This window comes from Erythrolamprus reginae, unplaced genomic scaffold, assembly GCF_031021105.1.
Source record: "Erythrolamprus reginae isolate rEryReg1 unplaced genomic scaffold, rEryReg1.hap1 H_4, whole genome shotgun sequence".
Taxonomy (NCBI): Eukaryota; Metazoa; Chordata; class Lepidosauria; order Squamata; family Dipsadidae; genus Erythrolamprus; species Erythrolamprus reginae.
Genome location: NW_027248495.1, coordinates 334,421 through 622,778, shown reverse-complemented (window position 1 = coordinate 622,778; position 288,358 = coordinate 334,421). Strand labels below are relative to the sequence as shown.

The following is a 288,358-nucleotide window of genomic DNA, read 5'->3' as shown; positions in this document are numbered from 1 at the left end:
ATGAAAATTGCCCAAATCTCACTCACCTGAGGATGCTTGCGCAGCAGCCAAATTTTGCCAAGCACCTGAGAGCCCCAGCCAGGGGTCGGCTGCTCCCAGAATGGGGGGGACGACGACACTGCTTTGGTAGGAAAAATGGAGCTGTGTGTGCAACTCCAGCTGACCGGTGGGCATTTATGGATGCAACTGGTGAGATTACAGTGATTTTTACTGTGGTTTTTTTTAAAAAACCCATGAAAATTGCCAAAATCTTGCTCACACGAGGATGCATGTGCTGCAGGCAAAATTTGCCACACACCTGAGAGCCCCAGCCAGCAGGAACTGTCCTGTTCCCCACAAAAGAAGCAGGAAGAAGAGGAAGAGGAAGAAGAAGAAGAAGAAGAAGAAGAAGACAAAGAAGAAGAAGAAGAAGAAGAAGAAGAAGAAGAAGAAGAAGAAGAAGAAGAAGAAGCAGCAAGCAGAAGTGGCGTTAAAGATAGGGGGAAAAGAGACCAGGCAGTGGGGACACAGAGAGGAATGGGTGGGGTGGGGGTGGACAGAATGAGCAGTGGGAATGCAGAGGGGAATGGACAGGGGTCGGGGGTAGCCAGAATGAGTGGCGGGGAGGGGAAAGGGTGGGGGTGGCCAGACCAAGCGGTGGGGATCAATGTACCCTCTAAGGTGCGCGGAGCGTTGGAGTTGGGGGCGGGGAGTGACAAAAGTTCGGAGGTCGGCACAGGTTGTTTTAAATGTTGGTTGCGGGCCCCCCCAGCACCTCTAGCCTCCTCGGGGCCCTGGTTTTTCGCTGCTGCCCCCCACCCACCCACCTGATCCACCCCTCTTTTTCTTCCTCTGCTTCTCGCCTTGGGCCGCGGCTCCTCCCGCAGCAGTGGCTGCAGCGGCAGTGGCAGCTGTGGCTTCTCATCCTCCTCATCCAGCCGCTAGCCGCTCCGAGTGCTTTGGGAACACCCGCCCTGCCCCTCTTGCAGTCCCTTCGCTGAGAGCGCTTTTGTCCCAGGCTGTCATTGAAGGGGCTGCAGGAGAGGCAGGGTAGGCATTCTTCTCATAGCGGAGGCTGGCGAAGGTCATTTTGAATGTTTGGCACGCATGCGCGCGTGCTTCCCACCCACCCCTCTCAGCCTGCCCGGAACATTCAAAACAAGAAAAACCTTCACCGACCTCTGCAGAGAAGAAAGGAAGAGAGGGAAAGAAAGAACAAGAGAGAGAGAGAGAGCCCAACAGACAGAGCGAGACAGAGAGAAAGTGAGAAAGAGAGAAAGAGAGAGAGAGAAAGAGGGGGGAGAGAAAAAGAGAGAGAGAAAAAAAGAGATCGCAAGGGAGAGAGAACAAGAGAGAGAAAGTGTGAGAGAGAGAAAGAAAGAGAGAGATAAAGAAAACAAGAGAGAAAGAGTGAGAGAAAGAGAAAGCGTGTGCGCGAGAAAGAAAACAAGAGAGAGAAAGAGAGAACAAGAGAGAAAGAGAGAAAGAGAGAGCAACAGACAGAGCGAGATAGAAAGGAGAGAGTGAGAGAGAAAGTGAGAAAGAGAGAGAGAGAGAAAAAGAGAGCGAGAGGAAGGAAGAGAGTGAGAGAGTGAGAGAGAGGAAGAAAGCAAGAGAGAGAGAGAAAGCAAGAGAGAGAGAGAAGAGTGGAAGGAAGAGAGAGAAGTGATAGAAAAAAGGGGAGAAAAAAGAGAAATGAGAAAATGATTGAGGCAGAGAATGACAGGAAAGAGAGAGAAACAGAGAAAGAAGTGACTCTTGATTTAAAGCATATGGTAAAATTAATAGTTATGTTTTTGGTTTTGCTGGTTGTTTTAGTTTTAATAGTAATAGATTTTAGTTTGGTTTTATTATTAATTTCTTTTATTAAAAAAAGAAGGGATTTTTATTTTTTTATTTACTTACTTACTTACTTACTTACTTACTTACTTACTTACTTACTTACTTACTTACTTACTTACTTATTTACTTATACATACTTCTATGACGCCCAGTCCCAAAGGGACAGCCACTCAGATACTATAATTTTCTGCCCACACCGGAAAAAAATTTCTTCACTGATCGATATGTTGTCTTGATATCTGTCTTGGAGTTCAACTTGGTATGATTTGGGGCTGGTGATTGAGATGATTTTAGCTCTCACCCACTTGGAGTCTCTTACGTAGTTGGGAAGTGAATTATCATCTGAAGAAGGGAGTGTCTATGAGATGGGACCTTCAGAGGGGAGCCTGGCAGGCAGCCCAGGAAGAAGCCAGTCATCATCTTCCTTATTTTCTGATGAGGAAGCAGTGATAGATCCACGCATGCGTAGAGCTATGCATATAAGAGAACAGCCTTCGTAGATATTATAGAAGATAATAGAGTCCACCTGTGGTTGGGTGGGGTTCAAGTAATTGGGGCTGCTCTTAAATGGGCAGCGTGCCGGCCTCGCAGTGTGGAAGATTATCTGATCGTGCTTGTGGAGTTTGCATTGCCGTTCCGGATTTTCCCAGGACCTTGTGTTTGGATTTCAGGACTCTGATCATAAATGATAGTGAGTTTACAACGTCTGAAGAGGAATGGCTGTGACAAATTCACAACTACTGGTTAATTGACTTGAGTTTGTTGTTTTTGTTATTTCACGTCATTCAAGTTTGTTTGTTTTTACAAGTGAGCCCTTTGAACTCAAAAAAGGGTTTTTCTTCTATTTTTCTTTGGATAAAGAAACTATTGTTGCCTTGTCCTGTGTGTGTGTCTGCTTTTGCTACTTTTACATTTAATTGAAGGCTCGTGCCAGAAGCCGGCAGAACAACTTATTTACTTACTTACTTACTTGTTTGTTTGTTTGTTTATCTATTGTATTTATATGTCGCGCACTCCAAATGGACTCTGAGCGGCTAAAAATCAGAATAAATACAACAACAATAAAAACAGTTAAAATCTAATAATAAAAGTCAGTAATAACAGTAATATAAAAAACATACATACTTGCAATCAGCCTAATTCCAGGCCTGCCGGAAAAGCCAGGTCTTAAAAGCTTTCCGGAAGACCAGTAGGGTAGAGATAATGAGGATCTCTGGAGACAGTTGGTTCCAAAGGGAGCCAACAGAGAAGGCTCTTCCCCAAGGTCCCACCAACCGACATTGTTTGGCAGATGGGACCTGGAGAAGGCCAGCTCTGTGGATCCTTACTGGCCGTATGAGGGAGGAGGCGGTCCCGTAAATAGTCTGGCCCTGAGCCATTTAGGGCTTTAAAGGTGATAACCAACACCTTGAATTGCATTTGGAGACTGACTGGCAACCAATGCAGTGGACGTAAAATTGGAGTAATACGGGCGTACCTTGGTACACCTGTTATTGCACATGCTGCTGCATTCTGCATCAGCAGAAATCTCTGAATGCTCTTCAAGGGTAGCCCCATGTAGAGTGCATTGCAATAGTCAAGATGGGAGGTGATGAGGGCATGAGTGACTATGCAGAGTGCTTCCTGGACAAGGTAGGGCCGCAACTGGTAGACAAGATGGACTTGTGCAAAAGCCACCCTAGCCACAGCTGAGAGATATTGTTCTAGCCTCAGCTGTGGATCTAGGAGGACACCCAAGTTGCGAGCCCTATCGAAGGGGGAAATTTCTTCCCCTCCCAGTACCAAAGACGGGCAGATGATATCGCCTTTAGGAGGAAAGACTCACAGCCGCTCAGTCTTGTCAGGGTTGGGTTTTAACCTGTTGACCATAACGGCTTCAAGACACCAACACATCACTTCCACTGCTTCACTGAACTGACATGGGGTGGAGGTATACAGCTGAGTATCGTCAGCATATTGTTGGTAACTCACCCCATGTTGTTGGATGATCTCGCCCAGAGGGTTTCATGTAGATATAAAATAGGAGAGAAGACAGGACCAACCCCTGAGGTACCCCACATAGGGGGGGCCTAGGGGTCTACTTCTGTCCTCCCACTAACACTGACTGCGATCAACCAGAGAGGTAGGAGGAGAACCACCATAAAACTGTTCCTCCCACTCCCAACCCCTCTAGCCATCACAGAATAATGCCATGGTCAATAGTATCGAAAGCCACTGAGAGGTCAAGTAATACCAGGATAGAGGCGTGACCTCTATCCTGGGCCACTAGAGATCATCCATCAGTGCAACCAAAGCAGTTTCCATGCTGTAACCAGGTCTGAAGCCAGATTGAAATGGGTCTAGGTAATCTGCTTCTTCCAAGGTCCGCAGGAGTTGGAGCACCACCACTTTTTCTCCCTTTTAAGTAATTATAAATCATTATTTAATAATTCACCTTTACTGTAATTCATTGGATGTATATTAAATGCTTTTCTGGAGAACATATAATAACTGGACCCCACCCCAGTGTATTTGGTGCCACTAAGTCACAACATTTGCTTAAGGTTGCCCTTGATTTCTGAATCTGCCCTTTGACCTGATTACTTAAGCCACAGAGAAAGAAAGCAATGCCAAGAAAAACAAGGTCGATATAATAATATTTGCATTTGTTACCATCTTATGTACCTAAATGCATGCTGAAAGCAAAAACATTAAGCCTTAATGACCAACTTCTGAATGATTAAGATGTTTTGTCTCCCAGTATTTTTAAGCTAAAGAATACTTTTAGTTTTTATTTCTCTTCCCTCTCCAGTCTGCTCTTATGTATTTCTGCTCTGGGAGGCAAATGGCCTCTACTATATTAATTGCTCCAGAAAGCAAAGGCCTAGGAGGAGAGTCTTGCTTCAGTTGATGAGCCACTCAAATTCTCCCAAATTTATCTTAATTTACAGAACAAAGAAATGGTTCTCAAGGATCCTGATACCTGAGTTGGGTCTGCCTTAATTTCATTAGCTGGGAGCTTTTGCATTGATTCTCCAAGATCTGCCCTTGGAAACATTATCCTAATTCAGAATGCTGAATGTTATTGGAGAGACCTTAGTGAGGGCAATACCTAGAGAATATGTTATGAAGCAGGAAAGGGAGGACATCAGCCTTATAGCCCTGTGACTTTCAGTCAGATGGGTGACCAACAAACTCACATTTGTCAGGAAGGCTGTTACATTGATGACAAGTCAACTTTTGCAGGGCAATGTCTATGTGTAGGGAATTGAAAACATCAACATTATAAGTACCAAGGGAAAACAATGACCTCTCAGGGATTTGCCTATTCACTCACAAAAAACCCCTCTCCATTCTTCAGAAGGTAAACTACTGAAGTTCTCCCCATCCACACCTGAATCCAGGAAATGCTTTCGGATCAACTTGCTACCTCCATTTTTCTTTGGTATTGCTAGTTCAGAATACTAGTCTACCTGGTTGTTTGAACCTTCACCCTTTGACCTGATGGTTTAACCCAGGGAGAGGCAAAGTTGGCTCTTCTATGACATGTGGACTTCAACTTCCAGAATTCATGAGCTAGCATGATTGACTCTGAAATTCCAGGAATTGAAGTCCACAAGTCACAGAAGAGCCAACTTTGCCTACCCCTGGTTTAAACAATAAGTAAACATAATGGCAAGAAAAACAGAGTTTATATTTTAATATTTGCATCTATTTTCATCTTACATGCACATTTGCCAACATGTCTTCAACCAAGACATGTATGGGTGATTCCCAAATGGTAGGATGAAGGCCATGATTGTGACTCTGAATTTGATTATTCAAACATCCCTTTATTCTCCCATGAATGCTCCTGATTACTTCATCCACTCTTTCTGCTGTCAAAAACTGTGTCAAGCTGCCAGTCAGAATTCAGACAAATAAAACTCAGAGTCCTTTTATAAACGTTCAAAAGTGAATTTATCAAAATCAGAACTTGAAGCATTGAAAGAAAAGAAAAGTCTGAGGAAAAATGGCGCATACAGCATATATCAAAAAACCCCATTCCACCCCCTGCTGGGCATTCACCCAATCTCCATTGTCCAGATGCATTAGGTGGCACATGTTGCCCCTCTCGTCACTCTTCAGGAATTTTCCATCTAACGCTCGCCTCCTGGCACCTGAGAAATCGAAACTTAACTCTTCTCCTGCATGCTTCCCAACCCCCCCTTGATCTCTAACCCCACCTCGTCTCTATGACAACCAAGCGAAAGAATGCAGCAGCATAGCGAAGGTTGACAAACTGCCTATAGGCCTATGATGGCAAACTGATGGCACATGTGTCAGAGGTGGCACATGGAGTCATATCTGCCAGCATGCAAGCCATTGTCCTAGCTCAGCTCCAGTGCGCATGTGCATGACGGCCAGCTGGTTCCTGTCTCGTGACTCTGGGAGGGCGTTTTCGCCCTCCCGAGGCACAAGGAAAGCCTCTAGAACAGTGGTTCTCAATCTTTCTAATGGTGCGACTCCTTAATATAGTTCCTTGTGTTCTGGTGACCCTCAACCATAAGTCTAGCACCAATTCTTCCAACAGAGCTTTAAGCTGATTGGCAGGAAGGTCAGAGGAACACCACCACTGTAAGCGCCCGATTGGTTAGATTATAAAAATATGTTCCAAGGTGCCAGAAAAGAAGCTTTTTAAAAAATTTATTTATATAATTTTTATTGATTTTTTAATAATTTTACAGAAGACAAAAACATAAAACATAAAAGTGTACCATCACCAAACAAAAATAAAAATTCCCTTCACCAGGGAAGATTCAATTTTGTGTCCTTCGTTTGCTTCATCTCTGGGTTACATTGTTCATTCTTTAAAAAGTGATTGAATTTTATATCTTACATTTGCATCGCTTGCTGATATTGTTAATATATAATTTTTAACCTTCTCCCACCGCCTCATTGTTGCTGCTAATTTCTCTTCATTATAATTATATAATCTAATTTCCATAATTTCATAGTGAATGTGGTCCACCATATACCTGCACCAATTTTTTATCATCCTTTTATTATCATCTTTCCACTCAAGCACTATAGTCGCCTGGGCGCTTTCTATCGCTGCAGTTTTGATTTCTTCATATTCTTTTACCTCACTATTTTTTATCAATAATGCTGCTTCCTTGGTTATTTTCCAATTACCATTCGTAATTTTATTCACTTCCATTTGTATTTGCTTCCAAAATTTTTGAACTTTATTACATTCCCAAAACATATGCATAAATACTCCTTTTTCCTTACATCCATGCCAGCAATTTCCTTTCCTCGTTGATTGAAAGTGTGCTAATTGTACTGGTATATAATACCATTTATGTAATATTTTTCTTCTCATCTCTCTTATTCTTGTGTTTTTAATTCTTTTAATATTTTCAATTATGCCTTCCATATCCCATTCATCAATTTCTAATTCATCCTGCCAATATCTCGTCAATCATTTTACTACTTGTTCCTCTGCTTGTAATAATTCTCTATATATATTACCTGTTTGTGCTTTTATATTCTTACTCTTTCCCCTTAATATCTTCTCTAAATTCGTTTCTTGTCTGATGAATATTTCTTTATTTTCCCTTTTACTTAAATATGTGCTTATTGCGTTAATTTGTAACCAATTTTGTTGTCCAAGGCACCTCTCTATTTCATTTATTTTAATTCTTCCATCCTTTTCATATAACTGTTCCATTCTCTGTATACCTTTCATCCTTAATTCCCATATTATCTTTGTGAGGTTAGTTTCTTTCTTTGTATTTATGACATGTAGCATTGCTAATTTAGAGTTTGTCATTTTCAATTTATCTTGCCATTTCATCCAACTCTCTATTATCGCTTTAGTAGGGTCTAATAATCTATTTATTTCTACCTTATTCCATTTCCTGAATAATAGTTCCTGATTCTTAATATCGTTAATTTCTTTTTCTAATTCTACCCATGGTTTTTCCTCTAATAATTGTAATTCTATTAGCCTATCAATTTGATATGCATCCCTATAATACTCCAAGCTGGGATTTTCCCAACCCCCCTCGTCTTCTGTGGCTATCAACCTTTTTTTTTAATTCTTGGTCTTTTATTACCTCCTATCCACACGTTTAATTTGGTGTCCCATCCTCTTAATTTTCTTATTGGGAATGTTCCATGCATTACCTGTAAAATGTATAACATTTTGGGGATACGAGAATAGGAGCTTTAGTTCCTAACATCATGGCAAATTTGTCTTTTCCCAGGGTCTTAGGTGACCCCTGTGAAACAGTGGTTTGAGGACTTCCTGTTTGATACTGTGCTGAAGCAGGGCAGCCTCCGATATCTCCCAGGGCTGTTATCTGCATTTTGATGCTTTTCCCTAGCTGAGGAAGCGATCGTTGCCTGGAGGGACAACGATTTGAAGGGGAACTCCTATAGCATCTTTGGTAGAAAGGCAATCCCCAGAGGGCAAGGGAAAACCCCAGACCAAGCCTGAAGAAACCGACACCATTGTCGTCCTGAAGCATGGCAGCCAGACTTTGAGAGGAAGCCAAGCATGACAGCATAATGAGGTGCGGTTGCTTTAAAGAAGGACTTGGTTGGAGCAATTTTGTTATCGATAGAGGGGTTAAAGAAGTTGCCCAGTAGCAGTGTTTGGCATCGCCAGTGGGAGAAGAGTGGAGACTCCAAAGACGAAGAGGTGGCCATTAAAACTACAGGATCAAGAGAGATCAGAAGGAGTGGAAAGAATGATCCAACAACATCAATCACTAAGATCAGAGATTTCTAAAGGAAAGTGGTGCAAGCGGATCGTTAGAACAGAAAGAAAAGTTGGTGTGGATTTATTGTGAATTCTGTGACAGAGGGCTTGAAGGTTTTGTGGAAAGTGAGGAGGGAGCGTGAAAGTAGGACAGGAAGAAACAGCTGGGTAAAGTTGGTGCATGGCTCAGCAAACCCGAGGCCAACTTTAAAAACTTTTCTTTTTTACTCACCCCATATAATTTTTATTCTATTTGAACTTTACTTATCTATTTGACTGTCTTGTTCATCTTTAAGCCTTTTAATTCCTTTTTCCTATCACACTTTGAGGACTTTGATTCAACTTCGTGAAACTAAAATGGACTAATGTAGGATTTCCAGCAAGATTTTTTGTTTGTTTGTCTCCTGTCACCACTTCATCTCGTTAGAGGACTTAAAACTATTTTTTTCTAATCTCTCCTCTCAAGAGGAGAGCCATTTTCCAATTTGAAAGGTAACTTTACAATTTGACAACTATTTAACTATTTGATTCCTCTGAATTTCGCGAACTATACAATATACAGAAGTCTTGTTTCATTCACTTAATAGAGCATTTTACCTAGACATTGTTCTGTCGGGCTCTCTGGTAGAATCCTCCCAAAAATTCACAGGTACAAATTTCAGACAAACACACATTTGAAAATTCAAAACAATGTTCTTTATAATAAAAATTAACTTAAACTAAGCCCTCTTTTGTTATGGCAAAGAGCACTCATCTCACAAACAAACTGGTAATTTATACAAGTCCCTTATCAGTCCTGTGATACTTAGCTTGCAGCTGTGAGGTAATTCAAAGTCCTTCTTTCACAAAGTGAAACACACTTTGCTCTGGTTTAGTTTCAAAGCAGGGAAAAATCAGCACACAAAAAGTCAAAGTCAGTAAAGCAGTCATGAAACACAACAAACGATCAGATAATCCTCCACAATGGTCAAACGCACAGGCTGCTATTTATAGCAGCCTCACTAATTACCACAGCCCCACCCAACCACAGGTGGCCTCATTTTATTTGATAATAATCTCTCAGTTGTTGTTGCCTATGCATTGCTCTCCGCATGCGTGGCTGTATCATTAACTCTTGTTCTGAATCCAAGGAGGAGCTAGATAATTGATCTCCTTCTGGGCTGTCTGCCACACTCTCCTCTTCCCTGTCACTCATGTCTTCTTGGTCAGAGGAGCCTTCATCATCAGATTCCACCGGGGGCAAAACAGGCCTGAGGCATGTGGATGTCTCCCCCACATCCACAGTCCTTGGGGCAGGAGCTGGGCCAGAGCTAATCACAACAGACATATACCCATGTATATTACTTACCACCTATATTATATTGTTATCTACACTTATATCCTTCTTATCTTTGGGTTTTGCCTGACAATAATTTTATCTTATTTACAACTAGTATAAGGAAACTTTTTTCAACTGATTGACTCTCTTATATATGTGCTAAAACATATAATATGATTACCAACTATTAATTATTAATTATTGACTATAGAAACATTGACTATTTATAGAAACATTGACTATTTATTAGCTATTAAGCTATACTATTGCTTCTGTTCTCCCTGAACTACAACTCACATCAAATACTTTCTAAATCTTCCTAAAATCTATTTATATATTTATACATATATTTCATAGCATTATTAGTGCAAACTAGATTTATTCAACAGGAATAGGGATTTATTCAATTGGAGATAGGTCATATTACTATATCAAATAGACCATATTACTGAAAACAAATTAAGATATTTCTGCTCAAGTGGTGTGCCTCTTGGAAAATATATAAAATCTCAACCTTTACTCAAACCACCTAAAAAAGTAACTTAAAAAGCCGCAACTACCCCCTTACCACTGACACCATTGAGCCAATGCACAACAGACAGTGCCCCCAAACCAGCAACCATCCCAGATTTCACTAGCATCACTTCAAGATATGATTATCAAGATGCAGCAGTCTATTGATAGAAACTATGAATCAATGACAGGAAATCTAGGGGAAATGAAAGAAGACATGAAAAGAATGGATGAAAGAGTATGCAAACTGGATGACAAGTTTGAGCTACTTCAAGGCACACTAACCAAAAATGAACATAAAATAAAGGAAACAGAAGAAAAGATTCATAATATTAAAGCCAGAAATAATATTTCAGAAAACAGAAATACAAACAATAAAGACCTTGAAGAAGACATTATTAACCTAGAACTAGAGAAATCAGAATTTTTCTTACACTTCCAAAATGTTCTGGAAAACTTAGAAGAAACTCTCCCTGCAACTATGGTTCAAATTATTGCAGGCATAACAAATTCAACCCCACAGAGAGCTTTCTGGGAAATTGATGAAACGTATCAGGTATCAAAAAGCTATGCCCGCAGACATAAACTTCCACACTCGCTTTACTTAAAAGATAGCAGGAGACAAAGAATATAATTTGGCAAGAGAGACCAGGGTATCATATAGAGAAAAAGAAATAACGGTCCTTAAACAAATTCCGAGACACGTGAGGGAAAAAAGAAAACCCTATCAATTCCTAACAGCCAGACTAAATAAACATAGAACATTGGTTAGTACTGGAGGGAATTCTCATTACATTCCTTGAAAAAAAGCACAGGATCAACTCACTACAGGAGGCTAGAGAATTCTTCAACTTTCACACCAAAGAAATAGAAGATTTAGACTCAAGGGAACAACCAGAGACAGAAGGAACCAGCCATGATGAATTAAGTTCAGAGGAATTTCCCTCCCAATCAGAGACAGCCCAGACTCAAAAGACCAAATGACCCAATGATGATGGAAGACAAGGTGCAACAACAAGATTCCAAATTGTGGCAAAGAAAGGAAACTAAAGGAAAAGGAAAATATTCCAGGACAAACCCAATTGAAGAAGCAAGACTAATATCAGTAAATATCAATGGACTGTTCGGTGAAAAGGGAAAAAAATCCACAAACTTATTAAATATAATCCGGTCATTACATGCTTACAAGAAACTTATATTAAAATAGATCAAATTAATCTCTTGCAATGTCCAAACTTGGGTGCATGTTTTGTCAGGTCAGCCCCAGTCAAAAAAAGGGGGGTAGTGACTTATATTAAACCATGGGTTAACCCTAAACTAATTTACAATGACAAAGATGGCAGATACCCCATAACTCAAATCACTATAGGATGTAAATCTGCAATTATTCTAAACATTTATGCCTCAAACATGAATCAATTTGCTTTCTTTACCAAAATTCATAAATCAATATTAGATACAAAAAGTGAAAAACTATTATTTATTGGAGATTTCAATGCAATTACAGACAGAAGCCTGGATTATAAAGGCAAAAACAAAAGAAAAACAAGAAATTTCTACCAGAATCTTTTAATGCAATGGTGAATGAATTCCAACTGAAGGATGTTTGGTATATCCAACATCCCAATACTAAAGCCTATCCTTTTTTTTTCACACTCGCAAAAATCCTATTCAAGAATTCATATGGCATTGGCCAACCCTGACTTCCAATCCCAACTTTTAGAAACTGAAATTTTATGCAACACATGGGCAGATCATAGTCCACTCCAATTAAAATAGATCAAGATAATCTCATATGCAAATGATGGTCAATCAATCAATTAATGATTAAAGGAAAAAATTTCATCAATGTGATGAAAAAAGATTTAGAAATATTCTTTCAAAACAACTGTAATGATTTAGCAACCATCCAAAATATGTGGGACATCACAAAAGCATATATAAGAGAACTATCAATTGCCTATTCTGCAAAATGGAATAAAGAAAAACACACAAAAATAGACAATCTCACTCATGATCTATGCATATTAAAAATCAAATTACAAGAAAATCCCTCAGAAAAAAATTATAGAAAGTGTAAATACATTGAAACACAAACTAAATTTGTTGACAAAGGAAGAATTAGCAAAAAAGTTAAAGGGAATGAAGCAGACACATTTTGAATCAGTAAACAAACCAGGAAAGTGGTTGGCACATAAAATTGTAAAACAACAGTTAGGGACATAGATGTCTTAATAGATTCTAAAGGAGAATCCCAATACGCAAACAAAAACAAGAAAGAGGTAGTCTATAAATATTACACTGAATTATATAATCAGGAAGATATAGAGGAAGATGTAATTAAGGTCTATTTGATCCAAAGCAATTTACTGAGTATATCAGATGAAGAACAAAAAATGTTAAACCAAAAGATTACCCTAACTGAACTAAAAAGCATAATAGACCAACAAAAAAACAATAAGACTCCTGGTCCAGATAGTATACCTTTTGAACTATACAAAAAGATTCAAAATCCACTTGATCCAATATCCACAATTTAAAATGAAATATCCACAATTAAAATGAACATCGAGAAGGGCGGCATAGAAATCTAATAAATAAATAAATAAATAAATCTTGCCAAAATTCCTTTTTCACTTCCAGACAATTCTAATCAGACCAAACAAATCATTTTTTACAAACCTCAATAAAGGATAAGAAAGTGGATCCTTTTAAGAGATAAATGAACACTAGCCTTAGAAGGCTTCGATTTATACCAAGGATGGCAGACAAGGATAAAAAACACTCGGTATTCAGACCTCCCGCTCGCTGCCTCCTGGTTCCTGGCCACGCTTGTCTGCCGGCTGTTCTCTCTGGCGCCCGGGCTGAGTGGCTCAGGGGATGGCGCAGCGCTTTCCCCAGCCCCAGCCCAGCCCAGCCCAGCCTTCACCCCGAGCAATTTTTCGGCCACCGGTGAGACTGTCCCCTTGGCAGGGGCAGAATAAGAAGGAGCATGACTGCCCGGCACTTTGAAAGTGCTGTTGCTGCTGCGCTCAGCAGGGGAGGAGCCACAATGTGATGGGTGGGAAAGTATAACTGCATACACTTGGAAAGTGCTGCGCTAAGACTCCCCATTGCCTGCACGCATGCGTGCATGTAGTTTATGAGGAACAGTGCCCAAAGTTAGAACCTTTTGGCTAAAGATTAAAAAATACCTTGATCAAATTATACAGAAATCAATCCCCTTAAAACTGGAATTATTCCTTCTAGGAATAATTAGACAGCGATTAAATAAAGGTGACAGATACTTACTGGTAAACATTCTAACTACTGCAAGAATAACATACGCCCAAATTTGGAAATTGGCTCACACCCCATCTACCTTAAACTTTATTAACAAAACTCACAAATGTGCTGAGCTGATGAAAATGACCCATGAACTACAGAGTTCTACGAAACGTGAAATAAATGGTACATTTGGCTGGAGAAAAGACAACATACAACTCCATCACGACCCTCTTAACTTTCACCCAAACAAATATCTCCCAAACTCATAAAATAATATTATGAATCATTGATAAAAGGATGAACAAATTTAAAACAATAAAAATTTAAACTCCAACTCAAATTAGAAATAATAATAATAATAATAATAATAATAATAATAATAATAATAATAATTTATTAGATTTGTATGCCGCCCCTCTCCGAAGACTCGGGGCGGCATACAAATGCAAATATTTCAGCTGTAGTGATAGTAAAGATCTTAAAAGCTGTAGTGTAATCGGGTCAACAGACCCTATTTACGACATCTGATAAATTTATAGGTATGAATTTACCTCTTTTTTCTTTCTTCTCCTTTCTCTTCTTTTTTATTTTTTCCCTTTTTTCCCTTCTTTTTCTTTCCTCTTTCTTTTTGTTTCCTTCTATCCCTTTCCCTTTAGCTTTTTTCTTTTATATATATGTTATGGGTAACTGCCCCAACCCTTGGGCGGGAAAATATAGAAACAGGATTGGTTGACCCAGCCTGGCAGCAGGCATATAAATAGCTGCCAGGCACGGCCATGCGTTCGTTGTTCCTTATTCCTGCCTGGTTGCCATTACTTGTTGTATTACCAATAAACCGTTTGATCGTTCTTGGCCTACTCTGCCTCATTTCTTGGAACAGATGCAATAACTGGTGATGAGGGCTGACTTACCTACATGTGCATCAAAGGTAAGGTCCTCCTCCTTGCCCTCCTCGTGCCGCCTGCCATCTCATGCCGCCTGCCATCTCGTGTGCCTGCCATCGTTGGGGATTCCTGCAGCCACCATTCATTTGACTCCTCCACACGGCTGCCGCTACTGCTGGGAATCCCTGTACCAGGCCTCACCGCCACCCATGCCATGTCGAGAAATTCCTCCCTACAGAGACCTCCCCTGATCACCTCCGTCTCTCCTCGCCGCTGAAATTAAGGCCCCATCCATCATCTGCCCATGCCGCCGAGCTTCCCAGCTTCTCGGCGGCCTCTGAGGATCATTGCCACCTCCTCCTCTGACGCTGTGCAAGTGGCTGGCCACCGCCGCGCTGCCGCGCTTGTCAGCTGCTTGGCACCCCCCTGGAGCTCTCTGCCGCCTTCTGGAGCCGGAAAAAGCCACTGCCGAGCTTCCCAGCTGCTCGGTGGCTTTTCAGAGCTTCCCGCCACCTCCGCTGCCACTCCGAGCCGGGAGAGGACACCGCCGAGCTTCCCAGCTGCTCAGCAGCTCACTTTGAATTTTTGAGATTTTCGCTGTTGCGAAGGGGGGGTAAGAAATCTTCTTGAGCCACCCCCACATTCCTGTTCCTCCTCCTGCTGTTGCTGCTGTTGTGCTCATAGGAGCCCACTGAGTATGGCCTTAGCATTGGGGGGGGGCTCAGCAGGACTGCCCTCATCTGTGCAAGACTTTGCACCAATATTTTTTTTTCTCCTTCCTTTCTCTCGTCTCAACGTTGCTGTTACTTTTCCTCTCCATTCACCATCTTCAAATCTTTGGCACCAGTGCCTCCTCCTGGTCAGAAGTTGTAAGTAATGGCAAGCCATGGTTCTTTTCCTTCCTCTTTTGAGCCATTTGATTCCACTAATGACACCTGGGAAAGCTTCCTAGACCATTTCAAATGCTACCTGAAGGCAAATCACCTCACAGAGCTATCAGAAGCCCACCGGACAGCCTGTTTCCTCAATGCTTGTAGAAAACCCATGTGCCCTTGTGGCCCCCCAAGTAGTTTACAAAGTTCCATGGGAGGAGCTAATGGACAAACTAAAAAAGCATTACGCTCCTGCTCCATCCTTTATTTCATATTGCTTCCATTTTAGGCGCTGCATCCAAGCAGAGGGTGAGTCAATCACCCAATACGTGGCTGCCCTTCGGGATGCTGCCAGAGACTGTGATTTTGAAAACTTAGAATGTTCATTTCTGGAGCAACTGGTCTGCGGAGTGCGTGACTTACAACTTCAGTGCCAACTCTTAGCTCACTCCAAACTCACCTTAGCTCTAGCCATTGATGACGCCTGCGCTGCCAAATCATCTTTCCAGTCATCTAACAACATACAACATCGCAGACCAGGAATTGCTCCGCCCCCTGTACAGCCAAGCGTCCATGCCGCAACCTGCCTACCCACCGATAATGCCAGCCAGAGAGATGTGGTTGCCTGTCTCCGTACTACCACCAACCGGCACTGCGCACCTGCCATGGGGAACAACCAGCAAACCACACTGGCACAACGATTGAATGGCCCGCCCTGCCTTGATCTGCAAGCCATTTCCGCGTTGCAACCTGCCACAGTTGTGGAAGATCCGGCCATCTGTCAAGGGTCTGCTACTCAACCCCAAACCAAACCGTTAGCCGCCCTGCACCCACACAACGCACTCAACAGCAACCACCAGAACACCGCGCCAACTGTTTCGCCACCACCCCTGATCGAGAACTTTTCAATGGAGAAGATGAAGTCTTCTTAGCAACTGGAGGTGGGGCTAAAAAATTTCTATGTCTGTAACTATTAAGGGGTCACCACTAGAAATGGAAGTGGACACAGGGTCTGCCAGGAGCCTGGTCTCTTGGGACAGCCTCCTGTAACTCTTACCAGACCTGACTAAAGTCAACTTGCACCTTCAAGCATTAAACTAAGGGACTACCAGGGAAACCTCATTCCCACAAAGGGGGAGGGACAATTTTATGTGCAAAAGGGGTCCTCCCATTAATAATTGTGACTAACCCCTTACCATCTCTCCTGGGACAGGACTGGTTTACCAACTTGGGGTTGTCAGTATCTGGAATTCATTCAGTGACACCGGATGTATATTCCTGTCTATTCGAGGAATTCTCAGATGTGTTCGGTAATAGCCTGGGTTGTTATGTAGGAACCCCAATATCCTCAAGCCTAGACCCAAATGTAGCCCCTCTTAGATTAAAACCTAGATGAGTCCCTTTTGCATTACGAAAAAAAGTAGACGCTGAGCTGGACAAGCTCATACAGCAAGGGAGCATGGAGGCTACTGATTACTCCAAATGGGAAACTTCGTTAGTAATCCCAATTAAGCCAGATGGGTCTCTCCGCTTATGTGGAGACTATAAAGCAACACTAAATCATGCCCTTAGTTCCAACCCTTACCCAGTACCTTTTATACAGCACTTGTTACATTCCCTTGGCCAGGGGTCAATTTTTGCCAAACTGGACATGGCACAGGCATACCAGCAACTGCCGATGGACGATGCAACCGCAGAAGCCCAAACTCTTGTTACCCACTGGGGAGCTTTCCGCTGCTGCCGTCTCCAGTTCGGTGTAAGTTTGGCCCCTGGCCTCTTCCAGAATATCATTGAGCGCCTACTCTACGGGCTTCGTATCTGCTACCTCTGAGCAACAACTACTCACATGATTTAGGGGCATTCTTTCTCGTTTTCGACAGGCAGGCCTTCGACTAAAATGTAGCAAGTGCCACATAGGGGTACCCCGCATTGATTTTTTGGGCTATACTATCGATGCTGCAGGTATCCACCCCACGCAGCCAAAGTCTTGGCCATTAAACAGGCACCTGTCCCCACTATCAAAGCGGAGTTACAAGCTTTTCTAGGCCTATTCAATTTCTACAACACTTTCCTACCACATAAAGCAATACTAGCAGAACCATTACACCGCTTACTAAACAATGATAGACCATGGGTTTGGGGGGACGTGGAACAGGTTTCGTTCAAGGCTGTCAAGGACTTGCTATCTTCTGACACAGTCCTCATTCAATACAATGACCAGTGACCATTGGTGCTTGCTGCAAACGCCTCCCCTTATGGCATTGTTGCTGTCCTCAGCCACCAACTACCAAATGGTTCTCAGGCCCCTATGGCATACTTCTCGCAGACCCTATCTAACACTGAGAGGAGCTACAGCCAGACGGACAAAGAGGCCCTGGCCCTTGTCACGTCAGTCAAGTGGTTCCATGACTATCTTTATGGCAGACCCTTTGTCTTACAAACTGACCAGAAATCGTTATTGGGTATACTTGCAGGCACCAAAGAATCCCCTCAGTTTACATCACCTGGAATGACTAGATGGACGGAATTTCTGGCTGCCTACTCTTGCCAACTACAATACTGTCCCGGAAAGAATATGTCCCATGCTGATGTCCTTAGCCACTGTCCTTTACCTGTACCAGTAATGGACCCTTCACCATGTCACAGGTTCTGCTTGTAGAGGAGCTCAGTAACACATTATCTGCCTCTGACATAGCCGCTCACTCATCCATCGATAACACCATCTCCCAGGTCATTGATTGGGTCAAACGGAGTTGGCCCATGGGGGGTTTGCCCAACACTTTTACCCCATACAAAACCCAACAGAGCGAGCTTCCATGCACAGAGGGTGTCTACTTTGGGGATCATGAGTAGTAGTTTCCACCTCTTTACAGGACACGGTCTTGCACCTTCTCCACGAGTGCCACCCGGGCATCGTACGGATGAAGGCCCTGGCCCAAAGCTATGTCTGGTGGCCAGGGGTAGATCAAGCCATCCAGACCTGGGTAAATCTCTGTCCAGAGTGTCAGAACTCCAGGCCCATGCCACCAGAGTCATGCCCGAGACAATGGGAAATGTCCAGAGGACCATGGTCCTAAATCCACATCGATCTAGCAGGTCCTTTTCATGGCCACCAGTTTATGATCATAATAGATGCATACTCAGGTTGGATTGAACTAGACATTCTCCGATCCACCACAGCTGGGAGTATAATTAATAATTTATATAGACACTTCTGACATGCTAATAAGCGACAATGGGCCACAGTTTACGTCTTCGCAATTCCAAGTGTTTTTAGCAACTTTAGGCATTAGGCAAATACTAACGGCCCCATGGCACCCTAGCAGTAACCGTCAAGGAGAGAGAGAGCAGTAAGGTCGGCAAAAGAAGCCCTGGGCCGCATCAAGGGGTTAGACTGGAGAAGCAAGGTGAAACTCTACCTACTAACCCAACATTCAACTCCCTGCCCTATTAAAGGCAGGAGCCCAGCGGAGGCACTTATGGGCCAACGCCTACGCACCAGGTTGGACGGTATACATTCCACATACGCCTCTATTTTGGACAGAGAAATACCCAACCCCTGGTGCGTAGGCGTTGGCCCATAAGTGCCTCCGCTGGGCTCCTGCCTTTAATAGGGCAGGGAGTTGAATGTTGGGTTAGTAGGTAGAGTTTCACCTTGCTTCTCCAGTCTAGTTTTACCTTAGGGGAACCAGTATATGCTGGAAACTATGGGGGGGGGAGAACCCCGTGGGAACCAGGTTGGGTCTCCGAAATAACTGGGCCCTGTTCTTATAGGATCCAACTAGGTGACGGACAGACCTGGCGCCGGCATATAGACCAGCTGTGCCATCGAGCAGTAGATCCTGCCATGCCCGTGTCACAAACACCATCCGTCCCGTCATCCAGGTCCACACCATTCATTTCCCCAGAGGTTATTCCATCACGGGACAACCACACACCAGGATCACAAATCTACACCAAGAACCAATGACAACAGCAGAAACAAATACAGAAGCCTGCCCACAGCCTTCTCCTGGGGTATCAATGATGCCACTTTCATCACCAAGGACCAAACTTCGCCGTTCCACAAGACCACACAAACATCCAGCATATTTACAGGACTTTGTGTGTGCAAACCAGGTGTGGAGGGGTGTTATGTCTACAGGACAGTTTGTTATGGGTAATCGCCCCAACCCTTGGGCGGGAAAATACAGAAACAGGATTGGCTGGCCCAGGCTGGCAGCAGACATATAAATAGCTGTCAGGCACGGCCATGTGTTCGTTGTTCCTTATTCCTGTCTGGTTGCCGTTACTTGTTGTATTACCAATAAACCGTTTAATCGTTCTCGGCCTACTCTGCCTCATTTCTTGGAACAGATGCAATAATATATGTGTGTACTTTGACTTATAACTGTATACTTAAAATCCATATACATTTGCATAGTTCTTTTGCTTTATGTATCCCTCCCCCTATTTATCTTCAATAAAGATTATATTTTCTTTTTTAAAAATTCTTAAAAATAAAAAAGAAACAGTCATTCGAAAGGGATCCCAAACCCCAGGTTGAGAACCACTCTTCTAGAACCTGGGGAAGGCCAAAAATGGCTCTAATGCGCCCACCCAAAGTCAGGAAATAGGTGAGAGGGGAGGTCATGTGCACATGCACAGGGGATGGGATACAGCGGGGTTTGTGTGCATGTGCATTATTGTGCGTGCGCACATGTTTTTGGCACCCGAGGAAAAAAAGGTTCACCATCACTGCTATAGGCCCATGATTGATCCTAAGAGGTTCTTCCGAATATGCTGATACTTAAGGTTACAACTGTTCTTGCAGAAATTCCCCTTTCCTATTTCTAAGTTGGATTTAAGAGTTGGCAGATACTCAGAGCCACACTCTGGCCATCAGGACAGAGCTGTGCGCAGGATTCACTGATCTCCAAAATAACCAGTCACACTTTAGTTTAGTTTGTTGTGTAAATCCTGACTAAAAAATTGAGAAATGCTACCAGAGGTCTTCCAGAAAACAGTACTGAGTAGACATGGTGCTCTTAACAGACTGTATTTTGAAAATCCAGCTATTGCTTTCTTCTAATATAAAAACCAGGGAGCTGAAGTAGATAGGAGCTCCATCTTAAAACACAAGACACCTTCAGACAACACTTTTAACTTAGCTATCAAATTAATGTATTTGTTCAATAGATCTGATCATTAGAAGGAAGTATTTGTAGGTCAGGGTTCAACTGTGGGATCCTTGGTGCTATCTGAGCTTACCATATTTTTCAGTGTATAAGATGCACCAGTGTAAAAGACAAACCTAGATTTTAGGGGAGGAAAACAAGGAAAAAAGTATTCTGAACCAAATGGTGTAGTATTATATTGTTTAATAAAATACCAGTGTAGCAGAATACTTTTTACAACCATATATAATTTTTAAAACCATGTATACTTTTTACAAACTTCAAACTTGACAGCTTCAAGAGTTGTGGACTTCAACTCCCAGAATTCCTCCACCAGTCATGCTACCACAGGAATGGGAGTTGAAGTCCACAAGCCTTAAACTTGCCAGTTTTAAAGACCTTTACACTCCTAACTCAGATCTTTAAACCTGTGAGGTGGCTTGCTTCAGGCAACAGAGGTGATAGCAGCGCTTCATCCAGCAGCTTTTTGTGGAAGGAATAAAAGGGGGCTGATATCGCTCCAGTTTCTTCAGCAAAGAATGGACTGAAGGGCAATTCCTTCCCCCCCCCCCAATTTGGTGACTTTTTAATTATTCATTTATAAGAAAAAGGTGGAAAAAAGGAAAATTGAAAGAGGTAAAAAGCAAAAGCAAAAATACATCTTTGAAAATCTGGAAAAGGGAGGGGAAGGGGGTCTCCGAAGGACTCTGAAGAATGGGCACAGCCATAACAAACAGGGATACCAATAATGGGGGAGACAAAAATTCAAGAAAAAGAATCAGGGGGGAACACCCAACATCCCCTACAGGTTATGTAACCTCTTTACAAATTGGGGGAGGGGGGGAGAGAGGCCTCCCACCCACCAGGTCAGTGCCACTCCATTTTTTTGGTACAACACACATGGGCGCACAGGCCCATCATGGCTGCGAGGACTGCCCAAAGCCATCCAAGCAAAGCCTCACAGCCAGACCTGAGAGCAGAGGGGTGGGGAGGAGAAAGATAGAAGGAGAGGCATTGGACCAGAATACCTCCGGAACCGCCTTCTACCGCACGAATCCCAGTGGCCGATAAGGTCCCACAGAGTTGGCCTTCTCCAGGTCCCATTGACCAAACAATGTTGTTTGGTGGGCCCCAGGGGAAGAGCTTTCTCTGTGGTGGCCCTGGCCCTCTGGAATCAACTCCCCCCAGAGATTAGAACCTTTATCGCCAGGCATGGGGGAACTGATACATCTTCACCCAGGCTTTTATATTTTATGTTTGGTATGTATGTGTTGTATGGTTTTAAATTGCTGGGGTTTTAGATATGTTTTATTTTAATATTAGATTTGTTTCACTGTTACATTGTTTTTTATTGCTGTTGTGAGCCGCCCCGAGTCTGCGGAGAGGGGCAGCATGCAAATCTAATAAATAAACAAATAAATAAAGAAACAAACAAACAAACAAACAAACAAATAAATAAATAAATAAATAAATAAATAAGGGGCCAAGGATCTTCCTGCCCCCCCAAAAAACCCATGAAAAGGAAAAGATACTGCAATTCTACTTCTTTTGGGAAGAGGGAGAAAAGGGAGGAGGTCCCTCCGGTCTCTGTGAAACTCAGCCTCTGGGTTGGGGGGCTGGGGGAGATAATGCACCACTCTTCCAATTGTGATTTAGGGGAGAAAGAGGGGAGGGAAGGGTCAGAACACAAGCTCTTCCTCATCCCTTCCCCAGTGCTGGGTGGGGAGGGAAATTTGGAATAAAATCGGAGTTCATGTTAAAGGTTTGCCCCTCCCTTGTCCCCAAAGAGGAAGCGTTCTTTCAAAGTTCATCTACCACCACAGACCCCACCCCCGGCTTGGATCCAATAGGGGAGGCAGCGGCAAGGTACTTTCAGGTTAGGTGGTAATGATGTAGAGATGATTGTTCCCTTCTCCGATACTCCGTGGGAGAGGGAAGGCAGGAAGGGTGAGAGGACTGAGTGGCCTCACATCCTGAGCGCAGAAGGAAAGGAAGATGAATTCCTATCCCTTCCCCCCTCACCCCACTCAAGCATGTCCTTTCTGGCATGTGGGCATGCGGCTTGAGTCGTTCAGTTTGGTTGATTTTGCTGGCGCCGAGGCCAGCACCGTTTTGGAAATGGTGGGTAAGGAGGGTCCCTCTGGGTGCATCAATGGGGCAAGTTGGAGACCTGGGCCTCCGGTGTCCCTCTCAGTGCAACTCTCAACGAGGGATGGCAGCTGATGAGCAGGGAAGCCCGCCTAGTTTCAATTCTTAGCCTAGCAGTTCCTGAAAGCTCTGCTGGGTGGGAAAGGGAACTTTCTGCCGCAGTAGGGAAAGGAGAACCACTGGTGAAAATGGGGAAGGCTTGTCTTGTCTTGTCCTCCAATCATAGCTGTTTCACCCGGCGGCAGGGTGCAGCCCCCAGCGTGGTGGCAGAGGAGGAGGCAAAGCCGACTTCCCGGAGAAGCGGTGCATTTGAAAAGCGCACCACTTTCCTGGGTGCAGGGCTTGACGTCATTTCAAAGCCCTGCAGAGCTGCTGCTGAGGGGGAGGTGAAGGATGAAGAGTGAAACGCCGCTTTGACGGTCTTGGCAAAGACCTGGTGGTGGCGGCGGGGCGGCTGCAGGGGGGGGGCCTCTGCCACCCTCCTCTCTGAGCAGCCATAGAAAAGCGTGCGCCAGGCTTCATTTTTTAGTGCACTCCAGCCCACTGAGCACCTTAGAGGGAACTATGATCCCAATCAGTTGGAGACAGTTTCTTCTCAGAAGTACGACTCTACAACTTTTTGTTCCTGAAAAGGTCCATTCCTCCTTGGGGCTTTATCTGCTGAGCTTAAACTTTCGTTCATCCTGAATAGATTTAAAAAAGTCATGTGCAACATGATGTTACTGACAGATGATATCATTTGTTCTCTAGGGATTCACATGCATTCAACTGTTCTCTTAAGATGGATATGTTTTCATTTTGAACTTGTTTCTCTCCACATTTCCCTTAGGTTTCCTTTTGCCTAGAGTTTGGAAGCAGAACAGAAGTTTCAGAGTGCCTAACACAGGGACGTCCAACTTTTACAACTTTAAGTCCTGTGGACTTCCAACTCCCAGAATTCCTCAGACAGACATGCTGACTGAGGAATTATGGAAACTGAATTCAACAAGTCCTATTGCCAAATTTGGACGTCCCTGGCCTATGAACTTTCTAGCTCCAAATATAAATACCTAAAAGTGAAAATATAATCTTTATTGAAGATAAATAGGGGAGTGGATACATAAAGCAAAAGGACTATGTGAATACTGGTACAAATGTATATGAATTTAGAGTATACAGTTATAAATCAAAACACAGGAAGAAAATAAGGAAGAAAATAAAGCTAAAGAGAGAGAAAGAAAAAGAGAGAAAAGGGGGTGGGAAAGAGAAGAGGAAAAATTAAAAATGAAAAAGAGGAGAGAAAGAAGAGACAAATTCATCTATAAATTTACCAAATGTCGTAAATAGTGTCGACTTATCTGTTGACCCGATTACTCTACAGCTTTTAAGATCTTAACTATCAATATAAATGAAAGTTTTTGGTTTCTAAACTTGAGTTAGAGTTTAAGTTTTGTCGTTTTGAATTTGTTCACCCTTTTATCAATGATTCATAATGTTATTTTATAAGTTTGTGGGATAATTGTTTGGGTGAAGGGTAAAAGGATTATGATGGAGTTTATATTGTCTTTTATCCAGCCAGATGTACCATTTATTCCATGCTTTATAGAACTTTGATTCCTCTTTGTTCTGTAGTTCAAGGGTAATTTTTGTCAGCTCAGCACATTCATGAGTTTTGTTAATGAAATTTAATTTCCAAGATTGGGTGAATGCTATTTTGCAGTGGTTAAAAATGTTTACCAGTAGGTATCTGTCATCTTTGTTTAATGGCTGCCTAATTATTCCTAGGAGGAATAGTTCTGGTTTTAGGGGAATTGGTTTCTGTATAATTTGTTCAAGGTATTTTTTAATTTTTAGCCAAAAGGTCCAAACTTTGGGGCACATCCACCAAAGGTGGTAGTAGGTCCCTATTTTTTGTTTGCATTTCTAACAGAGAGGAGTTGTAGTTGGAAACATTTTAGATAGGCAGGCTGGAGGAAGGTGCCAACTGTAGAACATCTTATAGATGTTCTCTCTAAAGTTAGTGGCTATAGTTAGTTTGTAATTCTGGGTCCAGATTTTATCCCATTCTGATAGATTTATAGTATAACCAAAGTTTTTGGCCCAGACAACCATATTTCCTTTGACCTGTTCTTCAAGAAGCTCATGTTGTAATAGAAATTTATAGAGGGTTGATATTATTTGTTTATCCGGACCGAGGATGATTTGATCAAAGATATTCAGTTTTTGAAAGCCTAGCATTGCAGCAGAGGCAGAGTAACCCTTGGACACAGATAATGGGTATAACGGGGTCACTTTTATTATAATTTAAACCATGAATTAATTAAATAAATAAATTTATGACATGCAGAGGTGTAAATCAATCAAAAGGGGTGGATTCTCATGTCAAACCTTTCTAAGCAACTATAGGGTGAAAGCTCCTTGCCCGGGCGAAGGGGAGTGGTTTCCTTACACCTGCCCCCATCCCCGAGCCATGCCTCCTGGCATGTGGGACGGCTTGCTCCCGGTTTCTGAAAAACACCAGCCAGCGAGCCCCAATGGTGGCCCCCCTCCTCCACCCAAGCTGGCTGAGCCCTGTAGTACAGGGAGGAGGTTGTTCATCACCTCCCAACAGGTGACCTAAAGAAGATCACACAGTTGCTGCTTGCGCCCCTTTCTGCTCCTACCGGCCACAGCAGGGGGTAAAAATTTTAATTTATTCCCCCTGCTCCCCCACCTCCGCAGGTCGACTATAAATTTGTCATTCCCTTCGTCCATCAGGTGAACCCCGTCATCCCTGTACAAACTTAACTTTGATGCCCTGATGTCAGGGTGGTCAACCAGTCCACCCCTGGCCTGCAACACCCACTTTCCTATTGCTCTGTTGATACTCTTCCGTGCCTTATCCACCCCTTTGGGTCCCTGGCCTGCTTCCAGCACCGTCTCGGTATGATATTGGACCAGAACAAACGAGTGGCTGGCCAACACTCCCAAGTGATTTGTAGGCCATCCCATATCTGCCACAGCAACTCTATTCCTGTCATCGTCCCCAGATCATTCCCCCCACCATGTGTAAAACCAACCAACCCGGCACCCCTGTACTTTCCCACTATTGAACAATAATGGGAGCAGGCCTCCCCAGCGCAGACCCCTCTGGCCGAGTCATTGGACGTCTATGTGTGGGCCCAACTCCAACTGCGTGCCGGGCTGTGTCTTCCTGGCTCTCAGCCCACACAACCATGCTGTGACCGCAGACCAAATTTCCCGTCTTTCCCCAATCGCAGACATGTAAGAGAAGGGAGGAAACAGAACAGCATCAAAATGGTGTGGGCCATAACCTCGCCCCCCCCAACTCACTTAAGGGCAGACATACGACCAGAAGGCCACGGATCACCATCAGCCCACCGATCTGATCTCATCCGGGCTGAAGCCCTCAGCTGCCGCCAATGTGGCCGCCCCAATCCTGAAGGAATGCAACCCATATTGGCTGGGGTCCAAACCCAGCTGCACCAGGGCCTTCTTTGTTACAGCCCAAAACTGGTCAGCGGCCGACCGGAGTGGTGGCAAAAAAGCAAGCCTCGCGCCCCACCTTTCTGGGACCAATAGGCCAAAAGTGCAACCACTGGACACACTCTAGCCCCGCTCACCCAGAGCCACACCGTCATACCTTTGCCCCTTTGGTCTGTCTTGGAATGCCTAAGTCTCAGGTAAACCACCCTCGGACCAAATTTAAGGTTCCATGCCATAAGGGCCCTGCTCGAAGAATCCCCACTGGCAGACACTAACACCTTGCTAATGCGAAAAGTGCCAAAAAAATAATAACTGCGGTTGCGTGGTAAAGGGCCACCTCGTACCACGAGCTGCATAACCTGCCCCACGAGGCCTGAAGCCCCGCAAGTTGGTCTAATCCCAACAGGCACCTATGGTCACCTCCCGTGTGACCAGCTTCCCTAATCCAGTCCTCTATCGCCTCCCTGCCCCTGAAATCCCCCAACGAGTCACTAAAGCCTCTGGATTTGGCTATGAAAGCGAGCCCTACCAGCCTACCCTGTATCATTCAGGGTGCTAAACCACGGTGCCTGCTGATGACACAAAACTCCAAAAGGTTCTCCACAGGTATGGGCCATCTCTGCTCATACTCCCTCTGTTGCTGGAAAACCCAAAATTCCCTATCTGCCTGCTGGTAAGGCCTCCTGGTGCTTGCTGCCATGGACAAGTCCAACGCCTTGTTTATGTTGGCCCTCCAAACCGCCACAGGTGCTGTGGGACTGCCTCTGGGTGCTCCTTGGCCTGTGGAGCAAGTAGCCAGGACAGCGCATTAGCCACTCCATTCCTGACCCCCGGGATGTTGTGAGCCCGAAACGTGTTGCCTTGCAGACATCTCAACACCAGGTGTCTGACCAGACCCATTACCCACTCATTTCATGAAGGCACCACCACCATATTATCACACAAAAAATGTACCGTCTTTCCTGCAAATCTGGGGGCCCACAATTCAACTGCCACAATAATCAGGAATAATTCCAAAAACATAAGGTCCCTACACATCTCTGATCCTATCCCGCTCTGGGGCTACCTGGCCTGACACTACTTAGTTCCACATATGACCCCAAATCCAGCGGTCGCCGCCGTATCTAACTTCACCTGAATGTTCCTGCACATCAGCATATCTTGCCTCCAGAAAGACACCCCATTATAGGAAGACAGGAAGGCTTGCCATAAACCCAAATCCTTCCTCACACTGGCCGACAATTGGGTCCTGTGGTGAGGCTTCGAGAGCCCCGCCGCGGCCCTGTAAATCCTGTACATGAATGCCCTTCCCGGCGCCACCACCCAGCACATGAAATTTATCAGCCCCACCTGCTCCTGCAGCTGCTGGAGGGTCACTCTCTTGGCCCTTTGCATCTTGGCTACCGGCGCCCTTAACTTGCCTAGCTTGTCCTCAGGCAGCTTGTAGGTTTGAGCCTCAGAGTCTACCTCAATTCCCAGGAATGTGAGCCTGGTGGTGGGCCCCTCTGTCTTCTCATGTGCCAGTGGTACCCCCAAATCCTCGCATAATGCCTTAAAGCCCTCCATGCCATTCCTGCACTCCTGACTACCAGCAGGCCCTGCAAACAGGAAGTCGTCCAGGTAGTGTACCACGGACCTATGCCCCATGCCTCTTACGGGGGCCCATTCCAGGAATGAGCTAAACTTCTCAAACAGGGAGCACGATATCGAGCATCCTATAGGGAGGGCCCTGTCCCCAAAAAACTCTCCCTCAAATTTGAAACCCAGAAGTTCAAAATTCTTCGGATGCACCGAGAGGAGGCAGAATGCCGATTTAATATCGCACTTCCCGAGCAGTGCCCCCACCCCACATTCCCGCACCATCCGTACTGCCACCTCAAACGATGTATACCTCACCGAGCAAAGCTCCTCCAGAATGTGGTCATTAACCGAATCCTCCAGAGGAAAAGATAGATGGTGGATGAACTTAAACTTGCCCGGTGTTTGCTTGGGCACCCCCCCCCCCCCAAGGGGGATACCCATAGCGAGGCCAGTGGAGGTTCGGGGAAGGGGCCCAGCACTCGGCCCTCCTTCACCTCCTTCATCACCTTTCGCCATACAATGTACTCTGACCCGACAACCAACTTCAAATTGTCCGACAAGCTGGCTCTTCTCGACCACTCATATGGAATCCTAAAGCCCTCGGAGAAACCTCTCAACAAAAACTCAGCCCCATTCCGTGGTCGAAAACCAATAAGTCTGTCCTTGAGCCTGTCCAGCCTAATGGGCGTTGCCCCCCTTTCCTTGAGCTCCACCCTGTTGGGTCCTGCCGAGGTTATTGGTGTCCCTTGTTCCCCACCTTCCCGGGCCCGATAACACCACATTGTGGGATGCTTACCATTGCATAGAGCGCAGACATGTCGGAACCTACACTGCACCCTTGAACAGGTCCCTCTCGCACCATACTAGTAGTATATGGCGGGGGTGTAAAACCCCTGGCTAGTCCCGGGACGGGATCCATAGTTCTGAGTCCCAGAGCCTATAACAGGCTGTGGGAGGGTAGCCTCCTTGCCCTGAGTGAGCAACAAATGGCCCGTGGGTGTCCGTCCCTCCACTGGGACAGCAGCCTGCTGTGTGGATTGAAGCCACAAATCGGGGTGTCTCATATCCCAAGGCCAAGACTTCTTATGGGCCGCGTACCTCCAAAAGGTCTCATCATATTGTTTTCAAGCCGTCCAGTTTCTTATCACTTTGAGACATGATCCTTAATATTACGGTTTCACCACTGTTAAAGACAAAATTCAAACTTTCTATCAGAATTAATTGCAAAAAATTAAATCCAGAAACACATACAGGCAGCTGTGTGCATGATGCATTTAAATAAGAAACTTCTTATTTAAATAAGATGCAGTAGGAGGAGACAACGGTTAGTTTCATTTCAGAGTTCAGGGTATACTGAGAGTACAGTACACTCCATGCCCAGCCTTCTAGCTTCATTTTCAATTTTCTGTACAGACACAGAGGCGTTTAGCTCCCATTGGCTGATTTAGTTGTAATACCTATTCATTGGCTGACTTCGTGACCATTGGCTTTCCCAGTTCATGAATAATCCGACACTTTCTTCACAAAAGGGGAAAATTCTAAAATACTGACCCACCACCATCAATATTTGTGATGTGATCCTGTTCACATTGAATTAATAGTTCTCTTGCTTTCACCCAAAATGTTATACTCAATTCACAGGATTATAGAATCTGAGAGTTGGAAGATATTTTAAAGATCATTGAATCAAACTTCTGCTCAATCGATCCATCTTTAAGATATGATTGTCCAGTCTCCATTGGAAGACCTCTCGATATAGAAATGTCATCGCTTTGCATAATTCCACTGGCTAATAGCTTGTAGAGTCAAGAAATTTCTCCAGATGTTTTAGCCTGCATCTTTTTCATGAAACTGTAATGAATTGGTTCTAGTTCTCCATGTGAGACAATAGAGAACAAACCAACTTCTATTTGGCAACTCTTCAAATATTTGAAGATTGCTGTTGTATTTCTCAAGCTAGGCCTGTCCAGATCCTTTATCTGTTCCTATTAGGTCTTGATTTCCAAACTTATCATCATCATGGCTTTGTCCTTTGAACTTGCTCACCCTCCTTTTTGAATTGTGTTGTCCAGAACTGGACACAAGATACCCAGTGAGGTCTGACCAAGGCAGGGTAGAAAAGGCATTTATCTCCTGTACTCTATTATCAGTTCTTTAATGTTTTCTCTGTACTAACCTACCCAGGCTTCATGCTTTGGGGCATCCATAGCATGATACCATGGTCTTTTGAGATTGAAGGATGCCAATGCAATGTTTTCTCAACCTATTTGTTTTAATTTGTTCCAAGTAAAGTCTTCCTTCTTGACAGCCACGTCCTGGCTAGTTTTGTACCTGGATCTCTTACCCAAAGCAGTCTGGTACTTTAGGATTGGTTATTATGGTGTAAGGGTCAAGCTCAATTTATAGTTCTGGTTTCTTGGGAGTAGGGGCACTCTTTTTAAATGCTAGGCCATGCAGAAGAGAGAATGATGATCACCCTGAAAAGCTTTGGGCCTACCTCAGGAGAAAATATTATCACTTCATCACTGGTCTTACTTGCTCCTCATCTTAATTTTTCTCCTGACTTGGTGGCCATTCTCCTCTTTCCTATTTACAAATTTTGTTGGTAAGAGAATTAGCAACTGTGTCCATGCAAAATTTATTTATTTATTTATTTATTTATTTATTTATTTATTTATTTATTTATTTATTTATTTATTTATTTATTTATTTATTTATTTATTTATTTATTAGATTTGTATGCCGCCCCTCTCCGTAGACTCGGGGCAGCTCACAACAGCAATAGGACAATTCATAACAAATCTAATAATTTAAAAAACATTTTAAAAAACCCATTATTAATCAAACATACATACAAACATACCATACATAAATTGCATAGGCCCGGGGGAGATATCTCAATTCCCCCATGCCTGGCGGCAAAGGTGGGTTTTAAGGAGTTTACGGAAGGCAAGGAGGGTGGGGGCAGTTCTAATCTCTGGGGGGAGCTGGTTCCAGAGAGACGGGGCCGCCACAGAGAAGGCTTTTCCCCTGGGACCCGCCAAACGACATTGTTTAGTCGACGGGACACGGAGAAGGCCAACTCTGTAGGACCTAATCGGTTGCTGGGATTCGTGCGGCAGAAGGTGGTCCCGGAGATATTCTGGTCTGATGCCATGACCAACACTTTGAATTGTGACCGGAAATTGATCGGCAACCAATGCAGACTGCGGAGTGTTGGTGTGACATGGACATACCTGGGGAAGCCCATGATTGCTTTCGCAGCTGCATTCTGCATGATCTGAAGTTTCCGAACACTTTTCAAAGGTAGCCCCATGTAGAGAGCATTACAGTAGTCGAATCTCGAGGTGATGAAGGCATGAGTGACTGTGAGCAGTGAGTCCTGGTCCAGATAGGGCCGCAACTGGTGCACAGGTGAACCTGGGCAAACGTCCCCCTCGCCACAGCTGAAAGATGATTCTCTAATGTGAGCTGTGGTTCGAGGAGGATGCACAAGTTGTGGACCCTCTCTGAGGGGGTCAATAATCCCCCCCAGGGTTATGGATGGATAGATGGGATTGTCCTTGGGAGGCAGACCCCACAACCACTCCGTCTTATTGAGTTTGAGTCCAGACCCCAACAGCCTCCAGGAACCGGCACATCACTTCCAATGCTTCATTGACTGGACACAGGGTGGAGATGTACAGCTGGGTATCACCTGCATATTGATTATACCTCACGCCATGCCCTTGGATGATCTCACCCAGCAGTTTCATGTAGATATTGAATAGCAGGGGGGAGAGGACCGACCCCTGAGGCACCCCACAAGGGAGTGACCTTGAGGTCGACCTCTGACCCCCCAGTAACACCGACTGCGACCGACTGGAGAGGTAGGAGGAGAACCACTGAAGAACAGTGCCTCGCACTCCAACCCCTCCAGCCAGCGCAGAAGGATACCATGGTCGATGGTATCGAAAGCCGCTGAGAGGTCAAGAAGCACCAGGACAGAGGATAAACTCCTGTCCTGGGTCTGCCAGGGATCATCCATCAATGCGACCAAAGCAGTTTCCGTGCTGTAGCCGGGCCTGAATCCTGAGTGTTGGGGGCCTAGATCTTATTGAGCCCAACTACTCAGAGCTGGGATGGAAAAAATAGTCCACAGGAATTCTTGACAGGGAAATGGTCCATAAATGGATTTGTTCATATTCATGTGAAAGTCCACAGGTTGGTCCAGATGAACTCTAAAGTTCATACAGCATTCCAAGTCAAGAAATACTTACGTAATCCCATTTTTTAAATAAACCACATTTCTCTGGGTTTGCAGTGCAGAATGCAGCTAAATTCATACAACATGGTAACTACTACTACTACTACTACTACTACTACTACTACTACTACTTATTCTTACTTCCTCCTCCTCTTTTTCTCCCCCCCTACGCCTTTTTCTTCTCCTCCTCCTCCTCCTTCTCCATATTCTTCATCATCAACTAATTCTTCTTCTTCCTCCTCCTCCTCGTCCTCCTCTTCTTCTCCTCCTCCTCCTCCTCCTCATCATCATCTTCTTCATCATCATCTTCCTCCTCCTCTTCTTCTTCTATTTCCTTCTTCTCCTCCTCCTCCTCCTCTTCCTCCTTGCTGGGTTTTTATCAGTGGTGAAATCTACTTACCTTCCCTACTAGTTCAGAAGTGCAGGCTTTGTGCGCACATGCGAGCTACCATTACAGATGCTTTTTCACCCTCTGTGCATGTGCAGGCTTTGCATATGCACAGAGGGTGAAAAACAAGAAAATGGGAACATCAGGGCTGGTGGGCAGAGCTACACACAGTTGCTGCTACTGGTTTTCTGAACCACAGGCAGCCACCGCTATCAATATTCTGAACTGGGGCGTACCAGTAGGATTTCACCACTGGTTTTTACACCACTTTACATGACAAAGTATGAGGGGTAATCCAGAAAGTAAGGTTACAAGACACATAGCTCTCTTTCCTTTCTCTCACTTATCATATATATTCTCTTCCTTTCATATAGCCTCTCCTCTAAGTTCACTTTACCCTTATATATATTACTACATGTCTATTTTTCTTCCTATGTATTTGTGTATTGGACAAATGAATAAATAAAATAAATGGAGAATGTTTTCAGGGGAAGTTAGTATTACTCTCATGTAGCGGGAAGCCAGCGGAAGAGAACGAGCAGTTCCAGTGGTTAGGAGATCATTGACTGGCATTGTGATGAAGGTTAGAGATGAGTGTCATCATTCCATTTCCCTCCAAATGCAAAGTGTGCATTTTAATATGCTACCTGAATGCTAAGGACATGAATGCTGCTGCGATGAGTGCCCAAGATTTGTGCACAATGGTGCCCAAGATTTTTCTCGCTGATTGCTGAGTTTTGAATTTTGTGGCTGTAGGAGAATGGGTATGGTACCAGTGCATTGTTTGATGTTTGCTCTTTGGAGTATGGTGATAAGTCCAAATTTCATCTCCTGTCACTATACAGTTGAGAAAAGCCTTACCTTCAATCTCGAAATGGTCAAGACATTCTCGAGCGGCACTGATTGTCGATTTTGTGCCCTTCAGTAAGCATCTTGGGCACCCATCGCAGCAGCATTCATGCCCTTAGCATTCAGATAGCGTATTACAGTGCACAGTTCATACTTGGAGGGAAATGGAATGAGGACGCTCATCTCTAATCTTCATTACAGCACCAGTCAATGATCTACAGACCACTGGCACTGCTTGTTCACTTCCGCTACACGATAGTAATACCAACTTCCCCCGCAAACATTCCCTGCAAGAGCTATGTGCCTTGTAACCTTACTTTCTAGATAACTTTTATACAAGATGTGGATTCACACTATCAGCAAAGCCATCCCCCAAAATAATGTCAAGAACCTAAAGGTAGGATTCCAGCCAGCAAATCTTTGTATTGAATCCACTGACCAGTCTTGTCTCTGCTCAGAAGCCAAATAGAACCAGATCTGGCCAGGGCTCAAATGGGAAAGGACAAGGAAACCTCCCAGCTGGAAAATCAAAGCCACATCCTAGAGGAAGGCAATAGCAACCCCCTTCTGTGACACTGCCAAAAAAAACCCCAAACCCTGCCTTGATGGATGCATGAAGTCAGTCTTCACTTTAAAAAGAAAACAAAAACAGTTGCTTCCATGGTGAGATTTCAAAATATTGTTGCTTTAAAAGTAGAAACTTTCCCTGAAAACTTTGCATTGCTGTTCTCTGCTCCTGGTCTTTTGCTTTTTCCCTTTCAACTTTCAATTCCTAGTATCCCTTAGGGAAAGGGAATGGCTGCCAAAGCTATTTAAAGCAGAAGGATATGTTACCCAGAGCTTTTGTAACATTTCTTCCCTGAAAATGGAAAGGAGAATTGGCAAGAGGAAAAAAGGAACCAGAAGAGACACAGAAAATGGTTGCTACTGTTGTTGTCTGCTCCAATGATAGGAGGTGGATTTGGGTGAAGGAAAAGCAGGAATTTAGAGAAAGTTGATCCAGAGTTTGTTTTAGTAGCAGGGGTATGTCTGGGGGAATATATCTTAAACCTACATCAACTGAGAAAATATATCCTCTCGCTGGCATTTCTCCACTTAACACCAGGAGAGAAGCAGCAGCAGATGTTGAGAGAACTAAGCAAGAGAAACAGACCTAGGCCCCAAGCCCACAGACCCAGAGCTAGGAACAGCTTTATGGCAAGAACATTCTTCCTGGTACACATGAACAAAATTGAATTAAAAGGTGGAGGATACTGTATGGCTGAAGGATTTGACTTCCCTTATACTTCCTGGAGCAGGGGTCTCCAACCTTGGCAAGTTTAAGACTTCTGGACTTCAACTCCCAGAGTTCCTCAGTCAGCAATGGTGGGAGTTGAAGCCCACAAGTCTTAAAATTGTCAAGGTTGGAGACCTTGACCTGAAGGACTCTAAACAAGTTGAGAGTTAGAGCGCCTAAGTGTAAAACCAATATGCTCAAGTGGAGCTCACAGGTAACAACACATTATGTAAATGCGAAGAGACACAGACTGCCTGATATGTTGACTACTACCAGAAAAATATATCAATAATTATTTATTTGGGACCAAGAACAAAGCCAATGTCAACCCTGAAGCCATTTTGGAGTGTCTTCACGGCTGCCACAGCAAGGCTAGTTGGAGCTTTCTTTCTCTCTCACTCTTGCTCTCTCTCACACACACACTCTCTTTCTCTCTCATACTTCCTCACTCTTTCTCTCTCCCTCTCTCTCTCTCTTTCTCTCTCTCTCTTTCTCTCTCTCACTCTCTCTCTATCTTGCTCTCTTTTCCTTTCTTCTCTCTCTCTCTCCATTGGTGGCAGGCTCCTGCGATGCCTCTCTCACCTGCTTCCGAGGTGACGCTGACCCAAGCAGAAGCAGCAGAAGCAGCAGAAGCAGAGCACGCTCAGTCACTCAATTGGTGGCACGGGGTGAACGTCAGGCCAAGACGGAGCCATATCTCTTCGCTGGGCCAGCTGCTGCTGGGAAGGAACGGATAGGTTTTTCCACCTGGTGCAAATGCCGCTCCGCCCGCCCGCCTCCAAGTACAGCGGGCAGGCTGTCAGAGGAGGAGGGCGGCGAATGCCTCGACTGTGCTTCCCTTTCCTTCCCCTACTTTTGCTGTTGTGGCCAGCGAGCCCTCCTGCCTGGGTGGCTCAGCCCCACACTGGTGGCCAAGGGAAGGTGTCGAGCCAGGGCGAGGAGCGAGCAATAGTGAATGAGGAAGAGGGGGGAAGTGAGCAAATAAAAAGAAAGAAAAATAAAAGAGGGGGGAGAAAGGCAGGAAGGGGCGCCGGATGTGTTAATCGATGGCTGTGGGAGGCTGAGGGGGTAAAGAGCAAAAAGTTGCGCTTCCTTCTTCGTGGCACCCCAGTGGCTTGTTGGAGAAAAAAATCAGGACTTTTTAAAAATGCCCCGGGATGTGGGACAAATTGTTAGAAAGCGTGGCTGTCCCATGGAAAGTGGGACATCTGGTCACCTTATGCTGGGGAGGCATGGACTGAAACCAACTAGAAACATAGAAACATATAAGATTGATGGCAGAAAAAGACCTCATGGTCTATCTAGTCTGCCCTTATTCCTGTATTTTATCTTAGGATGGGTATATGTTTATCCCAGGCATGTTTAAATTTAGTTACTGTGGATTTACCAACCACGTCTGCTGGAAGTTTGTTCCAAGGATCTACTACTCTTTCAGTAAAATAATATTTTCTCATTTTGCTTTTGATCTTTCCCCCAACTAACTTCAGATTGTGTCCCCTTGTTCCTGTGTTCACTTTCCTATTAAAAACACTTCCCTCCTGAACCTTATTTAACCATTTAACATATTTAAATGTTTTGATCATGTCCCCTCTTTTCCTTCTGTCTTCCAGACTATACAGATTGAGTTCATTAAGTCTTTCTTGATAAGTTTTATGCTTAAGACCGTCCACCATTCTTGTAGCCTGTCTTTGGACCCGTTCAATTTTGTCAATATCTTTTTGTAGGTGTGGTCTCCAGAACTGAACACAGTATTCCAAATGTGGTCTCACCAGCGCTCTATATAGCAGGATCACAATCTCCCTCTTCCTGCTTGTTAAAGCTCTAGCTATGCAGCCAAACATCCTACTTCCTTTTCCTACTGCCCGATCACGCGTTTCTCCCATTTTGAGACTGTCAGAAATCACTACTCCTAAATCCTTCTCTTCTGAAGTTTTTGCTAACACAGAACTGCCAATACAATACTCAGATTGAAGATTCCTCTTCCCCAAGTGCATTATTTTACATTTGGAAACATTAAAATGCAGTTTCCATTTCTTTGACCATTTATCTAGTAAAGTTAAATGATTTACCATATTACAGACGCCTCCAGGAATATCAACCCTATTGCACACTTTAGAGTCCTCAGCAAATAGACAAACCTTCCCTACCAAACCTTCCCCTATGTCACTCACAAACATATTAAAAAGAATAGGACCCAGAACAGACCCTTGTGGCACACCGCTTGTAACCAGTCTCTGCTCAGAATCAGTGTTCCCTCTAATTTTTTTTCGGGGTGAGCGGAAAAGTATAGTGTCTGAGCGGCAGTCCCTTTGGCACTGGGCGGCATATAAGAATAAATAAATAAATAAATAAATAAATAAATAAAGTGTGGGCGTGCGCTATCACACATGAGCAAGTTCTTGCATCCATAATTCTATCCTTTCTATCTCTCCCTCCCTCTTTCCATCTCTCCCTCCTTCTTTCCTCCCTCCCTCTTTTCTTTCTATCTCTCCCTCCCTCTTTCCTTTCTATCTTTCTCTTCCCCTGCCTTTCTCCAAGCCCTTCCTTTTCCCTCTCCCTATCTAACTACCCCCCTCTCCCTCCTTTCTATCTCTCCCTCCCCCTTTCTCTCTCCCTTCCTTCATCTTTCTTTCCCTCTCTCTCCATCCCTCTTCCTTTCTCTCTTCCTTCCTTCCTCTCTTTTTTGCTCTTTCTCTCTCCCTCCTTCCCTCCCTCCATGTCTTTCCCTCTCCCTCCTTCCCCCCTCTCTTTCTCTCTCTCTTGCTTTCTTTCCCTCTCTTTCTCTCTTGCTTTCTTTCCCTCTCTTTCTCTCTCCCCTCCTTTCTCTCTCTCTCTCTTTCTCTCTCGTTCACCACGCCGGCAACAGAGAGAAAAAGAGAGAGAAAGAGAGCCAGAGAGAGAGTGGAGGGTGCTGTTGTCTTCGCCTCTGCCCGGCGGCTCTGCAGCGAAGAGGAAGCAGCCATGCACCCCCTAGCTTTCTCAGGCATCCCCGGCTCCCGGTCACGCTCGGACGACTTTTGGAGCCGTTTTGTTTTCGGCCAAGTGGAGGCGGCACGCGGAGGCGAAGACACAGCGCCCGAACACGCTCCGCCTCCCGGGAGCCCGGCCGAAAACAACGGCTCCAAAAGTCGGCAGGGCTCCCGGGAGGTGGAGCGTGTTCGGGCGTCGTGTCTTCGCCTCCGCGCGGCTCTGCAGCGAAGAGGAAGTAGCCACGCACCGCCTCTGCCCGGCTGACTTTTACCTGCTCCGGAGCCGTTTGTCTTCGTGGCGCAAAGCCACACAGTCCCGGACTCCCAAATCGCTCGCTTCTCCGGTCAGCAAAGCCATCTGCCCAGGAAAGCGCCATGCGTTGAAAAAGCACGATGCTTTCCTGGGGAGCCGGCTTGCTGGCCAGAGAAGCGAGCGATTTGGGAGTCCGGGACTGTGTGGCTTTGCGCCACGAAGACAAACGGCTCCGGAGCAGGTAAAAGTCAGCCGGGCAGAGGCGGTGCGTGGCTACTTCCTCTTCGTTGCAGAGCCGCGCGGAGGCGAAGACACGGCGCCTGAACACGCTCCGCCTCCTGGGAGCCCGGCTGACTTCTGGAACCGTTTTGTTTTCGGCTGGGCGGAGGCGGCGCGCAGAGGCGAAGACAAAGACACGGCGCCCGAACACGCTCCGCCTCCCGGGAGCCCGGCTGACTTTTGGAACCGTTTTGTTTTCGGCTGGGCAGAGGCAGCGCGTGGAGGCGAAGACACAACGGCTGAACACGCTCCGCCTCCCGGGAGCCCGGCCGAAAACAACGGCTCCAAATGTCGGCCGTGCTCTCGGGAGGCGGAGCGTGTCCGGGCGCCGTGTCTTCGCCTCCGCGCGGCTCTGCAGCGAAGAGGAAGTAACCACGCACCGCCTCTGCCCGGCTGACTTTTACCTGCTCTGGAGCCGTTTGTCATCGTGGCGCAAAGCCACACAGTCCCGGACTCCCAAATCGCCCGCTTCTCCGGCCAGCAAGCCGGCTGCCCAGGAAAGCATCGTGCTTTTTCAACGCATGGCGCTTTCCTGGGCAGATGGCTTTACTGACCGGAGAAGAGAGCGATTTCGGAGTCCGGGACTGTGTGGCTTTGCGCCACGAAGACAAACGGCTCCGGAGCAGGTAAAAGTCAGCCGGGCAGAGGCGGTGCGTGGCTACTTCCTCTTCGTTGCAGAGCCGCGCGGAGGCGAAGACACGGCGCCCGAACACGCTCCGCCTCCCGGGAGCCCGGCCGACTTTTGGAACCGTTTTGTTTTCGGCTGGGCAGAGGCAGCGCGTGGAGGCGAAGACACAACGGCTGAACACGCTCCGCCTCCCGGGAGCCCGGCCGAAAACAACGGCTCCAAAAGTCGGCCGTGCTCTCGGGAGGCGGAGCGTGTCCGGGCGCCGTGTCTTCGCCTCCGCGCGGCTCTGCAGCGAAGAGGAAGTAACCACGCACCGCCTCTGCCCGGCTGACTTTTACCTGCTCCGGAGCCGTTTGTCATCGTGGCGCAAAGCCACACAGTCCCGGACTCCCAAATCGCCCGCTTCTCCGGCCAGCAAGCCGGCTGCCCAGGAAAGCATCGTGCTTTTTCAACGCATGGCGCTTTCCTGGGCAGATGGCTTTACTGACCGGAGAAGAGAGCGATTTCGGAGTCCGGGACTGTGTGGCTTTGCGCCACGAAGACAAACGGCTCCGGAGCAGGTAAAAGTCAGCCGGGCAGAGGCGGTGCGTGGCTACTTCCTCTTCGTTGCAGAGCCGCGCGGAGGCGAAGACACGGCGCCCGAACACGCTCCGCCTCCCGGGAGCCCGGCCGACTTTTGGAACCGTTTTGTTTTCGGCTGGGCGGAGGCAGCGCGTGGAGGCGAAGACACAACGGCCGAACACACTCCGCCTCCCGGGAGCACGGCCGAAAACAACGGCTCCAAAAGTCGGCCGTGCTCTCGGGAGGCGGAGCGTGTCCGGGCGCCGTGTCTTCGCCTCCGCGCGGCTCTGCAGCGAAGAGGAAGTAACCACGCACCGCCTCTGCCCGGCTGACTTTTACCTGCTCCGGAGCCGTTTGTCATCGTGGCGCAAAGCCACACAGTCCCGGACTCCCAAATCGCCCGCTTCTCCGGCCAGCAAGCCGGCTGCCCAGGAAAGCATCGTGCTTTTTCAATGCATGGCGCTTTCCTGGGCAGATGGCTTTGCTGACCGGAGAAGAGAGCGATTTCGGAGTCCGGAACTGTGTGGCTATTCGGCAGCAGGTAAAAGGCGCCATGGATGCCTGGGAGGGCGAGGGGGTGGATGGCTGCTGTCACTGCCGGGCCAGGCTTGCGGTACACCTCACACGAGGGCCCCCGCAGAGAAGAGGCGCGCTCGTCGCACCCCACCCGCGCCACCAGCCCTTTTCGTCGGCACCCCCCCCATGCAGGCTTGGAGGCCTAGCGGCAGGATGGCCACCAGCCCTCTTTGTCAGCAGTCCCCCCCCCCCACACCCAGGGAGGCTTACCTTACCCAGCCGGCAGCTAAACAACCGTTTGGCTGCCGATGGGCGTGGCCGGGGAGGGGAAAATCCGGAGTTTAAGGGGCGGGAAGAAACCGGCCTGCAATTGGCCGGCCCCTTTCTTTCCCGCCTTTCCTAAGGAACTGTTGCTGCCCTATGTTGTAGAGCAGCAGCAGTTCTCATTTCAAATTTCAGCGTGGAGGTCAGTCCTCCGCGCTAAATTTGAAATTCCCTGGGCTGAGAGGTAAAAACCTCTGCGCTATAGAGCACTGCGCAGCTTAGAGGGAACTATGCTCAGAATACTCACCATTAACAACAACTCTCTGATGTCTACGCTTCAGCCAGCTGCAAATTCACTGAGTTATCCAGGCATTAAGTCCAATCTTCACTAACTTATCTATCAGCCCTTTATGTGGAACCGTATCAAAGGCTTTGCTGAAGTCCAGATAGGCAATATCCAATATTCATCAATATTAACTTATTATGAATTTTATATTTTTATATTTTATATATTTGTTACGTATTTTATTAGTGTTTTAATCATTGCTAATTTAATCTATTTTTAATTAAATTATTGGGGGGGCTTTTTAACTGATGGATAACTGGGGCGGGTGTAATAATGTGTATGGAATGAATGATTGGTATGAGTGGGATGGTTGGGGTTGGTGGGGTTATGGTACAGATGAGGTGAATGGAAATGGTATGAATGATATACTTGGCCCACCTGACACTAGAGAGGCAGGAGGGGAGGGGGTACCTATCTCTGGGATGGTAGAGAGTCGGAATATTCTGTTGCTGCTGTGGAGAGGCAGATATGGTGGGAGCCACGGAGCTAGCCGTTCCAGGGGAATGAGAGACTGCTGCTTAATAGCAATCCCACATTCTGGCTCCGTGAGCTCAACCCAGGGTACTGGTGAGAAGTGTAATTTTGGCCCTGGGCTCAGACTGCTGATACTCAATGCCAGGTCGGTGGTAAATAAAGCTCTCCTTATCCGGGATTTGATCCTGGATGAGGAGGCCGACCTGGCATGTGTGTCTGAAACCTGGCTGGGCCCAGAGGGAGGAGTTCCTCTCTCTGAAATCTGCCCAGCCAGGTTTCAGATATGGCATCAGCCTCGACCCCAAGGAAGTGGGGGAAGAGTGGCTATTATAGCCAGGGGGAGCCTTCGCCTATGTAGACTCGTTGCTCCAGAGATTGCGAGTTGTGAGTCCCTCCTAGTGAAGTTGGACTTAGGGGTTCAGGTGGACTTGTTGCTCACATACCTGCCTCCCAGTTGCGTGTCAACAGCTCAAGGAGGTAGCTGGGCTGGCAGTGGGGTTTCCCAGACTTATTGTCTTTTGGGACTTTAACCTACCGTCGCTCGGTGAAACCTCTGGGCTAGTGCAGGAGTTTATGGCCACCATGACAGCCATGGACCTGACTCAAGTAGTACAGGGTCTGACCCACGAGGGGGGGCACGCACCCGACATGGTATTCCTCTCTGAGCAACTGAGTAATGGTCTGAGACTAAGGGGCTTAGAAGTTTTGCCTTTGTCATGGGCAGACCATTTTCTACTGCGGCTTGATTTCCTGGCTCCAATCCTCCTCCACAGGGAGGTGGAATCGACTAGGTGGTTCCGCCCAAGATGCCTGATGGACCCAGAGGGCTTTCAAAGGGTGCTTGGGTTATACCAGATGCACTCATCCACAATTCGGCAGAGTCTCTTGCCGTGGCCTGCAATAAGGCTGCGACAGAGGCTCTTGACCGGATTGCGCTGTTGCGACCTCTCTGTTGCACTAGACCCTGTAGAGATCCATGGTTCAATGAGGAGCTCTGGGAGTTGAAACGCCAGAAGAGACGTCTGGAGAAACAATGGAGGAAGAGTAAGTCTGAATCTGACCGAACACTTGTCAGAGCTCATATTAAGACTTACAAAGTGGTACTCAAGGCAGCAAGATTCGCGTATCTTGCCATCTTGATTGCATCAGCAGAATCTCACCTGGCCGCTCTGTTTAGAGTGACCCACTCCCTTCTTAACCAGGGGGGAGTTGGGGAGCCCTTACAGAGTAGTGCCGAGGACTTTAACACATTTTTCGCTGATAAAGTCACTCGGATCCAGGCAGACCTCAACTCCAATTGGATAACAGAGTTGACTGACAATGAGTCAGTCGAGGTGACTGGGGCCCGTCCTTGTCCATCTGTCTGGGATGAGTTTGATCTGGTGACACCTGATGAAGTAGACAAGGCCATTGGAGCTGTGAGCTCCGCCACCTGTCTGCTGGATCCATGTCCCTCCTGGCTGGTCTCGGCCAGCAGGGAGGTGACACAGAGCTGGGTCCAGGAGATTGTCAATGCTTCTTTGGGGAGGGGGTCCTTCCCGGCTCCTTATAAGGAGGCACTTTGCACCCCCTCCTCAAGAAGTCTTCCCTGGAACTAGCCGTGCTTAATAACTACCGTCCAGTCTCCAACTTGTCTCCCTGGATGAACCTCACAATAGTCCAGGATGTCTAGGACTGTTTTAGTGCATTGTTTTATTTGTCTTTGTGGTAAGAAACCGTTTTGGTCTAGATTTATTATTTTGTTAAAAACGTTTTTGTTCTTTCTGCCAGTATTGACACAAAGATCTTGTAGTCTGCGTTTCAAAACGATATGGGTCTATAGTTCTGTATTTAATATTTTCCCTCCATGTGTCAGGTATTTTAGCTGGCTCTAGAATTTTATTATATACTTCTATAAGGATGGGTTCAAAAGTTTCGTTAATCTTTTTATAAAATTCACCTGGGAAGACATCCAGACCTGGTGATTTGTTGTTCTTTTGTCTTGTTAAGGCCTGTTGGACTTTCTGGATGCTGATCTTATCATTTAACATTCATCTGTCTGAATCCTCAGTCTGCATAGTATTATTTTCAGTTAGATATTTTGTTGTTTTTGAGGTTTGTAATGAGTCTTGTTTGTATAGTAATCAAATGTAATTACTTTTTTCTGTTGTTCCGTGTGTTGGAGAAATATGGGCATCCCTGTGGAGGTAAAACGGTGCCTCCCACTCCCAGCCCCTCCAATCGGTGCAGGATACCATGGTCGATGATATTGAAAGCCGCTGAGAAGTCAAGGAGCATTATAAAGGATAAACCCCTATCCTGGGCCCACCAGAGATCATACATCAGTGCAACCAAAGCAGTTTTCATGCTGTAGCTGGGCCTGAATCCTGACTTGAGAGCCCAGATAATTGGCTTCATCCAAGGACCATTGTAGCTGGAACACCACCACCTTCTCAACAATGTTTCCCATAAAAGGAAGATTGGAGATGGGATGAAAGTGGTTAAATACAGCTGGGTCCAGAGAAGTCTTCTTGAGAAGGGGGCACAGTTAAAATCCCAATAATTACTAAATTAATTAAAGATTGAGAATTAAAAACAAGGTTTACAGATGTTAATATAGTATTAAAACAGTACTTAAGATGTTAAAATATTGAAGTGTCCATAAAACTATTACTATAGGGGGAGAGGCATGGTCAGCCCCATGGCAAGACAGCTTCTCCTTTGTGCTCGTGAGGGGATGCCGAATCCCTGCTGTTTGGAGGTGCCAATTCTGGATGGATCAGCCCAGAACCTCCCTGGAGAGGGGAGTGAAAAAGGGGTCTTGGTCCTCTGTCATTTCTAGGGCTTGTATGCCCCGTGACAGGTAGATTTGTGACCTCAACCAGCAGTGGGTGAAATAACCTCAGTTTTCCATAGCCGCGGTGACTATGTGCTGGAAAGATAGGTTTTGAAGTGTCGGGAGTCATTTGGAAGGAGAAGAAACATAAGTTCTTGTGCTGGAAGTTGAGAAGAATAAAAGTTTGCTAGAACGGGTGAGCGAATTTGCCAGAGGGGACCTTGATATCTTTGTTTCGGAAGTTGGGCGGAAGCGGAAATGGCTGTGGCTGTATTATTTTTGGCTATATTACCTGGCATTGAAATGAACTTTAAAATTTTCTTTAAAAACCCAATAATTTTATAAACTACTTTTACTTATGGAAGTTGGGAACATAAGATTGGATTTTTGGAATTAGCATAATTCAAACTTTAAAGTTGCTGTAGAAGCCAGAATGGAAGAATTGGGAACAATTGTGATTGCTTACTGAAGACATCTGGTGGTGGAGTTGAGGCAATATTGGGTTGGAGTTGTTTTTTCAATGAATTTGTTCTTGACGTAATGGAATGTGGCAATTGTTTTTTTTTTAACAAGTGATAAAGAGGAACTGAAAATAAATAGAAAGAGAGCATCTTGGACTTGAATTTTATTTGAACTTGGAAAGGGTGAGAATGAAAGGATACAATTTGTTTTGGAAAATCTTGGCTTCTTCATGATATAAAGGTTAACTGGATATTTGGACAAAGCTTTTTGATATATTAATTTTGCAAAAGATGGAAGACATAAGAGATCTATTGAAAGACATTCTTAAAGATATAAAAGAATGGAAAGAAGAAATTAGAAATGACAACACCGTTTTGTATATTGAAAGTTTTCATTAAGATTGTAGTGAAATTAAAGAAAAAGTCTTCAACAGCTGGAATTGAATGAACAACTGAGAAATGGAAATAGAAAGGAGTCATCAGAGGGGCATTCTCAAAAGGAACTGATTGAAGTATACAACACCAATGAAATAGTGGTTTTTATAAATGATTTAGAAAATGTTTTGGTTAAAAAGGGGTTGATGGTCATATTCCTCATGATTTAAGCACTATTTTAAGCACTAAGAAAATGAAGAATAAATATGACCTGATACCCCAAAAATGGCGGAGCAAAAAATAAGTTAGAATGGTAATGAAAAAGATCTTATATTTTGGTAAAAAAGAGAGGCAATGAGAAAATATATGGATTTAAAATGATAAAAAATGAAAGCCCTTAGGATTGGCAAAGAGGCTGTTTTAAGGAGGGATGATAGATTATTGAGTATGCATTAACTATGAAATAATGTAGTTAGATTAGGTGTTGTTCTTAAGATATATTTCAAATCATTAAATTTAATTGAGATAATGACAATTAAGTGATAAACATTTGAATATTAATTATGATTTGGAGTGAAATATGATTATAATATTAAGATGATTATTCATTGAAGATTTAAAATAATGGTTTGGTTAATTTTTATATTGTTTTCACATTCCTATAATAATAGAGTTTGGTTTTTCTTTTTGTTTGTTTTGTTCTTTCTTTTTTCTCCTTTTCTTTTTTCTTCTGCTTTCTTTCTTGAATTATAATTTTCTTTCTTTGTTACTGTTTGTAGTGGATAAAGTTTTCTTTCTTGTAAGGGTTTTGAGAGAATACATAAGAAGTAGGAGTAGGCACTATGGGGTATTTGAAGTATTAAAGGAAGATATTAATTTAATAAGGTTTTAAAGGAAATTAAGCTTGAATTCAATTAGAAGACAATTAGATACCAAGATGACAAAATTAGAGGTCAAGGTTGGGGGGGTGGGTTGGATTGATATCGGAAGCAATTAATTTGGAACTAATAATTTTTGGCGGATGTTCTGGTTCCCGGCTAGAACCTTGATTAATTGGAAAAATGCAGAGATTTATAAAGCAAAACACATCATCTTTATTCCTTCTCCCTTCTGCTTCAAAACTATGTCATTTTCAGGCAAATACTTTTATCTAATTCTTTAGTGGTAAAAAAACATAAAAAACATTATCCGAGCTCTCCTCCCTTATCTTAAGATTTATGGCTAGGCAGCATTAGCCCAGAGTAATAAAAGCAACAGTTAAAAGGCAGAATAGCTTATTTCTTGCCTGACACTTTGCCTTTGTAATAATCTGAAATGAGGATTTAACCATCTATTATCTGACACACCCACACTGGAGTCTGGACTCATACAAACGTCCTGTGGTTGGTCTCCCCCTGGTTCTGCTGCCTATAAATCAGGACCTGTCACTAATTCATAAACACTATCTGAATCAGAATCTTCAAAATCCTCAAAGTGAACAGGAGTATACACAACACCATCCCTCTCCTCAGAGCCCCTCCCCTCCCCCGGGGGATAATTAGGGTTAGGTTTGTTGGGAAAATGAACATGAAAGTCAACAATTAAATCAGGAGCATCAAAGTCGTGAGCATCCATCCAGACAGTGGTATCAGGCCCACCTCCGGACCATCCCATCAGGTACTGGAAATCGCTGTCAAGCCAACGAGACTCTTGGATGCTAGTAACGTCCAGGCGGCATAAGAAAACTCAAAAGTTTGGGCACAGGGTGGGGAGGAGGAGGAACAGCAGGAGCAGGAACTGGGGGGCAAAGTGGAGAGTCAAGTGAGACTGGAAGCAATAGTGAGCGATGAAAAATGGGATGCACACGAATGGAAGGAGGTAGGGTCAAACGGTATGTGATTGGATTGATGACCTTTTCAACAGGAAAAGGGCCAATAAAACGTTGATCCAGCTTGCAGTGAGGTTAAGAAGAAAGGTATTTGGTAGAAAGCCAAACTTAGTCGCCAACAGTCAATGGGAGAGTGTCTTTGCGGGAACTGTCCGCAAAACGTTTGTAGTCTTCTTTGGCTTGAGTTAAGGAACGAGTTGGTGAATGGCATGTAACTCATTGAGAAAATCACCAGCAAGTGGAATTGGAGAATCAGAAGGAGTGAGCAGAAACAATCAGGGATGGAACCCATAATTTGCGCAGAACGGTGTGGTCTGCATGGAGGTATGTTCAGAGTTATTAAAGGCAAACTCAGCTACAGAAATATATTTGACCCAATCATTTTGTCTATCGTGAACAAAACAATGGAGGTATTGTTGAAGGATGTCAATAACCTTTTTGGTGCCCCCGTTGGTTTGGGGGTGATGGGTGGATGCCAAGGAAATCTTGACTTGGAGAGCGGTCATGAGTTCTTTCCAAAACTGGGCGGTGAATTGGGGACTGCGATTGGAAACAATGGCGTCGGGTATGCTATGAAGGCAGAAGATGTGCTGGATAAATAGTTGAGCTGTGATCTTGGCTGTAGGGATTTGACGACAAGGGATGAAATGAGCCATCTTGGTTAACATGTCCAACTACTACAAATATAGCAGTGAATCCTTGAGAGACAGGTAAACAGGTGAGGAAGTCCATGGAAATGGTACCTCAGGGTCTTTCAGGTGTAGACAAAGGTTGCAATAATCCCAGAGGGTGTCTGGTGGCGGCTATGACTTGGTGACAACGGATGCAGGAGTTAACATAGGCACTGACATCATGGCGCAGTCTGGGCCACCAAAAGGTACAAGAGACAATCCGGCTGCTGGATTATCGTGGCAGTGGTTGAGGATGAGATCTCGGAGTGGACCTGTGGGAACGTAAAGCAGGTCACGGTAGCAGAGCAAGTTGTCAGCGATGGTCCATGGAGAATCAGGTTCTAGGTCTTGCTTCCTTTGGTTGACAAACGGGTCCTGGCGTTGCGCTTTCTGAATTTGTTCTCGAAGATATACTGCATCATGGGTGGCTGCGATCAAAACGAGAGGCAGAATGGTATGAAGCGGCACAGGTTCTTGGGTTTGGGTGTATTCAGGTTTGCAAGACAATGCATCAGCTTGTTTGTTGTCCCACTTGGAAATGTAGGTAATGCGGAAGTTGAATCTGGCAAAGAAAAAGGACCCTCGGATTTGTCTCTGGCTCAGCTTCCTGGCAGTTTGGAGAAATTCCAAGTTTTTCTGGTCAGTTCTGACCTGTAATTGGTGACGGGCTCCTTCCAGGTGATGTCGCCAGGTTTCAAAAGCAGTCTTGATGGCTAAAAGTTCTTTTCCCCAAATGTTACAGTTACGTTCTGCAGGTTTTAATTTCCTAGAATAATAGACACAGGGAAATAAAGGTCCACCATCTTGAGGTTGTTGGAAAAGTACAGCTCCTACTCCAACATTGGAGGCGTCGGCTTCGATGATAAATGGATGGCGGGGATCAGAGTATTGGAGAATAGGTTCTTGCATGAAAGCTTTTTTGAGGTTGAGAAAAGCTTGTTGTTCTTCAATGCCCCATTGAATTGGAACTTCTTTCTGGAGAAGGCGAGTGAGGGGAGCAGGTAAGGTGGCGAAGTTGGGAATAAAGGTTCAGTAGTAGTTGACAAATCCCAAAAATCGTTGGACATCTTTGGCTCGAGCTGGAGGTTGCCAAGTTTGCAAAGCATCGGGTTTTCCAGTGTCCATGGTGATGCCTTGGGGGGAAATGACATGGCCTAAGAAGTTGATGGAAGTTTGAAAAAATTGGCATTTTTCTAACTTGGCGTAAAGGTGATGTTGTCGGAGGCGCTGGAGTACTTGGGTGTAGGTGGGTGTAGGTGGGTTTCTTTAGAAGAAGACTATATCAAAATGTCATCAATGTAGACGACCATGAAGTGGTCAATAAAATCTTTAAAAATCTCATTTATAAAATGTTGGAATACTGCTGGCGCATTGATCAGTCCAAAGGTATGATGGTGAATTCAAAGTGACTGTAGCGGTTGCCGAAGGCGGTCTTCCATTCATCGCCTTGACGAATGCAAATGAGGTTGTAGGCGCCTCGTAAGTCGATTTTGGTGAAAATGGTTGCTGTACAGAGGCGGTCCATGTGTTCAGAGATTAAAGGTAGAAGGTAGCAGTTACGAATAGTAATGGAATTGAGTTTACGATAGTCACAGCAGAATCTGAGGTCTCTGGTTTTCTTTTTGACAAAAAGTACTGGGGCGGAGAGTGGTAGAGGAGGTTTGGATGAAACCTCTAGTGAGATTCTTGTCAATAAAGTATTTTAAGGTGGTTGATTCGGATTGAGACATTGAATAGAGGCATCCAGCAGGAAGTTTGGCATTGGGTAAAAGATCAATGGCACAGTCATAAGGTCGGGGGTGGTGGTAGCTGGTCTGCTCCCTGCTCATCGAAAACATCGGCGAAGTCAGAAAGATCTGGTGGTAGGGTGCCGGCAAGTTGGGCAGGAAGTCGAGTAGTAAACGGTGGACGGATGTGGTCGACACATTGTGGACTTGGAAAGGAAATACAGTTTTGGGACCACATTATGTGGAGATTGTGAGTTCTGAGCCATGCTAAGCCAAGGACCATAGGAAATTGGAGGCCTTTAGTGACATAAAATTGAATAGGTTCTTCGTGGTATTTGATGGTTAAGGTACAGAAAAGTAAAGGGAATATATATAATGTACATTCTAGCAATTATAATTTACTTATATTGTACGCCTAAGTGGGGAAGGAGAAAAGAAGAAGGGGATTGGGGAAGAAGGGGAAGAGATACGAGAGAAGGAAGGATAGAAAATTAGAGCAAAAAAGAGTAGTAAGAAGAGTGTAGAGGGTCAGCGTTAGAGCTGGGGCTTCAATGCTTTGCAGCCTGTGGTTTAAACATATAGGTGGTGTAGATTTCCCTAAAGTTTTATCCATATGTGTTTGACATTGTTGCTAGTGCCAACACGTATCAGTGGTTTAAGGGTTTGTTCATTCAGTTTCTTGGTAGTTCAAAATTTGTGTCGATCGATGTTTACAGTTTGTCGTTTCAATTTGATATTATGATTCGTGCCATAGATTGCTGGTTTTACACATTGTTTTTGTTGGATATTTTTCTTGGTGAATAATTTTTAAGTAATTTTTTTTTTAACCAATGGTACCATTTGTCCCAGGCCTTGTAGAAATCTGTCTCATCCCTATTTTGCAGTTCCATTGTTAACTTGGACATTTCTGCATATTCCATTATTTTAATCAAGAGATAAAACGGTTGGGTTTTTTTTCTGTTTCCAGTATTGTGCATATAGAATCCTCACAGCTGTAATAATGTGAATTTTAATATATCTGTTTTCTTTATTAATATTTTGTCTTACGATTCCTAATAAAAATAGTTCGGGTTTTAGTTGGATGGTCTGGGAGGTGATCTGATTTAATGTAGCTTTAATTTTATGCCAATATTTTTGGGTGGTTTCACATGTCCACCAGATGTGGTAATATGTGCCTGGTTTTTCCCTGCACTTCCAACATAGAGGTGATAAATTTGGGTACATTTTTGCAAGTCTAGCTGGTGACAGGTGCCATCTGTAAAACGTTTTGCAATGATTTTCCTTATATGAAGTTGCCATCGTTAGTTTGTAGTTGACAGTCCAAATTTTTTCCCATTCATTTAAGTTAATTGTATCTCCAAAATTTTGTGACCAAGCTATCATGGATCCTTTAACTATTTCTTCTACCGTATCGTGTTGAAGGGGGAGATTATATATATATATATATATATATATATATATATATATATATATATATATATATATATATATATTTATTTATTGGATTTGTATGCTGCCCCTCTCCAGAGACTTGGGGCGGCTAACAACAATAATAAAGCAGTGTACAATAGTAGTCTGATGTTAGAAATAATAAAAAGCCCATTAATATAAAAAAAACCATACATACATACATACATACCATGCATAGAGTTATAAAGGCCTAGGGGGAAGAGGGTCTCAATTCCTCCATGCCTGACGGCGGAGGTGGGTTTTAAGCAGCTTACGAAAGGAGGGTGGGGGCAATTCTAATCTTTGGGGGGAGTTGGTTCCAGAGGTCTGGGGCCGCCACAGAGAAGGCTCTTCCCCTGGGTCTCGCCAAGCGACATTCTTTAGTTGACGGGACCCGGAGAAGATCCACTCTGTGGGACCTAACTGGTCGCTGGGATTCATGCAGCAGAAAGTGGTCCCTGAGATAATCTGGTCCGGTGCCATGAAGGGCTTTATAGGTCATAACCAACACTTTGAATTGTGATCGGAAACTGATCGGCAACCAATGCAGACTGCGGAGTGTTGGTGTAACATGGGCATATTTGGGAAAGCCCATGATTGCTCTCGCAGCTGCATTCTGCATGATCTGAAGTTTCCGAACATTTTTCAAAGGTAGCCCCATGTAGAGAGCGTTACAGTAGTCGAGTTTTGAGGTGATGAGGGCACGAGTGACTGTGAGCAGTGACTCATGGTCCAAGTAGGGTCGCAACTGGTGCCCTAGGGTAATGGACGGACAGATGGAATTGTCCTTGGGAAGTAAGACCCACAGCCACTCCGTCTTGTATGGGTTGAGCTTGAGTTTGTTGACACTCATCCAGGCCCCAACATCCTCCAGGCACTGGCACATCACTTCCAACGTTTCGTTGGTTGGACATGGGGTGGAGATGTATAACTGGGTATCATCGGCGTATTGATGATACCTCACCCCATGCCCTTGGATGATCTCACCCAGCGGTTTCATGTAGGTATTAAATAGTAGGGGGAAGAGGACTGACCCATGAGGCACCCCACAAGGGAGAGACCTAGAGGTCGACCTCTGACCCCCCACTAACACCAACTGCGACTGACCGGAGAGGTAGGAGGAGAACCACTGAAGAACAGTGCCTCCCACTCCCAACCCCTCCAGCCGGTGCAGAAGGATACCATGGTCGATGGTATCGAAAGCCACTGAGAGGTCAAGAAGCACCAGGACAGAGGACAAGCCCGTCTTGGGCCCACCAGAGATCATCCATCAACGCGACCAAAGCAGTTTCCGTGCTGTAGCCGGGCCTGAATCCAGACTGTTGAGGACCTAGATAAACAGCTTCTTCCAAGGACTGCTGGAGCTGAAATGCCACCACCTTCTCGACAACCTTCCCCATATAGGGAAGGTTGGAGACTGGACGGTAGTTATTGAGTACAGCTGGGTCCAGGGAAGGCTTCTTGAGGAGGGGGCACACAAGTGCCTCCTTATAAGGACCCGTAAAGGACCCACTCCCCAAGGAGGCATTGACAATCTCCTGGACCCAGCTCTTCGTCACCTCTCGACTGGCCGAAACCAACCAAGAGGGACATGGATCCAGTAGACAGGTGGCGGAACACACAGCTCCAATGGCCCTGTCCACTTCCCTAGGTGTCACCAAGTCAAACTCCTCCCAGACAGATGGACAAAGATGTTTAGCTCCAGTCACCTCAACTGACTCGTTGTCAGTCGACTCTGTTTTACAATTGGAGTCGAGGTCCGCTCGAATCCGAGCAATTTTATCAGCGAAAAACGTGTTAAAATCCTCGGCACTACTCTGCAAGGACTCCCCAACTCCCCCCTGGTTAAGAAGGGAGTGGGTTACCCTAAACAGAGTGGCTGGGTGGGATTCCGCTGATCCAATCAAGGTGGCATGATACGCGCATCTTGCCACCTTGAGCACCACTTTGTAAGTCATAATATGAGCTCTTACAAGTGTTCGATCGGATTCGGACTTAGTCTTCCTCCATGGCTTCTCTAGATGTCTCTTCTGGCGTTTCAACTCCCGGAGCTCCTCATTGAACCATGGAGCTCTACGGGGTCTAGTGCCATGGAGAGGTCGCAGCGCGCAATTCAGTCAAGGGCTTCTGCTGCAGCCTTGTTCCAGGCCTCAGCCAGACTCTGCCGAACTGTGAACGAGTGCATCTGGAAGAGCCCCAAGCGCCTTCTGAAAGCCTTCTGGATCCATCAGGCGCCTGGGGCAGAACAACTTAATTGGTTCTGCCTCCCTGCGAGGGAGGATTGGAGCCAGGTAGTCAAGCTGCAGTAGAAAATGGTCTGACCATGACAAAGGTAACATTTCTAAGCCCCTTAATCTCAGACCATTACTCAGTTGCTCAGAGAGGAATACCATGTCAGGTGTGTGCCCCACCTCGTGAGTTGGACCCTGTACTACTTGGGTCAGGTCCATGGCTGCCATGGAGGCCATGAACTCCTGTGTCAGTCCAGAGGACCCGTCGAGTGATGGCAGGTTGAGGTCCCCCAAGACAATAAGTCTAGGGAACCCCACCGCCAGCCCGGCCACCTCCTCAAGTAGCACAGGCAGGGCTTGTGCCACGCAGCTGGGAGGCAGGTACGTGAGAAACAAGCCCACATGAACCCCTAAGTCCAACTTCACCAGGAGGGACTCACAACCCGCAATCTCCGGAGCAACGAGTCTGCGCAGGCAAAGGCTCTCCCTGGCTATAATAGCCACCCCTCCCCCCCTTTCCTAGGGTCGGGGTTGATGCCATATCTGAAACCTGGCTGGGGAGATTTCAGAGAGAGGGACGCCTCCCTCTGGGCCCAGCCAGGTTTCAGTTACACATGCCAGGTCGGCCTCCTCATCCAGGATTAAATCCCAGATGAGGAGAGCTCCATTTACCACCGACCTGGCATTGAGCAGCAGCAACCTGTTTGATATTTGGTTTTTTTGTGGGCCAAAAATGATCTTATCAAAGAGATTGTATTTTTGAAAGCCGAATTTGTTCTTATCTTCATTATATTTTGATTTAATTTGTAGGTAGCATAGCCAATCCACTTTAATACCTTTTTCCACAAGTTTTTGTTTAGGGATTAGATCATTATTTTCATTTAACAGTTGATCATATGTTATGATTTTGTCAAGGGTTAATGCCTTCGGGTATATAATTGCTTCTGTTGGGGATATCCATTTTGGGATACAGAGATAATGGTTTTTTTAAATGAAGTGTCAGGTGTTAAAGTTTTTCGTATGTAATGTGACCTAAAATATGTTGGCATTTTACTTATGTCTGCCATCAAAAAGGCATGCCACCCGGATTGAAGGTTGTAGCCTTCAATTGTTAATACAGTGGTACCTCGAGATACGAGTTTAATTCGTTCCTGACCTGGGCTCTTAAGTCGAGCAGCTCTTATCTCGAATGACTTTTCCCCATAGGAATTAATGTAAATAATTTTAATTGGTTCCCGCCCTCAAAAAACTCACAAAGTTAGTCTAAATTATGCAGAAAGACAAGTTTTTAATGAAGAAATGTACATGTACATATAAATGAATAATGAAGTTTCTTTCACTTAACTTGTAAACTTTCTTAAACTTTTAAATTTACATATGTTCAACTTCTCTGCCACCCAATCCTGTAGGACAGAGGTCCCCAACCCTTTTTGCACCAGGGACCGGCTTTAAGCGATCAAGAGAGGAATGGGATAAATGAATGGACGGAGGGTGGGAAGGAAGGAAGGAAAGAGGGAAGGGACAGGAACAGAGGAAGGAAGCAAGGAAACTTATGAAAGGGGAGAGTAAGAGAGGAATGAGTGAAGGGAGGGAGGGAAGAAGGTGGGAAGGAGAAAGAAAAGAAGAAATAGAGGAAGGGAAGGTAAAAGAGAGAAAGAAAAAGAGCTAACTTCCGCGTTCAGCTTCAGGAGACAGCTGCGAAGCGGCGCGCGTGTTTTAAAAGGTTGCAGCCGGCCTGGGGGGCTCGGGGGGGTGCTGGCAAGCCCCCCAGGCTGGCTGCAAGCACCCCCCGAGCCCCCCAGGCCGGCTGCAACCTTTTAAAACACGCGCGCCGCTTCGCAGCTGTCTCCTGAAGCCGAACGCGGAAGTTAGCGTTCGGCTTCAGGAGACAGCTCCTTGGCGCTTGTATCTCGAATTTGGGCTTGTAAGTAGAACAAAAATATCTCTCCCCTCCCAGCTCTTATCTCGAGTTGCTCTTAAGTAGAGCAGCTCTTATGTCGGGGTTCCACTGTATTCTAGAATTTTTAAATGTTATCCATTCTTTGAGGTATGGTAAAATAATTCCATGTTTGGTAACCCAAATCCACCTCTTGATCTATGGTTTTTGAGCTTTATTCTGGCCTGTCTTTTTTGGTTCATATAAATTTGCGATTTTTTTGTGTGAAGGTTATTGAAAAAGGTCCTGTTTAATTTAATGAGTGCCATTTGAAAAAGGTATAGAAATCTGGGAAGTATGTTACTTTTAATTATGGCAATTTTCCCCATTATAGAAAGTGGGAACTTTGACTATCTGGAGAAATCTTTGTCCATTTCGTTAATTAATTTGTCATAGTTGTCTTTCTTAATAGTGCTGCAGTTAGCGGTAATCCATAGTCCTAGGTATTTAACTTTTTTGGCGGTTTTTATTTTAATAGATTCCTCTAGTTTCGATATCTGCTATTGTGTCATATTTTTTGCTATCATCTTAGTTTTTTCCTTGTTGATTTTTAGTCCAGCAATCTCTCCAAATTTATTTCATTAATCAGAATAGGTGCAGATTCTAAGGGGTCTTGTACAATGAACACCATGTCATCAGCAAATGCTTGAAGTTTATAGTGTTCACTTTTAATTTTTAGTCCTTGGATTTCCAGTACAAACTATCAAATGCTTTCTGTAAGTCTACGAATAGGAATGCTATTGGTTTGTCTATGTTTTTATTATAATATTCTAGAGAGTCCAAAATAATCCTTGTATTTGTTGCTATATTTCTTGCTGGAAGGAAACCATTTTGGTCTGTATGTATTCTAACAGTAAGTATTTTTTAAAATCTTTCAGCTATGATTGATGCAAAGATTTTGTAATCTGAATTAAGAAGGGATATTGGGCAATAATTTTGGATGTAGGCTCTATTTTGAGGTCTTTAGGCATTAATGTTATATAGGCCTCATTCCAAGAGGAAGGAAGTTTTGAACCTTCAAAAATTTCATTAAAGAGAGGTAACATTATAGGCTCCAATATTTCTTGAAATTGTAGAATTCAGCGGGTATATCATCTATGCCCGGGGTTTTATTGGTTTTTTTTTGTTTCATAATTGCATTAATTAATTCTATTGAGGTTATTTTGTCATTTAGCATATCCTGATCTTCCTTTATTTTTTTTGTATTTTCTAAACTCTTGAATAGTTTCTTTATTAATTGTTCATTTACGTCATCTTTTTAATACAATTCCTCAAAGAAGGATTTAATTGGTTTTTTATCACTAATTGTTGTTTTTAAGACACCTGTGTGATTATATATTGCCTCTATGGTTTTGTCTGCTTTTTGATGAGCAAGTTTTGAGGCTAACCATCGCCCAGGGTTTATTTGCAAATTCGAAATGCTTTTGTTTGGCAATCCTTAGTTTGTGTGACAGTTCTTCTTGGGTTTGTAAGTTTATGTAATATTCAGTTCTCCTAAAATTTCAGTGTTGTTTGGTTTGGTTTGTAAGGTTTTTTCAAGGTTCTGAAGTTTTATTTTTACTGTACATAGGCTGTTTTGTTTCTGTTTTTTCTTTTTACTTTGGTATGCAATATAAATTCCTCGCACATATGCTTTCATTGTGTCCCATAAATTTTGTATAGAAGTATTACCATCATTGTTAATTTGGAGAAATTCACACATCTCTTGTTTTAAAGTTTTTTGAAAATTTTCTTCTTTAATTTGGTTCATAGTCCATTGCCTTGCATAATTATTGGTTGAATCTCTCCATTTCAACAATATGGGGTTATGGTCTGCCTAGGAATTCAGAAGTATTTGTATGTCTGTTACTTCATTGATAAATTCTAAGTCAGCCCAGGCCATATCAATGCGGGACCATGACTTATGGGAAAAGGAGAAGAAAGTATATTGTCTATTGTTTGGATTGAAGTAACGCCATGTCTTTTAGAACTAATTCAGTTGCGAGTTGTTCAAAGGTTGTCGGTAGTTGTTTTCTATTTTTCATTTGTTTAGTGCTTTTATGATCCTGGTCGGTTTCTCATGTCTGTTGGCATCTGGAAGGGACGTCTTGGCACGGAGTTGAAACCATTGTTTTGAAATCTTTGGCGTGGAGCTGGCACTGGTCTGGTTCTCTCCCCAAACTGGTTTTCGTATCTGGAGATACGGTTCTGGGCAGATGACAAATTAGTTTCGATGGTCAAACAGGTCTGGTAGAGTTCATTTAACATGTTGGGGGTTGGATGGCGTGTCATCTCATTCACAATTTTAAGTTTTCATGCCATCGTGGAACAGTTCCATAAGGGCTTACTCATTCCAATTCAGGGGTGTGACTATTTTCCGGAATAGTCTGCCCCGAGTCTATGGAGAGGGGTGGCATACAAATCTAATAAATAAATAAATAAATAAATAAATAAATAAATAAATAAATAAATAAATAAATAAATAAATAAACAAACAAATAAATACTCAGAGATGGTCTTGTTGCCCATGTGCAATTGGCGTAACTGAACAATAGTGTTTTGTGTGCGCATGTGATCTTGAAATTCTTGTTCAAACCTCTGGCAAAAAGCAGCATAATTTTGCAGGATTGGGTCCTGACATGCTAAAAAAGGCATTGCCCACTCAAATGCAGCTCCTTTACACAGGCTTATAATGAGACTTTCATAGCATCTCTAGCAAAATCCTCTGGAGATGAGTTGAAGAAATTCTGAGATTGTTGAATGAATACATCGAGTTGATGTCTTGCCCCTGTAAAAACGAATGGCTTAGCTAAATAAATATTTGGCCTTGGTTGAACGATGACCTGTGGTTAAACGGGGACTGTGGCTTGATTCTGTAAGGCAATGATCTGTGCCTGCAATGCAGCCACTGTTTGTGTTAAGGCATGCACGTCATTTACTAAATGGGCCATCCTGAGCTGGTGGTTGAATTTCTTTTCTAATTCCTGGGGAGTTTTCAACACTGTTCTGGTTCCTGGTTAGAGTCTTGATTAATTGGAAATAAGGCTTACTGAATGCAGAGATTTATAAAGCAAAACACATCATCTTTATTCCTTCTCCCTCCTGTTACAAAACTACATCATTTGCAGGCAAACACTTTTATCTCATTCTTTAGTGATAAAAAACCCCCATTCCTCACCTTAATATTTCTTCCCTGATACTTTTCTCTTCGCCTTTGTAATTGTCTGAAATGAGGATTTAACCATCTATTATCTGGAGTCTTGACTCATAGAAATGTCCTGCAGTTGGTCTCCCCCTGGTTCTGCTGCCTATAAATCAGGACCTGTCACTAATTCATAAACACTATCTGAATCAGAATCTTCAAAATCCTCAAACTGAACAGGAGTATACACAACAGGGGGAGATTAATTATAAAGAATGTACTAACTCGATACTGTTTTTATCATAATATGAAAATGTTTCCAAATGTATTGAAGGGGTCTGTATGGAGAAATTTTTTTTTTACTGCCCCACCCAAAAAACCCTATTACTATAAAATGATAAAGTCCATAAAGTCTATTGCTCCCTTTCCTATTCCAATTCCCTATTCCATTCCATTCCATTCTTCTAATTATTCTTAATAATTCTCTCCAGCACAGCTAGGAATATTAATAACAGGCCAGCTCCAACCTTCAGAATTAGTCAACCTAGTTTTCGTTACGTAAACGTTCCTCCCAAGCCCAACAATTTTTACTTATGACTTGTTTCATTAACTACAGCAGAGTTTGTGTGGGGGGGGTAGGTACAGCTACTAGAGAACCACTGTGGATTCCCTTGTGCATGTCTTTTAAACTTACAGGAAAGGCCTTCCAGAGAGACTTTTTGTCAACCCTTGCATTCCATGTACAGTGATCCCTCGAGTATCGCGAGGGTTACGTTCCAAGACCCCTCGCAATACTCGATTTTTCACGATATAGTGATGCGGAAGTAAAAACCGCGCGCATGCGCAGATGGTGTTTTTACTTCCGCTAGGTAACATTTATTTTTAGAAAAGCTGTCATACAGCTTACTGCCCGCCCGCCGCTTGTCCGCCGCCCGCCCGCCGCTTATCCGCAGACCTAGAATAGAGGGGGATGGGACTTTTTGCCTCTGGCAGTTGGATGAAGCTCTATCCTCCGCAGCAGCTGATCGGGCGCTGCCTTCAATCCCTCGCCCAAAGGCCCCTAGCTCTTCGCCCAGCCCTTTGGTCACAAAAATCCAAATTCAGCCACAGCCTTTTGGCCACATGGGACACTTCGCCACCATCCAATCAGAACATTTGTTACAAAATGCTACTTTTGGAAAGAATGGGAGTTTGCTCTTTCATACACAAACACACACATTGAATGATAGAGATGGAAGGGACCTCGGTGGCCATCTAATCTGACCCACCTTCTCATTCAGGAGACTTACAGAATGATAGAGAGGGAAGGGAACTCGGTGGCCATCTAGTCTGACCCACCTTCTCATTCAGGAGACTTACAGAATGATAGAGAGGGAAGGGACCTTGGTGGCCATCTAGTCTAACCCCCCTTCTCATTCAGGAGACTTACAGAATGATAGAGAGGGAAGGGAACTCGGTGGCCATCTAGTCTGACTCACCTTCTCATTCAGGAGACTTACAGAATGACAGAGAGGGAAGGGATCTCGGTGGCCATCTAGTTTGACCCCCAGCTCAAGCAGGAGAATGAAACAGAATGAGAGGGAGGAGACCTCAGAGACCATCTAGTCCAACCCTCTTCGCAAGCAGAATTGGTCTTCCGGTCAAATTCTTGGGCTGCTAAATTGGCTGGTGGAACTCCTTGCCTCACAACAAGCTAATCCTTTAAAAGCTAATTTGGGAACCCAATCAGAGCAATCCTCTCAAAGAGGGTTGGGAGAGACTGCTAGGTAGCAAAGGACAGAAGTGAAGGCTGGTTGCTGTCTGGGGCCCCTTTATGACCTGCTCCTCCTGGTAATCTTTGGAATTTTTACGATGGGTGGAGCATTTATGACAAGAGTCAAGAGAGGCAAAAATTTGCAGGCTCCAGATGTGGGGGTAGGGGGCCACCCCCGCCCTCCACCCATACACATTTAACAAGAGTTGGAAGGGACCTTGGTTGTCATCCAGTCCCACCCTCTCCTTCCACCCAGATTTGACAAATTCTGACCTGCTAAGTTGGCCGGGGAACACACTGCAACATGGTCCTCTCTCAAACTCCCTTTGCATTTCTCTCTCTCCCTCCCTCTCTCTCCAGGGTCCCTTCCAACACTTGTTAATTTGTTTGGGAATCTGTATATGTCACTGACTTGAGAAGGGGGTTGGACTAGATGACCTCTGTTGTCCCATCTCTCTGATTCTTTAGAAATCTGCTTGAGAAGGGGGTTGGACTAGATGATCTGTATGATTTTAGATGACCTCCTTAAGGTCCCATCCAATTCTGTAAAGGTCACCGGCTTGAGAAGGGAGTTGGACTAGATGCACTCTAGTTTGTTTTGTCATAATCGCTTGTTCCCTTTGTATCTGCCTCGAGGCATCGCAAAAATTCCACAGATAATCATGACGAGCAGGTCATAAAGGGTCCCCAGACAGCAACCAGCCTTCACTTCTGTCCATTGCTGCTGATATGTGTTTGTGTGTGTCTGTGTCTGTGAAAGAGCTCCCAAAGCCCCCACACACTTTGCCATCATTATTCCCTAAAGGCATTGAGAGTTATTCTGAAGGATTCCCCCTTTTTATGCACCCCCCCAAAAGTATTTCTATTGTTCTATCCTAATAAGGAAGTTGCAAGGCAGCAAAGTATGAGCCGGTAGTGCTCCAAAGTTAGGTAACAAGGAAATGAGATATAAAAATGAGATTGGGTTTACCCATTAGCCAATGGATTGACCTACGTTTCTTTAGCACCAACCTCAAAAATATAATTCCATAGGATTTGGGCAGATTCTGAAGCATTTTGGCAAGTCTAAACCTGGCAAAGCAGAACCTACTCTGGATTAGGATCAGCTGATGAGCTGAGGTGAGAAAGACACAGAATATAGAATATTATAGAAAAAAAAGTTTATTGCATTTCATGCATTTTAAAAAAAAAACATGCATTGGCTGAATTTTATACCATTACCCAATAAATTGCATTTGCATGTCCAAACCCCTTTAAGTCATTCCAAAATGGTTTGAGGTCAAATTTAATGCCTTTAGAAAATAGGTTCATAAGGGAAAAGCTGTGTTTTTCTTGTTTATTTTCATACTTGCGAGTTGCAGATAGCAGCACCTGGATTTGGGACATTAAAAAAAAGAGATATTCCTCTGCCCATTCTCTCTTACACACACACATACAGAAAGAGAGAGAGAGTGTGTGTGTATATACACATTAACACACTAACATACTTTCAGATTTAATGATAATGCAATATGCTCAATCAAGGGTGAAACAGAATAAAGATTTTTTTGAAATCTTTGAAATTTGAATGTTTGAATTTGTTTGAATGTTTGAATTTTCAAATGTAATGGACAGGAGAAAAGAAAGGGCAAAGGGCAAAGAAAAGATTACAGACAACGGAGAAATGAGAAAGCCTTGCATTGCCTGCAGAGCCTTCTATAAAATGGTCAAAGTGGAACTACTGAAGAACACAAATTGTGTGTGTGTGTGTGTGTGTATGAAATACATATATTGCATTGTAGTCAGTTCTCATGGCATCCTCTCCTCCCAGTCAACCTAAGCAGTTGATGTAACGCTGATCACAACCCTTGGCATCTTTCTATCAATGAAGACATATGGTGGGGAGGGAATGGACTAGTTAAAGGCTGCTTCTGGACTTGATCAGTAGAAACATCAATCAAGTTGCTATGAATTCCGCCACATCAGGAAAGCTTCTGCCTGGAGCTGATCAGTCTCCTGTGACCTGTGGCGCCTGTCCATCTGTCGTCTGATTAGTGGACTGGATAAACATGGGTTGGGTGATATCTTGACCAGCTGGCATAGTCACTTGCTGGATCTGGTAGAGTTGCTGGGAAGGAAGAAGCAAAGCAAAGCTTATGAAACTGTTTCTGGTGGATTCTTTCAAGGCATGACATGCACTCTACCCTCTTAGAGAGACAGCAGTTCAATTGATTTACACACTGCTAATGATACCTACGAACACCTTCCTTGACTGGGGAAAACTCACAGATCTAATCGGAGTCTCCTGAACAGCGGGGAGCATCCGAAGCATGAAACTCCTAGCTATTTCTCTCTTAAAATAATAATAATAATTTAAAATATAAAATGCAAAAGAAAACAGGAGATAGGGCAGAAAGGGGAAGAAAAAATTGTAGGAAAAAGGGGAAAAGAAAGAAAAGGCGTTGACTTCCAACTCCCTTCGGTGCATCAAACCTCAAATTGTTATTTTTACATAAACCAGCCATTTGTAAAACAACAAACCTATCTAATCAATAAAACCCCCAATCAAGGTTTCATTTCCCCCCCTCCTCAAGCACAAAGTCCAAAAGCCTTTTCCAAGCAGAAACAAAAGTAATTGTGTTTGTCTTTAATCAAAGCAATCAGTTTAGCTATCTCTATTCCAAGATAGTTCTCAATTAGCAGAAATAATTAATAGGGTAAATATCATATAATCCGCAGAACAATGTCTCTGGTAGGATCAACAACCCTCCTAAGAAACTGGCATCCTTCAGGAAAAATTTACCATGCCAAGCTGCTCCGGAAACCACCCCTTTACCCAGCCCAAATGTGATATACCTGTCCATCGGTAAACTGGCTGAACTGTTGCTGCCCCTGTTGAACATCTGTCTGCGCAATCTGTAAAAGACATGCATGGATGACATTTGCAATTCTCTGATCAAGAGGGAATCAGTGTTTGAAATAAATGCAAAAGAGGAACTGCAAAACATAAGGAACCCCTTGAACCTCTGGCCTGCTCAAGACCCTGTCAAAAGAAATATTCCCCACATAATTGAAGACAAAAGGATACAAAGTGTGTGTGTGTGTGTGTGTGTGTGTGTGTGTGTACCACTAGTGTTCTTTTTCCTGGTGCAATTGGACACGATACACAAGCCATTTGGACAGTCTGTTGAGCAACAAGCCTATTTGCAGATATAGCTGTGACCTTATCCTAATAAATGGTCTTCAATAAATCTAAAATTCCATGACTGTAGAAACGCTTTTTGAGAAAAGAGATTGTAGGTAGAGGGGGGGGGGGGGGGAGTATTTAGTCAGCCACCAATTGTGCAAGTTCTCTCATTTAAAAAGATGAGAGGCCTGTAATTGACATAATAGGTAGACCCCAACTATGAGAGTCAAAATGAGAAAACAAATCCAGAAGAACCGTTGTACATACCTGAACGGTCTTTTCGATGCACTGGAAGGAGAGTCCAACATGGGTAATTCACCAATCTTATTGGTAGAGACTGAGTTAATTTAAATATTTAAATATGAGGTAGTCACCGCCCCTTAGCAGCCCCCAATACCTCAGTTTTAAAAACGAAGCCAGTTTAAGGATAACCTGTTTATTGAACAATAACCATATAACTTCAGAACTGTTTAACTTGTAGCCCAAAACTCCGGCGACCTGGCGAAACAACCATGCCGGGTGGGTTTGGACTCTCCTTCCAGTGCATCGAGAAGACCGGTCAGGTATGTACAACGGTTCTTCTCCACTGCATCTGGAAGGAGAGTCCAACATGGGATATGCCAAAGATTACGGCCCATGGGAGGGAAAAGGCTGAGCTACGGTCGCAGGAGTCGAACACACTTGCTGCAAAACCCGTCTCCCAAATGAAGCTTCCGCCGAAGCTACTGAGTCCAGTTTGTAATGGCGTATGAAGGTAGTAGGAGACGCCCACGTAGCCACCTTACAAATGTCCTCAATGAACGCCTGAGTACTCCAAGCAATCGAAGTGGCTGCGCTTCTAGTGGAATGTGCTGTCACCCCAGTCGGTGGTAATTGAGACCGAGCTCTGTAGGCCTCCTCAATGCAATCCCTTAGCCAGCGACTGATGGATCTTGATGACACTGCAAGGCCCATTGATCGTTGGCCAAAGGACACAAACAACCTTTCAGATTTCCTGAAATGTCCAGTCCGTCTGATGTAGATTTTCAAGGCCCTCCGAACATCTACCTTGTGCCACCTCAACTCGAGGGGATGTTGCCCATGTGTGCAAAAGTCTGGCAACACTAATTCTTGAGACCTGTGGAACCCCGAATTAACCTTGGGAATAAATGATGGGTCTAACCTCAATACCACCCGATCTGGGTGGAATACACACAAATCTGCACGCGTAGACAAAGCCGAAAGTTCTGATACTCGGCGTGCTGACGTAATTGCCACTAAAAAGGCCGTCTTTAAGGAGAGCAATCGTAATGGAATCGTCCGCATTGGCTCGAAGGGAGGAGCTGTAAGCGCTCGGAGTACTAGGGAAAGGTCCCATGTCGGGAATCTATGTACTGGAGGCGCGTGGGTGTTAATTGCGCCCTTAATAAAATCCCTAATCCAAGGATGATGTGCTAGAGAGTGAGCATGAGGCAATCGCACGATGGTTGCCAGGGCAGCTAAGTGTCTTTTCAAGGTGTTTGGGGCTAATCCTTTGTCAACCCCAGACTGTAGGAATTGCAAGATTGAAACCACCGAAGCCTCCCCCGGATTAAGGTGTTGGTGTGAACAAAACCTACAAAAGGCTGCCCATGTGGCCTGGTAGATTCTCACCGTTGATGGACGACGAGCTGCCTGCATGGTGGATATAACCTCGTCTGGCAACAATTGATGTTTCAGACCCGCCCTTTCAAGTGCCAGGCAGTCAGTTTGAACCACTGAGGGTTCAGATGACAAACTGACCCCTGAATTAACACTACCTCGTGGTCCGGAATCCTCCACGGGGAAGACACCGACAGGGCTACCAGGTCTGCAAACCAAGGACGTCTTGGCCAATGGGGAGCTATCATTATCACCTCTGCCCCCTCCCGAATTGTCTTGTCTAGTATTCTTTGAATGAGACACGTCGGGGGAAAGGCGTACAGTAAACCTTGGGGCCACGTTGACCATAGGGCATTGACCCCCTCCGCCCCTAGCGCTGGGAACCAGGAGTAAAACCTCTCCAATTGGGTGTTCGCTGGGGTTGCGAAGAGGTCCACCAATGGAAGACCAAATCGCAGCACTATCTGTTTGAAGAGCGCCGGGTCCAGTTGCCACTCCGAAGGATCCAGAGTGGACCTGCTCAGCCAGTCCGCTTGCACATTGCTGGTCCCCGCAATATGCTCCGCCGTTAAAGAGGCCAGATGAGACTCGGCCCAATCGAACAGCTCCGTGGCTTGAACCATGAGACGGTGTGACCTCGTACCCCCTTGGTGGTTCAGGTGGGCTTTCGTGGCCACATTGTCTGTTAAAATCAGGACATGCCTATCCTGAACCCAGAGAGCGAAGGCCTGAAGAGCTAAGAAAACCGCTCTGAGTTCGAGAACGTTGATATTGACCTGGGTTAAGTCCTCCTGAGACCATAGGCCCTGAGCTATATGAGAACCCATATGGGCGCCCCAGCCAGACAAGCTCGCGTCTGTTGTGATAATCACGCGCTCGTGGCTGTGCAGAGGAGAACCTTGGAGCAACGCCAGGGACAACCACCATGCCAGCGACTGTTTGACTGAAGCAGGAAGTCTCACTTTCCGGTGTAAGTGACTCACCTTGTCCCTCTGGGCCGGAAGGAGGAACCATTGGAGGCCCCTGATGTGATGCCGAGCCCATGGAACAATCCCAATGGAAGAAACAAGAGTCCCGAGCACCTTGGACAACGTTGCCAGTGGTATCTGCCATTGTCGACGTAGACTGGTTACCAACCGCAATGCCCCCCCCACGATTCGCCTCCTCGAGCCAGCCGATCCAAGTGGCTTTTCGGCTCGGCAAATGGCTTTTCTGCTGGTGGCGGCGGCAGCAGCCGCGGCGGCTTCAATCAATAGCTGCCGAACAGCTGAGAGGCGCTGGCCCGGCGCCAAAACAAGCCGCCTTCAGTTTCCCGTTGAAATCCTGCAGTTCAAGCTACCCAGTGAGGGGGGCGGACCCCCTCACCTTCAGCTGACAGCCGGGTATGACCACTGAGGTCGGGGACCCTAGGCTGAGGTGCTCCTCGTTAGGCATGGTACCCACTGAGGGAAGGGAAGCTCGAGGAGAGTAACGGTGGGGGTGATTCTGCCCGCGGAGGGCAGAGACCCCTTGAAATCCCTCTCATGATTCACAGCACCTGCAAATAGAAAGGGGAGAAAAAACAGAAAAATTAATAATTTAATTATTATTATTATTTTATTATTATTATTATTATTATTATTATTATTATTATTACTATTACTATTAATACTTCATCAGAGAAGTAAACTCAACAGTCTCTACACTAAGACTGAGTTTTTAAAACTGAGGTATTGGGGGCTGCTAAGGGGCGGTGACTACCTCATATTTAAATATTTAAATTAACTCAGTCTCTACCAATAAGATTGGTGAATTACCCATGTTGGACTCTCCTTCCAGGTGCAGTGGAGAAAATCACATTCTCTGATTTGGAAAGAATTTATTTGCAAATTATGGTGGAATTTGGTCACCTACAAACAAGCAAGATTTCTGGCTCTCAAAAAACTGTAACTTCTTCTTTAAGGGGCTCGTTTGTAGACCACTCATTACCTGTAGTAATGGCGCCTGTTTGAACTTGTTATCAGTATAAAGGATACCTGTCCACAACCTCAAACAGTCATACTCTAAACTCCACTATGGTGAAGACCAAAGAGCTGTTGAAGGACACCAGAAACAGAATTGTAGCCCTACACCAGGCTGGGAAGACTGAATCTGCAATAGACAAGCAGCTTGGTGTGAAGAAATCAACTCTGGGAGCAATAATTAGAAAATAAAAGACATACAAAACCTCTGATAATCTCCCTCAATCTGGTGCTCCACGCAAAATCTCATCCTGCGGGGTCAAAATTATCACAAGAACGGTGAGGAAAAATCTCAGAACCATACTGGGGAACCTAGTGAATGACCTGCAGAGAGCTGGGACCAACATAACAAAGGCTACCATCAGTAACACACTCCGCTGCCAGGGACTCAGATCCTGCAGTGCCAGATGTGTCCCCCTGCTTAAGCCAGTACAGTAGTACCTCTAGATACGAGCTGCTCCACATGCGAGTATTCCAAGTTACGAGCGGAGAGGCAAGCAAAATTTCTGTTCTACATACGAGCTTAAATTCGGGATACGAGCCGAGCGTCCACTAGGTGGTGCAAGAATTCCATTTTTTCCAGTTATTTCCGGGCGAAAAGCCAAATCTAAATGCATTGGTTCGAGATACGAATTGATCGACATACGAGGTCGGCTCTGGCACGAATTAAACTCGTATGTCGAGGTACCACTGTATATGTCTGGACCTGTCTGAAGTTTGCTAGAGAGCATTTGGATGATCCAGAAGAGTACTGGGAGAATGTCATATGGTCAGATGAAACCAAAGTAGAACTGTTTGGTAGAAACACAACTCGTCATATTTGGAGGAGAAAGAATGCTGAGTTACATCCACAAATCATACCTACTGTGAAGCATGGAGGGGGGTGACATCATGCTTTGGGGCTGTTTCTCTGCAAAGGGACCAGGACGACTGATCCATGTACATGAAAGAATGAATGGGGCCATATATCGTGAGATTTTGAGTGCAAACCTCCTTCCATCAGCAAGGGCACTGAAGATGAAACATGGCTGGGTCTTTCAGCATGATGATCCCAAGCACACTGCCAGGGCAATGAAGGAGTGGCTTTGTAAGAAGCATGTCAAGGTCCTGGAGTGGCCTAGCCAGTCTCCAGATCTCCACCCTATAGAAAAGCTTTGGTGGGAGTTGAAAGTCCATGTTGCCCAGTGACAGCCCGAAAACAACACTGCTCTAGAGGAGATATGCATGGAGGAATGGGCCAACATACCAGCAACAGTGTGTGCCAACCTTGTGAAGACTTAATAGAAAACGTTTTTACCTCTATCATTGCCAACAAAGGATATATAACAAAGTATTGAGATGAACTTTTGTTATTGACCAAATACTTATTTTCCACCATAATTTGCAAATAAATTCTTTTCAAATCAGACAATATGATTGTCTGGATTTGTTTTCTCATTTTGTCCCTCATGGTTGAGGTCTACCTATGATATCAATTACAGGCCTCTCTCATCTTTTTAAGAGGGAGAATAGAAAGAAAGACAGCAGACATCTTTACGGGAGAATAAATGCTGAATAATTCGTGAGACGTGAGGAAACTCGACCCTTTTATTTCTTCTTTTTATTTCTATAAAATTATTTATTTATTTATTAGATTTGTATGCCGCCCCTTTCCGTAGACTCGAATCTAAGATACTTTGATATCCATTCAATATCATTGACATTACTACATATTTAAGACCATTATAAATTGCTATAAAACTTAAGTGACTGTAAAGAGGACATTTGACATATGTTAGATCTTAAGAAAAAAAACCAAATGTAAGGAACTCCAGTCCACCTGCTGATCTAACTGTTACTTTATAACTGATTGCCTATTTACAGATACCTAGATATTTGCTATAGTACATTGTAACCACAATATTATTATCTTAACTTAATATTGATTTAGCATTGATTTTATATACTCATATATATCTTTTCTTTGAGTTTCTTTCTCTTTGCTTTTTCCTATACACATTCTCTATTTACTCTATAAATTTATCTTATATTCTTCTTTTTCTTCTTTCCTCTCCCCATATCTTCTATTTTAAGCTTAATATTCTGTTATATTATTTACTGAATACTTACTGAATATATTTACTGTGTGTAATTTAAATATATAGTTTATATATATATACTTTATATAGTTCAAGAATATTGTTTATAGTTTATTATTATATATTTAGATATATTTAACAGATTTAATAGAATAGAGTTGAGGTGTTTAACTTTAAGAATGTATAAGAATTTATAACCTACAATCTAGATTCTATTCTCTAAATTTCTAACCTTCCAACTGAGTATATACCTACATATATAATTATATGCTTATTATACGCTTATTAGTTATTAGATTGAAGCAAGTATTACTGCTTATAGAATATTAATAGAATAAAAATAAGAATAAGTAAGAATCATTATTATAAATTGTTCGGTTAAGTATCGACAGATTTTAGTATATAAAGTTACAGATTGTAATAACCCTAGAAAAATAATAGAATATTGAAATAGAAAGATTACTTTAAAAAAACTGTGAATGGTGATTTGGGACAGAATTTTCGATATATTGGAAAAAAAAGTAAGACATTAAAAGAAATATCGAATACCAGTACAACCACAATGACCATAAAGGGAGGTAAAAAACAACATGTAACGGGGGCAACTGGGGGTGCTTCCCCAGCAAGCCAACGATCTATTGAAGATCTATTTACATTAGAGAAAGCAGGGAAATCAGAGAATACAACATTGTTACAAACTATGAAATTAACATTAAATACGGTTCAAGAAACGATGGTCAAATTACCGGAAATGATGATGCAGAATCATGCTGAGTAAAGTCTAACATTTTTAAATTAAATAATAGTATGGAGTTGATGACAGGAGATATCAAGAAACATGAAGAACAAATTAAAACAGTAGAATAAGACAACGCAATGAGAGAAAAATAGAAAAAGTAGAACAAAAGACTGACAAATCCCATAAAGAACTCGAACACCAATTAATAAATTTGGAAATGGACAGGACACCTTATTTCTGAAGGTTTCAAAATATTGCAGAAATGAAAGAAGATATAGAAGATAGAATGGCGGAGCTGACAGGAGAAGTACTCCAAAAAGATAAAAACGAAATTAAAAGTGAAATTGATGAAGCATACCTTTCTCCTTTTCTCCGGGGTATTTAATCCTTTAATATTTATCGAAATTAATTTAATTTCTTTATTCATTCATTTGATTTGTTGTTTCTTTTACTTGTTTCCCTTCTTTGTCTTTTAAAAGATTGATAGATCCGCTCTTCCCCAGAATTTGCGAATCCGGAGACTTAGGCTCGAAAGGTGGTGGCTCCAATGATGCTCTACTTTCTTATTAGTAAAAGACCAGATTAAAAGGTATAACCATAGTTATAAGAAAGTTAGGGAGGGAGGTGACTGCTGTACCCGCTCAGTGTATGAGAAGTGATGTTCAGGTAAGTGATCAATGCCTATTATCCGTACTGAAAGAGTGGGACATACCCAATAGATGTGTCCCTAGGGAGGGATTAGTTTGCTATCATGAGAGATAGCGGATTGGAGGACTCTTCTGCCAAAGGCAGCATCCGCCGAAGCGTAAGAGTCAATTTTGTAGTGCCTTATAAAGAAATTTGGAGAGGCCCAAGTGGCTGCTTTGCAGACTTCTTCCAATGGAGCTTGAGTCGCCCATGCGGCTGGTGTGGCTGCGCTTCTTGTGGAATGCACCGTGATACCTCTTGGTATGCTGAGGGAAGCTGACTCGTATGCCTTTGAGGCTTCGGACTTGCGGAAAGGTCTCATTCGTTGGATGTAGATCCGCAGGGCTCTGGTGAGATCCAGTGTGTGCCATCTGATGGATAGATGATGGTTCTGATTGGAGCAGAATGAAGGCAGCATAATGTCCTGGGATCTGTGAAACATGGAGCTGACTTTTGGAAGAAAGGTAGGGTCTAGACGGAGGACTACTTTGTCCGTATGAAACTGGCACAGGTACTGCCGAATGGATAGGGCCGCCAACTCTGAAATGCATTGCGCCGGCGTAATTGCCACCAAGGTTACCTTATAGGATAGGTACCTAAAAGATGATGACATTAAAGGTTCGTATGGCACTTGAGTGAGAGAGTACAGCACTTGAGGTAATGGATATCTCTGAACAGTGCGAGGCCTGATGTTTGAGATGCCTCTTAGTAATTTTTGTATCTCAGGAAAGGACTGAAGTGGTTGTCTGCGTGGTCCTGCCAGGACTGAAGATAAAGCCTCTAGATGCCGACAAATGGTGCTGGTTGAAAGCCTTTCATGAGGAAGGAGACGATTCTGTGAATGGGGATACACAGAGGTGAGAGACCTTCCTATGTACACCATTGGTGAAATTTGGACCAGGTATGGTCGTAGATCCTGTTGGTAGAGTTCCTTCTGGATTTGAGGATCACTTCTAAGGCGTCTGGGTCGTAACCTTGAAGGTCTAGGTCGCGCCGGATAACAGCCAAGCGGTGAGGTGGAACCACTCTGGGTCTGGATGGTGAGAGACCCCCTGCTGCAACATATCCTCCGAAATGGGGAGTCGCCAGGGTTCCTGGACGGATAGCTGCTGCAGGTCTGCGAACCAGGGACGGCGAGGCCAGTGAGGGGCTATCAGAATTACCTGGGCCCCCTCTAGGGTAATCTTGTGGATTACATCTGGAAGAATTGGTATTGGGGGAAATGCGTAAAGCAGACCCCGAGGCCAAGGAGTTCTGAGTGCATTTGTTGCCTCCACTCCTGGGGATGGGAATCTGGAATAGAATCGAGGGAGCTGAGCATTGGTCGTGGTCGCAAATAGGTCTAGCGATGGGTGACTGAATCCGAGGCAGATCTGATGGAATAGATACGGATGGAGGCTCCATTCTCCTGGGTCCAGCATTGACCAGGAGAGCCAGTCTACCTGCACGTTGAGGACCCCCGAAATGTGGTCGGCCGATAGGGACTGTAGATGTTTCTCTGCCAAGACACCCAGCTTCAGGGCTTCCTGCATCAGAGCCCTGGACCGGGTGTCCCCTTGCCTGCAGATATGGCTCTTTGAAGCCATATTGTCCGTGAGAGTCAGTACATGTTGATTGATGATTTGTGGTTTGAATTGTTTGAAGGCTAACGACATTGCTCTCAATTCCAGCCAATTGATGGGTCTGGATGACTCCTCCACTGACCACGTGCCTTGAGCTATCAGACCCAGAACATGGGCCCCCCAGCCCGTCAGACTGGCGTCCGTGGTGATGGTAAACTGGTCTGGAATCCTGAAGGAGGTCCACCAAGAGAGTGATCTCAATATGGTGGCTGGTATGGAGATGAGACGTGCTGAGTTGCTGTTCCCCAATCTCTGGAATGGCAACAGAAGCCATTGGAGATCCCTGGCGTGGAGATGAGCCCATGGGATAATGCCAATGGAGGACACCATCTTTCCCAGTAGGGAGGAAAAGGTGACGATGGTGGTCCTGCTTTGAGATTTAATCTGAGAGATAAGGTCTTTGATACTGATCTTCCTCTCAGTAGAAAGGAAGACGTGGGAGCGGGCAGAATCTATGATTGCTCCCAGGTGTTGAATAGTAGTGGAAGGCTGAAGCTGACTTTTCTTAAAGTTGATTGAGAAACCATGATCCTGTAGGATAGACATGGAAATCCGGAGATCTGAATGGGTGCCCTCTTTAGAGGGGCCGTGAATTAATATGTCATCCAAATAGCACAAAAAACTGGATGGGGGTGGGCCGAATATGGGTGCCCAAGAGCTTAGTAAAGACTTGAGGACAGGTGAAAGGGCATGGCTCTATACTGATAATGCTTGCCCTGGAAGGCGAAGAGAAGAAATTGTCTGTGGCCTTTTACGATAGGAATGTGAAGATTAGCATCCGTAAGATCCAAGGAAGACATGAAGTCTCCAGGATGAATGGAGGCTAGGATGGATGGCAAAGAATGCATCTTAAATTTTCTATATTGATTTAATTTCTTAAGGTCTAAAAAGGCCCAGATGGGAATGCATACAGTAGTCCGGGGGGCCAAGTTGACAGTAGGGCCTTGACCCCCTCTGCTCCCGGTTCTGGGAAGCATGAGTAGAACCTTGGGGTCTGAGCATTCTGATGATTTGCGAATAGATCTACTGAAGGGGTCCTGAATTTGTGGGACATTTGTTGGAACAATGCTGGATCTAGCATCCACTCTGACGGATCTAGTGTGGTCCTGCTGAGCCAATCTGCCTGGGTGTTGTTGGTTCCGGCAATATGCTCCGCAGACAATGATGCTAGATGGAGTTCAGCCTAATCGAATACACTGGCTGTCTCCTCCATAAGGAGTTGCGACCTTGTACCCCCTTGATGGTTTAAGTGAGCTCTGGTCGCCACATTGTCCATCAACACCAGGACATGTCTGTTCTGTACAATTGGAAAGAAAGTCTGTAGAGCTAGGAAAACCGCTCTGAGTTTGAGGAAATTTATGTTTATTGGTGTTAGGTCTTTTGCAGACCGTATGCCCTGTGCCATGTGGTGGCCAATGTGGGCTCCCCAACCATAGAGACTGGCATCTGTGGTAAGGATAATCCTGTCTTGTATTTGGAAGGGAGAGCCCTTGTGTATTGCCTGAGATGTCCACCACCTCAAGGACTCTCTGACCTTCCTTGGTATCCGGACCCGCCGGTGGGAGTGGCTTACCTTGGATCTTTGCGCTGGGAGCAAGAACCACTGCAGGGTCCGGATGTGGTGTCTGGCCCAGGGTATGATACCTATAGCCGAAACCAGAGTTCCCAGTATCTTTGATAGTAGTGACAGCGGTGTTTGTCTGTGTTGGTTGAGGCTGGCTATTAAACAGTGAATATTTTCTTGTCTCTCTGGGGAGAGTGATACTGTGCTTGACAAAGTGTCTATAATGGCCCCCAGGTGTAGAAGCCTGGTCCTGGGGGACAACTGGTTTTTCTCTACATTGATGGTGAAGCCATGAGCTTCTAATGTTCGTATAGTCTGGTTCAAATTGTGCCTTGCTTGTGTTGGAGACCTGGACAGTATAATTATGTCGTCCAGGTATGCCATCAGCCTGATGGATTGAGAGCGCAGGTAGGCCGTCAAGGCATCCAGAAGCTTTGTAAAGGTTCGTGGAGCTGAGGAAAGGCCAAATGGCATGGCTCTGTATTGGCAATGTGTTCCCTCGGAGAAAAAGCGGAGGTATTTCTGATGTGATGGGTGTATGGGAATGTGTAAGTATGCTTCCTTTAAGTCGATGGAGGTTAACAGATCTCGAGACCAGATTGAAGCTAGAATAGTTTGTAGGGACTGCATGCGGAATCTTCTGTATTTTACGAAGATGTTTAGCTGCTTTAAGTTGAGTATTAACCTGCAGCCTCCTGAGGCCTTGGGAACAATGAAGATCATCGAATAAAACCCCTTGCCCTCCTCCTGTGGTGGGACTGGTTCTATGGCCTGGATTTCTATTAAATGCATAATTTCTCTGTGTAATTGTTGCTTCTTTTGGGGGGGGTCTCGGACTATTGGACATTGTACGAACCGATGGGGGGGGTGACCTACAAACTCCAGGCGGAGCCCTCTCGACACCGTAGCTAGGACCCACTTGTCAGAGGATGTGGATTGCCAGGAGGTGCTGAAGTGTTGAAGCTTCCCTCCAATCAGCTGTAGGTTGGCCGAGTCACTTGGTGCGACAAAACCCTCTTTGGTTGTTCCCCCGAAAGGGCCGCCTCGATTGTTGGTAGCCCCTTGGTCTGTCCTGGAACGACCCTCTGTCGCTTTTGAAGGGTTGTTGAGTGAATTGGCCTTGCATGAATGGTCTTTGGTTCTGACCCACTCCGGTGGAGGTTTCCCAGCGAGAAGGTTGTCGTCTCGTGTATGGAGTTGATCTTCGGTCTTGGCGTCTACCGGCCTTGGGAAGCACTTTTCTTTTGTCCTTGTCCTCTATGAGGACCTTATCTAGTATGTCTCCAAAAAGCATAGAGCCCTGGAATGGAGCCGATGCCAGCCGCCACTTAGATTTCAAGTCTGCTGGCCAGTTTCTTAACCACAGGAGATGGCGTGCGGATAATGTGGTTGCCATACTCCTGCTTGAAAATTTCGCCGCGTGTAGGGTGGCGTCTGTGGAAAATTCCGCCGCTGCCAGCAGCTTGCTTAGGTCTTGACGCAACCTGCCATCCTCTGGTCCCAGTCGGGATTGCATCTCCTGCAGCCACAATATAGAGGCTCTGTTAAGGAATGATGCTGCAGCTGCTGCCCTGAATCCCCAGCTTGACATCTGGTGCGCCTTCCTCAGGAGCATCTCCACTTTCCTATCTTCCGGTTTCAGGCTTTCCCCTGTTTCCGAAGGTACCAGGGTGCTGGAGACTAGTGTCACAACTGGTTGGTCTATGGGCGGAAACTCGAGGAGTTTTTCCAACTCATCGAACGTGTAAAATTTCCTTTCCAGGTTTGACGGGCCTTGCGCCGCTGCCGGGTGTTGCCAAGGCCGCTTGACCCCTTTCACAAATATTTCAGATGATGGAATATGGTCGGACTTGGGTTGGGGTTCCTTGAGCAGGGTAGCCGATGTTTTGCCGGTATCATCGACCGTCTTAGTTGTTCCAGGGAGGTTCATTACCTGTTTCGCCTTAAAAAGCAAAGTCCTGAACAGTGTTGGCTTAAGCAGGCCTACAGCTGGTGGTTGTTCTGGAGTTGTCTCGTCCTCTGATAGGTCATACTCTCTATCGCTGTCCTCTCCTGGAATTGGTTCCTCTGATAGGGACCCCAAACCCGAGGGGGGCGGTACCGGCCAAAGGTTCCTTGCTGGTGCTTGCGGGGGCTGTTGAGCATACCGGTGCACCCCGGCCGCCATGCCTTTATTTATTTATGTATTTATTTATTTATTTATTTATTTAGATTTGTATGCCGCCCCTCTCCGCAGACTCGGGGCGGCTCACAACAAAGTGAAAAACAATTTATAACAAATCTAAATATCTACTAAAAACATTTAAAAAACCCCATTTTCTAAACACACATATATACACACATAACATTCATAAATTGTATATGCCCGGGGGAGATGTCTCAGTTCCCCCATGGCTGACGACACAGGTGGGTCTTGAGGAGCTTACGGAAGGCAAGGAGAGTAGGGGCAGTTCTAATCTCTGGGGGGAGTTGGTTCCAGAGGGTCGGGGCCGCCACAGAGAAGGCTCTTCCCCTGGGGCCCGCCAACCGACATTGTTTAGTTGACGGGACCCGGAGAAGGCCCACTCTGTGGGACCTAATCGGTCGCTGGGATTCGTGCGGCAGCAGGCGGTCTCGGAGATATCCTGGTCCAGTGCCATGAAGGGCTTTAAAGGCCTTGTGAGTAAGTGTTTGCAATAATGTCCTGTAAGTCAGGTGGCATGTTTTGCCATGTGTTCGCCTGTGCCCTTAGCCCTGCTGCTGTGGGGGTGAATGTGGCTGAAGGACCCTGGGAACTTCGTCTGGGAGGGCCTGCTGATCCAGGCCTGGTCCAAGATGTGCCTGGCAAAGGCATGACCTGAGGCAATGCCGGAAATTGTCTGTCCGGTGACCAGTCCCCTTCATTAATAGCCCCAGATAGTCCAAAAGGAGATTGTGGGGTCATCGGTTCGGGGGTTGATGCTTGCCTCTGTGTTAGCGGTACTGCTGAGGGGGAAGCATGTAGAGCTGCCTCCAGCCTCTTTTCCAGGGCCTTAATGCGTTTATCGGCCTCCTTAAGGGAGGAGGCCGAAGCAGGGAATTGTGAGGCCTTTGATTTCTCTTTGGCTTTCCCCTTGGGCTTGTCTTTAGGCATGGCAGGGGAGGCCGCTTTTTCATTTCCCTGGTGCTCCTCCATCATTACTCACTCTTTAGAATCTCTGGTGATCTAGAGGAATCCCTGGCAATAAGGCACCTTGATTAGCCTTGTCAACCCCACAAAAATGGTGCACGGTCTCGGTGTGCCGTTGCACCTGCGCACTAAGGCTTGTTGGCCCCTTCGCGCCTACCAGCTGCAGGAAGTACATCTGTTTGGCGCCTTCGGGTATCGTGAAGACAGCAACCCAAAATGGTGTCGCCCATGCCGTTCGCGGCTTTTATTGGGCTCCCTGCTGTTTCCCGCCGATTCCTGCCCGCTGGTAGTCTCCTGTCACTTCCTCACCAATGTGCCTGCGGCCCCTGTAACTTGCTGAGTTGTTGGTGTTTTCAGTGGCGGCAGCGGCGTGTCCAGCGGCCGCCAAACAGCTGAGAGGCACTGCTCCGTTTCCTTCCCGGAGCCTTGGGCGATAGCGCCTTCGAGCCTCCCAGTGGGGGGGGGGTGGAACCCCTCACCTTCGGCTGACAGCCCTAGTTTGGCCACGGAGGCCAGGGACCGCGGGCTGAGGTGCTCCTTTTCGGGGAAGTTCCCTCGGAAGGAAGCGAACCCCTGAGAAGCGTCGGGGGTGGTGTCCGCGGAGGACAGAGACCCTATCGTCCTCTTCAGTAACCTGTAGGGAGACAAAAAGTAAAAACATTAAACAGGTACTTTTACTCATGAGATCATCCAAGGGCATGGGGTGAGGTATCATCAATACGCCGATGATACCCAGTTATACATCTCCACCCCATGTCCAGCCAACGAAGCAATGGAAGTGATAGGCCGGTGCCTGGAGGATGTTAGGGCCTGGATGAGTGTCAACAAGCTCAAACTCAACCCAGACAAGACGGAGTGGCTGTGGATCTTACCTCCCAAGGACAATTCCATCTGTCCATCCATTACCCTGGGGGGAGAATCACTGGCCCCCTCAGAGAAGGTTCGCAACTTGGGCGTCCTCCTCGATCCACAGCTGACATTAGAGAAACATCTTTCAGCTGTGGCGAGGGGGACGTTTGCCCAGGTTCGCCTTGTGCACCAGTTGCGACCCTACTTAGACCGGGAGTCACTGCTCACAGTCACTCATGCCCTCATCACCTCGAGGCTTGACTACTGTAACGCTCTCTATATGGGGCTACCTTTGAAAAATGTTCAGAAACTTCAGATCGTGCAGAATGCAGCTGCGAGAGCAATCATGGGCTTTCCCAAATATGCCCATGTTACACCAACACTCCGCAGTCTGCATTGGTTGCCGATCAGTTTCCGGTCACAATTCAAAGTGTTGGTTATGACCTATAAAGCCCTTCATGGCATTGGACCAGATTACCTCAGGGACCGCCTTCTGCTGCATGAATCCCAGCGACCAGTTAGGTCCCACAGAGTGGATCTTCTCCGGGTACCGTCAACTAAGCAATGTCGCCTGGCGGGACCCAGGGGAAGAGCCTTCTCTATGGCGGCCCCGGCCCTCTGGAACCAACTCCCCCCCAGAGATTAGAACTGCCCCCACCCTCCTTGCCTTTCGTAAACAACTTAAAACCCACCTCTGCCGCCAGGCATGGGGGAATTGAGATCCTCTTTCCCCCTAGGCCTTTACAATTCTATGCATGGTATGTATGTATGTATGTTTGGTTTTTATATTAATTGATTTTTAATCATCAATACCAAATTACTATTGTACACTGTTTTATTGTCGCTGTTAGCCGCCCCGAGTCTCTGGAGAGGGGCGGCATACAAATCCAATAAATAAATAAATAAATAAATAAATTTTACTTAGAGCAAAACTCAGTATGTCTCTACACTGGGACTGAGTTTTTAAAACTGGGCTCATGGGAGCAGCAAGGGGGTGGTGCCTAATTAATATTTAAATTTCTAACTCAGTCTCTACCAATAGGATTGGTAAATTACCCATGTTGGAGTCTCCTTCCAGATGCAGTGGAGAATAGCTGGGCGTGAGGGCCTTCACGCCAAGAATAAACACCGATCCAGGAGATGAACAAGAGAGCTTGCTAAAGTGTCCCACACCGCTGGAGGAAAAAGCCATTTTTCTCTTATTTAACTTGCCAGTAAAACCTCCGAGCCGATTAGATTTCCAAGGAAATACAATCCGGCAGCGGCGCAAGCAGGGCGCTTGTGGAAATTGCGGTAGTAGCCGCACCACGGCTTCTCCCCTTGGCGCCAAGCCCAGTAAAGCTGGCGCGAAAAGGCAAGCTTCTAAATAAAGGCAATTGAAAAATTTACTTATCTGCTGATTGAAGAAGAACAAGGAGGGAAGGTATTATCAAGAGGAGCGAGCCACCACATGTCCCGCCGGATGAAGGATCGAGCGAATTCTGGGGAAGGGCGGATCCAGCAATCTTTTAAAAGACAAGGCTCGGTCCTATGCGGATTGAACAGCGAGCAACCCACGTGACTGCTGGACCCGCTCTTTCAGTATGGAGAAAGAAGGGAAACAAGTAAAAGAAACAACAAATCAAACAAATGAATAAAGAAATTAAATTAATTTCGATAAATATTAAAGGATTAAATACCCCGGAGAAAAGGAAAAAGGTATATACAAAACTAATTAAAGAAAAAGCAGATATCATATGTCTCCAGGAGACACATATAAAAGAAACAGAAAAGAAATATTTAGAAAATCCAAAATTAGGGATATTATATACATCATTAGGAAAGAAAAAAAAGGAGTAGCAACGTATATCAAAAAGGAAATAACGGCAAAAGAAACTTACTCAGATTCGAAAGGAAGATTCTTGATTACAAAAATTAAATTAAATGGAAAAAAAATAAATCCAGTAAATGTATACGCCCCAAACAAAAAGAACTCTATAAGAAATTACATGATAAAATTAACATTGGAAAACAAAAATATTTGTATTATAGGAGATTACAATGGAATTATAGCTAAAAATAAGGATTACATTACAGGTAAAAACAAAAACACCAATAGAACTATACTACCAAATACATTTAAAGATATGGTTGAAGAACTAAATTTGGCAGACCTATGGAGACTAACCCCCCCCCCCCCAAAAAAAAGCAATATACATTCTACTCAGCACCACATGGATCTTATTCAAGGATAGAGATGGTCTGCGCAAGTAGTGAAACGTTACAAGATATTGAAACAGTTGAAATAGATATGAATATCTGGGCAGCCCATAATCCATTAGTGGTGATCTGGAAAAGGATTAAAAATACTAATAAATGATGGAAATTAAACCCACATATACTATTAGAAGAAGAATATACTACAAGAATGACAAGAGATTAAATACTTTTTGGAAGAAAACCAGAAACAACCGACAACTATTCAAAAGCCTACATAAGAGTTATAACCATAGCATATAATATAGGGAGAAATAAAAAGCGAAGACAGAGACATAACACATTAACAGAGAATATCAAAAAATTAGAAAAACAGCATCAGGAATTACCAGAAAGAAGGGAAATATATGAATCTCTAATGGGTTATAAACATGAGCTAAACTTACTAGATCAACAAGAGTAAAGCCAGAATATCAATCTTGCTAGGCAAACATTCTTCAAGAACGCAAATAAACTGGGCAGATGGCTGGCATACAAAATTAAAAAGGAAAAGGAAAACAGAATGATACATCAACTAATCGATACAGAAGGAAAATTACAACATGATGAACGAAAATTAAAAGAAATTATTTCAGAATACTATGAAAAATTATATGCACAAGAGGAAATTGATACAACTAAAATAGATAAATACATCTTACAGAAAAATGTGATGGAAATAAAGGAAGAAAATAGGGAAATGTTAAATAGAGAAATCATTATAATAGAACTTCAAAATGCAATTAAAAGACAAAAAAATAATAAAGCGCCAGGTCCAGATGGTTACCCGGGGGAATATTATAAATGTTTTGGAGAATCCCTAGAACAATTACAACTAGAAATTTACAATGAAGCCTTATTGAATGCTAAAGTACCTGAAACATGGAAAGAGACATATATCATTATGATTCCAAAAGAAGGTGCCAATACAAACCAAGTCAACGATTATAGAGCAATTGCTCTCCTAAATACAGACTACAAAAATTTTACTTCAATAATAGCGGAAAGGCTAAAAAAATACTAAATAAAATTATACATATTGATCAGAATGGTTTTCTACTGACAAAATCAGGAATAGTGCAAGAATTGTTCTGGATATCATTGAGTATTACGAAGCACACCCTGAAAAACAAATAGCATTGATTTTTTTGGACCCACAGAAAGCCTTTGATAACGTGAATTGGCAATATATGGGGAAACTAATAAAACAAATGAGATTTGGCCCCAAAATTTGAACAAGTAATAGACAGTATATATACCACCCCAAAAGCCCAAGTAATTGTCAACAATGAAATGACTAAAGCATTCCAAATAAACAAAGGAGTTAGACAAGGATGCCCGCTATCCCTTTGCTCTTCATATTAGTACTAGAAACTTCGTTAAATGAAATTCGCAAAGATAGTAATATTAAGGGAACAAAAGTTAAAAAGGAGGACTACAAATTACAAGCTTTTGCAGACAATCTAGTATTTTTTTGGGAAGAACTGTTAGACACAGGACAATATCTAATAGGAAAAATAGAAGAATATGGGGAGGTAGCAGGCCCACAAATTAACAAACAGAAAACAAAATTTATGACTAAAATATGACGAATAAACAAAATAAGGAATTGGAAATAGGATTTACTAACACAAAGAAAATTAAATACTTAGGAATAAACTTAACTAACAGATGCTCATCAATAAAAGAAGAGAACTACAAAAAATTAGTAAAACAAACTAAAGAAAAATTAGAAAAATGGGGGAAATTACAGCTATCATCGATGGGAAGAATTGGATCTATTAAAATGAGTATAATTCCTGTTCTGCTGGCTCTTGGCACGAGCCTCTAATTAAATGCAAAAGTAGCCAAAACAGACACACACACGGGAAAAGTCAACATTATTTTCTTTATCCACAGAAAAATAGAAGCAAAACCCTCTTTTTGTAGTCAAAGGGCTCATGTGTAAAACAAACATACTTGAAGGCAGTGAAATAACAAAAAACAAACAAACTCAAAGCAATTAACAAGTAGCTGTGAAGTTGTCACAGCTATACTCCTTCAGACTTTGTTTAACTCACACAGTTAACTATGATTTACATTCAGAGTCCAGATATCAAAGCACAGGGTTCTTGGAGAATCCAAAGAGTCAAGGAAAATCCACAATCACGAACAGATAATCTTCCACACTAATTAGGGCTGCCCATTTAACAGCAGCCTTAATTAGTTGAACCACACCCAACCACAGGTGAACTCTCTTATCTTTTTTAATACTTATGTAGCTGCTCTTTCCTATTCAAGGCTCTTCGTCTACATACGTCAATAAATGTTTCTTCATCAGAGTCCAGTGAAGATAAAGAGGATGATGCATTGCTTCCTAATGGGCTGCCTGCCAGGTCCCCCTCTGAGGGTCCCATTTCACAGTCACTTCCTGTTTCCGAAGATACTTCGCTGCCCGAAGCAGTTGGCAGTAAAACAGGTCTCTGACACTGGGAGGATTCACCCACATCCACCCCCACAGTCCTTGGGGCAGGAGCTCACCCAGAGCCAACCACAACACCTTCCTAAATTTTTATATCTATTCCAAACCATTCCAATAAAACTGAACTCCAATTTTTTTACTGATTTAAACAAAATAATATCCAAATTTATATGGCAAGGCAAAAAGCCAAGAATAAAGATAATAGACTTACAAGATATTAAAAGTAGAGGGGGATTTGGAATGCCAGATTGGAGAATGTATTATAAAGCAGCTTCATTTATGTGGATAAAAGAATGGATTAATCTAGACAATAAATGAATTTTACAATTTGAAGGCCATGATTTAGAGAAAGGCTAGCACGCTTATCTGTGAGACACAGGAGATAAAATATTAAAATATTTTAATAGACATTTAATTAGACAATTTCTATTTAAAACATGGAAAGAAATTAGACAAAAACATTACACTAAAATACCAAATTGGATATTCACAATGAAAACCCTTATATATCCAAACACAATAGAAATGACAAAAAAAAAATCAAGTATAAAGAAATATTAGACGCAACTGGTAAACTAAAAAGCAGAGAAGAACTAATATAAATATGGGTTGGTGGACTTATCTTCAAATCCAATCAAGATATAAAAAAGACATGGAACAATCAGGTATAGAAAAAGCCATCCAACCACTAGATAAGTTATTGACAGGCCCGGAAGAAAAAGCAATATCCAAGATCTATAAATACTTAATGGAATATGAGAGACCAGAGGAGATAGTTAAAGGAACTATAATAGCCTGGATGAAAAATTTTGGCCATAATATAAAACTAGAGGAATCGGAACAAATATGGAAAAGAAATATTAAATTGACTAAATACATAAATTATAAAGAAAAACAATATAAAATGTTATATCAATGGCACTTACCACCCAAAAGATTAGCCAAAATTTATAAAAATAACATCTCAATGTGTTGGAAATGCAAACAAACACAAGGCACCTTCTTTCATTTATGGTGGCTATGTCCAGAGACAAAAAAATACTTGAAAAAAGTAAGCAATTGGTTACAGCAAATAACAAAGTACAAAAATAGAATACACACCAGAACTTTTTTAATTGGGTATTATGAGAAGGTCTTACAATAAAAATGTTAAATATTTCACATATTAACGGCGGCAAGGATCGTATTCGCACAAAATTGGAAAAAGCCACAACTACCTGAAGATAAAGAGATTATCAGCAAAATTTATGAATGCACAGAGATGGACAAATTGACTATGGAATTAAATAATCAGAAAGATACGGACTATTATGAAATCTGGACAAAATGGTACACATGGACTAAGAAAAGAAGCTCAAAAAAACACCAAAATAAAACAGCAAGATGTTCAAAGACAACTAAAAGAAAATGTAGATAAAAATGTAGATAAAAATATAAGATATGGATTCACCTGTAAATATGTATTGTATTGTTTTCTTTTTTTTTAATTGAAAAACTCAATAAAATTATTTTAAAAAAAGAGGGAGAACTTGCACAATTGATGGCTGACTAAATACTCCTCCCCCACCACCCACTGTATCTGTTAGGAAAGGGAAAAGAGGCAGAAAAAAGCAATCCCATTTGATACTAATCAAGGCACATCCCAGGTTGCAGACAATGAAGCATCCAGATCCAAAAGAGGTGAAGGCTACTCATAGGCAAGACCTAAACAAAAGTACTGCTTTTAATGAATGCATTTAGCAGTTACTAAAAAAGGTTTTGTAAAGCAGGGGAAATTAGACACGGCGCTTGAACACTAAGAATGGCAACATGAAGGCTGGCAGGTGGCTCAAACAGAAAAGCTGACAGATAATAAAGGCCTGGGTGGGGGCAAAAAAAGAACAGAGTTTAACTAAATTTGCTGAAAGCTTAATAAAGTTTTGAAGTAGGAAAAAGATTTTGGATTTCAGCTTCCAAACACCAGGCCTTTTAGCATACTATATTATTATTTCATTTTTAACCTACTTGAAGCATTTGTTGAGAATAGTGATGTGCAAGCAGAGATGGGGTGTTGAAAGAGTCAAGATGTAGTTCAACCACCTTCTTTGACAACCCATAATAGATGCCCCTGAAACAGGATGTTTACCAAACAAAACATGATTTATATCTTTCACAGCTAAGCAAACAGAAAAAAACCTTGTGTCTGGGCAGATTTATGACAATAGCTCTGAGCCATAGATTTTGTCCTATTCCATATGCAAAAGAGCGGGGTTAGTACAACTTCTCCAAATGGTTGAGGTTTTCTTTTTAAAAAAGCAATAGGGGGGGGGGGAGGGAAGATGGCAGTATTCGGCAGAAATTGAAGATCAGAACTCCTCTCACGACCCCTGGTTCCGGTGGTCGTATCTAGAGAAATCAATTCCTTTCTCAAAGGGTCAGGCTATTTTAACATATCTTCTTAAGCAACCCGGGAGAGAGGTCAGCTGATACCTGCTGCGTGTTGGCTGCAAGCGTCTGGATCTGACCCTGGACCACCTGAGTTCCAGACACAGGCTGAGCTAAGCGGATATACTGCAGCTGGCCGGCATTAAGTTGGACCTAAAAACAGCAGGAGGGAGAAAGAGGACACAGAATTGGTCATCTGAAAACAGAACAAGCCTCTAGTTTCCCAGAGATGCCTGATGAGATTATACAGGAAGATGACATAAGACCAAAGATGAAACTATAAACACATGTGCTTGGGCTAGAAAAGTGGCTTCTTTCTGCTATCTTAATTTCCTATTTTTCTTTACAGCAGCTATAAGCAAAAAATCTAAATTCACCTAATGTTCTACAATCACAACTTTTGTTTTTATTTATTTCTATGGTCTTCTGTACATTTTTTTGGTTCATCAACACCATAAATCAACAAAGACTTTGAGATGAAATTAAATGGAAACTTGAAAGACAAACCATCTTTGGTGCAGATAGCTATACTTCTTTTTCAAACCTGAAAGAACCCAAATTGATTACTAATTTTCTGATTAATGCAAACCCTGCCCCATTGTGACGCTCCCCAAAAATTGTGCCACCAAAATATGGTATCTAATCATTGATTTTCAGCAGCATGATATTTTTTAAAGAAAATGAAACAATGGCATTTTAAAAAGTGAAGATGGACGCATTAAATCAGGTGTATGTTTAATGCAATGATTTTGATGCCAGGAATCTCAATCTATCCTCTCTGGTGATGTCCTAGTGTCACTGCTGGATTTCTCAGATTCTTCCTTTTGTGTTTTAAAAAGTGCAGCATCAAAAACGAAACAAAAAAAATCTTACTCAGCTGTGTTTTAGAACAACCTCACTACATTTAGAAATAGTTAACCTCCTGCCCACCCTGCTGTATATGTACAAAATACAATTACATTGTGCTCAGGGCAGCATCTTTTAATCAAGGAACAGGTGGAGAAGATCTTTAGACAATCTGTCATTGATGCTCCAAATCTCCTCGAGCAGAAATTAACAGCACTTGGACCTTGTCCCTCTACTGACTTCTCTAACATCTGGGATTTTTCTTCTTCCCAAATAACCAGTCCCTAAAGGCAAAGGGCAGCTCCCCTATTACAAATGCATATTTTCTGCAAGCAAAGGCTTCTTTACAGTTGGTCCTTCTGAAGGCACTGAAATATGCCTGCAGGGAAGCTGTTTGCAAGCAGAGGCCCTGGTTAGACTTTAACTAGAATAACTAACTTAAAATGGACAATGCAGACATTAAGGGGTTTGACTTACTGCTCTGGTGCACACCACTATGGAGCTTCTGTCTGGGAAACCACTTGTTAAAGATAAGAGTGGAAGAGCTGGAACAGGCAGTTTAAAGAAACCAGTCTGATTATGAAATTAAGCATGGAATGTTTTGCAAATGTCGTGTGTGGCTCTGGTGATTGTATGACTTTTAAATATTAACTCAGAATATAATGTAAAACTGTTTCATAAGATGAGAATGAAGGAAGGGGAGAAAGAAAGTAAGTCAAGAAGCTGAGCTAATGAGTGTGGAGGGGAGAAGTGGCTTCAGCAAAGGTTTGAATGAGCTGCTTTTTAGAATGAGCTGTCTCTCTAGAAAGGAGATGTCCAACCTTGGCAACTTTAGGACCTGTAGCCTTCAACTCTTCAGAATAGGCTAGCTGGGGAATTCTGGGAATTGAAGTCCACAAGTCTTAAAGTTGCCAAGGCTAGACACCCCTGCTCTAGAACTTTGCAGTCAAGATGCAGATCCCACACATGCAGTTGAATCTGAACCCAGTTCAGCCAGCAAAAAAGGACTAGTGTTGGTCATCCAGGGTTTCTGCAGGAGAGGATACCACTATACTTTTGCCATTCCCTTGAAATGCAAATCAAGTCCAGGTTTTCTGTAACTTTTAGACCCATTTTGATTCTGACCGGTATCTGTTGGATTTCGCCCGTGTTGGTGATGATTTGCTGCATGACCTGCATAGTTGGCCCAGTCCCACTTTGCGCCGGCTGAGTTTGCCCCTGTGGCTGGGCCTGAACAATCTGCACCTGTTGTCCTTCTCCCACCTGCATGGTCACAGGAGTGGTCTGAAAGAAGAGACGCACACAAGAGAAGATGGAGGACATCTCAGATATATTGATCAGCTACACTTGTGTGTTGCAACATGGGACTAGACAACCAATCTTGAGACAGCCAGCAAGTGGAAATGCTCCCTTTTCAGTGTCACAATCTTTGAGACATAAAAGGTCAAAGATAGCAGAAAGGGCATTTATCAAAAAAAAATCAGATGTTAATACTTCAAAAGCAAAAGATTGTCTATATTTCATTCTTTTAAAATTCAAATTACATCCTGTCCTTCCGTCAGTGTTTCAAGGTGGCATCCAAGATACTGCTCCAATTTTTCCTCTTAAAAACAACCTTGGCAAACAATAATTTATTTATTTTTTCATTGGCTTTATATGCCGCCCTTCTCCGGGGACTCAGGGTGGTTTACAACATATAAAAAAACAATAATAACAATAATAAAAATAATAAGTGGCCAAACATCATCTACGGAACATTCACAGCCAAAGATGGACTTGAATGAAATGAAAATTATCCTCCAGTCTGACCTGGACCTGACCAGGAGCAGTAGCAGCCAGGATTGTCCCTTCCAAAATGACTGTCAGCATTAATGAAGAGAGCACTGGTTTTTCCTCACTGGGTATACGATAGGTACATCCTATGAATCTACTCCAATAACTAAACTACAGGAGACATGGACAACATACTGCCAGACAGATGTTGCTGGAACTCTAATTCTATGTAGTCCCAGCCAATATGACCAGGGAAGGAGACAGGGTCTGCAGCAAATGCAGACTTCTTTCTTTGCTTCTCACTTAGGAAGGCGGTGAGAAACCTGGTCATACTTCCATTCCAGCCCCACTCACATTGGGTAGTTTTTCCACCTGCAAGTCTAAGCAGTTGACTAAAGACTTGCAGTTTTGACAACATCATGAGATTGGTCCTTATAACACACCAAGGGCTAGCCTAAAACAAGGCTGGGTATTTTGCGATTCAGCACATTGTAGGAATGCAACCACAGCAATGTTGGAAGAACCTGGTCTATATTTTAAGCTTGGGGAGTTTTTTGTTTGTTTGAATGCTGCAAGATATCCCAATGTAGCATACTGCATTTTATTAACTTTAACATGCTGCCTTGATCTTGTCTCTTTCACAAACCAGAGAGCACCCGATAATACCATTTTCCACCTGCTCTCCAAATTCAGTGTGCAAGAGCCATGAAAGGCCTGCATACCAACCTGCCCTTGCTGAGGCTGAGCGATGATAATCTGCCCTGGCTGGATTGTAGTGGTGGACGTGGTTGTCTGCTGGCCCGTCTGCTGGCCCTGGACCTGGACAGCTGCTGGCTGCTGGGCCAGAGTGAAGTAATACTGGACGGGTTCTGCTGGAGTCACAGCCTGGCGGACCTCCTCCTATCCCAATAGAGAATAAGGTGTTTGAGTTACAGTAAACAAAGCCTGAAACATAGGATTCCAGCAGAAATGTAAACAGGTAAGGAAAAATTCGTATTGGAGATATACAAATGTTAAGATTTGCTTCCTCTATGATTAGTACTTTTCTCTGGACACTGTACATCAACCCTCTGCCCCGCTCTGTTCTGCCTGTTTTACTTTCTCCCATTTTGAGAGAATCTTCGAGTCTGGTGGCTGAATTTCCATTTCTTCCTTGAAAGACAAGCAGCATTCAAAAATGAACAGACCTACCACTTTGCAGGAAAAGCTTTGCAGATCGATGAAAGGAAAGGGGTATTATTAGCAGTGAGGCCAACAAGCTGATGAAGAATGCCATTTGCTTACTTAAGTGAGATTTGAAATTACAGGTAGTACTCAATTTACACCCATTCATTTAGTGTCTGTTTCAATAACGGCACTGGAAAAAGTGATTTCTGAGGAGTTTTTGTATTTACAACTATTCCCCACAATCACAATGATCAAAATTCGGGCACTTGGCAACCAGCATTTATTTATGATGGCTATAGCATCCCAGGGGCATACCATCACCATTGGTGGCTTTCCCAGCCAGTTCCTCATAAGCAAAGTCAATGGGGGAAGCTGATTTGTTTAATGACCATATGATTCATTTAACAACTGCAGTGATTCATTAACAGCAAATATAAAGGTTGCAAGATCAATTGTGACTGACTTAACAACTGCCTTGCTTTGCAGTGGAAATTCTGGTCCCAATTATCATAAAGTCAAGGACTTCCTGTATTTGGGTTTCTTGGAGCAGGTTATGAACATAAACAATAAAATGTACTCATAGCGCAGAAACAGGAAAGAATAAGACCTTAGTACAATGACTACTGCAGCACAACTGGAGCACTTTATATCTTAAGTGAATGCCCGGTATGTGGCTGCCCAAACTCTCCCATCAAGACCTCTCCCCATCTACCTTTCCTGGGTCTCTGCCACCCTCCAAACAATGAGCTGGTTAACAGAGTTGTGAGAGGATAAGCTTGGAATCATGCGCAGTCAAAATGAGGAGTTACAATTTCTGAGAGGACCAGTCCATGCCAGCAGGCGTAAACAACCTTCTCCCAGCCACCACAAAATCACAGCTGAGAGTGTAGGATGTTTACACACACTGCCACATAGCTAGGGTTAAATTGGCAAAACATATATGCATGCTACTGGCTAGTTAACTTCCACCACCTTCTATGCAAAATGGCTGAGGCAAAGAAAAAGCGGGTGGGTGGGTTAACCAAGGATGCTCACCTCAACTGAGGCTCAATTAAGTCCAAGTGACTCATTGTTCAAAGGTGATGCTAAGATCTACTTAAAAAAATATTTCTCATCTTCTAAGATTTTAAATAGCAAATCCAGTCGGCTATTTTCTTCTTGAATTTTTTGAAAGAAGAGGCATGATTTTTAGCATGTCCCTAAACTCAAGTACAATTCTTAACAATTTTAAAATCATAACAGAGGTGGCACAGCAGGTAGAGTGCAGTACTGCAGGCCACTAAAGCTGACTGTAGATCTGCAGATCCAACAGTTCAAATCTCATCACCAACTCAAGGTTGACTCAGCTTTCCATCCTTCCGAGGGGGGTAAAATGAGGACCCAGATTGTGGGGGCAATATGCTGGTTCTGTTAAAAAGTGCTATTGCTAACATGTTGTAAGCCACCCTGAGTCTAAGGAGAAGGGCAGCATTAAAAAAAAAATCAAAAAATCAAATAAATAATCAAATAAATAAATAAATAAATATTTTTAAAAATGGCATTTGATGGAATTCATTGACTACCAAGTTTGAATGAATCACAGCTTCAAAATCACTACACAACTGTTGTCTGGCCCACTTGCCACCAATGATGTCAGTGGGCACAGCCAACAGATGCTGCTGCCAAGAATGAATTCCATCAATAACACATAAGGACCTCTTGTGCAAAGTCACTGGCCTGCGTCAAAGCAGCTGACCCTTGACCTAACAGGGTGGGAGAAAAATCTTTCTGGGAAAGAAAATCCCTTGCTGACTTCAGAAGAGTTGGAAGCCGTTGTCCAGACAGAATGGAAGCTGACGAGCTTCGCTCTTCTTCCCTTTTATCTAAAATCAGATTCATGTCACTACAAGACATGAGTACTGGACAAATTCCTGTTTGATCAGTGAACTGGAAAAGAGAGAAGCCGACATAATTGGCTTACTGCATTTTTCAGCGCAACTTTAGACAAGGGGGTTAGGGCTCTGTTCACTCTGAAAGAGGCAACTATGATGGGAAAGATCTAGCAGGAAAAACATCAGGGCTCTCAGATTTTTAAGGTCACTGCCTGCAAATATGGGTGGTTGTGTTTCACAAATCACTGCATTTAGCATAATATGGAAAATACAGTGGTACCTCAAGATACGAACCCATCGTCTTACGAACAACTCGTGATACGAACCCGGGGTTCAGAAAAATTTTGCCTCTTCTTACGAACTTTTTTCGAGTTACGAACCGGCGTTCGGAGACAGCTGGGAAGCTGCGCGGCTGTTTTAAAAGGTGACAGCCGGGCGGCAGGGCTTCCCAGCAGCCTCCCGAACGCCGGTTCGTAACTCGAAAAAAGTTCGTAAGAAGAGACAAAATTTTTCTGAACCCCGGGTTCGGTTCGGGAGGTTTCTGGGAAGCCCCCCAGCCCGGCTGTGACCTTTTAAAACAGCCGCGCGGCTTCCCAGCTGTCTCTGAACGCTGAACGTGGAAGTTCGGCTTTGGCGTTTGGCTTCGGGAGACAGCTGGGAAGCCGCGCGGCTGTTTTAAAAGGTCACAGCCTCGCTGAACGGCTTCCCACCACCCCTCCGAACCCTGAACTTTTGCCGAACTTCCGGGTTCGGGGTTGGTGGGAAGCCCCCCAGCGCGGTTGTGACCTTTTAAAACAGCCGCGCGGCTTCCCAGATGTCTCCCAAAGCCGAACGCCAAAGCCGAACTTCCGCGTTCGGTGTTCGGAGACAGCTGGGAAGCCGCGCAGCGGTTTTATAAGGTCACAGCCGGGCTGGGGGGCTTCCCACCCCCCCGAACCTCGAACTTTTGCCGAACTTCCGGGTTCGGGGTGGTGCTGGGAAGCCCCCCAGCCCGGCTGTGACCTTTTAAAACAGCCGCGCGGCTTCCCAGCTGTCTCCCGAAGCTGAACGCCAAAGCCGAACTTCCGCGTTTGGCGTTCGGAGAAAGCTGGGAAGCCGCCCGGCTGTTTTAAAAGGTCACAGCCTCGCTGAACGGCTTCCCACCACCCCTCCGAACCCTGAACTTTTGCCGAACTTCCGGGTTCGGGGTTGGTGGGAAGCCCCCCAGCGCGGCTGTGACCTTTTAAAACAGCCGCGCGGCTTCCCAGATGTCTCCCAAAGCCGAACGCCAAAGCCGAACTTCCGCGTTTGGCGACAGCTGGGAAGCCGCGCAGCGGTTTTAAAAGGTCACAGCCGGGCTGGGGGGCTTCCCACCCCCCCGAACCCCGAACTTTTGCCGAACTTCCGGGTTCGGGTTGGGGGGGTGCTGGGAAGCCCCCCAGCCCGGCTGTGACCTTTTAAAACAGCCGCGCGGCTTCCCAGCACCCCCCCAACACCAAACCCAGAAGTTCGGCAAAAGTTCGGGGTTGGGGAGGGGGGTGCTGGGAAGCCCCGCCGCCCGGCTGTCACCTTTTAAAACAAGGTGACAGCCCGGCGGCAGCGGTTTTTTTGCGGGTTTTTTTTTGGGTTGCACGGATCAATTGACTTTACATTGTTTCCTATGGGAAACAATGTTTTGTCTTATGAACCTTTCATCTTACGAACCTCCCCCTGGAACCAATTAGGTTCGTAAGACGAGGTTTGACTGTATAGCTCGACGCCACCTGGAGGACACCAAGCTGAAGGAAGATTCTTTACATAATGACTGAAAGGGGGTTATTTAGAAAAAAAATATCTCCAAAATACAGGAAAAGCGATCCTACCAATCTTGACTGCTCCCTTCAAGCAATCCCAGTGCTCTTTTCATCCCCCCAATTTCACTTGCAATAATGCAAGATTGGTCTCAACATCTTTAAAAAATCACAGATCCATGAGAAACTGGTTTTAACTTTTCCCCAAGCTTCCACTGTGGATATCTGATATGTTTTTGCACAATAAGGAGCCAACTGGTATGTGGAAGCTCCTTATTTTAATTTTAACCAGCTCTATTTTGTTTCCAAATTAAAACTTTACTAGCGGAGTGCCTATTAAAGAAATGACTGGCTGAAAACAAGAAGCAGCAGAAGCAGCCCAGGGCTGCCAAAATGGGAATCCAAACGCAAATATCTGATTGGAATATGATTTTTAACCAGAATTTTAACCAGAAGTCTGCGGAGAGGGGCGGCATACAAATCTAAATAAACAAATAAACAAATTCTGCAATGTATGACTCAGGAACCTGATAAGGAATTGCCATAATGGTCCAATATATTTGTAGAACTCAGTGCAATAAAAAGAAAAGAAGCAAGGCATCCACAGGCATCCAAAGTTGGCCTCATTAAATCTGTTTTTTCAATCTAACCAATTGCAGAGATACAAAACTCTTCATTACTCTCTTTATGCAGCTTTAATTGTGATTGCTGGATTCTCCAAATGGCTACAAAGGATTGTCTCAAAAACACAGAATAATAACAAAACATAAAGATTAACTTAAAAGTGTTACTATGGGCCAACTTAATGGTCTGTGGTAGTTTCATAAGGTGTATAAACATCCACAAAGAAAAAGGAACATGGATACCTAAAGCTTCCTGGAAGATTTGGGAATAAGGATGTGCCTTTCTGTTCCTCTTATCAAGGTCTCAAGTCAGCCTGCAGACAGACCTAAAGTTAATGAATATCTACTCCTTTTTTCTTTCATTTTATACGTCAGTATCTTTCTCCTTTTGTTAATGCCATATGGATACCTTATTTAATAATGTGCCGTAAGGACTCATATTTGTTGTATCAATAATGATGCATGGTATTTTTTAAAAAATGAGCAAAGAATGCCATCTATTTCAAAGCCAGAGAGAATTACTTGAATCTATTCATGAAATCTGGAGTCTGGTAACCCTTGAAACTGAAGTCATTCCCACATATGGCCTCAAGGGACAACAGGAGGAGGACAGATATAAAACAGCGCCTTGCTTGTTCTACATTTGTCATCAAGGCTTCTCTGAAACCAAAGCAAGCCTATCTGGGCATTTACCAAGGAGAGAAAGTGGAACAGACGTCAGAGCCCCGCTATTCATCCCACTGCTGGGAACGTTCATGCAGTGCAGTTTTGAAGAAATTTGCTCCCCACCCTCTTTGTTGCATACCTGGCAAACACGATGCCACTGAGCTTGCCAAGGAGACAGAAGCCTTAATCTATATTACCTGTACAGCACTGTTATTCTGCTATGGCATAAGGAGATTTGCAATGTTTTTGAAGTACAGGTAGTCCTCAATGTACAACCACAGCTGAGCACAAAATTTATGTTAAGTAAGAAATTTGTTAAGTGAGTCTTGCCCCATTTTATAATTTTACTTGCCCCATATGTTAAATGAATCCCTGCAGTTGTTAAATTAGTAACACAGATGTTAAGTGACTCTTGTCTCCTAATTGACTTTGCTTTTCAGAAGGTTGCAGGACACTGGACACTGAAACTATCATAAATGAGGATCAGTTGTCAAGCATCCAAATCTAAATTGTGTGACCATGGGGATGCTGCAATGGTCATAAGTGTGCAAAATGGTCATGTCACTTTTTTCAGTGCCATTATAACTTTGAATAGACACTAAGTGAACTGCTGTAAGTCGAGGACTACCTGTATACTGTTGTCAATGTTCAGAAATGAGGGCTTGCATGCAGCCCTTTTCATTACAGGGTGCTTTAAAACATCAGTGTGACTCCTGATTTTATTTTTATGGAAGGAACAGTATAATCCGCAGACTGCATTGGTCGCCGATTGGTTTCCGGACACAATTCAAGGTGTGGGTAATGACCTATAAAGCTCTACATGGCATGAACCCAGATTACTTGCGTGACTGCCTTCTGCTGTATGAGTCTCAGCGACCAATTAGGTCCACAGAGTCGGCCTTCTCCAGGTCCTGTCAGCCAGACAATGTCGCTTGGCGGGGCCTAGGGGAAGAGCTGGCTCTCTGGAATCAGCTCCCCCTGGACATTCACACTGTCTGCACTCTCCTTGCCTTTTCTAAGAGTCTTAAGACTCACCTATCTGTCTAGGCTTGAAGCAATTAGGTCTCGGCCGCCTGGCCAGCAAAATGAGATATATGTTGTATGATTGAACTGGTATGATTGTTTTTAAATATTGGATTTTTAGATTGTAATTTTAAATTTAATTAGAATTTGCTGTTGTACTGTATTGTTATATTATATTCAAATGTATTTGTTATGTAGGTATTTCTGCAAAGCCATATACCGTATATACTCGAGTATAAGCCGAGCCGAGTATAAGCCGAGGCACCAATTTTTGCCACAAAAACTGGGAAAAATTATTGACCCGAGTATAAGCCGAGGTTAGAAAATGCAGTGGCTACTGGTAACTTATAAAAATGGAAACCAATAAAATTACATTAATTGAGACATGTTTTAGAATATTTATTTTAAAGAAAACCAGTAAACTAGCTCTGTAAATTTAAAAGAGGGTAAACAAATTAACAATATTAACAATAAATTAAAAAGTAAAAAAGTAGCTCAATCAGCAACAATGCTAAAACCTAAGAGTTAAAATCCTTCAAAACTAGATTCCTTCTCATTGGATTTAATTGGATTTACATTATTGTTCTGTTTTTATATATGTGAGCCGCCCTGAGTCCTTGGAGAGGGGCAGCATACAAATCCAATTAAATAAATAAATAAATAAATCTGTATGTCCAAACAGCTTCAGCATTAGCTGCTGTGAGGTTATCAGCATAGAAAACCAGATAGATAGATAGATAGATAGATAGATAGATAGATAGATAGATAGATAGATAGATTAGATAGGTAGACAGACAGACAGATAGATAGATAGAATGATAGATAAATAGATAGATAGATAGATAGATACATAGAAAGATAGATAGATAGATAGAGATAGATAGATAGAGATAGATACATAGAAAGATAGATAGATAGATAGACAGACAGATAGATAGAATGATAGATAAATAGATAGAATGATAGATAAATAGATAGATAGATAGAAAGATAGATAGATAGATAGATAGATATGCTCTCAAACCCACTTTATAAAAGGCAACTTTTAAAGATCCACAAACACACTTAAGAAATTCCTGTCTAGCTCTTGCCTCATTACACATTATTAAATCCTATCCAAGCAAGGACAGCAACTACCACAAGATACCATTTTTTAAACAGTTTAAATCTTTTCAAAAGAGGGGGAGGAGAATCGGACAGCAGGAGGTCTTTTTAATCCAACTAAGGGCAACTCAGAGAGAGAGGGGAATAGTTAAAACCTGTTGGCAAATACACACGTTAAGGGAGTGAGGAGTAAAAAAAAAAACCCTGCTGGTTTAAGCCAGGGGGAAAGGAGGCACTTTGGCTACACCTCCTTCAAAGAGGTAACTGGCATTTTTCAGGGGGGGAGGAGGGGGCAGGCAAGCACACAAGCACACAAACACACACACACACACACACACTTGCCCTCCAAAATTCATCCTTCCCCTTTTTCTTTGTTGCCTTGGCTTCCCTTTCATTCACAAGCCCACCCCCCACGCCGCTCTAGGGCTTCCTCCGACTTCCTGCCGACTCCGATAGGGTTAATTTGTTGACAAATACACACACAGAGGGAGCAAGGAGGAAAAAAACCCTCCCGGATTCAGCGAGGGAAAAAGAAGTAGCTGGCATTCTTTGCAGGGTGGACAGGTGCTCACACACACACACACACACACACACCTTCCAAAGCTGATTCTCGACCCTTTTTTTGTTCCCTTGGCTCCCCCTCACTTTCCCAGCCACCTAAGGCTATGTAGGGTGGAGGGGGGGAGAGAGAAAGGGTGCATGCAGGCACCCTCTCTGTCTTCTCCCCCGCGACTGCCCCGATGGCGTGCGAGGGGAAAAAGGCGAGGGGAAGCCCGTTAGGTGGAGGGGGGAGAGAGAAAGGGTGCATGCAGGCACCCTCTCTCTCTTCTCCCCCGCGACTGCCCCGATGGCGTGCGAGGGGAAGCCGGTTAGGTGGAGGGGGGGAGAGAGAAAGGGTGCACGCAGGCACCCTCTCTCTCTTCTCCCCCGCGACTGCTCCGATGGCGTGCGAGGGGAAGCCGGTTAGGTGGAGGGGGGGGGGAAAGGGTGCACGCAGGCACCCTCTCTCTCTTCCCCCCGCGACTGCCCCGATGGCGTGCGAGGGGAAGCCGGTTAGGTGGAGGGGGGGAGAGAGAAAGGGTGCATGCAGGCACCCTCTCTCTCTTCTCTCCCGCGACTGCCCCAATGGCATGCGAGGGGAAAAAGGCGAGGGGAAGCCGGTTAGGTGGAGAGGGGAGAGAGAAAGCGTGCATGCAGGCACCCGCCACAGCCGCTTCGGTTGGAGCGCCCTTTGCCGCCGCACTTTGCCCTTTCCCACACCCGCCCAAGCCAGCAATGTCTGCCGGGCTCCCGCGGTGCGCCCTCTTGTGGTGACCCTGCGCCCTCTTGTGGTGACCCGAGTATAAGCCGAGGTCGGGTTTTTCAGCCCATTTTTGGGGCTGAAAAACTCGGCTTATACTAGAGTATATACGGTATCTCTTCTATACTACTCCAACTGGAAAAGAGATTTAAAACCATGGAGAAGGAGAGTGGGGTGGGGTCAAATGGCTGTGGCAGCACGGAACCTCCCCAGTGCCTTGGGGGGGCTCCGAATCCCCATTGTCCGGGGGTTCTTGTTCTTCTGAACATGACCTCATCCTCCCTGGAGGGGAGGTGAAGCAGGGGACGCCACCAGGGGTCTGGTTAGGGATCGGCAAACCCCACCAGACAAACTGGCCTAGTCTCATGCCGGTGGTGGTGCAAAGCCGGCCAGGCAGCTATGCCTAAGTCAGCACCAGCCACAGAGACAACGCAATGCAGGGATGGAAGGCAAGCGGTAACACCTGGAAAGAGGATGATTCAAAGCACTGGCAAGGTGAAGAAATGATCGAACGATATACTGGTGAGTGAGGACAGCCGAAGGAATTCCAAATTTATTTTTTTTCTGATTTTTATTTTATTTTATTTATTTATTTATTCAATTTTTATGCCGCCCTTCTCCTTAGACTCAGTGTGGCTTACAACATGTTAGCAATAGCACTTTTTTAACAATCCGGGTCCTCATTTTACCCACCTCGGAAGGATGGAAGGCTGAGTCAGCCTTGAGCCGGTGATGAAATTTGAACCGCTGACCTTTAGATCTACAAGTCAGCTTCACTGGCCTGCAGTACTGCACTCTACCTGCTGCGCCACCCCGGCTCATTTTCAACGGAACTAAAGCTGCCAAAAATGAAAGCGGAAGCAGCTGTTTGGCGATGGGGCGAAGAGCGAGAAGCTTCTGAGCTCAGCAAATTGCCCAAAACTGGATTACTAAGAGGCTTAATGATTTTGAATCTGGACTGTCAAATTGGAGACTAAAATTATTTTCTTTTTCTTTTTATTATATTTTTATGTTTATGGAAGCTATTTTTTTCTTTCTTTTTTACATTAAATGAGGAGGAATATTTTATAATGGAAGATATGAAAGACTGCCATCCTTTGGTTGGAGGAGTCATTGCAAGGAGTTATTGTAAGGGTGTTTTAACAGCTGCTCGCCTTGGTGGAGATCTTATTTTTTTGGCTATGAAGATGGAATGTTCATGTTACATATTTACTTTTGAGAAGAAAGGATGTCATCAGCTTTGGCTTGGAAGGAAATAATTTTTGAGAGATGAGATAATTGAACTGACTGAGGACGTATTGGATAATATTACTGGAAAAGAGGTCTAAGATACTATAGATTAAGGAATATGGATATGGAAAATACAGATGGCAGCAGTACTGTTAAAAAGAAGAAGACTGAGTCTTACCATAAACGTTTAAATCTACAAAAGAATTAGACTGCAAAATGATGAATTGGAATTATGGGAACTAAATGATGAATTTTAAATTTAATTGGAATTTATTAAATACATGGGGAAAAATAAGCGAATATAAAATTGGTGATAGTATTGGGAAATTTTGAGGGAAATTACTGAGTAAGAACTATGTGTTATATGTAACAATGTCCAATTAAGATGTGTTTTGTTTTTTAAAATTATTTTTAAATTATTTTTAAGGGTAAACAATGTAAAAATGGAATGGTAGAATAAGGAAGTGAAAATTGAAAATGGCCATGATTATTCTTATTATTTTTAATATTAGCAGGAGAAAGGTGAAAAATTTTGAGAAGGAATTTCATAGATGAGACGGTTTAACTATAAGATAACATAGCTGATAGGTAAAGTTTATAAGAATACAGTGATCCCTCGAGTTTCGCGATCTCGATTATTGCGAAACGCTATATCGCGATTTTTCAACCCGGAAGTAAACAACACCATCTGCGCATGCGCGCCCTTTTTTTTCTATGGCCACGCATGCGTAGATGGTGGAGTTTGCTTCCCCCCCGGGCAGATCAGCTGCTGGGTCTTCCCCCTCTTGCCGGGGTTTCCCCTTTGCGTGGGCGGCAGGGAAACCCCAGCGCCGCTTCCGCGAGCAACGGCGTGGGCAGGCGAAGGGCGGGCGCGTGGACAAGCGGCGGCCGCGCCAGCAACGGCGGCACGGCGGCCGGACAAACGAAAGCAACGCGGCGGCCTCAGAAGCGGCGGCCGCGCCAGCAATGGCGGCGCGGCGGCCGGACAAACGAAAGCAACGCGGCGGCCTCAGAAGCGGCGGCCGCGCCAGCAACGGCGGCGCGGCGGCCGGACAAACGAAAGCAATGCGGCGGCCTCAGAAGCGGCGGCCGCGCCAGCAACGGCGGCGCGGCGGCCGGACAAACGAAAGCAACGCGGCGGCCTCAGAAGCGGCGGCCGCGCCAGCAACAGCGGCGCGGCGGCCGGACAAACGAAAGCAACGCGGCGGCCTCAGAAGCGGCGGCCACGCCAGCAACGGCGGCACGAGCAACGCGGCCGCTGCGCCGCTCGTGCCGGGAACCAAACAGCCTGAGTTGCTCCCCGGATTCTCCTCCGACCTGCCCTCAACTTACCTTCCAGCTGATGCTTCGATCCTTGGAAGAGGCCAGAGCGCCTTTCTGCACCACACTCTCCGCTCGGGTTCCTTTCCGGAAGATGGAAGTTTCTCTCCTTCCATCCTTTCTAGCAATACAATACTCGATGGTTAAAACCATCGAGTATTGTATTGCTAGAAAGGATGGTTAAAACCATCGAGTATTGTATTGCTAGAAAGGATGGAAGGAGAGAAACTTCCATCTTCCGGAAAGGAACCCGAGCGGAGAGTGTGGTGCAGAAAGGCACTCTGGCCTCTTCCAAGGATCGAAGCATCAGCTGGAAGGTAAGTTGAGGGCAGGTCGGAGGAGAATCCGGGAGCAACTCAGGCTGTTTGGTTCCCGGCACGAGCGGCGCGGTGGCGGGCAGGCAGGTCCTCAGCTGTTGGGCGGGGGTCTTCCCAAGTGCGGAAGTAAAAAACACCATCTGCACATGCGCGGCCATGGAAAAAGGGCGCGCATGTGCAGATGGTGTTTTTACTTCCGCACCACTATATCGCGAAAAATCGAGTATCGCGAGGGGTCTTGGAACGTAACCCTCGCGATACTCGAGGGATCACTGTAATGTATTTGGATGAATTATGATATAATGGGATAATAAGCTTTTCCTCTAAGAAAGTTTATTAATACAAAATTTGGTTTAGGTTTAATGATAAGATAAGCAATTTTCATGAGAATTGTGTATATGGATGAATTACAGTGGTACCTCGGTTCTTGACCACAATTCGTTCCAGAAGTGTGGTCGAGAACCGATTTGGTTGAGTACCGAATTAATTTATCCCATTGGAAATAATGGAAATGGATTTAATTGGTTCCCAGCCCCTGTTGACTCGCTGGGAACCAATTAAATCTACTTTCTATATTTCCTGTGGGATAAAAAATGTGAGGAGCTCTATAGTCTAAGCGCTCCAAGCTGCAGGAAGGGTAGCAACAGCGCCGGGAACGTCACGTAATGAAGGGAAGCTGCTGGAGCGGCAGTAACTGCTGAGATGACTCCGGCGGCTTCCCTTCATCATGTGACGTTCCCGGTGCTGTTGCTCCTCGAAGGGAAGCCACCGCCATTGCCGCTGCTGGGAAGGAGAAAGTTGGTGCAGCTGCCTACAGGTAACAAAACGAAGCATTGAGGAAAGGAACCCCCCGAAGCTGCCGGGATTTCAGCCGCCCCCAGCGGTAACATTTTGGATAATTAACAAAATTTTCTGTGGCTGTTCAGTATCCAAATTTTTGTTCGGATACCGAAGGCAATTTTTGCTGAAAATTTTGTTCGGTATCCAAAATGTACGACAATCAAGGCATTCGAGAACCGAGGTACCACTGTATAACACAATGGAATAATAGAATTATGAAAGTAAGAAATAATGATAATCGTAATGGATGATTTTTATCTTTTTTCCCTTTTGTTAAGAAAGTTTATTAATGATATGTAATATTGATTCTAGAAATTTTACAACTACAAAATTTAAGTAAGATTTTCAATCTTGGATTATAATGTGTAGTTTATGGTTTTCTGTAAATGTGCGCAAAGCTATAAATTATGCTGATATAAAATAGAGTGGGCATGATGTCTTAACTAGGGCTACAGTGATTTCTTTTGGATTAGGATATGAGGTTTTTACTGGGTTTACTGTCCCATAAAATAGACTAGGTTTTATTGATGATTCCACTGGGTTTACAGTGAATTTTTTTTTTTAGAAAAGGGCACTAGGATTTCACTGGGTTTACAGTGATACATTAGATTAGGGCAGAGGTCCCCAACCGCCGGTCCGCGGACCAGGACCGGGCCGTTGGGGTTTTTCAGCCGGTCCGCGGCGCCAGGGCCGCCGATAGACGGGTATTACTGGGAGCCCTGTACCGGGTGAAATTGACCAGCGAAGGTGATATTCAATGTCGGGGGCGCATGGGCGGTTGCGCGCGCTCCCTATCTCCCTGCTAGCCCACTCGGAATATTCAAAATAAGAAAAACCTTCGCCAGCAAAGGCTTTTCTTATTTTGAATATTCCGAGTGGGCTAGCAGGGGGATAGGGAGCGTGCGCAACCGCCCGTGCGCCCCCGACATTGAATATCACCTTCGCCGGCCTCCGCTGAGAGAACGCCTGCCACCTCTCTCCTGCAAACCCCTTGCTGAGAGCCCGGGACGAAAGTGCTCTCGGCAAAGGTGAGACAGGCAGGGCGTGCGGGCGTCACCGCTGAGAAGAGCGGAGAGAGAACGAGAGTGAGTGAGAGCAACGGACAGCAAGATAGAGAGAAAGTGAGAAAGAGAGAGTGAGAGAAAGGGGGGGGAGAAAGAGATAGCAAGAGAGAGAGAACAAGAGAGAGAAAAGCGTGAGAAAGAAAACAAGAGAGAAAGAGTGTGAGAGAGAGAAAGCAAAAGAGACAGAAAGAAAACAAGAGAGAGAAAGTGAGAAGAAGAGAGAGAAAGTGGGGGAGAGAGAGAGAAAGAGAGAGGGGGGAGAGAGAGAAAGAGAGGGAGAGGGAGAAAGAGAGAGGGAAAGGGGGGAGAGATAGCAAGAGAGGGAGAGAGAGAAAGAGAGAGGGAAAGGGGGAGAGATAGCAAGAGAGGGAGAGAGAGAAAGAGAGAGGGAAAGGGGGAGAGAGGGGGGGAGAGAAAGAGAGGGAGAGAGAGAGAGGAGATAAAGGAAGAGGAGAGAGAGAAAGGAAGAGAAAGAAAGAGGGATAGAAAGAGAGAGAGAGTGAGAGATGCTCAGTGAGCCTTTCTTTGAAGTTGCCTTTGTTTCTTTCTTTCTCTCTTTCTTGCTCTTTTTCTTTCTCTCTTTTACCTTCCCTTCCTCTATTCCTTCTTTTCTTTCTCCTTCCTACCTTCTTCCCTCCCTCCCTCCCTTCAGTCCTTCCTCTCTTACGCTCCCCTTTCATAAGTTTCCTTGCTTCCTTCCTCTGTTCCTGTCCCTTCCCCCTTTCTTTCTTTCTTTCTTTCTTTCTTTCCTTCCTTCCTTTCCTCCCTCCATTTCTTGCTTTCCTTTTCCTTCCTCCCTTCTTTCCTCCCTCATTCCCTTCTTTCACTCCTTCCTCTCTTACTCTCCCCTTTCACACCTTTCCTTGCTTGCTTTGCACCCTTCTTCTGTTCCTGTCACTTCCCTCTTTCCTTCCTTCCTTCCCACCCTCCGTCCATTCATTCACCCATTCCTCTCTTGATCGCCCCTTTTACGGCGCCGCTGACAGCTAGCTCCCCCCCCCCACCGGGCCATGGAAAACTGGTCTAGCTTAAAGCCGGTCCCTGGTGCAAAAAAGGTTGGGGACCTCTGGATTAGGGTATGAGGATTTCACTGGATTTATTTACAGTGATGTAATTAGAGTAGGACATGAGGATTCCACTGGGTTTGCAATGATAAATGGGGTATGAGTATTTGGGTTTTATAAGGGATACATTAAAGAAAAAGGAAAAAGGTTCACAATGACTTTTTTCTAGAACAGGGCATGATGATTCCACTGGGCTTAAAGTGATTTTTTTCTCTTAGAATAAGGCACAAAGATTCCACTGGGTTTGCAGTGATATAAATAAGAGTAGGGTTTTATTTATTTATTTATTTATTACTTAGATTTGTATGCCGCCCCTCTCCGAAGACTCGGGGCGGCTCACAACACGTGGAAACAAATCATAAATAATCTAACAAATTTAAAATTCAAAGATTTAAAAGACCCCATATGCTAACAGACATACACACAAGCATCCCATATATAAATTAAACATGCCCAGGGGAAGATGTTTCAGTTCCCCCATGCCTGACGGCAAAGGTGGGTTTTAAGAAGTTTACGGAAGGCAGGGAGAGTAGGGGCAGTTCTAATCTCCGGGGGAAGTTGGTTCCAGAGGGCCGGTGCCGCCACAGAGAAGGCTCTTCCCCTGGGGCCCGCCAACCGACATTGTTTAGTTGACGGGACCCGGAGAAGGCCCACTCTGTGGGACCTAATCGGTCGCTGGGATTCGTGCGGCAGAAGGCGGTCTCGGAGATATTCTGGTCCAATGCCATGAAGGGCTTTAAAGGTCATAACCAACACTTTGAATTGTGACCGGAAACTGATCGGCAACCAATGCAGACTGCGGAGTGATGGTGAAACATGGGCATACCTAGGTAGGCCCATGACTGCTCTCGCAGCTGCATTCTGCACGATCTGAAGTTTCCGAACACTTTTCAAAGGTAGCCCCATGTAGAGAGCATTACAGTAGTCGAACCTCAAGGTGATGAGGGCATGAGTGACTGTGAGCAATGAGTCCCGGTCCAGATAGGACCGCAACTGGTGCACCAGGCGAACCTGGGCAAACGCCCCCCTCGCCACAGCTGAGAGATGTTTTTCTAATGTGAGCTGTGGATCGAGGAGGACGCCCAAGTTGCGGACCCTCTCTGAGGGGGTCAATAATCCCCCCCCAGGGTAATGGACGGACAGATGGAATTGTCCTTGGGAGGCAAAACCCACAGCCACTCCGTCTTATCCGGGTTGAGCTTGAGTCTGTTGACACCCATCCAGGCCCCAACAGCCTCCAGGCACCGGCACATCACTTCCACCGCTTCGTTGACTGGGCATGGGGTGATGTAAAGCTGGGTATTATCCGCATATTGATGATACCTTACCCCATGTCCTTGGATGATCTCGCCCAGCGGTTTCATGTAGATGTTGAATAGCAGGGGGGAGAGGACCGACCCCTGAGGCACCCCACAAGGGAGAAACCTAGGAGTCAACCTCTGACCCCCCACTAACACCGACTGCGACCGGCCAGAGAGGTAGGAGGAGAACCACTGAAGAACAGTGCCTCCCACCCCCAACCCCTCCAGCCGGTGCAGAAGGATACCATGGTCGATGGTATCGAAAGCCGCTGAGAGGTCAAGGAGCACCAGGACAGAGGATAAACCCCTGTCCCGGGCCCGCCAGAGATCATCCATCAACGCGACCAAAGCGGTTTCCGTGCTGTAACCGGGCCTGAAAGCCGACTGCTGGGGACCTAGATAATCGGCTTCTTCCAAGGACCGCTGGAGCTGGAGCGCCACCACCTTCTCGACAACCTTCCCCATAATGGGAAGGTTGGAGACTGGACGATAGTTGTTAAGCACAGCTGGGTCCAGGGAGGGCTTCTTGAGGAGGGGGCGCACGAGCGCTTCTTTATAGAGTGATGGAAAAATTCCCCTCCCCAAGGAAGCGTTGGTAATCTCCTGGGCCCAGCTCCGCGTCACCTCCCGACTGGCCGAAACCAGCCAGGAGGGACACGGATCCAGTAAACAGGTGGCGGAACTCACATTCCAATGGCCTTGTCCACTTCATCAGGTGTCACCAGATCAAACTCTTCCCAGACAGGTGGACAAGTACGTGCCCCAGTCACCTCGACTGACTCATTGTCAGTCGACTCTGTTTTACAATTGGAGTCGAGGTCGGCCCGGATCCGAGCGACTTTATCAGCGAAAAACGTGTTAAAATCCTTGGCACTACTCTGTAAGGGCTCCTCAACTCCCCCCTGGTTAAGAAGGGAGCGGGTCACCCTAAACAGAGCGGCCGGGCGGGATTCCGCTGATGCAATCAAGGCGGCATGATACGCGCATCTTGCCGCCTTGAACGCCACTTTGTAAGTCTTAATAAAAGCTCTTACAAGTGTTCGGTCGGATTCAGACCTACTCTTCCTCCATCGCTTCTCTAGACGTCTCTTTTGGCGTTTCAACTCCCGGAGCTCCTCGTTGAACCATGGAGCTCTACGGGGTCTAACGCCACGGAGAGGTCGCAAAGGCGCAATCCGGTCAAGAGCCCCCGTCGCGGCCCTGTTCCAGGCCTCTGCGAGAGACTCCGCCGAACTGTGGACGAGTGCCTCTGGAATAACCCCAAGCGCCGTTTGAAAGCCCACTGGGTCCATCAGGCGTCTGGGGCGGAACATCTTCATTGGTTCCGCCTCCCTGCGGGGGAGGATTGGAGCCAGGAAGTCAAGCCGTAGTAGAAAATGGTCTGACCATGACAAAGGCAATACTTCTAAGCCCCTTAGTCTCAGACCATTACTCAATTGCTCGGAAAGGAATACCATGTCAGGTGCGTGCCCTCCCTCGTGAGTTGGACCCTGTACTACTTGAGTCAGGTCCACGGCTGTCATGGTGGCCATGAACTCCTGTGCCAACCCAGAGGTTTCGCCGAGTGACGGCAGGTTGAAGTCCCCCAGGACGATGAGTCCGGGGAACTCCACCGCCAACCCGGCTACCTCCTCGAGGAGCACAGGCAGGGCTTTTGACACGCAGCTGGGAGGCAGGTACGTGAGAAATAAGCCCACCTGAACCCCTAAGTCCAACTTCATCAAGAGAGACTCGCAACCCGCAATTTCCGGTGCAATGAGTCTACGCAGGCAAAGGCTCTCCCTGGCTACAATAGCCACTCCTCCCCCCTTCCCTGGGGTTGAGGTTGATGCCATATCTGAAACCCGGCTGGGCAAATTTCAGAGAGAGGAACACCTCCCTCCGGGCCCAGCCAGGTTTCAGTAATACATGCCAGGTCGGCCTCCTCATCCAGGATCAAATCCCGGATGAGGAGAGCTTTATTTACTACCGACCTGGCATTCAGCAGCAGCAACCTGATCCCAGGGCCAGAGTTACACTCACCACCAGTACCCAAGATTGGGCTCACAGAGCCAGAACAAGGGACCGTTATTAAGCAACGGTCCCTCGTCCCCCTGGAACGGCTAACTCTGTGGCCCCCGCCATTTGATGATTCCACTGAGCTTACAGTGATATATGGGATATGAAGATTTGGTTACTATATGGGATAGATGGAAGATTTCCCCTGTTCTTTCATTTTTTTGTTTTTCTTCCTTTTTTAAAAAACTTTTTTCTCTTTTTTCCCTATTTTTTCATTTTAAACTTTTTATTTTCTATTTTATCTTTTAAAAGGAATTATTAATTGGACTAAATTGGGATAAATGTTTGGATCTTCCCCCCCCCCCCCTGGAATTAATATATTCTTGATCCATGTAAGATAGCTATTAGGATTTAGCTATCATTATGGGGAATATTTGTTTCTTTTTTAAGGGCAATTATTATAAAAGTAATGGTAATAAATATTATGAAATTGTTGTTAAGGATACATGGAGAAGATTGAACCCTACCACCTAACTGATTAGATTTAGATTTACAGTTTAAAAATTGTATTAGTTAATAGCATTTAAAAATACACATAAGAAATTTGAATAATTATTCTTGTCCAGATGTCAATTGTATTGGAGGCAGCATTGGATGGATCATGAATACCAAAGTTAAAAGAAATAATTATTGTAATGTATTTCAAGATTGATGGTATGTTAATTTGCCTATGTGATTGGAGTGAAAAACAAAAAAAATCTTCCCTGAAAAAAAAAACCATTGAGAACAAATACTATACTAGGATCTGTGTTCTTTTTACATCCTCCCTACAAAATTTCCAGGCTTATAGAGTGGTACCTATACTTAAGAACTTTTCTAGATAAGAACCGTGTGTTCAAGATTTTTTTTGCCTCTTCTTAAGAAATAAAAAAAAGAACCCAAGCCCGGGAGCCACGTCGGGAGGCTGGTGACAGAGCTCCGTCCCTGGACTTCCGTTTTTGCCCTGGTGGTTGCGCTTTAGTGATCCGATTGGACCCGGAGAGTCCGATCTGAGAACAGGGGGTTTCCTGGCACCCGGGGGGTATTTCGCCGCTACCCCAAAGGGAAAGGATTGCCCCGCAGCATTAGGAGCAAAGATCCGGGTCCTGGCGATGTCTGATGCCCGGCCATAGCAGCACGTCCACAAAGAAGGGAGGAAAAACATCAAAAAGAAGTCGACCAGAGTAAATAGGTCATCGGAGAAGAAAGGAGGTAAAGAGATTAAGATATTCCTACAAGTTCAACTAATATGAGAAATATATAACTGAATTAATAAGGCGAAGAAGAAAGTTATAAGCAATTTGCCAGTGTGAGTGGATCTTAATAAGCTGGAACAGCCTTAGCTCACATGATTACCAAGACCATATTAGAAGAATAAGATCTAATTTGCCTTAAAACAATTAGTTGTGTGACTTTATTCCTGGAAGGTTTTATCAAATATATCAGAACTGAGGGGATAAGGATTGAACTGAACTGAACTTTATACAAGATGGAGGATTAATGCTTAATGAAGACAAAGGACTAGGCAAGACACTGTAGTACAGAAGTTTTTGCCCTGATACAAAGAATTGAGTGGTTAAGCTTTGAGAATTCATCTGGACATTACATTACAATACATTACATTACATCATATTTGGATTTACTAAAGAAAACAGGAGATTGTGATTGAAGTATTTTAAATTAGGTTTATCATGAACTGAGCTATATATACACTTGAAGAAATCCTTGATCCTGAACAGAACATTATTTGGACATTATCTGGACTTTACTTTTGGATTATAATTTGGATTATTTGGACTACAATTAATTGGATTACATTGTGCTACTTAATTGGACATTACATGACTAATTAATTATTGCAACATTGATTTATTTCTGAACAACAACAGGACTGAATAAGTTTACTTTTAACTATTTTTAACTACTAGAAGACAGGATCGCTCTGGACTTTACAAAAAAATTGACTTAAGTATTTTTAATCATTGTGGTAGAATTTTTTTTTAATCAAATCAATAAAGCACTGAATGAATTGCTAGATTTTTCTTCCTCCCTCCCATTCTGGTATGCCCCTACTCCTCATTGCATTTAGGTTGTCATATTGTTTTTCTTTTATAATTTAGTATTACAGTGATCCCTCGATGTTCGCGATCTCGATCTTTGCGAAACGCTATATCACAATTTTCCCCACGATGACGTCACTCTCTTCCTTCCTCTTGCTCTCGAGCGGCGGGTGAACGGGCGAGCGGCAAACAGCGGGTGGGCGGGTGAACGGGCGAGCGGCAAACGGCGGGCGGGCGGGTGAACGGGCGAGCGGCAAATGGCGGGCGGGCATCAGCGAGGATCCGAGGCGGCAGGGAAGACCCAGGGAAGGTTCCTTCAGCCGCCCAGCAGCTGATCTGCTCGGTAGCGCAGCAGCAGCGAGGAGCCGAAGATCGAGGTTTCCCCTTTGCGTGGGCGGCTGGGAAACCCCGATCTTCGGCTCCTCGCTGCTGCTGCGCTACCGAGCAGATCAGCTGCTGGGCGGCCGAAGGAACCTTCCCTGGGTCTTCCCCGCCGTCCACACGCAAACCCCACCATCTGCGCATGCACGGCCATGAAAAAAAAGGGCGCGCATGCGCAGATGGTGTTTTTACTTCCGGAACCCTACATCGCGAAAAATCGATTATCGCGAGGGGTCCTGGAACGGAACCCTCGCGATAATGGAGGGATCACTGTATATAAATATTTGACTAATTATTTCCTCTTGCTTTGTTTCACCCCTTTCCCTCACTTCCTTTTCTTTCTCTTTCTTTTAATTTTTCTTTCTGCCTTTTTTCCCCCTTGAACATATACTTGAGCAGATAAGTTTGATTGATTGTATAATATTTGATTAATTATATTGGATTAATACCAATTACATAAATAGTTTTAATATAGTAATTTTTATATTAAATAATAAGATGTATATTTTAAAAAAATTCTCATATATATAAGCTATTTTAAGGTTTTTTGTTATATTTTCTGCTTTCTTCTTGACTACACTTTCTCCAGGATGGGTTTCTAGCTAGGGACGGGTTACACCTCACTAAGACCGGGAAGAATGTCCTTGGAAACCATCTAGCCCAACTCATCAGAATGGCTTTAAACTAACAGTGTGTGGGGTGGGCATTCATATTCCAGAACCTAACGCCAATCAGGGCCCTTCAGCAAGCAGGGTCAACAACAAACCAAAAAGGGAAGGGAAGGGAGACACTCACAAACACCAACCAGAAATCACCCAGGGCCCTCCCAAAAACAGACACAAAGAACTCAAATGCCTCTATACCAATGCACAAAGCCTAGGGAACAAACAGGGTGAAATAGAAATTCTAATCCACGAGGGCAAATATGACACAGTTGGAATCACCGAAACCTGGTGGGACGATACACACAACTGGAATATACAGATCAAAGGATACAAACTATTCAAAAAAAAAAAACCAGATCACACAAAAAAGGAGGTGGAGTAGCACTGTACATAAAAGACCACTACAATGTCACTGAGATACAAACTACAAAAGAAGAAAACCTTCTAGAAAGCTTATGGGTCAACATCAAAGAAGAAAAAAAGTGCAACACAACAATTGGTGTGTACTACAGACCACCAAACCAAACAGAAACAATGGACAGCCTTTTCAACAACCAACTGACACACATATGCAAGAAAAACAACACAGTAATAATAGGAAACTTTAACTACCTGGACATAAATTGGAAAAATAATTCCACAGCAAGCGAAAAATCAAACAAATTTCTGACATGCCTAGCAATCACCTTCATAGTCCAAAAAGTAGAGGAAGGAACTAGATGGGCAGCCACACTGGACCTAATTCTCAGAAACAGAGAAGAAGTGATCACTGGGGTAGAAACAGATGGAGTGCTGGGTGAAAGTGACCACAACATTCTCAAATTCAATATAATATCAACACAATCAACTATATCCAACAACATCAAAATCCCAGATTTTAAAAAAGCAGACTTCAATAAACTAAGAGAAAACTTGAGAGTGATCCCTTGGACAACAGTCCTAAAAGGCAAAACCACCCAAGAAGCTTGGGAAATCTTAAAAACCACGATCACAAAAGCCCAAAGCAATGCTATCCCGATGAAAAAGAAACACCCAAAATCCAAAAGGAAACCAGCTTGGCTACACAAGGACCTAACAAACAAACTGAATGAAAAAAAGACAAATACAAAAAATGGAAAGAAGGGCACATAACCAAGGCAGAATATCAACAAACAGCCAGAATCTGCAAAGAAAAAATCAGGACAGCAAAAGCCCAGTATGAACTAAGCCTAGCAACAAAGGTCCAAGACAATAAAAAAAGCTTCTTCCAACACATAAACACCCCCCAAAAAATCAAGGAAGCAGTCGGTTCGCTAGAAAGAGGAGACAGCACAGAAGTAACGGACAATAAAGAGAAAGCAGAACTGCTCAACACCTTTTTTGCATCTGTTTTCACGCACAAAGAAACAACAAAACAACGAGCTTGTATCACAGCTGCAGAAATCAAAATTGGAACTTTAATAGAAATACATTAAGAGACCACCTATTGGAACTGAATGAGTACAAATCACCAGGACCAGATGGCCTGCACCCCAGAGTCCTAAAGGAGCTAGCCGATGTCATCACTGAACCTCTATACCACATCTTTCAAAAATCCTGGACCACAGGAGACCTACCAGATGATTGGAAATGAGCTGACGTGGTCCCTATTCACAAAAAAGGCAAAAAAATCAGACCCAGGAAACTATAGACTGATCAGCCTAACGTCTATTCCCGGGAAAATATTGGAAAAGATAATCAAGAAACAGATCTGCCACCACCTTGAATCGAACAACGTAATAACCACCAGCCAACACGGATTCGTCAGAAACAAATCATGCCAAACCAACCTCATTTCATTTTTCGACACTGTGACCAAATCAATTGACCAGAGAAATGCAGTGGACATAATATACTTAGACTTTAGCAAAGCATTTGACAAGGTGGACTACAACCTTCTACTCTCCAAAGTAAAGAAGAGTGGAATCGACAGTAACACAACAAGATGGATTGAAAACTGGCTGACCAATCGCACCCAACGAGTAGCCCTCAACGGGACTAAATCCACATGGAAAGAGGTAGGCAGTGGGGTACCACAGGGATCAGTCCTCGGCCCAGTACTCTTCAACATATTTATCAATGACCTAGACGAGGGAATAGAGGGGGAATTAATTAAATTCGCAGATGACATCAAGCTGGCAGGAGTGGCCAACACCCCAGAGGATAGACACAGAATTCAAAAAGATCTAGACAGACTTGTACAGTGGGCCGAAATGAACAAAATGAAGTTCAATGTAGAGAAGAGTAAAATCCTGCACCTAGGCAAAAAAAACCCAAAACATGCATACAAATTAGGCGAAACCACACTCCCCATGAATGACTGTGAAAGGGATCTTGGAGTCTTAGTGGATAACCAGCTAAACATGGGCCAGCAATGTGCAGCAGCGGCTTAAAAAGCCAATGCAATTCTAAGCTGCATGAACAGGGGGATACACTCCAAGACCAGAGAGGTAATAATACCACTCTATAAGACCCTGGTCAGACCGCACCTGGAGTATTGCATCCAGTTATGGTCACCACACTTCAAAAAAGATATAGACTCTAGAGAGGGTGCAGAAAAGAGCAACTAAAATGACTTGTAAGAGCTCATATTAAGACTTACAAAGTGGCGCTCAAGGTGGCAAGATGCGCGTATCATGCTGCCTTGATTGCATCAGCGGAATCCCGCCCGGCCGCTCTGTTTAGGGTGACCCGCTCCCTTCTTAACCAGGGGGAGTTGGGGAGCCCTTGCAGAGTAGTGCCGAGGATTTTAACATGTTTTTCGCTGATAAAATTGCTCGGATCCGGGTGGACCTCAACTCCAATTGGGAAACAGAGTCGACTGACAATGAGTCAGTCGAGGTGACTAGGGCCCGTCCTTGTCCATCTGTCTGGGAAGAGTTTGATCTGGTGACACCTGATGAAGTGGACAAGGCCATTGGAGCTGTGAGTTCCGCCACCTGCTCACTGAATCCATGTCCCTCCTGGCTGGTCTCGGCCAGCAGGGAGGTGACATGGAGCTGGGTCCAGGAGATTGTCAACGCTTCTTTGGGGACGGGGTCCTTCCCGGATCCCTACAAGGAGGCGCTTGTGCACCCCCTCCTCAAGAAGCCTTCCCTGGACCCAGCCATTCTTAACAACTATCGCCCAGTCTCCAACCTTCCCTTCATGGGGAAGGTTGTTGAGAAGGTGGTGGCGCTCCAGCTCCAGCGGTCCTTGGAAGAAGCCGATTATCTAGGTCCTCAGCAGTCAGGATTCAGGCCCGGCTACAGCACGGAAACTGCTTTGGTCGCTCTGATGGATGATCTCTGGCGGGCCTGGGACAGGGGTTTATCCTCTGTCCTGGTGCTTCTTGACCTCTCAGCGGCTTTCGATACCATTGACCATGGTATACTTCAGCGCCTGCTGGAGAGGTTGGGAGTGGGAGGCACTGTTCTTCAGTGGTTCTCCTCCTACCTCTCCGGTCGGTTGCAGTCGGTGTTAGTAGGGGGCCAGATTTAGAGTGCATTTCAAAATTTATTGCCATAGTTTTCTCCTTATTACTTAACCCTAATCCTTTTTTATTCCTTTATCTTTATTCCTTTCTCTTTTTTTTACATTTCTTTATTCTCTATTATTATTAACATTCTCTACTGGATTGTTTTGTTGTTTGATTGCCAAATCCTCTTTTTTAAAATATTGCATAATTATTAAGTTTGATTACTTTAATTCAATAGTAAAAAGAAGTTAAATTAAAGTATTGTATAATATATAGCAAACTTCTGAGACATGAAAGGTTCTTTTAGAGCTCAAAGTGTCACTTCTGTAACAACAACAACCCGAAAACAAACATCCACTCCAACTCCAACTCCTACTCCAAAGGTATCCCCTACATCATCTCCGTTACAACAAAGAACAATAATAACAATTTTATCAAGGAAAAAGAAAAAGAAAAGCAGAATCAAATCTTCAGACCATTCAAGACACCTTAGTGATCCTCCAAGATTTTATGCAGAAAACACAAACACAAATACAAACTCAAATGGATACAAATAAAGAAGTGAAAAAAATATTTTGAAATGAAAGAAGTGAAAAATTAAATGGGAGCTCTGAAAGCTGAGCTTAAGACAGAGATAGGTGATCTTAAAGCTGAAATCGGTGAAGTTAAAGGGAGCATGAAGGAGGTGGATGGAAATATGAAAGTTATACAACAGAATTTACAAGAAAACAAAAAAAATACGACAAAAGGTGGAAGAATATGAAGAACATACTTATGCAATCAACAGAGGCTTCGACGAAGCAATAATCAACCTCGAACTCCAATCCGCATTACAAGGTTTGAGATTTCAAAACATAAATGAAGAGAAAGATGAAGATCTATCTGCAAAGATTGCAGAGATAATAGGAGAAATTTTACAAATGGACCCACAAGGGCTGATAAGAGAGATAGATGAAATTTATAGAGTACAAACTGGATATGCACGGCGACATAATCTACCAAGAGAAGTCCACATCAAGTTCTCAAGAAGAGTAATTAAAGATGACATCTTAAAACAGGCGAGAAATCAGACCCGGAAACATAAAGGAAAAGATATTACAATTTTGAAACAAGTCCCAAAGAGGGTAAGAGAAAGTAGAAGAGAGTATTATTTTCTCACAAGCGTTTTAATTAAAAAGAACATAATTTTTCGATGGTTAGTACCAGAAGGAATCTCTCTGACTTGGCAAGCAATGAAAATTAAGATAGAGAATGTGGATGAGGCAAGAGCTTTGTGGATTGAACAAAACAGATCAACCACAGAAAGTACTCAAAGATAAAGAAGAAGAAAAGGGGGCCGCCGGTAAAGAGAGGGGAGAAATGCAAGATGTTAAAAAGAAACAACCACAAACACAACAAGAATTGGTGGTAGACAGCATACTGCGTGAACCAAAAGAAATAAAAAAATATTATAAATAAAAATGTCACTTGACTTGAAAAAATTTTCAGTCAACGTTAATGGTCTGAACAATCACAGGAAAAGAAATCAAATATTGACTAAACTCAAGAAACAAAAAGGACAAATAAATATTCTACAGGAAGTTCATATTAAGAAATCACAGAGAAATTTACTCAATAAAGCAAAATTAGGGAAACTTTATATTAGCTTAGCAAATAAAAAAAAAAGAGGCATAGCAATGTATATTGACGAAACAATAGAGGCAAAACAAATATAGTGATAGCGAAGGTAAAATTTTAATTGTACAATTAGATCTAGAAATAAAACCTCCCGTTATTATATCAATATAGGCACCAAGCGATAAGCAAAAACAATTTTATAAAGAATTACATAATAAAATAATTGAGCTAGCAATAGAAAACATGATAATAATAGGTGATTTTAATGAGATCTCAGATAGTCAAATGGATTATACAGGGAAAAAGAAAAAAAAGAAAAAAAAGGTAATTTTACTTACAACATTTTGGAAAATGAGCACAGAATTATTATTAAAAGATATATGGCGCGAATGCTACACACAAAATAAACAATACAGTGATCCCTCTATTATCGCGAGGGTTCCGTTCCAAGACCCCTCGCGATAATCGATTTTTTGCAATGTAGGGTTGCGGAAGTAAAAACACCATCTGCGCATGCGCGCCCTTTTTTTCCCTATGGCCGCGCATGCGTAGATGGTGGAGTTTGTGTTCCCCGCCGCCCACGCAAAGGGGAAACCCCGATTCGGCTCCTCGCTGCTGCTGCGCTACCGAGCAGATCAGCTGCTGGGCGGCCGAAGGAACCTTCCCTGGGTCTTCTCCCTCTTGCTGGCGGGCGGGCGGCGGGCATCAGCGAGGAGCCTGGGTTTCCCCTTTGCGTGGGCGGCCGGGAAGACCCAGGTTGGGGGTTCGGGGGGGGTGCTGGGAAGCCCCCCAGGCCGGCTGCGAACTTTTAAAACAGCCGCGCCGCTTCCCAGCTGAGTCCTGAAGCCAAACGCGGAAGTTTGCCTTTGGCGTTTGGCTTCAGGACTCAGCTGGGAAGTGGCGCGGCTGTTTTAAAAGGTCACAGCTGGCCTGGGGAGCTTCCCAGCACCCCCCCGGACCTGGGTTAGGGGTTCGGGGGGGTGCTGGGAAGCCCCCAGGCCGGCTGCGACCTTTTAAAACAGCCGCACCGCTTCCCAGCTGACCCCCGAAGCCAAACGCGGAAGTGGTGTTTTTTTTAATTAATTTTTTTTAAAAAATCGCGATATAGCGTTTCGCGAAGATCGAGATCGCGAAACTCGAGGGATCACTGTATACCTTTTATTCCAATCCTCACAAAATTTGGACCAGGATAGATATGGCTTGGGCACCAGCACACACGATGGAAAAGATCAGAGATATTGAGATAGAAACTAATAGCTGGGCAGACCACAACCCATTAGTTATATATTGAAAAGGTGAGAAAAATTTAATAATTGGTCTATGAACAGAAATATATTACGTGACCCTGAATATAAAGAATGGATAGGGAAAGAATTGGAGTTTTTCTTTAAAATAAATAAAAACAATGATACAACCCCACAAAATCTTTGGGACACAACAAAGGCATATATACGTGGGTTAACAGTTTCTTACATGGCAAAAAAGAATAAAGAAAAGAAGTTGCAATATCAAGGGCTAGAGGATGAATTTAAAAAATTAGAATTAGAAATGCAACAAAATGAATATGATGATAAAGTTAAAAATCAGAGAGATGTATTAAAGCATAAAATAAGGTTGATACAACAAGAATCAGTGGTAGTACAAATAAAAAGAGCAAAACAAGAATATTTCGAACATGCAAATAAACCAGGAAGATGGCTGGCATATAAACTCAGGAAAGAAAGAGAAAGTAAAATTATTAAAAAACTAATAGACAGTAAAGGCGTAACAAGACATAGAATAGATGAAAAGAAGGAAATAGCATTAGAATTTTACAGGAAATTATATGAAAAAGAAGAAATAAAAGATTTAATTTTTGATTATTTAAGCTCTATAGATTTACCTGTATTAACTGAAGATCAACAATAAAAATTAAACAAACCCTTTACAGGAATGGAATTACAGCAATTCATTAAAAACCAGAAAAACAACAAAGCCATTGGTCCAGACACGATACCAACAGAATATTATAAGTTAGATATTGAAATACTTTCTTCAAATATGTTAGAGATATTCAACCAAATAATAGTAGATGGCAAATTACCAAAAACATGGACAGAAAACTTAATAACATTAATACATAAAGCCGGAACTGAGAAGGAAAACATTGAAAATTACAGATCAATTTCACTATTAAATGTAGACTATAAAATTTTTATATCAATATTTGCCACTAGGTTTAAAAACATTATAAATGGAATAATACATGAAGACCAGAATGGATTCTTACCTGGTAGACAAATTAAAAATAATCTAAGAACAATCATAAACACCCTAGAATATTATGAACATCCCAAAAAACAAATGTCACTTATATTCTTAGATGCCAAAAAAGCTTTTGATAATGTAGATTGGACTTTTATGAAAAAACAATTAAATAAGATGAATGTGGGAACTAAATTTTTCAATATAATTGATGCCATTTATTCTAATCAATCAGCAAAAATTATAATAAATAAAGAACAAACAGGAAAATTAGAAATACAAAGAGGAGTGAGACAAGGTTGCTCAATATCACCATTACTATTTATTTTAACATTAGAAGCTTTATTAATAAAAATAAGAGCAGAAAATGAAATAAAAGGGTTGAAGATTTAAAAAGAAACATATAAAGTTCAAGCTTTTACTGATGACGTAGTTTTTATAATAGAGGATCCCCATCAATTCTAAAGTTAATAGACTTAATAGAAGAATATGGGAAAGTTGCGGGTTTGAAAATTAACAAGGAAGACACAAATACTTACAAAAAATATGACAGATTTACAGACAAAACATCTTGACAATTCAACAAAGATAAAAATAATAAAAAAGGTTAAATACTTAGGTATATAGATTACCTCCAAAGCTATATCTTTAAAAAATGATAATTATACAACAATAGGACAAATTAAAAATGATCTGGAAATATGGAGTAATTTACAGTTATCCTTAGTTGGAAGAATCTCCACAATTAAAATGAATATTCTCCCTAAAGTATTATTTTTATTCCAAGTTATCCCAATCAACCCTGGACTAAATTTCTTTAAAGAATTAAACAGAATTACCAAAAAATTTATATGGCAGGGTAAGAAACCAAGAATAAAACAAAGTTCGTTAGAAGACCGGAAAGAGAGAGGAGGGCTTGCCCTCCCTAATTGGAAGTTATATTACCAAGCGACAGCGCTAACATGTATAAAAGAATGGCTAACCCTGGAAAATCTAAGATTACTAAATCTAGAAGGTCATGACCTAATGCTAGGCTGACATGCCTTCGTATGGCATGAAAAGTTTAAAACTCATTCATACTTTAAAACTAATATTATTAGGAAAGCACTAATAGATGTTTGGAACAAGATAAGGAAAAATCATTTTTTAGTAATGCCAGAGTGGATTTCACCCATAGAAGCTATTTCACACCCAAATTTGTTAAAAGATAGTAAAATATGGAAATATATAGACCTATTGGATAATCAATTAAAATTGAAAACAAAACAAGAACTACAGGAGATAGGCGTCAACATTGATTGGTGGCAGTATGCCCAGATTAATTCTAGATACCAAAAAGATGTCAGAACTTTTATTTTTTTTAAAGATAATATACTTGGGAAATTATTAATTCAAAATCAAGGGAAATTAATTGGGAAGTTATACAAATATTTAATAAACTATAAAATGATAGTTTGGATACTGAAGGACAACATGATTAGTTGGTGTAAAAATTTTGGAAAAGAAATAAATTTAGATACATGGGAAAGGGTATGGGTCTACAATTGGAAAATAACTAAATCAATTCCTTTCAAAGAAAACCAAATTAAGATGTTTTATAGATGGCACCTTCCACCATATAGGATTTCAAAGATGTTCCCAAATACCTCTCCTATTTGTTGGAAATGTAAAAAAGAAATTGGTACATATTTTCATACATGGTGGACCTGCCCCAAAGCCAAGATCTATTGGAATAAGGTAGAAAAATGTTTAAAGGAAATAACAAATAAGGAGATTAAAAAGACCCCGGAATTCTTCCTACTAGGCATCACTGATATCAAATACAAAAAAGAAATATATTATTTAATAATTCATATATTAGTAGCGACAAGAATTACATTTGCACAAAACTGGAAAGAAAAGAAAATTCCAAAAGACGAAGATGTTGTTAAGAAAATTATGGAATGTGCAGAATTAGATATGATGGAAACATATTATAAAACTTGGGAGAAAGTATATAATTGGTGGAATGTAAAAAAGGATTATTAACAATATACAAACAAATCCTAGAATTGAAATCTTATGGATAGGTCTTTAGTTCTATAAATTGATTATAATTATCTTAACCACAATGTTATAATGGAAATGTTGAAGTAGATCTTATATTATAGCAATATATTAAGAAACTATATGGATAAGTTTTTAGTTTTATTAATTGAGTCTAATCATCTTAACTACAACATCAAAATGGAAATACTGAAGTAGATGTTATATTATAGTAATATATTAAGAATTATGTTTAAAAAAACTTTTTATATATATCTTTCTGTACTGATCTGGACTATACTTAGTCTTCTTTTTTTGTATTAGCAAGATGTCTATGCTTAGTGGAGCAATGGTAGCTCCTTTAAATGTTGTTTGTCTTGTTTGTCTTAAAGAAAAACCAATAAAAATATATTTTTAAAAAATAACAATTATGTTGGGCAAAGAGAAAGAAAAGGAAAAGGAGAAAACTTTGACACAGCCAACTCTTCAGACTACTGAAGATTCTTTAGCTGTCATCCAAGATTTTATGCAGAAAACTCAGATCTTAATTGATACAAATAGAGAAGAAGCGCGAGAAGAAGCTAAAAAGCATTATGAAGATATAAAAGCAGAAATGGGAGATATGAAAGTTGAAATGAGAGACGTGAAAGGAAGCGTGAAAGCAATGGATGGGAAAATAGAAGTTGTACAACAAACCTTAAAAGAAAACGAAAAAAGGATTAAAATGGTGGAAGACAAAATAGAGAAAGCAGAGCAGAAAATGGAAGAATTTGAAGATCATAGTAACATAATTAATAGAGGGTTTGACAAACCAATTACACATTTAGAATTACAACATGCTTCTTACGGATTGAGATTTCAAAACATGATAGAAGAAAAGATGAAGATCTTTATTTAAAAATGGCAAAGATAATAGGAGAGATCCTACAGACAGATCCAAAAGAATTAATAAAAGAAATTGATGAAATCTATAGAGTACAGACCAGTTTTGCCAGGAAACATAATCTACCGAGAGAGGTCCACATTAAATTCATGAGGAAGAGTATAAGAGATGATATTTTGAAATGGAGAAGAAATCAAAATTTGAACTCCAAAGGAAAAGACATCATAATATTAAAACAAGTTCCAAAAAGCGTACGGGAAAGCCTGATGGAATATTATTTTTAACCAGAATTTTAATTAGAGAAAATATCACCTTCCGTTGGCTTATCCCAGAAGGTATCTCCTTATACTGGCAAGGATCCAGAATAAAATTGGAGAATGTGGATGAAGCCAGGGCCTTTTTTGAAGACACTGGTCTGAATAGGTCAGAACAACCTCACAAAGAAATTAAAGAAAGAGAAGAGGAACAGGGGGCTGCCTGTAAAGAGAGGGGGGCAGCCCAAGGTGCTAAGAAAAAACAACCTCAAATACAACAACTTTTCTGCTTCCGATGTTGGAGTTGTTGGCTGGCTCCTTTACTTGCGCGCGAGGAGAAAAAAGCCGGTGAGATGGGGTGGGGTGGATTCTTGCTTCTGTCTTCTAGACACCCACCCCCACCTCACCGGCTTTCCCCCCCTCTAGTGCGGCGTTGGAGTCGTTGGCTGCCTCCTTTGCTTGAGCGCGAGAGGAGAAAAAATCCAGTGAGGTGAGGTGGGGGTGTATTCTTGCTTGTCTTCTCAACAACCCCCCACCCCACCTCACTGGCTTTTCCCCCCTCTAGTGCAGCGTTGGAGTTGTTGGCTGCCTCCTTTGCTTACGCACGAGAGGAGAAAAAGCTGGTGAGGTGGGGGGGTCTAGAAGACCGAAGCAAGAATCCAACCCCCCATCTCACCAGCTTTTCCCCCCTCTAGCGTGGCGTTGGAGTTGTTGGCTGCCTCCTTTTCTTGCACGCGAGAGGGGGAAAAAACTGTAAGCAAAGGAGGCAGCCAAGAACTCCAACGCCGCGCTAGAGAGGGAAAAGCTGGTGAGGTGAGGTGGGGGGTGTCAAGAAGACAGAAGCAAGAATCCAGCACCCCCACTTCACCGGCTTTTCCCCCCTCTCGTGCACAAGCTACCTCACCCGGGAAGAGGCGATAGCTCCCTCACCGCCGAAGCCAGCAATGCCTGCCAGGCTCTCATGGTCGCCCTCTTGTGGTGACTATTCAGTCACCCGAGTATAACCAGAGGTCGGGGTTTTAGCCCATTTTTTGGGCTGAAAAACTCAACTTATATCCGAGTATATACGGTATATGGCAAGGTAAAAAACCTAGAATAAAATAATGTGCATTAGAACAGTGTTTCCCAACCTTTTTTGAGCCGCGGTACATTATTCATATTTTCAAAATTCTGGGGAACACTGAAGGGGGGGGTGGGGGGGGCAAAGAAAAGTTTGGACAAAAAAAAATCTCTTCCTCCATTTCACTCTATTTCTCCCTCCCTCTTTCTCTCTCTTCCTTCCTTCCCTTCTTTCTCTCTCTCCATCCCTCTTTCTTTCTTTCCTCTCTTTTTTGCTCTCTTTCTCTCTCCCTCCTTTCTTCCCTCTATGTCTTTCCCTCTCCCTCCTTCCCCCCTCTCTTTCCCTCTCTCTCTTGCTTTCTTTTCCTCTCTTTCTCTTGCTTTCTTTCTCTCTCATTCTCTCTCTCTCTTTCTCTCTCGTTCACAACGCCGGCAACAGAGAGAAAAAGAGAGAGCCGGAGCCCCTCGCCCTCCCAAACCTCCCCAGTGCCCGGCCACGCGCCGCCTCCCGTTAGCCCGCCCCGGCTGACTTTTCCCTGCTGCCATTTTCTTTTCATGGCACAAAGCCACACAGTCCCGGACTCCCGGATCACTCGCTTCTCCGGCCAGCAAGCCGGCTGCCCGGAAAAGCATCGCACTTTTTCAATGCGCGGCGCTTTCTTGGGCAGATGGCTTTGCTGACCGGAGAAGCGAGCGATCCGGGAGTCCGGGACTGTGTGGCTTTGCGCCATGAAGAGAAAACGGCAGCAGGGAAAAGTCGGCCGTTTTCTCTTCATGGCGCAAAGCCACACAGTCCCGGACTCCCGGATTGCTCGCCCCAAGGCAGGAGGCGGCGGCGGAGGAGAGGGGGCGGATCGCGCCCCAAGGCAGAAGGCGGCGGCGGAGGAGAGTGGGCAGATCGGGCAGGCAATGGGGCAGGGCGGAGAAGCCAGGGGCGCGTTTGGCCGGAGGCACCATGGGGAGGCAGGGGCGGCCGCGGCTCCCTTTACTCCTACTGCTGCACCTCCCCGCCCCTGTCTCCTTTTTCCCGCCTTCTTTCTTTGGGTCCCAGCAGGAAAACACCGGATACAGCAGTCTGGCACCGGCAGCGCCCCGCCCAGCTGGAGCTTCTCTAGGTTCTTTGTCCATCTGTCTGGGAGGAGTTTGACTTGGTGACACCTGATGAAGTGGACAAGGCCATTGGAGCTGTGAGTTCTGCCACCTGTTTACTGGATCCGTGTCCCTCCTGGTTGGTTTCGGCCAGCAGGGAGGTGACACGGAGCTGGGCCCAGGAGATTACCAACGCTTCCTTGGGGAGGGGAGTTTTTCCATCACTCTATAAAGAAGCGCTCGTGCGCCCCCTCCTCAAGAAGCCCTCCCTGGACCCAGCCGTACTTAACAACTATCGTCCAGTCTCCAACCTTCCCTTTATGGGGAAGGTTGTCGAGAAGGTGGTGGCACTCCAGCTCCAGCGGTCCTTGGAAGAAGCCGATTATCTAGGTCCCCAGCAGTCGGGTTTCAGGCCCGGCTACAGCACGGAAACTGCTTTGGTCGCGTTGATGGATGATCTCTGGCGGGCCCGGGACAGGGGCTTGTCCTCTGTCCTGGTGCTTCTTGACCTCTCAGCGGCTTTCGATACCATCGACCATGGCATCCGTCTGCGCCGACTGGAGGGGTTGGGAGTGGGAGGCACTGTTCTCCAGTGGTTCTCCTCCTACCTCTCCGGTTGGTCGCAGTCGGTGTTAGTGGGGGGTCAGAGGTCGACCTCTAGGTCTCTCCCTTGTGGGGTACCTCAGGGGTCGGTCCTCTCCCCCCTATTTAATATCTACATGAAACCGCTGGGTGAGATCATCCAAGGGCATGGGGTGAGGTATCATCAATATGCGGATGATACCCAGTTGTACATCTCCACCCCATGTCCAGTCAGCGAAGCAGTGGAAGTGATGTGCCGGTGCCTGGAGGCTGTTGGGGCCTGGATGGGTGTCAACAAACTCAAACTCAATCCAGACAAGACGGAGTGGCTGTGGGTGTTGCCTCCCAAGGACAATTCCATCTGTCCATCCATTACCCTGGGGGGGGGAACTACTGACCCCCTCAGAGAGGGTGCGCAACTTGGGCGTCCTCCTCGACCCACAGCTGACATTGGAACATCATCTTTCGGCTGTGGCGAGGAGGGCGTTTGCCCAGGTTCGCCTGGTGCACCAGTTGCGGCCCTATTTGGACAGGGAATCATTGCTCACAGTCACCCATGCCCTCATCACCTCGAGGTTCGATTACTGCAACGCTCTCTACATGGGGCTACCTTTGAAAAGTGTTCGGAAACTTCAGATCGTGCAGAACGCAGCCGCGAGAGCTATCGTGGGGCTTCCTAGATTCGCCCACGTTTCTACAACACTCCGTGGCTTGCATTGGCTGCCGATCAGTTTCCGGTCACAATTCAAAGTGTTGGTCATGACCTTTAAAGCCCTACATGGCATTGGACCAGAATACCTCCGGAACCGCCTACTACCGCACGAATCCCAGCGGCCGATAAGGTCCCACAGAGTTGGCCTTCTCCGGGTCCCGTCGACTAAACAATGTCGTCTGGCGGGCCCCAGGGGAAGAGCCTTCTCTGTGGCGGCCCCGGCCCTCTGGAATCAACTCCCCCCGGAGATTAGAACTGCTCCCACCCTCCTCGTCTTCCGTAAACTACTTAAGACCCATCTATACCGCCAGGCATGGGGGATTTGAGACACCTTTCCCCCAAGCTTATTATAATTTATGTTTGGTATGTATGTGCTGTTTGGTTTTTAATTGATAGGGTTTTTAGTTTTTTCTTAATATTAGATTTGTGCCTGTACAATATTGTTTTATCGCTTGTTGTGAGCCGCCCCGAGTCTTCGGAGAGGGGCGGCATACAAATCTAATAAATTATTATTATTATTATTATTATTATTATTCTAGCTTAGCGGCACACCTGACAGTGTCTCGCGGCACACTAGTGTGCCGCGGCACACCGGTTGGGAAACGCTGCATTAGAAGACGTGAAGGAGAGAGGTGGCCTCGCTTTTCCAAATTGGAAATCATATTATCAAGCAGCAGCTTTATCTTGGATCAAAGAATGGCTTACTTTGGAAAGTAGAAGGTTATTAAATTTGGAAGGCCATGACTTAATGCCAGGCTGGCATGCTTTTATATGGTATGAGAAGTATAAAACGCATTACGAAAGGCATTACTGGAGGTTTGGAATGACATTAAAAAAGACCACTTTTTAGTAATGTCAGAATGGATATCCCTGATTGAAGCTATATGTCCCCCTAATTTATTACAAGAAGATAAAATATGGAAATATAAGGATGTATTAGATAACCAATGGAATCTGAAAACAAGACAAGAATTACTGGAAACAGGTATAGTAATAGATTGGTGGCAATACACACAGATTAAGTCCAGATTCCATAAAGATGCAAGAACATATATATTTAGAAAAGATAACAACATTTTAGGGAAATTATTAATTACAAATCAAGGGAAATTAATTGGGAAAGTATATAAATATCTAATTAGTTGTAAGACTGTAGGTTGGATATTAAAAGATAATATGATTAGTTGGTGTAGAAACTTAGGTAAATAAATAGATTTAACTACATGGGGAAAGGTCTGGACATACAATTGGAAAATAACTAAATCAGCTTCTTTTAAAGAAAATCAAATTAAGATGTTTTATAGATGGCATTTACCACCTAATAGAAAATCAAAAATGTTCCCAAGCAAATCACCTAATTGTTGGAAGTGTAAAACAGAAATAGGTATTTATTATCATTCATGGTGGACTTGCTCAAAAGCAAAGAGCTATTGGAATATGGTGAAAAGATGGTTAAGAGAAATTACGCAGCAAGAAATCAAGAAGACTCCAGAATTTTTTTATCAGGTATCTCAAATAATAAATACAAAAAAGAAATATATTACTTAATAATTCATACAGATGGTATATGTCTGGCGGGATTTAAAAAAATGTATAAGGATGTTGAAATATAAAGTCAGAGTTAAACTTATTAGAAAGAACAAGCTATGGAGTGATGTTTTACATTAGAATTTATTTCTCTGATTTGAGCTAATTTATAATTAGTTTTTCCTTTTTGTATAAAGAAGATTTCTACTTTTGAGCGGAGCAACTGTAGCTCTTTTTCATGTTATTTGTCTTGTTTTGTTTTTTAATGTTTGTTTGTAATGTCTTGTTTTCACAAAATAATAATTTTTTTTTTAAAAAAAAGAACCCGAGCCCTGAAAATTTTCCCAGGAAATTTGAGAGCGGCACAAAGGCCCGGCCAGTTTCCTGCCATTTCCCCTTTAATCCCAGCCCTCTTGGACTTTTCTGGGCTGCCAGAGGAGCCTTTTGGTGGTGCTTAAAGAGGCTTTGGCAGTCCAGAGCGAACGAAGCATTTTCCTTTCTCTGGGCGCTTGGAGAGGGAATAAACCACTGTCAGGGGCCACAGAAAACAAACGCTCCCTTCGTTCTTGGCAGCCGACGAGTCACCACAGCGAAGGAAAGGCGCTGGCTGCAAAATGAAGGAGTGGAGAAGGGAGCCCTTCAACATGGGAAGAAGAGGCAGCAGGAAGAGCAGCAGCAGCCAGTGTATGGGAGGCAGCCTCGCGCCGGGTGTATTGGAGGCGCGTGCTCCTCCATGCTGCCTAAGAGTCCCTTTTTTTAAAAGCCTTAAAGTTTTGGATTTTTTTGATTCCCCTCCCCTCTCCTTCTTCCTTCGGCAGCGACTCTCCTTCTCCTCTTCCTCCTTCTCCTCTCACCTAAATTCTGAACTTTTATTTCTTTCCTAACGGGTTTGCACACATTATTTGCTTTTACATTGATTCCTATGGGAAAAATTGCTTCTGTTTAAGAATGTTTCTACTTAAGAACCTGGTCACGGAACAAATTAAGTTCTTAAATAGAGGTACCACTGTACTTGCTATACCAGCAGGAATAACATTCGGGCAAGGCTTCTCTGTAGTCAATGAATGTCCCAAGTGGAAGCTGATGTAGAGACATGGGACTGTATGTCAATGGCAGTAAGCTCTTCTCCCTGCAATCCTGAAAAGTCAACTTCTACAACACAAGGGAAGGGGCTTCGCCATGGAATGTCTTAGATCAGGGACGTGTGGCCTGCAGGCCGGATGCATCACCTGCTGACCCCACCCAGTTTAGCAAAGGGGGGAAATGTTGTAATACGTCATGTGATGCCACTGTGATGATGCAAGTTTGACATTCCTGTCTTAGATAACGATCAGGGGCAAACTTCAGGCTTAAAAGATCTTCCTGGTTTGCTGTATGAGCATCAAGACCCAGAATATAAAATAATGGCTGAAGAGCCAGACATATGATTAGGATTCCAGAACTGGGTATTTTCCAAGTACATTTAGCAGTGCAATAATTTGTTTTCAGTACAACAGTAAAGCTCACACGTTCCTTCCTCCCCCAACCTTCCCCCAACGTTCCCCCAACCACAACCCCACTCCTAGTTCCCCAATTTTCCCAGGCATTTTTTGTACATCAGTGACCTAATATAGGAAGAAGGTGTTTTATCTGTTGTTCTTGTGAATCAGAGTTCCTAGCCAAACTGCTCTCTGGAGGTCTTCCAAACATATCACCATTGCCATAAGAAAGCATGTTTTACTAAGAGGCTAAAGCAAGGGACCACATACATTATCTTGAGGTCTCTGGAGGTAGATTACAAGAGAACTAAATGTTATGACCATTACAGTTAAAAGAACATTTGCAGAGGTATTAACAGTACAATATTCTTCTGTATTCTAAATCTGGTTTAGCAGAAAGCAGCCACTGACTAGATTCCAAGTTCTCTATCCAGGTGTCAGCCAAGGGCAGCTTTTCAATTCAAACCCATTCTGTTTCAGGAAGATTGTGGCAGCCTGCCGCTGTAAACATCCGACTGAAAGCCTCTTTGAGCCTGCACAGCTTCCAGTCAAGGATGTTTACAGGGGCAATAACTGTCTGGTTAGATTCACAATGGGGCTCTCCCAGGATGATGGATTCCTTGGTACAAGAAAATCATGGCATTCGCACATGTTGGCTGATTCCACATCAAATGTGCTGGAAGACCTGGAGTTCTAAGGAAGACAGTGGCTCCCCATCAGCATAATTCTCAGTTTAAGCAGGCACGGTCTAAGTTACCTTTATAATTCTTTGTCTACCATCTGTCCAGTGAACTGGGCAAGGTTTTTTAATCAGGCACACTACAAAGGTTCCAAATGGCCAACTGGAAAATGTGTTCCGTTTCTATGCACAAGGCAGAAACCTATGACATCACGCACAGGTTATTACTTATGTAATGGAAACCTGCTTATTAGGCAATTAAGGACCTACCCAGTTGTGAGCCTAAGGCAGGCTCCAGCTGATAAATGCTTTACACAATTCCTAAAACATTCAATTATCTGAGTCAAAAGAAGCAGCAATACCACATTACATTGAGATGACAGCAAAATAAATAAATAAATGTAGGTTTCAGGAGAAGAAACTATATCAAATTCAAATGGCAGACTAAACATAATCATGCTTGCTATAAACAAACATCTGAAAAGGATTGCCAAAGCTGGAGGAATAAGCTATTCCATTCCCAAGACCGAATGTAAAATTTGGCAGGCATTTGGGCCAGTTGAAGTTCAAACTGTATTCAACAACTGAAGCCCAACTGAATCGTGCATTTAAATCTGGGCATTGTATAATCCTGACTAATGCTAGTAACACATTTGGCAGCTCCACAAGTGACTAGCCAAGTGCCCTCTAGACTCTACAAACCCTCACGGGGAATTAAGACTTTCATACAACAATGTTACAAGGAGCTCCCATATACCCAGAAGCCTGCTTCACTAGTTTGCTGGAGCTGAACCCTAATCTAGTCTATCAGACTACAAAGCAACAGAGAAGGAACACAAGACTGCCTTCCTTCATATCTTCAGGGGAGCCTGGTTCAGCGGCTTTCAGAAGATGTATAACTGAAGAACAAGCAGGTTTATATCCCTGTGCAGCTGATGGCCCCAACATTTGGAGTTCTTCCTTTGTTTGAACTGCTTCCACTTCAGTTGGCCAGAAGACAATGGTCTATGGCCATCAATGTTAGTTTCACTACAAGGATCTTCTATTCGTAGTCACATCTTTTATCTCTTGTATGCTATCTTTTTAGATTGCAAATCTAAGACAAATCTAAGATTGATTGGATCTATGATTTGCTCCACTGGGCTTTTGTCTGGGGAATAACTGTTGGACCTAACTGAACGGTCTTTTCGATGCACTGGAAGGAGAGTCCAACATGGTAATTCTCAAGTCCTATTGGTAGAGACTGAGTTTAAATTAGTATATCAACAAGGTACCGCCCCCTACCTGCCCCCATGAGCTGTTTTAAAAAACGAAGACAATATAAGGATAACCTTATATAAGGACAATATAAGAATTTATTTCAGAACTGCAACAAAAACATCCAACACTAAGTGAACCCAAATACTCTGGCGTCCCTAGGCCAGAAACAATGCCGGGTGGGTTTGGACTCTCCTTCCGGTGCATCAAGAACACTGCTCAGGTAGGTCCAACGGTTTTTCTCCACTGCACTAGGAAGAAGAGTCCACATGGGATATACCCAAGTTCCATGGGGGGGGGGGGGAGAAGGCTGGATCAGGGGCGCTGGAGAGGACCATACCCTTTGCAAAACTCGCCTCCCGAATGACATCTCTGCCGAGGTGAAAGAGTCAGCTTATAATAGCGAATGAACATGGACGGGGCCGACCAGGTCGCTGCTCAGCAAATGTCCTCAATGGACACCTATGTTGTCCACGCCGCTGATGTGGCCGCACTTCACTTAGAGTGGGCTGTAATCCCTGCTGGAGGGGACCGAGAACTTGCTTTGTAAGCCTCAGTAATACAGTCCCGGAGCCAATGGCTGATGGACTGTGACGATACCTTGAGCCTGAGTACCGTATCTATAATGGAGCCCAAATGCAAAAGACTGGTTGTGGGAGACAGTTGGCTTTTTGGTAGACTGATGGTAAAACCATGTGTTTTCAGTGTCTGTACTGTGATGGCCAGGTCCTCCTTCGCTTTTGACGGGGGCTTGGACAAAATAATTATATTGTCCAAGTAGGATAATCAAGCAAATGGACTAGGTTGGCTATCAGGACATCTAATAGCTTTGTGAAGGTCTGTGGGGCCGACGAAAGACCAAATGGCATCGCCCTGTATTGATAGTGCAACCCTTCTAGGCAGAAGCAAAGGAACCTTTGATGTGCCGGGTAGATCGGAACATGGAGGTAAGCCTCCTTCAAGTCTATGGATGTAAGAAAGTCCCGAGGGTGAATTGATGCCAGAATCATCTGGAGGGAATGCATCCTGAACCTTCTGTAACAAATGAACATATTCAATTGTTTCAGACTGAGGATTAGTCTGCAGCCTCACAAAGCTTTGGGGATGATAAAGACTACCGAGTAGAACCCCGTGTCCTCCACATGGTGGGGTACCTTCTCTATAGCCTGGATGTCCAAGAGATGAGCAATTTCTTGAAGCAATTGTGCACTTTTCTGCAGGTTCCAGGGAACTGGGCAATGTAGGAAGCAGTTGGCTGGGGGCTGGACAAATTCCAACTGCAGCCCCTGGGACACCGTGGGCAATGCCAATTTGTCGGTGTGAAGGTACTGAAGGTACCAATTTGTCGGAGGATGTGAAGGTACTGAAGGTACTGAAACGTTGAAGCTTGCCTCCCATGGGTTGTAGCCTGGCCAAATCACTTGGGGCGTTTGAAGCCCTTCTGATTGGTACCTCTGAATGGGCGTCTTGGTTCCTGGTAACCCCTTGATCTGTCCTGGAACGGTGCTCGGTCACTTCTGAACGAGGGCTGGTTGTATTGGCTCTGCAAGTACAACCTCGGAGGCTGGCCGGTGCCCGAGGAAGGTTCCCAACGAAATGGCTGCCTTCGGGCATAAGAAGTAGGCCAGTGATCCTGTCATTTGTAGGCCTTGGGGAGGACTTTCCTTTTGTCCTTGTCCTCTAAGAGGACTGATTCCAATGCCTCCCCGAAAAGTTTAGAGCCCTGGAACGGAGATGAGGCAAGGCGCCACTTAGATTTAGAGTCTGCTGCCAATTCCGCAGCCACAGGAGGCAGCGCAAAGATAGTGTAGTCGCCATACCTCTCGCCGAAAATTTTGCCGCATGTAGGGTGGCATCGGCAGAGAACTCCGCTGTGGCCATCAGTTTATTCAGGTCTTGTTGCAGGTGACCCTCGTCAGGACCAAATCTAGATTGCATCTCCTGTATCCATATTATTTATGCCCTATTGAAGAAGGATGCTGCTGCCGCTGCTCAAAAACCCCAACTGGACATCTGATCCGTCTTCTGCAGCAGTGTTTCCACCTTCCTGTCCTCTGGTTTGAAACTGTCACTAGTCTCAGAGGGAACCAAGGCATTGGATACAAGAGTCAACATGCTCAAAACCCCCAACTGGACATTTGATGCGTCTTCCGCAGCAGTGTTTCCGCCTTTTTGTCCTCTGGTTTGAGACTGTCACCAGTCTCAAGGAACCAAGGCATTGGATACAAGAGTCACGACCGGTTGGTCAATAGGTGGAAACTGAAGCGGTGTCTCGATTTCATCGTCGAAAGTATAAAATTTTCTCTCGATGGCAGAGGGATGTTGAACCGCTGCTGCATGTTGCCACGGGCATTTTACACTCTCCAGGAAGATTTCCAAGGATGGAATATGGTCTGGTTTGGGTTGAGGCTCCTTAAACAGGGAAGTCGATGGCCTAGCTGCTTCTGTAGAATCAGATGGTTTAGCGGGATTGGCAAGTCCACAACCTGCTTCACCTTATGGAACAGAATTCTGAATAATGATGGCTTGAATAGCCTAGCAGCGGATGTTTGCTCAGGAGTTGTCTCGTCCTCCGACAAGTTGTACTCCCTGTTGCTGTCATCTAGTAAGGCAGGATCTTCTGTTAAGGACCCCAAACCTGAAGGGGGCGGTGCTGGTGCAGACCAGAGATTCCTAGGTTGAGTTGGGGGGGGGGATGTTGTTGGATATATTGTTGCACCCCCGCCGCCATGCCCTGAGAATAGGTGCTCATTATGATGTCATGAAGTGCCGGGGACATGCCTTACCATGCGTCAGGCTGAGCCCGGAGTCCTGTGGCTGTAGGTGTAAACGTAGCCGAAGGGACCTGTGTGCTCTGCATTGAGGAGGCAGAAAAAGGCATGGCATGGCTCACAGAACCTGGCCTATCCAATCTAGGTCCAGGTGATGGCATTACATGTGGCAAGGACAGTAGTTGTCGTTCTGGGACCAATCCCTTTCTGTAGCTAGCCCTACAGGCCCAATTGTGGACTGGTGGAAAGATGGGCCCATAGCCTGAAGCAGTTGTAATGGGACTGTAAGGGATGCTGTGTGAAGGACCAATTCTAGCTTTTGTTCTAAGGCCTTTATATGTCTCTCTGCCTCATTGAGAGATGATGATGATGATGAGGCCTTGGCCCTGGATTTGCTCTATTGGGCCTTATCTTTGGGTTTGGGGGCAGCAGAAGGAAAGATCGCCATATCCCCCATGATAATTTGCTCTTCCATCGTACTCCCAGCTAACAAGTTGAGAGAGAGACAACTGTTTATGATGCAGACTCCACAAAAGGACTGCGTCAATCTTTGCTCTCGAATAAAATGGCGACTAGGCTCTCTATGGGAACTGCGCAGGCGCCCCAATGTCTCCTGACCCCTTTCGTGTCAGCCAACTGGGCGAGGGGTGGGGTTCCCATCATCCGCCTTAAAATTGCAGGTGCGGTGTCTATTGGCCTCTTGTGGCGTTCTCCTCATGTCCACCAAGCAGATGAGCACCAGTCAGCTAGGAAACGGCACCGCCGCTTCCCAAGTCTTTGGAGCCATGTTATTGGCTCCCGATCTCATTCAGTGGTCGGCGCTGGCGGCCATCAACTGTGAGGCGCTGACAGCCGCTTGCTTATGAATTCGTTGGGGAATTCCTGGTATTCCCTAAGCCTCCCAATGGGCGGAGTGGATCCCCCCAACTTCGCCTTGCAGCCGAGTTTGACCTCGGAGGCCAGTGACTCCAGGCTGGGAAGCTCCTCTGCTGGGCAGTTCCCTCTGAGGAAAGAGGCCTCATGAGGCGGAACAAAGGGGATGGTGTCCGTGGAGGGCAGAGACCCCATCCTGGCATTTCCTTCAGGATCTGAAAAAGGTTAATAAGGAATTAAAAGGATTAAAACAGTATTAAAAATTACACATTTATTATAGAGAGAAAACTCAATGGTCTCTACACAGGGACTGAGTTTTTTAAAACTAAGCTCATGGGGGCAGCTAGGGGGCGGGCCTTGTTGATATGCTAATTTAAACGCAGTCTCTACCAATAGGACTTGAGAATTACCATGCTGGACTCTCCTTCCCAGTGCACTGGAGAATAAGATATAAATCCACTTAATGTCCCATAATATGGTGCTGAAATAGCTTAGTTTACTATCTATCTTATCTATCTATCCATCTATCCATCTATCTATCTATTTATTAGATTGGGATGCCGCCCCTCTCCATAGACTCGGGGCGGCTCACAACAGCAATAGAACAATTCATAACAAATCTAATAATTTAAAAACATTTTTAAAAACCCATTATTAATCAGACATACATACAAACATACCATACATAAATTGTATAGGCCCGGGGGAGATATCTCAATTCCCCCATGCCTGGCGGCAAAGGTGGGTTTTAAGGAGTTTACGTAAGGCAAGGAGGGTGGGGGCAGTTCTAATCTCCGGGGGAAGCTGGTTCCAGAGAGTCAGGACCGCCACAGAGAAGGCTCCTCCCCTGGGACCCGCCAAACGACATTGTTTAGTCGACGGGACCCGGAGAAGGCCAACTCTGTGGGACCTAACCGGTCGCTGGGATTCGTGCGGCAGAAGGCGGTCTCAGAGATATTCTGGTCCAATGCCATGAAGGGCTTTATAGGTCATAACCAACAATTTGAATTGTGACCGGAAATTGATCAGCAACCAATGCAGACTACGGAGTGTTGGTGTGACATGGGCATACCTGGGGAGGCCCATGATTGCTCTCGCAACTGCATTCTGCATGATCTGAAATTTCCGAATATTTTTCAAAGGTAGCCCCATGTAGAGAGTGTTTCAGTAGTCGAATCTCGAGGTGATGAGGGCATGAGTGACTTTGAGCAGTGAATCCCGGTCCAGGTAGGGCCGCAACAGGTGCACCAGGCGAACCTGGGCAAACGTCCCCCTCACCATAGCTGAAAGATGGTTCTCTAATGTGAGCAGTGGATCGAAGAGGACGCACAAGTTGCGGACCCTCTCTGAGGGGGTCAATAATTCCCCCCCCCCCGGGGTTATGGATGGACAGATGGGATTGTCCTTGGGAGGCAGAACCCACAGCCACTCCATCTTATCCGGGTTGAGTTTGAGTCTGTTGGCACCCATCCAGACCCCAACAGCCTCCAGGCACTGGTACATCACTTCCACTGCTTCGTTGACTGGACATGGGGTGGAGATGTACAGCTGGGTATCATCTGCATATTGATGATACCTCACCCCATGCCTTAGGATGATCTCACCCAGCAGTTTCATGTAGATATTGAATAGCAGGGTGGAGAGGACCAACCCCTGAAGCACCCCACAAGGGAGTGACCTTGAGGTCGATCTCTGACCCCCCACTAACACTGACTGCGACCGACCGGAGAGGTAGGAGGAGAACCACTGAAGAACAGTGCCTCCCACTCCCAACCCCTCCAGCTGGCGCAGAAGGATACCATGGTTGATGGTATCGAAAGCCGCTGAGAGTTAAAGAAGCACCAGGACAGAGGACAAGCCCCTGTCCCGGGCCCGCCAGAGATCATCCATCAGAGCGACCAAAGCAGTTTCTGTGCTGTAGCTGGGCCTGAATCCTGACTGTTGGGGGCCTAGATAATCGGCTTCTTCCAAGGACCGTTGGAGTTGGAGCGCCACCACCTTGTCAACAACCTTCCCCATAAAGGGAAGGTTGGAGACTGGCCGATAGTTATTAAGAATGGCTGGGTCCAGGGAAGGCTTCTTGAGGAGGGGGCGCACAAATGCCTCCTTGTAGGGATCCAGGAAGGACCCCCTCCCCAAAGAAGCATTGACAATCTCCTGGACCCAGCTCCGTGTCACCTCCCTGCTGGCCGAGACCAGCCAGGAGGGACACAGATTCAGTGGGCAGGTGGCAGAACTCACAGCTCCAATGGCCTTGTCCACTTCATCAGGTGTCACCGGATCAAACTCTTCCCAGACTGGTGGACAAGTACGAGCCCCAGTCACCTCGACTGACTCGTTGTCAGTCGACTCTGTTGTCCAATTGGAGTCGAGGTCCACCTGGATCCGAGCGACTTTATCAGCGAAAAACATGTTAAAATCCTCGGCACTACTCTGCAAGGGCTCCCCAACTCCCCCTGGTTAAGAAGGCAGCGGGTCACCCTAAACAGAGCGGCCGGGCGGGATTCCGCTGATGCAATCAAGGCGGCATGATACGCCCATCTTGCCACCTTGAGCGCCATTTTATAAGTCTTAATAAAAGCTCTTACAAGTGTCCGATCGCATTCAGACTTACACTTCCTCCATCGCTTCTCTAGACGTCTCCTTTGGCGTTTCAACTCCCGGAGCTCCTCGTTGAACCATGGAGCTCAACAGGGTCTAGTGCCACGGAGAGGTCGCAACGGCGCAATTCGGTCAAGAGCCTCTGCTGCAGCCTTGTTCCAGGCCTCAGCAAGAGACTCCGCCAAACTGTGGAGTGTCTCTGGAATAACCCCAAGCGCCCTCTGAAAGCCCTCTGGGTCCATCAGGCGTCTGGGGCAGAAGTGCTTAATCGGTTCCGCCTCCCTGCGGGGAAGGATTGGAGCCAGGAAATCAAGCTGCAATAGAAAATGGTCTGACCATGACAAAGGCAACACTTCTAAGCCCCTTAATGTCAGACCATTACTCAATTGCTCAGAGAGGAATACCATGTCGGGTGCGTGCCCCCCCCCCTCGTGAGTCAGACCCTGTACTACTTGGGTCAGGTCCATGGCTGTCATGGTGGCCATGAACTACTGTGCTAATCCAGAGGTTTCGCCAAGTGACGGTAGGTTAAAATCCCCCAAGACAATGAGTCTGGGGAATCCCACCGCCAAACCGGCCACCTCCTCGAGCAGCACAGGCAGGGCTGTTGACACGCAGCTGGGAGGCAAGTACGTGAGCAACAAGTCCACCTGAACCCCTAAGTCTAACTTCACTAGGAGGGACTCACAACACGCAATCTCTGGAGCAATGAGTCTATGTAGGCAAAGGCTCTCCCTGGCTATTGCCACTATTCCCCCCCCGTCCCTGAGGTCGAGGCTGGTGTCATATCTGAAACCAAGCTGGGCAAATTTCAGAGAGGAACTCCTCCCCCCGGGCCCAGCCAGATTTCAGTCACACATGCCAGGTCAGCCTCCTCATCCAGGATCAAATCCTGGATGAGGAGAGCTTTATTTACCACTGACCTGGCATTGAGCAGCAGCAGCCTGAGCCCAGGGCCAGAGATACATTCATCACCAGTACTTTGAGTAGAGCTCACAAAGCCGGAACAAGGGATCGTTATTAAGCAACGATCTCTCATTCCCCTGGAACGGCTAGTTCTGTGGCTCCCGCCATATCTGCCTCTCCCCAGAAACACTGGAATATTCCGACCCTCTGCCACCCCAGAGATTGGTGCCTCCTCCCCTCCTGCCTCTCTCTCATCAGATTGGCCATTTAAGTAATTCATATCATTCCCATTTACCCCATCCATACCATAATCCCACACACCCCACCCATCCCATTCATCCCATTCACTCATTCCATACATATAATTAAACCCACCCCAATTATCCATAATTTAAAATTTAAAAATTAATTAATTAATTACTACTAATATTAATATTAATAATATTAATAATATTTACACATCTTGGGAGATCTTGTGAGGAGAAAGAATTTTCCGACAGCAAAGAACAATCCCCACGTTCTTTTCCATTGATAAAATCACATTAAGGTCTGTGCTGATCCATTATCTCAAGTTTTAATTAAGAAGAAAATCTTTGTTTTCTCTCTCATTAATTTCCACTCATCACAATAACATCACAAAGTTACAGTTAATCTGATTTGGGCATGTTACATCAAGATGAAAGGCAAACAAATACATTCTTTCAGGGCTAATCAGGCCCAGGTTGCAGATATATAAAGAGAACACACATGCACGGATTCTCATTAGCCCTCACCTGCCGCTTTGGAGGTTTAAGTTCATCCCTTGGAACAATGTCAATGAGAAAGTCGAACTGATCAAACTTTGTGATGGCCATAGCAATATCATTTCTCTGTAATGAAAAAAGGAAGCGCAAGTAACATCTGGTTTCTGTAACTCTAGCTGAACAAATACTTTTGACACTGGCCTTAATCAGCTTAACAGGAAAGGTAGAGAGAACAATAGGTAATGAAGAGGATGACATAAAATCTTAACAACCTGAAGATACACTAAAACATTGGACAGGAAAATTTTCCAGCTCCCTAATGCTTTTTATGTATTGCTCTACAAGATCAATCAATACAAATGCTTTGCATTATGCAAAGCTACTTAATCCCAAATATATGAAACGTTTTCAGTTGCATTCAGTACAAGTAGTCTTCAACTTACCACCAGTTGCTTAACCACTAAAATCATGACAGAAGCTAATTTGAGTATGCTGGTTAAAAGAAAAAAGGGAGGAATGTCAACTTGCTGGCTTGCAAGATTTGCTGAGCTAGAATAGTACTAAAATAGGACTGCTGGAATGGTGACATGTTGGAATGTAGACTTTTTCCTCTCCTCCTGTAATTGTTTACTGACTTGCAAAGGGCTACAAGTTTTTGCGGTAGGGGAGTGCTTCAGTGCTCCACTATCAATTAGATAAGACAAAAGAGGCACAGGCTAAGTGGGGAACATGTTTGGCAAGCACAAGGGGTGAGGAGAAAAAGTGGGAAGAGATACATTCATGAGGTGAGCAAGTGAATCAGTGTATAATGCAGCAAAATTTAACATGTATAAAAATCAGAAGACAGGAGGATGGACGAGTTTTCTAGTAAAAACAAGAGGAGGGAGGAAGGAAGGAAGGAAGGAAGGAAGGAAGGAAGGAAGGAAGGAAGGAAGGAAGGAAGAAATCCTCCTTTTGGTACAAAAATGACATGGACATCTCTTCTAGAGCAATTCAGTGTTTGTTTCAAAAATGCCCCAAAATGAATATTGAAGCCAATGAGCAAAAAAGACATAGCTGGTCCCCACTGCTTCACCCTTCCCCACAATGGAACATGTGTCTGCAGAAATATAGAAATAGAAACTGAAAGTAGAGTTAAGCTTCTGTTAGATGCTTCTTACTGTCAACTGGCTTTGGGAGATCCTATCATCAGGCATTTACATACCAGGACTGACTAATAAAGATCTTGCTCCCACCTCTAAAGCAGAAATAGGCAAAAAAGGGAACAGCATAAAGTCAGGATGATAAGCAGTCCTTTACCTGCAAAGTTCTGCGTTTGTTGTCTTCTGTGTGTATCCAAGCTCGTAGTGTCAATTCCGTGATGAATATTTGAGCAGCCTTTGCGAAAAGAACAGGAGCTTCTGCACTGATCATCTACAGAAATGAAAGTGCAGGTAACCTAATGACTGTATTAAAACAAACAATTACAGGGCCCTGTAATACCCCCACCCTACACTACTCCCAAAAAAGCAAAGTTTTCTTTGAGGTGAGTGAGAGCTATTACAACTTACTTATCTTGGAAAAGAGAAGTATAAATTATAAATGTATCTCCCAAGATCGGAATGATGCATATGGAATTTATCCCTTTCGTCCTCACAGCAACCCCAAAATGTCGGATACACAGTTTGAGGCTATTTGCTGAGTATTTTGGATTAATTGAACGTTTTATTTGGAAATTCCCCGGGTTTTGCCATCTTGTCAAAGGTTGGCTTCCAGATAGGTTAGGGTTGAAATATGCCATTTTCCAGCAAGAGAATTCAAGATTTTCTTTCTTTCTTTACTTTGAAAGAAAATCTTGAATTCTCTTGCTGGAAAATGGCGTATTTCAACCCTAACCTCACAAAAATAATATGGGAACTAAGGAGGAAAGGGATACAGAGAATAGAACAGTTATATGAAAGGGACGGAAGAATTAATAGAAAAGAAATAGAGAGGTGCCTGGGACAACAAAACTGGTTACAAAGCAATGCGATAAGTACATACTTAAGTAAAAGGGAAAACAAAGAAATATTTATGAGACAAGAAACAAATTTAGAAAAGATACTAAGGGATAAGTGCAAGAATATAAAAGCACAAACAGGTAATATATAGAGAGAATTATTACAAGTGGAAGAACAAGTAGTAAAAGGATTGACGAGATATTGGCAGGACGAATTAGAAATTGATGAATGGGATATGGAGGGTATAATTGAAAATATTAAAAAAAATTAAAAACACAAGAATAAGAGAGATGAGAAGAAAAATATTACATAAATGGTATTATACACCAGTACAATTAGCACGTTTTCAAACAACAAAGAAAGGAAATTGTTGGCATGGGTGCAAGGAAAAAGGAGTATTTATGCATATGTTTTGGGAATGTAATAAAGTTCAAAAATTTTGGAAACAAATACAAATGGAAGTGAACAAAATTACGAATGGTAATTGGAAAATAGCTAAGGAAGCAGCATTATTGATAAAAAATAGTGAGGTAAAAGAATATGAAGAAATCAAAATTGCAGCGATAGAAAGTGCCCAGGCAACTATAGTGATTGGGTGGAAAGATGACAATAAATGGACGATAAAAAATTGGTGCAAATATATGGCGGATCACATTCACTATGAAATTATGGAAATTAGACTACATAATTATAATGAAGGGAAATTAGCAGCAACAATGAGGCGGTGGGAGATGGTTAAAAATTATATATTAACAACATCAGTAAGCGATGCAAATGTAAGAAATAAAATTCAATCACTCTATAAAGAATGAACAATGTAACCCAGAGACAAAGCAAATGAAGGACACAAAATTGATTCTTCCCCGGTGAAGGGTTTTTTTTCTGTATGGTGATGGTACACATATGTTTTCTGTTTTGTTTTTTGTAAAATTCTTTAAAAATCAATAAAAAATTATATATATATATATATTTTTAAAAGAGAATTCAAGATTTTGAACTTCAAGGGATACAAATATGAAAGGGCTTCACCTCTGAAGCCTCACTCACCTTAATCCCAAGAAAATGAAAGAGAAGAACCGTTGTACCTACCTGAACGGTCTTCTCGATGCACTGGAAGGAGAGTCCAACATGGGTAATTCTCTAATCCTATTGGTAGAGACTGAGTTTAAATTAACATATTAGTTAGGCACCGCCCCTTGCCTGCCCCCATGAGCTCAGTTTTAAAAATGAAGGCAGTATATTCCAACACAATTTTATTAAACCAACACAAAACTTATAGTACTAGACTTTCAAACCCAGCGTCCCTGAATCAAATGAATGCTGGGTGGGTTTGGACTCTCCTTCCAGTGCATCGAGAAGACCGTTCAGGTAGGTACAACGGTTCTTCTCCACTGCATCTGGAAGGAGAGTCCAACATGGGATATACCCAAGTTCAAGTTCCATGGGTGGGAGAGTGCAGATTCAGGGTTAGACTGGAGAGGAACACACTCTCTGCAAAACACGTCTCCCAAATGATGCTTCAGGCGAAGAGTACGAGTCCAGTCTATAGTGTCGGATAAAGGTAGATGGTGCGGCCCAAGTCGTTGCTCGACATATATCATCAATGGAAGCTTGTGTTATCCAAGCCGCTGATGTGGCTGCGCTGCGGGTAGAATGCACAGTGATCCCTTGGGGAGGAGTCTGAGCTTTTGCCCTGTAGGCCTCAGAGATACACTCCCGGATCCAGCGGCCGATGGACCTAGGGGATACTCCAAGTCCCAATTTTGGTTGTGAAAAAGAGATCAATAGTGTCTCTGACTTCCTGAACACATCTGTCCTTCTAATGTGTATCTTTACAGCTCGCCTGATGTCCAGTTTGTGCCACCTGAGTTCCGCCGGGTTGTTTCCGTGAGAGCAAAAGTCAGGTAACACAAGTTCCTGTTTCCTATGGAAGAGTGAATTGACCTTGAGCATAAAGGTTGGGTCTAAACGTAGAACGAGTCTGTCCGGGTGAAAGATGCAAAGGTCTGGATGGATAGACAATGCTGATAAGTCTGAAACTCGTCGAGCCGATGTTATCGCGACAAGAAAGGCCATCTTGATGGAAAGAAATCTAACTGGGATCGTCCTCAGGGGTTCAAATGGAGGACCCGTTAGCGCCTTTAGTACAAGCAATAAGTCCCAAGTCGGGAACCTATGAAGTGACGGAGAATGCTTATTCAAAGCACCCTTGAGGAAATCTCTTATTCAAGGATGAAAGGTTAAGGATCGATATTCCTCCAATCGAATGACGGTCGCAAGCGCCGCCACCTGTCTCTTAAGGGTGTTCAGGGCTAGGCCCCGCTCAAGGCCAGCTTGTAGAAATTCAAGCACCGGAATCACCGAAACTGTTTCTGTACTTATCTTTTTGTCCTTGCAGAATTTGCAGAAAGCTGGCCACGTTGCCTGATATATCCTTGACGTGGATGGACGACGAGCTGCTTGTATCGTGGAAATGATCTTGTCAGGCAACTGATGTTCCTTCAATCTGTTCCGTTCAAATGCCAAACGGCTAATTGAAACTACTGAGGGTCCGGGTGATTGATCAACCCTTGGCTGAGGGATATGTCCTTGTCTGAAATCCTCCATGGGGGAGAGATTGATAGTGCCACTAGGTCTGAGAACCACGGGCGACGTGGCCAGTGTGGTGCCACCAGTAGTACTTCCGCCTTCTCCTGTAGAATTTTGTCGATTACCTTCTGTAGAAGGTTTGTTGGTGGGAAGGCGTAAAGGAGGCTGCGAGGCCAGCTTGAGAGCAGGGCATTGATTTTCTCTGCTTTGGGCGACAGAAAGTGGGAGTAGAATCTGGGGAGCTGCGCATTGATGTGGGTTGCGAACAGATCCACCAGTGGTGTGCCGAAATGTTGTATAATCTCCTGGAACAGGTGCGGGTCCAACCTCCACTCTGTCGGATCCAAGGTGGTTCTGCTTAGCCAATCAGCTTGGATGTTGTTGACACCGGCGATGTGTTCCGCAGACAAGGAGGCCAAGTTGTTCTCGGCCCACTTGAAAAGAGCCATGGTCTCCTGCATGAGACGCCATGACCTCATGCCCCCTTGATGATTGAGATAGGCCTTGGTCGCGACATTGTCCGTTAAGACCAATACATGTTTGCCCTGAACGAATGTCACAAAATGCTGAAGTGCCAGGAACACCGCTCTGAGCTCTAGGAAATTGATGTTTACCGGATTGAGGTCCTCCTTGGACCAGAGGCCTTGTGCGATCTGAAGGCCAATATGCGCGCCCCAACCCGACAGGCTGGCGTTTGTAGTCAGAGAGACATGGTCGTGAGCCCGAAACGACGACCCTCGTAGCATGGCTGGGGACATCCAGCAGGCTAGGGAATCCTTGACCTCCCATGGCAAACACACTTGTTTGTTTGAGTGACTTACTTTTGCCCTCTGGACAGGGAGTAGGAACCACTGAAGAGTCCGAATGTGGTGCCTGGCCTACGGTACAATCCCTATGCAGGAAACTAAGGTCTCTCGGACCTTGGATAACAAGGCCAGGGGAACCCGCTGTCATCGTCGAAGAGAAGATATGAGGGATAAGATGTTGCTTTGTCTTTCTGATGAGAGAGACACTATACTTGATGTCGTGTTTATGACAGAACCCAGGTGTAGAAGTGTTTTGGAAGGAGTCAGTTGACTCTTGGGCACGTTGATAGTAAAACCGCGTTCTTCCAGGGTTTTCATTGTCAGAGTGAGATCCTCCCACGCCTGTGTCTGAGACTTGGACAAAATTATTATATCGTCCAAGTAAGCCATCAGGGGGATCAACTGTGTGTGAAGACTCACTGTAAGTACATCTAAAAGTTTTGTGAAGGTTCGAGGGGCCGACGAAAGGCTAGAGGGGAGAGCCTGGAGAGTCTCTATGTCATCTACACATAAACCGCAGAGGTCAGGTTGGAATCTGTTTAGGTTGGGCTCATCTAAGGCTGAGCTGGAATCATCATAGATCTGGAGGATCTGATGGAACAGGGGCACTGACATGAACCTGGGTTTGCACCCCTGAGATACTTTGCAACTTGCTCATGTAAAGTCTGCAAAGCCTTGTCCCTGCGCTTTTATTTATTGGATTTGGATTTGTATGCCGCCCCTCTCTGTAGACTCGGGGCGGCTAACAACAATGATAAAAAACAACATGTAACAATCCCATTAATAAAACAACTAAAAACCCTTATTATAAACCAGACATACACACAAACATACCATACATAACTTGTAATGGCCTAGGGGGAAGGAATATCTTAATTCCCCCATGCCTGGCGGCATAAGTAAGTCTTGAGTAGTTTACAAAAGACAGGGAGGGTGGGGGCAGTTCTAATCTCCGGGGGGGCGGGTTGGTTCCAGAGGGCCAGGGCCGCCACACAGAAGGCTCTTTCCCTGGGGCCCACCAAACGACATTGTTTAGTCGACGGGACCCGGAGAAGGCCAACTCTGTGGGACCTTATCAGTCGCTGGGATTCGTGCGGTAGCAGGCGGTTCCGGAGGTAATCTGGTCCAATGCCATGTAGGGCTTTAAAGGTCATGACCAACACTTTGAATTGTGACCGGAAACTGATCGGCAGCCAATGCAAGCCATGGATTGTTGAAGAAACGTGGGCGAATCTTGGAAGCCCCACAATGGCTCTCACAGCTGCGTTCTGCACGATCTGATGTTTCCGAACACTTTTCAAAGGGAGCCCCATGTAGAGAGCATTGCAGTAATCGAACCTCGAAGTGATGAGGGCATGAGTGACTGTGAGCAATGACTCCCTGTCCAAATAGGACCGCAACTGGTGCACCAGGCGAACCTGGGCAAACGCCCTCTTCACCACAGCCGAAAGATGATGTTCCAATGTCAGCTGTGGATCGAGGAGGACGCCCAAGTTGCGAACCCTCTCTGAGGGGGTCAGTAGTTTCCTCCCCAGGGTAATGAACGGACAGATGGAATTGTCCTTGGGAGGCAAGACCCACAGCCACTCCGTCTTGTCTGGGTTGAGTTTGAGTCTGTTGACATCCATCCAGGCCCCAACAGCCTCCAGGCACTGGCACATCACTTCCACTGCTTCGTTGACTGGAAGTGGGGTGGAGATATATAACTGGGTATCATTGGCGTATTGATGATACCTCACCCCATGCCCTTGGATGATCTCACCCAGCGGTTTCATGTAGATATTAAATAGCAGGAGGGAGAGGACCAATCCCTGAGGCACCCCACAAGGGAGAGACTTAGAGGTCAACCTCTGACCCCCCACTAACATTGACTGCGACCGACCGGAGAGGTAGGAGGAAAACCACTAAAGAACAGTGCCTCCCACTCCCAACCCCTCCAGCTGGCGCAGAAGGATACCATGGTCGATGGTATCGAAAGCCACTGAGAGGTCAAGAATCACCAGGACAGAGGACAAGCCCCTGTCCCGGGCCCGCCAGAGATCATCCATCAACACGACCAAAGCAGTTTCCGTGCTGTAGCCGGGCCTGAATCCAGACTGCTGAGGACCTAGATAATCGCTTTTCTGCTAAAGTGGGTTTGGAAGCTGTAGTTTCCTTGGCTAGAGAGGTTGAGATTGAGGAATGGGTTCAATTTCATCCCCTGATGGCCTATTGCCTTTTTGGGTGCCTTTATTACTTGTGGGATTCCTTTTGGGGTTTTTGGCAGCCTTGGGGCTAGCTGGAGAAACCCAATGAAGCAGAACCAAAGAATTAAATAAATAAAACCACAAGTCACTGAAGATTGCCCCAGCCTCTGGTCCTGGGGCTTCAACGACTCTCAGTTCCTCCGGAGGTACTCCAGAAGGATTGGTTGAGAGAGTACATGGATTAGGCCCTTGTGGAGATTAGGCAAAATTTATTTCTCTGTGTGATTGGAATCCCGGCAAGAGGGCCTAGGAGATAGAGTGTAACGCTGGAAGTGGAAGGCAACTAGCTCAGGGCTTGCGGCAGGGCTTTTGGCACCAATGGCTTTTGCGTGGGCGGGCAGATGGTGTGCAAATTGGACCGGTTAGTACTGAGAGAAATGCCTTAAGTAAAAATCAGTACAGAACAAAGTGACTTTGAACCAGTTGTCCCACGCCACACTCAAATAAACCAGGGAGTTTTGGAAACCAGAAAAAGTGGCCGGTAGCAGCAAGGCAGAGCTGGCTGCAATTAAAGGGGCCTTGCCGCAAAAAAAGCTTTCCCCCCCTTATCCGAGCCTGAGATTAAGGCTCTGTGATTTCAACGCCCTCAAAGGGTGGGGGGAGGAAAGGCTTGAAGGACTTATCTTGCAATTTAGCTTCTATTGTAGATCGGAAAAGGAGAGGAGCCACCTGGTGGAAGTTTGAAGAAGGAAATGGGAAGGATTAAAAAAGCCTGAAGAGAGTTGAGCCACCATACGTCCTGCTTTGCAGAGGACTGAGCAAATTCTGGGGAAGGGGCAGATACAGCACTCGGTCCTGATTGGTTAAGACAATGAGCATCCCCGTGTGACTACTGGCAACTGACAACTGAAAACAAATGTCCATGACTTGCCATTTAAGAATAAGCATGCAGCATTATGTTAAGTCTAAATAAGAAAGAGAAAAACAGAGAGGGAGAGGGAAGGGAGGGAGGGGGAGGGAGAGGAAGAAAGAAAGAAAGAAAGAAAGAAAGAAAGAAAGAAAGAAAGAAAGAAAGAACAGGGCAGAGTTTTCCTGACAAATCTCTGGCCTTACCAAACTAGATAATATCTTCATAGGGTTTTGACCAGTGTCTTCTTTGTTTATATAGGTCCTGAGCACTGGCCCCGCTAAGGTGCGCGGCAGTGTGGCCAAGCACACGATAATCAGCTGCTGCGCAGCATTTTCAACTGCAGTGCAGACACCCGACAGAAAAACTGCGGGAGCCCAAGGCTCGGTGGAGAGGACTCCCCTCCGGCTTCTGACAGAGACAGGTGAGCCTGAATTCATGTTACCGGTCCTCCCACTGAGCAAATAACTCCAGGGGTCTGAGTGCCTTTTATCCTGGGGACATTTCCAGATTGCTGCTGCTGCTGCTACTCACTCACCTCTTCTTTCCCTAACACAAACCCCGCTTCTAACACTGAGATACTCTTTATCCCATTAATTCAGAGGGGCATGGAAGCTTTTGGACTCCATATGGTCAACCTGCTCTGCCACTTAACTTTGGTATCTCCTGAGTGCTTCCATTGGAGGATTATGAGAGAGAAAGTGGCCCCAGATTGGCAGTCAGACAGAGAAGGGGATGTTTGAATGAAGAGTTACGATTTATTATTAAAGTGACAAGAGACTCCTTAGACCAGGAGTCTCCAACCTTGGTGACTTTAAGACTTGTGGACTTCAACTCCCAGAATTCTGTTGCCAAGGTTGGAGACACCCTGCCTTAGAAGGTTAATTTTAGTTTCACTTTCAACCCAGAAACAGAGTTTTTTATCATCTACTATATAACTTTACTCCTTGCAGTTAGACATTACTTAGACAGGCTCAAATTAAATATTTTTAACACAGTATGAGGGGGGAAAACAGGATGATTAGCAGCCAAATGGATGGACTCAGTTGCAGCAATGAAAGGTAAGTTGTTTGAAAATCTAAAGGAATAGGTTGAGAACATCATCCTGGAGAAAACATGTAGTCACTCCAATAAGAGACTTTCCTATTGATTGCTCTTTCTTCTGCCTCTTCTAAATAAGTAATTGTATTTTACCAGTTAGCTCTATAAGAGAGATTTGTTTAAAAGGAAAAATTCTGTTTGAAATAAGCAAATATATTCTATATGCTATTTAATAGATTTAATAATGATACAATGGTTATAACATGATAACAGTATGAATTTTGATGCTAATGATCTGATTTATTTAATTAATATGGATATTTTTTGAGAGAGAAAGATTGGTTCTTTTTTGTACAAGGTGAATATTATTTTATAGAGGAAAGATTACATGATTAAGGATGGAGTAATTCCTGATTTGATATTTATTGAGTTAGTAATGATCCTAATTTATGAAATAATGTTTAAATGGAAAATGTGAAGATTTACCATATGAAAGTCTGAATTAATAAATTGGTTTGGAATGATGATTTTAATCTATGAGATAATCTTTAAATGGAAAATGTGAAGATTTATTATATGAAAGTTTGAACTAATTAATTGTTTTGGAATAATATATAAACACCTGATTATTAAGAAAATCTGATATTTATAATGAAAATTAATACAATGTAATATGCTTGACTATATATCTAAAGGCCGAGTAGAGATTTTTGGTTATGATAAATGAAGGAATCAGAAAAATAGACATTGAAATGATTGGGGGTGAGGGGGGAGCAACAGGCCTAAAAGGAAAAGGTATGAGAAATAAACAACTCTTTTGGAATGATAAACTATAGTGATTAACTGTAGGAGTTATTGCTGGATTAATTTGACAGTGAATCCAGAAGACAAAACTAGATATTTTTAACTGAATGTAGCTTTTTCTTGGTCATTATATACCTAGTATAATAGATTTATTTTAAGTTTTATGATTGAAATGTTATAAACATCAAGAATTTTCTTTTTTTTTGGGGGGGGGGGGAGAGTTAGGGATATTCCTTAAATTTGATTATGTAACACTAGTCTGTAAATATAAGATGGGAGACATTCCGGAAAGGTTAAAAATAGTGGAAGAGGAAGTAGAAAGGAAGGAAGAGAAGAAGAGAGAGGTAGAGGGGGAGTGAAAAAGTAGGTAGGAGGAAGAGATGAAGAAAGGAGGAGGGGAGATTAGAACTGCCCCTACTCTCCTTGCCTTCCGTAAGCTCCTCAAGACCCACCTGTGTCGTCAGGCATGGGGGAACTGAGACATCTCCCCCGGGCATATACAATTTATGAATGGTATGTGTGTATATATATGTGTTTAGAAAATGGGGTTTTTTAAATGTTTTTAGTAGATATTTAGATTTGTTGTAAATTGTTTTTCACTTTGTTGTGAGCCGCCCCGAGTCTGCGCAGAGGGGCGGCATACAAATCTAAATAAATAAATAAATAAATAAATAAATAAATAAATAAATAAATAAATAAGTAAGTAAATAAATAAATAAATAAAGAATGAAAGGAGCAGATTAGGTATTGATTGCTTACCTGAACGCCTCTTCTCGTACGCTGGGTGGGTACAGCAGTCACGTGGGTTGCTCGCTGTCCAATCCGCATAGGACCGAGCCCAGTCTTTTAAAAGATTGCTGGATCCGCCCCTTCCCCAGAATTTGTGAATCCGTAGACTTAGGCTCAAAGGTGGTGGCTCAAATAATGCTCTACTCTCTTAATAGGAAGAAACAGGTTAAACGGTATAACCATGGTTAGAAGGAAAATAGGGAGGGAAGTGACTGCTGTACCTGCTCAGCGTACAAGAAGAGGCATTCAGGTAAGCAATCAACGCCTATTCTCCGTACAGAAAGAGCGGGTCCAGCAGTCACGTGGGACATACCCAATAGATGAGTCCCTAGGGAGGGATTAGTTGGCTATCATGAGAGATAACGGATTGGAGGACTCTTCTGCCAAAGGCAGCATCTGCTGCAGTGTAAGAGTCAATTCTGTAGTGCCTTATTAAAGAATTCGGAGAGGCCCAAGTGGCTGCTTTGCAGACTTCCTCCAATGGAGCTTGAGTTGCCCATGCAGCAGATGTGGCTGCATTTCTTGTGGAATATGCCGTGATACCTCTTGGTACGCTGAGGGAAGCTGACTCGTATGCCTTTGAGATTGTCCCTCGGATCCAACAACCTAATATGGTTGAGGATGCCCTGGATCCCAGGGATCTGGGATAGTAGGCTATGAATAAGGCTTCAGACCTCCGAACAGGTCTTGTTCGTTGGATATAGATTCGTAGAGCTCTGGTGAGGTCTAGGGTGTGCCATCTGACCACAAAATGATGGTTCTGATTGGAACAGAATGAAGGCAACACAATGTCCTGGCATCTGTGAAACGTGGAACTGACCTTTGGTAGAAAGGTGGGGTCCAGGCGGAGGACTACTTTGTCCGTATGGAATTGGCATAGATCATGAAATGCGTTGGGTAGATGAAATTGCCACCAGAAAGGCAACCTTGTAAGACAGGTACCTGAAGGATGCTGACCTTAGGGGTTCGTATGGCGCCTGAGTGAGGGAGTGCAGAACCCGTGGTAAGTCCCAGGATGGATATCTGTGAACAGTGGGAGGCCTGAAGTTTGAGATGCCTCTTAGAAATTCTTGAATTTCCAGGAAGGAACGGAGTGGTTGTCTGCGAGGCCCTGCCAGGACGGAACATAAGGCCGCTAGATGACGACGAATGGTGCTTGTTGAAAGGCCCTGATGAAAACCTTTCATGAGGAAGGATACAATTCTGTGAATGGGAATACACAGAGGTGATAGATCTCCCTATGTGCACCAATGGTGAAACCTGGACCAGGTATGGTAGATCCTGTTGGAAGAAACTCTTCTGGATTTGCGGATTACTTCTACCACGTACGGGTCGTAACCCCGAAGGTCTAGGTCACGCCTGATAACAGCCAAGCGGTGAGGTGGAACCACTCCGGGTCTGGATAGTGAGAGACCCCCTGCTGCAACATATCCTCCGAAATGGGGAGTCACTAGAGGTCCTGGGCGGACAAACGTTGCAGGTTTGCGAACCAGGGCCGGCGAGACCAGTGAGGGGCTATCAGAATCACCTGGTCCTTCTCGAGGATGATCTTGTGGATTACATGTGGGAGAATTGATATTGGAGGAAAAGTGTAAAGCAGCACTCGAGGCCAAGGAGTCCTGAGTGCATTTGTTGCCTCTGCTCCCGGGGATGGAAACCTGGAATAGAACCAAGGGAGTTGAGTGTTGGTCGCGGTCAGAAATAGGTCTAGCGATGGGTGACCGAATCTGAGGCAGATCTGTTGGAATAGGACCGGATGGAGGCTCCACTCTTCTGGATCCAGAGTTGGCCGGGAGAGCCAATGTGCCTGCATATTGAGAACTCCCGAGATGTGGTTGGCCAATAAGGACTGAAGATGTCTCTCTGCCCAGAGACCCAGTTTCAGGGCTTCCTGCATCAGAGCCTTGGACCGGGTGCCCCCTTGTCTGCAGATATGGCTCTTTGAGGCCATATTGTCAGTGAGAATCAGAACATGTTGATTGATGATTTGTGGTTTGAATTGTTTGAAGGCTAACGACACTGCTCTCAATTCCAGCCAATTGATGGGTCTGGATGATTCCTCCGCTGACCAGGTGCCTTGAGCTATCAGACCCAGAACATGGGCCCCCCAGCCCGTCAGACTGGCATCCGTGGTGATGGTAAACTGGTCTGGAATCCTGAAGGAGGTCCACCAAGAGAGTGATCTCAATATGGTGGCTGGTATGGAGATGAGACGTGCCGAGTTGCTGTTCCCCAATCTCTGGAACAGCAACAGAAGCCATTGGAGATCCCTGGCATGGAGGCGAGCCTATGGGATAATGCCAATGCAGGACACCATCTTTCTCAGTAGGGAAGACACGGTGACGATGGTGGTCCTTCTTTCAGACTTTAACTGAGAGATAAGCTCTTTGATACTGATTTTCCTTTCAGTAGAAAGGAAGACCTGGGAGAGATCTGAATTTATAATTGCTCCCAGGTGCTGAATAGAGGTGGAAGGATGGAGTTGACTTTTCTTGAAATTAATAGAAAAACCATGATCCTGTAGGGTAGACGTGGTAATTTTGAGGTCTGAACAGCTGCGTTCTTTAGAGGGAACGTGAATTAATATGTCATCCAAATAGCACAAAATATGGATGGGCGTGGCCCAGATGTGGGCCGCCAAGGCGCCTAGGAGCTTAGTAAAGACATAGCCCTATACTGATAATGCTTGCCCTGGAAGGGAAAGCGAAGGAATTGCCTGTGGCCCTTATCAATAGGGATGTGGAGGTAGGCTTCCATAAGATCCAGAGAAACCATGAAATCTCCAGGATGAATAAAGGCTAGGATGGATGACAAGGAATGCATCTTAAATTTTCTATATTTAATGAATCTCTTAAGGCCTAGAATGGCCCTCCATTCTCTGGAGATCTTAGGAACCATGAAGAGGATGGAGTAGAAGCCGAGACCTCTTTGGGAAGAGGGAACTGGTTGGATAGCCCTGATGGACAACAGGTGTTCAAATGCTTCCTCCATTCAAAGACGATAAGGAGTTCTAGGGGATGGGTAGGATATGAAATGCTTAGGGGGCATGGAGATAAACTCTAACTGGAGCCCCCATTCCACAGTAGAGATAACTCAGGGGTCCTTACAGGAACAGCCCCAGCTGGAAGCGAACCAAGCAAGACACCCCCCAATGGGAGTAGAATGGAGATTACCATCTGGGCTTTCTAGAAGCTCTGAAAGAGGAAGAACCTTTTTGAAAGCGAGATCCTCTGCCCCTGGTGTTCCTGTCTGCTTGGGAGCGAAAACAAGAGGTATACTGACCTGAGTTCCTCTGGAAAGCGAACTCCTGATCTTATTGACGATTGGGGCATCGAAAAGGCTGAATTTTGATGGCCTTCTTGTTGGTGGGCCCTAAAACTTTCTTTTTGTCAGCAGTCTCTGTGAGAAAGGGGTCCAAGAGGTCGCCAAATAAGAGGTCGCACTTCAAAGGACCCATGGCAAGCTGCCATTTCTGCCTCAGTCTCACCTGCCAGGGGTGAAGCCATAGAAGTCTTGTGGCTGTTGTTGAGGCCGCTACCGACTTTGCTGCAAATCTTCATGATTGCAAGGTAGCGTCTGCTACATATTGGGCCAATGCAAATACCTTATTGAAGTCCTGTTGACCCCGTAGGTCATCAGGGGGAATATGCTGCTGGAGCTGTTGAAGCCACAAGAGAATGGCTCTGGAAAAGAATGATGCTGATGCTGCACTTTTAATAGCCCAGGTATCAGCGAAGAAACACTTTTTGAGCATTTGCTCTAAACGTTTATCTTTGGGCTTTAACACTTCTTCTGCTTCACCAGGCATAGCTGCCGCAGAGTGTAGAATCTTTACTGGTTCATCAGCTTTGGGACAGACAAGAAGGTCTTCATAAGATGGAGAAAGCTTATATAACTTCTTGTCTTTAGAGGTGGAATTAAAACCATAAGATGGATGGTCCCACTGCTTGAGCAGAGCATCTTTGAACAATTTGGGCATGGTGATGACCTCATTGTCTTCTTGTTCCTCCATAAAATATGGCAGGTTCTCCTCAGGTGGAGCTGTTGAAGGATCAGATGGTTTATCCTGACCAGCTAAGCCTGTGGCAACTCTTGCCTTGAATAAAAGAGATTTGAACAGTTGAAAAGGAAAGATTGCAGCAGGGGATGGAATCTTGATCTGTGATTCCTCATCCTCTGACAGGCATTGGAAAGGGTCATTCTTGTTTTCTACGTCCACATCATCATTCTCATCCTGTGAGGAATCCAAGTCTTCTTGAACTGTAATTCTGTAGGTTGAGAAGGAACTCATGGGCCTAGGGGCGCATGAAGGGGGACGAGAGTGAGAAGGCACATTGTTAGCCGAGAGCTTGGCATCAATGGCTTGAGATAAAGCAGAATACATAGATCCAGCAATCTTTTAAAATCTTTTAAAAGACTAGCCTCGGTCCTATGCGGATTGGACAGCGAACAACCCACATGACTGCTGGACCCACTCTTTCAGTACGGAGAATGGGGTAGGTTATGAAAAGAGTAGATAAAGATGGGGATTCCTGAATAATGGATAATAATGTGTATCTATATATGTTTTTTGTAACACTGGAAGGTATATACATGTAATTTATTTTGTGAGTGGAGAAAAATGAAAAAAACTTTTGCTAAAAATAAAATACAAAATCATCACCATCACAGTTAGACATATACTTATAAAGCAATTTTAAAATGAACAGCTTTCAAATGGTAATCAACTGGGAAAATGACATTCCAAAGGGTGGGTATAATGATAGAAAAGGCTTTTGTCTCAAATCCCATCATGTTGTCATTTCATCCAAAATTAAATTCATTTATTTATTTGTCAAGTATATATTGGTAGTATAAAAAGATATAACAATGTTTATATACATGATATTGGTATTAATAATAGAGAAACATTAGGACAGGGACGGACCGGACCATAGGCATGTGGTGCACTTATGCACGCCCCTTATCATGATCATTGTGATCATCAGGATGACGGTCATCACAATGAAAACCTATTTCGTTGTTGTCCTAGGTAATATCTGTGGGGAAAAATCAGGTGCTCAGGCATGAAAATGTGCCGCTCAATCACTATACTTTTAAACACACACTGTAACTAAACATCCAAAAGCCAAGCAGCGAGCTAAGAGGATAAACGTCTGCCTACATCTACAACCCGAGCTACAAATTTTCTCCACAATTTCCAAATAAGAACAAGCTTTGTCTATTCCAAGCCTTTGGCAAAGGCTAGCCAGCTTCTTCCTAACATACACAGGAAATGTCACTGTTAATTTTGATTGTACTGCTGGCCTCAGTGAACTTCTTCTCAGGCTACAATCCCAAGTAGAGTCCAAATAACAATTAATGCTGTCATATAAAAGCATCTTGATCCTGGAATTTTAATCAGTGAAATATACTTATGAAGTAATGCCACCATTCTGCAGTATAAAGCATGTTGAACCTGGTTTTCAGACGCTTTTCAGAAGAAGCATTTTCTCTAATGAGTAAAGTTTCTTCAAAGGTTGTTCTAAGCTTCTAAGATTTTTTATGTATTCCCATTTTTAAAAAGTCTGCTGTCCATTATTTTTAAGTGGTCACAGAACCTTTTAAACAAAATATTTTAATGAAATAATGGACTAAATGTTGATCCCTTAGGTTTTAAGATGGAAGTGAAAATGATTTCATCTGGTATTTTAAGAAACCTGTTTTCAGAAACCTCTTTGAAGAATTCTAGTTTTGCACTGACTGGTAGACATTAAACATGTGCAGCCTTTGAAATCAACATTGACTCAATCTATAATTCCTTAGAAATAGGACAATATTTTATACACAGCTTACTTCCCAGACAGCTATGTTTATATATACAAATCCTGGCCAATTCTCATAGGACAACCATCACTTGGTTTCCTAGCATTAGCCTGTTGAGGAAGAGAAGCTACAGCTTCTACTGCAAGGCTGAACAATGGTCCATGCAACCAGATTCAAGATCTACATAAAAGGGTACAAATTGTTTCAATGAATCATAGATCATCTGAGAAGAAAGTTAAGAGGGGCACAAAGACCAAGATTTGGTTGTTTTTTTAATCACTATCAAATGTGCCTGTCAGGTGAATCTGTTTTTAGCAACTGGAACAATTTGAAAAGTGCTCTGCTCCAATCCAATGAGGATTTTCACCTTTGCCAATAATATCAGTTTCAGTGACCCTATTCCCATTCTGCGAGAACTACAGTCAGCCTTGAGGAACCTAATCCTGATACTAAGAACAGCGGGGTGGGGGGGGGGAGAAAGGGAGAAAGAGCAAGAGAAGGAAGGGAAATGGGACTAAGTTTGCTGTAAAGCGTAAGATCAAGTAAAGAATGGCTTTTACAAAGTGAGATGGACAATTAGAAGGTTTTAAAGAAATTTACCTATATTCAGAAATGAATATCAAGATTAGAATTAGAAACTTGTTTACTATGAAATTTATTTATTTTATTATTTATTAATTAGATTTCTATGCCACCCTTCTCCTCAGGCCCAGGGTGGCTCACAACAGCAATAAATACAAAAACATGTAGAAATCTAAATCTAAGATACACTCTAAAATTCCGATATCTTCCAACAAATCACTCACATTCACCCTATTGTGCATAGTTTCATTCATCGCCCAGGGCTATACGTCAATGGCCCCAATCCTGTCAGTAAAGATGGATCTTTAAGGCTTTGCGGAAGGCAGGGAGGATGGGGACGGTACAAATCTCTGCAGGGACTTGATTCCAAAGGAGCAGGGCCGCCACAGAGAATAGGCGTTGGACACTTACCTGAACACCTCTTCTCATACGCAGAGTGGGAACAGCGGTCACGTGGGTATGCTCGCTGTCCTATCCAATCAGGACTGAGCCTTCTATCTTAAAAAAAACCCTGCTGGATCCTCCTCTTCTCCAGAATTCACAAATCCATAGACTGGCTCCATGGTGGTGGCTCATAAGGTTCTCAACTCTCGGCTTAAGGTAAGGAGGAGGAAAAAGAAGAAGTTATAGGGAGGGAGGTGACTTCTGTCCCCACTCTGCATATGAGAAGAGGCGTTTAGGTAAGTGTGCAACGCCTATTCTCCAGAGCCGGGGTGGCGCAGCAGGTAGAGTGCTGTACTGCAGGCCACTGAAGCTGACTATGGATCTGAAGGTCAGCAGTTCAAATCTCATCAACGGCTCAAGGTTGACTCAGCCTTCCATCCTTCCGAGGTGGGTAAAATGAGGACCCGGATTGTGGGGGCAATAGCCTAGCTCTGTTAAAAAGTGCTATTGCTAACATGTTGTAAGCCGCCCTGAGTCTAAGGAGAAGGGCGGCATAAAAGTTGAATAAATAAATAAATAAATAAATACTGAGGAGTGGGGCCAGCAGTCACGTGGGACATACCCAAAAGATGTATCCCCTATAGTGGGAGAAGATCAAAGGTCATGAGAGATAACACTTTAGAGGACTCTCCGGCCAAACTCTGCGTCTGCAGAGGTGTAGGAGTCTATTTTGTAGTGGCAAATGAGTGAATTTGGTGTGGACTGCTTTGCAGACCTCTTCCAGTGGGGCTTGGGTTGCCCAAGCTGCTGATGTTGCCATGCTTCTAGTTGAATGAGCAGTGATGCCCCTAGGGATGGGCATAGATGCTGATTCGTACGCCTTCGCAATAATGCTCCTTATCCATTAGCTGAGGATGGTTGATGAGACCTTGGAGCCAAGTGACCTGGGATGATAGGCCAGAAATAATGTTTCCGATTTGTGAAAGGCATTGGAGCGCTTGATGTATATATGCAGTGCCCTGGTGACATCCAGAGTATGCCATCTGATGCTCAGGTGGTGATCTGGGTTGGCGCAGAAGAAAGATAAGGTGATGTCCTGTGTTCTATGGAACATGGAATTGATTTTTGGAAGGAATGTGGGATCTAACCTGAGGACCACTTTATCTGGGTGGAGTTGACATGTCCTGACGGATGGAGAGAGCTGCAAGCTCTGAAATTCTTCTGTCTGAGGTGATTCCTATGAGGAAGGCCACCTTGCATGACAGGTGTCGGAGGCATGCTGAACAGAGCGGTTCGTATGGAGTGTGTATGAGTGATGACAAAACCCGAGGAAGGTCCCAGGTGGGATATCTGTGGATGGCGGAGGGTCTGAGGTTAGATATTCCTTTTAATAACCCTTGTATTTCAGGAATGTTGCAGAGCAGCTCTCATCTGGGCTCTGCGAGGACCGAAGATAAGACTGCCACCTGTCTGCAAATGGTATTTACTGAGAGGCCTTGGTGGAAACGCTTCATGAGAAAGGCAACAATTCTGTGGAGGCACCAGTCATGGAACTTGGTCCAGGTATAGTCGTATGTGGATGATCTTTTGGATGTTAGGATGACTTTTATAGCATCCAGATCATAGCCTCGAATTTCTAGGTCATGCCGGATAACTACCATACGGTTAGGTGGAACCATTCCGGGTCCAGAACCCAAACCTAAAAAGGCAGCTCCAAAGGTAAGTTTAATGCTGTATGCCATTTGAATTGAAAATATTTTGCTTTTGTAAAGTGAATTAATATTAACTCTTAGCCCTGCTGAAGTATATCCCCCAAAACAGGGAATTGCCAGAGGGCCTCGATGGAGATTGTAGGTCCACAAACCAGGTGCGGCACGGCAAATGTGGAGCCACTACGATTATTTGAGCCTGTTCGAGAATAATCTTGTGGATCAAGTCCAGAATGATCGGAGAGAAGGCATATAACAGATCCCGAGGCCAGGGACTCCTCAGGACATTGGTTGCTTTCACTCCCGGGGAGGGAAACTGGGAGAAAAAGCAGGGAAGCTGTGCGTTGTCGGCCGTCACGAACAGGTTTTGCAATGGGAGACTGAACTTGAGGCAAATTTGGTGGAAAAGGCATGGGAGAAGCATCCACTCTCCTGGATCCAATGCTCTGCGGGAGAGCCAATCAGACTGGAGGTGTCTCTCTCTGCTAATTTCCTAATTTCATCGCCTCCTGCATTAGAGCTCTGGAGCAGGTGCCTCCCTGGTGGCAGATGTGGCTCTTTGTAGCCATATTGTCCATCAGGATCAGAATATGTTGATGGTTGATGTGGTGTCTGAAGTATTTGAGGGCTAGGAAGACCACTCTCAACTCCAGCCAGTTGATCAGTCGGCCGGCCTCCTCCGGTGACCACGTGCCCGGTGCAATCATACCTCTGGAGTGGGCTCCCCAGTCCGACAGGCTGGCATCTGTTGTGATGACAAGTTGCCTTGGAATCCAGAAGAGAGATCCCTTGTCCAGAACAGATGAGGTCCAAGATAGAAGAAGGAACCTGGATAATGTGAGAAGAATTGCTGTCTCCGGACCTCTGAAAGGGTAATAGGAGCCATTGAAGGTCTCTAGCATGAAGCCTGACCCAGGTGGTAATGCCTATGCATGAGACCATTTTCCCTAACAGAGAGGACAAGAGAGCAATAGGTGCTCTCTTTTTCTGTCTGATCTGGGAGGCTAAATTCCAAATGCTGGACTGTCTATCTGCAGACAGGGTGACCATGGAATTGGACAGAATCTATCAGCTCTCCTAAGTGTTGTATTAGACATAGAGGGAACCAGTTGGCTTTTGGCCAGATTGATTGAAAACCCATGGTTTAGTAATATTGACATAGAAGAGTGAGAGCTGTAAGAGAGGCCTCTTTAGAGGGTGCATGAATAAGGATATCATCCAAGTAGCATTGGATGTAGATAGGAAAGATTGAATGTGGGCTGCTAGTGCCCCTAAGAGTTTGGTGAAGACCCTGGGGGGTGAAGACAACCTGAACAGCATGGCCCTATACTGGAAATGTCTACCCTGAGAGGCAAATCTAAGGAATTGGCAGTGTCCTTTCAGGATGGAGATATAGAGATAGGCTTCAGTGAGTCCCAGAGAAACCATGAAATCTCCTGAGTGGAAAGAGGCCAGAGTGCATTTTAAATTTCATGTACCTGATGTAGGTACTTAACCACTTCAGATCCAGAATGGCTCTACATCCTCCTGATGTCTTAGGGACTACGAAGAGGATGGAGTAAAATCCCAGTCCCCTTTGAGAAGGGGGGACTGGTTGAATGGCTCTGATATTAAGAAGATGGAGAATGGCTTCCTCCATCAGGCTGGAAGCCTGAGAGGACCTGGGAAATCGGTAGGAGATGAAATGTTTTGAGGGAATAGAGAGAAATTCCAATTGCAATCCCCAGTGGATGGTTGATAAGACCCAGGGGTCCTTAGAGGACTGGCACCAGGCTGAGGAGAACCAAGCCAGGCGCCCCCCAATGGAGATGTGATTACCATCTGGTCCTCTTGGAGGACTTGGGGGCAGAGGATCCTCTATGGCAGGGGTCCCCAAACCTTTTACACAGGGGGCCAGTTCACTGTCCCTCAGACTTTTGGAGATTCGGACTATTAAAAAAACATATGAACAAATCCCTATGCACACTGCAAATACCTTATTTAAACTAAAAAACAAAATGGGAACAAATACAATATTTAAAATAATTAAGTAATTAAGTAATTTACACTTCTTTATTAACAAGTAAATTTAAACTTAAATAAACAAACTTGCTCCATTTCTCCTTTCTCCATCATTTTCACATTTTTATCTTTCTTTCTCTCTCTCACTCTCTTTCCATCTCTCCCTCTTCCTTTCTCTCTCTGTCTCTCTTACTCTCTCTCTCTTGCTTTCTTTCTCTCTCTTCTCTTTCTCTCACTCACTCTCTATCTCTCCCTCTTTGTATCTCTCCCTCTCTTTATCTCTCCCTCTTTCTTTCTTTCTCTTTCTCCTCTTCCTTTCTCTCTCCTCTTCCTTTCTCTCTCCCTTCTCTCTCTCTTTCTCTCTCTCTCTTTCCTTCTGCCCCTCTCTTTCTCTCTCTTGCTTTCTCTTCTCTCTCTTTCTCTCACTCACTCTCTTTCTCCCTCTTTGTATCTCTCACTCTTTCTCTCTATCTATCTATCTATCTATCTATCCCCCTTTCTTTCTTTCTCTCCCTTTCTATGTCTCTCTCACTTTTTCTCCTCCATTCTCTCTCTTCATTCCTTCCCTCCCTCCCTCCCAAATAAATATATTTTAAATTCATGATTTTATTTTCTTTCTCTCTTTTTCTTTCTTACTCCCATTCTTTTTCTTTCTTTCCTATCTTTTTCTTTTCCTTCCTTTTTTGTTTCTCTCTCTTCCTCCCTCCCTCTTTCCCCCTCTATTATTTCTCCTTCCCTCTAACTCTTTCCCTCTCTTTCTCTTCCCCTTTCCCTTTCTATTTCTCTCTCTCTCTCTCTCTTTCTTTCTCTCTTCCTCTATTTTTCTCTCTTTCTTTTTTTTTTTTGCCCTGCAACACCACTACTCACATGCACAAATATGTTTTGTGCGCTGCGGGGTGGTCGGCTGCAAGCAGGAGCTCCAGGACAGAGGCACTGATGACGGCGGTGGGACGCCGTACATTGCTGGCGCTGCACAAGGACACGGGGCTGGCACTGGCCTGCTGGCTGGGCCAGGACGGAGATGCCAGCCCCATGCCCCAGCGCAGCGCCTGCAACACATCCAGCCGTCGCCGTCGGTGCCTCACAGCCAACCGCCCCACCGCCGCCCCACAGCTACTGCTCAGTGCCACTGCTGCCGGTGCCCTCCCGCTCGACCCATGCTTGGCGGATCCACCTTTGCTGCTTGCCCTGCTGCCCCGCGCCCGCCAGAGCTGCCCGGTGCGGCCGAAGCACAGGGCGGAGTAGGTGGCAGCGGCTGCTGCTGCTCCGGGCCTGCCCCCAAGCTGAGCTTCCTTCAGCTTCCATGGAGGCAGCAGGTGAGATTTGCAGCTTTGCCTCTAAGGAAGCCGAAGGAAGCTCGGCTCGGGGGCGGGCCTGGAGCAGCAGCCCCCGCCGCTGCATACTCCACCCCGCGCTTCTAGCTTCCACGCCTGCGCAGCCATCAGGACACCCCCCCGTGCACTAACATGTTGAAGGCGCGCAAAGCCCTGCTGTCCCGGATTGCGGGAGGGGAGATGAGCTCTTCCTCGGCCAGGTGACGGCGAAGCACTTGTGATGCTCGCCCGCTACCTAGGCCCCACACTGGGGGCTGCCGCTTGGAGCTGGGGGCAATGGACCGAGCCTCGGCTTACTTGGCCCCGGTGCGGCCAGCTCCAAGGGGCCGCCCCCAGCGCGAGGCTTTGCGTGCCATCAAGTTAGTGCATGGGGGAGGGGGGTTCCTGATGGCTTGCTTATGGCCCCGGAGGTACTGGCCCTGCAGTGCCTTCAGCACCTCCAGCCACTCTTGCAGGGCTTCCAGGCTGAGGGCAGAGGCCAGCGCCCTCCCCATGGGACAGTGAAGAAGCAAAAAAGCGGCATTCTCCCACTCTCTCTCTCTCCCTCTTTCTTCCTTTATTTCTCTCTCACTCACTCACTCCCTTTGTATCTCTCCCTCTTTCTCTCTCTCTCTCCCCCTCTCCGCAGTAGACCCCCCCCAACGCCAAAAGTGCCCAAATGCGCGCAAACCTCACCGGTGCAAAATCCCTGAAGAAAAAAAAAGGCAAAAAAGCGGCACTGGAGGGACCAAGACGGTCTGCAGCTGAACGTCTGGAGGAGGAGGAGGAAGACCAGGGGGTGGGGAGGACAGCGGGCCTGCAATTGGCTCCTTTCTTTCTCGCCTTTAGGGAGTGGAACTGTTGCTGCTCTGCCATAGGGCAGCAAAAGTTTCTCTCCCTAAAAGCGGCAAAGAAAGGGGCCAATTGCAGGGCCGCTTTCCTCCCCGCCCCCTGGCTTTCCTCCTCCTCCTTGCTGCTGCCAGACGCTCAGCAGCAGAGTGGACGGGAGATTCGGGAGCTTAGTATATAGATCGGTAAAATGTCATACGCTGCCTCAGGCCGGATAAATGGCCTCAGCGGGCCGCATCTGTCCTGCGGGCCGTAGTTTGGGGACCACTGCTCTATGGCTACAGGATCCTCTACTTCTAGAGCAGTGTTTTTTCTTCAGGAGAACCCTTTGGTGTCATCAGATTTCTGGCAGAACCCTGGTTGAAAAACACTGCATTAAGCTGTACATCCTGAAGCTGAAATAGAATTCTTTTATTGGCCAAGGGTGATTGGAACATAAGGAATTTTACTTTGGTGCATATGCTCTCAGTGTACATAAAAAAGGATACATGTCAAGAATCATGAGGTACAACACTTAGTAATTGTCATAGGGGTCAAAAAGGCAATCAGGAAACAATCAATATAAATCTTAAGGATACAAGCAAACAAGTTACAGTCATAGTCATAAGTGGGAAATCATTGATAGGAATTATGAGAAGACTAATAGTAATAGGAATGCAGCCTTAAGAGGATGGAGGCAGAATCAGCAAGCGCTGCTACTGTATGGGGGGCGTCCGTGGCTGCGGAGTAGCAGAGAAAGGGTGAGAGAGAGAGAGAGGCCGCACCGCGTACCCTCACCGGGAGTGCCGGGCCTGAGCAGGGACAATAAGCGGAAGCCGTTCGCTCCATTCCACCCGCTTTCCCTCCGCATTTTTTGGCGGCTGCAGAGGCTGGTGGGAGGGTTGGAGTGAAGGCAAAGCCTTCCACTCCGTCTTCCACTTCTCCTGCCCTCTCGGGCCCTGAGCTTGAGGGGAGTAGTAGGGCGTGCTCTCTTACAGTGCCCTGACCAGGGAAAAGGGAGAGAATGAGTTGGCCAAGCACGGCGGCATGTATGCAGGTGCAGGAAGGAGGTGTGAGGAGGAGCGAGAGAGAATCTTGAGCTGCCTGGCATGCCTCGGCCCTGCACTGGGAAGCTCCACATTGGAGGTGTCGGAGAGGCAACCGTTCCCACCTTCTCCTCTTCCTCCTGCTGCTGCTGCAGCCTGCGCTTTGGCCCTGCTGCAGCAGCGAGGGGCTAGAAGGGGTGCTGCTGCTGCTGTCAATGCCACCGCTGCCACTCCTCTGTTGCTCCAAAATGTCTGTCGGGTGGTTTTTCGGGTGGTTTTTCACTGCGGAAGTACTACCGAGAAGGCTGAGCACCAAGACTGGAAAAGACAACTGGACCTTCCTTGTTAAATCTGTTCCTGGGACGCTGTGGCGCCAAATGGTGGGGGCGCCCTACGTCGGGGGGACTATTGAAACGGAGGACATTGTGCTGGTTTGGAGCCGAAGGGACTATTGTGAGAGGAGATGCAGCCGAGGGAGAACAGCTGACATTGGAGGGCGACGGATACAAACGACAGGAGCAAGGAAGGACACAAGGTTAAGAAAGTCGGAGGAAATAACAACTAAGCCTTGTGGACTTGGACTGGGGGTGCTGGTCAGGGGTCAGGGCCAGCACTTTGTTGATTTTGTTTCCCCCAGAAATCGGGATAATTGCCAAGTGGACAATCACGATCGTATTAGACCCTTAAGAAGCCATCTTTTGGACTTTGACGCCATCTACTGGCTGTTTTTTTAAGAGCTGCTGACTGACTCCTTTCTCTATATTTTTTCTATATACAGTATACAGTATATACTTTCCTATATTTTTATATTTAGCTATTTTTATATTCTGATCTTAATATCTAATTAATTTAATTAATTAATTGGGAATTGTATTTTAGCTAATTTATATTTAATAATTAATTGGGTTTTTAGAATTGTGTTTTATCTAATTTATATTTAATAATTAATTGTTGGGTTTTTAGTGATGGACGTTTTTAATTATCAGATTGAAAGGAACGGAGTGAATAGGGTTGGATGGGAGAGTGGTAGGGACGGCGTGAGTGAATGTGATTATTTTAGTAATTATTGGAATGAATGGAATGCTGTGAATGAAAATGAATGGGACCGGGGTGATAGATGGAATGGAGTGGGTGGGTGGGATTATAATATGTATGAAATGAATGAATATGATATGAATGGAATTTTTGGCACATCTGACGCTGGAAGGGCAGGAGGGACGGGGACACTTATCCCTGGGGTGGCAGAGGGTCAAAATATTCCGGTCTTGCTGGGGAGAGGCAGGTATGGCGGAAGCCATGGAGCTAGCCGTTCCAGGGAAAGGAGGGATCGCTGCTTAGTAGCAATCCCTTCTTCCGGCTCCATGAGCTTAACTCAAGGCACTGGTGATGAGTGTGATTCTGGCCCTGGGCTCAAGTTGTTGCTACTCAATGCCAGGTCGGTGGTAAATAAAGCTCTCCTCATCCGGGATTTAATCCTGGATGAGGAGGCCGACCTGGCTTGTGTGACCGAAACCTGGCTGGGCCCGGAGGGAGGAGTTCCTCTCTGAAATTTGCCCAGCTGGGTTTCGGGTCTGGCACCAACCTCGACCTCAGGGAAGGGGGGGAGGAGTGGCTATTATAGCCAGGGAGAGTCTTGGCCTGCGTAGGCTCATTGCTCCAGAGGTTGCGGGTTGCGAGTCCCTCCTGGTGAAGTTGGACTTAGGGGTTCAGGTGGGCTTGTTACTCACGTACCTGCCTCCCAGCTGCGTGTCAACAGCCCTGCCTGTGCTGCTCGAGGAGGTGGCCGGGTTGGCGGTGGAGTTCCCCGGACTTATCGTCCTGGGGGACTTCAATCTACCGTCACTCGGCGGTTCCTCTGGACTGGCACAGGAGTTCATGGCCACCATGACAGCCATGGACCTGACTCAAGTAGTTCAGGGTCCGACTCACGAGGGTGGACACGCACCCGATATGATATTCCTCTCTGAGCAACTGAGTAATGATCTGAGATTAAGGGGCTTAGAAATGTTGCCTGTGTCGTGGTCAGATCATTTCCTACTGCGGCTTAACTTCCTGGCTCCAATCCTTCCCCGCAGGGAGGCGGAACCAATTAGGAGGTTCCGCCCCAGACGCCTGATGGATCCAGAAGGTTTCCAGACGGCGCTTGGGGTTATTCCAGATACACTCGTCCACAGTTCGGCAGAGTCTCTTGCTGAGGCCTGGAACAAGGCTGCAGTGGAGGCTCTTGACCGGATTGCGCCGTTGCGACCTCTCCGTGGCACTAGACCCCGTAGAGCTCCATGGTTCAACGAGGAGCTCCGGGTGTTGAAACGCCAGAAGAGACGTCTAGAGAAGCGATGGAGGAAGAGTAAGTCCGAATCCGACCGAACACTTGTAAGAGCTCATATTAAGACTTACAAAGTGGCGCTCAAGGCGGCAAGATGCGCGTATCATTCCGCCTTGATTGCATCAGCAGAATCCCGCCCGGCCGCTCTGTTTAGGGTGACCCGCTCCCTTCTTAACCAGAGGGGGGTTGGGGAGCCCTTGCAGAGTAGTGCCGAGGATTTTAACACGTTTTTCGCTGATAAAATCGCTCGGATCCGAGCGGACCTCGACTCCAATTGTAAAACAGAGTCGACTGACAACGAGTCAGTCGAGGTGACTGGGGCTAAACGTCTTTATCCATCTGTCTGGGAGGAGTTTGACTTGGTGACACCTGATGAAGTGGACAAGGCCATTGGAGCTGTGAGTTCCGCCACCTGTTTACTGGATCCGTGTCCCTCCTGGTTGGTTTCGGCCAGCAGGGAGGTGACACGGAGCTGGGCCCAGGAGATTACCAACGCTTCCTTGGGGAGGGGAGTTTTTCCATCACTCTATAAAGAAGCGCTTGTGCGCCCCCTCCTCAAGAAGCCCTCCCTGGACCCAGCCGTGCTTAATAACTACCGTCCAGTCTCCAACCTTCCCTTTATGGGGAAGGTTGTTGAGAAGGTGGTGGCACTCCAACTCCAGCGGTCCTTGGAAGAAGCCGATTATCTAGGTCCCCAGCAGTCTGGATTCAGGCCCGGCTACAGCACGGAAACTGCTTTGGTCGCGTTGATGGATGATCTCTGGCGGGCCCGGGACAGGGGCTTGTCCTCTGTCCTGGTGCTCCTTGACCTCTCAGCGGCTTTCGATACCATCGACCATGGTATCCTTCTGCGCCGGCTGGAGGGGTTGGGAGTGGGAGGCACTGTCCTTCAGTGGTTCTCCTCCTACCTCTCTGGTCGGTCGCAGTCGGTGTTAGTGGGGGGTCAGAGGTCGACCTCTAGGTTTCTCCCTTGTGGGGTGCCTCAGGGGTCGATCCTCTCCCCCCTGCTATTTAATATCTACATGAAACCGCTGGGTGAGATCATCCAAGGGCATGGGGTGAGGTATCATCAATACGCTGATGATACCCAGTTGTACATCTCCACCCCATGTCCAGTCAACGAAGCAGTGGAAGTGATGTGCCGGTGCCTGGAGGCTGTTGGGGCCTGGATGGGTGTCAACAAACTCAAACTCAACCCAGACAAGACGGAGTGGCTGTGGGTCTTGCCTCCCAAGGACAATTCTATCTGTCCGTCCATTACCCTGGGGGGGGAATTATTGACCCCCTCAGAGAGGGTCCGCAACTTGGGCGTCCTCCTCGATCCACAGCTCTCATTAGAGAAACATCTTTCAGCTGTGGCGAGGGGGGCGTTTGCCCAGGTTCGCCTGGTGCGACAGTTGCGGCCCTATTTGGACCGGGAGTCATTGCTCACAGTCACTCATGCCCTCATCACCTCGAGGCTCGACTACTGTAACGCTCTCTACATGGGGCTACCTTTGAAAAGTGTTCGGAAACTTCAGATCGTGCAGAATGCAGCTGCGAGAGCAATTATGGGCGTTTCTAAGTATGCCCATATCACTCCAACACTCCGCAGTCTGCATTGGTTGCCGATCAGTTTCCGGTCACAATTCAAAGTGTTGGTTATGACCTATAAAGCCCTTCATGGCACCGGACCAGAATATCTTCGGGACCGCCTCCTGCCGCACGAATCCCAGCGACCGGTTAGGTCCCACAGAGTCGGCCTTCTCCGGGTCCTGTCGACCAAACAATGCCGTCTGGCGGGACCCAGGGGAAGAGCCTTCTCTGTGGGGGCCCCGACCCTCTGGAACCAGCTCCCCCCTGAGATTAGGATTGCCCCCACCCTCCCTGCCTTTCGTAAACTCCTTAAGACCCACCTCTGCCGTCAGGCATGGGGGAACTAAACATCTCCCCCTTGCCCATGTTGTTTTGCCATTGATTGATTGACTGTGTGTCTGTTTTTATATACATTGGGATTGTTTTATAAGTTTATTAATTTTAAACTGTAATTAGATTGGTGGGCATTGGATTTGTTATTATGTACTGTTTTATTGTTGTTGTGAGCCGCCCCGAGTTTGCGGAGAGGGGCGGCATATAAATCCAATAAATCTAATCTAATCTAATCCTCTTGCTTGGTGGCTGCTGCAGTCGCGGAACAGCTGGTTAGCCCTTGCGGAACCCTGGTTGAAAAACACTGCTCTAGAGGTTCTGTCAGACTGATTCTGGAAGCGGGAGGAATACTGACCTGGTGATCTCTGGTAAGAGAAGTTCAAGTCTGGCTGATAAAAGGGCCGCCAAAAGAACTGTTGAGGTTTCATAGACTTTTTGGAAGTGGGCCCAAGGACTTTTTTCTTGTCTGCTGTCTGTTTTAGGAGGGGTTCAAGCAGGTCTCCAAAGAGATCTTTGCACTTGAGTGGGCCCATAGCTAGTTGCTATTTCTGTCTGGCTCCTGCTTGCCACAGGCGGAGCCAGAGCAGCCTTCTAGCTACTGTGGAAGCGGCCACTGATTTGGCTGGAGAGTGGCGTCCGCCACATATTGAGCAGAGGCAAAAATTTTGTTAAGGTCCTGTTGACCTCATAAATCATCTGGCAGAATGTGGTGCTGTATCTGCTGTAGCCACAGCAGCATGGCTCTGGTGAAGAAAGAGACCGCTGACCTAATGACCCAAGCATTGGATAAGAAGCTTTTCTTTGGCCTCTGTTCGAGAAGCCTGTCCTTTGGTTTGAGGACTTCCTCCGCTTCGCCTGGCATGGCTGCAGCTGAGTGTAGGATTTATGGGCTCATCTGCCTTGGGAAACAAGAGGAGTTCCTCGTAGGAAGGAATTTCTTGTCCCTGGATGAGGGAGTAGGCCCCGAAGTGGGGGAAGAACCGTTGAACTTACCTGAACGGTCTTCTCGATGCACTGCAAGGAGAGTCCAACGTGGGTAATTCTCCAGTCTCATTGGAGGGACTGAGTTTAAATTTAAATATCATTATGCAGGCACCGCCCCCTAGCCCTCCAGTCATAGAAAAAATGAAGGAGCAGTAAACTAGAAACATTTTATTCAACAACTGGAAGGCAAAAACAGTGACCCTAAACACTTGAACAATGTCAGGAAAAAAGCCCTTGGTCCACCAAATGGGTGGGTTTTGGACTCTCCTTGCAGTGCATCGAGAAGACCGTTCAGGTAAGTTCAACGGTTCTTCTCCAATGCACTTGCAAGGAGAGTCCAACGTGGGATGTACCCAAGACATAATAAACGGGAGGGAAGTAAGGCCCAAGGGCGGTCAAGTGGAACACACCCTCTGCAACACCCTCCTCCCAAAGGCTGCTTCCGCGGAAGCAAAGGAGTCAATCCGGTAATGCTTGATGAAGGTAGATGAAGCTGCCCACGTGGCTGCTCGACAAATCTCCTCGATCGAAGCTTGGGTAGACCAGGCCGCCGAAGCCGCCGCACTGCGTGTTGAATGTCCAGTTATTCCCGGAGGGACAGTCTGTCCTGATGCTTTATAGGCCTCAGTGATGCAGACTCTTATCCAACGGCTAATGGTTGTGGAAGACACCCTAGTGCCCTGACCATGTGATGAAAAGGAGACAAATAAAGCTTCCGAAGTTCTGGAAGGCTGTGTTCTACGAATATAGATCTTAACCGCACGTCTTACATCTATTTTATGCCATCTGAGTTCAGATGGATGCGTGCCACCTGTACAGAAATCAGGCAATATTATTTCTTGAGCCCTATGAAACCCAGAGTTCACTTTTGGAATGAAAGCAGGGTCCAACCGAAGAATAACCCTGTCTGGATGGAATAGACAGAGGTCAGGCCTCACTGACAGGGCCGACAGCTCTGACACCCTTCTGGCCGAAGTAATAGCTACAAGAAAAGCCGTCTTGATGGATAAGAACCGCATTGGTACGGTCCTCAACGGTTCGAAGGGGGGAGCTGTCAAGGCCTTAAGGACAAGCGTTAGGTCCCAGGTAGGGAACCTATGGACTGTTGCCGGTCTAAGATTCGCCGCTCCTCGTAAGAAATCCCTAATCCAAGGGTGCCGTGACAAAGGCCGGTACAAATCGTGACATAAGATCGTCGACAACGCCGCCACATGACGTCGCAAGGTGTTTGGAGCCAATCCCTTATCCAAACCCGCCTGGAGAAATGATAAGACAGTTCCCGGCAAGGCTGATATAGGATCGATCCCCTGAGCCTCGCAGAAGGATCGAAAGGCTGACCACGTTGACTGGTAGATTCGCCGCGTCGATGGTCGGCGCGCTGCTTGCATGGTAGCTACGACCGTGTCCGGGAGGTGTAGTCTCAAGCGGTCCCCCTCAAGTGCCACACGGTCAGACTCCACCACTGAGGGTCCGGGTGTGCTATGCACCCCTGGCTGAGGGCCACCAGATGATCTGGAATTCTCCAATGTGGGGAGATGGACAACTCCATCAGGTCCGAAAACCACGCTCGACGGGGCCAGAAGGGAGCTACCAGAAGCACCTCGGCGCGCTCCTGTATGAGCTTCTGTAGAACTCGCTGAAGGATGCTGGTAGGTGGAAACGCATATAGGAGTCCCCTCGGCCAGGGGAGGCGCAACGCATCCACTCCCTCCGATCCCGGAGATGGGAAGCGGGAAAAGAATCGCGGCAGCTGTGCGTTGTGACATGTTGCAAACAGGTCCAGGGTCGGCATGTCGAATCGAGATGTCAGCATCCGGAATACTCTGGGATCCAGTTTCCACTCCGCCGGGTCCAGAGTCCTGCGGCTCAGCCAGTCCGCCCACACATTTTCCTGCCCCGAAATGTGTTCGGCTGAAAGAGAGGCCAAGTGGATCTCCGCCCATCTGAACAGAGAGTCTGCCTCCTGCATCAGACGCCTGGATCTCGTCCCCCCTTGGTGGTTGATATAAGAGCGGGCTGATACATTGTCCGTTAGAATCAGGACATGGCAGTCCTGCACCAAGTGAGAGAAACTGAGCAGTGCCAAGAACACCGCCCTTAATTCCAAAAAGTTGATGTTGATATCTCTCAACTCGTGAGGACCCCACAGGCCCTGTGCCACGCTGGACGCTAGGTGAGCTCCCCACCCCGTCAGGCTGGCATCCGTCGTTATTGTGACAAAGTCTCTCCCCCGAAAAGGAGACCCCCTTTGAATGGCCGATGAAGTCCACCATCGCATGGATCTCCTGACTGTAGTCGGTAGAGCTACCTGCTTCTTGGTATGGCTGGCCTTCCTCCTTTGGAAGGGTAGGAGGAACCATTGGAGGGGACGAATGTGCAACCTGGCCCAAGGCACGACATCTATGCAAGACACGAGCGTGCCCAAGAGCCTGGATAGGAAGGCCAGTGACGGTCTTGGTTGTAACCTCAATGTCTGGATCAGACTCCGAATATTCGCTTGTCTGTCCTGTGAAAGAAAAACCTGGCACAATTCTGTGTCTATAATGGTGCCCAGGTGAGCCAAACGAGTTGTGGGTGTGAAGTGGCTCTTGTCGTTGTTTACGGTAAATCCGTATGTTTGTAGGGTCGTCAGGGTTAATTGAAGGTCTCGTTGTGCCTGGTCCCAGGACTTCGACAGGATCACAATGTCGTCGAGATATGCCATAAGGCGCACAGACCTGTGTCTCAAGGTAGCCGTCAGGACATCCAACAGTTTGGTGAACGTCCTGGGCGCTGATGACAGACCGAATGGCATAGCTCGATATTGGTAATGTGACCCGTTCACGTAAAATCTGAGGAATTGTCTGTGTCCCGGGAATACCGGCACATGGAGGTAGGCCTCCTTGAGATCTATAGAAGAGAGCAGGTGCCCTGGGCGGATGGACTGTAGAATAGTCTTGAGAGAGTGCATTTTGAACTTTTGGTAACGCACATACAGATTTAGCCGTTTGAGATTTAGGATCAGACGGACTCCACCTGACGCTTTGGGAACTAGAAAAACCATCGAGTAGAATCCCTGTCCCCGCAGGTGTCTGGGAACCTCCTCTATTGCTTCTATCTCCAGAAGGTGGTTTATTTCTTGATGCAACAACGCCCTCTTTTGTGGGTCTGCCAATTGAGGGCAGGGAAGAAACCTGTGTGGAGGTAATTGAAGAAAATTTATCCTCAACCCTTGTGTTGCGGTGGCAACTGCCCAGGCGTCGAGGGATGCAGCTCTCCAGGCGTCGGCAAAGTACTGAAGCTTGCCCCCCAGAGGGTAGGTAGCTGCAGAGTCATTTGCCCCGTTTGGAGCCCTTGAAGTTGGAGCCTCTGTACGGACGACGCCCCTGCTGGTAGGATCTGCCTCGGTCCGCAAAATATGTTCTCTCTTGACGGAAACCTCCCTGGTTGAAAGCGCCCTGGGAAAATGTCCTCGACCCCTGAGAGACGGCTGAGGAGGGCTCGGCCCGAAATGTCTGCCTTCTGTAGAACGGAGTGAACCGTCTTTCCCCTTTCTTGTTGGATTTTGGGAGGACCTTCTTCTTATCCTTATCCTCGATAAGGACTTTTTCCAAGGAATCCCCGAATAATTTCTCTCCTTGGAATCTGGCCGAAGCGAGGCGCCATTTTGATTTAACGTCCGCCTGCCAGCTTCGCAACCAAATTAGTCTACGGGAGGACAGAGACGATGCTAAAGCTCGGGAGGCAAATTTTGCCGCATCCATTGAGGCATCCGCAGAAAATTCTGTAGCCGCCAATAATTTATTTAAATCTTGGCGGAGCCTGTTATCCTCCTGACACACCCGAGATTGGATTTCCTGTATCCACAGGATAGTTGCCCTATTGAAAAATGAGGCCGCGGAAGCGGCCCGCAGCGCCCAGGCTGCCATCTGATGCGTCTTCATAACAATAGTCTCGGCCCGTTTGTTCTCCGCCTTCAGTCCATCAGAGACTTCGGAAGGAACGAGGGCGGTGGAGACTAAGCCTGCTACAGGAGGGTCTATCGTTGGAGGCATTAAAAGAGACTCCATCTCCTGATCGAAGGTGTAGTATTTTCTGTCAATCAGAGAGGGTCCCTGAGCCGCTGCAGGTGTCTCCCAAGGCTTTTTAATGTTGTCAAGGAAGATGTCTGAGGATGGAATGACCTCCGGCTCTTTCTTTGGCACCGAAAGCAAGACCCCCGTTGAGGCCTGCTCGGAGGCATCCTTAGGCCGCTTTCCCTCTCCTGCCTCCTCAAAGGCCAGCTTGGCCTTATTAAGCATAATCCTAAAAAGAGAGGGCTTAAAAAGGCCTACCAGACTTGGGGGAACTGGAGGTAGTTCATCCCCCGACAAGCCGTCACCTTCATCACTGTCCTCTTCTCCGAGGTACAGGTCCTCCTCCATGGACCCTTGGAAGGAGGCTGGAGACGGGGCTGCCCACACACTTCTGTGCCTCTGTGGGATGTGGGTCGCTGGGGCCTGTTGTTGAGCCCCTACTGTTATGCCCTGGGTATACACACTGCTGATTAGATCTTGAAGGTTCTGAGGCATGCTCTGCCAGGTGTCAAAGGAGCTCCTCAGTCCCACAGCAGACGGTGTAAAAGTTGCAGTGGCCTGGCTAAACTGCCCTCCTGTGATGTTGACCATGGGCTGGCTAAGTTGACCACCTGTAGATAATAGGGGGCATTCTGGCGACCAGTCTTGTTCCGTTGCCGAGCCTGCAACCCCAGCTATGCCGGTTAAGGGGGAGGCCGGGAGGGGCGTAGGCCCCAATAATAAATTAGTCTGGGGCAGCGGTGTAGAGTGCTGCCTCTGAGACAACTCCAGTTGCCTCTCCAGTGCTCGAATCCTTTTCTCTGCCTCTTTTAAGGAAGCACTCTGAGAAGCCTTGACCTTGCCTTTTTCAGCATGAGGCTTGTCCTTGGGGGTGGCAGGCCTAATGGAAGGGGCCCCCTCCTCCCCCAAGTGGACTGATGAATCGGTCATCGTGCCTGACACACTCACAGATAGTCCGGTATAAGAGAGCTTGGACGATCACGCAGCCGAAATTCCAACAACTGCCTCAGAGAAATGAGGTCTGTGTGCGGCTGCGTGTCACCAGGCAGACCAGGGGGCGCGGCTACAAGTTGACTCCGAGGCCGTGGTAGCTGGACTACAAAAATGGCCGCCGCTCCGTTGCCATGGCAACCGGCGCGACGCCAACGGCCGTTCCCGCCCTTTTCCTCGCCAAGAATGGGCTTAAGATGGCGGCCGCACCGTTGTCTTGACAACCGGCGCGGATTGCGAGGCCGCTTGACGCTTGCTGTGGGGGCTTGATAAGGCCTGTCCGTCTTAATACAGGAAAAGCGTAGCCTCAGCTGCCCCAGCACTTGATACGGTCGCCTCAATCTTCGGCTCTGGTGTATTCGTCGGGCGGGGCAGGCCCCTCCCGACGGCAACCGCCTCCAAACGCCGGGAGCGACCTCGGAGGCCGGGAACCCGGTTGCCCTGATAACAAACTCCCCTCCGCACAGCTCTCCCTACGGTCGATCGATGATTGGGATTTTTCCCCCCCTTTAGAAGGTTTGAGGAGGGGGGGGGTGGGGGGGGGGGCAGGGCGCCACAAAGCAGTAACTGGAACCCACGGAGGGCCTAGTTACTGGTGGGAGGGAGGGAGCCAAATCCAAAGTAACCTGCAGAAAAACACAAAATAAACAGGAAGAAAGAAAGCATTAGTATACAAACCGATTACAATATTTATTAATACTAACACTTGTGAAGAGAAAACTCAAAAAGGTCCCTTTACTGCGACTGAGTTTTCATGACTGGAGGGCTAGGGGGCGGTGCCTGCATAATGATATTTAAATTTAAACTCAGTCCCTCCAATGAGACTGGAGAATTACCCACGTTGGACTCTCCTTGCAAGTGCATTGGAGAAGACCATTGTTTCAGGAGGGCTTCCTTAAATAGCTTAGGCATAAGAATAACATCAGTGTCCTGTTCTCCATGAAGAAGGGACAATTTTCTTCCTGGGAGGCAGCTGTAGAGGGCTGATCTTGAGAATTCAAAACTGTGGCCTTTCTCGCCTTATGAAGTAAGGCTTTAAACAGATGAAGAGGAAATATGGTTGAGGAGACTGGAGATTTGGATTGGGATTCCTCATCTTCCGATAGACCCTTTAAAGGATCTTCTCTGGAGTCATCCTGGTCCTCCTCCTCATCGTTATCTTCCTGAGAGGAAGAGGAATCAGAGATGTTAGTAGGGGGCCTATGTAGAGTGCTGGAGCCCAATGGTCGTGATCTGCCAGGTTGAGAGGTAACAGTGGAAGACACATTAAATGCCATGATTCTGGATTCGTGGCCTGGGACAAGACAGACAGCATAGTTTGAAAGTCAGGAGATAGATTAGGAAGAGACTAAGAGAGACCTAGGTCTACCCTTGTTGCCTGGACTGGGCCTGGCGCAGGAGGGGTTCCCTGGTTAGTCCCCCATGGAACCTGAGCCCCAGATATCAGATTCAGGTCTATTCAGGTTAGGCTCATATAGGACAGAATCCTGGTCACCTGGATTAGACAGATCCGGATGATCTTTGGGGTCAGGTGGACTGGCATGAACTTGGGCCTGAACTCTTAGGCATTTGGCTGATTGTTCATGCAGTCTTGTCCCTACGCTTTTCTGCTCTAGTGGGCCTGGAAGATACATTTTCAATAGCTAGAGAGGTGTAGGCCTAGGGCAGTGATTTTCAACCTTTTTTGAGCCGCGGCACATTTTTTACATTTACAAAATCCTGGGGCACACCACCAACCAAAATGACACCCTAAGACACTCTCCTCTCTTTTTCCATCCCTGTCTCCTCCCCACCCTTGTGCGTGTGTGTGTGTGTGTGTATACACTTTTGAACCATTTCCAAAAACAGGTGAGGGCTGGTGGTTTTTTTCTCTTATTCTTTGGGTGCTTTTTATCATATGCTTTAAATCAAGGGTCACTTCTCTCTCTCTTTTGTTTCTCTCTCTTTCCTCTCATTCTGTCTCAATCATTTTCTCATTTCTCTTTTTTCCTCCCCTTTTTGCTCATTTTTTTCCTCTCTCTCTCTCCCCCTTCCTCTCCTTTTCTTTCTCTCTCTTGCTTTCTTTCTCTCTCTTTCTTTCTCTCTCTCTTGCCTTCTTTCTCTCTCACTCTTGCTTTCTCTCTTTCTCTTCTTTTTCTCTCTCACTCTCTTTCTCTCTTTTTCTCTCTCTTGCTTTCTTTCTCTCTCTTTCTCTTTCTTTCTCTCTCTCTTTCTCACTCTCTCAACAAAAAGTTGCGAGACCGGAACCTGACCTTCCTTCTTCGCAGCACACCTGACCATGTAACGCGGCACACTAGTGTACCACAGCACACTGGTTGAAAAACACTGGCCTAGGGGATGGGTTCTATTTCGTCCCCTGAACACCTAGCATCTTTTTGAGTTTTTGCTGGAAATATTCCTTTTGGGGTTTCTTGCAGCCATGGCCTATGAACTAGGCCAGTCGCAGAGCCAAATAAGGAGAGCTAGAAATTACCCCTTGAGATAGGCCAGGTTCCTAGGTCTTCTTCTACCTAAATGCTATCTGGAGTGACTCCAAATTCCAGGAGAAGCTGCAGACACTAGGCCAGCATGGGTTAAGGCAGGGTAAGAGGCCCATGCAGGAGGAAGAGAGGCATAGTGAGGGAGTGAGTACCTGAGCTACTCACGGCATACTCAGGACCTGCGGCGGGCTTTTTAGCACCAAATAGCTCACGTGGGCAGGCCGCAGGTGCAGTTTCAATTAGGAGCGCTGGACCTTGCACTGGATGCCTTAAAATAATACAAGTGCTAAGCCCCAGGGGCAAAAACAAATGACTTGTTCTGAGAGACCCACTCCGCAATAGAAGAAAATCGGGCAGTTTCAGCAAAGGTGGAAAACGGCTGGCAGCAGTGTGAGGGAAGCGGCCAGTGACAGGCTGCGTTTAAACCATGCCACAAGTTCTCTGCTAAATTTTGTCGGTCTCAGGGGTCGGCTCTAATAAGCTGCGATCTCCCCTGGAGTACAGGGAGGGGAGGTAACAATGTAAGGAAACTTATCTGACTGTTGTTTTGTTTATCTATAGGAGAAACGGTGGAGAATTGGAAGGACTGATAAGCCAACGAGAGGAGAGAGCCACCACCTGCTGGGGAAGGGGCAGATCAAACAGGCTTTTTTAAGACTGAAGGCTCGGTCCTGATTGGATAGGAAAGCAAGCGTACCCATGTGACTGCTGGCCCCGCTCCTCAGTATGGAGAAGGCTCTTCTCCTAGGCCCCGCTAGGCGACATTGTCAGGATGGGACCTAGAAAAGGCTAACTCTGTGGGACCCCTGAGATACATGAGGTAGAAGACGGTCCTGTAAGTAATCTGGTCCGACGCCATGTAGGACTTTATAGGTCATAGCCAATACTTTGAAATGCGTTCGGAGACCAATTGGTAGCCAATGCAGCTTGCAGCATGCTGGAGAAACATGAGCATATCTTGGAAGGACCATGACTGCTTGCATGGCTCCATTTTGCACCACCTGAAGTCTCCGAACGGTCTTCAAAAGTAGCCCCATGTAGAGAAAATTGCAGTAGTTGAACCTCGAGGTGGTAAGGGCATGAGCTACTGTGAGAAGAGACATGTGCACCAGGAAAACGTCCACTTCACCACAACTGAGAGATGGTGTTCTAAGTTCAACTGCAGATCGAGGAAGACGCCCTGTTGAGGGTCAAGATAATCGGTTTCATCCAAGGACCACTGGAACTAGAGCTCCACTACCTTCAACAGCCTTCCTTAAAAAGGGGAAGTTGGAGACAGGACGATAGTTATTTAAAACAGCTGGGTCCAGGGAAGGCTTCTTGAGGAGGGGGCACACAACTGCCTCGTTTAAGGGAGCTGAAAAGGACCCTCCTTCAGAGAAACATTGACAACCTCCTGGACCCAACTCTGTGTCACCTCCCTGCCATCCAGAAGGGGCACGGGTCCAATAAGCAGGTGGCGGAGCTCCCATGACCATGTCCATTTCATCAGGCGTCACCAGGTCAAACTCTCCACAGAATAGGATTAAAATGAGCCCATCACCTCGACTGACTCATTGTCAGCCAACACTGCATACCTGTCGGGAGTCAAATCCGTCAGGATCTGAGAAACTTTATCTACGAAAAACTTGTTAAAATCCTTAGCACTACCCTGCAAAGGTTTGTCACCCCCACCCCAAATTAAGGAGGGAGCGAGTCACCCTAAACAGGGCGACTGGGTGGGATTCCGCTGATGCAATCAAGGCAGAATGATACAAGCATCTTGCCACTTTGAGTGCCACCTGATAAGCCTTAATATAAAACTGAATGGTATTCGGTCAGATCCAGAATTACTTTCCCTCCAATGCTTATCTAGAGGTCTCTTCTGGCGTTTCATCCCCCTGAGTTCCTCAATAAATCAAGGAGATCTTTTAGGTCTACTGCCACAGAGAGGTCGCAAAGATGCAATCTGGTCTAGAGACCCCGCAGCGGCTGTGTTCCAAGCCCTCTGAAAGCTGTGTTCCAGGCCCTTTGAAAGCCCTCCAGGTCCATCAGGTGCCTGGGACAGAACCACCCAATCGGTTCTGCCTCCCTGCAGGGGAGGACTGGAGTCTTAAAATCAAGCCCTAACAGAAAATGATCCGACCATGACAAAGGCAAGATGTCTAGGCCCCTTAAATTTAGATAATTGTTCAACTGCTCTGATAGGAATACCATATCCGGAGTGTCTCCACCTTGTGAGTCGGACCCTGAATTACTTGAGTCAGGTCCATGGTTGCCATGGAAGCAATGAACTCGTGCGCCAACCCAGAGGATTTGCCAAGTGACTGCACATTAAAGTCCTCCAAGACAAAAGGTCTGGGGAACTCAAATGCCAACCCTGCTACTGAGGGCATGCCACACTTTGATAACTTCCCAGTTGATTTTCAGCCAAGAGAAGGGCCTTTTACTCCTCTAGACGCTTCAGGGAAGCTTCCCTGAAGCCCAGGAGACAAAAAATCCCCTATCAGACAAACCGGAAGTTCGGGAAAATGCACTTTTAGTTTCCCGTTTTGCTGGTTTTTTGCACTACGGAGAGTTTAGGGAAACTTCCTGAAGTCCTGTAGTGCAAAAAACTTCTTCTGCAACCTCATAAATAGATTATAACTGTCCAGCCCTATAAATAGCCAGTAGGAAATAGCATTCAATGGGCAAAAGCAGAACCTCCCACCGTCCCTTCAGCTTTGCTGTCACCACCGCCCGCAGCAGAAAGAGCAGCTCACAGCCAGCGGGACTAGTTTGTTAGCTACTCTGGGCTCTGCCTCCAGCAATTTAAAAGGCACTTTTGCCCGTGAAGAAGAGAAGGCAAGCATCAGACAACCCAGATAAGCTGAGCCAGTCCTGCAGCTAGCCACCTCTCGATAACTGACACCACACCTCAAACACAGCATCTCTCTCTCTCTCTCTTTATCTCTCCCCCATGTCTTTGTAATCAAACTCTTAAGGGGGGAAAAGGAAGGAGCACACACGTGGGGGGGGAGGTAAAAAAGCAGGGGGGGAAAGCAGATGAGTCTCAGCCCACTTTCAAAGATGTTTAAAACTCGGCTGACCCGCCATTGCACGGAACGGCAAACAGCTCACAAAGTGTTCCTCCAAGCACGTGTCTATGGGTCCTAGGAGGGAGAGAAGGAATAGGTGTACACACATGGGGGGGGAGGGGGAGGAAAAGACAAAGAAAGGACGTGCTTGGAGAGAACCAGTCAAAATGAGCCTGCCTTGCCCACTGGGAATGTGCTCTGTTAGAAGCAGAAACCCCAGCCATCGGGACTCTCAAAGAGGGGAAAGTCCCCAGCAGGCAAGATGTGCTTGGAGGAAGGGAGGGATGTTGCGTCCAGGACTTGGCCCTTCTCTATCCTCCCACTCCTGCTGTCCCTTAGCTCTCCTTGTCTTTGCAGGTGGGGAGGGGGGTGCCATAAGAGAAATGAGACTGGAGGAAAGAAGTTCATTAGCAAACCGGGCACCCCACCTCACCCCTTTCCGGACCCCTTTGTGTGCTTTTTTCGTTACCTGTAATGGAAAGGAAGCTGAGTTTTAAACGGCTTTGAAAGAGGGCTGAGTCTCATCTGTTTCTCCCTCCTTTCTTTGACTTTTCTTCCCTCCATGTGTGTGTGCTCCTTCCTTCTCTCCATCCCTTGACCCATAAAGACGTGCTTGGAGGAAGGAAAGGGGGGAGGGAGGTAGCAGGAAAGCCTAAAAATCAAACTAAAATCAAAGTAAAGCCCTTGGTGCTGGACTGCATTGCCACTTTTTTGAACAATAGCGAGTCCCATGGATAGCAGTGAGACTCGTTTCCAAGCCAGCGGGGAGACCGATTTTTATATTTCTAGTAACACTGATAGGGCGAGGCTCGCTCCTGAAAATGCGATGCAAAATTGGAGAAAGAAAGTCTCTCTCAAAGTGAGCCTACCTGCCTTCTCTCGCCAACTTTGCTCCACTGCTACCTCCCTCCCTCCTTCCCTCCCTCAAAACACTTCTTGCCTGCTGGGGACTTTCCCCCCACTTTTCTTTGAGAGTCACGATGGCTGGGGTATCTGCTTCTAACGGAGCACAAGCTTGCGTAGCTAAGTGCTGCCTTCACAAAAGCTGCCGACTGCAATCGGGACAGGCAGAAGCTACCAGGTAAAGAGTGCTCCTTGGGTTGCGGCAGATTTTCTGAAGGCAGCGCTAAGCTAGGCAAAACTTGTCGGAGCCAACAAGACAGCTTCACACTTTTGTATCCTTGCCTTCTTTGCATTCCACGGCAGTTCCGGAATAGGGGAAGCCAGAGTCCCTTTGTGGACTCATCCCTGGTCTGCTGTCACTTGGCTTCAATATTGGAAAGAGAGAAGATGGCGTGGAGGGGGGGTGGAGACCGAAAAGAAAAGTTCGGCAGGGGAGGGGAATGACCGTGAAAGTGTGAAGCTGCCTTGCTGGCTCCGACAAGTTTTGCCTAGCTGCCTTCGCAAAAGCTGCCAATTGCAACCCGGGGAGCACTCTTTAACTGGTAGCTTCTGCCTGTTCCGGTTGCAATCGGCAGCTTTTGCAAAAACAGCACTAAGCTAGGCAAAACTAGTCAGAGCCAACAGGGCAGATTCACACTTTTGCTGTCGCCCCCACTCACCTACTAAAACTTTCCTTTTGGTCTCCCCACCCCACCCCACCTCCACTCTGTCTTCTCTCCCAACAATACTGAAGCCAAGTGACAGCATACCCGGGGTGAGTGCACAAAGGGACTCTGGCTTCCCATATTCCACAGCTACCACGCCTGCCTCTTTTCTTTTTTCACTGATTGTGCATATGGCTGGGAAGGCCATGAGATGGGCAGGATAGCACCATCATGTTCCTCAGCCTTGTGTCCAGGGAAGGAAACTCGTAGTACCAGCAAAAGAGAACTTCTCACGAGTTTGAGAAATTTGATTGAACTTGCGCATTTTCTTTTGCCAATACAATATGTTTTCTTCTCTGGAGGAAGGAAGGAACACTGAGGAACACAATGGAGCTAAAAGTCCAAGGTAGGATACGCATCTTGCAGCTCTCCTCACCATGAGATGCCCGTCCTAGATGATAGTCCAAAGCGGCTGCTGCCCTGGTTGGGTTTGGAAGAGCCGGGGTTTGAGGGAAAGAAAAAAAGACTTCTGCTGCTTTCCTTCCACACAGCCAAAAGCAAAAGCTTTTCCCCCCCAACTCCTGCTCTTCGGGTTTTGCGGGAGAGGATTCCCTCAATTCTAGTTCCTCTTTGCCCAGCAGCTTCTGCCTGTCCCGATTCTCTCCTTTGTTCTTTTCCAGCCTTGTGTCCAGGGAAGGAAACTTTGTTCCAGAGTGGGGGGGGGAAAGCACAACGGCAAACCGGAAGTGCGTTATTCTGAATTTCTGGTTTGTCATCAGTCATTTACTTACCTATCAACTTCAGCCTGTGTGCATGCATGGGGGCAGTGCGGGGGGGGGGGGGGATTACACATGTGCATGGGGAGGGAAGGGGTGTGGGCATCTCACATATGCTAGCACCCCCCCTGTTGTGTATACTCGCTTGCAGCTTGAGAAATGTTCAGATTTGGAGGATGAGTGGGATTTAGAGATTATTTATTTATTTATTTATTTATTTATTTATTTATTTGATTTGATTTGGATGCCGCCCCTCTCCGCAGACTCGGGGCGGCTAACAACAGTGACAAAAACAGAATGTAAAAATCCAATACTAAAAACAGCTAAATACCCATTGTTATAAAACGAAATCATATATACAAATATACCATGCATAAATTGTTGAAGCCTAGGGGGAAAGATTATCTTAGTTCCCCCATGCCTGACAGCAGAGGTGGGTTTTGAGAAGCTTACGGAAGGCAAGGAGGGTGGGGGCTATTCTAATCTCTGGGGGGAGTTGGTTCCAGAGGGCCGGGGCCGCCACAGAGAACACTCTTCCCCTGGGCCCCGCCAACTGACATTGTTTAGTTGACGGGGCCTGAAGAAGGCCCACCCTGTGGGACCTAACTGGTCACTGGGATTTGTGCGGCAGAAGGCGGTCCCTGAGATAATCTGGCCCGATGCCATGAAGGGCTTTATAGGTCATAACCAACACTTTGAATTGTGACTGGAAACTGATCGGCAACTGGTGCACCAGGCGAACCTGGGCAAACGCCCCCCTCGCCACAGCTGAAAGATGTTCCTCTAATGTGAGCTGTGGATAGAGGAGGACGCCGAAGTTGCGGACCCTCTCTGAGGGGGTCAATAACTCCCCCCCCCCCAGGGTAATGGATGGACAGATGGAATTGTCCTTGGGAGGCAAAACCCACAGCCACTCCGTCTTATCAGGGTTGACTTTGAGTCTGTTGACACCCATCCAGACCCCAACAGCCTCCAGGCACCGGCACATCACTTCCACTGCTTCACTGACTGGACAAAGGGTGGAGATGTAAAGCTGGATATCATCTGCATATTGATGATACCTCACCCCAGGCCCTTGGATGATCTCACCCAGCGGTTTCATGTAGATATTAAATAGTAGGGGGGAGAGGACGGACCCCTGAGGCACCCCACAAGGGAGTTACCTGGAAGTCGACCTCTGGCCCCCCACTAACACTGACTGCGACCGACCGGAGAGGTAGGAGGAGAACCACTGAAGAACAGTGCCTCCCACTCCCAACCCCTCCAGCCGGCGCAGAAGGATACCATTGTCGATGGTATCAAAAGCCACTGAGAGGTCAAGAAGCACCAGGACAGAGGATAAACCCCTGTCCCGGGCCCGCCAGAGATCATCCATCAGAGTGACCAAAGCAGTTTCCGTGCTGTAGCCGGGCCTGAATCCTGACTGCTGAGGACCTAGATAATTGGCTTCTTCCAAGGACCGCTGGAGCTGGGGCACCACCACCTTCTCAACAACTTAGACTGGGCGATAGTTGTTAAGAATGGCTGGGTCCAGGGAAGGCTTCTTGAGGAGGGGGCGCACAAGTGCCTCCTTGTAGGGAGCCAGGAAGAACCCCCTCCCCAGAGAAGCGTTGACAATCTCCTGGACCCAGCTCCGTGTCCCCTTCCTGCTGGCCAAAACCAGCCAAGAGGGACACGGATCCAGCAAACAGGTGGCGGAACTCACAGCTCCAATGGCCTTGTCCACTTCATCAGGTGTCACCAGATCAAACTCTTCCCAAACAGATGGACAAGTACGGGCTCCAGTCACCTCGACTGACTCATTGTCAGTCCTAAACAGAGCGGCCGGGCGGGATTCCGCTGATGCAATCAAGGCGGCATGATACACGCATCTTGCCACCTTGAGCGCCACTTTTTAAGTCTTAATATGAGCTCTTACAAGTATTTGATCGGATTCGGACTTACTCTTCCTCCATCGCTTCTCTAGACATCTCTTCTTGCGTTTCAACTCCCAGAGCTCCTCGTTGAACCATGAAGCTCTACGGGGCCTAGTGCCACGGAGAGGTCGCAACGGCGCAATTCAGTCAAGAGCCTCTGCAGCAGCCTTGTTCCAGGCTTCAGCCAGAGACTGTGCCGAACTTTGGATGAGTGTATCTGGAATAACCCCAAGCTCCTTCTGAAAACCCTCTGGATCCATCCGACGTCTGGGGCGGAACAACCTAATCGGTTCCGCCTCCCTGGGGGGAAGGATTGGAGCCAGGAAGTGAAGCCACAGTAGGAAATGGTCTGACCATGACAAAGGCAACACTTCTAAGCCCCTTAGTCTCAGACCATTACTCAATTGCCCATTGTTGGGCGCATGCCCTCCCTCATGAGTCGGACCCTGTACTACTTGGGTCAGGTCAATGGCTGTCATGGTGGCCATGAACCAGTCCAGAGGTTTCGCCGAGTGACGGCAGGTTAAAGTCCCCCAAGACAGTAAGTCTGGGGAACCCCACCGCCAACCCGGCTACCTCCTCGAGCAGCACAGGCAGGGCTTGTGACACGCAGCTGGGAGGCAGGTACGTGAGAAACAAGCCCACCTGAACCCCTAAGTCCAACTTCACTAGGAGGGACTCGCAACCCGCAATCTCTGGAGCAATGAGTCTACAAAGGCAAAGGCTCTCCCTGGCTGTAACAGCCACTCCTCCCCGCCTTCCCTGGGGTCGAGGCTGATGCCATATCTGAAACCCGGCTGGGCAAATTTCAGAGAGAGGAACTCCTCCCTCCGGGCCCAGCCAGGTTTCAGTTACACATGCCAGGTCGGCCTCCTCATCCAGGATCAAATCCCGGATGAGGAGAGCTTTATTTACCACCGACCTGGCATTGAGTAGCAGCAGCTTGAGCCCAGGGCCAGAATTACACTCATCACCAGTATACAGGGTTGAGCTCACAGAGCCAGAACAAGGGATCGTTATTAAGCAGCGATCCCTCATTCCCCTGGAACGGCTAACTCTGTGGCTCCCGCCATATCTGCCTCTCCCCAGCAACACTGTAATATTCCGACCCTCTGCCACCCCAGAGATCGGTGCCCCCTCCACTCCTGTCTCTCCAACGTCAGGTAGGCTAATTAAATCATTCACACCATTTCCATTCATTTCATCCATACCGAAATCCCACCCTACCCAATCACTCATGTCATACATATTATCACATCCACCCCAATTATCCATCAAAATTAAATCCCCCCGAATAAATTAATTAAAAATAATTACTAAAAACTCCATATGAAATCCTATTAATAATTAATATTAAACATCAAATTACTCTAATACCAATTACTCTAGGTTATTCTTAAAATCTTAATATAATATATTAATTATTAAAAATTGTTAACTTATAAATTATAAAGTGCTAAAAATTTTAAAGTGCTAAAATATAGGAAATAAATAGGTCAATTGTCATCAAGTCAGTAATACAACACCAGTTCCAATAGGTGTGTTCTGGAAAAGAGATTCGATGTTCAGAAAGAAGTCCTGGCATATTGTTCTTTGGTGCTAGCCACTGCCACTGGCCAGCACTCTCAGGTCTTTTCTCTGGGTCCACATTCCCTGTTCTACCAACAATTAGCAATGTTACTGAAGACTACGGAGCTAATGACATACACATGATTTTGGATGACTCCAATGGGGAAGATAATAGATGGAGGGATGCTTGTTTCAGACGCTTTCAGAGACGCTTGGAAGAAAGAGGGAGGAGATATCAGAGAGTAATTAATTAATCAATTACCTCACATCCGGGTGTAAAACGGAAGAGAAGCTGAATTCGTTCAATCTTGCAATCTAAAGATGGTTGCGTCCAGGACTTGATCCAGAGCATAAGCTATCAGGTGTGATTTATTACTTGCTTTTTAATGACTCCTGGCTAGCCCTGATTAGCCCATAAATTTTAGAATAACTTGTGGAATATTTTTATATTCCTGCCAAGCTTATCTACTTAATTGCTGAGATAGAGATGAGGAGAGAAGAAAACTGTGTGCAAAGTTGATGCATTGAAAAATAATTTATTCCAAGTATTATCTGTATGAGCCTGAATTCAGAACACCTTCAATCCACCCTTTTGGCATGCTAACCAAAAAAGGTTCACCATCACTGTCTTAGGAGATCTCACTAGGACTGGCACTTGTAATGAATAGTGGCACTTCTGCTCAAGCAGAAGTGCCAGCAATTCCTCAGATTCACCACAAATTACGGTTTAAACCAGGGGTCTCCCACCCTAACCACTTTGCTGGCTAAGGAACTCTGGGAGTTGAAGTCCACAAGTCTTAAAAGTGGCTAAGTTGGGAGAGTCCTGGTTTAAACAATGTCCATAGTTCTAATTTTAATAGCATATAACAATAGCATATCTACTTAGCATGCCACATTGCTTTTCAATTATATGGTAGCACAGTATTTAGAATACAATACTGCAGGTTACTGCTGCTGACAGCCAGCAGTTCGAGTCTAACTGGCTGAAGAATCTGGCTCGACTCAGCCTTTCATCCTATGTTTAGTCTATGTTTACTTTCTAATTTGAAAATAAAAAGACACCCTCCAAGGAAGCATGCAGAAAAGCCCAAATTTAGAACAAATTTTAGGGGTTTACATTAGAAAAAAACTGCCAGAAATTTTACCTTCACATCTTCATCTAGTTTCATGATTTTCTTAATGCGTGCCAAAGGGAGCTCCTGAACTCTGAAGTCTTTCTGCAGAGAGTAACATAAGAGAAACCTGACATTATTCTCCAAAACCTACAATCAGTAAAGGATAAGACAGCTATCCAACTCTTATGGTTTGGGATATTGCACAAACCTTCCCTAAATATGGTGAAGTACACTTTTTCATTAGTGACCCACTGTTACAATTAGGTACGTGGACCTCAGGAGTGTAAAGAACAACGGAATGATTTGCTGCAACACAATCAAACTTCCCAGCTATGCTTGGGTAAATATACAACCAGATAAATTGGTAATGGTTTTCATAGATGTTCAACCCAAAGTCTGTTTTACATTGAAAACTGTATTACTGTATATAAACACTGTTTAGAAAACCTCCAGTTAAGCAAGTGCTAGTACATCATTGTCAGCAAACAATTTCAATTTATACTCTTGTGAAGCTATTTTGATTCTTAAGATTCTATTTTCTTGACACATTTGGACTGCCAACAATTCCTATGCTAATAAAAATAAAGGACATCCTGCTTCTCCCACTGCCAGTGTGATGCCTATGCACGAATCTGTGCAAGTCAAGCAAACTCATACAGGAGGATCCTGATGCGATTTCTACCATTTCTGAGCTTAAGGACTCTTCTTCCCAGCCATCCAAATTAGAGAAGCATAGGGATCGCACCCTACAGAGGATCCACGAAAGGGCGGCCAGAGCATTATCCCCTTCTCCGGGCCTTCATACTGAGCGGGCCTCATCCCCTTCTACTACCACTGGCACGAATCCACCCTGGCTGCCAGCATCTGGGGACCAGCCGGGTTGCCCAACCAAAATCTGGGCATCAGTGCTCCCAGACACCTAGGCCCTCTATCTCCCACAATCCTAATCGCTCCACCAGCCGTGTCTGTCTCCACAACAGCTTCTACGCAGCAGACCAATCAACCAGCTCTCGCTGCAGAGGCTCCTCTTCTTTTTCACCCGATTTTTGACCCATCAATCATCCAAAGATGGATCGAGTCAGCGGTTCAGCGCAGCATCGCCTCCAACTTCAGTTCCCTGACAACGGCTGCACCCGCCAGGTCTTCCCAGGTACCCCCTGTCGCCCTTTCCCCTTATCTTCATCCAATTCCAGGTCCTTCCGGAAGAACTGGTCTGAATCCATGGATGAGGACTCCGATTCTTCAGACAAGGAGGCACCGGAAGAGGGCCATGCTGGCCTTTCAGAAGACGAAGGAACGCTAGTGCAGTCAGATGGGGACACAATTGATGGACTGACTAAATGGTGGCAAAATGAGATATTAGTAGAGGTACAAGAAATGGAAAATATAGTAGAAGATATAAGGAAAATTAAAAATACAAGAATTAGGGAAATGAGAAGGAAAATATTACATAAGTGGTATTTCACTCCTGTTCAATTTGCACATTTTCAGCAGAATGTCAGGGGGAATTGTTGGCATGGTTGTCAAGATAAAGGAGTGTTTATGCATATGTTTTGGGAATGCCCAATAGTGCAGGAATTTTGGCAAAAAGTGAAAGAGGATATCAATAGAATGTTAAATATACACAATTCACAATTCACTATGCACTGTTTTATGTTGTGTGATTTTAAATTGTTAAAAATCAATAAAAATATTAATAATAATAATAATAAAAAGAAGACGAAGGAACAACTCCCGCTTCCTCAATATCAGCGGCTTTGTTCCCAGCTGAGCTCTTCTCTACCATTTTATTCAAGGCTCGCACAGTAGCAGGCCTCCCGGCTCCTCCCGGTCAGGTTCAACCTTCAGCTACACAAGTAGAAACACTGTTTCAGCCCTTCACAGAAGAGCAAGATGTGGTACCGGCTACTCCCCTGTTCGTCAAAACAGTGACTAAAGAGTGCCTGAACCCTTCCCCAGGCCCTGATCCATCTAACTTAGAGAAGAAATTCTTCAATGTGGCATTGGAGCTCTCGACCTTCCTTGAGCCCCCTGAAGTGGAACATTCCGGTCCTAGCATTGCACTCTTCAGAGAACCTTCCAGGTCAGGCAGACGAACTCCTGAAAGTAGAGGACCGGAAGATTAACCAGGTCCTGCAGAAGAATCACCAATCCGCCGCCTGGGCAATTAAAGGAGCCTCCACCTCCTCATTCTTTGCGAGAACCATGCTCATCTATATCAGGCAACTTCAGGAACACGTCCCAGCCTCTGACATCACAGCTCAACAAACTTTGAACAAGCTCTTTGCCACTTTCCAGCTGCTCGCTGACACTACCTTATAAACCTCTAAATTCGCAGCAAAGACCTTGGCTTCCTCGGTGGCAGCCAGAAGAATAACCTGGCTCAAGAAATGGCCGGTAGACATCAAGCACAAGTGGCGCTTCGCCTCGGGGGAGTACAAGGGGAAGAGCCTTTTCAGTGAAGTCCTGGATCCGTTCCTTATCGATTCCAAGGACAAGAAGAAAATCTTGTCCTCAAGCCAAAAGAAAGCCGGCCAACGTCCATCCCCTTATTTTCGTCGGCATTTTTGCCAGTCAGACCAGACCTTTTCCTATTACAAAGTGCCCAACCAATTGACCTACAAACCACGCAACACACAAGACAAGAGCTCCAGAGGCAGAGGGAACAAGTGACCATTTCGGGGGCCACTGGAGGCCGCCAGGGCTGCAGATGTAAGTGGTATCTCCCCTCCTCCAGAACCACTCTCAATCCCAATCAAAGGTCAGCTGGCCAAATTTGCTTCCCACTGGGTCCTCAATACCATTAGGCATGGATTACACCTAGAATTTCTCTCCACCCCCATTCTTTTTTCATTTCCTCTTCAGTGTCTGGGAACCCCTCTAAAAGGGCTCTCATGGAACAGGCCATTCAACACCTGCTGGACATAAGGACCATCCAGACGGTCCCCATGGAGTTCCTAGGACAGGGTTTTTACTCCATCCTTTTCATCGTCCCGAAATCCTCGGGGGTGGGGGTGGAGAGCTATCCTAGACCTTAAACGACTTAACCTTTTTCTAAAATATCATAAATTCAAAATGCATACCCTTCAGACCATTTTAGCGTGCATCAGAAGAGAAGACTTCGTGTCTTCTCTAGACCTAACGGAAGCCTACCTCCATATTCCCATTGCTAGGGAACACCATAGGTTCCTCCGCTTCTCCTATGCTGGAAGACACTATCAATACCGGGCTCTCCCATTCGGCCTCTCCTCAAGCCCCAGGGTCTTCACCAAAGTGCCATCCGTGATAGTAGCCCACCTTAGGTCCTATCCCATATGAGTTCAATTTTATCTAGACGATATTCTCGTCTTAGTCAATTCCCTTTCCCAAGCCCACTCTCATCTGAGAACCACGATTGACGTGTTTTCTGCCCACGGGTTCTCAATCAACTTCCAAAAAGGTCAATTAGTTCCATCCACTTCCATTCTCCATTTAGGCACGGTTATTAACTCCTCAGAAGGTTTAGTCAGCCTCTCTCCAGAAAGGATCTGCAGCATCAGGGGCCTGGTCTCCCAAACCCAGGGGAATCCCCTCCCTTCCCTTTCTGACCTCTCTTCCTTACTAGGGAAGATGGTCTCCAGTTTCTCCATAGTTCCATGGGCTAGACTACATTCCTGAGATCTCCAATGGTTTCTCCTCCCCTTCCAAAAACTGGGCTAGGCCCACCTGGCAAGACGAATTAACCTTCCTCCGCAGATCAGAAGATCTCCAACGTGGTGGAAATCTGGTGCCATTGAAGAGGGAACCCTCTACAGATCCTCCCCGACCATAACAATCACCACTGATGCCAGTCTGTCGGGATGGGCACCCACTGCGGCTCTCAACAAGCCCAGGGCATCTGGACCTCGGACCAAGCATCTTGCCCCATCAATTGGCTCGAGCTACACTCTGTATTCCTAGCCCTCAAGTTTCCACAGCCTCATAGCCGGACAGGACGTTCTAATTCAGACAGACAATAGCACAATCAAGGCACATCAACTGTCAAGGGGGCACCCGCTCCAAGTCCCTCATGTCAGAGGCCATGAAGATCGGCCTTTGGGCAGAGAGGCACTTGGCTTCTCTCCAATCAGAGCACATTTCGGAAATAGACAATGTCAAGACGGATGTCCTAAGCAGGACAACAGTGAATCAGGCCGAGTAGAGGTTAGATCCGTCCATATTCAGACAGATCTAGAACAGGTTTGGCCATCCAATGGTAGACCTGTTTGCCTCCCCTCACAACAGCCAATTAACCCCCTTCTTCTCCCGTTTCCCCTCCCTGGGAGCGGAGAACCACAATGCCCTCCACTGCCCCTGGCCGAGGGGTCTACTCTATGCCTTTCCCCCCTCTACCAATCCTACCCCAGGTCATCCACAGGATCAAGGAGCAAGCGGAGGTCACCCTGATAGCTCCTTTCTCGTCCAGGCAACCCTGGTTTGCAGACTTAAGAATCTTGTCGGCAGCAGAACCATGGCAGTTGCCAGTTTTTCTTCATCTCTAGTCTCAGGGCCCTATACTTCATCCGGATCCACGCTGGTGCTGCTTGACCGCCTGGTGTTTGAGCAGAACGTCTTGAGGAATCAAGATTTCAACAACGACGTCATTGACTACATCCATAAAGCATGCAAAGCATCCACCGAACAGATCTATTCCTCAATATGGCGAACCTTCTGCACCTGGTGCAATTCTCAGGACCTTTCTCCCATTCACATCCCTCTTTCTAGAGTACTCAGATTCCTGAAACAGGGTCTGGACAAGGGATTCTCCCCTAACACCATTCAATGACAAACCGCGGCTCTTTCTTCCATCATAGCCTGCGACAACTGGGCCTCTTTAGCTCAGATTCCCTTAGTGTCCTCAGAGGTTTCACCAACGCTCATCCTCCTGTCATACACCGTTTTCCTACATGGGATCTCCCAAGAGTGCTCCATTCTCTAACAGAACCTCCCTATGAACCTCTTCGAGAGGCCTCACTCCGATACCTCACTCTCAAGATGGCATTCCTCATTGCCCTAACCAGAGCCAAACAAATCTCCGAATTGGCAGCTCTCTCAGTCAGAGAGGACCGCTGTACCTTCCATCAAGATAAGGTGATCCTATGTCTCGACCTGACCTTTATCCCTAAGGTCAATTTGGCCTTCCATAGGGGACAGGACATCATTCTACCAACCTTCTGCACCCGACCATCTCATTCCTTGGAACAGATGGCACACGCTTGACATTATTATTATTATTTTTTAATAAATTTATTAAATATATACAATAAAAACCAAATACAGAAAGACAAAAGAGATATGCATATTGTACATTTTTTACACTCTACTTATGTAGTAATTGGGGAGTGGGAGAAGGGGGTTATAAAGGGAGGGAAGTAGATATAGAAGGAAGGGGTATAGGGAAAAGAAGGGGGGGGTAGAGAAGCAAAACCAGCATTAGAACTGGGTCTTCCATGATTTGCGGCCTGTAGTTTGAGCTCGTAGTTGGTGTGTTTTACCCTAAGGCTTTATCGATATGTTTTGAATGTAGTTTTTAGTGCCAATATATATAATTCATTTAGGGGTTTATTTTCTTTGTAAAGTTCGTGTCGATCGATGTTTACAGTGTGTTGTTTCAGTTTGATGTTATGGTTTGTGATGTAAATTGCTATTTTTTCAAGTTGTTTTTGTTGGATACTTTTCTTGATGAGTAATTTTAAGATAATTCCTTTTTTTTAACCAGAGGTACCATTTATCCCAAGCTTTGTAGAAATCTGTCTCATCCTTGTTTTGCAGTTCCATTGTTAGTTTGGACATTTCTGCGCATTCCATTATTTTAATCAAGAGTGATAGAGGAGTTGGGGTTTTTTCTTGTTTCCAGAATTGTGCATATAAAATCCGTGCGGCTGTGATAATGTGGATTATAATATATCTGTTTTCTTTACTAAAATTTTGTCTTATGATTCCTAGTAAAAATAGTTCGGGTTTCGCATGGATGATCTGAGAAGTAATTTGTTCTAGTATAGTTTTAATTTTTCCCCAATATTTTTGGGTGGTTTCACATGTCCACCAGATGTGGTAATATGTACCTGGTTTTTCTCTGCATTTCCAACATAATGGTGATAGATTTGGATACATTTTTGCAAGTCTATCAGGTGGCAAGTGCCATCTGTAGAACATTTTATAATGGTTTTCCTTATATGAGGTTGCCATCGTTAGTTTATAGTTAGCAGTCCAAATTTTTTCCCATTCGTTTAAATAAATTGTGTACCCAAAGTTTTGTGACCACGCTATCATAGATCCTTTAACTATTTCTTCAACAGTATCGTGTTGAAGGAGGATATTGTATATATTTGATATTTGCTTTTTTTGTGGACCAAAAATTATTTTATCGAGGGGGTTATTTTTTTGGAAGTCTGATTTGTTCTTATCTTCATTATATTTTGATTTTATTTGTAGGTAGTGTAGCCAATCTACTTTAATACCTTTTTCCATGAGTTTTTGCTTAGGGATTAGCTCATTATTTTCGTTTAGTAGTTGGTCGTATGTTATAATTTTATCAGGGGTTAATGCATTCGGGTATATAATGGCGTCTGTTGGTGAAATCCATTTTGGGATGCAGAGGTAGTGGTTTCTTTTAATGAAGTGCCAGGTGTTAATTAAGGTTTTTCGGATGTAGTGTGATCTGAAATATGTTGGTATTTTATCCATGTCTGTCATCAGAAACTTGTGCCACCTGGATTGAAGGTCATAGCCTTCAAGTGTTAATATTCTAGAATTTTTAAGTATTATCCATTCTTTCAGTAGGTTTACAATTGAGGCATGGTAGTATAGTTCCATGTTTGGTAACCCAAATCCACCCCTTGACCTATGGTCTTGTAGGTCCTTAAGTTTTATCCTGGCCTTTTTTTTTGTCCATATGAATTTGCGAATTTTTGTGTGTAAGTTTTTGAAAAAGGTCCTATTTAGTTTAATGGGTGCAATTTGGAAAAGGTATAGAAATCTAGGAAGTATATTGCTTTTAATTACAGCAATTTTCCCCATTTTAGAGAAACATAGAAACATAGAAGACTGACGGCAGAAAAAGACCTCTTGGTCCATCTAGTCTGCCCTTTTACTATTTCCTGTATTTTATCTTAGGATGGATATATGTTTATCCCAGGCATGTTTAAATTCAGTTACTGTGGATTTCCCAACCACGTCTGCTGGAAGTTTGTTCCAAGGATCTACTACTCTTTCAGTAAAATAATATTTTCTCATGTTGCCTTTGATCTTTCCCCCAACTAACTTCAGAGAGTGGGAGTTTCGACCATCTGCAAAAATCTTTGTCCATTTCATTTATTAGTTTATCGCAATTGTCTTTCTTGATAGTGCTGCAATTTGCGGTAATCCATAATCCTAAGTATTTAACTTTTTTGGCGGTTTTTATTTTAGTGGATTCTTCTAATTTCAATATCTGCTGTTTTGTCTTATTTTTTGTTATCATTTTTGTTTTTTCTCTATTAATTTTTAATCCAGAAATCTCTCCAAATTTATTTATTTCATTAATTAGGATAGGTGCAGATTTTAAGGGGTCTTGTACAATGAACACCATGTCATCAGCAAAAGCTTGAAGTTTATAGTGTTCATTTTTAATTTTTAATCCTTGGATTTCCTTATTGTGTCTTATTTTATTTAGTAGAACTTCTAGTGCAAAGATAAAAATCAGGGGGGCTAAGGGACAGCCCTGCCTCACTCCTTTTTTTATACTTATTGTTTCTGTCATATCATTGTTTATCAGTATTTTGGCTGTTTGTATTGAGTATATAGTTTTAATGAGTTCTGTAAATTTATTACCAAATTGCATTGACGCTATTTGTGTTGTAAAGAATTGCCAGTATAAACTATCAAAAGCTTTCTGTAGATCTACGAATAGGAATGCTACTGGTTTATCTATGTTTTTATCGTAGTATTCTAAAGAGTCCAAAATAATCCTTGTGTTTGTTGTTATGTTTCTTGCCGGAAGGAAGCCATTTTGGTCTGTATGTATTCTAACAGTTAATATTCGTTTAAATCTTTCGGCTATGATGGATGCAAAGATTTTATAATCTGAGTTAAGCAGGGATATTGGACGATAATTTTGAATGTGAGCTCTATTTTGTGTATCTTTAGGTATTAAAGTTATGTAGGCCTCGTTCCAGGAGGAAGGAAGTTTTGAACCCTCGAGAATTTCATTAACAAGGGGTAACATTATAGGCTCCAGAATTTCTTGAAATTGTTTATAGAATTCGGCAGGTATACCGTCTGTGCCCGGGGTTTTATTATTTTTTTGTTTTGTAATTGCACTAGTTAGTTCCATTGATGTTATTTTGTCATTTAGCATATCCTGATCTTCCTTATTTATTTTTTCTGTATTTTCTAAGTTCTTGAATAGATTATTTATTAATTGTTCATTTACGTCATCTTTTTTATATAATTCCTCAAAGAAAGATTTAATTATTTGTTTTTTATCGCTGAGTGTTGTTTTTAAAGCATCTGTATGATCATATAATGCCTCTATAATTTTATCTGCTTTTTGGTGAGCGAGTTTTGAGGCTAACCATCGCCCAGGTTTGTTTGCAAATTCAAAGTGCTTTTGTTTGGCAATCCTTAATTTATGTGAGAGTTCTTCTTGAGTTTGCAAGTTTATGTAATGTTTTGTAATATTCAATTCTCCTAAAATTTCGGCGTTGTCTGGTTTCATTTGTAGGGTTTTTTCAAGGTTCTGAAGTTTTATTTTTAGTGTGGATAGGCTGTTTTGTTTCTGTTTTTTCTTTTTATTTTGGTATGCAATATAGGTTCCTCGCACATAGGCTTTCATTGTGTCCCATAGGTTTTGTGTGGAAGTGTTACCATCATTGTTAATTTGGAGAAACTCACCCAATTGTTGTTTTAACATTTTTTGAAAGTTTTCTTCTTTAAATATTGTTTGGTTCATAGTCCATCGTCTTGAATGGTTATTAGTTGAATCTCTCCATTTCAACAATATGGGGTTATGATCTGCCCAGGAGTTTGGAAGTATTTGTATGTCTGTTACTTCATTGATAAATTCTAAATCAGCCCAGGCCATATCAATGCGGGACCATGACTTGTGAGGAAAAGAGAAAAAAGTATATGTCTTTTAGTGCTAATTCAGTTGTAAGTTGTTCAAAAGTTGTCGGTAGTTGTTTTCTCTTTTTCATTTGCTTAGTGCTTTTATGATCCTTTTTCATGTCTAATATTGCATTGAAGTCGCCTGTTATTATTATATTTGTTAAGTTTAATTCCGTGATTTTTTGATGTAGCTTTGCATAAAAAGTGGATTGATTTATTGTGGGAGCATAGATTGCGATTATATGTATTTTTTTTGTTCCTGATGTAATTTGTACTATTAATATCTGTCCGTTGTCGTCTGTGTAAATTAGTTTAGGGTTAAGTTTAGGTTTAATGTATAGTACTACTCCTCTTTTCTTGACTTCAGCAAGGGATGAGAAGATTTCTCCAAGCTTGGGATGGTTTAAGATTAATTGGTCTTGTTTTTTTACATGCGTTTCTTGGAGACAGATTATATCTGCTTTTTGTTGTTCAATTTTGTGGAATGTTTTTTTCCTTTTACTAGGAGAGTTGAGGCCGTGGATATTGATAGAGAATAGTCTTATTTCATTATTCGGTAAGGGTTTTTTGTGATGTAACTTAGTTTGCTGGTTCTCTTCTTTTCTCCTTTCTCGCCTCCGCTTGAGATCTTGTTGTTGGGCCGTCTCTGCCATATTCTTCCGTTAACCCTGCTGTTCTGTTCGAAAAAACTCCCTAATGTTATGTTCCCGGGTCTATTTGACCCGGACTGCAAATTGATCATTTTAGGTACTTATATTTGGTCTTTTTGAAAGCTTTTTTCACCTGGAAACAAATTTGAACATTTCTGCACACAATGGAATGAAAATTGAACTGAAAAAGTTAATCCTTATTGGTTTATTTTGCACATAAATGTGCCTCCCCCCCCGTTTTTGTGAAAGTTTTTTCAATTTATGGATAGTTTTGCTTGCAAAATGCATTCTATTTTACTAAAGTTGGTGGGGGATTGGTAGCTTGAACCTTTCTGAACATAATGATATGAAAATTGAACTGAAAAAAATGATCCTTATTGGTTTATTTTGCTCATAAATGGCCCCCCAGGCTTATACTCAAATAGGCTTATACTCGAGTAGGCTTATACTCGAGTCTAAAATGATATGGTCTTATATTCAAAAATAAACCAATAAGAGTCATTTTTTTCAGTTCATTTATATTTTTCTTATGTTCAGGATTGTTCAATTTAGTATATCAAACCTTTTGGGGGGAAATTCCTTAAGGATTTGTAGCCTTAAAAAATATAAATTGACATGAAATTCAAAAAGGATGGGGGGAGGGGCTTTTTGATCAAAATAAAAATATAAGTCTCAATTTTTCCAGTTCAATTTTCATATCATTATGTTCATAAATGTTCAAACTAGTTTTCCAGTGGAAAAAGTTTTCAAAAAGACCAAATTCAAGTACCTAAAAAAAATCATTTTGATCCGGGTCTATATGACCCGAACAGAGTAAACGTGACTTTTTTTTTGCCAAGAAAAAAAATTTTCCCCCACCCCCACAAATATTTTTTTTATGATCAGCATTGTTAAATTGAGTAAATGAATGCCTAAGATTTTAAAGAATATTTCGGATTTGGAGCATAAAAAAATAAAAAGTGAAAATGGTTGCAAGCAGCCAAGGGGGGGGGGGGGGCCTTATTTCTGATGTTAAAAAAACAGTAAGAATCATTTTTCTCAGTTCCTTTATATTTTTCTTATATTCAGAAATGTTCAAGCTACCAATCCCACACCAACTCCAGTAAAATAGAATGCATTTTGCAAGCAAAACTATCCATAAATTGAAAAAACTTTCACAAAAACGGGGGGGAGGCACCTTTATGTGCTAAATAAACCAATAAGGATTAATTTTTTCAGTTCAATTTTCATTCCATTGTGTGCAGAAATGTTCAAACTTGTTTCCAGATGAGAAAAGCTTTCAAAAAGACCAAATATAAGTATCTAAAATGATCAATTTGCAGTCCGGGTCAAATAGACCCGGGAACATAACATTAGGGAGTTTTTTTGCCCAGCAAAAACTAAGCCCCCCACCCCCCCCCAAAAAAATTCTCATAGAGAGAACCCCTGAAATGATGAAAAGTCATGAAATTTCAAGTTTCAGATATGCAGGGAAAATGTTTTACAGGGGACTCAAACTTGGTTTCGGGTCACATACGACCCGAACAGAACAGCAGGGTTAATTTAAGTCCAGTTTCCTTATCTGCGAGAGTGTCTTCAGAGCTGATTTCATCCAGGCTAGATTTATCTTTTGATTTTTGCTCCCTAATACATTCCTCATCTACCTTTTTGATGACTTGATCGTAAAAGTCTCTTGCATCTTCTGTCGAAGTTATTTTGTATTTTTTGTCAATTAAGGAGATAAGCATGCCCTCAGGTGTCAGCCATCTAAATGGTATCTTGTTTCTGTTGAGTTTATTAGCTAGGGTTTGATAGGGTTTCCGCTTTTCACGCACTCGTCTAGGAACTTGACGAAGGACTATGATCTATTTTCCTTTATATGATGGAGGATTTTCCTTTGACATATTGTAGATTTCATCTCTTATAGTAAGCTTAGTGAATCTAATATGTACTTCCCTGGGTAGGCGATTTCTTTTTGCGTAACTTTTAGATAATCTGTAAATTTCATCCATTTGTTGATACATTTCCTGTGGGGTTTTATTTGTGATGGGTGCAAGAATTTCTGACATAATCTGAGGCAGGTTCTCTTCACTTGATTCGCTAATATTCTGGAACCTCAAGAAGAATGCTGATTTTTCAAGCTCAAGATTTAAAATGGCCTCTTCCAGATTTTTATTGATGTATTCTGTCCTACTTTCTGCGTATTGCAACCTGGTTTCCATTCTATCATTTTGTTCCTCAATTTTTTGAATTTTTTCATCATTCTGTGTGAGGGTTCCATGCATCATCGCTATCTTCTCATCAAGCTGTCCAACACGATCGTCAATTTTCTTGATCTCTTCCTTGATATCTTCCTTCATTGCACCCATATTTTCCATCATTAATTCATAGTTCCGATCCATTGATTTCTGCATATTAATCATTATCTCTTGTAGGGAAGCTAGGGTGATGGGTGCAGCTTGGTCTGATTGTACAGCTGATGTTTTGTCAGTAGAAGAGTTTTCTAAGTTACGCTGGATGGTCGGAGTTGAAGATTGAGGTGCTGCCTTCTTCCAAGCTTTAGTACTTGTATTTGTATTAGTAGATGACATTTTGAATATTTATGGGAAAGTCAGACAGGGTATAGTAAGAGATACAGAAATATGGGTTTAGCTTATACTCAAAATGTTTGATACTATTGATTTATATTAATCTTAATAGAATAACTTATAGTAAACTTATAGTAGGATAGCTTATAATAATATTATAATAGGCTCTATAATCCAATTCTTAAGACTCAAAAATGTCAATATACAGTTCTATATCAATATATAATAAGTATTATTAATGTTCTAGATATGGGTATTCAAGAAGGTTAGAGTAAGTTGGAAGAATTGAGTAAGTAATAGGTAATGAAAAATAACTTTCAATTAATGTATAATAATTAATAGTTATAATAGTTAAATACAGTTGTTTGACAAATTGTAGTGTTTATATTGATAGATAGGTAAATAAGTATATAATAAGTAGATAGGTTAACACATCAGCATATATGTATATAGGTCAATAAATAAATTATTAGTTTAGATATAAATCCGTAAGTAAATCTAGCTCAGTAATCCAATTAATTCATAGATTCAATAGATCTCTAGTAGTGATGATAATATAACAGTATAAAGTATTATCAATGACAGTATAAAGATGTAATGGCAATATATCAATGTAGAATGTTTTCAAAAATCAAACAATCAAGGGGTTATTCTCAACATTGCAACAAATCACATATAGAGTATTCAAAAAAGAAAGATAACTGTAACTGGAAAAAGGAGAGTAACAGTAGACAGGAATATTCAGGAGTGGGAAGGAAATTAATAAGGAGCAGATAATATTGAGGGATGTTTTTCTTTCCTTTTCTTTTTCTCTCTTCTTGGGCTGATGCAATAGCGCTGAGTCACAGTTCACAGTTCAGTCTCTGAGAGTCTCTATGATTAAGGAAGTCTCTGACAATCTCTGACAGTCTATCAGTAAGAGAACAGCGTTGTAGAGTTAATAGGGAATCAAAGTTCAAAGTTTGTAGATTTTTTGTTTGTTTTCTGACAACTGGAACAACAATGCAGAGTCAATATGCAATCAAAAGTGAGGTGAAGTAGTGGGGTTAGACAGAGGGGAGATGAAAGAGAGGGTAAAAAAAAAAAGGAAAAAGATTAAGTACCGTATATACTCGAGTATAAGCCGGGTTTTTCAGCCCCAAAAATGGGCTGAAAAACCCGACCTCGGCTTATACTCGGGTCACCACAAGAGGGCGCCGGGTGACCACAAGAGGGCGCACCGCGGGAGCCCGGCAGACATTGCTGGCTTCGGCGAGTGTGGGAAACGGCAAAGTGTGGTGAACCGAAGCGGCTGTGGCAAGAGTGTGGCAGTTGCCTCCTCTCCCCTGCTCTAGCAAAAATGCCAGCCAACTGCAAGAGCGGAAAAGACGATGGGAAGCTGGTGAGGTCAGGGAGGGGGACTCATGAAGCAGGAATCCCCCCCCACTTCCCATCGTCTTTTCCCCTCTCGCACGCCGTCGGAGCAGTTGGCTGGCAACTTTGCTGGACCCGGAGAAGGGAAGGCAGCTGCCCTACCCTTCCCACAGTCGCGTCACTCGGAGCCCCCTTTTACTTCCTGCTTGGAACTCCTGTCGGCGCCTTGCAGCTACCTTCCCTTCTCTGGGTCCAGCAAAGTTGCCAGCCAACTGCTCCGACGGCGTGCGAGAGAGGAACAGACGATGCGAAGCTGGTGAGGTCGGGGGGGGACTCATGAAGCAGGAATCCCCTCCCCCCTGACTTCCCATCGTCTGTTCCTCTTTCGCACGCCGTCGGAGCAGTTGGCTGGCAACTTTGCTGGACCGGAGAAGGGAAGGTAGCTGCAAGGCGCCGACAGGAGCTCCAAGCAGGAAGTAAAAGGGGGCTCCGAGTGACGCAGCAAAGTTGCCAGCCAACTGCTCCGACGGCGTGCGAGAGGGGAAAAGACGATGCGAAGCTGGTGAGGTGGGGGGGGGGGACTCATGAAGCAGGAATCCCCCCCGTGACTTCCCATCGTCTGTTCCTCTCTCGCACGCCGTCGGAGCAGTTGGCTGGCAACTTTGCTGTGTCACTCGGAGCCCTTACTTTGCTGCAAGATGCCGACAGGAGCTCCAAGAGAGAAGTAAAACGGGGCTCCAAGTGACGCCGCTGTGGGAAGGGTAGGGCAGCTACCTTCTCTTCCCCGGGTCCAGCAAAGTTGCCAGCCAACTGCTCTGACGGCGTGCGAGAGGGGAAAAGACGATGCGAAGCTGGTGAAGTCGGGGGGGGGGGGACTCATGAAGCAGGAATCCCCCCCCCGACCTCACCGGCTTTTCCCCTCTCGCACGCTGTCGGAGCAGTTGGCTGGCAACTTTGCTGGTGCCGGGGAAAGGAGGCAACTCACCCTTCCCACAGCCGCTTCACGGTGTTTCGAAAGACAAGTTCTCTGTCATTTCGTCATTTAAAATAGCCCGTCGAAGCCGTACAGGAAAAAATCCACCTTGCCAAAACCGCACCGCACGTGTTTGTGGTTCACCAGGTGCAGTTTGGCTCCTGTTCTCTCCTTTAGCAATTATTCCAGTTCCCTGTTTGAGCAAAGAGCTTAAGGGATCATTAAGGCATAATAGATGAGTCTGCATATTTTTCTCCAGCTAAATGTGGTTGCTTCATTGTAAACTCTGGGCCGGTGAGAATTACAATCACTTGGCTTCAACTTTTACAATCTTGGAGGCTTAGCCTGGCTTTGGAAGAAACTGGTGAACTTAGCTTCTTGTCATTATTATTATTTATTTTTATTATTATTTATTAGATTTGTATGCAGCCCCTCTCTGTAGACTCATTAGTAGACCATGTGGCTGACATGGACAAAATATAGCAGCAACAACAACAACAAAATCAACAACAAAATCAACAAACAACAATAACAGTTGGGGGTCATGCTGATAACCTCACAGCAGCTAATGCTGAAGCTCTTCTTTGGATACAGATTTATCTATCTATCTATCTATCTATCTATCTATCTATCTATCTATCTATCTAATTGGATTTGTATGCCATCCCTCTCCAAGGACTCAGGGTGGCTGACAGCATATATAAAAACAGAACAATAATGTAAATCCAATTAATGATGAGAAGGAATCCAGTTTTGAAGGATTCTAACTCTTAGGTTTTAGCTTTGTTGCTGATTGAGCTACTTTTTTTACTTTTTAATTTATTGTTAATATTGTTAATTTGTTTACCCTCTTTTAAATTTACAGAGCTAGTTTACTGGTTTTCTTTAAAATAAATATTCTAAAACATGTCTCAATTAATGTAATTTTATTGGTTTCCATTTTTATAAGTTACCAGTAGCCACTGCATTTTCTAACCTCGGCTTATACTCGGGTCAATAAGTTTTCCCAGTTTTTGTGGCAAAAATTGGTGCCTCGGCTTACACTCGGGTCGGCTTATACTCGAGTATATACGGTATATAAAAACCTCCGATTTTTGTGCCTTGTCACCGACTCAGTTCGTTCTAATCCACTTAATCTGTTCAAAACTTCCTCTTACCATCAAGACATCCAAAACTTTCTCACCCCCAAATGTTGTGTATCACACGTTGTTTCCAATCTTTCACTGCAAAATCACAAACAGAGTCCAGCAGAAAAAGTTCAGTTGGTATAAGGTTTTAAATCACATCTGCTCGATCTGCCTAGTCTTGTTTGTTCTCTGCCGCCATCAGCCAATTAAGGATCGCAGTCGCCGCTTTTCTCAAAGGTTTTGGCACTCTTCCTTAACAATACAAAGGACACAACAGGGGGTCTTTCATCTGCTATTATCCACAAACAACGATCTATCAAAAGGAATCTCTTCACTTATTTCACTCCAAAGCTTTCACCGCCGCCTTCTCACAGCTTCCTTAATGGAGTCGGAGCATCACAGCTGGCAAAGGGGGTTTCCCTGCTTCCTGGTGGGTCCGCCGACCTCCCTCAGGTACACAAGGAGTTCCTCTATTAAATCACCATCTCTCCAGGTCAGTGATCGCCGTTAAGCACCAAAAAAACACACGAAAGGCCAGGACAACCCCCGGAGAAAAGGAAGGCTGCCTGGTAACAGCTTGACGCCAAAAACCGGAAGTCCGGCACACGCTTGACATTAAAAGAGCCCTTCGGATCTATCTGAAGCGAACTCAAACCATCAGACGAGCCAAGGCCCTATTCACTTACTTTTCGCCTCGTAAACTAGGCCTCAAAGCTTCCTCTTCTTCCATCGGCCGATGGATCCTGGGAGACGTAGCCAAGGCTTATGGTATCCAAAGACCCTTGGGGATCACTGCCCATTCAACCATGAACGCGGCCAATTCAGTGGCATGGTCCACCCAGTGCCCCTTGGAGGAATTATGCAGAGCGGCCACCTGGACTTCCCTATTACCTTTCATTTGCCACTACCGAATCAACAAATTTGCTTCTGCCCAAGCAGCCTTCAGCCGTCGAGTCCTACAAAGGGTAGTGTACTAAACCCTGCCTCGGGACAATAACTTTGACATGTCCCATCCTGACTGGTGACTCCTCCTCTCCATGGAAAATGAGCATTGACTCACCTGATACGCTCCTTCTCATGGTCGAGGACTCATCAATCAAGTCCCTCCCTGCTCTTCTACCTGTTCTCTTCTTGCATTCAATTTCTATGAGGGGTATTAGTTCTAGAATTTCTTAGGTTATTTTTATGTATAAAAACTTAGGAGTCTAGGGTTGTGCTTTCCACTCCGAGTCAATGTTTTCATATATGTCATCAAAACTGGGGTCAATGGGCGGTTCCAGTAATTTTATACTTCTCGGACTCAGACACGCCTCTGATGAGCAAGTACAACCCATCCTGACTGGTGACTCCTCAACCATGAGAAGGAGCGTGTCAGGTGAGTCAACGCTCAATTTCAATGATTTCTTTGACTATGTCACAAAGGTGTTGGATGAAGGTGGTGCCGTGGATATTGCCTATCTGGACTTCAGCAAAGTCTTTGATACAGTTCCACATAAAGAGCTGATAGATAAGTTAGTGAAGATTGGACTTACCGTATATACGCGAGTATAAGCCGGGTTTTTCAGAATCCGACCTCAGCTTATACTCAAGTCACTGACGGCGCTTGGGCGATGCAATCACCCGAGCGTTGGCAGCAGAGATAGATTGGACCCACCAGGGCAGGGAACCATTCCGCCACTGGAAATGAAGCTGTGCACAGCTTCAGCTGAACAGTGGCAGTCACTTCTGGGATTACCAGTCTTGGCTCTCCTTTTTCCCCCTGCTGCTGCTGTATCTGCACTCCTCATTTTTCCTGTTTCCTCCTTCCTGGCCTTGGAGAGCTTCCCTCTCTCCTGCCCGGCTCCCCTCCAGCCACACACGGCCACCTCGCGAGGCTAGGAAGGAGGAGAGAGGAAAATAGCGAGGAGCACGCAGACAGCAGCAGGGAAAAAAGGAGAGCCCAGCCGTGCCGTGCCAAAGCGGTCTATTTCCCCCTCACGAAACCCTCACTCTGCCTGCAGCTCAGATGAAAAGGCTTTGGCATGGTGCAGCTCTCTTTTTTTGCTAGGCTCCCCCACCCCATCCTTGGGGGCCTGGGTGGGAGCGAAGCCAACGGGGTGCATGTGACCATGAAGCCCCCCCCCCCACCAGCTCCAGTAATTTTTTTGGGAAGGATTCCCTGCTGCAAGAAAATTACCGGACCTGGCAGTGGTAGTGATGGGGCTCCAAACAGGCGGTGATCACGAAGGAAGGCAACTGTGTCCATGGAGGCACCTCCTCCGCCCACTGTGGGATTCCTTGCTGTAATCCCAGACGCTCAGGTTTTGAAAAAACTGAGCGGCTGCCAGGACCGGGTGATTGTGGGGGGCTCCAAGCAGGCAGCGATCACAAAGAAAGGCGACGGTGTCCATGGGGGCAACTCCCCTGTCCGCTCTGAGATTCCTTGCTGCAATCCCAGCCGCTCAGCTTTTTAAAAACCTGAGCAGCTGCTGGAGCGGGTGGAGTCACCATTCCCTGTAAGGTGCGCTGGAGCGCAGGCAATAAGAAATCTCCGCGCAGCACCTTTCAAGTGCCGCACAGAGTGGTGCAGCCATGGGGAACATGCCCACCTTCCCCCCAGGAGATTCCCATCCTTCTCAGCCGCCTCCCCTCTTCCAACAGTCTCCAGGTTTGCCCTTCCACTGCTGCTGTTGCTCTTCGCCTCTCCTGCTCACTTCGCGGGAGCTGTTCCTCCCCACACCCAACTTTTTGGACGGAGAGAAATCCTCCTCCATTCCTCCAAAACCCGGCTTTCCCCTCTGCAGCCCTCGCCTGCCTGCCTGCAGCTTCTGCTCTCAGTTCCTTCCAACTTCCATAGACTGGCTTTCTCCATCCGTACTCTCCCCCCATGGCTCCTCCGGCTGCTCTCTGCAGCCTCTGGGACCGCAACATGTCCCAGGAGATAACAGGGAAGAGGTGCAGAGGCCAGCCATCCCCGCAGCCCCCCTCCCCTCCATTCCTCTCTGCTCAGCCAGTCCCGAAGTGGGGGGAGAAAAGGCAACGGGTGGGAGGGGAGGGGGCTCAGACAGACACCAGCCAGTGCTGGCCCTGTGTGACCTGGCAGGGAGGCAGCAGGGCAGGGTTGAATGACAGTTGAATGAGGGGGGAGGGCAGCTGGGAGGCGCAGCTGCAGAAGAAGCCTTTTGTCTGGGGGGGCAAGGAATGCTTGGGGAGGGAATCAATGCCTGGGGTCTGGGAATCAAAGTCCTTAAATCACTGAAGATGTAATGCCACCATCAGATAAAAGCCAAATGGGCGACTTGGAGCCAATCAGGGGACTTGACTTCTAGTCCTGCCTTAGCCATGAAAAATGGGCGACAGGGCCAATCATCAGCAGAGTTCCAGTGCCACCTTAATTCTTATTGGAAGGGGATGTGAAAATGGAAAAAAAATTCTCGCACTAATTTGGGATACCAGAAGGATACTTGTTGGGGAAAGAAAAAAACACAGTGGAAATTTCTTTATACTTTTCACTTTTAAAGGACCCCTGGAGAGACCAATTAAAAAAAAGAAGCCGTGTGTTCCTTCCCTTATTTGGGTATACCAGGTTGATTCAACAGAAAAAAACATATGGCTCTTCCCTGCAACAAGCTGAATGAATGAGATCCTGTGGTCTAGAGGTTAAATATAGAAACATAGAAACATAGAAGTCTGACGGCAGAAAAAGACCCCATGGTCCATCTAGTCTGCCCTTATACTATTTTCTGTATTTTATCTTAGGATGGATATATGTTTATCCCAGGCATGTTTAAATTCAGTTACTGTGGATTTATCTACCACATCTGCTGGAAGTTTGTTCCAAGGATCTACTACTCTTTCAGTAAAATAATATTTTCTCATGTTGCTTTTGATCTTACCCCCAACTAACTTCAGATTGTGTCCCCTTGTTCTTGTGTTCACTTTCCTATTAAAAATACTTCCCTCCTGGACCTTATTTAAAGCTACCGCTTTGTAAACCAAACTTCACAGGTTCAAGTCATGGTGAGATAGCTGCAGAGAACAAAAAAGCTGGAACTAGACTATACAGTAGAACCTCGACTTACGAATTTAATTGGTGCCGGAAGGAGGCTCGTAAGTTGAAAAGCTCGTATGTCGAAACATTGTTTCCCATAGGAATCAATGGAAAAGCGATTAATGCGTGCGTCCCTCCGGAGGAGCCCCATCCCGGACGGAGCGGCCTGAGGAATGCTTGACGGACTTTTGAATGGAATGGAGCCTTTCGGGCTGGTTACTTCAGCAGCACAAAGCTTGTCTTCTCCGGGATTTACCCCGAAAAAAGAGATGGGTTGTTGAACGTTCAAGGAGCAAAATTAACTGCCCTCACCCTGCCTCGAGCCTCATCTCAAAGAAGGCAAAAGCGCGCGCGCGGCACCTCCAACGAGCCTCGGAGGATTCGGGGCAGCTGCTGCCGTTACATCAAGTCCTCCACCGCCCCGTGTGCGTCCCTCGGCCGGGGCCCAACCCGAGCGGGAGTTTCGCGCCTCGACCCTGCGCGGAAGAGGGGACTGAAGGCAGCAGGATGGCAGCCGCCGCCACAGCCACCACCAAGCCCGCCGAATTAATGGTCATCTGCTCGAGCTACCAGGCGGTGATGCCACACTTCTTGTGCATGGCCGAGGAATTCCCTCAGCCCATCCGGCCCGCCAAGCTGGCCAAAGGCAAGTTGCGCAGACCCCGCCAGTCCCGCTTCAAAACGCAGCCGGTGACCTTCGACGAGATCCAAGAAATGGAGGAAGGCGTCTCCCCCATTGAGGAGGAGAAAGCCAAAAAGTCGTTCCTGCAGTCCCTCGAGTGCCTCCGCCGCAGCACCCAGAACCTCAGCTTACAGAAGGAGAAGAAGGAGAAGAAGCTGAGCAGCTGCAGCCGCCTGAGGAACAGCCTGGACTCCTCCGACTCCGACTCGGCCCTCTGAAGAGGCGGGAGCTGCGCCCCGGCTGGGTTCGGGCACGCCTCACCCGCCGCGGGAGGGGAGGAAGCGGATCTGCCGTCTGGACTGTGTAGAGAGCCGGAGGGGCGGAGTCGGAGTCGGAGGAGTCCAGGCTGTTTGATGTAACGGCAGCAGCTGCCCCGAATCCTCCAAGGCTCGTTGGAGGCGCCGCGCGCGCGTTTTTGCCTTCTTTGAGATGAGGCTCGAGGCAGGGTGAGGGCAGTTAATTTTGCTCCTTGAACGTTCAACAACCCATCTCTTTTTTCAGGGTAAATCCCGGAGAAGACAAGCTTTGTGCTGCTGAAGTAACCAGCCCAAAAGGCTCCGCTGACAGGGACAGGGGTGAGCGCTCGTATCCCGAATTTGGGCTCGTAAGTAGAACAAAAATATCTCTCCCCTCCTAGCTCGCATCTCGAAATGCTCGTATATAGAGCAGCTCGTATGTCGAGGTTCTACTGTAGTAATCTCTCATTGTTTTTACCATCAGCAAAAATATTTTTTATTTATTTGTTTGTTTTGATGTGAAGTACTGTGCACACCAAAATAAAAACAATCTCAAACTGAATTCCCATAGATCTGTTCTGCTGAATGCATTCTGCAAAGGAGGTTTTGCAAAATCAATAGCTAATTTTGTTGTTGTCTTGGGTGACATCTGTAAAAAAATTCAGGTGCTCAGGCATGAAAATGTCCTGCTCAGACACTGTACTTTTCCGCACACACCAAAAAAAAGGTAGAGGGAACATGGGTGGGGGCTCCAAATAGGCAGTGATCGCGAAGGAAGGTGACTGTGTCCGTGGAGGCACCTCTCCCGCCCACTCTAGGATTCCTTGCTGCAATCCCAACCACTCAGCTTTTTAAAAAACTGAGCGGCTGGGATTCCAGCAAGGAATTTTTTGAAAAGAAAATTAATGATGTGGGTCTCCACTTTATGCTGTGGGGCAAAGGAAAGCGAGAGGGGCAGCGGTGGCAGCAACTGCATTCCGGCCGCATCATGAGCCTCCCAGGAACGTAGTCTCTGGGCTAGTGAGAGCCTTGGCGCAGGGCAGGCAGAACATGGACACCCAGTGGATGGGTAGCTGGCCAGGCCCCGCGCTCCCATCTGCCCCTTGCTCAGGCCATTTCGTGGAAAGTTCATGGGAAGCGGCAGTTGGTGAAGCTGGGTAGGTTGGAGTCGCTGGTGCAAAGCATCCAGCGAGGAAGGCTGGGTGGTGAGGCACGGCCGATTGTCTTGTGGCTACTGGTTGGAAGAAGCGTGGCTGAGTGGAAACAGCAGGGGCAAGGGGTGGATTGGAGTGCGTGGGCCTCGCCAGCCACCCATCTGCCGGGACTTCACTTTCTGCCTGCCCCGCACCAAGGCTCCTGACAGGTGAAAAATCTTTTGCCAGATAAGCTATGGATCCCACAAGAAATTTTAAGAGAATACTAAAAATGATTCTTCATTTCATTTCTAACCTTAACAAAAACTGGTACAGTATTGACTGTGTAATTTACCCGAGGGGGGTGGGGGGGAATAGGCATTGATCACTTACCTGAACGCCTCTTCTCGTACACTGAGCAGGTACAGCAGTCACGTCGGTTGCTCGCTGTCCAATCCGCATAGGGCCGAGCCTGTCTTTTAAACGATTGCTGGATCCGCCCCTTCCCCAGAATTCGCAAATCCGTAGACTTAGGCTCAAAAGGTGGTGGCTCGAATGATGCTCTACTCTCTTATTAGGAAAAAACAGGTTAAAAGGTATACCCATAGTTAGAAAAAAGTTAGGGAGGGGAGGTGACTGCTGTACCCGCTCAGCGTATGAGAAGAGGCATTCAGGTAAGTGATCAACGCCTATTCTCTGTACTGAAAGAGCAGTCACATGGGACATACCCAATAGATGTGTCCCTAGGAAGGAATTAGTTTGCTATCATGAGAGGTAACGGATTGGAGGACTCTTCTGCCAAAGGCAGCATCCACTGAAGCACAAGAGTCAATTTTGTAGTGCCTTATAAAAGAATTTGGAGAGGCCCAAGTGGCTGCTTTGCAGATTTCCTCCAACGGAGCTTGAGTTGCCCATGTGGCTGATGTGGCTGCACTTAGAAACATAGAAACATAGAAGTCTGACGGCAGAAAAAGACCTCCTGGTCCATCTAGTCTGCCCTTACACTTCTTGTGGAATGTACCGTGATACCTCTTGGTACGCTGAGGGAAGCTGACTCATATGCCTTCGAGATTGTCCCTCGAATCCAACGGCCTAATACGGTTGAGGATGCCCTGGATCCCAGGGATCTGGGATGGTAGGCTACGAATAAGGCTTCGGACCTGTGAAAAGGTCTCGTTCATTGGATGTAGATCCGCAGGGCTCTGGTGAGATCCAGTGTGTGCCATCTGATGGAGAGATGATGGTTCTGATTGGAGCAGAATGAAGGCAGCACAATGTCCTGGGATCTGTGAAACATGGAGCTGACCTTTGGAAGAAAGGTAGGGTCCAGATGGATGGATAGGGCTGCCAACTCTGATATGCGTTGCACCAATGTAATTGCCACCAGAAAGGCTACCTTATATGATAGCTACCTGAAAGATGATGACATTAAGGGTCCTTATGGCGGTTGAGTGAGAGAATGCAGAACCTGAGGTAAGTCCCAGGATGGATAGCTATGGACAGTGGGAGGCCTGAGGTTTGAGATGCCTCTTAGTAATTCTTGAATCTCAGGGAAGGACCAAAGTGGATGTCAGCGTGGCCTTGTCAGGACTGAAGATAAAGCTGCTAGATGATGGGAAATGGTGCTGGTTGAAAAACCTTGATGAAAACCTTTCATGAGGAAGGATACAATTCTGTGAATGGGAATACACAGGAGGTGAGAGACCTTCCTGTGTACACCACTGGTGAAATTTGGACCAGATATGGTAGAACCTGTTGGAAGAAATCCTTCTGGATTTGAGGATCACTTCTATGGCGTCCGGGTCGTAACCCCAAAGGTCTAGATCACGCCGGATAACAGCCAAGCGGTGAGGTGGAACCACTCCGGGTCTGGATGGTGAGAGACCCCCTGCTGCAACATATCCTCCGAAACAGGGAGTCACCATGGATCCTGGACGGATAGCCGCTGCAGGTCTGCGAACCAGGGATGGCAAGGCCAGTGAGGGGCTATCAGAATCACCTGGGCCCCCTCTAGGATAACCTTGTGAACTACATCTGGAAGAATTGGTATTGAGGGAAATGCGTAAAGCAAGCCCCGAGGCCAAGGATTTCTGAGTGCGTTTGTTGCCTCCGCTTCCGGGGATGGGAATCTGGAGTAAAATCGAGGGAGCTGAACATTGGTCGCAGTCGCAAATAGATCTAGCCATGGGTGACAGAATCTGAGGCAGATCTGATGGAATAGATCCGGATGGAGGCTCCACTCTCCTGGATCCAGAGTTGACCGGGAGAGCCAGTCTGCCTGCACGTTGAGGACTCCCAAAATGTGGTCGGCCAATAGGGACTGTAGATGTTTCTCTGCCAAGACACCCAGCTTCAGGGCTTCCTGCATCAGAGCCTTGGCCTGGGTGCCCCCTTGTCTGCAGATATGGCTCTTTGAGGCCATATTGTTCGTGAGAATCAGTACATGTTTATTTATGATGTGTGGTTTGAACTGTTTGAGGGCTAACGACACTGCTCTCAATTCCAGCCAATTGATGGGTCTGGATGACTCCTCCACTGACCACGTGCCTTGGGCTATCAGACCCAGAGCATGGGGCCCCCAGCCCATTAGACTGCCGTCCGTGGTGATGGTAAACTGGTCTGGAATCCTGAAGGGAGATCCTTTGTCCAGGGCAGAGGAGGTCCACCGAGAGGGATCTCCATACGGTGGCCAGTATGGAGATGAGACGTGCAGAGTTGCTCTTCCCCGATCTTTGGAATGGCAACAGAGGCCATTGGAGATCCCTGGCATGGATATGAGCTCATGGGATAATGCCAATGCAGTACACCATCTTTCCCAGCAGGGAAGACAGGGTGGCGATGGTGGTCCTTCTTTGAGATTTAACCTGAGAAATAAGGTCTTTGATACTGATCTTCCTCTCAGTAGAAAGGAAGACCTGGGAGAGGGCAGAATCTATTATTGCTCCCAGGTGTTGAATACTAGTGGAAGGATGGAGCTGACTTTTCTTAAAGTTGATTGAGAAACCATAATCCTGTAGGATAGATATGGAAATCTGGAGATCTGAACGGGTGCCCTCTTTAGAGGGATCGTGAATTAATATGTCATCCAAATAGCATAAAATGTGGATGGGAGTGGCCCGGATATGGGCCGCCAGAGTGCCCAAGAGCTTAGTAAAGACTCAAGGAACCGAGGACAGGCCAAAAGGCATGGCCCTATACTGATAATGCTTGCCATGGAAGGCGAAGCGAAGAAATTGCCTGTGGCTTTTTACAATAGGAATGTGAAGATAAGCTTCTGTAAGATCCAAGGAAGACATGAAGTCTCCAGGGTGAATGGAGGCTAGGATGGATGACAAAGAATGCATCTTAAAATTTCTATATTTTATATACTGATTTAATTTCTTAAAGTCTAAAATGGCCCTCCATCCTCCAGAGGTCTTAGGGACCATGAAGAGGATGGAGTAGAAGCCAAGGCCTCTTTGGGAAGAAGGAACAGGTTGAATAGCTCTGATGGATAACAGGTGCTGAATTGCTTCTTCCATCCTAAGACGAGAAGAAAGAGTTCTAGGGGATGGGTAGGATATGAAGTGTTTAGGGGGCATGGAGATGAACTCTAACTGAAGTCCCCATTCCACTGTGGAGATAACCCAGGGGTCCTTACAGGAAAGGCGCCAGCTGGAAGCAAACCAGGCCAGACGCCCCCCAATGGGAATAAGATGGGAGTTACCATCTGGACTTTCTAGAGGCTCTGGAAGAGGAGGAGCCTCTCTGAAAGTGAGATCCTCTGTCCCTGGTGTTCCTGTCTGCTTGGGAGCGAAAATGAGAGGAATACTGACCTGAATTCCTCTGGAACGCGAACCCTTGAACTTGTTGACGATTGGGACGTTAAAAAGGCTGGTATGTCTCGATGGTCTTCTTGGTAGTGGGCCCCAAAACCTTCATTTTATCAGCAGTCTCTGTAAGTAGGGGGTCCAAGAGGTCACCGAATAAAAGATCGCGCTTCAATGGACCCATGGCAAGCTGCCACTTCTGCCTCACTCCTGCCTGCCAGGGGCGAAGCCATAAAAGTCTTTTGGCGGTTGTTGAGGCAGCCACTGACTTTGCTGCAAATCTTGATGATTGCAAGGTGGTGTCTGCTACATATTGGGCCGCTGCAAATACCTTAGTGAAGTCCTGTTGGCCCCGTAGGTCGTCAGGAGGAATGTTCTGTGGAAGCAGTTGGAGCTACAAAACAATGGCTCTGGAAAAGAATGCTGCTGCTGCTGTGCTTTTAATAGCCCAGGTATCAGCGAAGAAACTCCTCTTGAGCATTTGCTCTAAGCGTTTATCTTCGGGTTTAAACACTTCTTCTGCTTCGCCAGGCATAGCTGCCACAGAGTGTAGAAACTTTACTGGGTCATCCGCTTTGGGACAGACAAGAAGGTCTTCATAAGATGGTGAAAGCTTATATAATTTCTTGTCTTTAGAAGTGGGGTTAAATCCGTAAGATGGATGGTCCCACTGTTTGAGCAGAACATCCTTGAACAGTTTAGGCATGGGAATGACTTCAGTATCTTCCTGCTCCTCCATGAAATATGGAAGGTTCTCCTCTGGTGGAGCTGATGAAGGGTCAGCAGGTTTGTCCTGACCAGCTAGGTCTGTGGCTGCTCTTGCCTTGAATAAAAGGGATTTGAACAGTTGAAATGGAAAGATGGCAGCAGGAGAGGGAATCTTGATTTGGGATTCCTCATCCTCTGACAGGTGTTGGAAAGGGTCATCCCTGTCCTCTGCGTCCTCATCTTCATTCTCATCCTGTGAGGAATCCGAGTCTGGGTCTTGGACTGGAATTCTGTAGGTTGAGAAGGAATTCCCTGACCTGGGGGCACGTGGAGGGGGATGAGAGTGAGAGGGTGCATTGATAGCTGAGAGTTTGGCATCAATGGCTTGAGATAAAGCAGAATATATAGTTTGGAGTTCTGGAGGAAGGTTAGTAATAGGAGCAGGTAGCAAAGGAGATACCCTGAAGGCCTGAGTTGGGTTTGGCTCGAGGGGATCTTCCACCATAAATATCTGGCTCCTCTGGACCTAAGCCCCATAGATTACGTTGGGGTCTGTTTAGGTTTGGCTCATCCAGGGAAAGCACAGGGACACCTAAGGGAGGCAAGTTAGAAGCCTCTGGAGGGTCAGAAGGGCTAACGTGCACTTGGGCCTGCACTCTTAAACGTTTAGCCGACCTCTCGTGAATTTTTTGGAGGGCTTGGTCCCGCCTCTTCTCCGCCCTAGTGGCCCTAGCTATTGGGGGAGGGTACCGATGAAGAGGAGGAAGAGGCCTGGGGGATGGTTTCAATTTCATCACCAGTAGGCCTACCATCCATGGGACCCTTGGAAGAAGTGCCTCTCTTGGGAAAGGAAGTTATGGCCTGAACAAATTATAGGTACAAGACTTGAGCCAAAGGAGTGGGAGAAGCTATGATTAGGCAAAAATTCCCAAGAGGAATGGGGCCCAAGCTCGTAGGTCCAGGAGCGTCTGCAGTTCAAAGGCAATCTGGACGAAACCAGAGTTCGTGCCAATGAATACAGAAGGGCCAGGCCTCACTATTTAAATTTAATAAACCAAGGCACACTGGTTTTGAGGTCTAGCCAGGGAGAAATAGCCTGAGGGTCTCAAAGCCTACTCCGGTCCACGCGGTTGACAATGGCGTCAAGCGTCTCGTGCGTGGGCGAGCTGCAAGTGCCGCAATTACTGGGCGCTGAGGTCCTTCGCACCAAGAATAAAATCCTCCACCAATCTTACGTAAAGGAGTTGAGGCTAAAGTCCAGGAGACGAACAAGAGAGCTTGTTTAAGTGCCCCACACCGCCAGAGGAAAAATAGCCCTTTTTCTCTTATTTAACTTACCAGTAAAAACCTCCGAGCCGATTAGATTTCCAAGGAAATACAATCCGGCAGCGGCGCAAGCTGGGCGCTTGTGAAAATCACGGCAGTAGCTGTGCCGCAGCTTCTCCCCTTGGCGCCGAGCCCAGTAAAGCTGGCACGAAAAGGCAAGCTTCTAAATAAAGGCAATTGAAATATTTACTTATCTGCAGTGTGAAGAAAAGCGAAGAGAGAAGGTGTTATTGAGAGGAGCAAGCCACCACATGTCCTGCCGGATGGAGGACCGAGCAAATTCTGGGGAAGAGGCGGATCCAGCAATCTTTTAAAAGGCAGGCTTGGTCCTATGCCGATTGGACAGCGAACAACCCACGTGACTGCTGGACCCGCAGAAAGACAGACAGAAAGACAGACAGACAGGAAAAGAAGGAAGGAAGGAAGGAAGGAAGGAAGGAAGGCAGCAAGCAAGCAAGCAAGCAAGATGGCAGGAAGGCAGGCAGGCAGAAAACGATGGTAGGGAGGAAGAGAGACAGACGAAGAAAGATGGTAGGTAGGTAGGAAGGAAGGAAGGAAGACAGACACAAAAGGAAAGGATGGAGGGAAGGGATGGAAGAAGGAAAGAAAAAGAAAGGAAGGAAGACAAGCAGACAGACAGAAAAAGAAAGGAGGGAGGAAAGAAGGGAAGAAGGAAAGAGAGAGAGAGAGAGAAAGAAAGAAAGAAAAAAGAAAGAAAGAAAAAAGAAAGAAAGAAAGAAAAAAGAAAGAAAGAAAGAAAGGACCTATGACCACAATTGAGCCCAAAATTTTGGTCGTTAAGCAAAAGCGTTGTTAAGTGAGAATCATCATATTTTACTTACCCGTATAGACTCGAGTATAAGTCGACCCGATTATAAGCCGAGGCACCTACTTTTGCCACAAAAACTGGGAAAACTTATTGACTCGAATGTAAGTCCAGGGTGGAAAATACAGTGGCTACTGGTAACTTATAAAAATGGAATATTCTTCTATTGTAGCTTCTTAAAATTGCTTTTGTAGGAGAATAAAAAAACATATGAAGAACGGTTGCAGGAACTGGGTATATCTAATTTAATGAAAAAAGGGACCATGGGAGACATGATAGCATTCTTCCAATATCTCAGAGTTTGCCACAAAGAAGGAAGAGTCAACCTATTCTCCAAAGCACCTGAGGGCAGAACAAGAAGCAATGGGTGGAAACTAAACAAGGAGAGAAGCAACTTAGAACTAAGGAGAAAATTCCTGACAGTTGGAACAATGAATCTGTGGAAGAGCCTGCCACCAAAAGTTGTGAATGCTCCAACACTGGAAATTTTTAAGAAGATGTTGGATACCCATTTGTCTGAAGTAGTGTGGGGTTTCCTGCCTAGGCAAGGGGTTAGACCAGAAGACCTCCAAGGTCCCTTCCAACCCTGTTGTTATTATTATATTACAGTGGTACCTCGAGATACGAGTTTAATTCGTTCCGGACCTGGGCTCTTAAGTCGAGCAGCTCTTATCTCGAACGACTTTTCCCCATAGGAATTAATGTAAATAATTTTAATTGGTTCCAGCCCTCAAAAAACTCACAAAGTTAGTCTAAATTATGCAGAAAGACAAGTTTTTAATGAAGAAATGTACATGTACATATAAATGAATAATGAAGTTTCTTTCACTTAACTTGTAAACTTTCTTAAACTTTTAAATTTACATATGTTCAACTTCTCTGCCACCCAATCCTGTAGGACAGAGGTCCCCAACCCTTTTTGCACCAGGGACCGGCTTTAAGCGATCAAGAGAGGAATGGGATAAATGAATGGACGGAGGGTGGGAAGGAAGGAAGGAAAGAGGGAAGGGACAGGAACAGAGGAAGGAAGCAAGGAAACTTATGAAAGGGGAGAGTAAGAGAGGAATGAGTGAAGGGAGGGAGGGAGGGAAGAAGGTGGGAAGGAGAAAGAAAAGAAGAAATAGAGGAAGGGAAGATAAAAGAGAGAAAGAAAAAGAGCTAACTTCCGCGTTCAGCTTCAGGAGACAGCTGCGAAGCCGCGCACGTGTTTTAAAAGGTTGCAGCCGGCCTGGGGGGCTCGGGGGGGTGCTGGCAAGCCCCCCAGGCTGGGTGCAAGCACCCCCCGAGCTCCCCAGGCCGGCTGCAACCTTTTAAAACACGCGCGCCGCTTCGCAGCTGTCTCCTGAAGCCGAACGCGGAAGTTAGCGTTCGGCTTCAGGAGACAGCTCCTTGGCGCTTGTATCTCGAATTTGGGCTTGTAAGTAGAACAAAAATATCTCTCCCCTCCCAGCTCTTATCTCGAGTTGCTCTTAAGTCGGGGTTCCACTGTATATAACTTTTTTCCTTCCAAAATGTTTTTTATTTCTTGCATCTTTCTTCCTCCCCTTCCAAAATCTTTCTTATTTTTAAATTCCAAAAACCTCTTAAAATATCTTTAGGAACGTTATCTTAATCTTAAAACCTGTTATCTTAATCTTCATTACAATATCATTATAATTTTGTTAATAATTGGGATTTCATATATTCTTTCAAAACAATTGCTTAAATCAAACTTCCATGTGATAAATATTCAGATTTTCCATTTAAAACATATTTCATAAGTTAAAATCATTATTACTATCTCAATAGATCAGTAAATAACAATTGGGGGTTACTCAATCATTAACTGTAAAATCTTTCTTCTACATGATATTTATCTTGCATAAGGAGAAACCATACTCTTTAAAAAAGGTAAATCTATTCATATTAATTATGTAGAACAAATGATTAATGACAAAATTCATACTATTATATTATCCTAACCTTTGTATTGTTTTAAACAAGTCAGCATTAACAATCCTCTTGGGTAGGATAAGTATAGTTGGAAGAAAAAGTTTAATTACACAGAGTTATCCCCACTTTAAGCAACATTTTCTTACAAAATCCTGTTAATCAAATTTAAATGGGTAACTTACTTTTTACTTGTACATTTTATTTACTTGTAAAATATCGTTGCTGGCTTGATCAGAAGAGAAAGCCATGGTTCCTTCCTTCTGAAAGTCTCTTCAACCCTCCCGCCCCTTCCCCCAGTGCTTCCTGTAGAGGAGGAGCTGTGATTGGTACAGCCTGCTGCCAATCAGATAGCTCTCTCAGTGCCTCCTTTCTGTGTAGAGAAGGAGCTGTGATTGGTTCAGCCTGCTGTCAATCAGGCAGCTGAGGGGTAGCAAGAGCAGAAAGAAAAAAAAACCTCCTGTTGCTAGCCATGAGGTTTCTTTCCTCCCTGCCTTTCACATCGGAACTGTGGAGCTTTGGGACAGTTTTCAGGTAAGTGAAAGTCAGTGACTCTAGTATAAGTCGAGGTTGGATTTTTCAGCACATTTTTTGTGCTGAAAATATCGACTTATACTCAAGTATATACGGTAATCCATGACATTTCCTAGCTCTAAAAGTTATGGTTAAATGTTTCACAGAAAGTGGACTCTGGGTTTGTTTTTCCTATCACAGTAAGTGAGGTTGAATGTATATAATTTTACAACAGCTCTGTGTGTGTGTGTGTGTGTGTGTGTGTGTGTGTACACATACAGTTTATATAGTAGATAATGTATATTTTTGTGTGCCTGCGTGTAATATGTATGTTCACATATGCAGGTATGGGAAGCTGGGGGGATGGGGCGGAATGCTCTTCCCCCAGCAAAAATGGAATTGCACGTGCAACTCCATTACCGCCCTGCATGCATGCGCAGTGCGCATGCTGGGCATGTGCTGGAATTAGCCATTTTTGCTGAAATCCCAAGGCGCGAAGGACGTTCGTGCGAGATTCGGCTTCTGCGCATGGGCATCAGCCGAATCTCGCCGCCTCAGCCAGCAGCAACATCGCCCCCTCCACTCTGGCTGCACAGTTTGCGGCAATGGAGGCTGCTCTGGGCAACTTGAGGCCCGGTCGCACGCTGCTCTCCGCCGAGCCCAGACCCGGACAAATTGGCTGCTGTTCAGAAGGCGAGGCGAGCAAGATCTTCCTTCCTCCTCACCCACTTCTGCACAGGTAAGACATAGCGGTCCGGAATGGAATGAGGGTGGTGGTAAGCGGAGGTGGTCTTACTTGTGCAGAAGTATCAGAGAGAAGATATTGCTTGCCGGAGAGGCGGTTTGTCTGTTCCCCTCGCCCTCCGCTATTGCAGCAGATTCATCTGGGTTTGGGCTTGTGGAGAGCAGCACACCGCGGCCCCGGGCCTACATCGCTGTGTTTTGGGTCATGGCTCACTTGGCTGCCCCATCACCACGTCCAGATTCATGCTGAAGCATGGGAGAGGTCTGTAGGGTGCTAACAGCCTGATGCAGGTTGACACGCAGGCGGCAAGGTGGGCCCAGTCTGGCACCTCCCCTTACAGGCAGGCAGGCAGGCCCGCCCTCCTTCCCATACCCCACCCCCACTGCTCTGTGGCGGGGAAGGTGGAGGAGGGAGCCCAGGGACCATGCGAGCCAACGGCCGCTGGCACTTCTGCTTGGCCTGGCTCTGGGCCCCCTCCGGGGACCCCAGCAGTGCTGTCCATGGCTCTGCCCAGGTGCCAAGGAAGACGCTGAGCTTGGCCGGTCAAGACACAGGAAAGCCAGATGGCTGCTGGAAAGGCGGAGCGGGACCTGGGCAGGGGCCAAGACAGCAGCACAAGAGCTCTGAGCCATCTGAGCCCGTCTCTCTTGTGCCCCATGCTTGGAAAGGACGAGCACCTTGGGAGTCCCCGGGGTTGGCGCCAGGGAGGGCCAAAGCCTGGAAACAGAGGTGCTCCAAGAACAAGGAGAAGCCTGGCCAGCAGTACCTCCGAGGGAAGGGCAAACCAAAGAGAGCCGTAACAGAGCCCAGCATCAGCAGCCAAGCGGCTGATTTGTGTGGAGGGAAACTGGGATCCCGGCTGCAAATGCTGCAAGAGAAAGAAACGCGGGCTGGAGCCATGTCCTTCCAGTGGGGGTGGCGGATCTGGTTGAAGGAGATGGTGGGTAGGCCTCCCAGTCAGTTGCGGCACTGGGCTGAGCATTTCTGAAGCAGTCAACCGTCTTTTTCTCCATTGGGAAAGAGATGCGTGCTGCAGTGCAGGAGAGTAGAGCCACACGTCTGGAGCTCAGGCCAGCTGCCGCTGTTGCTGTAGCAGCGCTCAGCATTTTGTTGCTTCCATGGTGTGTCCGGAACTCGGGTCAGCTGTCACTATTGTTGTAGCAGCGCTCGGCATTTTGTTGCTTCCATGGTGGAAGCAACAAAATGCCGAGCACTGCTACAGCAACAGCAGCAGCTGGCCTGAGCTCCAGACGCGTGGTTCTACCCTCCTGTGCTGCAGCATGCATCTCTTTCCCAATGGGCCTGCAGGAGGGTCGGCATTTTCATTTTCCAAAGACGGTTGCCTGCTTCTTGGGGCGGCAATGGGACGACTCACATTTCCTTGCTTCCGCACATGTGCGGAAGCAAGGAAATACCAGGATTGTCAAAATGGTACGCGCACACGCTTCGGCCACCAACTGTTCCAGTAAGGCCCCAAGTGGCTGCTCTTTACCGCACATATAAATAGTATATAGTATACTATACAATAGCATATACTATAGTATGTACAAAATAGTATAAACCTAAACCTAACCCAAACCAGTTAGAGCAGCGGGGGATTGAGATAAGTACCATGTTTTTCGGTGCATAAGATGCTCTGGTGTATAAGTCACACTAGATTTTAGAGGAGGAAAACAAGGAAAAAAGTATGCTGAACCAAATGGTATAGTATTATATTGTTTAATAAAATACCAGTGTAGCAGAATATTTTTTACCATGTATACTTTTTAAAAGCATGTACACTTTTAAAAACCATGTACACTTTTTACAAACTTCAAACTTGACAGCTTCAAGACTTGTGGACTCCAACTCCTAGAATTCCTCCACCAGTCATGCTAGCTTAGAAATGGGAGTTGAAGTCCACAAACCTTAAACTTGCCAGGTTTGAAAAGCCTTGCACCCCTAACCCCTGGTCTTCAAACTTGACAGCTTTAAGACTTCAACTCCCAGAATTCCCACACTGCCGGGATCCACCTGGGAACCCTTTGACAACTGCCACCCCGCTTCTCTTCTCCCTCCACCCCAACAAGGTATCCGCTCCTGCTCCAGCGCATTCCGCCAGCAACAAAGATCGGTAGCCCTTCACAAAAGGCAACTGCTTTAACCCTTCTTGCCCCGGCGCCTGATACAAGACAATGCAGCCTTACTCGCCTTGCAAGAATGCTCGGGTGCAAATCCAAGACGCCCTGCGCCCTCTCAGACCCGTTCTTTTGTTCCATTGGACCGGGAGTCCGCCCGACGGAACAAAAACGGCCCTGGCTGCAATGGCTGCTCCGCCTCTCGTGCTCCTAAGTTTTGGTCTGTCGGTCGGCCCACCCAGCTGCTGTTTACAAAGTGTCCCACAACTCTGGACGTATCAATCCCGGCCGGCCACTCCCCCCCTGACTTTTTTTTTAACCCCCGTCCTCCAGGCATTCTCGACTCCTCGGTGTGCGTCGTTAGCCTCCGAGAGAGAGCAGCCTTTGGGCGGGAAGAAGTGGTGCCCGGCTCCTGCACAGCACTCAAAAATTCTGCACAGCAGGCCATTGGTGAGTGCGTCAGCGCGCATCTGCGCATCTTAGGGGGAACAATGGCCTTGGCTTATAATCAGGTTGACTTATACTCAAGTATATATAGTAATCCCTGGATAGTTCAGTGAATTTGCAGCTGGCTGAAGCGTACATATCAGATGGTTGCTGTTAATGGCGAGTATTCTGAGCAGAGCCTAGTTACAAGCGGTGTGCCGCAAGGGTCTGTTCTGGGTCCTATTCTTTTTAATATCTTTGTGAGTGACATAGGGGAAAGTTTGATAGGAAAGGTTTGCCTATTGGCGGGACTGTGTGGGAGGGCCTTCTCTGTGGTGGTTCCAGCTCTCTGAAACCAGCTGCCACCAAAGATCTGCACTGATCCCATCCTTCTGGCTTTCTGGAAAACTTTAAAGATCTGGCTCTGCTGGCAGGCCTGGGGCCATTGAAGAATAGCACCTAGCTCCAGCCCAAAAGTATGAATATCTTTATTATAGAGTTTTAAACAGTTTTTATACTGTTTTTTAGCTATTGTATTCCACTCAGAGTCCAAAAGGAGTTGTGTGGCTCACAAATCTAATAAATTAAATTAAATTAAATTGTAAGAGCTCTATAAACAATTTCTCTGTGGAATGGTGTGAAAAGAAATCTTACCACTGTTAGGTTTCGTATCTCATCCATGACTCGAGGCCAGAAAGATTGAAGACACTGCTGTGCATCACTGTTTCCTCCCGCAAAACCCCCATCTGTGGACATTATGGCAACTGGAAAGAAACCAAGTAATATATTAAATGTAAAAGCAGTGTGGATAAGGTATATTTTAAAAGATATATAGTATATGTTGAATTGTAAAGTAAAATAATGATGTTCCATAAAGTTTCAAAGCAAGAACCTAGAGAGGATCTTCCTCAAATCCCTTTCAACAACAAATTTTATACCATCAAACCTTGGAACAAAGCAATTTTGTTAGTAAAGCATTTTTGTAAAGTCTGATTCTATTCCTATTCCCTATTCTGCCTGGTACACTTCAAGGCATATTAGAGAAAATACACTTTGAAGTGTACCAAGCAGAATAGGGAATAGGAATAGAATCACTGATCAATCCAAGGAGGATCTTTTCTCTCAGAATTAATTTTTTATGCTTTATAGATATACTTCCTGATGTTGCTTTTTCTTGCACAAGGCCATGAGGTTCCTTCTCTACCAAGCATTTGTCTTTACCATAATCTGTCAAGGAACTTCCTATCTTTTCCACTGATTTAATTCAGATACTTTTATTAGTCTTAAACCAGGGGTAAGGAACAATGGCCCCCTTATGACTTGTGGACTTCCCCTCCCAGAATTCCTGAGGAGTTGAAGCCCATAGGTCATAAAGGGCCCATCGTTCCACACCCCAATCTAAGACAAGGATAAACTTATTCCAGATGAAGATCTAATTGGTATTACAGAAACCTGGTGGGATGAAACACACGACTGGAACACGCAGATAAAGGGTTACAACCTCTTCAAGAAAAACAGGTCAAATAAGGAGGTGGAGTTGCACTATACGTAAAAGACCACTTTACTGCCACAGAGCTATACCAATCCAAAGAAGATAGCCCCCTAGAAATCATACGGGTTAGTATAAAAGAAAAGAAGTGCAACACTACAATTGGAGTATACTACAGACCACCAAACCAATCAGATACAATGGATAACCTCTTTACAAGCCAACTAACAGAAATATGCAACAAGCACAGCACAACAATAATGGGAGACTTTAACTACCCCAACATTAACTGGAAAACAAACTCAGCACCAAGTGGAAAGTCTGATAGATTTCTCACCAGTCTCGCTGATAACTTTCTAACCCAAATAGTGGAAACAGGAACCAGAGGGACTGCAATACTCGACCTAATATTAAAAAATGGAAGAAATGATAGAGAGAATTGAAGAAGAAGGGACACTGGGTGAGAGTGACCATGCCATCCTCAAATTCAACATATTACAATCACCAACTGCTGTACCCAACACCACTAGAGTCCCAGACTTTAGAAAAGCAGACTTTAACAAGCTCAGAGCAAACCTGGAAAAAAAAACCTGGAAGGAACTTCTAAAGGGTAAAACCACACAGGAAGCCTGGGAGGCCCTAAAAAACAGTATCATAGATGCCCAAAACAATACAATCCCCATGAAAAAGAAAAACAGGAAAACCAAAATGAAACCAGCTTGGCTAAACAAAGAACTCGCAGACAACATAAAAGAAAAAAAAGCCAAATACAAAAAATGGAAAGAAGGACTCATAACCAAAGCGGAATATCAGCAAACAGCCAAAACCTGCAAACAAAAAATAAAAACAGCAAAGGCCCAACACAAACAATACCTTGCAATGAAAGTCAAAGACAACAAAAAAAAGTTTCTTCCAGCACATAAACAACAAGAAGAAAATCAAGGAAACAGTCACTACACTAAAAAACAAAGACGGTAATGAAATCACAGACAACAGAGACAAAGCACAGCTGCTCAACACCTACTTTGCATCAGTCTTCACACAAAATGGAACCACCCTCTAATTTTTTTTCGGTGTGAGCAGAAAAGTATAATGTCTGAGCAGCACATTTCCATGCCTGGCGTGGATCGGTTAGAAACAAAAGGGGGTCACGTGACCTCAGGACACATAGCAATGGTCATAAAAATGAAACGGCAGCAAAGTTTTGATCCTCTGATCATCGGGCTGCTGCGAAGGTGCTAAGTGTTAAAAAGGGCCATAAGTCACTTTATTCAGGGCCATTACGACTTTGAACCATCAGTAAATGAACCAATGAGACCAATGTTTCTATCTCCTGAGTAAGATGGTTATTAAGTGAGTTCTGCCTCACTTTACCACCTTTCTTGCCATAGTCGTTAAGTTAATCCTTGCAGCTGCTTGAACATCCCAAAAGATGTTCACATAACACTGGGACATGGCCACCATCATAACTAACTTGTCAAGTGTCCAAAGTTTGATCCAATAACCCCTTTATTTTTCTAACAAAATCCTTTCTTCCTAGAAGGAAGAATAGAAAGAATAAAATGGAAAAGGGGATTAAAAGGGGATACAAAATTTTTTAAAAAGGGCTTGGTTCAAAGTTCGGCTCAGATTGAAGAAATTGGAGTTTGAGAAGGGTTGATTAAGCTTAGAGTATTGTTTTGTTTGCTCTTTTTTAACTTCTATTTTATTTATTTATTTATTTATTTTATTTATTATTTAGATTTGTATGCCGCCCCTCTCCGCAGACTCGGGGCGGCTCACAACAGAATGCAACAATTCATGACAAATCTAAATTATAGTTTAAAATATTTTTTAAAACCCATTTACTAAGTAACATACACACAAACATACCATGCATAAATTGTATATGCCCGGGGGAGATGTCTCAGTTCCCCCATGCCTGACGACAAAGGTGGGTTTTAAGGAGCTTACGAAAGGCAAGGAGAGTAGGGGCAGTTCTAATCTCTGGGGGGAGTTGGTTCCAGAGAGTCGGGGCCGCCACAGAGAAGGCTCTTCCCCTGGGGCCCGCCAACCGACATTGTTTAGTTGACGGGACCCGGAAAAGGCCCACTCTGTGGGACCAAATCGGTCGCTGGGATTCGTGCGGCAGAAGGCGGTCTCGGAGATATTCTGGTCCAGTGCCATGAAGGGCTTTAAAGGTCATAACCAACACTTTGAATTGTGACCGGAAATTGATCGGCAACCAGTGCAGACTGCGGAGTGTTGGTGAAACATGGGCATACCTAGGTAAGCCCATGACTGCTCTCACAGCTGCATTCTGCACGATCTGAAGTTTCCGAACACTTTTCAAAGGTAGCCCCATGTAGAGAGCATTACAGTAGTCGAACCTCGAGGTGATGAGGGCATGAGTGACTGTGAGCAGTGAGTCCCGGTCCAGATAGGTCCGCAACTGGTGCACCAGGCGAACCTGGGCAAACGCCCCCCTTGCCACAGCTGAAAGATGTTTCTCTAATGTGAGCTGTGGATCGAGGAGGACGCCCAAGTTGCAGACCCTCTCCGAGGGGGTCAATAATTCCCCCCCCAGGGTGATGGACGGACAGATGGGATTGTCCTTGGGAGGCAAAACCCATAGCCACTCCATCTTATCCGGGTTGAGTTTGAGTCTGTTGACACCCATCCAGGCCCCAACAGCCTCCAGACACCGGCACATCACTTCCACTGCTTCATTGACTGGACATGGGGTGATGTAAAGCTGGGTATCATCACTGTACTGATGATACCTCACCCCATGCCCTTGGATGATCTCACCCAGCGGTTTCATGTAGATATTAAATAGCAGGGGGGAGAGGACCGACCCCTGAGGCACCCCACAAGGGAGAGACCTCGGGGTCGACCTCTGACCCCCCACTAACACCGACTGCGACCGACCAGAGAGGTAGGAGGGGAACCACTGGAGAACAGTGCCTCCTACCCCCAACCCCTCCAGCCGGTGCAGAAGGATACCATGGTCGATGGTATCGAAAGCTGTCCCGGGCCCGGCAGAGATCATCCATCAACGCGACCAAAGCACTTTCCGTGCTGTAACCGGGCCTGAAACCCGACTGCTGGGGACCTAGATAATCAGCTTCTTCCAAGGACCGTTGGAGCTGGAGTGCCACCACCTTCTCAACAACCTTCCCCATAAAGGGAAGGTTGGAGACTGGACGATAGTTATTAAGTACGGCTGGGTCCAGAGACAGCTTCTTGAGGAGGGGGCGCACGAGCGCCTCTTTATAGGGTGTTGGAAAGAATCCCCTCCCCAAGGAAGCGTTGACAATCTCCTGGACCCAGCTCCGTGTCACCTCCCTGCTGGCCGAGACCAGTCAGGAGGGACACGGATCCAGTAAACAGGTGGCGGAACTCACAGCTCCAATGGCCTTGTCCACTTCATCAGGTGTCACCAGATCAAACTCTTCCCAGGCAGGTGGACAAGTACGGGCCCCAGTCACCTCGACTGACTCGTTGTCAGTCGACTCTTTTTTCCAACTGGAGTCGAGGTCGGCAAGGATCTGAGCGATTTTATCAGCGAAAAACGTGTTAAAATCCTCGGCACTGCTATGTAAGAGCTCCCCAACTCCCCCTGATTAAGAAGGGAGCGGGTCAACCTAAACAGAGCGGCCGGGCGGGATTCCGCTGATGCAATCAAGGCGGCATGATACATGCATCTTGCCGCCTTGAGCGCCACTTTGTAAGTCTTAATAAAAGCTCTTACAATTGTTCGATCAGATTCAGACCTACTCTTCCTCCATCGCTTCTCTAGACGTCTCTTCTGGCGTTTCAACTCCCGGAGCTCCTCGTTGAACCATGGAGCTCTACGGGGTCTGGCGCCACGGAGGTCGCAAAGGCGCAATCCGGTCAAGAGCCTCTGCTGCAGCCTTGTTCCAGGCCTCCACAAGAGACTCCGCCGAACTGTGGACGAGTGCATCTGGAATAACCCCAAGCGCCGTCTGAAAGTCCTCTGGGTCCATCAGGCGTCTGGGGCGGAACATCTTAATCGGTTCCGCCTCCCTGCGGGGAAGGATTGGAGCCAGGAAATCAAGCCACAGTAAAAAATGGTCTGACCATGACAAAGGCAATTCTTCTAAGCCCCTTAGTCTCAGACCATTACTCAATTGCTCCGAGAGGAATACCATGTCGGGTGCGTTTCCTCCCTCGTGAGTCGGACCCTGTACTACTTGAGTCAGGTCCATGGCTGTCATGGTGGCCATGTACTCCTGTGCCAGTCCAGAGTCTTCGCCAAGTGACGGCAGGTTGAAGTCCCCCAAGACAATAAGTCCAGGGAACTCCACCGCCAACCCGGCTACCTCCTCAAGCAGCACAGGCAGGGCTTTTGACACGCAGCTGGGAGGCAGGTATGTGAGAAACAAGCCCACCTGAACCCCTAAGTCCAACTTCATCAAGAGAGACTCGCAACCCACAATCTCTGGAGCAATGAGTCCACGTAGGCAAAGGCACTCCCTGGCTATAATAGCCACTCCTCCCCCCCTTCCCTGGGGTCGAGGTGATGCCATATCTGAAACCTGGCTCGGCAAATTTCAGAGAGAGGAACTCCTCCCTCTGGGCCCAGCCAGGTTTCAGTAATAAATGCCAGGTCGGCCTCCCCATCAAGGATTAAATCCCGGATGAGGAGAGCTTTATTTACCACCGACCTGGCATTGAGCAGCAGCAACCTGAGCCCAGGGCCAGAATTACACTCATCACCAGTACCCAAGATTGAGCTCACGGAGCCAGAACAAGGGATTGTTATTAAGCAATGATCCCTCATTCCCCTGGAACGGCTAACTCCATGGCCCCCGCCATATCTGCCTCTCCCCAGCAACACCGGGATATTCCGACCCTCTTCCACCCCAGAGATAGATGCCCCCTCCCCTCCTGCCTCTCCAGCATCAGGTAGGCCAACTATATCAGTCATATGATTTCCATTCACCTCATCCATGCAATATTCCCCCCGAGCCCATCCATCCCATCCATACCAGTCATTCATTCCATATATGTTCCCAAACTCACCCCAATTATTCATTAATTAACCCCCCCAATAATTTAATTAAAATATAGATTGAATTGATTATTAAAACACAAAATAGGAAAAAAAACATAAATAACTAATAACTCTATATAAAATCTTATTAATAATTAATATAAACATCAAATTAGCTTAAAGCTAGAATACCAAATTACACTAAATTATTCTTAAGGTCTTAAAAGAATAACATTATCAAAAATTAATAAATTTATAAAGTGCAGGATTATAAAGTACTGAAAATATAGGAAATAATTAAAATCAATTGTCTATCAATTCAGTAATACAGCACCAGATCTAAAAGGTGAGTTCTGGGAAAAAGGGATCAATGTTCAGGGAGAACTCCTAACATATTGATCTTCAGGGTCTTTAGTGCCAGCCCCTGCCACTGGCTGGCACTCTCAGGTCTTTCTATTTAGATATATGAATTTAGGAATTGCTGATCTGTTTTAATAAAGTTAGAAGTATTGATTATAATACAATATGCAGTAGGTGATACTGATTTGGATTAATGCATAAATGGAATTGAATTTAGCACTTTGGCATACTGGTTAATAAGTTAGAAATATTTTTTGAAGGAACATTAAGGAGGAAATTTAACTAAAAGAAAATGTATATAACTGGATGACAAAATTAGAAAAAAACCTTTTGCAACTTTTGGGATGATTGATATTAGTTACTAAGAAAATACAGCTTTTTATTCATGGAAAATTAGATGGTGCATTGTATTATTTGAATGTTGAGAGAGAAAAAAATTACCCCCGAAAGGTCCTTCCACCCTCTTTCCCTCCCTTCATTTCATTCTTCCTTCTTCCTCCCTCCATTTCTCTCTTTTCTTTCTCTCTCATTCTCTCCTTCCAGAACTCTCTCATTCCTGCATCCTCTCCCTCTGTCTCCCCTTCACTCTCTCATATGTTTATCTCTCCTCCCTTGTGTATCCAATGGCTCCAAAACCGGGGGGGGGGGAGCGGTCGTGTTGAAGGGAAACGGGGTGGGGAAGAGACGTGCTGCCAGGCACTCGACTCCAGCCCCTCCTGCCTTTTCATCCTCCCTCTCTGAAGCTTCGTCCTCCCTCTACCAAACCCCCACCCATCTCTCCGAAGTTTTACAACTCCTCCCATTGTCTCAGCACTCACAATGATCAGCTCTCATCTCTTTTGACTGCTGGATTCTCCCTTTCAAAATGCGGGGGGGGGGGGGGCAATCTTCCAGGCCCTGCTTTAAACCCTCTGAGGAGGCTTTTGAGACTCCTTCCCAGCAATCGGGTGGTTGCTGTCAGCAGCTTTGCTGACCGTCGCAAGTCTTGACGTCAGGTGCCCCCTGCTGCCTGACCGGCTCTGTCGTTGCGTGCTGCTTCCCCGGGCGTCCTTGAGGTCAGCGGGCCCCTGTGCCGCAGGGGGGGGAGCATGCAAGCCTCTTGCCTCCACCGCCTCCTTTTCCACCGCCCTGCTGCCTGAACCTGTTTACAAGGGGCTGATGGAAGACTCGATGTTGCTTTTGCTAAAGGTAGGGGGGGGGAAAGAGTAACAGCGACATCGGATCTTCCACGCGCCCCCCCCCCCCCCGCAGCACAGGGGGCCCGCTGACCTCAAGGACGCCTGGGGAAGCAGCACGCAACAACAGAACCGGAGAAGCCAGCCGAGGCTTAGAGCCCAAGGGGCGCCGGCTCCATTGCGCTGGTGTGGAAAACTCTGGGCTGAGCTTGGTTTTCCCCTGCGTCCCAGCGCGCTTAACGCATTACAGGGAACATAGCCTACCAACCAACCTGCAAGTCTGCAACAAATAGCCTTGGAACCAAACTCAATATAGACAAAAATACAATAAGGGACTACTTGTGGGAGCTCAATGAGTACAAATCACCAGGGCCAGACGGACTTCACTCCAGAGTCTTAAAAGAACTGGCAGACACCATTGCGGAACCACTTCTCCTCATCTACCAAAAATCCTGGACCACTGGAGACCTTCCGGAAGACTGGACACGAGCTGACGTAGTCCCCATCCACAAAAAAGGTAAAAAGACTGACCCAGGCAACTACAGACCAATCAGTCTGACTTCTATACCTGGAAAAATACTGGAGAAAATAATTAAAAAACAACTTTGCCACTACCTAGAAACAAACAACATTATATCCAACAGCCAGCACGGGTTTGTCAGAAACAAATCATGCCAAACCAACCTCATATCATTTTTCATAACCAAATCAGTGGACCAACACAACGTAATAGACCTCATATACTTGGATTTCAGCAAAGCTTTTGATAAAGTTGACCACAACCTCCTAATCCGCAAATTAGAAAAAAACAGAGTAGGTTACAACACATGCAGAGGGATAAACAGTTGGCTGTCCAACCACACGCAACGAGTTGTCCTGAACGGTTCCAAATCCACATGGAAGAAGCCCCAGGACGGATATCTGTGGACCTTGGAAGGTCTGAGGTTCGAAATACCTCTAAGAAATTCTTGAATTTCCGGAAAGGAGTGGAGTGGTTGTCTGTGAGGTCCTGCTAAGACCGAAGATATGGCTGCCAGGTGACGATGGATGGTGCTGGATGAAAGGCTTTGCTGGAACCCTTTCATGAGGAAAGCCACTATCCTGTGGATGGGAAGACACAGGGGGGATAGACCCTCTTGTGAGCACCATTGGTGGAATTTGGACCAGGTATGGTCGTAAATCCTGTTGCTGGACACTCTTCTGGCTTTTAGGATTATTTCTACAGTGTCCGGGTCGTATCCTTGCAGGTCTAAATCGTGCCGGATAATAGCCAAGCGGTGAGGTGGAATCACTCTGGATCTGGATGGAGAAAGATGCCCTGCTGCAACATATCCTCCGAAACAGGGAGTCGCCAGGGGTCCTGGACGGACAGACGTTGGAGGTCTGCAAACCAGGGCCGGCGTGGCCAGTGAGGGGCTATCAGAATCACCTGGGCCTTCTCGAGGATGATCTTGTGGATCACTTCTGGGAGAATTGGAGTTGGAAGGAAGGCGTAAAGCAGCCCTCGAGGCCAAGGGATTCTGAGTGCATTGGTCGCCTCTGCTCCCAGGGATGGAAACGAGGGAGTTGAGCATTGGCCTCGGTCGCAAATATGTCTAGCAATGGGTGACTGAACCTGAGGCATATTTGCTGAAACAGAGCCGCATGAAGGCTCTACTCTCCTGGGTCTAGAGTCAATCGGAAGAGCCAGTCCGCTTGTACATTGAGGACTCCCGATATGTGGTTGGCTTTTAACGACTGAAGATGCCTCTCTGCCCAGAGTCCCAACTTCAGGGCTTCCCTCATCAGGGCCTTGGACCTCGTGCCCCCTTGTCTGCAAATATGACTCTTTGTGGCTATATTGTCCGTAAGAATCAGAACATATTGATTGATGATGTGCGGTTTGAATTGTTTGAGGGCCAGAGACACTGCTCTCAATTCCAGCCAATTGATGGGTCTGGAAGTCTCCTCCGCTGACCTTGGGCTATTAGGCCCTGGGCATGGGCTCCCCAGCCCGATAAGCTGGCATCCGTGGTGATGGTGAATTGGTCTGGACATCTGAAGGGTGATCCCTTGTCCAGAGCGGGGGAGGTCCACCACGTAAGGGATCTTAAAACAGTGGATGGAAGGGTGATGAGGCGTGTCGAGTTGCTGTTCCCCGATCTCTGGAATGGTAATAGAAGCCATTGGAGATCCCTGGCATGAAGACGGGCCCAGGGGATAATGCCAATGCAGGATACCAATAGAGAAGACAGGGTAACAATGGAAGTCCTTCTCTGAGATTGCATCTGGGAAATAAGCTCCTTAATGCTAACTTTTCTCTCAGTAGAGAGAAAAACCTGAGAGATATCTGAGTTAATGATGGCTCCCAGGTGTTGAATAGAAGTAGACGGATGGAGCTGACTTTTTTTGAGATTAATGGAGAAACCATGATCCTGTAGGATAGACATGGTAATGCTGAGGTCTGAACAGGTGCCCTCTTTAGAGGCCCCGTGAATTAATATGTCATCCAAATAGCATAAAATGTGGATGGACTTCCGGGGTGGGGCCAAGCTGAAGTGACGTGTAGGCTAGTAGCTCCTGGTTTACACTTGTGATTTTTCGCCAAAAAACCATATAATTGGAGACAATTCTTCCTGGAGAGGAGAGTTAGGGTAAGGGGAAGTGTCCGACAGTGGGTGAGGTGCAAGCCCCCACTGCGGATGGCGAAATCCCTGTGTTTGGGCGGAAAAAAAGTTGAAGTTTTAACTCCAGGCCAGAGGCTTGGCGCACTGAGCAGACATCAGGGAAGCAAAAGGAGGAGCAGCGGGAGCAGCGGTTCTTATTAAACTACTATAATCTACTTACCCGTGAGAAAACCAAAGGGGAAAAGAGGTTAGAAGAAGAAAATAGGCCGTCTCCCTATTCTGAAATATCGGCGATCAAAGAGAGCGGAGCATTCCGAAGTGCAGAGAAGTAAAAGGAAGTTGTTGATGGTGGGTGGAAGTGACTGGTGGTCAAAGGAAGGTTGGTGAAGATGGATCCCATGGAGGCAATAGCTGAGGCCGATTCTTTCTCATGGTGATCGGAGAACAGTTTGGCAGTCAGTTTGGGGATTGATGACGTGAGATCGACTAAGATTGAAGATCAAGACGGGAAGTTGGAGATTGGAGATCAAGATCAGAGATTGGAGGAAAGATCGAGGAGAACCAACAACAAAGGAGTGAGGAGAGAAGGGGAACCAGCGGGGAAGGAACCGAGACCCCTGATACATCTGCTGAGCTTGCTGAGTTGCCTGTGTGGGACGTGAGAGATCCGGAATTAGTGGGCAGAACGCAGGAAATCGTGAAAGCTTGAAGGTTTGGTTTGGTAAATTGAGAAAGTTTGGGAGAGGAGAGTGTAAACTTGTGTGCACGTGACTGAAAGACTGGAGACGCCACTCTTTTCCACAGGAGAGATCATTAGAGATTGAAACTGACACTTATAGTAATCCAGAGATCTTACCACTGCTGTATAGAGACATAGACTGAACTGCTAAACATCAGAAACCAGCTGATAAGAACCCAGAAGTGCTACAAACTTATAATTTACAAGTTATAATTAATGTCAATAATTTTAACTTTAAAAGTATCTGAATAATTTAAGTACTTACGTAGTTTAATAATCTAATTCTGATTACTGCTGTTTAATTGTGAATCTCTGCTCTTTTCCCCCCTGTTCTTCTCCCCCCCTTTCCTCCTCCTTTCTCTGGTTTTCATTTTTTACTTTCTTTTACTTTCTTTCACTTATTCTTCCTCTTTACTCTTCCCTTCTCTTACTCACCCTATTTGTAGCTGTTCTTTCCTATTTTTATATCTACTTCTGTTTAATCATAATCTGATTTTCTCCCCCTCCTGAGAGTTGAACTTGGGGAAAATTAATTGTTTAAGATAGTAAAATAGTAAGATAGTAACTGATCAATTATATAGTGATTATAGTGAAAATAATACAAATGTTAAACTAATTTCAATTTATATAGCACATAATATATATTAATTTAGTTATATTAAGAAAAATTAATTTTGAAGTAAATTATTTATTGTCATTATTATTGATTATATTTACTGATATATTTACTGATTAATTAAGATAGATAGATATAGATATATAATTAGAAATTTTAAATATAGTATTTATTATAAATTTATTTATTAATTATTAATAGTTTAGAAGTTTAGAAGTGTGATAAGTGTGACAAACATGACAAGTCTGATTGATTGATCCCCAAAACAAGATTATTATTCCTTCTGCCAAATAGTATCACTGATTATATTATTTATAGACTAATTTTAAGATAAATATAGGGAACATTTTGAGAACTTCTAGAGAGAACTCTGAGTATGTCAATGAACTTTTCCAAATACCAGAAGAAATCTACACCTGGAACCCCTCCTATAGCTAATACAAAACCAAGTATAGAAATGGCGACGGTGGAAAAAACATCTCTCCAATCAATACAGGCGTCATTAAATCTAATCCAGGAATTCATGGTACAGAGCCAGGAATCTGCTTCAGCAACCCAAGAAACAATAAAACAGAACCAGGAAGAAACAAATAAGAACTTTGAAAAAATGTCAGACAAAATTGAAGGTCTAGAGATGCGAATGGAGAATATACAAGAAATTATTATTAACCATGAACAAAGAATCAAAAAATTAGAAACAGATACAATAAAAACAGAAGACAAAAATAGGAGAAGCAGAGGGAAGATTAAGAGCTGCCAATAAAGAGCTGGAGAGCTCGATTGCAATACTGGAGATGGAGAAGTCTGCACAATTCCTGCGCTTCCAAAACATTCCGGAGAATGCAGATGAAGACTTATTTAATAAAACAGCAGAACCAATAAGTGAAAATACACAAATTGAAATAGATGAGGTGAAAAACCATACTGATGAGACATACAGGATTCAGACAAACTATGCTAAAAACCACAGACTACTGAGAGAAGTTCATGTATGATTTATTAAAAAATCTATAAGAGATGAAATATATAAAACAACAAGAAATGGGAAAATAATGTACCAGGAGAAAGAAATAATTGTTCTCAAACAGATACTCAAAAGGATAAGAGAAAAAAGGAGAGACTATCATTATTTAACGGCTAAGCTTATGAGAAGGGAAATACCATTTCGATGGTTAATCCCGGAAGGACTTTTAATAACTTGGAACGGGAGGAAAATCAAAATCGATTCATTTGAAAAAGCCGATTATTTTATCAGACAACACCTAGAAAAAGGAGACAACAATTCAGATACAGAACACCAGATCCTGCAAGAAGAAATAGAGGGAAAAAGGACGGAAAGAGAACAGGAAAGGGGGGAAATACAAAAGGAGGAAAGAATCATAAGAGCAGCGGCAAAGCAATAGTAGAAGAGGGAGGGGAAGAGAGAAGAGGGAGGGAAGATAAAAATATGGCAAAAACACTTAATCTATTTTCAGTAAATATTAACGGATTGAACTCACCTATAAAAAGAAAACAGACAATGACCAAATTATTAAAACAAAACATAGATATATTATGCCTATAAGAAGTTCATGTAAGAAATCAAGACCGTAAATTGTTAGAAAATAAAAAATTAGGCAAATTATTTACAGCATTAACAGATTTTAAAAAAGGGGGCATAGCCGTATATATTAGGGAAAAACTTCAAACTGAAAAAATCTACGCAGACAATGAGGGAAGAATATTAAGTGTAAAGATCAGAATAGGAACCAAAGAAATAGTCTTAATAGTAATTTATGCTACAAACTCAAATCAGAAAGAATTTTATAAAAAATTAGAAGAACATGTAAGACAGATAGAAGGGGAAAATATATGTATTATTGAAGATTATAATGCGGTACATAACATCCAAAAAGATGGCAAAACAATTGAAAAAAACTAAAGAGAGGAAAACCTTATCAGCTGAATTTCTTGAGATGGTGAGAGAATATAGACTTTCAGATATATGGAGGGAGAGACACCCCCAGGATTTAGAATACACCTTTTACTCACCACCTCAGAAGTCCTGGTCAAGGATAGATATGATTTGGGCAGACAAAGAAATTGGGAAACTTATTGAAGAAATCAAAATGGGACCAAATTTTTGGACAGATCATCATCCAATATCAATAAAAATAAAAGAACCAAGGAAAGAACACCACAGATGGTCCATAAACCAAGTATTGATAAAAGAACAAAATTATATTAATTACATTAAAGAACTTAAACTATTTTTTCAGAACAATTGGAACAACGACACTTACAATTCAGAACATCTGGGATACCACGAAAACATATATAAGAGGGCTAACAATAGCATATTCAGCCAAAACCAAAAAATCTAAAGATAAAAAATTGAATGAATACAAAAATAAATTAAAATACCTAGAAATAGAAATGCAAAAAGACTTACAAAATGAGAAATTAAGAGAAGAAAGGGATAAAATAAAACACAATATCAATTTACTAATACAAGATGAAAACGCTGTTAAACTTAAGATAGCCAAACAACATAAATTTGAAAACACAAATAAAACAGGTAGATGGCTTGCATACAAATTTAAAAAAGAACGATATATACAAAGATTAGAAGATGAAAATGGAGATAGCCAATATACAATGGAAAAGGAAAAGAATATTGCAGTTAAATATTATACAGAATTATACCAAAAAGAAGAGATAAAAGAAGAATAACTAAACACGTACTTAGGAAATGCAAAATTAGAAGAGATATCAGAATCAGATAGAACAATAGTAAAAACTAAAATAACGTTAATAGAATTGGAAAATGCAATATTGAAACAAAAAACAATAAAACACCAGGCCCAGATGGTATACAAGGGGAATTCTATAAAGAACTAAAAGAAACAATAGGGGAAATATTATTAATTACTGTATATTTAATGAAGTCCTAGAACAGGGAATAATACCGACAACGTGGACACAGGCGTTAGTAAGTTTAATACCAAAGGATATTTCAAAAAAACAAAACATACAAAATTACAGACCAATATTGCTCCTTAATGTAGACTATAAGATTTTTATGTCAATTATGGCAGATAGAATGAAACCCATTATGAATAAATGGATAAATATTAATCAAAATGGATTTCTGCCAGGAAGACATATAAGAAACAATATCAGAATGATATTGGATGTACTAGAATTCTATGAGATACATTCCGAAAGACAACTAGCCCTTATGTTCTTAGACGCCCAGAAAGCATTCGACAATTTGAGATGGAAATTTATATTTGAATTAATAAAAAAATTAAATCTGGCCCCAAATTTACCCGAATGATACAAACAATATACCATACCCAATCTGCAAAAATTATAATTAATGGCGAACTAACAGAACCATTTCAAATTTGGAGAGGGGTATGTCAAGGTTGTCCGCTATCTCCACTTTTATATATATTATCCGTTGAAACAATGTTAAACCAAATAAGAACAAACTCAAAGATTACAGGTTTGAAGGTTAGAAAACAAGAATTTAAAGTACAGGCCTATGCGGACGATTTAGTATTCATAATAGATGATCTAATAGAAGCAGGCAAACATCTAATGAGAGAAATAAAACAATATGGAGAGGTGGCAGGTTTAAAAATTAATAAACAAAAAACTAAAATCATAACCAAAAACATGAAACCAGAACAAGACCAAGAATTAAAAAGAAACTTAGGAATTCAAACTATAAAGATGCAGCACAATTAAAAGACAATTATGACACACTAATAAAAAAACCCGAAGAACAATTGATCAGATGGAATAAACTACACATTTCACTTACAGGGAGAATTTCCACAATCAAAATGACGATCCTACCAAAATTTCTTTATTTATTCCAAACAATCCCAGTAAAATTAAATAAAAACTTTTTTATAAAATTAAACAGCACAATCTCCAAATTTGCATGGGAAGGGAAAAAACCGAGAGCAAGACTTAAATATTTACAAGATAAAATCAAACAAGGTGGATTCGGACTTCCAGATTTTGAAAGTTACTATCAAACATCAACATTACTTTGGATAAAAGATTGGATAGAATTTAAAAACCAAAGATTTAGAGGGACATGATATTTTACAAGGGTGGCATGGATTCCTATGGAATGAAAAAAACAAAGTCCCAACATATTTTAAAAATCATATAATTAGAGATTCCTTAATGGCAACAAAGATAAAGATTAAAAGAGAACACTATATTAAAATTCCAAGATGGTATTCTAGCATGGAAGCACTTACACATCCAAACATTCTCCAAATCAAAAAAATAGTGAATTATAATCATATATTAGATGAGAAAGGTAATATCAAAACAAGACAACAATTGGAAAAACAAAATATTATTATTGATTGGTGACCATACACACAAATTCAAGTAAAATGGCAAAAAGATAAAAAGAATAACGGAATTCAGGAAAAGGATAGTATATTACATAAATTAATATTAGGTCAAGAAAAAAAAATTATAACTAGGCTACATAACTTTTTAATTGATTATAAAATGGAAACAAAAAATAGTTAAAGGAAATATGATTAGTTGGGCTAAAAATGTAGGACATAACATATATTTAGAACAATGGGAATTAATGTGGAAAAATTATAAAGTAACGAAATCTGTTCCATATAAAGAAAATATCCAAAAAATGTTCTATAGATGGCACCTAGCACCAGCTAGACTAGCCAAAATATATCCAAACCTGAAAGCAAATTGTTGGAGGTGTAAAAATAAAAATGGGACCTTTTTTCATCTATGGTGGACATGCCCCAAAATAAAAATGATATGGAAAAAAGTTAAAATGTGGATCTTTGAAATTACTACAATTAAACTGATATTAAAACCAGAGACCTTTCTTCTAGGCATAATAAAAACTTTAAAAAGACTACTATTATTTAATATAACACATGATTACTGCAATTAGAATTACAATAGCGCAAAATTGGAAAAAAGAAGAAACACCATCAGAAAGAGAAATGATAAAAAAAATATACGACTGTGAAGAAATGGACAGATTAACCCAAAAACTTAAAAATAAAGAAGAATCAAAATACTATGAAATTTGGAAGAAATTTTATGACTGGGTCGAGACAAGAAAAAATAATGGTAGTAAATAAACTAGATGTTCCTAAAATCAATCCGAGACACAAAATTAAGATCAAGTCAATCTGACTTTAGATTAATTGAATGATAGAACAAATGTTCAATAACCGCTGATGCCATAAGCTGTATATTGATATATTTAAAAAAAAAGAACTGTGTGGCTAACAGTTCAATGGGGAGGGAGGGGGAATTAGGGTCAGCTCTGCATAATATATTTTATAATCTAAGTACAACAACTATACAAATAATAATTATATTGCGGAATGATACAATATGTACAACGCCATATGCCTGCTCTTTTTAATCTTTGTATTATAATAAAAATTTATTTTATATAAAAAAAATGTGGATGGGCGTGGCTCGGATATGAACCGCCAGGATTCCTAGGAGCTTAGTAAAGACTCTAGGAGCTGAGGAGAGCCCGAAGGGCATTGCCCTGTACTGGTAGTGCTTGCCCTGGAAGGCAAAACGAAGAAATTTCCTGTGGCCTTTGGCAATGGGAATATGAAGATAGGCTTCCGTGAGATCCAAGTAGACCATAAAGTCCCCAGGATGGATAGCGGCTAAGATGGATGACAAAGAATGCATCTTGAACTTCCTATACTTAATAAACTGGTTCAAATTTTTAAGGTCCAAGATGGCTCTCCATCCTCCAGATGTCTTAGGGACCATGAAGAGGATGGAGTAGAAGCCCAGACCTCTCTGGGAAAAGGTAACAGGTTGGATAGCCTTGATAGATAACAGATGAAGAATAGCTTCCTCCATTCGAATACGAGATGAGGAAGACCTGGGGAATGGGCATGAGATAAAACATTTAGGGGGAATGGATATAAATTCTAAATGGAGACCCCATTCCACAGTGTCAATAACCCAGGGGTCCTTACAGGAATGGCGCCATCTGGAGAAGAACCAAGCCAGGCGCCCCCCTATGGGAATGGAATGAAGCTCAACATCTGAGCTTTCTAGAAGCTCTGGTCGAGGAGGACCCTCTTTGGTAGCGGGATCCTCTACCCCTGGGGTTTCTGCCTGCTTGGGAGCGAAAATGAGGGGAATACTGACCTGAGTTTCTTTGAAAGGCGAACCCTTGATCATGTTGACGATTTGGGCGTCGAAAGGGTTGAGTTTTGGTGGCCTTCTTGGTGGTGGGCCCCAAAACCTTCTTTTTGTCAGCAGTATCTGTGAGAAGGGGGTCCAAGAGGTCTCCAAATAGGAGGTCGCATTTCAAGGGACCCATGGCCAGCTGCCACTTTTGCCTCACCCCCGCCTGCCAAGAGCGCAGCCATAGGAGCCTCCTGGCCGTTGTTGATGCCGCTACTGACCTGGCTGCAAATCTTGATGATTGCAGGGTAGCAACATATTGGGCTGCTGCAAAAATCTTGTTGAAGTCCTGTTGGCCCCGTAGATCATCAAGGGGAATGTGCTGCTAGAGCTGTTGAAGCCATAAAAGCATAGCTCTAGAAAAGAAAGATGCTGCTGCAGTACTCTTGATAGCCCAGGTATCCGCGAAGAAACATCTCTTGAGCATCTGCTCTAGGTGTTTGTCTTCAGGCCATGGAACCTCCTCTGCTTCACCCGGCATAGCCGCCGCAGAATGTATAGTCTTAACAGGTTCATCAGGTTTAGGACAGACAAGAAGATCTTCATAAGAAGGGGAAAGCTTATATAACTTCATGTCTTTGGTTGTGGGGTTAAAGCCAGAGGCTGGATGGTCCCACTGCTTAAGCAAAGCATCTTTAAACAATTTGGGCATTGGAATTACCTCTTTGTCTTCCTGCTCCTCCATGGTAAATTCTCCTCAGGAGGATCTGGAAGGAGTAGACTGTTTTTCTTGCCTGGCTAAGCCTGTAGAAACTCTTGCCTTGAAAAGAAGAGATTTGAAGAGTTGGAATGGAAAAATGGCAGCCGGGGCTGGAATCTTAATTTGAGATTCCTCATCTTCCGACAGGCGTTGAAATAGGTCATCATCATCCTCTACGTCCACGTCCTCATTCTCATCCTGGGAAGAATCCGAATCCTATTAATTGGAATTATGTAGGATGAGAGGGAACTCACGGGCCAGGGGGCACGTGGAAGGGGACGAGAGTGAGAAGGCACATTGATAGCCAAGAGCTTGGCATCAATGGCTTTAGACAGTACAGAAAAAATAGACTGAAACTCTGGAGGCAGATTAGAAATATTATCAGGTAAAGCTGGAGATTCCCTGAAGGCCTGGTATGGTTCTGGCTGGGAGGGATCTTCCATAATGTCTGGCTCCTCTGGACCTAAGCCCCATAAGTTAAGTTGGGGTCTGTTTAGGTTTGGCTCATCCAGAGAGAGCACAGGGACCCCAGAGGGAAGCAGGTTAGAAGCCTCTGGGGGGTCAGGGCTAATGTGCACTTGGGCCTGCACTTTTAAACGTTTGGCAGAGTTTTCATGGATTCTCTGCAAGGCTAGGTCCCTTCTCTTCTCAGCCCTGGTGGGTCTAGGCATTGTATGGGCTCCCGAAGAAGAGGGGGAAGAGGCCTGGGGGATACTATCAATTTCATCACCAGTAGGCCTAACCTCTCTGGGACCTTTAGTTGTGCCTCTCTTGGGAAACGAAGTCATGGCCTGAACAAATTACAGTGACAAGACTTGAGCCAAAAATCTGATGGGAGAAGCTATAAGGGCAGCGTTCCCAAGAGGAAGGGGGCCCTGCTCCTAGGCCCAGGAGCGTCTGCGAACTCAAAGTCAATCTGGATGGTACCAGAGTTCATACCAGAGAGTGCAGAAGGGCAGGCCTCGCTAACCTTAATCCAAAAATAAACCAAGGCACGCTGGTTTGGAGGCCTAGCCAGGGAGAAAAGGCCTGAGGAACTCAAAGCTTACTCCAGGGCAAGCGGCGGACTTACTGGCGCCAGACGGGAAGCGCATGGGCGATCCGTAAGGGCCTGCAATTACCCGTATATACTCGAGTATAAGTCGCTCCGACTATAAGTCGAGGCGCCTACTTTTGCCACAAAAACTGGGAAAATTTATAAACCCCTGTATAAGTCGAGGGTGGAAATTGCAGCAGCTAGGTTTAGGATACTTGACCTTTCCTTGCCTCAAAGAGATACAATTTCCCTCTATATTTACAATTACTGAACATCCAAAATATACTTAATTCTATGTATATATGCCATATGTGTAAATAAATATTACACACAGGCACACAAAAATATACTGTACATTATCTACTATATAAACTGTATGTGTATATACAGAGAGAGAAAGAGAGAGAGCTCTTGTAAAATTATATATGGTACATTCAACCTCACTTACTGTAATAGGAAAACAAACCCAGAGTCCACTTTCTGCCACACAGTTAACTATAACTAGAACATTACACATGTCTTCAGATGTACCGGTACTTCCCTAGCTTGCACATCACTGTTAGAGCTAGGAAATGTCATGGATTGAGTAAAATGTGGTGATTTTCACTTAACAATGCTTTTGCTTAACAACAAATTTTGAGCTCAATTGTGGTCATAGGTCTCTGTCTGTCTCTCTGTCTGTCTGTCTTCCTTTCCTGTCTGTCTGTGCCCCCCTCCTGTCCCCTCCCCGGGTAAATTACAGAGTCAATACTGTATTGTTTTTTTATTTAAGGTTACAAAGCAAATGAAGAATCATTTTGAGTATTCTTTAAAATTTCTTCAGTGAGATCCATAGCTAATCTGGCAAAAAAAATTTCACCTGGCAAAACTTTTTATTGTTGACATTAGGCACAGCCAGACAGATGTCTTAAAAGGCAAACAAACTGTCAAAAAAGTATGTTTTTTAAAAATATAATATTTTGGTTGTTGAATTTAATTCTGCCTTGGCGCGGGGCAGCCCCCACAGGGTTAAAGGAAAGTTTAGGGACCCCCGCCCCTTGGAGAAATGCCTCGTTGGTGACATTCTGAGCGTTTTTGCCTCCCCACTCCAAAAACCCCACTTCTCGGCAGCTTGCCGAGGCTGAGAGGAGAGTGATTTTAAAAGGCACTCTCAGCTTGGGGTTTTCTCCCCGCTGAAATGTTGCTCACCCGCCGCCCTCAACACCCGCTTTGTACTCGACCTGGCAGAAGAAAACCGCGTTCTTTCCTGTTGCTCTCTTCCAGAGAGGTGGGGTGAGGGGGTGTTGAGAAGACAGAAGCAAGAATCCACCCACACACACCTCATCGGCATTGGAGTGTTTGGCTGGCTCCTTTTCTTGCGGGGAGAGGGGGAAAAAGCTGGGGGGGGTGGATTCTTGCTTCTATCTTCTCGCCACCCCCCCACCACACCTCACCGGCTTAGGAATGTCGTTGCCTCCCACAGCCACTTCCACTCGCGCTTCGGATGTGCCTGCCTTTCCTACAGCGAAGACAGGCAGCACCTTCCCGAAGGGCTCAGCTAAGCGGGTGGGGGAAGGGCTGGCCATTTGCCGCCTCTCTCCGCTGTAGGAGAGGCAGGCGCAAGCAAAGCAACGTTCCAAAGCGGTCTCCGGGAAGCAACCGAGGGAAAGGCAGTCGTCTGCCTTTCCTTCAGCTCAAAAGAGGAGGCAAATGCCCTGCGTTCCCCCAGCCGGTTAACCGAGCGCTTCAAGTTAACCGGCTGGGGGAAGGCGGGGCATTTGCCTCCTCTTTCGGGCTGAAGGAAAGGCAGACGATTGCCTTTCCCTCGGTCGCTTCCCGGAGACCGCTTTGGGACATCGCTTTGGGAGAGGGGGCAGCTGATCCCGGTTTAAGAAGCAAGAATCCCCCCCCCCAGCCAAACGGCTTTTTTCTTGTTTAGCGCGGCGTTCGAGTGGTTGGCAGGTTCCTTTGCTTGCACGCAACAGCCAACCACTCGAACACCTCGCTAAACAAGAAAAAAGCCGTTTGGCTAGGGGGGGATTCTTGCTTCTTAACTGGGATCAGTTCCCCCCTCTCCCAAAGCGATGTCCCAAAGCGGTCTCCGGGAAGCGACCGAGGAAAAGGCAATCGTCTGCCTTTCCTTCAGCTCCAAAGAAGCTCTGGGAGAGGGGGCAACTGCTCCCGGTTTAAGAAGCAAGAATCCCCCCCCTAGCCAAACGGCTTTTTAAATGTTTAGCGCAGCGTTCGAGTGCTAAACAGCAAAAAAGCCATTTGGTTAGGGGGTTGATTCTCCCTTCTTAACCGGGCAGTTGCCGTTTCTTTCTGTTTAGTGCTCGAAGCGGCAACTGACCGGTTAAGAAGGGAGAATCCACCCCCTAGCCAAATAGCTTTTTTGCTGTTTAGCGCTCGAACGCTGCGTTAAACAGTAAAAAAGCCATTTGGTTAGGGGGTGGATTCTCCCTTCTTAACCGGGCAGTTGCCGTTTCTTTCTGTTTAGTACTCGAAGCGGCAACTGCCCGGTTAAGAAGGGAGAATCCACCCCCTAGCCAAATAGCTTTTTTGCTGTTTAGCGCTCGAACGCTGCGTTAAACAGTAAAAAAGCCATTTGGTTAGGGGGTGGATTCTCCCTTCTTAACCGGGCAGTTGCCGTTTCTTTCTGTTTAGCGCTCGAAGCGGCAACTGCCCGGTTAAGAAGGGAGAATCCACCCCCTAGCCAAATAGCTTTTTTGCTGTTTAGCGCTCGAACGCTGCGTTAAACAGTAAAAAAGCTGTTTGGTTAGGGGGTGGATTCTCCCTTCTTAACCAGGCAGTTGCCGCTTCTTTCAAGCTGAAAGACGGCTGTCTTTCCCTAAGCCGCTTGCGCCCTCTTGTGGCGACCTGTCAGTCACCCGAGTATAAGTCGAGGTCGGGTTTTTCAGCCCATTTTTGGGGCTAAAAAACTCGACTTATACTCGAGTATATACGGTACTGGACGCTGAGGGCCTTCGCGTCAAATAAACCGCTCCGAAAATTTAAATACGGAGGGGAGACTAAAGTCCGGGGGACAATCAAGGGAAACTTGCTAAAAGTCCCACACCGCAGGAGGTGAGAAAAAAAGCCCTTTGTTGCCTTTTTAAAAAACAATCCTTAGCTTGCCTGAAACCTCCTAGCTGAGTAGATTTACTTGTAAATACAATCCGGCAGCAGCACGAGCAAGGCGTTTTGCAATAAAAGCCACAGGGAGCCACGCCGCGGCTTCTCCCTCGGCACCGAGCCCTGTAAGGCTGGTGCGCAATTAAGGCAAGCTCTAAGTAAAAGACAGAAAAGGATTTTTACTTATCTGGTAGAAAGAAGACGAAGGGAAGGTGTTTTGTGAGAGGAACGAGCCACCACGAGACCCGCTAGACTGCGGGACCGAGCGAATTCTGGGGAAGGGGCGGATCTAGTAGGCTTTTTAAAGACTAGGCTCAGTCCCCAACGGATTGGACAGCAAGAAACCCACGTGACTGCTGGACCCACTCTCTCAGTACGGAGAAGAGGCAAAAAAATCCTGAACGCCCGGTTCGTATATCAAAAAGTTTGTATGTAGAGGCGTTCGTAAGTAGAGGTACCACTGTATTATTTATATAGGTGCGGTAAGGAAGGATTGTAAAATAATATCCTATGATTATCAAGTATGCTCATGTAAGAAGCAATGTTTAAGAAATAGTTTATTTCTACATTCGTCATTAATCTTTTATCCAAGGAATAGGGCAGCTAAAGGCTACACTTCTTAGTACACATGCCTTAAAACAATTCAATTCAATTCAGTTTATTAGATTTGTATGCCGCCCCTCTCCGAAGACTCGGGGCAGCTCACAACAGTAATAAAAACAATATTATAGCAAAACAAATCTAATATTACAGGGCAATGCCCTTCGGGCTCTCCTCAGCTCCTAGACTCTTTACTAAGCTCCTAGGAACCCTGGCGGTTCATATTCGAGCCACGCCCATCCACATACATACCAAACATAAAATATATAAAGCCTGGGGAAAAGGTGTCTCCACTCCCCCAAGTTCTTAAGCAGTTAGAATCAGAAAAAAATATACTAGTAGTTGACTTACAACCACAAGTGAGTCCAAATTTCAATTGCTAAGCAAGACCATTGAGAGTTTTGCCCCATTTTACAACATGTTTTGCCACAGTTGCTAAGGGAATCACTGCATTTGTTAAGTTATTCACACAACTATTAAATGAATCTGGCTTCTCTGTTGACTTTGCTTGTCACAAGGTCACAAAAGGTGATCATGTGACCCAGGACACTGCCACCATCATTAACACAAGTTGGCTGCAAAAATCCAATTTTTTGTAATATGAGCATGGGGATGCTGCAACACTTTTTTTCAGAGCCATTTTAACTTTGAATAGTCACTAAATCAATGGCTGAAGTTAAGGACTACTGTACAGCCTTTTGAACCCTTAAGAGTTTTGAAAGTCTCATTCATGCTCTGATTTTTCATTGATCTAGAATTGCATCATATCTCCCTGAAGAACTGTAATATTTTTTCTCTGTACAATGTAAAAGAAATACCATTTATAGAACAATAGTATTGAAATAGGATATTGTTACTAAGAAAACCATTAGGATAATTGGAGAGAAAATAATATGATAATTCACCCAAATTCATATAATGTTGCCATAGCTATCTTCATGGACAAACCTTGCCTAAAATGCTCAGGTAACAACTCTACAAAACCAGACAATATTTGTAATCTTTCAAAAAAATCTTCCATTTTGTCTCTGACGCAGCTCAAAGTTAAACAGCAGTACTTGATTTAAAATGCCCCCCTTAAAAAACTGCAGATATAAAGGGAAATATTTAAGATATCTAACTGAATTTGAGACTCTCGTACCATAACATGAAATTTGGAGCATTTGTTGGGCCTTATCTACAAACTATTGCTATAATGTGACTCAAAAATAGAAGAAATTGGAGATTGTGCAATTAAATAGATGCAGAATGTAGGTGTAATAATTAATACTTAAGATGATGGTTTTGAATGTAAGAAGAGCATCAGATAGCCTGGCACAACATATACAGAAAATCTTTTAACTTATTTTCCAGGATGAAATACACTGTGTTATATTGTGGACCTTCTAAGTAAAAACCATCTGATTATGGAATATTTTCTCAAAACTGAAGCTAGACTACTTCCTACAATACCTTCTTTCAGAAAACAACTGAAATTCCTGTTCGCTCAGGCATTCATGGAATAACTATAATTATCTGACCAAATTGCCTTTATGTTTGCATCTTATTCAGTTTTTCCATTTTTAAAAAGTAAGCATTTTTGTCATTTTAAAAAATATCTGTTGGTTTATTGGCATGACTTTACTACTCCCCAATTTATCTTGTAAAAAAACTGAGAGGGGGGGGCTATGGAAATAAAGCAAAATAAAATACAGTAGTACCTCTAGATACGAGCTGCTCCACATGCGAGTATTTCAAGTTACGAGCTGAGACGCGAGTAAAATTTCTGTTCGACACCCGAGCTCAAATTCGGGATACGAGCCGAGCGTCCACTAGGTGGTGCAGGAATTCCATTTTTTCCAGTTATCTCGGCGCGAAAAGCCAAATCTAAATGCATTCGTTCAAGATACGAATTGATCGATATACGAGGTCGGCTCTGGCACGAATTAAACTCGTATGTCGAGGTACCACTGTATCTTCCAAAACAATATTGAAACAGAAAGCTGTATATTTTCAGCAGAAGTTATTTCCAAAATATGTTATTTCATGTCTACTTTTCTTAGATCAGCTTCAATCAATAATTCTCCAATTGATGGGGAGGGGAGGGATGAGAAATAATTCAAGACAATGTCTGAACATATATAAACCCCAAGGATTGATTTTCTTCAAGATTTATTTGATTCCATCATTCTAATGTTATCTTCCCTTTTTAAACCGCAATTCATTAAGAAATAGAACTATAGAATTATTAACTGCTGGTAATCAATTACATGGCACGTGAGCCTATAAAAAGGACATTGTCGAAGAAACTAACAAACATTGTCGAAGAAACACATATAATATATTATATGTGCTAAATATAATAGCCATAAAAATAACTCATATCAGGTTTCTTTTCCTTACCCGAGAAAAGTACAAGAGTTCCTCATTCAGAGAAGGGCTACAATTGGTCACCTGACAGTCAGCCAGTAAATTACTATCAGTTTTTAAAAATATCATTTACATATATATATAAAACTCGAATTGGCAAGCATACCGAATTTTCCCCACAGCAACAACTTGTGATTGGAATGAATGTGTGTGTCTGGATTAAAGTTACACAACTGGTTTTCATGTCTAAGGAAATATATTTATGTACTTATCAGTCTGGTCATAAACCTCTTCACTTTAACCAATGTTTATACCACAATATGGCACAAGACTGGCTATTGACATAAATATATGGCTTCATCCTTGTTTACTACCTACAATTGGGATTGGCAACGCTACTAATTGAAACCATGACTATGCTTACTTCACCTTTTACTTTGCTTTACAGACTTATAAAGGACTGGTCATTATTTTTTCATTTGCATCATTAATGGTGAATGGTTTATGAAGCAGTTGCTAAATGAGGACTACCTGTAATTGAAAGACCATCCACAGCCTTATCTGTCACTTTACATATAATCAGATGTTTTCCTCCACAAAACTTTGTTTCTGGGCAACAAGAAGATTAAATTATCTCACTTCTTATGGTTATATAGAGAAGTTGGAGAACCTTCTTAGGGAGAATCTATGTTAGGAACAAGAGGCAGAATAAACTCTGATAGGCACAATCTATTAATGAAGCAGATCAAGCAAGTGGGTATCTTATGAATAGGTCTACAAATTGACTTTTTTCTCAGTACATCTATCCTTAATCTCAAAAACTTTACTACTTTTTTTGTGGAGTTTAGCAAAAATAATATCCATTGCTGATTCAGATTATCTCAGTCAAATCCTACCCCCATATGTTTGTGGGAAAATATATGATAGGTATGTACCTTCCAGCATTTGATTAGAATTATCCTTTCTCCCAGTTTTCAGATCAGCATCAGAATTATTAAATAATATTGAATAAATAAATATGCGGTGTGAGAAAGTCTCTTTTTTTCCAGCTTATTCTAACTAAGAGTTCACAATACAGTATATGTATTTTAATTAAGGCAGAATGAGCACAATGGATTTATATCATATCACACATAATTAAACAAAATTTTACACTGCATAAATCGTTGCTACACAAAATTTAATATCAGAGCAGTACATAACACTTTCCCAATACAATTTTTTTTTCAGGGTACAACTGAAAAATAAAGCTGTACTCCAGACAGGACCAGCAAGCAACCATTTTCCAGAAGAAAAGTGGTTAGCTGCATGCTAAAGAAGAAATGACCTTTCCTTCATGGCCCACCTAAATCGCTAGCCATTTGGAAAATGCTTCACTTGCTACTTTTAAAAAGTAATGTATTAAGAGAGGGGTAAGACATATTGGCATTGCTATTTCCATCAATTATTATGCTTGTCTTTAAACCAAGCAGTTCAACAGCATATTTAAAAATGGTACTTTAAAAGTTAAACATTTACTTTGACTGCTTTTTTTAAAGCTGTCACTATGTTACATTAACTTTTCCTACTTTACAAGTTTTCCTTGATGATTAAAGCACTTTCTGAGTGCAGAATCAGTGCAGAAGAAGTAAATGTCACCACTCTACTTCAGAGCCATTACAGGTAGTCCTTGCCTTATGACCACAGTTGAGCCCAAAATTTCTGTTATTAAGTGAGACATTTGTTAAGTGAATTTTGCCCCATTTTACAATCTTTGCCACAGTTGTGAATCACTGCAGTTGATAAGTTATTAACTCCAGCTTGTTAATTGAATCTGGCTTCCCCATTGACTCTGTGTCTCAGACGATTGCAAAAGGTGATGACATGATGCTGGGACACAGCAATGGTCATAAATATGAACCAGTTGCCAAGCATTTGAATTTTGATATGATCACGGGGATCCTGCAGAGGTTGTAAATGTGAAAAGGGTTCATAAATCACATTTTTCAGTGCATTGTAATTTGAATGGTCACTAAAAGAACTGTAAATCAAGGACTACCTGTATTAAAGGCAGGTTCAAGAAGACAGAGGCACGTAACACATTACTGTACACTTTTTCAGATTCTATTATGAAGGCTCTGACCTTTTTATTATCCCACTTTTGTTGTTTTTATTAAAAACACAAGGAAACAAGCATAATACTCCTTCCTCTTATTTTCTCAACAATCATCTTATGAGGTGAACTGGGTTGAGAATGAGTGACTGGCCCAAAGTCACCTAGCCAATAATTATATTATCCATTAGTGATATACAGTGATCCCTCGATCATCGCGAGGGTTCCGTTCCAGGACCCCTCGCGATGATCGATTTTTCGCGAAGTAGCGGTGCGGAAGTAAAAACACCATCTGCGCATGCGCAGATGGTGTTTTTACTTCCACCACCGCCCTCCCTTCGCCCGCCATTGCCAGCTCCGCTTCCCAGCTGGGAAGCGGAGCCGGGGGTGTCCCGAAGCGCGCGCGCGCTTGGGGACACCCTAGCTCCGCTTCTCAGCTGGGAAGCAGAGCTGGGGTATCCCCGCGCTCGCGCGCGGCATCCGCCATTGCCAGCTCCGCTTCCCAGCTGAGAAGCGGAGCCGGGGGTGTCCCGAAGCGCGCGCGCGCGCGCTTGGGGACACCCTAGCTCCGCTTCTCAGCTGGGAAGCAGAGCTGGGGTATCCCCGCGCGCCATTGCCAGCTCCGCTTCCCAGCTGAGAAGCGGAGCCGGGGGTGTCCCGAAGCGCGCGCGCGCTTGGGGACACCCTAGCTCCGCTTCTCAGCTGGGAAGCAGAGCTGGGGTATCCCCGCGAGCCGCCATTGCCAGCTCCGCGGAGCTGGGGGTGTCCCGAAGCGCGCGCGCGCTTGGGGACACCCTAGCTCCGCTTCTCAGCTGGGAAGCGGAGCAGGGGTTTCCCCCAAGCGTGCCGCCCGCCCGCCCCGTTGCTCGCACCGCCGCTGTCTTACCGGGGCAAGTGGGGGAAGACCCAGGGAAGCCTCTGCCCGGCGGGGAAACTCCACCATCTACGCATGCGTGGAAGGGCACGCATGCGCAGATGGTGGAGTTTACTTCCGGGTTGAAAACTCGCGATATAGCGTTTAGCGAACATCGAGATCGCGAAACTCGAGGGATCACTGTAATTCTGACACACTGTAAACTTCACTCTCCAGAAACTATTCCTAGTTCAATCTTTATCTGCTTCTAGCCATGCAACCTTTTATGGTACTAAAGGGTATTTAGTTTTGAATATCATACAAAACCTTTAAAACCAGTTTGCAGGAGGATATAATATATACTTTTAGAATTGTAAAATTTACAATGAATAATGGCCCATTTTCCAAATAAGAGACAAGTCACAAGCCTGTGGCACAGCATGGAAGAATGAGATAGAAATCCTCATCATTTCGTAAGTTTGAGAAACAATATCATAAAAATGATCCATTATGAAACACTGCCAGTCTTTTGGGAAATGTGCAGATAGGGAATGTTCTAATTTTTCCCATAGTCTAAATTACAATTGTGAGGGATCCTCGGAGTGGGAGGCACATTTTATAAATATCATTTCTTAATGTATAATTCAAATTCATAAGATTGTGACTGAAGAGAGAATAAAGACTCTTCATATCTACCTTTCCAAACTGAACATCATAAAAATTTTTTAAAAAAATAATTTAAAAAATGCACTGCCAGGCTATCATAATTCTACCTGCCAGTCAACACTATTTAGCTGACGTACCAACCCCCTGGGATCTTATTAGTCACTGGGAGTTGTGTGGCAGAAGGTGGTCTCAAAGATAACCTAGCCCTAAGCCATGTAGGGCTTCAAAGGTAATGATCAACACCTTGAATTGTGCCCAGAGACCAATAGGGAGCTAGTGCAGCTTGCGGAGAATTGGTATAATATATGTGTGTGCCTAGGTGTACCCATGACAGCTCACGCAGCTGCAATTTGGACCAGTTGTAGTCTCCACGCACTTTTCGATGGTAGCCCCAGGTAGAGTAATACAATAATCTATTTGTGAGGTGACAAGGGCATGATTGACTGTGAGGAATGACACCACTTCCTCAACAACCTTCCCAATAAAGGGTAGGTTGGAGACTGGACAAAAGTTCTTTAATTCAGCTGGATCCAGGGAAGGCTTCTTAAGAAGGAGTCACACAACTGCTTCCTTTAACGGCTATGGAAAGGAACCCTCACTCAAGGACATTAACTAAAGCCTGGAGCCAGCCTCGTGTCACCCTACTTTCTGGTTGAAACCAGCCAGGAAAGGCATGGGCCCAACAGACAAGTGGAGGAATTCATTGCTCCTATTGCCTTGTCCACTTCCTCAGGAACTGTTCCCTCTAAACTGTGCGGCCACTCAGGGATGCGAACTCAGGATGCGAACCCTTGCTTGCTCACTTCTCTGGTAAGATTCCACCACTCACTTATTAACAGCGTGTGCATGCCCGGAAGTCTTTACGCATGCCCCACAAGATTATAAAGGCATCTTGCTACATGGTTCTTTTTCCTTGCCGTTTCCCCCCCAAAGGCTATCACTGCTGAAAAGGAAGTTTGGCCCGACGCAAATACCATCCTGGACAAGATGGCAGCACCCATCAGGCACTTCCACTCTTCTTCCCTGGAGTGACAGATTCCCTCTTTTGGCTGGCTTTGCAGAGTCCAGGTGGCAAGCGTGTCAGCAAGCAAGGGTGGGGGGACGGGTGTTGCTGTTACTGATAAATGGCGGAAGAAGCCAGCCAGCTGAGAGTGGCTCCTGCCCTTTCGGTTTAATATTAACCTCACTACCACAGAGAGAAAAAAAGAAAGAAGAAGGAAGAAAGAAAGAGGAAGGGAGAGAGAGAGAAAAAGGGAGGGAGGAAAGGAGGAAGAGAGAGAAAGAGAGAGAGATCAATGGAAGGAGGGAGAGGGAGAAAGGAAGAGAGAGAGGAAAGAGAAGAAAGAAGAGAGTGAGTGAAAGAGGAAGAGCGTGAGAGAAAGAGACAAAGAGAGAGGAAGGACAAGAGGTAGAGAAAAAAGGAGAAAGAGGGAGGGAGGAAGAGAGAAAGAGAGGAGAGGGAGGGAAGGAGGGAGAGAAAGGGAGGAAGGGAGAGAGAGAAAGAGAGGAAGAGAGAGAGAAAGAAAGAGCGAGGAAGGAAGAGAAAGAGAGGAAAAAGAGAGGAAGAGAGAAAAAGCAAGCGGGAGAGAGAGAGAGAGAAAGAGAGAGAGAAAAAGGAAGAGGGAGAGAGAGAATCAAAATCTAGTTTGAAACTAGTTCAACTATTTAAGTGGTATTTTGATAATTAGCAGAGTTGTCATCTGCTATCCAGGCTTTTCGTGAAGGATTTATAAGCGGTTTATGTAACCAAAAGCAAATTGGTCATGTATTGTAAATGTATTGTACAGATATCATATTTTCAGTTTAAAAATATTCAGCAACTTATTTCTGTACAAATGTTTAAAAGTATTGCTTTTTCTAATTAGATATTGTATTCTTTTAAAGTCTCATTGCTTTTCATTGCTGCTAAATGATGTTGCTTTTGCTTTTGCAAAAAACAAACAAAACAAAAAATCAAAACACGATATAGAACTGACTAGATTCGCATGGAACCTTTTTCCAGCCTTTGTTTTGAGATGCCGCACTGGCGTGCATTCACGTACTTTGTGCAATCGTGTTGGAAGTAACGTCCCTTTAGTCATTATACAAGGTGCATTCCAAAAGTAATGCAATTGAATTTCCCATGCTGCTCCTATTGGTCGGAGTAAGACCAAAGCACTTGGAGAGGTGGGAGGGATGCTACGCTTTGCCGCGAAACCGGTCTCAGTGCTCTCCAAGCTGTGGAAGTGGCAAGGCGTCAGTTATTGTAAACTTCTGTGCACCAACCACGATCCCTTCTGTGCATCAACCACGATCGTTGCCCCAGAGATTGCGGGTTATGAGTCACTCCTAGTGAAGTTGGATTCAGGGCTTCAGGTGGGCTTGTTACTCACGTATCTGCCTCCCAGCTGCGTGTCAACAGCCCTGCCTGTGCTGCTCGAGGAGGTGGCCGGGTTGGCGGTGGAGTTCCCCGGACTCATTGTCCTGGGGGACTTCAATCTGCCGTCACTCGGCGGTTCCTCTGGATTAGATCAGGAGTTCATGGCCACCATGACAGCCATGGACCTGACTCAAGTAATACAGGGTCCGCCTCACGAGGGAGGACACGCACCCGACACGGTATTCCTCTCCGAGCAATTGAGTAATGGTCTGAGACTAAGGGGCTTAGAAGCATTGCCTTTGTCATGGTCAGACCATTTTCTACTACGGCTTGACTTCCTGGCTCCAATCCTTCCCTGCAGGGAGGCGGAACTGATTAAGATGTTCCGCCCCAGATGCCTGATGGACCCAGTTTTCAGTTATTTATGGTTTTTTTCTATTTTGTCTTTTAATAATCAATTCAATCTATATTTTAATTAAATTATTGGGGGGGTTAATTAATGAATAATTGGGGTGAGTTTGGGAACATACATGGAATGAATGACTGGTGTGGATGGGATGGATGGGATGGGGGGGGGATATTGCATGGATGAGGTGAATGGAAATCATATGACTGATATAGTTGGCCTACCTGACGCTGGAGAGGCAGGAGGGGAGGGGGCATCTATCTCTGGGGTGGAAGAGGGTCAGAATATCCCGGTGTTGCTGGGGAGAGGCAGATATGGCGGGGGCCATGGAGTTAGCCGTTCCAGGGGAATGAGGGATCATTGCTTAATAACAATCCCTTGTTCTGGCTCCGTGAGCTCAATCTTGGGTACTGGTGATGAGTGTAATTCTGGCCCTGGGCTCAGGTTGCTGCTGCTCAATGCCAGGTCGGTGGTAAATAAAGCTCTCCTCATCCGGGATTTAATCCTGGATGGGGAGGCCGACCTGGCATGTATTACTGAAACCTGGCTGGGCCCAGAGGGAGGAGTTCCTCTCTCTGAAATTTGCCGAGCCAGGTTTCAGATATGACATCAACCTCGACCCCAGGGAAGGGGGGGAGGAGTGGCTATTATAGCCAGGGAGTGCCTTTGCCTATGTGGACTCATTGCTCCAGAGATTGCGGGTTGCGAGTCTCTCTTGATGAAGTTGGACTTAGGGGTTCAGGTGGGCTTGTTTCTCACATACCTGCCTCCCAGCTGCGTGTCAAAAGCCCTGCCTGTGCTGCTCGAGGAGGTAGCCGGGTTGGGGGTGGAGTTCCCTGGACTTATTGTCTTGGGGGACTTCAACCTGCCGTCACTTGGCGAAGACTCTGGACTGGCACAGGAGTTCATGGCCACCATGACAGCCATGGACCTGACTCAAGTAATACAGGGTCCGACTCACGAGGGTGGACACACACCCGACATGATATTCCTCTCGGAGCAATTGAATAATGGTCTGAGACTAAGGGGCTTAGAAGCATTGCCTTTGTCATGGTCAGACCATTTTCTACTGTGGCTTGATTTCCTGGCTCCAATCCTCCCCCGCAGGGAGGCGGAACCGATTAGTAGGTTCCGCCCCAGACGCCTGATGGACCCTGAGGGCTTTCAGAGGGCACTTGGGGTTTTACCAGATTCACTCGTCCACAGCTCGGCAGAGTCTCTTGCTGAGGCCTGGAACAAGGAGGCTCTTGACCGAATTGCGCCATTGCGACCTCTCTGTGGCACTAGACCCCATAGAGCTCCATGGTTCAACGAAGAGCTCCGGGAGTTGAAGCTGTTTAGGGTGACCCGCTCCCTTCTAAATAAGGGGGGAGTTGGGGAGCCCTTGCAGGGTAGTGCCAAGGAATTTAACTCGTTTTTCGCTGATAAAGTCGCTCGGATCCGGGCTGATCTCGACTCAAATTGCATAGCAGTATCAGCTGACAATGAGTCAGTCGAGGTGACTGGGGCTAAACGCCTTTGTCCATCAGTCTGGGAGGAGTTTGAGTTGGTGACACCTGATAAAGTGGACAAGGCCATTGGAGCTGTGAGTTCCGTCACCTGTCTACTGGATCTGTGTCCCTCTTGGTTGGTTTCGGCCGGCCAAAAGGTGACAGGGAGCTGGGCCCAGGAGATTGTCAATGCCTCCTTGGGGAGGGGGTCCTTTCTGGCCCTTTATAAGAAGGCACTTGTGCGCCCCCTCCTCAAGAAGCCTTCCTTGGACCCAGCCATGTTTAATAACTACCGTCCAGTCTCCAACCTTCCCTTTATGGGGAAGGTTGTTGAGAAGGTGATGGCGCTCCAACTCCAGCGGTCCTCGGAAGAAGCCGATTATCTAGGTCCTCAGCAGTCTGGATTCAGGCCCGGCTACAGCACGGAAACTGCTTTGGTCGCTCTGATGGATGATCTCTGCCGAACCCGGGACAGGGGCTTGTCCTCTGTCCTGGTGCTTTTTGACCTCTCAGTGGCTTTCGATACCATTGACCATGGTATCCTTCTGCACCGGCTGTAGGGGTTGGGAGTGGGAGGCACTGTTTTTAAGTGGTTCTCCTCCTATCTCTCCGGTCGGTCGCAGACGGTGTTAGTGGGGGGGTCAGAGGTCAACCTCTAGGTCTCTCCCTTGTGGGGTGCCTCAAGGGTCAGTCCTCTCCCCCCTGCTATTTAATATCTGATGATCTCCCACTGGGTGAGATCATCCAAGGGCATGGGATGAGGTATCATCAATACACCGATGATACCCAGCTATACATCTCCACCCCAAGTCCAGTCAACGGAGCAGTGGAAGTGATGTGCCGGTGCCTGGAGGTTTGGATGGGTGTCAACAAACTCAAACTCAACCCAGACAAGACAGAGTGGCTGTGGGTCTTGCCTCCCAAGGACAATTCCATCTGTCCGTCCATTACCCTGGGGGGAACTACTGACCCACCTCATAGAGGGTTCGCAACTTGGGCGTCCTCCTCAATCCACAGCTGACATTGGAACATCATCTTTCGGCTGTGGCGAGGAGGGCGTTTGCCCAGGTTCGCCTGGTGTACCAGTTGCGGCCCTATTTGGACAGGGAGTCACTGCTCACAGTCACCCATGCCCTCATCACCTCGAGGTTCGATTACTGCAACGCTCTCTACATGGGGCTACCTTCGAAAAGTGTTCGGAAACTTCAGATCATGCAGAACGCAGCCGCGAGAGCCATAGTGGGGCTTCCAAGATTCGCCCATGTTTCCTCAACACTCCGTGGCTTGCATTGGCTGCCGATCAGTTTCCAGTCACAATTCAAAGTGTTGGTCATGACCTTTAAAGCCCTACATGGCTTTGGACAAGACTACCTCCGGAACCGCCTGCTACCGCACGCATCCCAGCGACAGATAAGGTCCCACAGAGTTAGCCTTCTCCGGGTATCGTCGACTAAACAATGTCGTTTGGCGGGCCCCAGGGGAAGAACCTTCTCTGTGGCGGCCCCAGCCCTCTGGAACCAACTCCCCCCCGGTGATTACAATTGCCCCCACCCTCCCTGTCTTTCGTAAACTACTCAAGACTCATTTAAACCACCAGGCATGGGTGAGTTGAGATATTCCTTCCCCCTAGGCCATTACAAGTTATGCATGATATGTCTGTATGTATGTTTGGTTTTATAATAAGGGTTTTTAGTTGTTTTATTATTGGATTGTCACATGCTGTTTTTATCATTGTTGTTAGCCGCCCCAAGTCTACGGAGAGGGGCGGCATACAAATCCAATAAATTATTATTATTATTAATAGTATCATATGCAGATGCCACAGATTTCAATTCCAGGCTCAAAACAGTAGGAAACTTTGCCTCCCCCCATCAACTATCGTTGGAAAATGATGGAAGCTGTTACAAAAAGATATACTGAGATAGTCGCTTTTGTAATAATTGTTGGGCTTAGTCAGATTTACTGATATTGCTTTTTAACAGTTTTCAGACAGTTCTCTTAAAACAGAGCTCTTATAAAATCGAACATTAAGTAATATGCTAATTCACATTTCCAAACTTTGAACTGGAGTAATCAGCAAATGTATGATACTTTAGTGATTAGACTAATATTGAGCAAGATATTTAGTATATTCCACTGCTAGTTGGCATTTATAGCCAAAGAAACAAGCAAACAATTGTAGCATTCTATTAAAATGAAGCCTTCTGTGAACATAATATACTACTCGGGAGCAAATATATCTTTTAAATCTATTATTTCCACTCATAAATTAGTTTGATTAATAAATAAGATATAAACAAGCTTAACATGATTTCTTCCCTTTGGCAAGAAGGGTTGAAATTTGAGGAGGGATTATTGATTATTAAATATGGATTGACTATGGAATGATGGTAAAAGATATATTTAAGTGTTGTTTAATATTAGGACGTATTAATTCACAAAATTGGATTAGAATTATAGAACTATATAATTACATAGGTAAAATTAATGGAAGATATATATGATAAATAAGGGGTTTATGATATGTACTGTATGATTTTATGACTTTGCATTATGAATTTAAAATATACTTGGAAATGTAGAAGATTGATGAAAGTTAACAATAGTAAATGCTAAGTGCCTGAAAATTAATTGAGCTTGGAATTATTGAATGAAATTATAGAAAAATAGATATGGAAATACAGTGGTACCTCATCTTACGAACTTAATTCGTTCCATGACGAAGTTCGTAAGTAGAATAGAATAGAATAGAATTTTATTGGCCAAGTGTGATTGGACACACAAGGAATTTGTCTTGGTGCATATACTCTCAGAGTACATAAAAGAAAAAGATACAGTAGATAAGATGAAATAATGCTTCCCATAGGAATCAACGTAAAAGCAAATAATGCGTGCAAACCCATTAGAAAAATCCAAACTTTAAGGCTTAAAAAAAAAGCAGCAGGCGGACAAAGTGAAGGCTAATGGAGTGGAGACAGACAGCGAGGAGAAACGAGAAATGGAGGTCCTAATTGCTCCCAAAATCACCCCTCCAGACACTTCCTACGGCACCCCAAATCTCTCCCAAAATTTCCCCTCCAAAAGCTTCTTACCCCACCCCAAATTGCTCCCAAAATCACCCCTCCAAAAGCTCCCTGCGTTGCCCCCAATTGCTCCTAAAATCACCCCTCCAAAAGCTTCCTATGTTGCCCCAAATCGCTCCAAAAATCACCCTTCCAAAAGCTTCCCACATTGCCCCAAATCGCCCCTTCAAAACCTTCATACGTTGCCCCAAATCACTCCAAAAATCACCCCTTCAAAAGCTTCCTAGGTTTCCCCAAATTGCTCCTAAAATCCCCCCTCCAAAACCTTTCTACGTTGCCCCATATCACTCTAAAAATCACCCCTCCAAAACCTTCATACGTTGCCCCCAATCGCTCCTAAAATCGCCCCTCCAAAAGCTTCTACGTTGTTCCAAATCGCTCCTAAAATCACCCCTCCAGCCACTTCCTAAGCCACCCCAAATTAAGGTCCTAACAAAGGCAAATGGAGTGAAAGGCAGCAAGGAGAAACGGCATTTTGCAAGGAGAGGTGATTTTGGAAGACTTTGGAAGTGATTTGGGTTGGCATAGGAAGCTTTTGGGGGAATTATTTTGGGAGGCAATTTGGAACGGTGTAGGAAGCTTTTGGGGGAACGATTTTGGAAGTGATTTGGGGCGGTGTAGGAAACTTTTGGAGGGGTGATTTTGGGAGCAATTTAGAACGGTGTAGGAAGCTTTTGGAGGGGTGATTTTGGGAGCAATTTGGAGCGGTGTAGGAAGGTTTTGGGGGAGCACTTTTGGAGGCAATTTGGGGCAGTGTAGGAAGCTTTTGGAGGGGTGATTTTGGGAGCAATTTGGAGGCAATTTGGGGCAGATGCAATGAAGCAGCGGATGCAAAAAGTGCAGAAAAATGGGAGCATTTTTCCGCCTGTATCACCACTAAATAAGTTCTAATAAAGGCTCTCAGAAGTGTTCTGTCAGATTCAGAGTATTGCTCTAGGCGTTTCTTCTGGCACTTCATCTCCCAGAGCTTGTCGGTAAACTAGGGCAATTCTTTTGGATCCACCATCACAGATAGATCACAAAGGTGCAATTCAGTCCAGTGCCCGAGATGCCGACCTATTCCAAGCAGCCATTAGGGACTCAGCCAGGTTGTGGACAAGGAGGTCAGGTATATCCACAAGCTCCTCCTTGAATCCTTCAGGGTCCATTAGGTGTCTGGAGCGGAACCACTTAATCGGTTGCACCTCCCTGTGGTGGGAGAGTGGTGCCTTAAAGTCTAACCTCAGCAGGAAATGATCTGATCACCACAAGGAAGATCTGCTCAAGATCCCCATGGACAAATGGTGGGCCATTGTGTGACACAGAATGCTGGACTCGATGGGCTTTGGCCTGATTCAGCATGGCTCTTCTTATGTTCTTATGTTCTAAGGAAGAAACAACTACAGTAGAACCCCGACTTACGAGACTAATTGGTTCCGGAAGGAGGCTCGTAAGTCGGAACACTCGTATGACGAAACATTGTTTCCCATAGGAAACAATGTAAAGTCAATTAATCCGTGCAACAACAAAAAAACCCGCTGCCGCCGAACGCGGAAGTTAGCGTTCAGAGACAGCTGCGAAGCGGCGCAGGTGTTTTAAAACGTGGCAGCCGGCCTGGGGGGCTCGGGGGCTTCCCCCCGAGCCCCCCAGGCCGGCTGCCACGTTTTAAAACACGCGCGCCGCTTCGCAGCTGTCTGCTGAATCCGGAACGCTAACTTCCGCGTTCGGATTCAGCAGAGAGCTGCGAAGCGGCGCGGGTGTTTTAAAACGTGGCAGCCGGCCTGGGGGGTTCGGGGGCTTCCCCCCGAGCCCCCCAGGCCGGCTGCCACGTTTTAAAACACGTGCGCCGCTTCGCAGCTCTCTGCTGAATCCGAACGCGGAAGTTAGCGTTCCGGATTCAGCAGACAGCTGCGAAGCGGCGCGCGTGTTTTAAAAGGTTGCAGCCGGCCTGGGGGGCTTGCCAGCACCCCCCCCGAGCCCCCCAGGCCGGCTGCAACCTTTTAAAACACGCGGGATACGAGCGCCAAGGAGCTGTCTCCTGAAGCCGAAAGCGGAAGTTAGTGTTCGGCTTCAGGAGACAGCTCCTTGGCGCTCGTATCCCGAATGTGAGCTCGGGAGGCGAACAAAAATGTTGCTCCCCTCCCAGCTCTTATCTCGAGTAGCTCGTAAGTAGAGCTGCTCGTATGTCGAGGTTCCACTGTATAGCTCTTAATTCCAGATCATATTTCCACTGCCCCAAGAGGAACACCAGGTCAACTGTGTCCTCCTCCTATGAGTCGGACCCTGAACTACTTGGGTCAGGTCCATGGTTGTTATGGAAGCCATGAACTCCTGAGTCACATCTGAGGATTCGCCAAGGGATGGCAGGTTAAAGTCCCCCAGTACCATAAGCCTGGGGAACTCTACTGCCAATCCGGCTACCACCTCCAGCAACACAGGCAGAGCCATTGTAATGTAGCTGGGAGGCAGGTACATCAGCAGTAAACCCAAGGGAAACTCTGAGTCCAACTTCAAGAGGAGAGACTCACACCCAACAATCTCTGTGGCAGGGATCCTTAGAGGAAGAAGACTCTTGTGGGCAATAATTGCCACTCCTCCATTCCTTCCCTGGGGTTGCGGCTGATGCAGTACTTGAAACCCGTATGGACACATCTCTGAGGGGGGACACCGCCCCCCTCCTGTCCCAGTCAGGTCTCAGTTATACATGCCAGATCAGCTCCCTCCTGTAAGATTAAGTCTCAAACGAGGGGAGCCTTGTTAACAAAAGACTTGGCATTAAACAGCAGGAGCTTGAGCCCAGGACCCTGACATCCTCAGTCACCATGTATATGATATGAACCCAATGAACCAGAACCAGAGGGGCCGTAACAAGTAATCTTTTTAAAATAGCAAGTCCTAATTCCCCAGGAATGGCCTATCCCACGGCTTTCGCCCTATCTACCTCCCCCAGTTATAACCATAATACCCCGGCTCCCCAACTCCTCAGAGGTCCCCTCCCCCACCCCATTGACCCCCTCTTCCCCTGCAGGCAAAACCTCCCACTCATATCAAGGCGGGGGTCATAAGCAAGCTCCCATCTGCTTTTGTTTGCACACTCAGCATTGCATCACACACACTTTGCATTCTCGCAATATAACAGGCCTTGGGGGAGTTGGTGGTGTAGAAGCTGACGGCAACACCCCCCCCCCCCGCCGCCCCTCAACAAAGATGGCACAAATGTCGGTCAGCAACCACCCCAATGTGTTTGCTGGCTCTCATGTCCCACTTTGCAGCCACCAGAGCCCCACTAGACCTCTTTGCGGTGCTGGGCTAGTGAGTGGCGTCCAAGGCGTGTGGGGAGGATTGAGGCTCCTCCCTGTGGCCCGTGTGACTTCTCCCTGGACCTAGTCCAGCTCCAGCAATGTTTCCTGCCCTGGCCTTGAAGATCAAGTACAGCTTCTTGGAGCAGTATGCCGCCCTGAACAACCTGTCTCATGGCATCCTCCACAGCCCACTTTGCCACAGTGAAGTCGAAGTGAAACAGGGTGCATGTCTGCTGCAAAGAGGAAGCCGAGGCACCTTGCTTGGCAGGTAGGAGGCATGGTGGCCAGGTCCATCTGGAGGCCAGCTCTGAGTTTGCGGCGAGAGGTTGGCAGGGTTCCGGAGGTGGCGAGACGGCGATGGAGCGGGCTGGCTGAGGCAAAAGGCAGGTGTGGGCCAGCCAGGTCCCAGTGGAGGGCTGCGGAGGGCTTCCAGCTCAGCTCCGGCATGGTGGGGCAGGAAGAGATGCATGGCCCAAAGGACCCCAGTCGGGGCCTCAACTGGGAGGCAGGTAATAATATCGTTATTTTGTTTGTTAATATCTTGATATTGTTGTTTAATATCTTGTTAATCATTTGTATTGTGATCTAATAAGCCATATTCCCAAAAGATACTGAAAATTATGTATTTGTATTAGTATAAACCAATTTAAAAGCCAATATTTCAATCAGAGTTAATTAAGCTACTATAGGAAAGTTTATGCATCTTAAGGCATAAATTGTGAGCCGCTCCGAGTCTCCGGAGAGGGGCAGCATACAAATCGAATAAATGAAATGAAATTGCGTTATTCAAACAACTACACCTGGATTCACACACTAAAAGACTTAACAGAACATAGAGTTCCATACATATATGTGTTGAGACAAATCATTTTTGAACCACCCCACGTGTTATATATTCGACTCCTAAATTTTCAAATGGTTAAAATCTTGCTCAAGTGAGAGGACAAGAAAAGTTCAAAACATTAGTAGATTTGTCTCTGGAGATTCTCAGCCATCCAAGTCATGGTTATCTTGTCAACAGTTCCAAGAAGGCTCCACACCAATTTGCACCACTCAAGTGACCCTGATAACACTGATAAATCTTCAGGTGACCTTAATGACATGCTAAAAGAATGCAAATGACCAACTATCTGCAACTGCATAAATCCTTCCATTCCCCGCCATCCGGTCAGGACTAAAGAAGCTTCTTGGATGAGAAGTGTAATATTTTCAAAGTAAAACCAGAAATTCAATTTGCCGTTTGAAAATAACACCTTTGGGACATTGTAGATTTGAATATTCTGATCCTTATGTTACATATTATATAGTATGCAATAGTCAGCTTTCATTTTCAGATCATAAATATGAGCTAGCCATTTTGAGTGTTCATTTATTCTAAAATAAATGCCCCATAAAAAGGTAGAAAAACATTTAAGCTGGAAGTCTACGGAGAGGGGCGGCATACAAATCTAATTAAATAAATAAATAAATAAATAAATAAATAAATAAATAAATAAATAAATAAAGCATCTGAGATTCTGAACAACAGTCACTGGTTTTACACAGTACTCTAAACCAGTGTTTTTCAACCAGTGTGCCGTGGCACACTAGTGTGCCACGAGACATGGTCAGGTGTGCTGCGAAGAAGGAAGCTCAGGTTCTGTTCTCACAACTTTTTGCTGAGAGAGAGAAAGAGTGAGAGAAAGAGAGAGAGAGAAAGAGTGAGAGAAAGAGAGAGAAAGAGTGAGTGAGAGAGAAAGCAAGTGAGAGAGAGAGAGAAAGCAAGAGAGAGAGAGAAAGAAAGAGAGAGAGAGAGAGAAAGCAAGAAAGAGAGAGAGAAAAGGAGAGGAAGGGAGAGAGAGAAAGAGAGAAATGAGAAAATGATTGAGACAGAGAATGAGATGAAAGAGAGAGAAACAAAAGAGAGAGAAGTGACTCTTGATTTAAAGCATATGATAAAAAGCACCCAAAAAATAAGAGAGAAAAAACCCCAGCCCTCACCTGTTTTTGGAAATGGTTCAAGAGTATGTATACACACACACACAAGAGGGGGAGGAGACAGGGATGGAAAAAGAGAGGAGAGTGTCTTAGAGTGTCGTTTTGTGTTCTTTTGGTTGGTGGTGTGCCCCAGGATTTTGTAAATGTAAAAAATGTGCCGCGGCTCAAAAAAGGTTGAAAATCACTGCTCTAAACCATGGCTTTACTTGTTTATTAAAACAAATTGCAAGCAGCTGATTTATTTAACACTAACCCATAAACCACAATTTACTAACAAAAGTGGTAGTTATGATCATGTATCAAAATGTCAAGAAAAAAAGAGCTTAACATAATTATGTCAAGTCAATATCATGATTTTGTTTACAGATTATACTAAATCATAACCATGGTTAACAAACCACAACATTTAAGTTAGTTACTAATTGAGGCAACCAAATTAAAGCAACCATAATATATGAAAACCTAATATGTACATACTGTTACACAAGGCCTATGCAAATGTGTCAACACACAAGCACCTATGCAAGATGTTAATTAGAATGCTGAACAGATTAAAAAATGAAAGCAAAAATCATAGATATTTGTTTGGAAAAATGGAAGACATACTGTAGTTAGGGCCTCTGTGGTTATCAAAAATTGTTGCTGGGGTGATGGACAAAAAATAATTCAGCAAAATTGTATTGCAAGCCAGCTTGTTTGCGTTTACTAAGAATACCCATAATAAGATATCTAAAAGTTGCTAATGAAACCAAACTATTTGACAGAAATGAACATAGATGCGTAGAAATGGCAAAAGAGAAAATAAACTATTTTTAAACTGGAACAAAGGAATGGAAGCAACCAGGTATTAAAAACTGTGGGCACATATTGTACTAGGGCATGATAGTTTTGCACACCACCACATTAGCACATTATATGAAGTCAAGTACTATGGTTGCTAAAGTATGGATCATACACTAGTATACATTAAGTATTTTGTTTGTACATACAAACTTCCTAATAAATCTAGTGGTTTATCTGCTTACATGAGAAAAAGTATACCTTTTGAGGTACCACAAGATTGTATGAATCCTATCAAAGCTGAAACTACCACTTGCAAAAGAAAAGAAAAAGAAAATAAGCTTCTGGGGTAATCAAAATACAGTGGTACCTCTACTTAAGAATGTATCTACTTAAGAACTTTTCTAGATAAGAATCAGGTGTTCAAGATTTTTTTTTGCCTCTACTTAAGTACCCGAGCCCAGAAAAATTTCCCAGGAAATTGGAGAACCCGGCCAGTTTCCTGCCATTTCCCGGCCATCTGGGCTGCCAGAGGAGCCTTTTGGTGGCGCTTAAGGAGGCTCTGGCAGTCCAGAGCGAACGAAGCATTTTCCTTTCTCTGGGCGCTTGGACAGGGAATAAACTTCTGCCAGTGCCCAGAGAAAAGAAACATTCCCTTCGCTCTGGGAAGCTGAGGAGTCACCACAGTGAAGGAAAGGTGCTGGCTACAAAGCGAGAGAGCAAGAGGAGAGGGGAGCCCTTCAGCATGGGAAGGGAGAGGCAGCAGGTAGCAGCAGCAGCCAGTGTATGGGAGGCAGCCTCATGCCGGGTTTATTGGAGGCGTATGCTCCTCCTCGCTGCCTCAAAGTCCCTCTTTTTTTTTTTAAGCCTTAAGGTTTTGGATTTTTTTTATTCCCCTCACCTCAACTTCTTCCTTCAGAAGTGACTGGTTCTCTTCCTCTTCTTCCTCCTCCTCCTCACACCCAAATTCCGAGCTTTTATTTCTTTCCTAATGGGTTTGCACACATTATTTGCTTTTACATTGATTCCTATGGGAAAATTGTTTCTACTTAAGAACCTGGTCACGTAACAAATTAAGTTCTTAAGTAGAGGTACCACTGTATATGAGAAGTAAAATCCAAAAGGAAACATGTAATTCCTAGGGAAATAAACAATGACTTTGTACAGTTCCCATTAATTCAAAGACCTACATGGAAAGCATCAGCTGGCTGCGTACTACATTTTTTATATCATAAACAACAATTGATAACTTTGTTTTCCAAAACTTCAATGGCAAATGGGAAACCTGAACATACTGTTACAGTTCTCACAGTAGTTTATTGAAGATGCTATTAGAAGTACCGCATTTGTTTGTAAGGTTGCTTCCAACAATAGTTATTTCCTGAAAATACAAAGGAAAAAAGAAGTGAACAGCAGTCTGTCACAAAGCAGAACAAATGGAAGGGATGGTGAACCTGCTTCCCTCTTCTTTCAGCAAGCCAGGTGAGTGCCAAGGCCACTTCTGAATGACTATGATGTGTAGATTCCTGATTATTAACTGAAACCTTTATATGGTAGTCAGTATTTGGTGAAATGTATTCCCAGGAGATGTTCCTAAATTGTGATGGTGCTTAATAAGTACAGAAAAGATTTTGTATTATTAAACCATCACACATGACATATTTTAAGGAAAAAGAACAGATAACCTATCTGAATTTTCAAAATGTTGTTCAAGGCCAGTGCATGAAGGTTATGAATGACAGAAAGGCATGGATTTCTGAAAAGTTAAAATACCCCACCCTCTTGAAACCTTTGAGAATAAGGATAATAGGGCAGAGAAGACATAAGGGAATAAGTAGTTCAAAGCTCTTCATTAAAATGGCTTAAATTTCAGATGCTCATGTTATTCATAGTGACTTTCTCAGATACTAGTAACTCAATTGTTTCTTCCTTCCAACTCTGATTCCTTTCACCAGCTCCAAACAGCATAAACAAACTTCGCCCTTCAACAGTTAAAACCTAGAAAAGCTGTGCTTCAAGGTCACTCTTGCTTGCACAGGCAGGCCTTGCTTCAGCAACTTTTACTGCAACACTATTCCACTCAGATGAAAGGGAAGGGGAAAAATGTAAAGAACTCAGGTGTAACTCTTTACTTAAGGCAAATAGGTAAGCCCTTTGCTATAAAAACATTCCAGAGTACTGTACACTTATGCATCTTAATCCATTAAAGGATGAGATATCTCAATATCAGGAACATTCCCGTGACCTTTATCATTGACTTTTTTAAAAAAAGACCAAAGTATTCTTATACTAATGAAAAGACATAGCAAGTTAGAAGAGAAGCACACAAACTCTTCTTCAGTTGTTTGTCAGGTTTCCCATTTACCTGAAAGTAGATCTGGGACCAAAGTAAGGGAACAGATGAGTTCTTTCTACTTTCCAAACCCAACATAATGTAACAAAGGTCCAAGGACCATACTGGGAAATTAGCTTTATAATAGGTAATATATTGTTATGACTCATGCTGCTTAAAACATGTGTCATTTAAGAAAGAACCCTTTCAATTCTGCAGTCCCATCAGTCAAGCTACCTAATATTGGGATGTGGGTGGAGTACTGTTACAAATAGGTGGCATTTAATTCAGATGTGCAAATATATCAGTCCAAATACTTTATATTGAAATAGAACATCCCAATTTGACACCTCAACCCCCTCCCAAGCTCGTTGCCAATGTCCTCTTTCCTAAAATCAAAAGGGAAGCTGAAGAACACACAATAGCTTCTGTACATTTCAAAAAAGACAAATTACTGGAAAGTGGATGGGAGAAGAGTTCTAGCTTTTTTTACCCTGATTTTATGTAAAAAGAAAAAGAAAAGAAAAACCTATGCATCTCTGTACAAAATTATTTTCGTTTTCACAGCTATTAAAATGAGAGAGAGAGATAGGCTGGGCTTAAGCCAACGACAGAAAGGTAAGATAGGTGTTCCCTTAAGCTTGCCAAGCAAGGGGCCATTTTCTGAGACAGTTTCAACTTACCTGTACTTTGGGATTTCATGACTACTCCGAGGATTGCTACATTAGGAAAACAAAACTAATGCAATGCAGAAAACAAAAAAACCCCATAACTTACCAGGGATAGGGTTAATTTTACAGGCAGCTTATTATGTCTCCTCTGACAGAGCTAATTTAGCCATTTTCTAGTCCTTCTCCACACACAAAAAGAGGGGGAGAGAACAGCGGAGCAAGAAACAACAAAGGCAGCAGGAGAGCTCTCTGGAGTGTCCACTCTGGTGCAAAACTGAGCAGCTGCCCTCCCAAACTCTTCGCCATTTTTCTTTGTCTTTCAACTGACCCCTGCCTGCCTCAGTGCAAAACTCCCAGAGACTCCAGTGAGAAACGGTGCAGCCTCCTTCCACTTTAACGGTGAAAGGCATTCAATCTAGCCTGCTTGTCGGACACGGAGCCGCCCCTCGACCGGCCCCTCGTTGGCTGAGCGTCTTCCTCGCGGAGGTTCTCCGCGCCCAGATTGGCTGCCCCGCTCGTCACTTAAACCCTCCTTTTGTACACTTCCTGTTTTACAAGTTACCTTGAGAAGGCAGAACAGGGGTCAGACGCGGAGACTTCAAGCCAGGAGCAACTTATGTAAAAGGCGGATCTCACGAAGGAGAGACGCCGCAGGGGTCACAATGGAGCGCGCGGGGGCGGGGTGTTGTAAAAGGGAAAAAGCAGAAGAAATGGAGTATATTGAATATACATCTTTGGCGTGGCTAACCCTGGGAGTTCGGGGTTCACCCCCCCTTCCTAAAAAACGATTAAGGTTCCGTTTTTGAAGGCGCGAAGAGGGGGTAGGAGCGCTGCGATGGGATCCGGGGGTGGTCCGTGAAAAAAAGCGGCTTTTATAAGCAGCGAAATGTAGTGCCTTCAAAAAATACTGCTTTCATCATGTGCAAGAAAAGGTTTAATTTTGAGAGCCTCGTTTCGCCAATCCGGGATAATGAGGAATGTCATGCGGGGGATGTGTGCAAATGCTCAGTTGCTCTCCCCCCCCTTTTAAAGTGGTCCTTAGGCGCCCCCCCCCCCCAAGCTATTCTGGTTCTGCATCAAGTTTTCTAACTTTCGAACTCCAGGAGTGTTGAACTACCAGATCAGCAAGAGGTCAGGAAGGTTGTTCTAAATTTAAATCGCTATGCCTATTAGATTTCCCTCAAAAATAAAGTTCTAAGAGCGAAGAAATGGTACTATGCAACTCCTCAAAACATTTTGTAGTTTAGAAGTCAGCTAAATTATAACTAAACCTAAATAGAAGATTGAAAAGGCATCTGTAATGTTCATAAAGAGGGTAGCAAAAATCATCTTAAACTATGGAGAGGTGCCATAACTGGGAACAAAGAGATAATCCAAGATGTACACAAGGAGAGAAAAACTACTTTCCTGTATTTCAATAGCAAAAGGTTACCGGTACTAGGAAATAAATAATCCCAGGCTTCAAGGAAGGAGAAGTGTGAATATATAAGAAAACAATTCACAAAAGTGAGTGGTGGTGATGAATATCATATCTTTTCATTTGTGTGAATAGATGGGGGGGGATCTAATTCGTTCTCAAACTTGACAACTTCAGATGGGCGGACTTCAATTCCCAGAATTCCCCAGCCAACTCTGGAGGTTGCTGAAGAATTCTAGAAGTGGAAATCCACGCATCTGTAAATTGCCAGGTTTGAAAAACAATAATTTGCTGAAAGGTTTACATCTAATCCAGGGTTGTCAAACTCACAGTCCACAGGCCAGATGTGTCAATCTACCTATGCCCACGCCCAGTTTAGCAAAGTGGGGGAAAAGTCATGATTCATCACATGACACCACTGTGATAACCTGAGTTTCATACTCCTGAAGAGACTTTGTAATATTATAAGTTGACCACATTTCCCTAAAATGTTTTCTAAAACTATAATAATAATAAAAATAATAATAATAATAATAATAATAATAATAATAATAATAATAATTGGAATTGACAAAATCTCCATCTGTCAATTGCAAAAGGCCGCTTTACTGGGATCGGCAAACATAATTCGCCGCTACATCACGCAGTCCTAGGTGCTTGGGAAGCGCCCGACTGGTGATGAAATACGAAATCCAGCATAGTGATCTCGTTTGCTGTGTTGTACTGACATAATAATAATAATAATAATAATAATAATAATAATAATAATAATTTATTAGATTTGTATGCTGCCACTCTCCGCAGACTCGGGGAGGCATACAAATCATTTCAGGTCAGGAGAAAGGTCATTTTCTCCAACCTTTGGATCAAAAGTTTATTGTGGAAATAAACACTACAAAGACACAATACAAACAGTACTAAGAGTGTTGCAGACTTGGAAGAGTTCTGGAAATTCAAGTCTTTCTCCAGCAGTCACCATGGTGACTTCCAGATGATTTGGCTCAGTTGTGGGTATGTGTGTTTAATAATTCTTTAAAGAGAAGTGACAGCATATATTAGCTACTATAAAAAAAGGTTGGGAGGGGGACACAAATATTCCTGGAAGCTAAGCCATAGCTATTAATTTGGAAGAAAGAGGAAAATTAGAGGTGGTAGTCTCAGGTGACAAAAATAGGAGGATGGAGGCAGCATTAGAATAACAATAGATATACCTGGTAGATTGTATTATGCAAAAAGTATAAATAAAGGGAAGGATACAAGTTAAGAAATTCCTTTGAACTTGAAATAAAACTAGAGTTTTTGAATTACTAATCTGCTAACCACAGAATGGATTAAGATTAGATGTATTCAGGGAAGGATAAGAGAAAGAGGAAGTAGAAAGGGAGGGGAGAAGAAGAGAAGGGAAGTAGGAAAGAGGTGGAGAGGGAGAAAGGTAAAGGGAGAAGGGGGTAGAGGGAGTGGAGTAGTGTGAAACAGGAAAGCAAACTAGAGCTGGGGAATTCTGGGAGTTGAAGTCCAGATATCTTCAAGTGGCCAAGGTTGGGAAATACTGGACTACAGATATAAGTATAAAAGGAGCCATTAAAGAGATATGTTTATGATATTTTGGATAGAAATATATTACTATGGATGTTCTGATGATATGGTATATGTATTATTATTATTTATTAGATTTGTATGCCGCCCTTCTCTGGAGACTCAGGGCGGCTCACAAGATACAATATAAATAATGCAACAGCAAATTTAATGAATTAAAAATAAAAAATAAAATCCCAATACCGGTATATTAAAATCAGTCAGCCAATTCATTCACAACCACACATCACATTTAGTAAGAGGGGGGGGGGGGGGTTTGATCTAATTGTCCCATGCCTGGCATCATAAGTGAGTCTTAAGACTCTTGCGAAAGGCGAGGAGGATGGGGGCAGTATGAATTTCTGGAGGGAGCTGATTCCACAGGGCTCCCACAGAGAAGGCTCTTTCCCTAGGCCCCGCCAGATGACATTGTCTGGCCGACGGGATCCGCAGAAGGCCAACTCTGTGGGACCTAACCGATCATTGGGATTCATGCGGCAGAAGGCGGTCCCGTAAGTAATCTGGTCTGATGCCATGCAGTGCTTTATAGGTCATCACCAACACTTTGAATTTTCTCCGGAAACCAATCGGCAACCAATACAGTCCACGGAGTGTTGGAGAAACATGGGTGTATCTGGGAAGACCCATGACTGCTCGAGTGGCTGCATTCTGCATGATTTGAAGTTTCCGAGCACTCTTCAGAGATAGCCCCATGTAGAGAGCATTGCAGTACTCGAACCTCGAGGTGAGAAGGGCATCAGTGACCATGAGCAGAGACTCCCTATCCAGATAGGGCCGCAACTGGTGCACCAGGTGAACCTGGGCAAGTGCCCCCCTCACCACAGCCAAAAGATGGTGTTCTAATGTCAGCTATGGATCAAGGAGGACACCCAAGTTGCGGACCCACTCTGAGGGGGTCAATAATTAGAAACATAGAAACATAGAAGTCTGACGGCAGAAAAAGACCTCATGGTCCATCTAGTCTGCCCTTATACTATTTTCTGTATTTTATCTTAGGATGGATATATGTTTATCCCAGGCATGTTTAAATTCAGTTACTGTGGATTTATCTACCACGTCTGCTGGAAGTTTGTTCCAAGGATCTACTACTCTTTCAGTAAAATAATATTTTCTCATGTTGCTTTTGATCTTTCCCCCAACTAACTTCAGATTGTGTCCCCTTGTTCTTGTGTTCACTTTCCTATTAAAAACACTTCCCTCCTGGACCTTATTTAACCCTTTAATATATTTAAATGTTTCAATCATGTCCCCCCTTTTCCTTCTGTCCTCCAGACTATACAGATTGAGTTCATTAAGTCTTTCCTGATACGTTTTATGCTTAAGACCTTCCACCATTCTTGTAGCCCGTCTTTGGACCCGTTCAATTTTGTCAATATCTTTTTGTAGGTGAGGTCTCCAGAACTGAACACAGTATTCCAAATGTGGTCTCACCAGCATTCTATATAGTGGGATCATAATCTCCCTCTTCCTGCTTGTTATACCTCTAGCTATGCAGCCAAGCATCCTACTTGCTTTCCCTACCGCCTGACTGCACTGTTCACCCATTTTGAGACTGTCAGAAATCACTACCCCTAAATCCTTTTCTTTTGAAGTATTTGCCAACACTGAACTGCCAATACAATACTCAGATTGAGGATTCCTTTTCCCCAAGTGCATTATTTTACATTTGGAAACATTAAACTGCAGTTTCCATTGCTTAGACCATTTATCTAGTAAAGCTAAATCATTTACCATATTACAGACGCCTCCAGGAATATCAACCCTATTGCACACTTTAGAGTCATCGGCAAATAGGCAAACCTTCCCTACCAAACCTTCCCCTATGTCACTCACAAACATATTAAAAAGAATAGGACCCAGAACAGACCCTTGTGGCACACCGCTTGTAACCTGACTCTGCTCAGAATACTCGCCATTAACAATAACTCTCTGATGTCTACGCTTCAGCCAGCTGCAAATCCATTGAACTATCCAGGGATTAAGTCCAATCTTCACTAATTTATCTATCAGCTCTTTATGTGGAACCGTATCAAAGGCTTTGCTGAAGTCCAGGTAGGCAATATCCACGGCACCACCTTCATCCAACACCTTTGTGACATAGTCAAAGAAATCAATGAGATTAGTCTGACATGATTTGCCTTCAGTAAAGCCATGCTGATTTGGGTCCAATAAGTTATTGTTTTTTAGGTGCTGATTTATCCTCTTTTTGAGTAGAGTCTCCATCATTTTAACTACAACTGATGTCAAGCTAACTGGCCTGTAGTTACCAGCTTCTTCTCTACTGCCCTTCTTGTGAATAGGCACAACACTGGCCATTCTCCAATCCTCAGGAACTTCTCCTGTTAACAAGGATTGGTTAAACAAATCAGTCAGGGGGGTAGTAATGACAGATCTGAGTTCTTTAAGAACTCTGGGGTGGATGCCATCTGGACCCATTGCCTTATTTATCTTTAATCGTTCAAGTTCTTCTAAGACATCGGCTTCTAAGATCACTGGAGCTGAATCCGTACAGCTGGAAGGAATGCTATATCCCTCTATAGTATTATTTTGTAAGGTGTCTTTTGAGAAAACTGAACAGAAGTAGCTATTGAAATGGTCAGCGATCTCCTTATTCCCATTAATGCATGTATTATTCCCGGTACTAAGCTTCGTGATGCCATCCCCCACAGGGTAATGGACGGACAAATGGGATTGTCCTTGGGATGCAAAACCCACAGCCACACCATCTTGTCGGGGTTAGGTTTGAGTCTGTTGGCAACCATCCAGACCCAAACAGCCTCCAGGCACCGGCACATCACTTCCACTGCTTCACCAAGTGGACACAGGGTGGAGATGTACAACTGGGTGTTATCAGCATACTGATGACAACTCATCCCGTGTCCTTGGATGATCTCACCCAGCGGTTTCATGTAGATATTAAACAGCAAGGGGATAGACCCAACCCCTGAGGAACTCCACAAGGGAGGAACCTAGGGATTTATCTCTGCCACACACACCCCGCCACTAACACCGACTGTGACTCCCACTCCCAACTGCTCCAGTCGGCGCAGAAGGATACCATGGTCGATGGTATTGAAAACTGCTGAGAGGTCAAGAAGCACCGGGATAGTGGATAAACCCCTATCCCGGGCCCACCAGAGATCATCCATCAGCACAACCAAAGCAGTTTCCGTGCTGTAGCCAGGCCTGAATCCAGATTTTCAGGGGCCTAGATAATCGGCTTCTTCCAAGGACCGCTGGAGCAACACTACCTTCTCGACAACCTTCCCTTTATGGAAAGACCTGCGGCAGTTATTAAGTACAGCTGGGTCCAAGGAAGGCTTCTTGAGGAGGGGGCACACAAGTGCCTCCTTGTAGGGAGCCAGGAAGGACCAACACCACCACCCCCTGGTCAAAGAAGCGTTGACAATCTCCTGGACCCAGCTCCGTGTCACTTCCCTGCTAGCCAAGACCAGCCAGGAGGGACATGGGTCCAACATACAGGTGGTGGAACTCAGCTCCAATGGCCTTGTCCACTCCACCAGGTGTCACCACATCAAACTCACCCCACACAGGTGAACTAGGACGGGCCCCTGTCATCTCGACTGACTCATTGTCAGCCGACACTGCATTCCAATCGGAGTCAAGGTCTGAGCGAATCTGAGTGATTTTATCAGCGAAAAACTTGTTAAAGTCCTCAGCACTACCCTGGAAAGGTTCATCAACCCACCACGCCACCCCACCCCGGTTTAGGAGGGAGCGAGTCACCTAAATAGGGCAGCCAGGTGGAATTCCGCTAATGCAATCAAAGTGGTATGATACGCATATGTTGCCGCCTTGAGCACCACTTTATAAGTCTTAATATGTATGCATAGTTGTGTATGTAAAAAATGTTGGGGTGTTGTTACATAGCCATGACAGTAATTATGAGAGATACTTAAATCATCTAGCACTAGAAGATAAGTCACTGACCTATGCAGATTGTATAAATATGTTCCTTGTCTTCCTCATGTTAACAGCATCCCCACTTTTCTAGCCAAACAGGTCACCTGGTTTTCTGTTATCTAGTCCCACTTTTAGACTTAGAATAAATATATTGTCACTTTGAAGTACACTAATCAACATACATTAAAATGAAATTTCATTGCATATAGCTCTCAAAGGCTCTCCATCTCCAATATATACTACATAAGTGTGAGTAAATAAATACAAAATTATGCATTAGCCCACATATTTTCTGGTCCTATGCTTGTGCCAGAATCAGTATTTAGCTGGAACGTTGTTGGTGCTTAATCATGTTCTAACATATGCTTTCTCCTGAAATTGCTCAAGCTTTTAAAATGAGCTTTGCACTTCCTACTTTTAAAGTCTTCAGATATCGTGATTAATTATATTTTATGTAAAAAGCATTTAAATTTCTCCAACAGCAGAGAGAAAAGAAAAAAGCTGAAATGAGTTTGATGTACAATAGTCAAACATTTGGAAAGTAGTTATAGTTCAATAAAAAGTCCAACTCAGCACTAATTTTCAGTGAACAATGGAGTAAATGAAGATACACTTATCTATTTTTAAGTGAACTAGTTTTTTAAAAACTTGCAAAAATTACTGACGTAAAACACTATCATTAACAGAAAGAAAATCCTTTTGAAAATATTACTGCAACCCATTACAGTAGCTTATTCTGTAGCTTATTAAGATAACCATAGTGCTGACTTCAATATGTAATTGTAATGTTTACATGCATTTCAGTTATTCTGATAATGGTCACAAGGAAAACAATGAATTTTGAAAGGCTAAGGTTTGGTTTAAATCTTGGCAGGTTTAAGATAGGTAGAATTCAGCTCTCAGAATTTCCCAGATATCTGTGATGTGCTAGCTGGAGAATTTAGTCCATCTATTTTAAAAATTGTGATCAGTCAGAAACCCTGCTTGAGGGAGGGAGGGAGGGAGGGAGGGAGGGAGGGAGGGAAGGAAGGAAGGAAGGAAGGAAGGAAGGAAGGAAGGAAGGAAGGAAGGAAGGAAGGAAGGAAGGAAGGAAGGAAGGAGAAATTCTCTTTCCATGCCCTTTTGCAAAAGTCCAACAAATGCTCATCTTTTAATTGTTCATTGGTTTCATTGGCCTTTCCAAGAAATTTAAAGCAAACCTCCCACCCCACCTCTCAAGGGGAAAAAATGGAGGAGGAGGAGGAGGAAGAAGAGGAATCCAAAGCTAGTTTCAGCCAAAGCCTGCACTATGTTTTCTCAACTGACAATGTAGGTCAGTTGAAGACAGGCAGCTGAAAGGAATATTCTGAAAGAGAAGTAAAGAACTGCCCAAAAGCAGAAATAAAAGGCAGACAAAAACAGAGAGACAAGCTTCTCTCCATCTGGAGAAGGAAGGAAAGAAGGAGAAATGGAGGGAACAAGGAAGGAAGGAAGGGGTGGGCAATTAATTTATAATTATAATATATAATATAATATATAATTATACAGTGATACCTTGTCTTACGAACCCCTCGTCATACGAACTTTTCGTGATACGAACCCGGAGTTTAAGATTTGTTTGCCTTGTCTTAAGAACCATTTTCACCTTACCAACCCGTGCCGGGAGCGTGGGCTCTCTTACTGCGCATGCGCTCTACCGTGTGCTTTCTTACTGCGGCCGGAATTCCCCTGCCTTGTAACTGTCACTGCCGGAATTTCCTATTTGCTTGCCACTCCGCCGGGATTTCCCGCCTCCTTTTGCTTGCACCAGCAGCCCCAAGGCGGGGAATCCTGGCCGTGGCAAGGACCCGTGCTTCGACTCAGACAAGGGTCCCTGGCTCTCCCCGTCACCCTCCATGGGGGGAGTGCTGTGCCTCAACCTGGAGCCCGCTTGGTCACTTCCTCTCACTTGTTCCACTGCGGCTCTTCCCTCCCCCCACAGAGGACCAGGCAAAAGCGGGGGGGACTTCGCTGCTTTAAGGCGACGGGGCGAGCCAGGGAGAGCCAGGGAGCTTTGTCTCTTCCACGGCCGGGATTCCCCGCCTCGGGACTGCCGGTGCAAGCAAAAGGAGGCGGGGAATTCCATTTGCCCAGCCAGTATTCCCTTCTCGGAGGTTTTGTTCAGATGAGCTTCGTCAAGCACATCTCTCTCTCTCTCCTTCCCCCCTCCCTCTACTTCCGTCCTTCCCTCTCTCCCTCCTTCCTTCGCTCTGCCTCTCCCTTCTCCCTGCCTCCCTCTTCTTCCTCTTCCCTCCCAGCCTCCGGGCCGCATTTGCTTTCCTTCACCGCCACTGGTGCCCAGTGTGTAGAAGAGGTCCACGGGAGAACTGGGGGAAACTGCGGCCATCGCCCTGTGGAAGGGACCCGGCTGGGAAGCTCCCAAAGGTGGTCTTTGCGCCCCCCCCCAGGAGAGAAAGCAGCAGGCATGGGCCAGGGTCTTTCCCCTGGGGACAAAGGTGGTGGTCGCCGGGTGGCTTTGCTGCAGGCGGGTGTCTAGCCACCGCAGTTCCCCCCAGTTCTCCCGCAGACCTCTTCCACACACACCGACTCCCCCAGCCTCCGCGCTTTTCGTTCGGATTTTGGATGGATGGGAGGAGCTAAGCGGCCAGAGACCTTCAATATAAAAGGAATCAATGTAAAAGCGCCAGTGGGCTGGCAATGTTTCCAGCCGCTTAGCTCCTCCTGTCCAGCCCGAAGCCAAAAGAAAAGCATGGAGGCTGGTGGACAAAGGGCAGAACTTTTGGCTTCTGGATGGATGGGAGGAGCTAAAGGGCCGGAGACCTTCAATGCAAAAGGAATCAATGTAAAAGCGCCAGTGGGCTGGCAACGTCTCCAGCCGCTTAGCTCCTCCTGTCCAGCCTGAAGCCGAAAGAAAAGCGCGGAGGCTGGCAGATTAAGTGGAGGCGAACAGAGTGGGGACAAAGGCAAGGTAAGGAAACGGCGGCAAAATTTGTCTGTGGGAGCCCCGGTTATCCATTGCCCACTGCCCTTTCCTGCCAGAAGCCTGCGAGGGGACAAAGCCAGGTCTGGGGAAGGGTGGAAAGTCCAGCTTCGGGCTGGACAGGGGAAGCTAAGTGGCCAGAGACGTTGCCAGCCCACCGCGGAGGCTGGGGGAGTCGGGGTGTGTGGAAGAGGTCCATGGGAGACCTGGGGAAGCTGCGGTGTCGAGACACCCGCCTGCAGCAAAGCCACCCCGCAACCACCTTTGCCCCCAGGGGAAAGACCCCGGCCCACGCCTGCTGCTTGCTCTCCCGGGGGGCGCAAAAATCCCCTTCAGGAGCTTCCCAGCCAGGTCCTTTCCACAGGGCGGTAGCCGCGGCTCCCCCCAGTTCTCCCGCGGACCTCTTCCACACACCCGCCGCCCCTAGCCTCCGCGCCGCCGCCCAGCTGTCATCTTGTAAAGAAGCAAGAAGAGGAGGAGGAGCTGGGTGCCGGTGGCGGCAGAGGAAAGCGAATGCGGCCCAGAGGCTGGGAGGGAGGCGGAATATGGGAGGAGGAGGAGAAGGGAGGAAGGGAGAGGGGGAGAGAGAGGGAAGGATGGAGGGAGGGAGGAGAGAGAGAGAGAAAGGTTTCTGCTTGAAGTTACAAATAGAGGTGGCGGCGGAGCGCAAATCTGGCACGGGCTTCCCCAACCTTTTCCCAACCGCTGCTGGACTCCCGCAAGACCATCCTCGAACCCTAGTGGGGCCTCCCAGACACAAAAAATAGGAGAAGACACACGTACAAACGGCCCGTGCGTTTCCCTCCCTTCCCTTCCAGTCATTGCAGCCGGACAGTAACTGTTGACTTTTCGGTCAATCCACCCATGAGGCTCCCTCCGGGCAGCCTGCGCTGTCTCCCTCCCCCCTGTCTCCCCCTCTCCTCCACCCACCCCCAAACAAGGATCCGAATGCCGGCGGTAATGAGGAAAATTGGGTGAGTTTTTGGCTTGCACCCATTATTTTTTAGATTAGGGTTACATTAGGTTTTTTAGTTTTTTAATATTAGATTTGTGCCTGTATAATACTGTTTTTATCGTGTTGTGAGCCGCCCCGAGTCTTCGGAGAGGGGCGGCATACAAATCTAATAAATTATTATTATTATTATTATTATTATTATTATTATTATTATTATTATTGGCTTTTCCATTGATTCCTATGGGAAACATTGTTTCATCTTACTAACTTTTCACCTTACAAACCTTGTCCCGGAACCAATTAAGTTCGTAAGACAAGGTATCACTGTATATATATATAATATATACAATATAATATATAATGAAATGTAATAATTTATAATTATAATATAATTAACTCAGTTCTACCCAATAATATACAGTATTGGGTAGAACTGGGTTAATTATATTAATCCGGCCCTCTAAAACCATCCCAATTTCTCATGTGGCCCCATGGCAAAATTAATTGCCCACTCCTGTTCTAGACAGCACTGTAATAGCTACACTAAACTCTCTCTCCCTTGTGACTTGGCTTTTCCTATGATGTTCAATTAAATCAATTCAGAAAAGTTTATTCTTTCTTGTAAGAAACAGCATTTTTTGGACATTGTATCCTACTGGACATGCAACAAATCCAAAAATAGAAAGCAACTTCCCATTAGGAAGCATGTTTGGATATTGTTTAAATGGCACTTTTCTACTATATAGATTTGCTAAACAGTTGCAGTTTAGACAAGGGACAGAAATCAACAGACCATAATACACTATCAAGATACACAGCTCCGAACAAGACAACAAAACCAATTGATTTCAACAAACATCATAATTAACCCAGCAGAAAAGGACAAACTTTGGGGCTTCAAATATAATTTTAATTCCTTGAGAAGCGCAATTCTTTAAGGTAGAATTCATGGTTCAACAATATTGCCAGTTACATTTGGCATTATAAGAACCTTGGTGGTGCAGCGGTTAGAGTGCAGTACTGCAAGCTACTTCTGCTGATCACCGGCTGCCAGTAGTTTGGCAAATGAATCTCAGTACTCAGCCTTCCATTCTTCCAAAGTAGGTAAAATGAGGACCCAGATTGTTGGGGGCAATATGCTTACTCTCTTAGAGTAAGCCCGCTTAGAGAGGGCTGTAAAGCACTATGAAATGGTATATGTCTAAATGCTATTGCTATTTTCTGAAATAATTGCTTTTCCAACAGAAAAACGTTATATAAACTACTTCAATAGTCAGAATGTTACCACCGAAACTGGAGCAAGGAAACCGAGGTTTAAATATTTTTTTTCTTTTTGCATTATATATAACTTTCTTCTAATGTCAATCATAGCCATAGGAAGTAGGAGAAATTGTCAAAAGCCGGTGATCACTACGAGTTTCGATCAACACCACCAGTTCTTGCAATTACAAGAAGGGAAACCCAGACTGCCTCTTTAAAGAGGACACAGGCAATAAGTCTATACGAAAGGTTTAGATGATTAAATGAATCATGGCTTACTGAATGAACCACATCACTAGGGCTCAGGCAGTACCCATACAAGCACAGATTAACGGTTCGGGACAACGTCTGAGAACATCCAGAATTCTGGCTTTCTCAGCTGTTTAGAACCCAAGAGAAATTCAGGTTCCTTTCACTGAAGCCACGCCTCCGACTGAGCCTTGCCGGCCTCTCTGCTCTCCTCTATGGAAAGTCACCCATAGCTACAACATCCGCCCTTTCCGATGTCCGCCTCGGGGCTTGGTATAAAGGGGTGAAGGGAAAAGGCTTTCCGTTGCACGCTGTTTACTCCACGGTCCGCCCGCAATATTTACCCAATGGCCTAGCGACAGTTCCGCCCATTCGTCTACCCCGGCGGCGGCCAATCAGGATGGGGGTCATTCCAACCAATCAGAAGGACGGGCAGGGTGAATGGCGGCGACGGGAGAAGGGGGAAGGGAAAGATAAGTCCAACCGCCACTCCGCCGCGGAGCTACCTTCGCCCTACTTTAAACTCACCGTCCAGCTCCGAATCCGTAGGTCCCGTTGCGCTTCGGCTGCAGCGGAGAATGGCAATGGTTTAGCCGTAGCTCGGACGGTTCCCACTGAAACGAGCGGGAGGGGGCGGGGATGTGAGAGAACGGAGCGAGCGCGAAGTGGTGGTGAAACAAGATGGCGGCGGAGCCGAGACTGAGGAAAACGGCAAACCCCGCCTCCTTCCCTCTGTTCGCGACTTTCAGCTAATGGGCAGGCGCGACGCTACAACTTCGTTTGCGTCTCCATTCTCGGAAGTGTAGGTTACCACGAGAATTCACCAAGAGGGAGTTGGTTGCCCCACGGAATTGTGGGAAGTGTAGTTTGTGGGGCAATATGCTGGCTCTGTTAAAAAGTGCTATTACTAACTTGTTGTAAGCGGCCCTGAGTCTAAGGAGAAGAGTGGCATAAAATTGAATAAATATATAAATAAATAAAGCCAAAGGTTGACAAAATTCGCTCAAAAACCTAGAATTTGCATTTTTCCTTTTGACTATAGGGCCAGCCATGACCGCTATATGATTCCATAGGAATCCAGAAGGTATAAAAACCCAGCCACTCAAAACCCCATTTTGTGAGCTGTCCCAGAACTACATGCTGTATGTGTATTGTATTCACCAATAAACAGAATATTTCTTTCCAATCAGTCTCCGTTTATTCCCAGCTTGGACCTAGACCTGGATATTTCTTCCAACAAAGCCAACTGGGAAGGCCGCAAATAGTGTTCCCGTGACCCCAGGATACTGCAATCATTGCAAATCCCTACCGGTTGCTGTGCATCTGAATTTTGTTCTTGTGACTGTGGAGATGCTATAATAACTGTAAATTTAAGGACTGGTTGTAAGTCACTTTTTTAGTGGTCTCGTAATTGAAGGCTACTTGTATTAGCATCAGATTAACAGCCAAAGGACAAAGGAAAGCAGCTGGTCTGTTTCACTGAATTCTTGCGATAGGACACCAATGTAAGGTTCAATTGCCATATTGTGCACTCCACATACCTTATGTCCATCAAGGAACTTCCACCTTTCATGAAGCTGAGGACACTTGCTGTCTGAAATCCAGACAGCCACTAGGAGGAGAGTTAAAAGTATCTTTGGCTTGCAAATGTTTCCAACTCAGGTCTTGCAATTGCAGGGAAGGGAAACGCCCGGCTGTCACCTTTTGAAACAGCCGAGGGGGGGGGGGGGTCTCGGCATCCTCCCGAACCCAAATGCCAAACCCGAACTTTGCCAAACTTCCGGGTTCAGCGTTCGGGAGGCCGCCGAGAAGCCCCCCAGCTGTTTCAAAAGATGACAGCTGGGCGGTGGGGCTTCTCGGCAGCCACCCGAACACGAACTTTTGCCGAACTTCCGGGTTCGGCATTGGGAGAATGCTGAGAAGCACCGGATGTTTCAAAAGGTGACAGCCGGGCGGCAGCGGGTTTTTTGCCTTTTTTTTCTTTCACGGATTAATTCATTTTACATTGTTTCCTATGGGAAACAATGTTTCGTCTTACGAACTTTTCGCCTTACGAACCCACCCCCCCGGGAACCAATTAGGTTCGTAAGACGAGGTATTACAGTATTCTAAGTATTTATAATTACAGACATATTGTCCTTAATTTGTCTTTTAGGTAAAAATCCATTCTGATCTGAATGTATAAACTTCATTTAAGTATCTTTTAAGTCTATTTGCAATGATTGGTGCAAAAATCTTATAGTCAACATTTAACAAAGATATTGGCCTGTAGTTCTTCACGTTTTGTGTATCAGTCCCTTTTGGTAACAGAGATATATAAGTAAAGTCCCAGGACCTGATAGACTACCAGCTGAGGTTTATAAGGTATTTGAAGAGGTATTTGGACCTATCTTTTTGGATTTGATAAATGAAATACTTATACAAGCTAAAATTCCAGATACAGTAATACCTCGTCTTACGAGCCTAATTGGTTCCCGGGGGAGGTTCGTAAGACGAAAAGTTTGTAAGACGAAACATTGTTTCCCATAGGAAACAATGTAAAATCAATTAATCGGTGCAACGGAAAAAAACACCCGCAAAAAACTGCCGCCACCCGGCTGTCACCTTTTGAAACAGCCGGGGGGCTTCTCGGCGGCCTCCCGAACGCCGAACGCCAAACCCGAACATCCGAGTTCGGCATTCGGGATGCCGCCGAGAAGCCCCCCGGCTGTTTTAAAAGGTGACAGCCGGGTGGCGGGGCTTCTCGGCGGCCTCCTGAATGCCGAACCCAGAGGTTCGGCAAAAGTTCAGGTTTGGCAGGCTGCTGAGAAGACCCGCCGCCCAGCTGTCGTCTTTTACAACAGCCGGGGGGCTTCTCAGCGTCCTGAATATATGTCTTTAGATTATATTCTTCTTAACATACATTGCCACTCATCTTTTACTCTGATCAATTAATGAAACATACAATTCTCCTAGATTTATTTTCTAAAAACTTTTTATGTTGATTTTTAATATGTACTTCTTGTAAGCAAATTATGCCCATATTTAATTTTTTAAGTTTAGTAAATATTTTATTTCTCTTATTTGGTGCATTAAGTCCATTAACCTTCAATGAAATCAATTTAAACTGTTGATCCATATTTGTTAATTTTTTAAATTTTTCCTATCTTAAGGCTTTTGCCTTTCTGTTGCTGAGCTCGTCATAACTCTTTCTCTCTTTTCCTTAGCCACTAGTTGTTTTTCAAATTCTTCTGCAATTGCAATATTTTGAAGTGGTAGTGATAGTATTGGTTCCATCCCCTCTGCTGCTATGTCCAATAAATATTCTTCAGTCAGTTCGAATAATCCTCCCTCTGCTAGTGATGATTGGGCTGTTTCTGTTCCCTTTATTTTTACTTGTGGTTCTCTCTCACCTCATCCTGTCTGTACAAAATTTTGTCTGAAGAATATTTCAGCTTTATTAACTGTATCCAATCTGTATCTTTGTCCTTGCCAGAGCACAAAAATACCTTCCGGAACCAACCATCAGAAGTTTACTCCTCTTTCATTAAGTTTTCTTGTCAAAAATTGATATTCTCTTCTTAGATCTCTCACCTTCCTTGGTACTTGTTTCAAAACAATAATTTCTTTTTCTTGGTATTTAAATGTTGTATTTCTCATTTTTTGTAACACTTGAATTCTACGTGCCTTTTTTGTAAATCTTACATGAACTTCTCTCAGTAAGTTATTCTTCATAGCAAATCGAGTATTTACCCTGTAAGCCTCATCAATATCATTGAGTATTTTTTCTTTTTCTACCTCTCAAGTTTCTGATAATACTTCAGCAACTACTTCTTGCAAATCCTCTCTTCTTTCTTCAGGAATATTTTGAAAATGAAGATAAAATTCAGATCGGTCAGTTTGCATAATAATCATCGCCTTTTCCTGGATTTTATCAACTGTAGCCAACTCCTCCAGCTTTGAATCATGCCTTTCTACTTTTTTCTTCAATCTTTTGGAAACACATCATTTTTTTCCATCATTTCTTTCATTTCTGTTTCATCTGATTTATATTCTCATTCACTTGACTCAAACTTTCCTTTGTGGAACAAATTCTTCTTTAAGAGATTTAAAACCTTCATTTAAGTTTTGAAACAAATTTTTAATTTCTGCTATATCCAACTTTTCTCCAATACCTAACGAAGATAGTGGTGGTGTACTTGCAGAATGTGAAAGTGTTCTCTTTGCTGCCATCATGCAATTCAATCGATCAAGCAGAGCAGATACAATTCAATCTAAAAGTATAGAAATAATTGTGATCTAATATTTATAATCCAATAAGTAAAGATAGGAATATTGTAATCAAATGGGTAAAAATAGAAATGTTTCTAATCCAATGAGTAGAAACGGGAGTATTTGTAATCCAATAGGTAAAAATAGGAATATTTGTAATCTAATAGGTAAAAATAGAAATATTTATAATCCAATGGCTAGAAATAGGAATACAGTGGTACCTTGTCATATGAACCCCTCATCATACGAACTTTTCGAGATATGAACCTAGCTTTTGGAATTTTTTTGCCTCTTCTTACAAACTTTTTTCGCTTTACCAACCCGACACCACCACTGCTGGGAGGCCCTGCCTCTGGAATTCCGTTGCAAGCAAAGCGCCCGTTTTTGCGATCCTGGGATTCCCCTGAGGCTCCCCTCCATGGGAAACCCCACCTCCTGACTTCTGCGCTTTTGCAATACTGTAGGGAAATCCCAGCAGGGGGATCCCAGGAGTGCAAAAACGGGCGCTCCACTGGCAACGGAAGTCCAGGGGTGGGGTTTCCCAGTGAGGGAAGCCTCAGAGAAATCGCATCATCGCAAAAACACGGAAGTCCTCAAAACCCCATCTCCGGACTTCTGTGTTTTTGTGATGATGCGATTTCGCTGAGGCTTCCTTCACTGGGAAACCCCACCTCCGGACTTCCGTTGCCAGCGGAGCGCTCATTTTTGCGATCCTGGGATTCCTCTCCTGGGATTTCCCTACAGCATTGCAAAAACTCGAAAGTCAGGAGGTGGATTCCCAGGATTGCAAAAATGGACGCTCCGCTGGACAGAGTGGGGGAGAAAAAAACAGGAGGGAAAGGCTCATGGAACTCGAGAGGAGAAAGGTGTGGGGGAAATGAGCAGAGTGGGGTGGGCAAAAACGGGAGGGAAAGGCTCATGGAGCTCAAGAGAGGAGAAAGGTGTGGGGGAAATGAGCAGAGTGGGGGGACAAAAACGGGAGGGAAAGACTCATGGAGCTCAATGGAGGAGAAAGGTGTGGGGGAGATGAGCAGAGTGGGGGGACAAAAACGGGAGGCAGGGACTCATGGAGCTCAAGAGAGGCTCTTTTCACCTTGCTTCATTGGGACTCCCTCCCCCCACTCCGTTTGCCTCAGCTTCGTCTGCCCACCGCTTTTTTAAAAAAGCCTTAATATTTTGGATTTCCTTAATGGGCTTGCACACATGATTGGCTTTTCTATTGATTCCTATGGGAAACATTGTTTCATCTTACAAACTTTTCACTTTACGAACCTCATCCCGGAACCAATTAAGTTCATAAGCCAAGGTATTACTATATTTGTAATCCAATAGGTAAAGATAGGAATATTTGTAATGCAATGAATAAGAAACAAAAATATTTGTAATCCAATAGGTAAAAAATAAGAATATTTGTAATCCAATGAGTATAAATAGAAATATTTGTAATCCAATGTGTATAAACAAAAGTATTTATAATCCAATAGGTAAAAATATGAGTACTGTATTTGTAATCCAAGAGGTAGGCAAACCCAATGCTCCAAAAAATGCCAACAAAAGTAATCCAATAGAAGAAAAAGAAAAACATCTCTGTAATCCAAGAAAAAAAACCAGGAAAGACCCCCAAAACAAAATGAAAAACAACAACCACAAGCCTTCAGAAATCCAAAAAAAAAAAAAAAATCCAAAGGGAGGGGAGTCCCTGCAAAAAAAAGTCAAAACACACACACACAAAAAAAAAACCCCTCCCCTCAAAAAGGGAGAAGGGAAGACAAGAAAAAAAACAGTGGGGAAAAAAAAGAAAAGGTGGAATGTATATACATCCAAAGTAAAAATCAAACGGGAGGGAAAAAAGAGTAATAGTGATTTATTTTCTTTCTCTTCTCTCTTTTTTTACGTAAAGATAACATGGAAAAAGGAAGAATAAACAAAGGTCCTTAGAGAAAAAAGTATTTTACACTGTCTTGGACCAAGATTAAAAGAAGTCCCAAACATGACAAGAAAAAAAACCCAGCAACCGCAGAATCTTAACTTTCCCACCAGATGGTCTTGTTATGGAAAACTCTAGCTGGCAAGGTCATTGATAAGAGAATTTGGAAACTTGGCATTTAAAATGTAGCTTTATCTGCTCGGCACATCCACTAGATGGCAGCATTCTGCCCTCCCCTCAAAAAAGCCAAAAAAAGAAATAATAATAATATATGTAATATGAAACAATCTACAATGTAAATCTTTATATTTCTTCCTGTTTCCAGATTCAGAAGACAGTCAAACAGTACCTTCAACCACTTTTACCAGTAACTTTCCAGATAGAAACTTTTTTCAGGCCGTTCTTAATTGCAGTCTGCTCTGGGAATGGACAGTTATAAATCAATCACACACTTGCCACTGGAATGTGTAGGAGTCTCTTTCCCTCATTAATTGCAATCTTCAAAGTGAAAACAAAGGCACTTCTCTCAAGTTACTTTATTTCAAGTAGATTTAGACCCAAGGGAAAAAACTCACCCAGATGACATCACTTAAAACTTTCTTCTTTGCTGCTGCACTTCGCCATGCTTAAGGTAACATGAAACGTACCTCCAGCAACAACTGGTCAAAAGTGACTGGTTCCGGAACTTCCGGTGGTTGCAAGCCATGTAGGGAGGCTGGAGACGGAGCTCCGTCCCCAGACCTCTGTTTTTGCCCTGGTGGTTGCAATTTAGCAATACGATCGGACCCAGAGAGTCCAATCAAGAACAGGGGGTCTCCATGCACCGGAGGGGGTATTTGCTGGCACCCCCAGGTGCAGGATTGCCCCGCAGCATCAGGCACAAAGGTCCAGGGGCCAGATTTCACCGGCATTCGGCCATAACGGCACCTCCACGCAGAGGAAGAACAAAGGAAAAAACCTGGAGAAGTCCCAAAGAGCGTCTGGAAATAAAGAAAACTGAGAAGAATGAAGATTGAAAGCAAAGTGATCATCACCCCCACAAACAAATTAACTAATAAGTTAAAATAAGGCGAAGAAGAAATAGGAAAAAAAGAATTCCTGCCAATGTGAGTGGACTTTAATAAGCTGAAACGGCCTCAGCTCACGTAATTATAGAGACGGCACACAGAATATCAGCCCAAATCTTTTATTCCTGGAAGGTTATCTAACACATTGAAACCGAGGGGATAAGAACTGCTTAAATTGAATTTTAAATTTAAAACATCTGGTATCCTTTTTTCTTCAATTTGCAGTTAAAAAATGGAATACAGTTAAAAAATATACAAGATGGAGGATTAATATTTCACAAGAACTAAGACGTTGATTTTGATCTGGACTTGTTGAATTTTCTGCTTCTACTATTTTTTAATACCATATTCTGATTGGATTACAGTCTGTTATCTTCTGATTTTCTTTTTGCCTTTTTTGGGAAAAGCCTTGTCAATTAAGATTCATTTGCCTTTTTTGCCTGGAGTACTATTTGAACTATTTGGATTTTACAATTGATTTATTGGATTAAAACCTGTTCCTTTCTTTTTTCTTTTTTTGGGAATAACAAGGACATTTTAGTGACTTTAATATTGGACCTATAATATTACATAAAATTTGAACATTGAACATTGATTTATTTTTAACTTACTTTTAATTTGGATTTTGAATCAACCAAGGGAAAAAAAAATATAAGACCGAACTGCTTCACTCCAACCACAAGAAGAATAACTTAAGAACTCTTTGGATATTATTGGAAATTGTTTAAGTACCTTTTTTCTTTTTTCTCTCCTTTTTAATCTTTTTTCATTTTAGTCCTTTTTAATTTAACTTAATATAAATAAATTGCTAAATCCTTTTTCTTCCTTCCCTTTGGTGGGTCCTTGCACTTCTGTATCCCCTTTTTACATACAGTTTGATATTAAGTATTTTTTAACGCTTCAGGATTGTTCAAGATATATAGAAATTGCTCTAAATATATTTTCAGTTTGTTTTTCCTTCTCTGTTTTCCTTTCTCTCTTTTTAAGGCTTCTTTTAAAGTTTTAGAGCATAAATAGATTTGGTGCCAAAGCAGATTTATGAATAATTGTATGAATTTAACCCTTTTTTTTCTTTTTCTTTTGATTCTCTTTTTCACCCACCCTTCCTATTTTAATGAATTTCAAATGAGTGTTAAAATATTGATCTTTTTTTTCTTTATATCAATCTGTAATTTTATATTGTTTAATTGATAATAATTAATACATCTGAATATTTTAACAATAATAATTATACTAATTGACTTAGTGATTTAGCGATTTGATATTATATTTCTACATTTTTCAATTGAAAATTAAGTTTGCATAGTGTTGGAAGCACCTTTTTATATATACAAGTTACCCAAGTATTGTTGACATATTTTTTTTCCTTTCTTTTCAATTTTTGTCTTTTCTCACTTTTATTAATTATCCATTGTATCCTTTTTAACCCCTTTTATTTTTCATTAATATCACCTTTACAATAATAATATTATTTTTAAAATCTTTTTCTCTTTTTTCTTTTTTAGCCTTTCTATTTGACTTCTTCTTCCTTTTTTTCCCTTTTTCTTCTCTCTGATTTATTAGAAATTGTAAGTTTATTAAATTGATGCCATTTTGGAAACAGTTAAAATCTATAGGTTTTAGAAGATCTAGAAAAGCACCCAAGATGTCTACTACATCCACCATTATAAAAACCTCAAAAAAACAAACTCCAACTGCTACACCACAAAGCTCCCCTTCACCATTGCCATCTCCCCTACCACAAAGAACAATAACAAGTATGTTGAGCAAGGAGAAAGAAAAGGAGAAAGAAAAAACTCCGGTACAGCCAACTTTGCAGACCATTCAAGATACATTGGCCTTGCTCCAGATTTCTATGAATGCCAACAGAGAAGATGCACGTGAAGAAGCCCAAAAACATTACAAGGGCATAAAAGCAGAAATGAGTGATCTGAAGGCTGAGATAGAGAACATGAAGGAAAGTGTACAAGCAATGGAAGGGAAAATCGAAGTGATGCAGCAAACTCTAAAGGAAAATGAGCAATGGATGAAAAGGATTGAAGATAAAATGAACAAAGCTGAAAAGAGAATGGATGAACTTGAGGACCACAGTACTGTGGTAAATAGAGGATTTGACAAAGCTATTACCAACTTATGGGTTGAGGTTCCAAAATGTGCATTAAGAAAAGGATGAAAATTTGGGATCGAAAATGGCAGAAATAGTAGGCGAGATCTTACTGATGGACCCGCAGGAAGTAATTAAGGAGATTGATGAAATTTACAGAGTCCAAACTAGCTATGCCAGAAAACATAACCTACCAAGAGAGATGCACATTAAATTCATCAGAAAAAGCATAAGAGATGATATTTTGAATTGGTCAAGAGATGAAAGTTTAAAATAGAAAGACAAAGACATTATAATATTAAAACAAGTGCCAAGAAGAGTACAAGAAAGCAGGAGGGAATTCTATTTCTTAACAAGAATTGTAATCAAAGAAAAAATAATTTTCTGATGGCTGATTCCAGAAGGTGTTTCTTTCTATTGGCAAAGATCGAGAATAAAATTAGAGACTGTTGATGAAACCAGAGCCTTTTATGAACAATCCGGTCTGTTTAGACATGATTTATCACACAGAGAAATTGGAGCGGGAGGAGAGGAGCGGGGAGCAACCTCCAAGGGGGAGGAAGGGACTCAAGATGCTAAGAAAAAACAACCACAACCACAACAAGAATTGGTACTAAGCACTAGACTTCGAGAACCTAGAGAAACAAAAAAATACTATAAATAGAAATGTACTCAGATGTTAAATTTTTTTCTGTAAATGTAAATGGATTGAATCACCCAAGAAAAAGAAAACAGATATTTTCTAAACTTAAAAAACTAAGAGTGCAAATTATGATTTTACAAGAAGTCCATATCAAAAATACAAACAGAAAGTTATTATGTAACCCCAAATTAGGTAATTTGTTTTCTAGTTTAGCGGGGGGGGGGGAGGATAGGGATAGCCATTTATATTGATGAAATGATTGAGGTTAAGCAACTTTATAGTGACAATGAAGGTAGAATTTTAACCTTGCAAATAAATTTAAAAACAGGGCTTCTCGTCATTATATCGATCTATGCCCCAAACGAAACCCAAAAAATATTTTATAAAGAATTACATGAGAAAATACTAGAGTTATCTATTGAAAATATGATTATACTGTAATTGGAGATTTTAATGTGATAGCCAACAGCCAAATGGACTATTCAGGTAAAAAGAAAGATAAGAAAAAGAAAACAATTCTACCTACAACCTTTTGGAAACTGACTTCAGAAATAACATTGCAAGATATATGGCGAGACTGCCACCCCACAGATAAACAATACACTTTTTATTCAAATCCGCATAAAATTTGGACTAGAATAGATATGGTATGGATTTTAACTCAGATTTCTGAATATGTTTCAAACATTGAAATTGAAACAAATAATTGGGCAGACCACAACCCATTGACAATTACTTGGAAGGGAAATAAAAAACCAAGATATTGGAGAATGAATAGAAACATTCTGCGAGATCCTCAATATAAAGATTGGATTTTTAAAAATTGGTTTTTTTAAAATTTAAATAATAATATAGACATCTCACCACAAAATTTATGGGATACAGTTAAAGCGTATATACGTGGTTTAACAATATCCTACACAGCAAAAAAGAATAAAGAGAAAAAATACCAACTTCAAAAATTGGAGGCAGAATTAAAAGACCTAGAAGTACCATCACAAAGTAGCCAAGGCAAAGATGTGAATAAAAAGAAAAGCGAGTTAGTTAAACACAAAATAAATTTAATAGAACAAGAACAGCTAGCAGAAAAAATTAAACAGGCCAAACAAGAATATTTTGAACATGCTAACAAACCAGGGTGCCCCAAAGATAAAATCCAATTGGAATACCAAGGAATCTATGAAATCCCCTGCAAAACATGTGCAGCCACATACATTGGACAAACCAATCGAAGAGTGAGCCAACGCATTGCAGAACATGTGAATGCAGTTAAAAAAGAAGAAAAAACTTCCTCCCTTGTCCAGCACATTAAAAAAACAGGGCATGAAATTGACTTTGAAAAAACTAAAATACTTCACAAAACAGAGAATTTATATAGAAGAATTGCTCTAGAAGCCATAGAAATTGAAAGGAGCCCCTTTTGTATAAATAAAAGAGATGATACGTCCCGCCTACCAGAAATTTGGAAACCAGCCTTAAACAAAAAAAACACTTCAAAAAATCACCTTGGAAATCCTTCTAATAATTATGAATTTGGAATTTTGAAACTTGGAAACCAGCCTTAAACAAAAAACACTTCATAAATATCACCATGTCAATCCTTCTAATAATTATGATTACACCAACCAATCAGATCACTAAAACATAATCACCCAATCTATTTGCTACATTCAAACCAAATCTCCACCTCCACACTATATACTAGGAAGAAATGACAGTTGCAAACATTCCATTTTACAACAGCACGAAGCTTGGAAACTTCAGCCTGATGATGGTGAATGTGATTTCACCGAAACGTCGCATAGACATGCAAAATATTACACAGGGCAAAACCCGAACTCAGAACAATCTACATACATATACCCGTGAAAATTTACGAAAACAAATATATATATATATATATATATATATATATATATATATATATATATATCCTTTATAATAATAATAATCCTAATAATAATTCATTAAATTTGTATGCCGCCCCCCCTCCGACGACAATATATATCACTATAGTGTCGATTACCTCTTTCCACATCCAGTAAGCTGAGAAACCACGCATTTGGCCTATACCAGACTGTTAGCTTGCATACACGGGCCTTGTTTCTCTCATTTTGTGCACACTAACAAACTGTTTGTATTAAATTGTTTCAACTTTAACTTAATTCATTCTAAAATCAGTTGGTTCAGTTAAATGCTATAAATATTATTTGTGATACTAAATGCCTACTTTATTGTATACCTATGTATATAATATTTAAGGAATAGATAAACAAACAAGGCATATCACATTCACCCAGCAGGGAATTCTAAAGCCAATCACTGCCCCGTAAGATTTAACGGGTAATTAAAGTGTCGATTTAACTATACCCATGCATGGACGTGATACCCCTACACGTGCACCAATGCACGCACATATATACATGATACATCCCTTGAAAGTATATAATACTTTTTATACTTATAATGAATTGTACCATTGTATATATATTAAATTGTGCATCAGTGAATCAATATATACCTACCTCTATATATACACACCTATAAACACCATAATATACACACGCCTACATACCTACCTACATATATACTTATATACCCCCATATAGGATGAAATAATAGTAGATTAAATAAAACTGAACCCAGTGGTTCAATTAATCCAACCACTTAATCAATCCAACCACTTAATAGGATGAAGCTTCCTAAAAGTTGTGGTAAATAGCTCATCCATCAACCAATGTATTAATTCTGCTAGGTAGTAAGAGCTAAATAATAAAAATCCCTACATCCAGTGTAAGTCCCTTTTGATTCTAATGGATTAAATAATAATTATTACTTTATTTATTTATTTTATAATTCATTGTTCAATAAATAAGTCAAAATTAAAATGCATAATACAGTATATAATAATTGGGGTCTCCATATTATCAATATGCCAGAATAGCTCAGAGAATAAATAGATCAATATTGGTACTGTAATCAATACATTACTAATTTGTCATGAAATGGCGGGTGGGGGCAACAAGCCAATTGTAATTTTAAAAGACAAATTAATCAATCCCTTGCCCTCAACCCAGGCTGCCATGACTCTACCAAATTAATCATGCGGGTTTCAGTGGACCAGTCAACTTCCGCCCACAGCTGGAACTATTCTCCCTACAGATCACTATCCTTATGAAATGATTTATATGTACTAAATATATTGACAAGACGCAACCAACATATAAACTTCTGCTCCATAAGGGGAACAGGGCCCCAAGCCAGCGAGGGTGGGG

General features: G+C 44.6%; 2 protein-coding genes across 6 annotated transcripts; one reads left to right on the top strand and one right to left on the bottom strand.

The window, feature by feature from the left end:
* Positions 1–60,352: 60,352 nt before the first annotated feature.
* Positions 60,353–275,893, bottom strand: LOC139155658 (nuclear transcription factor Y subunit gamma). 5 transcript variants are annotated; one of them, XM_070730882.1, is made up of 10 exons: positions 275,620–275,893; positions 217,397–217,506; positions 182,518–182,589; positions 136,296–136,409; positions 135,027–135,122; positions 87,146–87,319; positions 85,772–85,930; positions 83,846–83,953; positions 62,043–62,102; positions 60,353–61,314 (listed from the first exon to the last, which is right to left on the bottom strand). In XM_070730882.1, the coding sequence occupies exons 2-10, from the start codon at positions 217,496–217,498 to the stop codon at positions 61,195–61,197; spliced, it is 1,005 nt and encodes a 334-aa protein (XP_070586983.1). In that variant the 5' UTR covers positions 217,499–217,506; positions 275,620–275,893; the 3' UTR covers positions 60,353–61,194. The 5 variants fall into 5 exon arrangements, with proteins under 5 accessions (XP_070586983.1, XP_070586984.1, XP_070586985.1 ...); XM_070730883.1 differs by lacking the exon at positions 275,620–275,893 and adding an exon at positions 262,838–263,141; XM_070730884.1 differs by lacking the exon at positions 62,043–62,102.
* LOC139155657 (uncharacterized protein C11orf96 homolog) lies at positions 202,800–203,220 on the top strand. Its single transcript, XM_070730881.1, has one exon. It carries the CDS (start codon positions 202,800–202,802, stop codon positions 203,190–203,192), a length of 393 nt encoding a protein of 130 aa, XP_070586982.1. The 3' UTR covers positions 203,193–203,220.
* Positions 275,894–288,358: the final 12,465 nt, after the last annotated feature.

What these genes read in the sequence shown, in the direction of transcription:
- LOC139155658 (XM_070730882.1), bottom strand. Translation starts at nt 217,498, where the DNA reads ATGTCCACAGATGGGGGTTTTGCGGGAGGAAACAGTGATGCACAGCAG. An exon ending in TTAAACCTCCAAAGCGGCAG is followed by an intron (nt 87,320 to 135,026) that starts GTGAGGGCTAAT and finishes CTATTGGGATAG; the next exon opens with GAGGAGGTCCGCCAGGCTGT. An exon ending in GCCAGTTTACCGATGGACAG is followed by an intron (nt 61,315 to 62,042) that starts GTATATCACATT and finishes CTTCCTTCCCAG; the next exon opens with CAACTCTACCAGATCCAGCA.
- LOC139155657 (XM_070730881.1), top strand. Translation starts at nt 202,800, where the DNA reads ATGGCAGCCGCCGCCACAGCCACCACCAAGCCCGCCGAATTAATGGTC.